At 45.2% G+C, this 286012-nt stretch overlaps 10 protein-coding genes and 2 long non-coding RNA genes across 28 annotated transcripts in view; 6 read left to right on the top strand and 6 right to left on the bottom strand.

Annotated features, from left to right (window-relative positions):
* The window catches only part of sox5 (SRY-box transcription factor 5), a 183366-nt gene extending 121982 nt beyond the window's left edge, over positions 1–61384 (top strand). For 3 of the 4 annotated variants that reach the window (XM_086201196.1, XM_086201197.1, XM_086201200.1), the window contains 12 exons: positions 9192–9278; positions 15415–15587; positions 17385–17453; positions 28900–29026; positions 31558–31643; positions 40735–40899; positions 47096–47309; positions 52713–52888; positions 55437–55539; positions 55699–55872; positions 57975–58191; positions 59025–61384. In XM_086201196.1, the coding sequence (XP_086057322.1) occupies positions 9192–9278; positions 15415–15587; positions 17385–17453; positions 28900–29026; positions 31558–31643; positions 40735–40899; positions 47096–47309; positions 52713–52888; positions 55437–55539; positions 55699–55872; positions 57975–58191; positions 59025–59322 (1889 nt within the window). In that variant the 3' untranslated portion in view covers positions 59323–61384. The remainder of the gene's footprint in view (positions 1–9191; positions 9279–15414; positions 15588–17384; positions 17454–28899; positions 29027–31557; positions 31644–40734; positions 40900–47095; positions 47310–52712; positions 52889–55436; positions 55540–55698; positions 55873–57974; positions 58192–59024) is intronic. The other variant, XM_086201199.1, reaches the window with a different exon arrangement.
* A 43015-nt stretch (positions 61385–104399) lies between these two features.
* On the bottom strand, positions 104400–116754 carry etnk1 (ethanolamine kinase 1). Its single transcript, XM_086201195.1, has 8 exons — positions 116459–116754; positions 115008–115267; positions 114474–114614; positions 112826–112968; positions 107995–108078; positions 107745–107905; positions 107231–107304; positions 104400–107097 (listed from the first exon to the last, which is right to left on the bottom strand). The coding sequence occupies exons 1-8, from the start codon at positions 116603–116605 to the stop codon at positions 107025–107027; spliced, it is 1083 nt and encodes a 360-aa protein (XP_086057321.1). The 5' UTR covers positions 116606–116754; the 3' UTR covers positions 104400–107024.
* A 249-nt stretch (positions 116755–117003) lies between these two features.
* On the bottom strand, positions 117004–123771 carry pyroxd1 (pyridine nucleotide-disulphide oxidoreductase domain 1). 2 transcript variants are annotated; one of them, XM_086201194.1, is made up of 13 exons: positions 123445–123771; positions 123295–123375; positions 123056–123175; positions 122439–122567; positions 121973–122046; positions 121692–121888; positions 121516–121613; positions 121332–121434; positions 121137–121249; positions 120109–120231; positions 119825–119962; positions 119626–119715; positions 117009–119384 (listed from the first exon to the last, which is right to left on the bottom strand). In XM_086201194.1, the coding sequence occupies exons 1-13, from the start codon at positions 123520–123522 to the stop codon at positions 119226–119228; spliced, it is 1503 nt and encodes a 500-aa protein (XP_086057320.1). In that variant the 5' UTR covers positions 123523–123771; the 3' UTR covers positions 117009–119225. The 2 variants fall into 2 exon arrangements, with proteins under 2 accessions (XP_086057319.1, XP_086057320.1); XM_086201193.1 differs by having other exon boundaries at positions 117004–119384; positions 121516–121888.
* A 3485-nt stretch (positions 123772–127256) lies between these two features.
* Positions 127257–128180, bottom strand: iapp (islet amyloid polypeptide). Its single transcript, XM_086202383.1, has 3 exons — positions 128101–128180; positions 127665–127805; positions 127257–127580 (listed from the first exon to the last, which is right to left on the bottom strand). The coding sequence occupies exons 1-3, from the start codon at positions 128178–128180 to the stop codon at positions 127406–127408; spliced, it is 396 nt and encodes a 131-aa protein (XP_086058509.1). The 3' UTR covers positions 127257–127405.
* A 4660-nt stretch (positions 128181–132840) lies between these two features.
* Positions 132841–145468, bottom strand: slco1e1 (solute carrier organic anion transporter family, member 1E1). 4 transcript variants are annotated; one of them, XM_086201187.1, is made up of 16 exons: positions 145339–145468; positions 144523–144690; positions 143292–143441; positions 141515–141656; positions 141309–141441; positions 141102–141229; positions 138278–138424; positions 138104–138202; positions 137716–137952; positions 137417–137581; positions 137055–137271; positions 135589–135754; positions 134875–135059; positions 134237–134301; positions 133688–133805; positions 132841–133597 (listed from the first exon to the last, which is right to left on the bottom strand). In XM_086201187.1, the coding sequence occupies exons 3-16, from the start codon at positions 143391–143393 to the stop codon at positions 133126–133128; spliced, it is 2376 nt and encodes a 791-aa protein (XP_086057313.1). In that variant the 5' UTR covers positions 143394–143441; positions 144523–144690; positions 145339–145468; the 3' UTR covers positions 132841–133125. The 4 variants fall into 4 exon arrangements, with proteins under 4 accessions (XP_086057313.1, XP_086057315.1, XP_086057314.1 ...); XM_086201189.1 differs by having other exon boundaries at positions 144523–144663; positions 145339–145444; XM_086201188.1 differs by lacking the exon at positions 145339–145468 and having other exon boundaries at positions 144523–144707.
* Positions 139559–156104, top strand: LOC147262389 (uncharacterized). Of its 3 annotated transcripts, XR_015112368.1 has the most exons (4): positions 152075–152619; positions 153044–153331; positions 154807–155096; positions 155979–156104. It is a non-coding gene; the product is annotated as an uncharacterized LOC147262389 (long non-coding RNA). The 3 variants fall into 3 exon arrangements; XR_015112367.1 differs by lacking the exons at positions 152075–152619; positions 155979–156104 and adding an exon at positions 139559–139634 and having other exon boundaries at positions 154807–155723; XR_015112366.1 differs by lacking the exon at positions 155979–156104 and having other exon boundaries at positions 154807–155723.
* slco1d1 (solute carrier organic anion transporter family, member 1D1) lies at positions 146113–156703 on the bottom strand. Of its 2 annotated transcripts, XM_086201192.1 has the most exons (16): positions 156006–156703; positions 155866–155936; positions 155690–155789; positions 154068–154209; positions 153847–153979; positions 153510–153634; positions 153289–153435; positions 153032–153130; positions 152160–152414; positions 151271–151435; positions 150750–150945; positions 150402–150567; positions 150007–150191; positions 149644–149708; positions 149445–149562; positions 146113–149174 (listed from the first exon to the last, which is right to left on the bottom strand). In XM_086201192.1, the coding sequence occupies exons 3-16, from the start codon at positions 155738–155740 to the stop codon at positions 148964–148966; spliced, it is 2058 nt and encodes a 685-aa protein (XP_086057318.1). In that variant the 5' UTR covers positions 155741–155789; positions 155866–155936; positions 156006–156703; the 3' UTR covers positions 146113–148963. The 2 variants fall into 2 exon arrangements, with proteins under 2 accessions (XP_086057318.1, XP_086057317.1); XM_086201191.1 differs by lacking the exon at positions 155866–155936 and having other exon boundaries at positions 156006–156702.
* A 4604-nt stretch (positions 156704–161307) lies between these two features.
* slc2a13a (solute carrier family 2 member 13a) lies at positions 161308–223072 on the top strand. Its single transcript, XM_086201185.1, has 10 exons — positions 161308–162089; positions 176275–176434; positions 177436–177644; positions 197765–197873; positions 212723–212886; positions 212957–213077; positions 216307–216432; positions 216535–216653; positions 217930–218082; positions 218877–223072. Exons 1-10 carry the CDS (start codon positions 161504–161506, stop codon positions 219101–219103), a joined length of 1974 nt encoding a protein of 657 aa, XP_086057311.1. The 5' UTR covers positions 161308–161503; the 3' UTR covers positions 219104–223072.
* Positions 191743–196979, top strand: LOC147262387 (uncharacterized). 2 transcript variants are annotated; one of them, XR_015112547.1, is made up of 3 exons: positions 191743–191970; positions 193284–193378; positions 196249–196979. It is a non-coding gene; the product is annotated as an uncharacterized LOC147262387 (long non-coding RNA). The 2 variants fall into 2 exon arrangements; XR_015112548.1 differs by lacking the exon at positions 191743–191970 and adding an exon at positions 192639–192739.
* Positions 223073–223109: 37 nt separating the features above from the next.
* redic1 (regulator of DNA class I crossover intermediates 1) lies at positions 223110–229671 on the bottom strand. 2 transcript variants are annotated; one of them, XM_086201183.1, is made up of 15 exons: positions 227789–228127; positions 227673–227712; positions 227422–227563; positions 226725–226848; positions 226488–226545; positions 226268–226382; positions 226081–226178; positions 225218–225345; positions 224991–225124; positions 224846–224918; positions 224725–224752; positions 224470–224491; positions 224297–224382; positions 223479–223977; positions 223110–223403 (listed from the first exon to the last, which is right to left on the bottom strand). In XM_086201183.1, exons 1-15 carry the CDS (start codon positions 227809–227811, stop codon positions 223234–223236), a joined length of 1740 nt encoding a protein of 579 aa, XP_086057309.1. In that variant the 5' UTR covers positions 227812–228127; the 3' UTR covers positions 223110–223233. The 2 variants fall into 2 exon arrangements, with proteins under 2 accessions (XP_086057309.1, XP_086057310.1); XM_086201184.1 differs by lacking the exons at positions 227673–227712; positions 227789–228127 and adding an exon at positions 229426–229671.
* On the top strand, positions 228532–246439 carry abcd2 (ATP-binding cassette, sub-family D (ALD), member 2). Its single transcript, XM_086201182.1, has 10 exons — positions 228532–229651; positions 230231–230411; positions 230777–230898; positions 235280–235442; positions 236141–236235; positions 237141–237286; positions 238644–238789; positions 239471–239555; positions 241094–241219; positions 241334–246439. Exons 1-10 carry the CDS (start codon positions 228707–228709, stop codon positions 241536–241538), a joined length of 2214 nt encoding a protein of 737 aa, XP_086057308.1. The 5' UTR covers positions 228532–228706; the 3' UTR covers positions 241539–246439.
* A 790-nt stretch (positions 246440–247229) lies between these two features.
* Positions 247230–283120, top strand: LOC147262383 (kinesin-like protein KIF21A). Of its 5 annotated transcripts, none has more exons than XM_086201176.1 (37): positions 247230–247564; positions 263650–263872; positions 266111–266293; positions 266721–266870; positions 267465–267599; positions 267682–267846; positions 268130–268245; positions 268762–268957; positions 269042–269231; positions 269308–269371; positions 269461–269664; positions 270036–270083; positions 271501–271561; positions 271639–271750; positions 271842–272030; positions 272126–272325; positions 272403–272510; positions 272585–272653; positions 272737–272879; positions 272998–273142; positions 273365–273559; positions 274034–274135; positions 275120–275285; positions 275547–275567; positions 276528–276585; positions 276930–276984; positions 277094–277308; positions 277477–277644; positions 278141–278173; positions 278566–278702; positions 278789–278873; positions 278964–279053; positions 279135–279293; positions 279377–279494; positions 279575–279745; positions 279995–280194; positions 280289–283120. In XM_086201176.1, exons 1-37 carry the CDS (start codon positions 247521–247523, stop codon positions 280344–280346), a joined length of 4776 nt encoding a protein of 1591 aa, XP_086057302.1. In that variant the 5' UTR covers positions 247230–247520; the 3' UTR covers positions 280347–283120. The 5 variants fall into 5 exon arrangements, with proteins under 5 accessions (XP_086057302.1, XP_086057304.1, XP_086057305.1 ...); XM_086201180.1 differs by lacking the exon at positions 247230–247564 and adding an exon at positions 258225–259013; XM_086201178.1 differs by lacking the exon at positions 275547–275567.
* The last annotated feature ends 2892 nt before the right edge of the window (positions 283121–286012 follow it).

The following is a 286012-nucleotide window of genomic DNA, read 5'->3' as shown; positions in this document are numbered from 1 at the left end:
CAATTATTTTGTATGAGTTCCACTCTGCATGGTCGCTAGCCACAGATGGCTAAGTGATCTAAATGCGACCTAACCAGCAGCATCAGCCGTTATTGACCATGTAAATCTCATCAACCAATTTTTTTTTCTCCCTGCTTAAAAACAAAGTGATCTTGCCAGGGAATTTGGGAGAGTGGGAAAAGATTTACAGGTCCCACACACACACACACACACACACACACACACACACACACCATGAGCACACACATGCTAGTCAGCAGAGCATTCCAGTGCTGTTTGGACTGTTGTTGCCATTGGTCTAATGGTTCTCACATGTCTGTCGCCCTATCTTTGAGCAGCTCACAGGACAATGTGGGCTTTTCTTAAGACTTTACAAAGCACTCTGTCTCAGGCCGATTGACGCACAGATGGAACAAACATTCACACATTGAGAGCAAAGACAAAAAGAGACAGAGACGGATATCAAGATTCAAACAGACACATAAACAGAGGGAGAGGTATGTGTGTGTGTGTGTGTGTGTGTGTGTGTGTGTGTGTATACGTCTGTATGTGTGTGTACGTCTGTTTGCGCTTGTCAACAGCGTCTGCGTTAACGGGAATAGGCAGGTCCCGCCTCCGCCGTCCGGCAACGCAAAGATACTCTAAAGCCAAGCCAACTGTCAATCAAACAGACGACACAGGGCCAAAACGATGATAACATCAGAAATAACAGTATTTATCCATCACTCAGCACGCGCACACACACACACGCACGCACGCACGCACACACACACACACACAGGAGAGGTTAAAGTCAGACCTCAGCACTGTTTGAGTCCGCTTCCAACATGCAAAGCAGCAGTCGTGTGTCAGGACTGTCTTGCTTTTCTGTCTGTCTCTCTGCCATCGCTTTGACAGGCAGATGAAAAATGTCACGACTCAAAAGCGAAAGCTCTGCTCTCCTTGTGTGTGTGTGTGCGCGCGTGTGTGTGCGCACGTGTGTGTGTGCACGTGTGTGCGCACGTGTGTGTGCGCATGTGTGTGTGTGTGTGTGTGTGTGTGTGGTGTTCCTCCGTCTGTCTCTCGCGTAGTTAATGCGTGGGTCCGTTCCCCTTCTATACACGGCAGCCCAAACACACAATGTCTTCTTTTGTTGTCACGTTAAAATGATGCAATAAAGCTGTGCAGTGACAAGGACGGCCCGGGGCCCACTGCAGTCACAGAGACAGCGAGTGTATGTGTGTGTGTGTGTGTGCGCGTGCGCGCATGTAGTCGTGCATGCATGGAGTGGAGACAAGAGCACTGAAGAGGGGTTATTGCCACGAGACAGATTGCAAGTGTCATTTTCCATTACAGCAGCCTGTGCCACTGTGTACAACACACACACACACACACACACACACACACACACACACACACAGATGCAGTCCGATACACATGCCTTGGCCTACTTTAACAAGATGCTTTTGACAGCGAGAGATGTGCGTGCATTAAAAGAGTGCCGGCCCAGACTCTTTAACTCCCTCCTCACCCTGACGTCAGGTTGAGAAAGCAGAATTTACACACTTTCTAAAGAGCTTATCTGATTGGATGAGGCACAGGTCATTAATATAAATCAGATTTTTTCCGTGAAACTAAAGATTTCAAGTGTGTAAATTAGAGTTTGGACCTGAGAGGGACTTTGAAAACGCTGCTGAAGAACTCATTTTGACGATTTTCATGGTTTACTTGACAGATTACGTCATGAATTTCTTTGTTCTGGTTGGTAAACCCGCTGAACTTTTGAGACCACGGAACAGTGAAATTAAAGAGATTCAGTAAAGGACTCTCACTCACAAAATCCCACAGGTACTGAAATACGGGTCCAGTGGAACAAGTGAGTACAAGTACATGAGTTACCAGTAGAAACTGGTAACTCAGGAAGACCAGCAAACAATGTGTTCTGGGAACTTTCTTGTCAGTGTTGGAGAGTTACAGGCTGAAAGACTGGTTGGACAAATGCATGAATACGGTTCTGTCTGTAAACAAATAAAGGCAAATCTGATCCTTTCACAACTTCTCAACCCATAAAATATGAGAGTTATACTTGGAAATGGCAAATAGAGCAAAAAATTCCATTGATGAGTTGATAAAGCAGTTCTGCCTGCATTTTAATACAAATGTGTGAGTGAACAGCTGCAACCACCATGGATGAGGATTATATCCAATTATACTACATTCTGGTGAGTACTTGGGGGACATGCTCCACATGTGCAGTAGATCAGTGTTTTGCGCACAATAATGGCGACGCACGCACATGCAAGTGGAGGAGTGACTTTTGTCTTTTTAGAGTAGACGCATAAAAATCACACAATGAAGGCATCCGTGTGGGTTTACTGGCACACACACGCCAATGCCGTGTGGCTCTGTCCGCGCTGGCAGAATTTCTGGATGATGCGCCTCCTCTGGTGAGTCGGGGGACCTCCTAAGGGGCAAATCGGAGCAGCAGAGGGGATGGAGCGGCACCCAGGCCGGTGGGATGGGGTGAAAGAGTCCGAAAAACGGATGGAACCGGCAAATAAATCTATATTTTCATGATTCAGGAGCTCCGTTTGGTCCATGCAATCACACATGGATAATTATAAAGTAAGCTAACATCCAGGGGATTTAAATGGAGGAATGCAATCGACTCATCAGTTAACAGAGGCTCCTGAGTGAATACATTCTAAATACAACATGACCCAGTGTTGCATGTGAATTGCCATTATCTATTCAAAAGTCTCTCTTGAGGCTCTGTTTGTTAACCGGGCAATTAGCAGGCAGTGTTTGGTGGTTATCAGTACCACGGTTGACACTTGGTCTCTTCAGCCTATAAAGTATGAGGCAGTAAAATGAAAATGGGATGTGTGTCGGGTCCCATAGCTTGTCACTAATAAGGTGCAGTGGCAGCAGCTGAATTAGCCCGTAGTGGATTCAAATGTCTTGATGTCATCAAAGAACATTTAATGATAATAGAGGTCACAGAGGCAATTGGGAAAATGGAGAGTGTGTGTGTGTGTGTGTGTGTGTGTTTGCGTGTGCACGCACATGCTAAAACACAGATAGCATTGCTAATTTCAACGACACGCAACGGAAGGGAAGGAGGAGAAGAAAACAACAACACACAGACACACAAGAAAAATGAAAACAACAAGCAAAGTTTTTCTGCGACTTTCTCAAATGTCGCTCCAGATTTTGCCCTTCATCGTTCTTTCACAATGTCGCGCCCTCTCCGCTGCTATTTCTGACTGCCAGTGTGTGGATCTGGCTCGCTGAGATTTCATGCCAGTATAAAAATTGGCTGAGGGTTTGGTTCAAATCAAATTGGACATAAGCACCCACAACACCATCTGTTAGGGAAAGGCAGTGGAGTGAAGGGCAGAACTCTGTATTCAGATAAATGAATTTTCAATTTATTAAATTGTTGACTGACACCCTTGTAAATTTTTGCTTTATGTGTAGCGGTCTATTCTTAGAACGTCACGGCTAACGGATACATGTTGCGACGCATCCAACCAACCAACCAATATTAGCCATCCTGTTACATCTGTTCAAGGTGCGAGCACTTCTTTTTATATTCCTGTATCTCAATTTGCCTAAAAATTGCATCTTACTCGAAACTGGGAATGATAATCTCCCTCCAAAGTTTAGGTGTTTTGGCAAGTGTGCGTGTTAGCAGGTGTGTTGCCCTGAAAAGTGTGTGTGTGATTGTCACAGTACTTCAGGGAAGGACCATATGTCTCATGTCGCTTCACCCAAAAAAAACTTTTTTTGCAAGGTGAATAACAGTTGATGCCGAGTGTTTTTGAGTGTGCGTGTGTGTGTGTGTGTGTCTGTGTGTGTCTGTGTGTGTGAGGGATGCTAGTGTCCCCACCTCCCCATTCCCACCCAGTGGTCTGGGTGTTTATTAATAACTGAAGTTGGAGCCGCCTCTGAATGAAAAGTCACTATGGATTTGAAACCAGACACACACACACACACACACACACACACACACACACACCATCCTGTGCTTCAGTGGGAGACACCAGGAGGGGGCTAGGCAGTAAGGAGGAGGAGGAGGAGGAGGAAAGGGATTTTAGTGTTTACACAGAGGCCCGGCCACCGCGGCAACTGTTGCCAAGCACTGTTCTCCCCAACAACAAGCCAATAATTGGTACTTTTAGCTGCTAACCTTGTGGAGGTGGTGGTGCAAGGTGGGCTTGGACAAAAAGCTTTTTGATACATCTCTTCATCTCTGTACTCTCTCTCTCAAGCAGCCCCCCGCTTTGTGGCGGTGTGGTTGTTTTTTTGGTTTTGTTTTGTTTTTTGTGTCTGCGCGTATTCTTGGCACGGCCCGCTCTGCTTTGGAACGACTGGACTGGCTTTAAAAGGAATCGATGAAAATGTGTCCAGACACATGGCCTAGCTCAACCAAACATGAATTGATCATCAAAATATCAACATCATCATTTTGTAATGGAGTATGTTGGCGCCATCGGAGGGGGTGGGGGGGGGGGGGAGGCTGAAGGCGGGGGGTGGGGGGGTTAGCTTGCCAGATTGAAAAGCATCAAGAGGCTTTAAATAAGTGAAGATATATATTCCAGATTTGTCTTTTTAGACATTTTTAACACCCCCATAATGTTGAATATTCACTCTGTTAAAGCAGTAAAATGTTACTGCTGGAAGAGTCCCATTATTTTGACACCTTGTTAGCTTAAAAGTAGTTATTCTACCAGTAAAACAGGCCATTGTAAGAGTAATGATGGGTCATTTGTGTAGTTTAGCGCAGCTCGGACCTCCCCTGCAGGGGAACCATTCCTGTCTATATTCAGGGGGAACCCCGACAGAACCATTAAACCTGGAAATGGACACTGGTCGTTTATCGTGAAATAATTTAAGGATATAATTCACAGAAGGAGGAGTAACCCAGGTCAGTTATGTTGCCTCGGATTTTGTCTTTAATTCAGTTACGATAACCCACTTAATATGTTTACAAGACAGTAGCAAAGGTTTAGGCCCTGCTGTAATCTAATCTGGAGATCATATGTAAACATTCTGGATCTGTCATGGAGTCTTTTCCCCATTTTTCTGCTGCGCGCTTTCTGTCCGCCTCAGTCCTTCAGTGTTCAGGGTGGCAGTCTTAGACAAACTCCACCAATGCTTGTATAATTGCTTATTCAACGCTGACCCCAGCTCAGTTTGGGAGGAGAATGAAGGAGGAGGTGGAGGGAGGAGGGGCGAGGCAGTAGCTACAGCCTACGCAAGGCTGCCAAGGCCCAAGTCAATGTGGAGCCTGTTTTTCGGGGATATAAGGGACGGCCACGGGTCCCAAGCCAGGGCCCTTTCCTGTGGGCCCTCCTCCTCCTCCACCTCCTCCTCCTTCTCTGTGCCTTCACTCTCCTCCTTCATCCTCCTCCACCCTCCTTTGAGCCCGGCTGGGTCTGGCGCTGGCACAGAGGCCCCTTTGTTGTGCACCCGAGGGCCCAAGCTCTCTCTCTCACCATTGCACTTTCTTCCCCACTCTCTCCCTTTTTCTCTCTCTTTCCACATACCCACCCACCCGCCCTTCCACCCCCACCTTTCTCTCTCTCTCTCTCTCTCTCTCTCTCTCTCTCTCTCCAACATCCCTCCTTTTTCCTCTAAAGGTCTCCAGGCTTCACAAATATGAGATAATAGGAAAAATAGAGCCGGCCGTTTGTGGTGACTCAGGGCAAAACGTCTGAGTGAAAAATAGAATGTACGAGAGAGAGAGAGAGAGAGAGAGAGAGAGGGTGGTGTATTGTTTCTAAGGTTGGTCAGAGCGAGCTGGACTGAGCTCGACTCTCCCATCGCTCTCTCCGTCAGCTTCTGAACCAAAAGCTCATGGTGGATCCAAAAGCCGGATAGGGGCTTGCTCTGACACGCACGCTTCGCACAAACACACACACACACACACGCATGCACGCACGCACACACACTCGGCAGGTGGACGGGGTTGTTTTGGCTCGGCAGCAGGGCAGCAGCTTGACTCTGTTTGAGCCAATGAGCCAAAATAATAGCCGGCGATTCCAGAGTTATTGTCAGTGCCCCCCCCCCCCCCCACTCCCCCTCTGGTGTTCCCAGAATCACTCTCAGCCGTGCGGGTTCGGAATCACAACATCACCCTTCGTTAAATTAGTACACTTCCTCATGAAAGTATGCCAGGATTCACATTTCAGACCCCAAATAATAAAGGATTGTTTCTAAAAGTTTCCAAACAATACGGAAAGAAGTAGAAAAACTGCAAAAGACATCTTGACTACTAAGAAAAATCCCTATTTTAAGGCTTCACACACACACTCACACACCTTTACGGCCCTGTGCAACTGAATGTTCACACTAACTCTCCCTCTCCGTTGTTTTCTAAAGGAGGGAGGAGGCCACCCCCTCCCCGCCCCCAGCTCTAAAAAAACCCCACCCTACAAATATGTGGCCCACGCCCCTGCGTGGGCACAAAACTGCACACACTTACCTCACAGAACACACACTCAACATCCCAGAGTGCCAGGAGAGGAGGGAGGAGCTCCTCATGGAAAGTGCTGTCCTCCTATATGATGTGAGCTTTGGCCGTCGGTGGAAGTCGCGGACGCCTGCGAGGTTTCCATCAAAGCTGCCTCACCATCAGGTGCATCGGTGCAAACGCTCTTTGAGAGGCGGGGTTTGACACGGGGCAAGTCATTGCTGCGCAGTTCTGGTTAGACGTGATGAAAACAAGGAAATGCACTTGCAAGTATTCTGAAGCCCTCACAACCGTGATGTGGCGCTAAAGCACGGAGGGGACGGAGACACTTCTGAGGTCATGATATATCCGGTGTGTGTGTGTGTGTGTGTGTGTGTGTGTGTGTGTGTGTGTGTGTGCGTGTGTGTCTGCACATGTGAAACAAGTGTGTGTTTGTGGCTGATCAAGGGAAATGGCATGGGCTCTTTTCTCATGGTATTCACCACAATCAACTTCTTCTCTTCTCTTCCTTTCTCCTCTCTTCTCCCCCCCTCCCTATTTTCCCATTTTGCCATCCGCTGCACAATGAAAGAGCCTCTTGGCTTTTTATTAATAGTTAAAGTGGCCCTGGCCTGTCACTTGGGACAATGGCTGCAGCCCTGTTAATAAATAAAAATAATAACTAGAGATGGAGAGGAGAAAGGAGTGCAATGGAAAGAGAACAGGCGACACTGCCATTTGTTGTTCCCTCTCACTTGTCAAAGCTCTTTGGCTTAAAAGCCTCTGTCATTGTTGAGGGAGAGGGGGCTGGAGGGAGGGATGAGAGTGAGAGACGGAAAGGAAGAGGGGAGAGAGAGAGAGAGACAGAGACAGAGAGAAGGAGAGAGAGAGCGCCAGGGGCTAATAGCACCTGTTGGGGTGATGGTGAGACAGCTGTCATGGGAGAAAATAACACAGGAGCTTTCTTCCTCTTTTCTATGCATGTTTGTTCCCGCCTCCCTTGCAAAAGATTCTGCGTCTATCTGCAGATTCCCAGAAGGCTACAGTGGCTTGTGACAGTGGGACACATCAGCACTCAGTCAGCTTCCACACAAGCTGGATGGATGTGAAAAGACAAGAGTGAGCAATGAGAAATAGAAAAGAGTGAGAGGTGGGAGGACTTCAAGTTGAGCATTGATCTTTTGTCGTGTGTGTGTGTGTGTGTGTGTGTGTGTGTGTGTGTGTTCCCATTGTAATCAGCAGAGCGTGAATGTTCTGGTCCTTAAGTCAGACCTGATTCAGGCCTCCAGGGAGGCTGTAGCCCAAACACACACACACACACACACACACACACACACACACACAAACACACAGCCTAGATTAGATTGTGAAGCTTGCAAACTAGCACTGCCTTGTATCTTACATATTACATTGTGTGTGTGTGTGTGTGTGCGTGCGTGCGTGCACGCACATTCATGTCTTAGAGGAGAAATGGAGTTTGCTGTTCAACTTAACACACCGGACATCTTTCTCTGTAGAGAGCATTAGTGTTTGCATCTGGGTGTGTTTATATGAGAGAGCGTGTGTGTGTGTGTGTGTGTGTGTGTGTGTGTGTTTGTACAGGCAAGCTGTCTCATACCAGTAAGATTAAGATGTTTTTTTCTTAAATCACTCTTGTCATTCTAGTTTTTTTGGAAACTAGGAGGAAAAAAAAGAATAATCCTGGGACAAATAAACTTTTCGCAGCCGTCAGCACTCATCGCCCGTGTGTGTGTTGTATATGTGTTTATACGTGTGTGTGCAGCAATATACCACTGCATTCACAAGTATGTGTTGTGCATGTGTGTATCTGTTTGTTTTGCGGCTGTTTGTGCATTCAAGTGTGTCTGTTTGCATTGGCTGACAGGGTTAATCTCCCTGCTCAGAGTGTAAAACCTCTTTCCATCGTAAGGCCTTGCATCCGAGTGCAGATGGCTGCCGGTAAATAAAATCCTCTCTGTCTCTCCCTCTCTCCTCTGCTTCACACCTCCCTTTGTCTAATCACTTCCCCTGTTTCCTTTTGTGTGTATGACCGTATGTATGTATGTGTGTGTGTGTGTGTGTGTGTGTGTGTGTGCGCGCGCCTCTTTGGGTGCATACATATGTGCACACATTTAGAATTGAATCTCTGCGTGTGTGTGTGTGTGTGTGTGTGTGATCTCTTCTGTGACATTTTCACTTCTCCCACTGCGTGTGCGCTCAAACATCCAAGTGCGACCACGGTTTAGGATTGTGCTGTTCTGTATGTGTGCATGTGTGCGTGTGTGGTTGTGCAGGGGCTTGTGTGTGTAAGGGTCTGTGGAGTGTGTGTTGAAAACAAAGCGCTAGCTGATAATGTGTCCATTGTGGCGGGTGCATTAAGGCCCTCTTTGTCTCAGGGCCCACAGGGCTAATGATTCTCTAGCAGCAGGTGAGAGGGAAAAAGCCTCTCTCTTTCTCTCCCTCTCTGCTCCACTTGTCTCTCGCTTTATCTTCTGTTGCCTCTCTCACTCTTTCCCTTTTGCTCACTTGTTTTTGTTCTTCAGATTTCCTCTTTTCGATTATCAGCTTTCTACCTTTCTTTCTCTCTCTCTCTCTCTCTCTGTCTCTCGCTTTTTCTCTCTCGCTCCTGCTGATGCGGCCATTAGGCTGAGCTGCCGCTGCCTTTATTACAGCAAATGGACTTTAAATGAGCTTTATTGTCATGTTGGCCAGCCAACTGAATCTCTCTCTCCTCTGCCCCTCCTCCCCTAAACAGAGGCCCCCAGCATTGAGAGGCTCTTGTCAAAGGACTGGAAGGATAAACTTTTGGCCATGGGCTCAGGGCACATCGGAGAAATTAAAGGTATGGTACGACTAAATCACGACAGAACTCAACTGTGCCCGGCTCGCGGATTCAATTAACCCAGACGATGCAAATACACACAACTCCAGTGAGCATTCAGGGTCAGCAGAGTAGATCTGAACTCACGCTCTCCCAGATGAGATGTTGTCTTCAGTATTGAAGTCTGTTTACATGCAGCGCCATTCAGGAGGAGGAAGCTCATGTAGCATGAGGTTTTATCAAGCTTGCTTGTTAGAAAGTAAAGAAGTTTCATTCCAAAACACAGGGTGGAACCCAGAGCTGACTCACTGGTCATATTTCCAGCTAACTTTTTCCCCACCAGAACTTCTTCTTTTTTTATTTTCTTTTTTTTTTAAGTTGCAAGCCACCTCCAGGATTTTTTGAACATTTTCACTCATCTTCCAAAATCCCAGAACGTCTTTTAATATGGTTATGAAAAAAAAAAAAAGAACATGGACAAAAGAGTGAAGTGTCGATGCTGTGTTTATTCTGGGCTGCTGGTGCAGTATTCTGTCACCACTGCGCACCCCACCACGTGACAGCGATAACTCTGATTGCCAGAAAAATCTTCCTCAGCGGGGAAAGAATTGCTTGTCAGGAGAAATTTTAGACACTTTTTGAACTGTCACAAAAAAAATTGAAATGCAAATTGGACATATTAGTTTTCGACTGATGTGGAACAAATAAATTGGGTGACATGGCGTGTTCTCGTTAGAAGCTGGCGGAGAAGGCAACACCTGGCTGTAACAAACAGTAGAAGAAGAGTTGTTGTCTATAGTCGTGTATCGCTGACAGATGGAGAGAGAACTGGAGGGATGACCTGGAGTCAGAGAGGTTGTAGATGTTACTACTGGACATGTAGCTGCTGTCTGGAGGCAAAGTTTGGGAAAACCACCTTGTCAGTCAAGGCAGTTCAAGATTTGCTACGTCAGCGCTTCATTGGACGCATACACTCTTTTTGGAAAAAGGCAAAATCTACCTCAAAGAACATGAACTCTTCATTTCTCACTTCATCAATACTGCCTTTCTTTAGAATATGATCAACGAGTGCAGGCGAACTTGGCATATGCTTCCTCCTGGGGAGGTCAGCCAGGGTGAACAGGGTTATATTGGATGAAATCCATCCCTCCATCCATTTTCCAACACTTATCCTGTTAAGGGTCACGGGGGGTGGAGCCTATCCCAGCTGCCTTTGGGCGAGAGGCGGGGTTCACCCTGGACGGGTCGCCAGTCCGATGGATGAAATCAATTTGATCTCTTTGTAGTTTTATTTGGAAGTTAAGTATGTTTCATGAAATGTGTTTATTGTCATGACAGTGTGGTGATGTCATCTGTACACACACAGAACCACCACAACGGTCGTAGATTGGTAACTTATCTGCAACGGTTCCACTGAAAGCGTTTGTCACAGTGAATGACATAAATAGAAGCATTTCTTGCTATTTTCAAACTGACCAAACCCAAACTCACACACATAAACGTTCCCACTGGGCGTGAGAACAAAGGGAAGCGGCAAAGCTCCTTCAAAGATAGCTTTTGGTCCACTTTTCAGCAGTAGTTATGCTCAACGTGTCCCAGGGGAACTGACATGTGAACCCCTCACACACCAAAATAATTATACTTCAGCTTCTGAAAATAAAATATGGCATGGCAGTGCAGGGGATGTGTTGACTATAAATAATGAGTGAAAAGAGAGAAGCGACGGTTCAGAGAGTTAAAACGACCCGTGAAACCTTAAAATCGAGTTCAGTTGAAGTAAACTCAAATGAACTGTGCTGCCCTGACCTGGACCGAGCTGGCGCCTGCTTCATCTTGTGTTTGACCAACGCCTCAGAAAGTCACCGCTTGTCCATCAGCTCGGCGTTAATCTCAGTCTAATCATCTATTTTATCCAATGCCGCGAGGGAGACGAGCTGAGTAGGACAGGGGGCGGAGAGAATAAGTGTTCAAGAATAAGTTTGAACACAGAGGAGCAAAAATGAGAGGAAAAAGACGTGAGAAAAGCGGAGAGTGGTGGAAGAGCTTGGCTATTATTCCCTGTAACTCCAGGGCAAAGCCACTGTTCTCCTCCAGTAATTGAGCTTCATTAGGAGGCAGAGCAATATGTAATCAAAGAGCCTCGCCGAGCAGCGTGGCCGTCGAGAGGGGGGCTCCATTGATCAAACTCCCTTTTCCCAGCTCCCCGCTGCGCTGACATTTCTATGTAGGGGCGTCCTGCTTGGCACACCACACACCAACAGCTGGGGAGCAATATCAGGAGTAAGTACGAGTGTGTGTGTGTGTGTGTGTGTGTGTGTATACAGTAAGTGCATGTGCAAGTCTGTGTATGTGTCTTACATAACTGTGTGCCTGTGAATGTGAAGAAAGCAAGAAAAAGATGGAAAGTAAAGTGTTCATTCACTGATTTGCATTTACAGTGCGTAATTGTAGGTGTACAGGTGTGTGTGTGTGTGTGTGTGTGTGTGCGCGCGTGTACGCAGTTCCCATTCGTCAGCGCATCTCTTGAATTTTTTTTTCTCCGCCATCGAATTCCACTGAAGAGCTTTTCGTGGAGAACAAAGTGATTTTGAGCCACCGCCTCCTGCTCTGTCTGTGTTACTGAGAGGAAACATCGGTAAAGTAAAAGGCCCCATGTGGTTCACATAGTGAAGTACACACACACACACACACACACACACACACACAGAAAAATCTTAGTACTTGAGCAAATATTGGCACAGTGCATCGAGCATTAACAAGTGGAGTGAACGTAGAGTTTAAAGTCTTTTTACACGCTGCTCTTTTTACACTGAACTACACTTCCATAAATGCAGTGAGCCGGGTTCTGCCTGGCATGATTGGTTGGGGGTTAGGGTTAACAGTTGGGGGGGGGGGGGGGTAGACCCTGCAACAAATATGCAAAAACATGACAATCAAAGAGCTAAATGGTGACAATTTCACTCCCTGTTGCAGTTTATTATCCCATTTACTGACCTGTACTGAGTCACGCAGTACCTGTACTTATTTGCCTCTACTGTATATTAGGGACACACAAGGTAATGCACTGCTGTCATAAATCCTTCCTTCATGAGGACTATAAGTTTTTACTGTTTTATAGATCATTTACTGGCCATCGCGGAGACTGAGCTGTTCTTTGTTACACTGATGGACGCTTTAATGCTCATTACAGCCTCCACTGACTTCTGATACCCATCAACACCACCGTCCTTCCACTGATCCAAAATGCAAAATCTCAAAGCAGCTAATTTGTCTGGATTTGGTTGCAAACTACAGAGAATGAGCTGAAACGTGCTTGACATAAAAGACATAGGCCAACCTTTTCTGGAGAAATGAATGAAAACATCTTAATATCCTCTGTGTTGCACTATCAAAGAAAGAGGGAAGAAAATCAGAATCCATCCCAGAATGTTGAGCTCTTCCTTGGTCCTCCCCCGTCCCACCACCAAGGAATACACTGGTGCTAATTAAGTGCTAACCAAAGAACTAGCAAACGAATTAGAGGGAAACATTTTAATGTTTCAAATGAATCTGGGAAGAGGAAATCATTTGAAAATTCTTTGTATACTATTCTTGTTTCCTCCCGTCTTTCCTCCCAGGGCATGAACCCCCCTCCCCCACCACCACGGTCACTGGGGGGAGGTATGAATGCAGCAGGGGTCATTAATTAACACCAGAAACACGCTGACAAGTATTACATTGTTACAAATTGGTTAATTACGCCATGTTTGCGTGTGTGTGTGAAACAAGGGGCGAGGTGGTTGGACGTAGGTGAGCGCGGGCCGTAACAATGTGCCTAAGGAGGAATGTGTGTGAAGCGATGGAGGAAACCAACTTATTGATCCACCTGCCGTCCCTCCAGCAGCTGAGGAAACACACTGATGGGAGCTGATTTATGGGGGGGGGGGGGGGGGGGGGGCACAGATATTCTTAAAGTGTGGATACAGTTAGGAAACATGTTAGGAGTTTCTTCTGTCTGGTTTATAAGAGACGTGTGTGTGCGTGCGTGTGTGTGTGTGTGTGTGTGTGTGTGTGTGTGTGTGTGGCGGGGGGGGGGGGCTTGTGGAAGAAGAAAGAACAAACCAGTTTGATTCTCACACACCTCACTATCCAGCCTGGTGGTTTAAGGAATGCCTCACACACACACACACACACACACACATCTTCTCTGTTTGGACAAAAGTACCCGATTTAACTGTGTTTGCATTTGTGCATGTGCGTGTGTGTGTGAGATGGGGGGGGGGGGAACTGCTACAAGAAAGCCTCCTTTGATCCATCGTTTCACCTTTACAACCCCCCCTTATCCTTTAAGTTCTCCCCTCTCACTTCACCCCCTTCCTCCCTGCACCCTTCACCCCCACTTGAACAGGCCAACATTTTTAACACAAGGCTCTTTCTTGTCTTGGTCAGCTTTTGCGATACACACACACACACACACACAGACACACACACGTTTCTCCCTTTCTGGCTCTACAAAGGTGGGTCTGTGAGTTAGGACAGCGGCGTGTTTATTTTTCCAGCGGCCAGTGCTCCCGACAGTTGCCTTTATTGTTCATTGTTGGCGGATGGATGGAGTGCGGGGGGAAGTGAGAGAGGGGGGAGGGGTGTCAGTGGGCAGTAGAAGTGAGTGTGTGTTTTGTAGGGGGGGGGGGGGGTGTATGAAACACTGGTGGTGGCAGCTACCAACAGGGAGGACAAATGGATGGCTCTCCCCTTCCTCAGCGGTCAAAGGCCAGGTCAGGGACCATGGCACCTCCTTGTCTTTACTACCCCCACACTCTATCCCCCCGATTCCTGCCTCTCTCCCTCCCTCGCTCACCCCTTTTGTCCCCCTCTGGGTACCTCTTTTTTTCCTTCCCTCTGTCTCTCCTTTTTCTCTCCTTCCCTCTTCCTCATCTGGTTTGACTGGCGCAGGAATGTGGCCCTGTTAAAGGTAGCAGCTGAAGAACAATGGGGGATTGTAGTTGTCCACACACACACACACACACACACACACACAAGTCATGTAGGTAAACACTGGTACGTATGACCAGACATGAACACACACACACTCGTACTGATTGTGCCTCAGTGTGCCTCTCGCTAACTACATCCTGTTGAATGATTTAGGCCTTGTGTGGAAGTGTGTTTGGCTATGTAATTGTGTGTGTGTCAGTATGCATGTGTGTGTGTGTGTGTGTGTGTGTGCGCGCGTGTATGTGTGTAATGGAGCTGGTATGTCAGGATCTGAAGGGTCAAGGGTCAGGCTGTGCTAAATGTGAGCAGAAGGTTGGCTGACTGCAGGGTAAACACAGACCAGACACACTCCCCCCCCCCCCCACCCACCCCCCCCCACACACACACACACACAATTCAGCACCAATCATGTTTTTTAGGGTGAAGTATACACTTTCTGGCTGATGACTTTTGTTGGTTGTGAAACGTATTGTTTTGCCTGTTAACAGACGTTTCCTCACACAGATTTGTGTTATTTCAATGAATCATTAAAGGTCTTGATGGATGCAGTCTGATGAATCACTTCTGGCCTTTTGTGCCCAGGAAAATGACTCAAAATATCCATTCATCCACCTTTGCTTCACATCAAAACAACCCTTAACCTGTCATACATTCAGATGACCAACCACTGCTTTGTGCCTCTGACCTTTAACCTCGCCCCTACAATCCTTTCTGGTCTCCAAAAAGACATGAAAACCTCCCTAGAAGAGCACCCATCGATATCAGACTTCCTTCATGCGCATCTTCACTTGTAGAGTGCATCATTATAATTTTGGTGTACGCGTTAGGGAATGAACATTAGTCTTGCAAAGACAATTGATGCATGAAGGGATCTTGTATCTTGTGCAGCTTCTGCACACATTCCAATAATTTCAGATATTGTTTTTAACAAAGGTCGCTGCAGCAGGAAGACACAGAGAGGGTCCGAGTCGGACTCAAGGGAGTCCAGACAGGTTTTTAAAGACTTAAAAACCCTCTCAACTGCTCCACAGTTTTTAACCACCAAAACATAGAAAACACAGGCTTTCTGAGTAGATTTCCACACACTTAAAAGCGTAACCTCAACCAAGTCTGACACTTCTCTTCAAAGCGTTACAACCTCACTTTTGACCCCCTCTCACCCTGTCCCTTCTCTTGCCTCTAGGTACCCCAGACAGCCTGGCGGAGAAAGAGCGCCAGCTCATGGGCATGATTGGCCAGTTGAGCAGCCTGAGGGAGCAGCTCCTGGCGGCCCACGAGGAGCAGAAGAAGCTGGCTGCCTCACAGATGGAGAAGCAGCGACAGCAGATGGAGCTGGCCAAGCAGCAGCAGGACCAGGTACGGGCTGGAACCTCTTCACCTGAAAACACTCCACACCGCTCCACGAGGCTGCAAACATCCCATCTACACGGTTTAGTCCTGCTGATGTTCACACAATCAGACAAACACAACAATTGTTGCATCTGGCCAGTAAACTGTGAACAAAGATGCATGACAATACTGAATATCAGATTATACACACACAGGAACAGGGATGTCACTGTGCTGACAAAGAAATCCACACACAGATTTCTAAGGTTTAAAATATAAAAAGGAACAAATCACACAGAATATTTATCTTCTGCTCTCTCCCAGTCTCTCTCTCTCTCTCTCTCACACACACACACACACATACACATACACATCTCATATAATGTTCATACTGCCAGAGACATGCGCCTTTAGCAGCTTGAGCGCTGGGATGCTGCACAGGAATGAGCTGAGGGTATGTCATGCTGGAGCGGATGTAGCCGAGACACACGTGCGTGCGCGCACACACACACACACACACACACATTCACAGGCGGAGACACACACCGTGCTCCCAGGCGAGAGTCTGTCAGGTATTTGCATAGAGAGGGGTTTCCCTCTTTGTTGTGCTTTCTAGCTTCTGGAAAGCTCTGGTTTACAAAGCGAAACACAGCTAGTGTATTAGGACAAATCACCTGAGACAAACACGCTGCCTCCCGCTGATGCTGCAGCCTCCGAGCCCTGCTGGCTGCACCAGGATGTACTGTAGCTCTGAACCACCGGGCAGCTTCTGACCAGGAGTTAATATTCTTTTGCTTCTATGTAGAACACCTAACAATCATGCAAAAGTAGAGAAGCAGGAAATGTGAGAGTGCCATGTTGCCCGTGCTGCAACCCAGAAGCTGACCAGGGTTTCCTCGACCAAAACTAAGAAATTCAGTTCTGTGGCAAACAAAAGTTTATGAAATGTAACACATTTTGATCAGCAAGATAATCATCAGAAATTAACACCACTTTTATGCTTGTTTGAGGCATGAATGTAATGGTTAGAAGAACAAAGTTTGGGCTTCTTCTGTGTTTTCAGCGTAATGAGCCCAGACCTCCTGTTTGACATGACACACCCACAAACATCTGCACAACCACGAGGGCCAAATCATCTCAGCCTCCAAAAACAGATACAACGGTACAAGTGTCTGAATTCATATAGATGTTACTGCTAACCGCTAACCTCGTCGGCAGAGGTTAAAAATGTAAAATGTGCCAATCACAGTCTGGACTTATTGAGGGAGTAATGACCAGTGCATCTATGCTGCAGAAACAAGCATAACTCAAATTTATACACAACATTATGCTTTGAGACACATGATCAGTCTACTTCAGTGCCTCACTTTTGAGTTGCCTGTTTATCAAAGGGTTAAGTTTTTATTTTTGATAAAATGTGAAACTTTATGAACCTAAAGTGTAATAACATCCTTCACAGAAATTAACACAGTATGAGACAAGACTTGTTCAACTAATAATCAGCAGCTAACCTTCCTGATGACTGGGGTTGAGTTTATTGCTGAGGAATGTGTGTGTGTGTGTGTGTGTGTGTGTGTGTGTGTGTGTGTGTGTGTGTGTGTGTGAGAGATACTGTTGACCATTTGACTGTGAGCTGAGACCAGATGATCTTTAATATTTTATGCCGTGGCACCGACCCTCTGTCGTGCAACTGAGACCCCAGAGACCTGCAGATGTGTTGTCACACCTCTCACAGGCTCCACACACACACACACACACACACACACACACACACACACACACACACACACACACACACCCTAATAACGTGTGTCCTGTCCTCAGATTGCGAGACAACAACAGCAGCTCCTGCAGCAGCAGCACAAAATCAACCTCCTGCAGCAACAAATTCAGGTGAGGCCACCGTGTGTTGTACAGTATGTGTGTGTGCGTTTGTGGCGGCATCCCTTTGTTGACGATATGTGTGTGTATTTATGCGAGTGCATGTGTGGTATAAGGTGTTTGAGAGTCTGCATGACCCACAAAGTCAGATTTGATTGTGATTGTTGCAGCTTTTCTTTGCAAGGCCATCATTTGAGGCCTGAATCAGCATTGTCTTTAACATCTCTCCGCCTTCTAACACACTCACACACACACACACGCACACACACACAATGTAATCACTAAGAAAGGATCAGCTTGCCTGCAGAAATCAGAGGGAGTGTGGTGGTTGATGCAGTGCAAGTGTTTAAGGCTGTATTTGATGTGAGAAATCAAAGTTTTGTTCGTACCGCAGGCGTCACTGATGTTCACGCCGCTGTGTCTGAAAGTGATTGTGAAGCAGTTTCGACAAATATTAGCGACAGAAGCGTCAAATCCAGACCAGGAAACTCACCGCTAAAGAATTCCTCAGCAGTCTTGAATCCCGTTTTTATGTCAGTTTGTCTTCATTGTGCAACCTAAAAGATGTTTTACTGAGAGTTAAATTAGTTTATTAGTGAATCCAAAAGTTTTGCTTGGATGTGTGCCTACACAGAAGCACCAAGGTTACCGTTTTTTTTTTGGTAGGCATACCTTTAAGTTAGCAGCACTTGAGTTCTCTCAGCCAAAGGCTCATGGCAGTTTACTTTGGATTTGGATTATTGCAGGAAACAATCTCTGTGGCAACTAAAGTTAATGAGATTGACACGTTTTGTTTTGCAAGTTAATCTCCACAAATGAACACCACCTTTATGATTCTGCATGAATGCAATCACTAGATGCCCTCAGCTAACGTTGGTTGGTGAACTACACCACTGACACATGACGTCGGTGGCACCTTCTCTCTTCCGTGTGACGACACTTAAACTCTCATTCTCAGTCTCATTCAGCCACTTCCAGCCAGAGCGGTGGAGTGTGCTTTTACGAACAAATCAGAAAAAAAACCTTAAATCTTGTCAGGCCTTATTTATCCAAAAACCCTTTCACAACCCTATGGACTTGGCCAACATCTCCATCTTTTAAGACTCAGACTGAGCTCAACAGTAGGCCATACTTTTTAGATTTGCCAACAAATCCATTGATTCTCAAATCAAGTTTAGTTATTATTATTATAGTCTACATGCAATGAGAGATTATCTTATTATTTTGTAGTGTTTTGACCTCAATCTGTGTGGTTGCACAATACAAATTCCAAAGTGTCAACATTGCAGCTCCTTAAATGTTGAAATGGACAATTGTAAAATGTTGATTCATGACTTTAAAGAGGCCCTGTTATTCTCATTTCAGGGGCTTTTAATACAGTTGGACCCCAGTGGGGTTGAAAGATCGCAGTCCGTAAACTCCTCTATTCTGCCTCTTTCCTGTTTCCCTGTTAAACTCTCGGACTCACCCCCCCCTCCACACACACACACACACACACACACACACACACACACACACACACGCACACACACACACACACACACCTTCTCCGCCGCTACCGCACCCACTCTGCTGAGATTGGTCAACGTATTGAGGGGCCTGCTCCCCCGCTGCACAGTAACAGAACTCCTCTCACATGCAAGGAAGTTGTCTCACCCGGTAACTGGCTTGTTTACAATTGTAGCATTTTCAAAATGTCTACTCCAGCGACGCTACCATACATCTCGGATACGGAATCTGACCCAGACAATGACAATACACAACCTGAACCTCCGTTGCAGCAACAACTTTTGCAAGACGTCTCTGAATGGTAAACGCTAAATTCCACCACATCTCTTATTATCTGCTAACTAGGCCACTCTGTTACTGTTTTTTAGTCAGCGTGGCCTGACATAAAACTTCAGCAAAGTCTCTAACGCTGTACTGTGTGTACCCACTGCTTGTATTTATACTGAGAGCAGTTCTTTCACCGCAGTTCAGAGCTCAAAACAGACAGAACACTGACAGAATGTTACTTCCAGCCTGTGGTTTGTGTCCTCCTCACGACCATGGAAAGACGGGACAGCAGTTGCCTGCAGGATTAACTTTTTTGCAAATCCAGTGTTGAACTGAGGTTTGTTTAGGCAACTGCTGTCCGAGAAATGCCAAGAGCACACGAGCCGCGAAGGGAAAAGAGTTACTTGCTCCCTGAAAACAAAAGATCTTCCCATTGCTGCCTTAATTCATCTTCTTTGGGAAGTCCATGCAAGGATAAGAAGTATTTGCACCTGAGACAACACTTTCTGATAGCCATTTAGATGACAACACCGTAGCTCTGTCGTCTGCACCGTGTACTTCCGTGGCAGAGCAGGTTGGGCGGCCACACCACTGGGCACTGACACCAGAGCCAGGTGAGTCGCCGGAGATGGAGCTTCCCCTGAAGTTGAGACTTCACAAAACGAGACTTCTGAAAAAACTCTCCAAGTCCAAGCATCCTGCTGCCCCAGGATGACTTTAACACACGTCCACCTCATGATACGAACAAGTTTCCAACATTTGAAACATATTTATAAGTCTGAAAAGCTGGAAAAGCACAACAGGTCCCCTTTAAGTATTTAAGTACCAGCAAGACAATGAGTCACATGGATGGATGGATGGAAGGATGGATGGAAGGATGGATGGATGGATGGATGGATGGAAGGATGGATGGATGGATGAAAGGATGGATGGAAGGATGGATGGATGGATGGATGGATGGATGGAAGGATGGATGGATGGATGGATAGATGGATGGATGGATGGAAGGATCGATGGAAGGATGGATGGATGGATGGAAGGATGGATGGAAGGATGGATGGATGGAAGGATGGATGGATGGATGGAAGGATGGATGGATGGATGGAAGGATGGATGGAAGGATGGATGGATGGAAGGATGGATGGAAGGATGGATGGATGGAAGGATGGATGGATGGATGGAAGGATGGATAGATGGAAGGATGGATGGAAGGATGGATGGAAGGATGGATGGAAGGATGGATGGATGGATGGAAGGATGGATGGATGGATGGATGGAAGGATGGATGGAAGGATGGATGGATGGAAGGATGGATGGATGGATGGATGGATGGATGGATGGATGGAAGGATGGATGGATGGATGGATGGATAGATGGATGGATGGATGGAAGGATCGATGGAAGGATGGATGGATGGATGGAAGGATGGATGGAAGGATGGATGGATGGAAGGATGGATGGATGGATGGAAGGATGGATGGATGGATGGAAGGATGGATGGAAGGATGGATGGATGGAAGGATGGATGGAAGGATGGATGGATGGAAGGATGGATGGATGGATGGAAGGATGGATAGATGGAAGGATGGATGGATGGATGGATGGATGGATGGAAGGATGGATGGAAGGATGGATGGATGGATGGAAGGATGGATGGATGGATGGATGGAAGGATGGATGGAAGGATGGATGGATGGATATGGTTGATCCGTCCATGTGAAACTGTCTTCTGCAAATAAAAGAGATTAAACTTTGCTTCTCTGAAGACCTCCAAACTCCCCACTCGACTTTCTCTCTGATCTAAACAGCAAAATAATAAGAAATAACCGAGTGAATAAGCGTGAGGGGGAAGATGAGCTATCAGCTTGTTTGTCTTTCTTTTGTATCACATGTGACAGGCATCCACAGGAAGAGCTGCCTGCACGGGAAATACTAACAAACACAAACTCAATTGGCTTTTTATTAGAAGCATCTGTGTTATGACGATGTTAGGCAAACCTAATCATATAGAATATTGAATAATTAGAATATAACATAAGAAAATTGAGCAAAGTAAATGAACTGAAGTCATAAGTTTGAGTGGGTATATGTGTAACACTTAAAAATGGAGGTATTGTCCTTGTGGATGCTACACTGGAGCCTCTATGTTGGTCCAGGTGGCTTGGAACGAAGAACCCAGGCCTTTGTAAAGGCAGATGACACTGAATTTTGAGCTGAGAAAGCCGGGCTTTGTATCACAGAGAGAGACACTCTCTCCAAGAAAGAACACACACATTCCCTTTCCCCCCGAGAGTTTAGCCATACACAGTTTGTGTGATAAGAGACCTTGGGATAGCATGTGTGTGGGACGTGTGTCCAAGATTTTGTGTAAAGCAGCTGTGTTTATTTGCTTTGTGCGAGCTAAATTCTGAATTGTTCAGTTTTTGTGCCTTAAAGAAGAAGAAAAAAAAAGAGTTTGTTTCAGAGGATTTTTCTGTGTCCTCAAGCATCTTCATCCGTGCATATGTGTGTGTTTGCCGCAGCTGTGTGTGTTAAGCTATAAACACGTCCGCTCATGATTCACTCCCTCACGACCCCGCCGAGACAAAGCTCTCTTTTCCCATGACTTTGCAACCTTTTCCCAAACAAGCGTCTCTCCATTGAACGAACCCAACAATAGTTTCTCACAAGCAGGGGCAGCTGTAGGCAGCCTCATTGAGCGAGGGGCGCAATCAACAGGGACTCCTCGCAGGACTACACACACATAAATACACATCAAAGTACGCACAAACATGAACAAACATACAAAATATATGCCTTCGCTGGCTTGCACACATGTATTGCGAGCAGTCAGAGAGACTGCTGATGATCAAACACACACTCATCATCAAAGACTTGGTGGAGAAATGCACTGCTTAATCATTCATGAAGAGATTGTCCGCACAATCCCACAATACAATGGCCTGCCAGAGCGAGGGCACCAGGTTCAGTATGTTGGTGTGTGTGTGTGTGTGTGTGTGTGTGTGTGCGCATGTGTGTGTGTGCGCGTGTGTTTTCTGTCTGTATGATAAGCCCCTTGTGATTGCATTTCCCCCTAACGAGGCTGAGTTCAGCTGTCCCTTCGTGTGTGTGTGTGTGTGTGTGTGTGTGTGTGTGTGTGTGTGTGTGTGTGTGTGTCCACGTCCTTGGCTTTGTTAGGCCCAAACCCCCAAAGGCCTGTGAAGAATGCTTTCAAGCGTCCTCTTGGAAGAGGTGATGAAATGAAACGAATAATCAAGCTCATGAAAAAGAGAGGAGACTGACACACATCTCTTGTGAAAAGGAGGACAAATTATTTATTGTCCTGGTATCTGATTCCCTTTTCCTTTTTTTTCCTCACCCTGAAACTCAAACCCTGCAAACAATATGAGCGATGGCAGCCACAGCGAAGGCCACTCGCACCATGTGGTGTGAGCAACAAAAGTTAATGACTTACAGTACACTCGAGAGGGAGACACACACACACACACACACACTCATTATGTAAACACTCATTAGAGGTCAGTGACTGACAGCTAATTGATTCTACCTGGAATTATCCAGGAATTAGCAGCAATTATGATCCATTAATTTAAGCCCCCATCAAACACAAGTGAAGGAACACACACATTTCCACTGATTTACTATTTGTGGGCAGTTTTATAGCCTTGAATCAAAAACATGGCCAGACGTAACACAGGCACAATCATCTTGGAGCCAAACTAAACCCAAATTTGTCCCCCAGGCTAAGGCAGAACCATCGGAACTGACCCACCTTTTCTATATCACAAACTGACCTCACAAGAATTCCAAAACAAGAAGGTGTGTGCACATAAAGACCATGAAGAGACACACACACACACACACACACGCTCCTCCACCTCCCTGCTGGGGGTCTCCTTGTTAAGTTCGAAAGGGGCAGAACATTTCCTCAAACTTCCCTTTGCTCTCGCTCTCGTCTCCTCTCATTCTAATTAAGCAACTTGTCTCCGAGGCTCCCCCCGGTGTTGCTGGGGACGACTGTTGCCGCCGCGCGGGGAAGCGCAACGGGGATGAAAGGAGCTCACCTGCCGAGCGGCTCAGGGCTTACCTTGAGAACACATTTTCATAGAAGAGACGCAACACACATATATTGAAACAGAGGGATGAGGGGACACATGACTAATGAATCAAAACTCATTCAAGCAAAACACACACATGCTGTCAAGGGTGTGTGTGTGTGTGTGTGTGTGTGTGTGTGTGTGTGCTGTTCTTCATCTCATCAAGCACCAATGTTACTTTAGGTCGGGGACAAAAAAAAAAAGCAGACAAAGTGAGAAAAAGCTGAAAAATGAGTAAATCCACCTGATGCTTTGACTGGTTTAAGAGAGGCCAGACGTGGCGGCAGCAGCAGCTAACAAGCTCTCTATTAAGGTTAACCGACACTGGTAACTCGATCACACACACATACACACACACGGACGCGCGCACACACACACACACACACACACACACAAATATACATACAGATACCTGATGCAGTCACAAGCTCAGCCTATGAGTGGATCTGATGTTCACATGCAAAAAGAATAAAATAAAAAGCATGCTCCCCATTCACCACACACACACACACACACACGCACACACACACACACACACACACACACACACCGCCACCTCTGTACTGAGCAGCTAACCCAATTGCCTGTGTAATTGTTTAATCACTCCCATTTCACTGCAACTGGTGTAATTTGTGTTTTCCTTACACACTGTATGTGTTGAACTGCATGTGCGCACACCCAGACACACACACACACACACACACACACACTCATAAACTGGACCACAACCAGCCATTCCCACTGAGACCCTCCATGTCGCTCTCTCTCTCTCTCTGTCTCTCTCTCGCTCTCACACACACACACACACACACACACACACACACACACATGTACCTGCCATCTACATTCATAGCAGGTTGGCCTCTAATGGCCCTTGTCCATAGAAAGTTAATGGACTAATATTAAAAGCCTGCTACGTCTCTCTCTCTCTCTCTCTCTTTCCAAATTAATTATTGGTTCTATCACTCACGCGTCCCCTCTTCAGCAATAGGTCAACCAGGTCTTGCATTAATTGCTGGAGCATATGGTCGCCAACAGATTTTAGCTGTGGGACTCGCACTTTAGCGGGGGCTATTTTTTCGCGCGCTCAGATGCGAGCCATATTGTGCGACGCTGGCAGCTATTGTTCAGCGCATTAACTTCATAGAGCTAATTACTCCCCAATAATAACTTTACCTTGGAGTTTTTAGCGCGCTGCGTGCCAACCAACCTGTTTCGCACCCCATATGTTAATTAGCGGCCACATCTTCATTATGCCGCAGCAGCACTTTAAGTTCAAGCTGTGCCGCCTGGCGCGTGGTGAACGCAGCCTCCACTCGCTGCCAATTATCCAATTCTTGCTCCCCTCTCTCACTCTCTCTACTCTATCCCTTGTTTATTTCCTGAGACGTTCTCTCGCCACGTTGACGTCTCTTTGGCCCTGTGAAAGTTCTCAGAAAATAAGTTCCACTCATCTTCTTCATGTATTTGTTCCACATTCACTGATTAGAGATTTTTTTTATTTTGATGTTTCTTTCAGGGTTTTCTTTTTCCTTCTTTTTGGATGTAAAGGGAGGGGGATAAAAGTCATTTGTCTGCAGTCCTACAGTAGCAGCGATGTTTTGTCTGCAGGTTTTCATGTTCACTCTGGGACTGATGTGAGGGAGAAGCTGAGGAGTGAGTTATTCCCTGAAGTGCCATGCTGTTTCAGATGTGCCTTTTCATTTATGTGAGATCTGGAGATTGTCTGATAGATGTGGCCTCACTTCACTTTCACGGCCACCCCCCTCCTCTCTCTCTCTCTCTCTCTCCCCTGTCAGTCTCACATTCCATGATTTGGGCGAGTTCTGTCGCTCTTCTTCATGGCTCCCAAGTTTGCATTATGATCACGAGGCTAACTCACTTTAAGGTATTGCATATCCAATATTGGGAGAAATATCCAATTAAGTCATTTTGGAGATGTAAAGGATTGTAAATGAGGAGGAATGTGAGGGGGGACACACTCAGCCAGGGTCATATGTCAATGTCATATGATCTCCTGGTGAACAAACACCAAGTTCAGAGAGTTTTTGTAAGCGTGCGTTTCCTGGTTTCAGCCTTGTTGGTCTGTTACACACATATCCAACGCCCCTGTCATCACAGCCTCATACGGGAGAGACGGATTCTCTGTCTGCCGTTTCTTTGTGTCATTCTCCTCACATTTTGTTCTTTTTTTTCCTATTACTTGATCTTTTTATCCCATTGTGGGGACTTGTGTGTATTGTGCATCAGTTCTGTAGGCTGATTCATGTCTTCTTATTGTGTGCAGGCTTTTTGTTGTGTGTGTGTGTGTGTGTGTGAGTGAGAGAGAGAGAGAGAGAGAGAGAGAGCGAGAGAGAGAGGCTAAGAGCGCTATTCAGGGCCTTGTGTGATATTTTCATTTTGCAGTGAAAGAGAGCAAAGCCACAGACTCACTCACACACACACACAATGACACACATGTCATACAGTGTCTTTGCCAGTGTGACTGTCATGCAAACTTTGGATTTGTTGTAAAATAGGAAATGGGCATGGGGCATGTTTTTGAAATCGGTTACATCGGTTCAGTCACAAACGTCGGTTCAGCCGACGGTGCAGCAGACATGATGTTAACAACACACAAGCGTCCCACCTGCAGGGCACCTGCACGGGGGACCCCCTCTCTTGTCGGGCTCCAGGCAGGTCTGTGACATAAGCTCATATCACGATGACGATGAAAAATACGATTCATTTTGCAGCCCTACTACATAATACCACCAGCAGATGGCAGTACAGGCAACATTACAATGGATGAAACAAAGAAAATGAAGACACGAGTACCAGCTCAAAATCGGCACAAGGTTTTGAGGAGTTTGCCAGAACCAGTCAGGTTATTTCTCTCTTGTCCCTTCGTATCGGCCATGTTGCTACAAAACAGCTTGTTTACCAGTTTAAACTTCGGCGAACAAAAAAGGCAAAAACCACAGGAAGTAAACACACTTTTTTACAGCAAAACTAGCCCCCCCCCCCTAAACTTGTACACTTTCTAATACGACATTTCAAAACGCACAAAATTAAAATATGTTAGAAACCTTGCTGACCTCTCCTCTACTCAATCGATTGTGTTATTTATGATTTATTGTATTTCTACTTTAGCCCTTAAATCCTTGATAAGGGTGAGGAAAAACTACCTAAAAACCCTTTCCTCTCCTCCTCCCCGCTCCTCTCTTCTCCTCTCCTCTCATCTCCTTTCCTTCCCTCTCCTGTCCTGTCCTCTACTCTCCTCCTCCCTACGGCACATTACAGTCTTTCCTAGCCAGCTCCACTTCAGCATATGTCCAATTAGGCCTGAAAGGCAAAGCGGAACTGTTCTGTCTGTGATTCGTCCCCGCGGGGGTCCTGTCCGAGCATCGCGCTGGAACGCCTCTCCCTTCTGATCGCGCCGCGCGGGCAGCGCGTGGTTTATGGTTAACCAAAATGGTGGAGTAATTATTGTTTTTGGTGTAAGAGGGAAACAGGAGCCACTTGAAGAGAGCACTATTCCCCTGAGCTGTGATAGTTTGATTACAGCGCTGCTGGCTGCCGCATGCCGACACACGGGAACAGGAGGAGGGAGACACACACACACACACACACACACACACACACACACACACAGGTATTTACTGTACACAAGCATGCAGGAAACTAGAGTACACACATAGGCAGGGAAGGATAGCCTCCCCCTCTCTCTCTACTTCTCTGTCTCTCTCACTCTCTTCTCTTCTCATGTCTCCCCCCTCTCTCTCCCTCCCCCCCTCAAGCCACTTCAAGTACCCATTTCACTGAGATATGACTTGATGATACCACTGCGCTCCTGTGATTGCGCTGCCATTTCTATCATGCCAGATCAATTTTCCACATCAAACAGCTTTTACCTGCCTATTATCCTATTCAGCCCCTTAAACAGGGACACCTAGGAGGGGAGGGGAGGGGCCCTCGGCAATCAGGACCACAGGTCACTGGCCTCGATGCTCGACCAGGGAGGGGGCGTGCCACTGATTTCAGACGGGAAGGCCAGTTTACCTGTCATGATCTTGCACTGAGCTGATCTTGCTGAGAGTCACCCCGACCAAGCGGCCGTCGGTGAATCACTGAGACCAGACACGTCATCAAAGTCTTTGGTTTAATGTGAAAATGTTTGGCTTGGCCTTGAGGACACAAGACCCCCGTGAGCTGATTAGAATCTTAGAAATTCCAGCGTTCACAATGTGTCTGTGCTCCACTTAGCCTCTGCCCCCGTAGGTGAAGGCTGCATTCAGACAAATCGGGCACTGCGGCAAAAACACAGGTTCTGTTCATTTGAATGAGGTTGCTTCATTTTAGCTGTCAGAGGAGGTGGAGGGTGATCGCTGCGGTGATGCCAGGGAAGATGCACATGGGCGTGTAATCACATGACTGAGGCTGGGATTTCTGTGGATTAAATCGTCCTTCTCCTTCACCGCCAGCGCTGTTTTCAACCACTATTGGTGACACGAGTGTATTACGTGCCAGTCTTCTCCTGCTTGTTTTTGCAATTCCAGATGCATAAAATGTAACATCCTGATGGGTTGTGTGCCACATTTCTGATAACTAATGTAATTTGGCATCTTCGGTTTGCCGTACCCCGTCACACACCACACCATCAAACTCCGCACCGCCCACCATCACAAATAAATTCCTAACTTGTGGGAAACACTGACTTCTAACATTTTCAACTGCATTTTACACAAACTGAAAACGCTAAAGTCAGAGAAACATTTCTGGCTTTTAGTAGCTTCCTCTTCTACTTTCTTTCCAAACCAGCAGCATGAATCAGACACGATGGCTTACTTTCCTGCCTCTCTCACCTTTTCCACTCTCCCTCTCCTCTTCACTTCCTCTCCTCATCATCTCTCCTCTCAAACTGTCCATCAGTCCATCACACACGAGTCTTTGTGTGTTGTTTTTGGCAGAACGCTGTTCAGTGCAACCATCTGTCTCCTTCTTCTCTCTCTTTCTGTCTCCCTCTCTCTCCTTCTCTCTCTCAACTCTCCTGCCAAAGCCACCCATCGGAGGAGCTTTTCTTCTGCTTCTCCTTTTAAAATCCTGGAAACCTTGTCAAGTCGTATGGCGCTCTGCCGGCAATCGTGCAAATGACGATGATGCGTGTTTCTTGTGTGTTGTCTTTTTTTAGGCAGGAAGGGGGGGCACATCTTCCAAATAAAAGGAGGAGGCCAGCTGTTCTGACCTGTCCCCATGACTGGCTTTTTCTCTTTGAATCGCACGTGTGTGCGCGCGCACGTGTGTGTGTGTGTGTGTGTGCGTGTGTGTGTGGCTTCGTCGCATGTGTGTTCCATATGTATTACATGAATAAATGTATACGATCATAAGGAACTGTGATGTAATTCATATGCTTCAGTGTTCTTGGATCGGTTTCAACACCAGGCTATTTTTGGCATGACATCATTTTGCCGTGTGACTCTGCCGCTAAACGCAGGTACTAATGTTTACATCTGTTCCCCTCCCTTTCATCCTCTTTCCCTTCTTCTCTCTCCTGACTTTCTTGACTCCACCGCCTCTACCCGACCTCCTCCTCCCTCCTTCCTCAGCAGGTCCAGGGCCAACTCCCTCCGCTGATGATCCCTGTCTTTCCTCCTGACCAGAGGACCCTAGCGGCGGCGGCGGCCCAGCAGGGTTTCCTCATGCCCCCTGGCTTCAACTACAAGCCCGGCTGCAGTGAGTGACACCCACTTCTAAACGGAGTAAAACTCTCTTTTCACGTGTGACGTTTCAAGTTTTTTTTTTCCCACAAAAGGAATCGGATTGTTTCCCAAAAGACGAGCTCGCCCCTACAGCCACGTCGTTCCTCTTAATAGAAAAAACTGTGCAAATACACCCTTCCTGTTTACACTCTCTTTATCTCCCTCTCTTGCTCAGTCCTTTTGGCTCCTTCCATTTGTCTTGTCTATTTTTTGATGTATAAAAGCAACAGGATTTTTTTTTTTTTCTGGCTAGCGCACTCCGGCTGTGTGGCAATGTGTTGTTTACCATGATAGAGGGACAGACAGAGACAGAACGAGAGAGAGAGAGGGAGAGAGACAGAGGCGGGGGGGGGGGGCACATTTGCCAGGGGATGCTGGGAATAAATGCTCTGTAGGGGGTTAGTAGAGTGGGGAAGAAGGGGGGGTGGTAATGTGACCTGCCCCAGGTTCTCCTCACATTAACACGGGATGCAGCCAGAACATGTTTCCAACACAGCCCACACACACACACACACACACACACACACACACACACACACACACACACACACACACACACACACACACACGGCCAAGCAGCCAGCGATGGCTTTGTGATATTACAAACACACACCAAAAAGACTGACACAAATATATGCACGCAAATAATTGTGCATGATCAGCCCCCCCCCCCCCCGCCAGCCCCCCCCAGTATTCCCCTTTAGAGTTTCACAGCTTCCCAAACAAGTCAGCTCCATTTTAATTAGCGCCATCTTCACCCACACTCACTGCCCACCTAAATACCCCGTCAAGTGGTGGGCTTGTCTTTTCACTGCCTCCGCCAACTCCAACTGGACGAGTATACGCCACGCCAGGCTGAGCCACCCCTGAGAAAACTCTCTGGCAACTTTCAAAGTTGCTGTGAGCCGCCATAGTTTGGTGCTGTAGCTCTAAATAGGACACATGCGGCATTGTGCTCTGACATATTCTCACAACACTTTGAAGATATGAATAGATTCCATCCGTACGATTTACGTCCGAGCGCTCGGCGGCTGGCTTGATCCAACACTTGTTGAACACTTTCCTGTTTTCCAACTCATGATTGGAAAAACTTTAGCAAGAGCTTTTTGCCTTTTCTGCACGTTTTTGTATAAAATGCTCATCAATGTATCAAAAAGCTGATTTAGAAACAATTAATGAATTGGCAAAATCGCGCACACATCAAACTGATTTCTGCGTCTCGCTTCCCTGGAACAGAGATCTCAACCTCGTCCCCATGCCAAGAGCAACATGTTTGCTTTCCTCCATCCTTCTCCCTTTTGTTGCAGCGACCCCCATGAGGAGCATAAATATCCACCCAGCTTATGTTTGTCTAGGGAGCGAGGAGAAAGAGACCCATCTCCTTGAATACACAGTCCTGAAATAATTATTTAATCCCGCCCACCCCTCCCTCCTTAATGGAGAAAAGAATGTCATAGCTGGCTTTTTATTTTAAGTTATATGGGAAAATATGTCAGAGGGAAAGTCTGGCTTATGCCACACTCAAATTTACAAGGGTACACATACACACACACACGCGCACACACACACACACACACACACACGCGCGCACACACACACACACACACACACACACACACGAACAAGTGAGGATCCTGATAGAGCCAAGAGGCTGACCGCAGCTCTGAAGGTTCAGGTCAGAAATGCAAGGTCAAGCCCTGAGAACATTCCCGAGTCTGCATGAAGAATGTCTGCTCAGTGCGATAGCGAGTTAAAAGCCTGTATTTTTGTTAGCGGGCCTGTAAACAAGCACTTTCAGTCGGTTAGTTAATTCCACTATCTGTGCGAATTCTAACTTGCTTTACATGACAATCAAGTACATTATTACTTGTCTTTTCTCGCTCCCTTCATGTCTGACCTTTCTCCTCTTCGCTGTCTCGCTGTAATTACAGCGCGCCCTATCAGCACCTGGTCACTAATAATCCATGCTCTGCTTTCTCTGTCTCCCTGCTCTTCTCTCATCTCCTGTTCGTCCATCTATCTCCTGGTTTATCGCTCCCAGCAGAGGGGTGAGACACGGAGAGACACCGGAGAAAGATTATGACAAGGGGAAAAAAATAAGGAGAAACAGAAAGTGGGAGACGGGCACATTGAAAGCAGCGTCGTCCAAACAAAGCAGGAGAACAGACAGTTGGGGAGGAAAGGAGAGAGAAAGAGAGAGTCGGTGGCAGCTCTTAATTACGGCGCTGGGGCCAGCTTTATCAGAATCCCCTCACCTCGCTGCTCTTTGTCAGGGGGTATTAAGGAGGAGGACACACAATCAGGCTTTTCATTAAGGCCCTACCGGCAGCACACACAAAGGGCGGCTTTAACAGCTGCAGAGAGGGACTCAGGTGGTGGTGGGAGGGGGTTGACGGGGGGGGGGGGGCGAGGTGATGGTAAAGCAAGCATCGAAGGGGGAAAGGGAGGGGGTGTACATTAGGAGATGGATGGATTGATTGATCTTAATATCTGATTTTTCTCCAGGTGACCCCTACCCTCTCCAGCTCATCCCCACAACGATGGCCGCTGCTGCTGCTGCCACTCCAGGCCTGGGACCCCTACAACTTCAGGTGAGAGCCCACTTCCTGCTATTGTTAAGAGCCTGCTGTGTGTGTACTTACACTGCCACAACACTAGTTGGCTAAGAGCACTGAGTTTCTACTGCCTCTGTCTCACTAAAACCTGCTTTTTTCTGCAATAGAAACATCTTTATTCAGCATTCAGTCACATGACCCTGCAGGGTATTTATCAGCTCATCTCCCATCAGCAAAATCCAGGTCAATTTGTGACAAATTTTCAGTGCTTCAGACACACAAACAACAAGTAGGCGGGGCTCCAGTAACAGCAATTCACATGGAGAAAGGAAAGCTTGTCACCTCCACCCAATTAATGTCCTCGCAGCCACAAATTCGGCCCTTTGTGTTCAAGTGTCGCTGCCCTGCGCTGGATGTGATACATTCATCCCCAGAATTATTCAACCATCCGTCGCGGCCCAACAACATCCAAACTATCTGAAAACTAGACTCCCAACCCCTCTCCCTGGAGTCTGCACAGCCATCCTCTGTCAAGGCGTGTAAGAGATGTCTGCATTTGTGTGAAAGCCACAAGGAGTCAGTGACAGTGACCAAAAATGATCCAAACTTATTGAAATCATTTTTTGAGTTACTGCATGAACATCAACCTCAACTTCCTGCACTTTCCCCAAAGTTTAGACAGTGAAATGATGCCATAAAAACAGATCGTTTTGATGAGAGCTCATAAAATCCCACAGACGTGACAAGAATAACTGTAGCATTTGGCTCTCCAGCTATGGGAAGTAAACATGACGGTGTCTACAAGCTGGTTCGGGGGGGGGGGGGGGGGGGCTAAAAATGTGGACGCTAAGGTGACTTGATATTTTGGGTCATAATATGACAACAACTGCTTCAGCAACTTTTCACACAGTCTGTTCTATAAGAACCTCAGTATAAAAATGAAGGAACGAAAAAGTGCAAAATAAATTAAAGTTATCAAAGTTGTTTTAAGGAAGGGTTGTGATTGGCTAGATAAAAAAAAACAAAACAAGAAAAAAGTTCAAAGCTACATTACTTTTCTTTACATATGTCAAATACCAATCAGGGAATTGGACCAAGGATGTACAGAAAAGCAAGAAATATTATTTCAAATGCTAAATGTTCTCCTGATGGAGAACATCATCAGTACCGACAGAGAACATCCCAGGGGGGTGGAGACAATGGCAGAGTTGGAACCTCCGATGGGGGCGGGGACATTAATTGCCCCTCGGGGATAAATAAAGTCATCTGAATCTGAATGTGGTGAAGTTTCACACCACCAAACATCGTCCCAGCAGCAACACGCGCATTGCAGGACGACCTCGCTGCAGTCATAGAAGAAAACCCCTTCAGTCTTTATAGATATTAAGTTTGTGGTGACAAATATTCACACGTCAACCAAGGCTTTTGGAAGTTAGTGTAATTTCCAGTATGGCATGGCAGTGAGTAGTGGTAGTAAAAGTAGTAGTAGCACTAGTGTCTGGTACTGCAAGACTCGGAGGCTGAGCATATGTGAACTCCAAGTCGGAGAAGGTATAGGACGATGGGAGCACTCTAATTTTTCAAACTTTAAAGTATGTGTGCATAGACAGTCAAAAGGAATGTGAGCAAAAAGAGGTACACACAAACATACGCACACACACACACACACACACACACACACACAAAAACATGGAGTGAACATCTGTTATCCCATTCAAAAGGAGGATGAGTCAAACTTTGGTCCTTTTCCTTTTCCAAGTAGCCTATCACTTGGTAATCCTGACCCTCAGCTCCCCCCCCCCGTACTCTCACTTGCTCCCTGTGACCCCCCCCCCCCCCACACACACACACACACACATCCAAACACACACGACCAGACCTCACATACTTCCACTCAGATCCACATGAGTTCTGGGGGCCCCATCTCTCCCTGGGGTTGAGAGACTGCACAGGCATCCTCCGCGCTGCCTGCCTGAAACACATTAACCTCCAGTGTCGTCTAGGATGCACTCGCTGCCTCCCTCATGCACATTATTACACGCATATTTCATATTCTGTTTCACACTTCTCACACACACACAGTGAACAACGGGAAATATGGGTTAAAGGTCAAGCAGAGTGTGTGTAATACATTTGCACCTGTCAGCCAAACATGCCGGCCCGTATGCCAGACTCTACGGGGAGAATAGAAGAGCGGTGTAATTCTATCATGGCCAACGGACCCCGCTGTCGTCACTGATTTCATTATGACTCGCTTGAGAGTGTGTGTGTGAGCACATTTGTGTGTTTAGCCCCAGAATAATGTCCTCGGCGCCGTTATCGCCGCTTCAATCTAGCGGCCCATATGTTCGACTGGGTTCTGTCTCTCATTAGACGGCTTTGTCCACCTCATATCTGGATTTATCCTTCACCTGTGGGTGTGAGAGGAAGCGACGACTGCAAAATCCTCTCAGTAGAAGATTCGCTTCATACAATTTTTCAGAAAAAACAACCATTGCACACACACACACACACACACACACACACACACACACACACACACTCAGTAAATAGGAAATTGATTCACTGAGGCTGAAATCATCTCTTCATTTGATAAAGAGGTGTTGCTGTCACCAAGGTGAGACCCAACATGTGTCAAGTCACCATGGCAACACAGTCAGGGCACAAGTGAACCCACTTAATCCAAGCACACACACATACACATACACACACACACACACACACACACACAAACACACACACACCAAATAAAGTAAAAATACTTTCAGCAATAAACTCTCTGTGGCATTAAAGAGTCTATTAGGGATGCTGTACTGAAATGTTTCATACACTAACCAAGTGTAAAAAGTTGTATTGGATTATGTCTATCTAGACACACACACACACACACACACACACACACACACACACACACACGGATCACTCATGAGCTCCACCCTTGCTGAGAGAGTAGCAACAATAAATGACAGCAATACCAGACAGACAGCTGACACGTCAGCTCATGCTGGGGATGTTTTCCTTCACCCCTCAAATCAAAATGAACCAAAATACATACGCACATGCACACACACACACACACACACACACACACACACACACACACACACACACACACACACACACACACACACTAATGCCTGATGACCCCTTACACCCCCAGAGTTCATCTGTGATGCACTTCTTTGACCTTTGAAAGTGCATGGCCTTCAAAAAAGAACTACAAAATAAAGCCATGTCTGTAGTTTTAAACCAGCTAGTGTATTTTTTGCTTTGAAACAATTTCAGGAAATTTTGGGCACCACAGAAAAACAAGCAACTGTGTGGAAATGGATCCGTTCATACCACAGAGAGGGATACACCACAACGTCCTCACATCATCAGTGTCTGCAGATATTCCTCATTTGTTCAACATATCGATCCAGTGGTTGATATTTATCAGGCTCAATTATCTTCATTCCTCATCATCAACGAGTGAAACGATAAATTTATGATTGATTTTAAACTGTTTTGGAAATAAAGAGAAACTTCTTAAAATTCATGTTTACATGTATTTGACAGTATTTCAAAATGTTTTGATACACATAACATCAATATCAGTAAATATCAGCGAATAAGACATTGGCAAGGAAACACGGCGCGTCCCTGGCGTTACACGACGTTGAGGAGGTTGTCTGGCTGGTGGTCTTGCTGGTTTTTCACAAGCCCAAATGAACTGAATCAAGGTGGAAACGTTCTATTTAAACGCCTTTAAACGTCTCATAAGGGCTGTTCAAGAACATCTCATCTGATCGAGAGATCAACAAATCATAATAGAAGATGGAACAATTACCTTACATTTGGAATTGGCAGATTTATGTTCTGCATGTTCAGTATGAGGAATCTGGCGTTATAAATCATACATTTCTGTCTTTCTTGATGTCTTTCATGTTAACTTGTTGGAACTGAATTGGAATGAATGTAAAGATGGAAATCCACGCAGAATAATGGCCGTGCCCTGATTACCGCCCTGACAACTGCGTACAGAGGAAGACAGAGAAAAACTCTCAAAGGCAGCACTTTGAGTGAAGAGCAGTTCTTGGAAAAATGTATTAATCTTCTAACGATTTAAAGCTCTTTCTATGTTTGAAACATGGACCATAGAAATCTACAGAGCAGCTCTCAGAGTCAATGGGAGCTTATCACTGAATGTTTTTCAAGGCAATGGAGGCTTTGGAGTGTACAAGGTTGGCATTTAGTATCTTAATCCGGGGGATGAGTGTGACATTGTGCATTAGAGCATACTAATCTGGCTCCCTATCGACCCTTGATATTATTGATATTATCCACATCACACAAATGCACTGAGAAGGACGGACAGAATCGAAAAGAAAAACACACTTATCCAGGCCAGAGAGGGAGGCGATAAAGACAAGACGAGATGACAAAAGCGATAGGAGTTATTTGGAAGGATGGCAAGTTAAACGGATAAATAGAGAGAGAGGAAGGGAGGAGGTAAGTGGAGGAGAAAAGTGAGAGAAAATGTGTGTGCAGCATGGTTTAAAGAGGGTCAATGGTGTGGGTCAGGCATCATACGGAGAGGCAGATGTTGGAACATATTGTCCTGGATTACCACACTGTACACCGGAGAGATGGACGGACGAACAACGGACAGGCAGACGGGGGGGGGGGGTCAAAACAGAAACAGATGAGAGAAGGCAAATCCACTGAGTTGTTCTTCTGCTAAACCGTATTTGGAAGAGAAAAAAAGCAGTTTCTCTCTGCTGATATCTCCTTCTGGAGCGCTCACAGCACAAGGAAATACCACCAGTGACAGGAAGTCGATCAATATTGATCGATCGATATGCAGCTCGGATAGGCGACTGCAGTTGAGCTAATTGTCTTCTGGCTCTCTTCCTTTATAGACGTTTCAGGGGGTTTTGTCTCTAATCTTGCCGTTACATTTCAAAACCACCAAAAAAAGGAAGCATAACGAGAGACCAGATTTTACTTCGCTTCGAACATAACGAACAAAAGCTTAACGGATACATCGCTTGATATTGGCTTTTCAATTACTCAAAACACACCAATTAAAAAGGTCAGAGCTTATTGATCGTCTGATCACTTCCATGAGGTTGCAATGGGCGAGGACGATGGTGGAGGAGTGATGAAAAACAATAGAAAGACCAGAGCCTTCCTCGCAGTAAGCAATGTAGTAAAACAGGAGGGGGGGGGGGGGGGGTAATGGACCAGAGTATTGTTAGCTAGCTAGCACAGTAGCAACAGAATCACCTGGCTTCTGGCTCAGAATTTTTCAGAATAAGTCTCTAAGCAGCTCTGACAAAAGAGCACAGTCACTTCTTTTATTTTGAAGACAAAATTATGACACTAGAAGTGATTTTATAGACGACTGATCCAGGATCAGGCCTAAAAAGCAGACCGCAAAAAAAAAAAATTCTACAAAGTACATTTTTTTTGGCACTAACTGTGTACATTTACATGAAAATGTCTGACAGGAAAGTGAAAATGACCACTTGAGGAACTTTAATGAGCAGTTTACTTTCTATGTAATAGTTGAAGGGTGTTTCAGTCTGAGCAAAATAACGATAAACCCCTGATAACAAAAGGATCCTGCAGCCCCTCTCCTTCTTCTCCTCAGCTGCCGCTCACTTCCTCCATTCCCCTGGTTAGGTTAAACGGCTGAAAAAAAACCCCAATAAACTTACAAAAATAAATAAGATGACCAGCAGCATCTCTTCATTATGTTGTTTAAATGATTTCTACTTGATGTTATTATTTTATTCACAGCAGCAGATATACTGAGATCAGAAATTTTCACTCCTGAGCCTGGAGAATCTGCATCAGCCCTCACGATCCAGAATTGGCTGGACTCTCACTGTTTTCATGTTTCTGTGTGGGTGTTTTAATAGTATTTATTGCTTGATTCGATTACTTGAATGCAGCTATGGGTCCTGTTATAGAAGAGAAGAAGAAACAGAGAAAAAGAAAGAGAAGTTAATCAAAAGAAGGGCTGATGGGACCACAGACAGGGGACATGTTTGTGTCCCAGGACTCCAAATTAGCCCCCTCTTGCTTCTTTTCTTTTTGTCTTTCAGTGCCAATACACCCCATGAGTGAAAAACATGGTCTCTCTCTCTCTCTCTCTCTCTCTCTCTCTCTCTCTCTCTCACACAGACACACACAGAAGAATCCATTAAAATCCATACAATAGTCCTCATGTCCATGTAAACAATAGAGCTCAGACCTCTGTGAAGCGCCGCCGCTAACTCTGACAACAAAGACCAGGCGAGCTGGTAATCGGACTAAAGCTGCAGATTATTGACCGAGAAGAATCACACACACACACACACACACACACACACACACACACACACACACACACACACACACACACACACACTCACTCACACTGAAGAAACAGTGCATGAGAGAATGAACAAAGCTTAGTGTATATGTGTTGTATTGTAAAACAAACGTGCGCACGCACACACAATCAATAGAACAATTCCTTCAGTTAAAGAGCACCAATACTCACATACCACCTTTTCACCTCTCATCAATAGAGTTCAGCATGAAAATGCTCACACACACAGGCGAAGTCATGTGACAAGCACATGCTGACCACTACGCTCACGTGCACACACTCACACACACATGAAGATGTGTTTTCACATTAGGGGATTAGACACAAAAAGAGTGAGAAGCAGGTCTTGTGTGTGCCCCCCCCCCCCCCCCCCCCACACACACACACACACACAGAGCTCTGGAGTGTGTCTGGCTACTGAGTGACATTTCAAATTCCTTCATCTCATCCCACAACTACAATTGCATTTTCCCCCCTCTCACTCATTGAATTGCTGTGTGTGCATGTGTGTGTGTGTGTGTGTAGCTGCAATTGTGTGTTTGCTCCTCCAGTCACCCCAGGGGGCTTTGCGCTGTCACTTCCTGTTTGTTGACATGCATGTCGTTGTGGCGACGCTCTGGGCGCACTCCGCGGTGCCTCTGCCCTCTGTGTGTGTGTGTGTGTGTGTGTGTGTGTGTGTGTGTGTGTGTGTGTGTGTGTGAGAGAGCAAGAGAGAGAGAGCGAGAGACAGAGAGCCAGAGAGAGAGAGAGAGAGAGGGAAAGCGCGTGCTTGTGAGCATGTGTGTATGTCATTGCTCGCCGGCCCATTGAGCCGGCTTTGAGTGACGGGAGCTGGCCTTGTAATGGAACTCAATTCACTCCGCAAATAAAGAGGGCTTTGAACCACTGGTCCGAATATGGCAGGACACACATGCACAGACACACACACACACACACGGACACACACCGCCTGTGGTCCACTCGCCAGGGGGTTTGGCTGGTGGGTTGAGGAGGGAGGGGGTCTTCCCAGAGCCACAGTGCAACTAATTGAACAGGACCAAGTGAGCAGAGGCTGATCTGATCTCAGCGAGCTGGTCCTCAGCGCCGCGTCCGTGTCGCTTGAGCACGATCTCCCGCTGCTTCCCACATCTACCGCGTGTACCTCAATTATTACTGTTCCCCTCTGCGTGGAGAACCGCTGCAGATGGCCAACGAAACACTTGATGAATCTGAAGCCTCTAATATGCAGCGAAGAAGAAGCCACACTCGGGTTAAAAAAAACGTGTTTTAGAGAATGTATCACCTCCTCGGAAAAGTGGGTTCCTCATTCTAGTGAGCGGGGAAAGTTTGGGAATTCAATAGAAGAGAAAATCTAGTACATCACAGTCGCAATGTTGCATGGCGAATATTGTTATTACCGCATGTGAGTGACAGTCAGGCGGAGATTATTTCATATTCAAATATGAGTTTCTTCCAAAAAGAACTTCATTATGCATGTGTGTGCGCTGCCAGTCGCTTGAATGTGGAAGTTTGTATAAAAGAGATGAATGTCTTTATTTAAGATAGCAGCGAAGAGCTAATGTGGCTGTCAGGACTGATAGAGAGAGGTGCAAATGGACAGAGAACGAGAGGGAGAGAGAGAGAGAGAGAGAGAGAGAGAGAGAGAGAGAGAGAGAGAGAGAGAGAGAAGGCAGAATCTCTTCGTTGTCCATTTGCATAAACCAGCCTTTGTTTGACGCTGGTGGCCGGCAGCCAAGCACCAACAGAAGGACGGAAGTTAAACTAAAAAAAAAAAAAAAAAAAAAAAAGGATGGTTCTCTTCCAGAAAAATCCTCCACCAGAAATAAATAATAACAATTATAACTATTCAAAAACAACACATCTGTTACTTTTTGCAAAACAAGCGTTGTGTTGCTCTTCAGAGGAGGCAACGGCGCTTCTGAGGACGGAGAATCTTGGAGATTTGTATTAGCCGACATGAAAGTCGCTGAGCTTCGCAGGATGATTTTGAGAAGGAAAGAAGTGAAGACTGAAGCTCCTTCCAAGTGCTGAATATTATGCTGTTGCTGTAGAAATGCTGGCCAGAGACTGTTTTGTGTGATTCAATGCTATTGCATAAATATTCACACCATAATGCTTTTATTTAATTGGAAATTAATTAAATACATAAATAATAGGGAATAGGGAAAATCTGCTTTTTTGTTTGCCGTAGCAGTTATTGAATACATTTATTTAAATAGATGCAGTGTTTGTGTATCTATTTATTGTCGGAACATCGCAGGGGCACGAGACACGTCCTGCATGTCCCATCTGGCGAGAAGCTTCACAAATTTTCCTGTCTCTCCCGTTCCCTCTCCATCATCGCTTTTTTTCACCTTGAGCTAGAGCCGGGCTCTTCGGCGTGACCTCGATATCCGGAATGTTTTCCTTTCTCCCACGATGCACCTGGAGGGGACATGGCCATCTCTGGGCCTGTCAGAGAGGCTGTTAGCGCTTCTCCCATGGGGTGGGGGGTGACAGTAGAGATGTCCCTCTCTATCTCTCTCTGTCACACAAACAGAGCCCGGGCCACTAATGGCCTCTTCTTCCAGAGCTTTTTAGCCGGTCTCTTCTTTTTTGTTTGTGTGCTCTCGAGTATTCATTTATTCATGTTGCCCCTTTCTTCTCCTTTTTTTCTTTCCTTCCTTCCCTCCCTCCCCCCCCCCTCTTTTCTCTTCCTCTTTACTGTCCTCGCCTCCCCTCCGCTCATCTCTGTCTGTCGCTCTACCTGTCTCTCTGACCTTTCAGCAGTTGTACGCAGCTCAGTTGGCAGCCATGCAGGTTTCCCCCGGGGCCAAGCAGCACGCCGGCAGCCTGCCACCCCAAGCTAACCTGGGCACACACTCCCCACCCGGAAACACACACCCACAGAGCGACAAGGGCCGTAGCTCCCCGCCAACAAGCAAGACCAAGGTAAAGACAGTGGCCTGCAAGTGTGTGTGCGTGCATGTTTGTGTGTTTAACTCTAGAAATGCCAGTGGATTGAGGGTTTGCAAGAAGTGGAAGAAGGTTCACTTTGTTGACAAGCGTCCAATCTAGACAGAAATGTAAAAATCCATGTTGTTTTTTTTACGTTGTTCAACTGATTTACCCTGAGATTTAGCGGTGTCTTCATGGTTCACACTCCCTCTACGAGTGGAAATCAGGCCAGTATCGACAGACGCTGGTGAAAGCAACATCCGAGCTGGAGAAAACAGAGACAGAACCCAAAAATATACGGCTTTGGCAGCAAAACATAACGTGAGCATTGTTGCAATCAATAATCAGTATAATCAATTGGAGCAGCTCCACTGATCACGTTAGTCCCACAAGATATGTATCATGCGATACCATTTTGTCCTTGTCCCCCACCCCTAGTCTAGTGACAGCGTGGTCACGCCTAGAGGCACAGGACACCACAGAGCGCTGCAGAACTGCTGCCAGTGGAACAGGCATATTTACGCCACCTGCCTGACTTTATGCTTTCATGACACTTTCTGAGGGTTCCTCACATGTCTCGATCGTGATAGTTTCTCTACTTTCAACTCAATTACACACAGAAATGACACAGCTAATTTCTGGGCTAGCTAATTCTGATGCATCTCAATACACTTTGGCGTTTCTAACGTTACAACACAAACTGGCTGGATGAGATCGTGTTTCACTGCATCGCATGACCTGGGAGTGTGTTGCTTGTTTGAATATTGTCAAACTTTCTTTTTCTTTTTCAATCCAACAATCCAGATGAAAACTTACTTTTGCAAATCAAACCCTGAAACTTTATCACAAGACTCCAGCTGCGATGTGGTAGCTGTAGATTTCAGGATGTATTGCTGTTTGTGCCATTTTCTCGGCTGGCTGCCCAATAGGGGCGAAGGGAAGCCTTGTGTCCATCCAAGTGGAATTCAATGAATATGTGGTCAGCCTTTGGGACCCTGACCACCCACACACACACACACAACCCTCTACCATCCCAGATCCACCGCAGGACCCCCACGAGTGTAAATCATCAATCAACACACACAAGATAGAAGTTGTTGTGGGACCCACAGAGTTCCACAATCAGAATTCAGATGGGTTCTAACCCCCAAATTTCAACTGAAAACTCCAACTTCTCTAACTTTTCCTCTAAAGAGTTCCACATTGTTCTAACCCTTAGCTCCCACGTCACCAAACATATACATTGAAGCTTGTGGTTGACCCCAGAGCATTCACCCCTGCCTCCTTGTCCATCAACCCCTCCCTACACCTCCATCACACACACACACACACACACACACACACACACACACACACACACACACACACACGACTTATTACCATATATATGGAGTTGGGCTGACATGCAAGTGCTGCAGCCTGTGGTGGAGGGGAAGTGAGGAGCCATAATGACCTCCCCAGTCCAGCAGGAGTGGCTGACTGGGGAGTGGACCCACATGGATCCAGACAGGCCCCGTGGAGCCAAAATGGTCAATTGACCGCAGTGCTATTTTGGTGGAAGTCCCCCATGCAGCGGCAGTGTTTGCAAGCATGGAGAGACAAATATTAGATAAGCAGTCTGCTGCGTTTGATAGATTCTCTCTCTCTCTCTCTCTCTCTTGTGCTGTATTCTTTCTCTTTTTCCTTTTCTGATTTCTATTATCAGACTGACCACAGTGCTTTCATACACTCTTACTATCATCTTTTTTCCTCTTTCCTCTCTCTCTCTCTCTCTCTGGGTGAGTGACATGTATATTTCAGAGGTGTGCTCCCCCTGTGGGCTCTCTCTCAGGTCTCAAGTCATTTAGAGACCCGCTGCCTGCCTCTGCTCACAGCTGTTTGGACTCAGGCACACACCGCTTAAGTGCTTTACCCTCGGGTGAGACACAAAACAGGGGCAAATGCAAGGCGGCACACACACACACACACACACACACACACACACACACACACACACACACACACACACACAGAGGCGCACAGGTGTTGAACGAGACACCATGCCAACCAGAAACCATGCAGCCTCTGCACACTAATACACACACATGCACAAATCACTGCAGCGTACATGCAGCTTTCTTCTACGCAAGACTGGAGCGACTGTATATATGTAGGCAGGCATGCATACACACCCATACAATATTGCGATTGAAAATGTGCACTGTATGTAGGATATCTGCTGACATGCATCACACACACACGCAGCAGTGCCAGCAACTGGATACATCTGAGGACAGTAATTTAAGAAGCACTGTCATCGCAGGTGTTGGGCCTAATGACTACTCAAAGTAGACATTTGATATTTTTAAGTAGATTTTCTCCATAAATATTTCTGTACACAATATTTTTTCACTGTGGTACTTAAATGTACTTCTACCAGAGAAAAAAGAAGTATATGAATACATCTCCCGCGTGTACAATTTAGCACGCAGTGAAACATTCGAGATGGAGGCAACAAACTCGATCGCCTGCACCTGGTATATAATGATCTTAAGCAACTGTTGTTATAGCGCTGTTAGCAGCTGGCGCCCGCGCACGCACACGCACACACACACACACAGTAGACCACCCTGTTAACCTGCCGACCTTTTCACAAGAGGATTGTGATTACTCTTTGCACTCTCATCCTGTTTGTCCGTACACACTCACAGTCCCTGTATGTACGATCAGTTCGTACTGTGTCTGTGCAGTAGATGTTGTACTTTGTGTACCTTTGATAACCACAGCTGTATCCCAATAAAGTTTTAATTGATCAAATACCTGTGGAATTGACATTATATAAAAACACCTTCGATCTGCCGACAAGCAGTTGACGTCTGGTCGGCAAGGAAGAAGAGAAATATGAAGTCTAATATTTGGGAGTCTCTGAAGGCTGTTCAAGACAGTTTTTAAATGCTTGGTTGATTTTATGTTCCTACACAAAAAGAAAAGAAAAAAGGCTCAATTTAGGTCTATTTTCTATGATTTTTTTGGTTTAAAATTCTATTGATTCCATCTCTAGTTACAGGATGACAGAAAAAAGAAAAAAAAAGATTCTCAAGATTAAATTCTGAAAAGTTTTCACACATTTAATGTGACTTTAAAATATTTTTATAGTAATTCTGTAGCTGTTTAAAAGATTTTGGGTTAATTAAAAGTGATGGATTTCACCGCAGAGTATCTGAAGGTTCCTGTAAATTTGTACCCACATGGTGGTTAACATTGCAAAGCGACAGCACAGCCTAAATGTTTAGTTTAGGGTTGCTATAGCGCCACCGTCAGGACTATTAGTCCACAATTCCAGTTGAAGAGTTTGTACTGGACCCATGTAGGTTTCACCAGAGGAAGAAGAATCCTGGCACAAACAACTGCTCCTGCTTGAGTCCACCTAGATATTTCATCCACATATAAATAGATGGAAATGTAAAGCACATTGAGGAGGAGGAGGAGGGCCTGAATCAGTGCCACAGACGAAGACACGTGGTCATATCTGCCTCTGCTGCGGTTCCTGCTGTCTGATAGAATTAGAGATGACAATATAATTAATATCCAGACAGTCACTTGTAGCTGGAAGGAAGGAAAGAGAGATGGACTCAGGAAGGAGAGGAAAAATACAGAGAGGAACATGCAAAGGTCTTGATGAGCAGCCGTATACACACACACACACACCTGCCCATGGTGCCACACACACACACATACACTTGTCCGCTTAATTGAACCGCCAGCTCCTGTGATAAGATACAGATCCTTGATGTTGCCTTCACATGTCGGCATCTACAGAAGTGAAACAGACCCCCCCCCCCCAACACACATGCACACGCACACACACACACACACACGCCTGTGTGTCTCTCAGTCCCTCTGGCTCTCGCTGTCACTCCGCATGTTTTCGGTCTCCAAGCTTGAGACCGTTTCATCAGCCAAGAGAGACAAAAGCAATTGTATTAATTCAAGATTCCCGAGCCTTTCAGAGATTCTAGAGGCCTCACACACACACACACACACACACACACACACACACACACACACACACACACACACACACACACACACAAACACACTATCATGAGATGTAGAGCTTGTTGAACAATGTCTTGCAATCACACACAGACACACACACATACACACACACTATCATGAGATTTAGAGCTTGTTGAACAATGTCTTGCAATCACACACACACACACACACACACACACACACACACACACACACACACACACACACACACACACACACACACAGGAACAAGTCGGTCCAAGCCTCTCAGCTACACTGTCTAAACTAATTCCTCCACACTGGCATAAAGCAGGTTGGCCACCTTCCCACCATAGGATTTGGCTTGGCGCGGAGAGGAAATTCCCCCATCCACTGCACAAGAGGCAGCGGAATTATCTATTTGTAATAAATATTCAAACACGTTCCCAGCCAAAGCCCACCATAATATGGGTCAGGATTGAGAAGATCCCGCTCAGTTTTTCTCTCCTCTTCCTCTCTGGTCCATTGTCTCACTGAAGGCATCTTTGGGGGTCTCTGTCTATTTAGAAAGACCCCCCCCCCCTCCTCTAATGAAGGACAATCCGGTTAGGCCTCATCACTGCGTGCGCGTGCACTCTCTCTCTCTCACACACACACACACACACACACACACACACACACACACACACACTTGCAAACTGGTGATCTCACATACCCATGTAGAGGCTTAATTGGAAGGGCTTAATTGAGTTGTGAGGGGCTCACAGGGCTTAGAACGACTCAAGGAGTGGGAATCAGGGAAAGTCGGCCTTAATGAGTGGATACCCCCCCCCCCAACACACAGACACACAAACACACACACACGCTTGCTCTCACTGAATCATGACAGATTCAAAATGTCCTAATCAGCAATTAGTCTAATGACAAATTTAAAGAAAAATAATCTATCCTGTTGGAGGGTTTTAATTTAATGTTGGGTCTTAATGAAACACACACCTACAATCTAGATGAAACCAAATAAAGGTACCTAGAGAGTGTGTACACTTTTAAATTACACCTTGTGCACACTTTTGTAGTGCAACATCACACACAGAGCTGTCTCTTGCCCCATGTTGTGTCTGCCTTTTAATTGTAGAGTTTTAATTACACAGAGTGGTCTGTGTACATCTGGCCCCTCTGTGATCTAATTCCTTCCTTCCTGTCATGTGACCCTCCCAGGCTCCCCCGATTGGATTAGGTCATCGGCAGGGGTGATGTTGCCATGACGATAAATGTGATAACAGCTCCAGGCGCCGTGTGGTGGTCCACATGCCGATTCATTTAGGGGCCGCTGTCTGTTACGTGTTTATTGCCGCATGACGACGCGTCATTCATTAAGATGAATGAGTGCATTTAATGATAAAAGTATACGACAAAGTCGTCACTATAATATTTGATCCCTGCAGGAACATAGGCACTCTGGTGGTGTCTGCGGCATGGAGCTTAAAAAGAAACACTGATTGGTGTGTGTGCGTGTGTGTGTGTGTGTGCGTGTGCGCACACGTGTGTGCACATGTGTGTGTGTTGTTTCTGAACCAGCACTCTATGCACACTCCCTTGGTTAGAGCCATGAAGGTCTTCTGTTCCTAATAGAGCAAAAGCACATTGAAGTGGCAGACAGTCCACGTTTGACTCTCTGAGACGTCCCAGCGTCCCCAGCCCCCCTCGGCTGCTACGGCCGCGTTGGTCTCTGTGAGGGACCGACTGAGGTCCGCTGGTGACTTGCAGAATGGTTTTGCGGTGTTTCTTCTTCTCGGGTTTTTGATCGTTGCCGGTTTTGAGGAAAACAGTGTTTCACTGCATGTTGAAGGGTGTGTGCATGAGGATTGTGCACGTGCATGTGCATGAGTCACGGGTGACTATGCTGTGATGGGAAGTCCCTTGTTTTGCATGTGAATGTCAGTGGTTTGCACCTAAAAAAGCTCAATATTCATTTGCGTTTGTGCTGTTTGGGCAGTGGCATGCACCGTATCATCTGTCCAGCCAGGCTTGCCCCGGGTTGCTGTGCATGGGCTCCTGTTTCATTGTTACAGTTGCAGCCTCACTTGCGAGGTGGTTTCAGTGAGGGAGGGCGAGGGGCTCGCCCCCTGCCTCCCTCTTCCAAATTCCTACGGTGGTCACAGCAGGCGAAACTGTGCTGTTTTGGTTTTTGCAGGACAGTGAGGGTGCACAGCCACTGAACCTGTCGGCCAAGCCTAAGGCATCCGAGAGCAAGTCACCCAACTCCCCCCCAACTTCCCCACAGGTCCCTGCTGCTGCTGCTGCCGCTGCCGCTGCTGCCGCCACCAAGCTGGGCCCCGCAGGCTCCATGAAGCACAGTGGTGTCCCCTCCAGCATCGGAGGACCTCCGAGCAGAGGCAGCTCAATAGGTAGGAGGGCTCAAGTGTGTCTCTCTCACTCACACACACCTACACGCACACACACACACACACCACAGCAATGGCTACATCTCAGGTCAGCTCATCTTCGTCTTATTTTGGCGCGTTTGTCCTTCATTTCCAGGGTTTGTGTTTTTCACAGTCACGCAGCTCGGACCAACAAAACAAACCCTCACCAAAGGCTGTTTTGAGTCCATTACGTAGCTGGCGTAGGCTGCAGTGTAGCAGGCTGTAACGGCCCAAGTGTCAGGAATATGTTTTTGCAGAAGCTAAAATTTAAACAATAAAATGTCATGATTTTATCAGTTTTAAAAAATGACGTCATAATGAGAGTATGAGTCAAGGCCAAAAGCCCGTTGGTGTGGTAGGTCAGCAGCAGGTATGATCTCGGTGTAACACAATGATCTCTGTTACCATGACTACTAAAGGGTTTACTTTAAACCTTTGGAGTTAAAACTCTTCAAATAGCAGTAAAAATGGAATTCCCTTTCATGGGAAAATAAAAGAAGAGCAGAAAAGACGATGTGCACACACAGGTGAGGGTCTCGGTTTAAATTTTTTTTCAAAGCCTTAAATAAGCCGGTATACTTTAACCCTTGACAACAGTACACGTTAATTACTGTACACTACTGCAAAGCTATGATGTGGTAACAGAATCCTCCGTCTCTGAACCCAGCATCCATGTCTGACGGCTCAGCCTCTGGGAATAAGGGCGAGTATTCCAGGGTTCCGATGTAGCCAGCAGATATCCGGTCCAAGACGCCCTCGTTCCGTGCGCCGCTCATTGTTTCAGTCTGTATCGCGACTTGAGACGTTTGCATGGAGTTGAAAGGCGACAAATACAATCAGATTGTTTCAAAAGCAGCCACTTCACCCCCCTCAGCTGTTGAAAACCACAAAAACAGCTTTGTCAAATCAACAGACGACAGACTTTTTTCCGTCTTCACATCCCAGCCAGTGAGCTCCGTCTCGACAAAACAGAGGCCATGATTGGTCAAAGCTGCTCACATTGAAACGAGCAGCTTCCTGGTCCAAATGTTCTCTCCCTCACTTACAGGTTCTGTTTTCATCTGTCGAATCTGTTCTCAGAGGACACCGCAAGCTCTAACTTAGACCACCAAATTCTAATCAGGTTGTCCCTCGGTCTGATGAAATTCCTCCACGGCACCTGAGCTATCCTGCTCATAAGAACATGACGGAAGGATGGGAAACCCGAAACATAAAACCGACATCGAGTTGGAATTAAAAATAACAAAGTTAAAATATATATCAGGGTGAAGGAAAGATAAGTTCAGGGTTTATTCTCACGTTTTTAGGCCCACAAGAAACAAGCAATGCCACGAGTGGAGGCTCCTTAATCAGAACAATTTAAATAGAAGTTAAAACACAATTATAAAAACATACATTTGTCCAGTATCAAATTGTTTCCCGCACAGCTGGACTTCTTGCTTTCGGCATAATTAGTACTAACTAGGGAACCAGAATTATCCTCTAACTGCTCAACAACATGTCAATACAAAAACCTCTACAGTGCATCGATGCGTCAAGATGTCTTTATGGATTTTTTTTTTTTCCCAAATTGGTTTTTAAGGGTAACCATGACGGTTCTACTGGTCGCAGCTGGGACAAGAATAGCTTTTTCTCTCGTAGTATTGCCATTGTTAGCAGCGCCACGACCATAATCATACCCCACCATATGCACACATACATAAAATATGACATAAATGAATCAGTATTTTGTACTCTTAATCCATTTTTCACACTACACTGATAGTTCAAATATTACACATATGTAACAAGCTATAATTAGTGTGTTTGTGTTTCTCTTCCATGTCGCTATTTGCCTCCAGGCCGATTCATTGTTATGTGTTTATTAGTGACTGAAAGAGACATGGGGGAGAGAGAGCGAGCAAGCGAGAGAGAGCGAGAGAGAGAGAGAGAGAGAGAGAGAGAGACGAGAGGGATTAACACTTTTTTTTCCCAAGCGATGAAGCGGGGGAATAATAAAGAGAGGAACGTATGACAGACAGGAGGTATCACCAATGAGATTAGACAAGCCTCTTACATGAGCCAGGACAGCGCAAACACCAAGCATTAATGACACAATGACAGCACACACACACACACACACACATACACACACACACACAAAGGCTCAAACACACGCATACACACACTCACAATCCCTCCTCCTCCTATGCAATAGGCAGTCGTTTTTTTTTTTTTTCTGACTTCTTGGCTAATCTCACTGTTTTTCAACAAATCGGCGGATTTAATATCAGATTAGTGGATTTGTGGTCCCAGATGTTTTTTGTTCCGAAAAATGGATTACAGTGTTTAAAGTTTGTGTGATCCCTCCTGAATATTTGTGTGTGTGTGTGTGTGTGTGTGTGTGTGTGTGTGTGTGTGTGTGTGTGTGCTCTGTGTGGCAGGATCCCAGTTTTGTTGTAGCTCAGGTCCCATCTGTTGCCACTGAGTTTACCCGGTCAGCGGCGCATTTGTTATTACGGCTCATAGTCGTATTAGGATTCTTATTACAGGTTCAGAGGGGATAGAAGGGCCACACAAATTGGAAAAGAGTCTAGAAGCGGTCGTTTTGATGTGGAAACTTGGGAGTGTGTGTGTGTGTGTGTGTGTGTGTGTGTGTGTGTGTGTGTGTGTGTGTGTGTTTTGTGGTATTTGCATCCAGGAAGACAGATAGACAGACGCATCCATCCAGTGATTTAGTGGAATTTAAAATGGTGGTAAAAAAGCGCGAGTGATTATTTTTAGGTCCTGCTTTCGACACAAATCAGTTCCATTTCAAGGACGACACGCAGATGCACTGTCACTTAATTGTCTCGTGTATTCTTGTCCGGGTTGGATACTCTGCAATGCCGGGAGGAACGAAAACCTAAAAACTTTTAAAATCAGCTGTTAAAAACGAATTGTGATGTTGAATGAAAAGACACTTGACATGTTGAGAGAGTGGAGGGTCAAACTGGGGAGGTATAAATGCAAAAACAAGGCGGGAAAAATGTCACACACGTTCAAAGCAGCTCTTTTTTTTCAATATTTTCATAGGATAAGGCACCGTGTCTGTGTGGGTATGGAAAATCATGTCATACGGTATAATCCAGAGGCTGATGCGGGATGAGAGGTGTGAAGCAATGTTTGATTTTTCAGAAAAATTCAAAAGTCTGTCAGATTTCAAAATGATTGTCGCGATTAAAAATATTGATAACTTTCTCAGTCGTAGCAGAACAACCGATAATCAAAAACTCTGCCTGTACTAAAAGTTATGGTGAAGCACTTCCTCCCAACGCGGTTCCATCTAATTCTCCTCTCTAACTCTGCACCTGATTGCAGTGAAAAATCTCGTATTCTTTGCTAAATACTTAATAATGAAACAATCAAACGTGATCAAGTTAAATTAATTAAATGACTACACATCAGCTCTCTTTTAATATTTAATCCTTAACATAAAAACACTATTGTTTTATATTGTATGACACCTTCACATCGGTTTAAGTATACAATAATTTGTTTCTGTCAAATTATTTTCCTCAATAAAACTGTTGTACTAAAATACATTGACTACATTTGCTGACAGTATCGTACTCTTTTAGTGTTTTCTGATAGTTGTGGTGTTACTTTTGCTTAAGTAATTAAATTAAAGCAATAGTGTGTGTACTGGACGAGCTATTTTGACATCATATTTTTCCACATAACACGAGTATCAGCGTCACTGGGAATCAGGTGTGAACGCAAAAATAAATGAAGCCATTTTTAATCGCAAATCAAAAACCGCTAAATCAGGGAATCCAGTTTTTATTGGTCCCTATCACAAAATACTGACCCTCCCATTTTCCTGCTGGAGAGGTTCTGTAGTACTGCACCTCTCTGTAGACATTTGGAGTAAAACCGTGTGTGTGTGTGTGTGTGTGTGTGTGTGTGTGTGTGTGTGTGTGTGTGTGTGCATGTGTGTGTGTGCATGTGTGTGTGTGCATGTGCGTGTGTATTTTGGTTCATTTTGATTTGAGGGGTGAAGCGCACGCATGAGCGCAGAGGCAGACAAACAGAAAGACCCCCCCCCTTCTATCTGGGTCACATTCACTTGTCTGGATGGTTGGCATCGCTGTCAGTTGAAGTGAGACAAACACACACACACACACACTCATGTGTGTAAGAATATCTATCTGCGCCCCCCCCCCCACTCTCTCTTTTGAGTCCAGATTAAAATTGACTGCCACCCGATTCCATCACCCTCTCTCCTCTCCTCTCCTCCCCTTCCCACCCCCCCTTTTTTGGCCCCTCTCACATCCAGATTTTCCGGTTATGACTTCTGAAAGAGTTCACGGCTCTGTCATTACCAATCTGAAGCTGATAATCTGGCCTGAGATGGCATTAACTGTGCGGATTAACGCAGATAAAGGCCCCATAAGCCAGCGGTAGCTCTTTGTTAAGAGCTAACCCAACTGATAGAGCGAGGCGATAGCGGCGCAAAACACCACACACATACACGCATGCACACACAGTCAGGGCCGATGCCTCATCAACGACTTAGCTGCCAAAATGATCCAAATAATAGGCGATGAAGAGGAGTGAAGGAGAGTGAAGGGGAGAGAAGAGGAGAGAAGAGGAGCGAAGAGGAGCGAAGAGGAGTGGGGAGATCTGATCTTTGCTGGGTGGCGGGGCAGATGTTCACGGTCAGGAAATTAGCTGCAGGAAGAGTCATCTGTCACGTGTGTGTGTGTGTGTGTGTGTGTGTGTGTGTGTGTGTGTGTGTGTGTGTGTGTGTGTGTGTGTGTGTGTGTGAGAGAAGTCCAGAGTATGAAGTTTTAAGAGATTTTTTTTTTAAGTGTGTGTGTGTGTGTGTTAAAGGCTGAAGGCAGGTGAGGAGGCGGTGGGCAGCTTGTAGCAAGGTTAGCTCGAGGCACACTGACTCACATGCCTGGCTGCTGGCTGCCACTCAGTTGGTCAGTATGTGTGTGTGAGTGTGTGTGTGTGTGTGTGTGTGTGTGTGTGTGTGAGGTAGAAAGAGCGGCGCACACACTGTTCCTTCATAAAGTGTATGTTGATGTCTGTACCTCATCGTTCAAAGAAGAACGGATGAAAAATTTCACCAGCTTCCAGAAGCACACACATGCACGCACACACACGCACGCACCCACACTCAAACACACACACACACACACGCACTCAAACACACACCCCAAACTAATAAAAGCACACACACACACACGCACTCAAACACACACCCCAAACTAATAAAGGCACACAACTTAAATGACATCAACATCTCTGTTATTGCTAATGAAGAAGTAAAACCAAATTAATTGCCTTTTCTCTCTCTCTCTCTCTCCTTCTCTCTATTCTTCCCTCTCTGTCTGTCTCCGTCCCTCCGTGTCTCAGGAGACTTGCTGACATCACTGTCCTCAGGTGCTTACCTGAACGACCATGAGGCGGTGACAAAGGCCTTCGCTGAGGCTCGTCAAATGAAGGAGCAGTTGAAGAGAGAGCAGCAGGTGCTGGATGCCAAGGTGGCTGCCGTCAGCAACCTGAGCCTCAACAACGGACGCTCTGACAAGGTGAACCAATCAACACCTGCCAATAACATCGCCGTAGCAGCGCACACGGCATCAGATCTGCTGTAACTGCTGTGACAGGCGAGAACGTCTGACAGCTGCCGTGAAGAATTAAAAGCACCGCAAACTGCATTTCTGAATTTCTCTTCATCGAACTGAGCCTTTTTTTGTTGAAAAATCTTCACACTTGTTCTTTAAATTCAAATGATGATCAATGTGTTGATAGGCAGCTTTTAATCAATAGATTTCTGTTCAAATGCTGCATCTGATCAGCGTTTAGTCACCACTCACTGGAGCTCCTCATCACAGCTAGTGGCGCTACATCTGATTCCAGTGTTCCAAATTCATAAATCCCCCCCCAAAAATCCAGAATATAAATCTCCAAATTATCACACTGACGCTGTATCGTCTCATCGTCAGTGTGAAATCATTTGCCTCGTCTCCTGCACCATGTAGGAGGTAAATCGGTGTCTGACTGAAGAGCTAAACACAGCCCGATAAGGTAAAACCAGAGGCGTCTGAGAGGTAATGAGTGTGTCTGCAAGACACACTGCAGGGCTTTGTATGATTCTGCATGTGTTTGTGTGTGTGTGTGTGTGTGTGTGTGTATGTGTGTGGCAGAGAGAAGCATCAAGGAGAGGGTAATGTGAAGTGACGGCGCCGGCTCCTCGGCGGCGTGGCTAAATTGTGGTTATTTGTTAAACACGTTGGAAGTCAGCTGGTGCACAAGCATCTGCACCGCTGACATTCTACAGCTCTATTACTCTCCACAGTTTGCTCTCTCATCTGATTTGTTTCAAACCTGCTGTGATGAATCTGTGATTCAACATAAAGCAGGGACAGAGTCGGATGCTGCTGACACCAGAGCGGCTGCGGCCAGCAGCTAACGAGATTCACACCACTGCAAGTCAGTGAGAAATCAGGGTCATCCTGGAAGAGGTTTCACAGCTCATTCACAAGTGAATTGAATTCAATGGCGACAATTTCTTTCTCTCAAATTTTCGGATTTTGTTTTTGTATATTTTTTTTTACGGAGTAAGATAAAGTAAAAAGCTGCAGGAATTGAGGATGAAGCAGGGGCTTCTTCCTTGCCCGGCCCTCTGGCTTTGTGCCGTGTGAGCGTGAAGCCGGCGAGCTCTCGGATACAACATCCCTGACACTCTCAGAGGATTAGTTGTGTCGCTACTTTGTGTCTTGGCGCCGGTGTCAGCCATTCAATCCACTTTTCTCGTGTACTGTACTGGGGCTTAATGTCAGACTAGGCTGTCATCCACTCTGTCTCCCTGCCCATCTCTCTGTAACGCGCACGCACACACACACGCACACACACACACCACACACCCTTTGTAGCATCATCAATTTTAAAATCTTAAAAAATAAAACCTCATTTTCCTGGAATGAGGTTCAAATGACTTGTTTAAAATGCCAAATTAAAAAAAAAAAAAATCGAAATGACATACAAACTGATAAAATCCTTCCAGTGAGAGATGATGGTTCATTTATTAAAACACAATAAATGGAGAATAAAATACAGTAAATGAAGAGCGTTTCCCTCAGTGTGCATCTGGCTTTTATTCTCCCTCCCCTCCTCGTCTTTTTATTTATTCCGATCCGGGGGTAAAATTATCTCTAACAATTAAACTCCGCTGGGCTGAAAACAGAGAAAATGCACTTCATTATCATTCTGCCCTCTTTCTATGCAGCCTGCCAGCTCGCCGGGGTCACACGTAAATGGAGGGGGACACTTTTTGGAAGGTTGTTTTAGAAGACGACAGTGTTTTGGGTACCGCTCCTAATCGTATAATTAAACTGTAAAATGCTGGCACTGATGCACTATGGTGTGTGTGTGTGTGTGTGTGTGCGCGCGCGTGTGTGTGCGCGCGTGTGTCTGTGTGTGTGTGTGTGTGTGCGCGCATTGACAGTCAGGTTCTAGTGTGCCGGCTGCTTGCATTAAGCATGTAAATGCTCAGTAAATCAGCCTTTTATTGGTTGTAATAAATACCCAGGGGGCCATGCGGCGTGGCCTCACACTCGTGCGCGCTCCGCTCGCCCGTTCTCTCTCTCTCTCTAATGCGTCGACCCACGGGGGCCTCTGCTAGAGTGAGGCGAGCCGCTGCACTCCACTCTCGCAGGTGGCTGCCAGGAGTCGCCGCACACGCACACACATACATGAACACACATGCTAAACAGTAATCATTCTTGCACGTGTGAAGTGTTCAAGCGTGATAAAGGTACAGCACTCTAAAAATGTCATGTTGACATTATCGTTACAGCAGGTTGACACTGAAACAAAGTACCTTTGAAAATTTATTGCAAACTGGCAGAGGCTCATTCATTCATTCATCCATTCATTCATTCATTCTTTGGTTTCTTTTAAACATTTCACCTGACTCTCAACAGTGACGAACACAAATGCATCCAGTTGAACGTGATGGATCTGGGCGTTAATGGAGGCCACAACAGATCTCGCAGCCTCATCACCGCCGCACGTCCTCAGTCATTCACAATTCACTGACTCACCTCCTGAGAAACTGCATCTGTTTGTGTCCAGGACAAAGCTGCCTTGGAGAGTCTGAGTCAACAGTTGAAGCAGCAGGCAGAGGACAAATTCAGCCACGCCATGCTGGACTTCACCATGAGCGGAGACTCTGACGGTAAACCCACACACGTATGCAGTCATGACAGTTGGGAAAGAGTGTGTTTTTTCAACAGACAAATTGGAAGTTTTCAGCTAGCAGTATAAAAACGGATTGTAAAGCATCTGTATTGGCTTTTTAAAACGGATTTTATTTTGCCTTTCCCACATCCTTCAGGCTCCCCGAGTGTGTCAGACTCCAGGATATTCCGGGAATCTCGGGGTCGCGGCAGCAGCGAGCCACACATCAAAAGGCCAATGAATGCCTTCATGGTTTGGGCCAAGGACGAGAGGAGAAAAATCCTCCAGGCCTTCCCTGACATGCACAACTCCAACATCAGCAAGATCCTCGGTAAAACACCCACACCTTTGCTCCACCTTAATCCTCCAGCTCTGAAAATCAAGCAGGAGGAAGATGCATGTGTTGTTTTTTCACAGCGATTTCCTTACAAGCGGCGGTGGCATCGTGTAAGCGGCTGTTAATGAACGGCTGGGGAGAGCACGGCTCCGACAAATGATGATATAATTCATTATGCATTAAACAAGCAGCGCGAGGCCGCCTGACATTTCCCCCGGACCGCCGGGATCGGCCCTGACATTTTAAAGAGCTCCTAAGCGTTTTATAACACAGGGAAATCTGGTTTTAATAAGCCTCCTCTCTCTCTCTCTCTCTCTCTCTCTCTCGCTCTCTCTCTCTCTCAATTGCTAACAGATCGCAGAACAGAGCGAGAGAACAGCCAAGTACTGACAGCTTTTACCCATTAAACATACAGTAGTCAAGTGCAAATTCAGACCAGATATTAAACACACAGGGGAAAACATGCTCAAGACTACACACACACGCACACACACACTTGCAGGCCTGATGGTGTAGCACAGAGAGATGACAGCAGGTTAAGTGAAGTCCTCATTAGTTGAGCTGAGTACCTGTCGTCCTCACAGCTCTCCTCATTAACCTCCTTCTATCTCTTTATTTTCTCTTTCTGGGTGAAACCGATCAGCTGCTTACCTGTGTGTGTGTGTGTGTGTGTGTGTGTGTGTGTGTGTGTGTGTATGTGTGTGTTTACAGATGCATAAATACCATATGACACTATGCACATGTGACACAGAGGGGAATGTGCCACACTAACTCACATAGGGGTTGACACGCATGCTCTAATTCAACTGATTTTTATCAACTTGCCAGCTTACAAAATGACGCTCTCTAATTGATTATTTTTGTCTTAGATGCTTAGCTTTTGTTCTCCTCTGGTTCCTAAACTATACGTAAGAAGTTGAGAGAAAAACCAACATCAGTTAAAACTGCCTTGTCCCTAATGGAAAGCAGGGGGCAACTCCTTCCTTCTAAAAAAGAAATTTGATTGATATTGAGTTCATAAATATCTTGATTTATTACTTCAGCGAAAATTTCCCTGATGAGTTTCTGGTCCCAATCACCAGTCTCATTACAGCACAAAGGTGATTCTGTAAATTATGGTCCAATTTAGAGTCAAATAGGTGACAAAGAAAGCCAAGTTGCTATGGCAACCTGTCAATCATGACAAAAGCAGAGCAGCTAAACTCAGGAGTGACCGTCTACCATCAGGACAGTTCTAGAAACCCATTTCTGACTCCTACACTGACACTTCAGCAAATTCTTTATGTCAGGAGTTTCACCACCAGGAATCAACGGCCAGCAGATGAATTGTGAGCATAAAAGATTTGATTCTGCACAAAACGATCACAGGAAAATGCAGAACAACCAAAGATACAACACTGCACATCATTATCTTGAGCGTTAAGGATATTTCCAGCCCAGCGTTGTTGGCATGTGACCAACTAGCCATTTTGTTGCTGCTAGCTAACCTGTAACTCATGTCAGAAATCAAAAAACATCCAAATATTTGAGGTTTCTCATCAGAACGGAGAAATCCTGTTTCTACTGGGTCAGACTGAATTTCCATGGTAACAACATAACCCACCAATCAGAGAGATCAATTTGTCACTGTTGGATTGTGGGTAAAACCCAACAATGACATGCTATTAATTGGACCTGCTCCCTCGGGGTCAGTCGACCTCAGACGGTGACAACATTTTGATAGACAACTCTTCGATGGAGCGTATGAATGAGGTTTTAGCTCCTGGAATAAAGGTGGTTGGTCACTGTTCAAGTCCATGCAGCGTTGGGTTCACATCAGCGCCACCCCTTTCATCCATATATGGCCACTTCTGGCTCCAAAGCTCAAGATGGCAACGACCAAAATAATATCCGTTAGCAGGTAAAAATTAGACCAATTGAGGTGTATCATGGGACAGAGAAGCACCCACTCAGTGGTGGGGAGTCTCAACCTAGTGAGTATTCTCTAGTCACATATTAGATGCCGGTTTTATCTCTCTGATCTCCAACTGTTGCGTAGAAACTCTCTCTAAAGACACACATCATCTTCATCATTGCCGTGTCGCTTGTGTTTTCAGGCTCACGCTGGAAAGCCATGACCAACCTGGAGAAGCAGCCCTACTACGAGGAGCAGGCCCGCCTTAGCAAGCAACATCTGGAAAAATACCCGGACTACAAATACAAGCCGCGGCCCAAACGCACCTGCCTGGTGGACGGCAAAAAGCTGCGCATTGGCGAGTACAAGGCCATCATGAGGTCCCGTCGACAGGAAATGAGACAATACTTCAGTGTAGGGTCAGTGAACTATCACAGGAACGGTCCCTCTGCATTGCTTCGACAAAAGGGACATATCAGCCGTGTTTCCATAAAGGGACTCTGATGCGCATTTTGCTATTTAGCGCATTTTTACTTTTTATGGAAAACGTGTAATGCATTAAAAAAAAAAAACCTACATCAAATTCAGAGTTTTATGCTCGCTTGGCCTTTTAGAAAAAAAGAGTACATGTCAAAACAGGAGACTGAAACAATTCTAACGTAGCAAATCTTTATCATCTCACGTTTTCTGCCGCCATCGTCTTCCCGGTTATTCCACAACTTTTCTGTCATATTCAGAGAGGCAGTAAAATGTCCAGCACTAAGAACAACTACAATATGTGCAAACCAAAGTAATTCCCCAAGACCCTCAGTCCATTTTTTTTTTTTTTTGGTTCTTCTTCTGCGGTTACAGCCATTGTAACGCTGCCTATACCGCCATCTTCAGATGGAAAAACGCACGACATCGCCTACATAAAGTACATATTCACTTCAAGCCACTGGACGGAAATGGCTGTAATTTGCATTTCTTCTTTTGTGGCCTTTCAGAAATTCGCTAAAAAAAAATTCTTCACATTTTATGGAAACACAGCTATTGTCAGAGCCATAAAATTTTTGATTATCACATTTTAACTAGCACAAATGTGGCATTTACACTTTATCTACATTAATTTCAATATTTTGTGAAAATATCAGTTGTTAGACTTCCGGTCAGCCTCTATCCTCCTAGACAGTAGACCTTTTTAAAGCCTAAAATGATGTTAAAACCATCTTCTGTGTGCGTGTGTGTGTGTGTGCGTGTGTGTGTATTACAGGCAGCAGAGTCAGCTGCCCCTGTCCTCAGCAGGCGTGGTCTACCCAGGTGCCCTCTCCATGGCGGGAATGCCGTCACCCCAGATGCCCTCAGAGCACTCGAGCATGTCCAGCAGCCCAGAGCCCAACGCCAACCACCACCAGACCTCCCACATGCCAGGCCTCAAGGGGGAGGAGCCACGTATAAAGGAGGAGGAGCTACGGTTGGATGACAGCAACGGTGACGTGTACGACGACTTTGACTATGAGGATGAAGAGGCTGATTACGGCAGCGATAACGAGAACCATATCACCCAATAGGACGGCATGAGCGCTGCCTAACTCATCACAGCTGGTTTAATCTCACAAAATCCCAAACCCACCAATCAGGAACGTCGTCTTATGTCAATCACCCTGGGTCCCCGTTCTCACAAACCACCCGTTTCCTCCCTCGTAAGTAACAGGGACTCTGTAAGCAGAGCCAAGCCCCTCCCACTGGAGTCCTGATACCAGCATCTGACCAATCAATGGAAGCACAGGACCTGTCACTCACACTGACTGTTACACAAGAGGAGTCTGGGAGGACGAGACGACCAAGCCAGCATTGAAGCTTGCTGGGGAATATTCAAGTACTACTGCAAGAGTTGATATCAAGGCAGGTGTAATGCCATGAGTGAGGAGAAATAAAAATCACACTCAGACCCATTTGTAGTCAAGAAGACATTTTAAAATGAAAGACGGAACAGTGGACCTGTCAAAGGCTAACAGATGACACTTTAAGATGGCGGACCTTTTTATTATCGAGAGACACTTTTAAAAAAACAAACAGCTTTTTTTTTTTGTTCTTGGTTCTATAATATTCTCACTCAGGTACACGGTGCCAATAAGTGGCTTGTGAATGTGATTTGTTGTTTTTGTGCTACAAGTTTGAATAATAATAGAAAAAAGAGACATTTCTTTTTTCCCATTTTGTTGTAAAGCACCTGAAAGACATCCGTTTATTTTCGACAAAAAGATATCTTTTCTTCAACCTCGCAGTGTGCTGTCCAGCAGTCGCCCCCCCCCCCCCGCCCCCCGCTTTTTGTTTTGTTTTTGTGACTGCCCAACCCTTCCCCCTATTCAGGATCCTACGGGACGGTCGCCTCAAGGACTGACCACAACATGGACTGTCCCACTTTGAGGGATTGTTTTTTTTGTTGTTGTTGTTGTTTTTTTTGTGTTGTTCTTTTGGGGGAGGGTGGGGGGGGGGGGGGTGTTGGAAAATCTCTGTGACGTCATGGAGCAGAAACGAAAGCACTGTGTTGTGAGACAATCCACCAGTTTTCTTCTCGCTCCGTCCCTCTATTTCAATCTCGTCCAGGGCAAAACAGCAGTGTGACCTCGCCTGACGCGTCCGACTGCGCGAGTGTGTGTCGCCATGTGTATGAACATGTGTGTAAAGTCTCGACCTTTTCCCTGCGCGAGAAAGAGGCAAAAACAGGCAACTCACACTGCTGTTTTTAATCGACTATACACATTGTTATGTCCCTCAGTGTTTTCCTGCTCCCTCCAATTAACGTTGTCCTGCTGACCTCAGTGGGCGGAGCCAAGGTGAAGTCAGCCAGTCAGTGTTTCTGTTTGTATTTGAATACTGTATTTTATTATTTCTCTTCAAACTGCCTCTAGTCTAATATTATTAACAATAATTATAAGGATGGTCAGCGTTTCCTAAGTTTAGTAAGTTATGTACAGTATAATTTATTTTTCTCCTCTATATCGGGTTTTTATGACCATATGAAACTATGACAGTCAATGAAACATTATTCTAGCTGGTAGGTATTAGATCTAAACAAAAGTTGTCATTTTACCTTGCTTTGTTTCGCATTATTTTGTTCCCTTTGGTTTGTTTTTTTTTTTGTTTTTTTTTTTTGGATGCATTTGTTTTGTATTAATCCTCTGGAGGCTGGGCGGGTGGAGTCAGGACAGCGAGCTGGACTGACAGACTTGACGCAGCCCTCCTCCGAGCTGAAGAAATAACCTTTTCACGTCCAAACCCATTTCTAAAAAGCACTCAGACTCTGTGTAGTCAGAGAAGAAGAAGAAGAAGAAGAACAAGATTTTTTTTATCATTATTATTATTATTATTATTATTATTATAAGTTTATTTGTAATGGTTATTATAATGTATAATGTGAAGATTCCTCTCTTTTATTTTGCTTTTTTTAAAAAAGAAAAAATCAGTTTTATCACTTTTGGAAGCTGTTTTCCCTGTTTACTAGTTTGGCCGCCTCACCGAGACACAGTGGAATATCATTGGTTGGACTCCACATCCACACACACACACACACACACACACACACACACACACACACACACACACACACACACACACACACACTTAAAATGAAGAGATTATCACGACAACCAAACAAATCCTATGCTGTCTTTTTGTTTTCATTTGTTTGTTTCTTGAAATATGCTAGATTGAAAATCCTGTACATATATTTTTGTGATAGCAGTGATTTTTTTTTTAATCATAGGAAAGCAGTGTTTACTACGACCCACCGAGGGTGTTCCACTGTGTGCGTGCGTGAGAGAGACGAGCAGCCATATCTACAGTTAAAGTCACGTGTCATCAGGAGCCCTTTGCTTTGTTTTAGCTCCACGCTATGCTACAGTAGCCATGACTACTCTTCAGGTGTGCTGTCACATGGTGAGCCCCACAATCATTCTCGCTTTAGATGTTTGCTACACGACACATAATGAGCCTCTTAATTTTGCTGTATAGTCGCCCCTGTTTTCACCCCCATGACTCAACCTGATGCTGGAGTAAGGGGACTTATTTTTAATGAGTGGGGGGGGCATTAAGACGTCAATCATCCCTGCTGGCAAGGTCTGTCCCCATATCAAGACAATGAAAATGATGATAATAATATTATTTAAGACAATCAAAGTCATGAGTGGAGCTCAAAACAAAGTAAGAATTATTAAAAAAAAAATATCTTACCATCTCAACTTGAAAAATCAAGAAAGATAATTATGTAAATATAACATAGATTTATAGATTTATATTTTGTTCATAACACAGTGTAATATAAGTTGTATATTTGTTTTTTCTCTCCTTCTGTCTCTTTTATTGATGTTATCCATGCCACAGAAAAGCAGGAGTCGCAGTACTCTCACAAAAAAATGAAGAAAAATATCAAAGAAACAAAGAAAAACAGGAGAAAAAAAAAAGCTGTGGGCTACCACCACCATCTGTTCTAAGTTCACTTTTTTTTCAGTATTACTGCCAAGACAAGGCTCTAATAAAGACAGCAATGTGTTCGGTAAAACTTCTGCTGGTCCTGGTCACTTCTTTCCTCCATGCATGTCTTCACACATTCTCACACACACACACACACACACACACACACACACACACATACATATATACTGCTGCGTTCCTGTTAAAGCTGCGCAGGACAGTCAATGCGCTTGAACTCCATGAGGTTTTGAACAGTTGATACTGAGAGCAGCTAACGCTACAGTGGCGGTGAGGCCGCGTGTCACCCAGCAATTCAATCATCTCCATAACAACGTGTTAATTATGCTAAGTCCACCTTCTTGCCCTTCCAATCAGAGGGCCAGCTGGGAGGCGTGGAGCCGAATCACGGCCCGTTAGCAACCTGATAACCTAATTAAGCACAACAAGGGACACGGGGGGGGCGTGAGCAAGTGATAAAATGTGTGCATGTCCAAAAAAAAAAGACTGTCTTGCTAAGCCCCATCAAAGATGCCAGATGCCTGAGCTGCTGTCAAGTCATTTAAAAGCGAATCTTTAATTGATGCTCCGTTAAGGATGTTCACTTTCAAGGGTTAAGAACACAAAACCTCACTCAGCACGCTCATGAAAAGCATGTCCTCAGCTGTGTCCATATGTTCCAAGATCACCCCACCACCACCACCCGGGCCAACGCTCGATGCATAAAAACAGTTAAATGCACTCAGAGGAGATGATTTTATGTGCTTTGCTAATTACCAGAGCTCCACACACAAAAAAGCTCCTTTGATGCAATAAAGAGGGGTGCAGATCCACAACTCCTACGGTAAGTGAAGGACTTAGTTGTTCTCTGGGCGTTGTGAATTTTTCAGTGGCAGCCTGGAGGTAAAAACCTGAGAAAAGGTTTATGTGTGAATAGTTGAGGAGCACGGGAGGGGATTTTTCCTTTATTGTCAGCAGTACATGGAATGCTGGAGGAAGCGAGCGGCTGCTAGACTCACAGATTAAATCACACACACATGCACACGCCGTTCACACACCCTAAGGTGCACTGGAGGAGTTAGCTCAGCTTAAAGCACAATTATCCACTGGCTATTTCCATCACAATAGTTGAGACAAAAGAAAGAAAACTATTACAGTTGGCACATATTTACATTTGAATGCCTGCTCTGATTTTCCTTTGCGATAACTTTTTTCCCTGCTTGCGCACATCCAGGGCGGTGTGTGTTCATGAGTGTACGCATGCGTCTGATCCGATGTGTGACTTTGAACCGGGCCCGTTTACTCCAGCACCAGCTCAGTCAAATATGCAGTTTTTGAACCGTGGGTGTTTGGAAATTGAGTGAAAACGATGTCACATTAATGATTTAAAGTCCGTAATAGGATGTGCTGTGACGCTGAGCCGCCAGCTAAGCTGAGTTTAAGGCTCCGGCGTTAATGTATTCATGAGGAGGAGGGATTACACAGAGACAAGAGCAGCTCGAGAGCTGAGTGCAGCAGAGCAGCCGGGGCCAACAGGCCTGCTAGATATTATATATAAATACACTATGTACTGTAGTGTGAGAGGACGCCATTCAGAACTCAATGAAAGGGAGGGAAGACATGCAGAGAGTTAAAAAGAATTAAAATGAGCAATAGAAGCCGAGAGGCTTACAGGAAAAACAGATTTGATATTATAATTATACGTACAGCAACGAAAAATAGAATACCTGTTTTATTCGATTCTTCATATATGAACGACAATATTTTAACTTGTATGATTTGTCATTATGATGTGGAGCTCTAGAAGCTTTACATTAAAAAAGTTTGAGGGAAGTTTTGAGTTTTTACTTGTGCGGCACAATTTAAAAGCTTCTTTATTCCTGAACAACTGGAAAAAGGATTTTAAAAAGAGGTTTGATAATTGATAACACACGGTGTGATTCTGTGATTCATTTGCCTGATTCCCTCATCTCTGGTCCTGCTATGATCACCTGTCTAACCTACTAATGTACACACGAGCTGCAGAATCATTCACCGAGGAAAGGCGGTCATAAAAGTCTCATAAAAATGATTTCAGTGAAAATACTTAAGCTGCAAAAATTGTTCCAACTATGTCATCAGTCACTCGTCATTCTCAAGGATGCTAAAAAGAGGCCTGACCGTTACCATTAGGTGGATGATGCATTAAGAGTCCATAAAATAATCTCTCATCAGAAAGTGCCTGCACTCAAACCATAAAAGTGAAGTTACATGATGCCCGAGATGCAAAATAAAATATAAATATGCACGCATATGGTATATAAGATATATATTTTAGTATTTTGGCAGATGACCAAACAGTTACTTTATTTTCTGAGATTTAAGTGAGTAGTTTAACGCAGGATTAATGTGTACAGCACATGATCACATGGCAGCGCTGGCACGGCTCAGTCTTTGCATACAAACACCACAGACGATGCTCATCAGCTGCATGTGTTGTTTCTGACACACTTTGGCTTAGACAGAAGAAATGTTTGAAGCGGCCAATGACCGATAATCACAGGTGTGACTTCCTGAGTTCTCATCCACTTCCTTCAGTCAAAGTAATCAGCGTGACACGAGACAAACAGTCACAAAGCACCGTCAGTGTTTGAGCGACAGCCTAATGTGACAGATCTGAGAGCGGCGGTGTGTGAGGGACAGGCGTGGCACGCAGCAGAACAGCCAGGGCCCGCAGGCGGATCCCCGATCAAGACAGGGAGACTGGCTTGACGCCTCTGACACATCGCCCCGCTGCTGAGACGCCGCTCTCACATGAAACACTCACTGGCTGCATCGGCGGTGGCGGCTGGCCTACTTTTGCCCCTCTTTCCCCATGTGTCAAAATGTGTCATTTATTCTAATTTCCCGTCATCTGTGTGCATATTAATGACTTTCTTGATAAAGTTTCATTCACAAACCTTCCTTTTTGTTAGGTGGCTTTCTTCTCCCTTTCCTCTCCTGTTCACCTTTGACCTTAATACTAAAAGTTTCTTCCGGCAAAAACACAACAAAACTCCAGCTAAATTGTTGAGAGGCCTATTTATAAAACTTCAGCGTTAGTAGCAGAGTGGAGGTGACGGAGCATCGGAGGTACAAGGATTGACATTTACATAACAGCTTGATGAGAACCTAATCGTGATATGACAAATAGGAGGAGTAGAACTGATGGATCAGATGTTAGTGTGTGGGAGGGCCAATCACATAAGAGACGCACAACTTTTCACAGCAAACTTGAAAAACATGATGTTGTTTGCTGATTACTAGCATGCAAGTGAGATAAAGAAGCCTGTGGGCGCTGTATTAACGTCATTCCGTGAAATATATATTTTCCAGGACAAGGAAAAAAACATGTAAAACTGTTATTTTCTCTCCCCATCAACACCCTAATGCACACATGCAAATATTATGCTAATGCTATGTTAATTGGTGGAGTAGCTGCAAAGCAGCCCTGCTGTTCAAATGAGTGGTGAGAAAATAGGTGGGGTCAGTCGCAAGCTGTAAAAGCAGCTCCAACACAAATAAACAAAACCCTCAGGGATTAACAGAACAAGGGCCAGTGATAAACGGATGAGAGGGAATACAACAGGCTGGAAGTGAGGGGACAAGGGAAGCAGCTCAGGGATATGGAAATGTGAAGACGCAAAAGGACAAGGGTAAAAGGAATAAGTGGAGGGAGATGGGTAAGAAGGGTTTATGAAGGAGACAGGGGGATTAAAGGGGGACACGCTGAGGAATCAAACAAGTCAGAGGTGAGACAAATAGGGAAAGATTTCTGGGGGACATTAAAGCAAAAGGGTAAGTACATAAAAGGATGAAGAAATGCAAATGAAGTAGGGAATAAGAATGGAGAAAATAATAGATGACATGAGACAGATTTGTAAATTAGTTCCGGAAAAGTTAAAAGAAACGTCAAGTTCTCGAACGCAAATTTATTTTTAAAAAAAGGTGAAGTAGTTCAAACTCTCAATGACTGTGAGATACTTTCAAGCAGAGTTCACCCTCAAGTGACAATTTAGTCCTCATCCACTCGCCCCTTGGCCACGCAGAGATGGGTGAACAGTGGGGCAAGAACGTGCCGGAAAAACAACATAGCATGGCTTCAGGACACTCGGATCACTTTGGACAAGCAGTAGGGAGGCATTTTATGATTTTTATCATGATTTTTTTTGGGGGGGGGGATTAGGCCCCATTTACTTTGATTGTTTAGGAAACTACAGCAACACCTTTTCCTGTTAAACTGCAGCTGTGTTTTGTGGACTAAAGAAACCTTCCTGCAACCTCTCTTGTCACGAGTAGAAAAAAGACTGAATTTTTCAGGTGAGCTGTCCACTCTAAGACAATCACGCACAATAGCAGTCGGTCTCATCCTGACAGGCTGCTTCAGATTGTGTTGTTAATGCATTAGTTGAAGTTTAAAAGGAGAAACTGCTGCTTTAGTCACAGCCTTTTGCTCATCATCACAATAGCAGTCATCAATGAGCTGTAGCATATCAATGCACTCGCCCACCCTCAGCGCTGAACTCACTCACTGGGGCTCAAACTCTCATTGCAGGTACGTGATCCACCATCACCTGACGTTAATATACAGGCACTAACTACCGGATTTTGCCACCAACGTGATAGAAATCCGGAACGCTCACATTCCAGGGGACAAATGCCTCAACGCCGGACACACACATGCCAATGCCATTTAGTTTTTGTCAACAGACTGATGAAGAAGTGGCAGAAAATAACATGAAAGTAGGAATGTATACAACGTTATTATCATTATTACATTATTATTTGAATACCTTCGTATCCAATTTCATGGCGAGTGTCTGATTTTGTACAGGCCTTTTTATCTGTTCCATATTGTGAGAGGAAATATCTGTTGCAGTGTCACACATAATGATGCAATTGTGGATTGAATAAGAGGCACATGCAGATCAATTAATCCTCAATGTGAGCACTGTTGATAGGCAGAGGCGCGACAACAACAGCAGTTATGTGTTACAACAGAAACGGCGGTCTCGGGGTTCTTTCAGAACCTCGCGCCCCACGTGTGGATCTACACATTCTTGTAGTGTTTCGCCACATTCTGCATCGTCCTCTACATTTCTTATAAACTTATTCCAAACTTGCGCTTCATGAATTTTTGGTGGTATTTCAGGGAATCATAGCGACAAAAGCTGATGGCATTTAGGAAACATGTGATGTCAAATTGTAACGTAGCCACACGCTCCGCACCAGCCTCTCCTCTGGCCTCAGGACAAAGCATCCTGGAGCTGATCAAAACCTACAATCGTCCCCATCTATATTTAGGATCCTTTGGAACAATCCTGGATCAGGTCTAAGAAGGTCTTTTTTATTTTTTGCACATATCTTTGACACAAACTTGAGCTCAAACTTGAGGAGAGCAACTGCTGATGTTCAGACTGTTCTCACCACCAATCAACTGCACTGGAATTTGTTTGGAAGTTTACAGAGATCGTCTCCTCATCCAGGTCTCACGGGACCTCCCACGTCTGCCCAAATGAACCCAACAGGGCCAAGAGTTCTGTGGATGTAGAATTCTCACAATACCAGTGAAAAGATGTTAATGTCTACGGGTCAGAGACACCTGATACATGAAAATAATCAAACAGGGCAGGAAATGCCGAAATGAAATCAGACTTTCAGGAAGTCAAGGACACGATGCAACACAAGACTGGAGATAAAAGGAAGACCCGTCACTGCTGATGTTCCAAAGGAACACACAAGAGAGAACAAACTGTTCACTGGATTCAGCAGCTGTATCCGTCACAACCCATCAACATGGGGCATGCTGATGTGAAAGAAACACGCGGTACATTAGCAGTGTGCACCGCTAAGCACTGAAAGGGTTATGGAGAACAAACATGAGTGGAAACCAAATAAGTTCTGGGAAATTCTTTCAAGCAATTATCAAGAGATTGGTGAAGTTGGTTTTCTACTAGGAATCATACTCTCGATACCCCGTGTTGTAAGATATAATTATTTGGAGTACTGAGAGTAGGGAAACATTACAGGACAGACACCCTAAATAAATAAGGCACCCTATGGTTTTCTTATGAATCTGTCAGGGGCTTTATAGCTCCAGGCCTCCGGTGCCTCTGGTTGTTTCCTGTGTGTAGCGTAATGTGTAAGAGCTCAGCAGGCCCTGGCAGGAACAACGCTATTTGGAATCTATCAGTGTCCGCTTCATGCCAACCAGCCACAAGATACCCTCCCAAAAACATCCCCTCTGGAACCCTAGTGGCTGCCAGTTTCTCAGACAGCCCACCGCTGACCCCTTCAGGCCAGGAAACTGTCGTCCAGCCAAGGAGCCCAAGAGCCCAGGGGCCTCTTTTTTCCCCCCAGTCTCTAAGATGGCTGTGTTGGCTGCTCGCTCAGGCCTGGGACACAAAGGCATTGAGACACAGACACCCGCTGAGGAAGGCAGAAAGAGAGAGAGTGCTCAAGTTTGCAGTTTTAATTTGATCGCCTCGTCACTTCATTTTGCTCCAAGATTTAAAAGCCCACTTATTCCTCTCTTTGCTCTGGAGTTTTCTTTTTTTTTTTTTTTTTTTTTGAAGGATTTCCCCGGCATGTGCGAAGGCAACGCCACAAGCCACGCAGCAGACAGCCATGTGTCCTGACAGTTGACTTTGAATCACAGTTGAGATCTACTTCGTATTGCCAGCTTTGTTTTTTTGGAATCATTCTTTATTTTTAGACGAGGTTGCTGAGGTTGCGTGAAAGACGAACTGCCCTCTTTGGTTGTCGTCACGTATTTGTCCTCTTCAGTTCGTGTGTGTGTGTGTGTGTGTGTGTGTGTGTGTGTGTGTGTGTGTGTGTGTGTGTGTGTGTGCGTGCGTGCGTGTGTGCGTGCGTGTCCTCTCGTTGCAACCAAATATGACCAGCTGGCTCTGTCTCCCTACCCCCTGGGCCCTGTGTGGAATTGTTAAGACTTTTTCGATTGGGACAAATCCAGGACAATCCAGCCACAGTGTGGTAGCGAGAGGGAGAAAAACACAGGAAAGAAGCGAGTCAGGAAGAGACGTGATAGCAGAGGGATTGTCGGTTTAAATTCTCAACTTCCAACAGCTGCTGCATCACGAGGGTCAGAGGGATTTCCTGGATGGAGGTGTCCTAATGGCTTGGTGTTAATATGAATTCATAGACGACCCATTAGCGCCCTTCTCTAACCCACCTCCTCCTCTTCCTCAGCCCACCATAATGGCCCTGGCTCTGGCCGCTAGTCTGCCTGCAGCGGATATAACATGGATTTATTCCGATGTTCCCAGGGATTACACCCTCAGTGAGCTGTGTATTATGAGTAGATTTAGGCCCATAACTCCTGAAGATAAGGAGGGATTGGAGTGATTGTTTAAACGGCATGTGTTAGCCATCATAGCCGCGACACAAGGCCACCAGTGTGTGTGTGTGTGTGTGTGTGTGTGTGTACGTCTGAGAGAATGATTCAGAACAATATAATGTTCAGAATATTGATGTTCATTGAAATTCCAATCTCTCTCTGAAATGCTTTAAACGAATTTAAATGAATGCTCCATGGAAGTGAAATGCCTCTTGAATAAAGAAAAGCTTTCTTACACCATTACCTCGTTAGGTTTCATTTCAAACATTTGAAAAAAACAAAACATTACAAATAATAGATTGCGGAATAATTTGAACATTTGAAAAATTACAAACTTGTTTTACGCACTGGATATGGAGAGCATTTGCAGAGCGAAAGACTTTGAGCCACCCACACACACACACACACACACACACACACACACACACACACACACACACACACACACACACACACACACACACACACACACACACACTCACACACACACACACGATCTATCTTAATATAAACAATTTGAGCACTAACACCCACAGAAAGGAAGTTATCTACAGTGATGAATTGTACCGCAAAACCCAAACAACTGCCCTGAACCTGAACACGCTGCAAACCTTAAGTTACTCAGCGAGACTTCCAGTCTTCCCAATGTCCCGTTGGTTACCGGACATAAATTTGGAGCTCCGACATGCTGCTGCTAGACAGATGTGTGAGTTCTGGTATTGTAGTCGGAGTGCAGTGTGGCTAAGCAGCCCTGTGGTGAGACTCTTTACTGGGCCTCAGGGACAACTGAAAGACCACTCTGACCACAAAACACAGCTCCATAAACACAAGCAGAGAGCTCGACTCCGACAGAGGACGGAGCCAAAGACTGGAGGTCTGTGGGATAGCTTCGCTCGCAACCAGGAAACGTCTCACTGAGCTTTAACTCTGTATTAGCCTGAGATACACCCAAACTTGTTTCAAACTAATGATTTTAAAATCTGTCAGTGCGGTGCTGCTACTTCTAATTCTCTTTGACAGCATAAGAAGGTCCAAAATATTCTAGACGATGACGGACTTAAACCTGATTGTTCTTGGTAGTTTTTGCAGTGAAAATATCACAGTTGACATGAACGTAGCACATTAAAACATGATCTGTTTGGTCACAAGCCACATCGGCGTGTCGGCTTGAGAACCGGACAAACACACTGATCCTCTTAGTCCTGATCTTCATCCACAAATAAAAGAAACCACGAAGGAAGTTCGATGAAAAAAAAAAAAAAAACAAAGAAAAAACAACCTGGTATGGGATTCACACATCAAAGTCAAACAGTCATTATCCAACCCCAGTTTAACAAGAAAGAATATGATTTTTAAAAGAGAACAGTTTTCTCCAGTAAAAGTACAAATAATCTTGAAATGGTGTAAACAATCTATAACAACACAAGGATGATGGTAAGCGTATACCCCAGGAAGGGTTCACTGCCTGAATCTGCTACTGCACTTCATACATCTCCAAACAACTGCGTGAATCTTAAAGCTGCACTGGGAAACATGAGACTTTAGCAGCTGCAACTGAAAGACAGTATTTAAATTTTTTTTCTGGGTTGACAGAGTGAAGGATTAATTACCCAGAAACTAAAACTTCTCCGAGCAGCATTTCTACTGTCATCAAAACAACTTAAATCTGAAATTTCAAGCTGGAAATTATCAAAATTTCATTGTAACCGAATTCATTCTGTAAATTTCTCTGAAACTTTAATTCGTTTCGTTCCAATTATGTGAAAATACATCAGAGCTTACTTAACCTGTGTTCTTCAAACGTGTGTGACACGCTCACGTGTCATACGCATACTGGATATTACATTGCATTGCTTCATCAGGTGATAGAAAATGAAATTATTCGTCAACCTCTGAGTATCAAATCAACAGTACAACCAGCGTTCAATAAATCATTTTGTAATATTGTGTAATTAATGGCTTATTAATGTTTTACAGATCAACACTACATTAATATCTAGATAGAGACAAGAAATTACATTTGACTATGAAATAACTGTAAGGTTTATGAGAAAGTATGTCACTGATAAATTGGAGTAAACTGTCATGGAGGATGCAGTAACCGTCCTAATCAGTGAGATATTTTGCTTCCTCAATCCGTCTTGAAGTGAAGCAGCAGTCCAGTGAGCTTTTCCCTTCAGCGCCGTGCCAAGCTGTCAATTTACAGACAGAAGTATGCCGTCTCCAAATGTTCTGATAAATAAACACTACTGTGCAAGAGGACAGCTCTTTCTGCGTGTGTGTAAGCTCATGAAGTGCTTGTTGCCAGATCTGCAGCCTACATTCAGACGGTGACAGACAGACATTATGTACCTGTGTCACAGAAAGAGAGAGAGAAGGAGCGAGCGATCGAGCGAACATGTCTGCTTGTTATTCAGCTTGTGGATTATGTTCTGTTTAAATGAAATCTCTTCAGCTCGGCAAAAACAACTTTAAAGCCCCCCCCCCTTTTTTTTTTTTTTATCATGTAACATATTTCATCAAAGTTCTGCCAAATATAAACACGGTCACAATGATCGTGTCCTTGCAGAATTTGAGCTGGATGAGGCCCGATGGACATCAACTAATCCTCTCTGAGCAGAGGTCAGAGGTTAACTTCCTGCTATGAAAGCTGAAGGGGGAAAGTTGACAAATGAAAAAAATTATTGTCTCATCAAATTGTATTTTTGTGTTTTAATGTGGGGGTCCCCCCTCCCCTCAGATGCGCTCACTCACAGACATCCATCAGACGGGTGTAATTGGTGTGTAGAGACTGCTGCCACAAATAACTGTAATTACCAGAAATGACTTGTTGCATGAAAACAGCCACGCGTGTCGTTTCATGTTTGACTTTGCCGGTCAGATGTTCGTGGAACTTTGTGTAACAGCACTTTGCGGCTCATTTTTAACACATTAAAGCTCATTGTTTGAGCAGCGGCTCATGTTGAACTCTTCACACGCTGGTGTGAAATGAACTAGCAAGTGTTTTTACTACCGTGAAGTTGCTGCCACCCCCCTCCCCCCCCTCAATAATGATAATACACAACTCACGCAAGCATATGGATACACATAACAAGCAGAGCACAGAGGACAACAGGCAGAAGAGCACAGGGGAAACCGGCTTGTGAAGTCCTAGAATATCATGAGACATTTGCAGTCTAATTACGTGTTTTCATGTTGTGTTTGGTTTTCCTCGCTGCGACCCACAGCTGCAAAGTGAGAACACAATAACCAGGAAAGAGCGCAGTGATGAGACCACACGGAGAGAAACAAACCCAGGCAGAAGAGGAGGAGACGGATGTGTGTTGACACTTGGTATGTCCGCCACTCTCTGGGTCATTAAGAAAGTGATACCCCCGCTGCGTATCCCCTCGCTCTGGGAAGCTGATCTAGAAGCTGCAGGGTAATTTGGACCAGCACCAGGACTCATCAGGTCAGTTTATCCTAAAAATCCAGACGGAGAGATGAGATAAGAAGCCTACGGACGCTTCTTGAAGCATCCTGGCTTGAAGTGTCAGAACTGGAGAAAGAAAAGCAACTTGAGGCGATGAGGCCTCTGCAGCCCATCGGTGAATAAATCTTGAAGTGTCCTTTCACCAGGAGCAATAACAAAACATTAAATCAAAGCCGAGTGGACAAATTAGTAAAAGGCAATCTGGGGAACAAGCTGTAAGTGTGTGTGTTAGGACAACTGTGTGAATGTCTGCTGTCGCCGCTCAAACAGTTCGAAGTGATACAGTTTTAGTTGCGACTGTATGTGTGTGTCAGTGTAACAAGAACATAATCTATAGGAGGGTGCAAGGTGTGTGTCTGTGCACGTGGGCGGGTGATGGCTTGTGCCTGGAGTTTGTGTGTTTTATTTTTCTCTGAGAAGAAAATACATTTAGAGAATGTGCGTATAGGGGAGGATCATGTGAGTTGGACGTGTCCCCATTTCTGCTTGTTTCTTCCCTGTTTCCGCCCTCCACAAATCTCGGTGGTGGCAGCGGCGGCGTTGACATTTGGGAGCAATTTTGAAGTGCGCCCGCAAAGGTTGTCAAGGGATTAATCTCATCTCACGCTGGGGCGCGGAAAAAAAATGGCTTCCTCCAAGAATTAAACACAATTTACCCATCAAGACAAGTCTTTCAGGATGGGAGACAAGCATAAATAATATCTCCTCGGTCCAGATTCGCTAATTTACAAGCTTAGCATCTCCAAATGTTATTAGCGGGAATGACGAGGTTACCAGAAGGCGCTGTAGGGAATGATTTGTTATCCGGGCAAGCAGCAGCTGCAGCAAAAAGCGCATGTTGGAGTGCTCAGATAGAAAGAGAGACATACCTGACACCCACTGCCTCACCCCTCCTTCCCCTCTCCTTCCTCCTCCCCCACTACCACCACGACACCCGGGACCGCACACACCTCGGGCTGGCAGATACTGAACTTGGCATCTCTCAAGCTAATGTTCTTTTCCTCTCTGTCTCCCCTTTCTCCCTCGCTCTTATTGCCGTTTATTTTCTCTGTTTTCCCTCGATTTCTCTCCCTCTGTATCTCTCTCTTTCTCTCCCACTTGCTCTTGAGGCTTGAAACATCAAATAGAACATTTGGGCAACCGTCGTCATCTTGGCAAGTGTTAAAGTAGCTCTCGTCTGCAATAAAAAAAAGGGGGAAGAGGAAGTTTGCTTTTTCAGATATTCAGCCGCTCTTAACATATCAGTCAAAGTGAATACAGATGTCTCTATGCCTCATCCAAAAATATGTTTGTCTCTTCTAAAGATCCATATCGCCGTCTTTGCTCGGTCACCGTCAATCACGAGGCGACTGCGTTCTCAAGCCAAGTTGAGCAGAATTTTTCGTGATTAACTTTGTAAATAACCAGGTGCCTCCTGAATTTGGATGCTGCACCTTTTCTAAGCTGACAAGGAGCTAACACCCTCAATCTGACGTCGCCGTTGTGTGAGATGGATCATTCGCTTTGTGTGTGCCTTTGTGCATGCGTGTAGGTGTGCATGTATGAGTGTGAGTGTGTGTGTTTAAGGGAGAATATTTTGATCTGTGCTGGCTGTTTATCTTGCTGAAACAGGAGTCTCCCGTCACTCCAGCCCTTTCTGATCCTGACAGATGAGTTCAACCCCAGCCTGCAGCCGCCGAGGGGAAGAGTAGAGAGGATAGGGGGAGGGTGGGGGTAAGAGAATGAAACAGATGGATATAGGAAACAGAAATAGGAGAGAAAGTAAAGAAAGAAACACACACAGAGGTGGAGAAAGAGAGGAAGACAGACAGAAAGGGAGAGGAGTGGAGGAGAAAAGAGAGGGCGCTTAGCCTCACCTGCCAGTCTGTGTTAGCGGGGATGAGCCAGAGTTCCCTGCTTCTGGAAGCTTAGTGTCAAAGGTGGGACTGCAGGGCTCTGTCTGACGTGTGTGCACGTGTGTGTATGTGTGTGTGTATGTGTACACTGTAAGGGTGTGTGGGAGTGTGTGGGCATGTGTCTTCGTGCCCAGTAGGGGTTCCCCCGCACGTTCCCACTTCTTGCCTCTCCACCACTCCTCAGATCACCTCTTTCTCTTGCCATCACTCAGGGGTGCTGTGTGTGTGTGTGTGTGTGTGTGTGTGTGTGCGTGTGCGTGTATATACACTGGTGAGGATGGGTACCATGGTAGGCATCTCGGAAGACAACCCAAAGAGAAGCCAGTGATTTCTGCCAAGTGCATTAGTCACAACATCGGCCTTGTTTTCCAACTCTCATCTGATTTGCTTTACAGGACATAAAAAAGTAGTTCCAGGGAAACATTGTTTGGAGAACGTGTGTTAAGTTTATGGCCACTCTCAGAGGTGCAGCTGCTACAAAAGTCTCTTCCCTACTGGCCAAAAAACATTAACACTTGCAATGCAATGGCAAAACTTGAGGTGAATAACCCTGCAGGTGGCCTCTGGCGCTTCCAGTCTTATCAACGATACACACGCGGGAAGGGAAGCTCGTCACCTGTCACCGTCCTCCATGCTGCCTTTACTAGCCCAAGATACAAAACCCCGGTGCTGTCTGACAACTCTACGCTCACACAGATGAAGTGACTGGGTTTGTGACGCCCAACATGAAGCACCAGGAAGAAAAAAAAAAAGATAGACGGGCAACTCCTCCTCTCCTTGCAATCGGAGCAGGACAACAAGAATACCTCTCCTTCCACCACTAGGAGGCCACCAGCAGCATGTATGACCAACACTGTTCAAACAACAAAAATTCTTAAAATTGTAGTTCAAACACTATATGTGGTTGGACCGTGTATGAGAAAGTCGCCATCATGTGAATTCCTGGGCATTAAATGTTCATCTGTAATTGTACGTTGATGGTCCCGGTAATATTTGTTGTTAAGGAACGCTGGAGTCATCAAAGCACAACTTCCACTTACTGCACTAGTGGATGATATAGAAACCAGCATCAACAAATGACAAAGCTGAGGAGAAACACAAATGTGGCTTCGCTGTGCTAGGAGGGGGCGGGACCAGCAGCTCATCATCCAGTCAGAACAGGAGCTTCCCCCTTGCTCCCCCCCCCCCACCCCCCACCCCCACATCGGCTTCTCTCGCTGCAGTGGAGCAGCAGGTTTTGGTCGTGCCTGCAGGACCTTCCAGGAGGTCGTAAATCTTGGCTCGCAACGGGAGCTTCAGAGTCGGATCTGAGTGAGCGCACCGTCTGACACCGTTCCAGTAAAACCACTGGTTCTCTGAAGGGAGTCTGGACTGGGACCAGAGGAGGGACCAGACCTCAATTACAGTAAATTCCAGTAATATTTTGTCAGTTACAAACTGATAAAAATGCAACATGTTTTTTTTTTACAGTTCCACACCATTTGACCATTATGAGGCATATAAAATGCCACCTGATATTTTGCGTGCCAAATTGTAACAAAATTTAAGTTATAAAATTGGAAAGCGGCTTGCCTACGCGGCCATGCACTTCGCCACTAACCAAATCAAATTCTCCACCCGCGGGAGACACCGGCTCCTCCACGTTGCCTGGTCATTGTAGTTTGGAGACAGGAAACCTATGTGATAAGAGCACCTGGACCTCCAGGGAGGGTGCTGCCTGAGCTATGAGTAACGTGGCGATGACGACTGAGCACTCACTGGCCGCAGCGTGGACATGTTGACTGGCGTGGTGGCTGGTGTGATCCCATCACAAGATGGTCTCTAGTTTCAGTTGCTTGTGAAAAACAACAACTTATAATAGTGTATTTTCACTTTCAGCAGGACACTGGAGCCGAATCAAAGTTGCCTTATTATTTTTGAATAATCCACCACTCTCACTTAACATGCATGCATTCGGTTTGTCTAGAAAAGAATCACTGTTGGAGGGGGGAAAAAAAAGCAGACAGTCACACCTCTGAGACCCCAGTGTATCAGTTCCTGTTGTCAGTGCTTCTCATGCCCAGACTGTTGGCTTCAGTCCTCTATAAAATCTAACACTCCCTCTAAATTTTACCTCATCATTCTCTCCTTTTCTTTTATCAGTTGCCATTTGTGTAACCTTTGTGTCATTACTTCATGCTTTAGTCCAGTGTTTGTTCTAAGTTACTGCCATTCCTTGGACGAAGTGTGGTTTAGTGATCAGATTCTGATGGTTTAACACTTTAGCTTCCAGCTAACATCTAGAACTCCATGCAGTTGCTTGTTGCGAGTGTCATTTAACTGTCACAATTTTCAGTCTAAGATTAGAGCGTTGTTTTGGTTTTTTTTAGTGAGTACCTGCTGATTTAAAAGTAACCACAAGTTGAACAATCTAGAATGTTTAAGCTTCTGGAGAATGATGATTTACCTCCTCAGTTATAACAACATTTAAAATTTGTCCGCTGAGGCAAAATTATGTTTTCAGAAATTAGCTGATTATTGGGGGCATACCATTTAAGTGCATACCATGTAGGCCCAGGTCCTATTCTGCATGTCATCCCCGTCTCCCTCCCCCTTCCTGTCATCTCTTCACTTTACTATCAAATAAAGCAGTAAAAATGCAAAAAAATAAATAAATAAAGAGCTGATTATCATTCCCCTCTGCCTTAAGAGGCAGCTTGCGGTCTTACAGTGCAGATCATATTTCATTTGTTTGCAAATGGTAGAAACTACATTTTGGTGTTGGTTGTTATTCAGCTCTGCTGTGTGCCAAACAAGAACCTCAAGCTGTTAGGACCAGAAACTGCTCCACCAAAGAGGAAACGTTTGTGAGAGTGTGAGGGGTCAAGTTGATTGCTAGCCTAGCATCAACCGGCTCACCAAGTAGCCATCAGCTCACCAGCTAATTTGCATATCTGACCAGCTAGCTCTGCATACACGTCACCGCACCTCTATACTGCACTACTTTTTTGGGAGAAAACATGCAACTGCAAATTGACGTCTATTCAAACCTTCACCAACTGGAAACGCGTGACGTCAGAGATGGTCTGGTCCACCCTTACCCCAAAGAGGGCAGAGGGACGACTGCGCAAGCTGGACAGCGCTGGAGTACACACAGCAGAGCACTCCTGCGCACCTGCGGGGTTTTCATGTGAGCTGAATTTGAGGCTAATTAAACGTATTCACAGATGGGTTCATTGTCCGCCTTTTTGATAGAGCGACACAGCGAAAGAGCGAGAGCGGTGTAAAGAAGCTGAGTGAATAAATACTCTTTTTAAAAACAATATGTGATAAATCGATGTATGGGAGGAGGTGGGGGGTTTGTGCTACGTGTGTGTAGGAGTGAGAGCGCGTCTAAAGGAGATACTGTAGCAGGAGAGCACAAACGCAGGGGGGTCAGTGGGATTTCAGAGCGTATATTGAACTGGTGTAATTGGGAGCATGACCGACAACACAGTGGCTGGAATACTATACGTCAGACCAACTGCTATTAGCGCCATCTCTTCTTGGCTTCTGCTGTTGTTCACATGCACTCTTTCATCTCTCCCCATCGCTTTACATTACCAACTCTCACCTCCCACCCTTCCATCCGTGTGTTTCTTCTGAATGAGATGGAAGCTCATTCTTTTCTCCGAACCAATGTTCTCGTTGAGACTTAGCCGAGAGGCCTTAAAGAATGGACCGTATGTGCAAGGGGTCACACCTCTCAGCCTGCCCTGACCTGCCCCGAAACGAGGAAAAACAGCAGGTCTTTGTGACAGCTTGTAAGCAGGATCTGAAATTTCTCCCACTCGCACAGAAACCTTGACTCCGACCCCTTGTTGTATCTGAAATTGCGAAATGGGAGCTGTAAATGTAGAATAATTTCATTGAAAAGAATGCTGTGATCACCAACTCGGCTAAATTGTCTGTAAACACTGACCTACGAGGTGTTTGTTCACATTCCTGCGTTCTGCTGTTGTATTAAGACTGCTTGCTTCTTGAAAAGTGGCGATAATGCCACGGGCCTGCAAAAATTCAACCTTTCATACTGGCAGCACCGCTTGCCGCCTAATCCACTTAGAAACCCTGCCCCTGAGCTTCTCGCTTTCTTTTCCTCCTTCTTGTTTACCTTAAATGCCTCCCTCTCTCACCAAATATCACTTCTCCTGTTTCTCCAACCTCTTTTTTTCTGATTCTCCGTCTCGCCGATCCGTGACAGATAGGAAGAGGACTACGGGGCCACAGAGCGGAGGCTGTGAAAATCTCACCACACTTTTAATGACTTTTAATGAGATTCATAAAACATGCAGAAACGTGCGGCCGAGCGGGAGAGAGAGTGAGTGAGAGAGAGAGCGAGAGCAAGAGAGAGAAAGAAACAGAGGGAGGGAGGAAAAGGGGGGTGGGAGCGAGAGACGAGAGGAAGCAGCACAGCCCGCCACCAAGCTGACAGCGAGCAGGCTTGACATTTGGCCTCTCATAATTAGGGAAGTGCCAGATTCCGTCCCACTAAATCTCAGCTCAAAATCATTATTCTCTACAGTGTTGACTCCGCTGTGTCCGACCCGCTTAAGCCCCTCTCTGTGCCCCCCTTTCTCCTCCGTAAATATCGCAGCCAAAATTACATTACAGTTTTGAGCTTGCCTCCCCCTTAATTGCTTGCCCTCCAAACACAATCTGCTTTGGCAATACATAAGATGGTATGTGAGTTAACAGCGACAGTGAGTTGGCAGCGAGGGAGCTGAGCGCCGGTCTGTGAAAAAAGGGAGCACTAAGACGAGGAGATAAAGTGTGGAGGAGAGCTGGAGAGGAGCTGATCACACACAGACAAGCTGGGGAGCAGCAGACAGATGCCACGAGAGCATGGCTGTCATCCGCACAGCCAGGATGGTGGGAGGAAAGGCGGAGCAGAGGGAGGGAGGAGAGGCCGCGAAGGAAAAGAAAGGCAGAGGCAAGAGAGGAGAGGTTGAAAGCAGCGAAGGATGCTGCTGCAAATGAGGGAAGTGAGAAATGGGATGAAGGGAGAGGAGGAATGAATGGAAAACTTCAAGATGGGCAGCGGCGACCAAAGGATATGTGCCCACAATCAAGACTTCATTCACTGCAACAAGTAAATTGTTTCATTTCAATTCAAACTGGAGAAATTCAGCTGCACCATCGATATGAGAGGAAACAACAGGAAGAGCACAGAGTGGTAACACGAGGGCAGCTGGTGAGAAAAGTCTAAGTGAAAAATGTCAGGTCAGCTTGTCAGAGTTTGTCACCTGAGCCTCAGAGCGTCAGAGTGTCACGTTACATCAGCCACATCTAAAGAAACAGCACACGGGTCGAGTGTGGCTTTGCCGCCGTTTCTCACGCTAATGCTAACGCTAACGCTTAACAAAGGCATTTCAGTAATGACTGTCGGTGTTACTTTTAAATACAAATTCCAATACTGGGCTAAAAATCATTATCATGTGATTTTTCATCTTGTCAAGTCACGGTGTTTGTGTATTAAAGTGCACACACACACACACACACACACACACACACACACACACACACACACACACCCCTAGTGATCGTCAATCTTTACCTGACTCAGGGTGTTCTCAGACGCCATGTATGGGATTATGGGAAATACTCATCAAAGCCCCCCCCCCCCCACACACACACACACACACACACTTTAAATACCACGACAGCCTGCATGTCGCCAACGTTTCAAATGCATCATTTAACATTAATAGTTCAACTTTATACTGTCGGGTCATTGCATGTCACTGCTGCATGGCTGCTGACAAGTTGTCAACCAGTCAGACGTCCCACTCCCAACAGTCCGGATCACACCTCTGTACGGGTAGTACCAGTTCCCTTCCTCCAATAAACACAGTGCTGTGCTACTATCCTGCAGAACTCTTTGAACAATCGCGCGGGAGGAAGGAGCAGCTCAGGGGGCAGATCTGTTTAACAGGCAACATTCATTTTATTCATTTATCAATTTATTCTTAATCTAACGTTTGACATCTGCACTTCTGGTAAATGCCAGACTTCGCTGGGTCTCGCCAAGCTGCTCATTTTCAATAAATAAATGAAAGCTATCAATTCCATTATGGCCTTACAAAAAAAAATTTCATTTAAGAAAGAGAACATTCTTTCACTATTAAATGCCAACTAAAAAAATCAATATGTTTCAATGAAATACCAAATGTGTAAAACTTGATCAATCCTCAGTCACGAATAGCATCCCGAGCAAATCTACGAAGTTCTGCTTCGCCAGATACCACAGTGACCAACCAGCTGTAAGACGCAATAGGAATACACGCTCTTCCTGGGAATGAGGTCAGCTCCTTGGTTTTTTTGGAGAGCTTGAGGTTCAGGATGCTTCGAGGTTTCATTTGTGGGAGAAGAGAAAATAGCTCCCGGAAAACAAGAGGCAACAAGACAGAAAGGTGAGGCGTTCTGAGAGCGAGAAAGGACATTTATCGATGAGGACAGAGACATCAAGTCTGTCCAAGTCTGACAGTGTTCCCTTGCATGTTCTCCAGCAGGAGCTGTAGCGCGACGATGACCTTCACTATGGAAAGTCGAGCCTCGTGAAGCTCACCTAATACTGTATGTGTTGTACATGAGCTACAAAAACTGCTACTGTCCTCTTCTTTTTTTTTGGGGGGGGGGGGGGTTGCGTCATTCAACATCTCTTAAATCCTCGAGGATCCGGTCCTGTCAGTGTCTTAAAGAAAACAGTGCCATGATTTGTTTTAAGCCTTTGCAGTCAATCATTTTGGATCAGAATAAAAAAGAAACACTTTTTTTTTTAAATAACCACAAGCTAAAACCACCCAGCATGCAGCATCATTTCACTGCAGATGAAAAAGCATCACCACAAGCGCCTTTTCTCTCCCCACCCCCCCCCCCCACCCCACACTACTTTGAGAAGCAGAGACAAAGTTCCTTCCTTTTTCTTACACTTGGCGGCTTCTGTCTTCCAGAGAGAGCCCATCACAAAGCGTCAGCTAATCTGGGAGATGGCCACGAGGGGACATGGGTTTGACAGGGGCTCGCTTACTCCATAAGCCTGCCATTAACGCTAATCCTCCTGGGTGACGAGCAGAGGAGGGGCAATAGCGAGCGGGCGGGAGGGACAAGACAGCCTGTAAATATCAATAACAAATAGGAGATGTGGCGGTATTACCACCGCCGCCGCCGCCACACCCTCATCCCAGCCCGTTCTGGCCCCCATGTCTTTATCCTTTATCTTACAGGGATTGGACTAATCTCTCCCGCCGTTATGACAGTCAATTAGCAGAGTAGAATGTAGTTGGACCCAAGATGCTTAAAAGTAAACGTATGGGGGTTCATGGGTTGCGTGTGCGTGGGTGTGTGTCGATGAGTTTGGTAGCGAGGGGTGTGTGTTCACTAAGTGTGTGTCTGTGGAGAGATGTTCCACAATGACAACTATCTGTCTGTCCGCCCCCCTGGAGAGCAGATGGGATATGAGCCTGCCAATGAGACAAGACGAGAGAGTGGTGTGTGCATGTGTGTGTGTGCACACCAGTGCGTGTGTCAGTCATGCATATGCACACACACATGCACAAGGACACTCGTGCGTGAGTGCTTGTCTGTGTGTGCCTGTTTTTTTCTCCGCATTCAGTGCAACAGTGTCCTCCCATACTTCCACAGTTGTACCGCTCTTACAGAGACAGTCTGGTGAGTTGAGGCGAGTACATCTTCTGAGAGGGCCGCCTTGTGATACTGTGACACAGAGCGGACATGACTCACAACAAACCAGCGTTATAACAGCACGCTTGGCTCGGCCTGACGCAGCACACGTTGCAGGTATGGATGTTGTCAAAGCCTGGGTCACTGCTCCGCTGATTAAAAAGCCTTTTAGTTTTATCTAATGAGGCTCAAAGAGTTAAACCACTGACAACTAGTCTGAGGTTTGCAGGAAAATCACTCCAAAATGAACTCTGGAAACCAGGATGGGATTTCTTCAAATTGTCACCTTTAATTTTATTTATTTAAATTTTTTTTGGTCCTTCTAGTTTTAACAAACGCTCTCCTCAAGCCAGCCAGACTTGGCTATGAATTTATATTTGGCTTCAGCAAAATTTTAGAGCTGCTGTGCCTTTTTTAAAAAAAAATGTAGATATTTCTATGATCAATAGCGGAACGATACCAGAGTGACTGATTTCATACAGATTTAGCTGTGTTATTATTCAGTGGATGAAAGTCAGCTGGGCAACACCACATGTTGAGTTTCCGTCATTATTGATGAATGTTTTCTTGATTCATCGATTGTTTTATGAATACAATGCAGATGAAACCTCGATCCTGGTATCATCTGTGGTTGCTGCAAATGTCTTATTTTGTCCCAACAGTTCACAACTAAAAGTTAATAATCATCAGAGGTGGCACAGGAATACAGATAATTCTTCACATCTGAGAATCTTCTTGTTTTTTTCAAATGACAGCAACGGTTAGATTATGAATAAGCTTCACCGGCTGGTCTGGTAAGTTGCTGGTGAGAGTAATTTCTCAGGATCTTTCTAAAATTAAACTTTGAAAAATGAGGCAGAGCAACACTGACATGCATCAAATTAAATCCCTCATCATCTAACTCTCCTGAAATCAGAGAAAAGCCTCTTTCTAAGCCTGTTTACCTTTTAGACTGCTGGTGAAACACAGAGCCGGCGGTGGAGCCCAGCTCCCTCCTGGTCTCCAGGGGGAGGTTAGGGCAGCCACCCAGGTGCCCTGAACCAGAATGAGAGGCTAAACTGGGCCGCAGGATGCCCCCAGTCCCTTGAATGCCTCTCCCAAGGCAGAGAGAATCCGGAGGCCAACCCAGCACGGTCCAAAACTGAGCTCGAGTCAGCCCAGGGGAGCAGGACAATAGCCAAGTAAGTGTTCATATGGTAATGCAATCAACGTCACATCTAACTAGAACAGATTTGGGCTTTTTTGTTTATCTATGGTGCTTTTTTTAAGTTATGAAGCCGCACATACCCACATGCCCATAAACCCTGCTGAACTGTGTGTAAACATGGCTGTATACATGCATATAAGCAGGCACCCCCCCATACACACACCCACACACCCACACACACACACACACACACACACACACACAGGAGCAGCAGCAGTAGCAGCTGCATAAGTCTTTTGGGTGAGTGCACATCTGTTCGACTGGCTTACTACAGTCAAACTGGCTGTTGACAGCAAATGTTTTCACTCAAGCTCACATTGTGAGCCATCATGTACGGAGAATTCTGAGCGGAGAAAAAGACAAATTAATTTATGCTCTTCTTCTCTGTCATTCTATGTCTCTGTCTCTCAGGAAATCTATGTCTCTTTCTGTCTTCCTCTGGATTTCCTTTCATCCGCTGCCCATTTGCACTGGCCAGCAAGTTAAATCAATTATACCTCAAGCAGTTGAAATATTTGTGGCTATTTCAAATAAATGCTTTCCCCAGGTATCTCTTTAAACCCCCCATTTACAGAGGCTAGAGGGCAGGTCGAGGTTACACAACTCCGTCTGTAATAGCCTGTCTTCCTCTGATATCACAGTGAATAGTTGCAGTGGTAGAAAGCTGTGTTTTTATGTATCCAAGATGTGGATTGATGTGATTGTATGATTGATTCGGAACCTAGCGTTGCCTCCTGTGTGTAGGCAGCAAATGAAAAATACCAGCATGAAGTGATTGGAACAAAACGATCTGACCCTCAGCCTTCCAATCTTTGTAACCATGTCTCCATTCAGCGGTAGCTTTCAATGCATTGACATTCAATGGTATGATTACTCAGAATGCAGCCTGGTGCGTGTGTGTGTGTGTGTGTGTGTGTGTGTGCATGTGTGTGTGTGTGTGAGGCAGAAGTTTTATGTGTGTTTGAGCGCCTGCTAATCACCTGTAGGCTGCTGCTGGTTGGGGGGCGTTTGTATTAAGGGCCTTCAGAGTGTGGTTGAGTGAGCAGCCGAGGACGTGAACACGCGCGCGCAATCTCTCTCTCTCTCTCTCACACACACACACACACACACACACACACACACACACACACGTAGATGCCCAGTCCACGCCAGAGTCGAGCCAAGACTCTGTGTTTAGAACAAGAAAAACACTTTGTTTATGCTTTAGGGCCCTTCACTGCTTAACCAGTGAAAGAGGGAAATCAACTCATCCCTGGTTCCCTAGCCACCGCCGCGTCAACAGATGAAGTCAGCATCTCGCACCCGACAGATGGGGCGCGGGGAACAGCAGCCTACTTTACCAAATGGACTTTTCTTTTCCCTGTTTCCCAAACTACTAATCAATGCTCGTCTTCTGAGAGACGACACCCAGAGCTGCAGGCGGAGGTTAGGAGGAGCATTATTTGAGGTGTGAGTCTGTGCTAATCGCAGATCTGAAGTAACTGTGGCATCAAGCTGGTGGGAAAAAAAATGTAATATATCATTTATTGTTCAAAGGGAAATGTCTTTTCTTGGAAAATAATCCTGCAGGGCTTGGTGGGAGTGCATCTGTGGCAGCGGATGTTTAATATCAGATGCTGCTTATTTTTTGAAATTGTCTTGCTTTGGTGAGATCAGAGCATCCAGATGATAAGGACACGCCCACCTAAACGCCCTCAATCAGATGAACAAACAACTCTGGCTCCGGAGGAAAAAACACACACACACACAATCTATTTATTTATTTTTTATCATTTATCCTTTAAGTCGTCTGTTTTTTTGTCCGTATAATTCCTTTATTCTTCACACCCAAATCAAGTGCCTCTGTGCGCGGCAGATAAATAGGAATTCCAAACTCCAATGGTTCATTTGTCATGGTGTGAATTCCAAGAGTGGAATCTAGAAATAGCTCGAGTGTTCAAGCGCGGTTGTTGCCTGGGGCTCGGTGGCATGTAGGAGGCTTTGGTGATATTTGCTTTTTGCATATTTTCTACTAGGGGGCTTTTTTGGAAGGGAGATATGCACTTTTCCCATTGCAAACATTGCAAAAAAAAAAAAAAAAGCGAAAAAAAAGAAGAAAAAACACGCACACACAGAGAAAAGATTTTTTTGTGTGTGTGTTCTGAGCTGCACGTTGTAGGAGGCTATGCCCATTATTTTGGTATGACATTACAGTTTTAATTGAATTGAATGCAATTTATTCTTAAGAAAACTTTTAATTAAGTGCCATATGAACAGATTGTGGAGTACTGGCCTCCATGATATTCCCTTGGGGACATTTGCTGCATAATTAAGAATATGAACTGTAATGACACAGTGAGATTTAATGGAAACTTGCCGTCTAAATAGGCGACGTAGAAAAGCCATTATTACCCAGCCACGGAGGGCTCAGGAGGGTTCTCAAGGGACAGCGGGATCCCCAGAGTGGAACCCTGGGAATAAAAAAGAAACCCCTGGAGAACGAGAAGGGAAGGAGGGAAGGGAGGAGAAAAGGACAGGAGGAGGAATGGAAGTGTCTATGGTGCTCTCACTTCTAGTAAGATTTGTAGTCCGATTCTTTTTCTACTCTCCAGGTTGCGGTCTGTGGCTCCTTTACTTCCATCAAGACTCACTCAGATTTAATCTAAAATAACGTATTCACTGTAATCCTTTTACTTGTAGCTAACGAATAAACCAGCACGGGTGACTGAGGGCGCGCTAACGGCGAGGGCCAAATCATCCTGCGATGCCTCATTCGGCCTCTCCTTTCATCGTGTAACATTACAGTGACATTTCAAACTCCACGCAAACCGCTTCTACCTTTTCCACGTATTTGTGCATCGTGGGGGGGATTTGAGACAGGCTGCCAGTTCCCCGTTTAAAAGTGTCTAGTGATACGTTTCATGGGGGAAAATTAATGTTTTCACAGCTGAAAGGCTACATATCATCCTTGATAGTATTAAACCTGAGCGTCCTCCTTTAATTTAGGGAGTCAAGAGCGTTCAGCACGTGGTTGCAGGACACAAAAATATAATTCATTAACAATTTAGAACCAGAGGGAAACAAGTGCTAGGAACCAAACATTCTGATGTCTGATGGTGCTGTGCAGCGCTCTCCGTCTCCTCAACACCTGCTGAATCAAACATCGCTCCCATCTCGTCAGAGCCTTGTAACCATGGTGAAAACTGAATTAGGGCCAGAAGTTCGACTCTGCTGAGGGGACACGTACCGACCCATGAGTAGGAATGGGATTCCTACTGGAATGTGTGGTCTCTCTGTTACCAAGATGTCTCAAAATCTTGTGGACGGATTCTGAGGAAATTTGGTGGAAGAGAGGAGTGTCCGTTTGAGCCGTCATAGCTAACTTTTGGCACACTTGTTGGTTTTTCCTTAACTCGTCAGAGCAGCGGCAAATATGAGACAGCACGGTCATGACATCGAGCCCGTATGAAAGTTTAGTGTCTATTTCTGATCACACTGACTTGAAAAGTTGCCTCTTTTTGGACAATAAAGCTATCAGGAGGACGCTATCACCATCCTTCATCCCACCAACTGGGGTTTGACTGGATCTTTTACATGTAAAACCCAAGATCCCAAGAAGCCCACGCAGACTTCTACGATGTCAGAACACAACACGCCGCACCGCTTGTTAGTCCACTTTCATCATTCCTATGTAACCAATATGGCGCTAATCCTTGTTGTTATATCATGGAAGGTTTCATAGAGAGCGGGTGTAAACCAAACTCTGAGAAACTTTGACTGAGTCTCAACAGTTTCCCAAGGAAAAAAAAAAAAAAACAGAAGAAGAAAAAACTCCCTCCCAACAGGGAGAGGTGAGCAGACTAAGGGTCAGCGGCTGTCTGCCTCGACCAGCTCCATCCTGTTTCTGATGAGTTGTTGTGCTGATGCATGTGACACTTGTCCTGCAAGCGGTCGCTCCCCTGGGCAGAGATGGATTTAATTTTCTTATTTTTTACCTCAATTATGATAAACGAACAATTACTTTCAACAATTTTTCACAAGGTCCTAACAGTTGTCTGACAGGTTCTGCACCTACAGCGGGCTGAACTATTAAAGGGAAAGCATGAGACCAATGAACCTGAAAGGTGAGGAGTCACGAGAGCTTCTAAATGCTGGTTTTTGATACATTTCTGCTTCAACCCAAGCCCTGGCTGACAACTTCATGAAGGTCTGTCAGATTTAGAGAGAAAACAAAACAACCTGACGGTGATTGTTTTGACTGATGGAGTCGTTTTATTTGCTAATGGCTAGGACTTTCCACGTCTACTACACTGTAACAGAATTTGATCCAGCCGCACTGTGACTTTGAATCGTCCAGAAGAAGCACCGGGCGCAACAGCTGTTAACCCTTTGATTCCCATGTCACACACAGCTACTTTAGCTCTGAGGAATGTCCACAATGGCTCAAAACTGGGCTCAACAGTGTTTCGTGGAAATATGCAATTGTTGCGGAGCAGCAATAACAGTTACAGGAGATACAAGCGGGTGTCTGAAGTCAAGGTAAACAGTTTGCTGTGAACAACACACGGGGGGGGGGGGATTTCTCTTGTTTGTGCTCCACGAACAAACAAAATAAAGGGAAGAACGAACAGGGCGAAGATATAAAGAGCCAGAACACACCAAAGAATGCAGAGAAAAGAAAGATAGTGAAGAAAGTGGAAGAGTGCTGAGAGAGCCAAGGAGAGGGTAAATATGGGGAGGCCATATAACAAGAAAACAAAGGCAAAGAGAAGAAAATCAAAAAAGCGCGTGAAAAGGAGAGAGAATATGAAAGGAAGGACAGACACAGTTAGCCGGTTGCATGAACAGAACAAACTCATTTACAGAGCACTGCCAGACTTGAAAACAATTATCTGCCATCTCCGTTGCCTCTGTAGAAGAGTAGCCCGTTTTGTGGGGCTCTTTGTTTTTCTCAAGGACATATTCATTATTTCAGATGAGACCCATTTGAGTCTAAATAAAGACTTTCTCTCCTCTCTGTCAGATTCACTGGTGCTGTGATGTTGCATCTGAGGGGATGTGAAAACACGTTTGAAAAGGACTCTGATGAAAGCACTTCTGTGCCACTAATGCATGTTCATCAAGTTCAAATTCTCTTTTATTTCCACCTCCCTTTTCACATTTGAGTCGGGGTGCTAATATTTGTCTTTTTTTTTTCTTGCACGGAGTTCTCTTGGAAAACGTTCTAGCGATGGTGACATATTTTCTTTCGCCTGCCGCCCACGACCACAGTCTTCTGTCCGAACGGGCCCTTTTAAAGCAGGATGCATCTTCTGTGCACGCACGAAGGAGAAAGGCTGGTACTATTCACATCCAGACAAAGACATCTCTGACAAACAGAAAACGAGAAGGGCTGAATCTTTTATGACTCATGACGAACACACATTTGCACAAAAAAAAAAAAAAAAAAAAAAGTGTCAGAAGTTTCTGGCATTGCAATAAATAATTTGCTGTATTTGGTTTCCGCTTCAGGTCAGGATGGCAAACACAGATGGAAACAAACTGATACAGAGGAGAGAGGTGAAAAAAAATAACGGAGCAGGTTTCAGGTCCAATTCTTACCTGCTCGGGAGGGTGGGTGTGGGTTTTTTTTCGTCTCGGGTGAAAGGACCTCTATGTGTGGAAATGAAAGAGGAGGGAACCCGAGACAAACAAACACACATGCAAACACTTCAAATGGCCTTCGAGAGTGCTGCATTCCACAATTAATTGGAAGTAGGGGGAAAAAAATCCTGCATACAGCACCCTCCAAAGTAAACTTCTCACAACGGCGCGCCAGCCAATCACACGGGGAGGCCAGGTCTCTGGGGCCTCGCCCTCCTAAAATAGGCACAGATGACCTCTTGTTGGAGCTCAAACAGAGACAACACACACACAGATGACCTCAAACACATATTCAGAAAGTATTACTTCTGCTGTAAACATGTTTTGTCAAAAAACTGGATCGGAGTGAGCAGCAGGTAGTGCGTGTGTGCGGTGGTAAACGAATGGAAACTAATGGATGAGAGTAAAAAGCAGGGCAGAGGAAGACCATGGAAAATGGGGGCATTTGAGCTAAGAGAGGGTCCAGCTTAAGTAAAAGATGAAATATCCCTTTTACAAAGCAGATTCTGCTCATGCGGACACACTGCTGGGTTGCAAGAGAGACAATATCCAGAGATAAACGTGTATTCTTCGAATCACGCGTGTTGACGCCATCAGATGCTTGCACTGTAACATCAGAATGACAGCAGATCTGCGAGCCCACGTGGGAAATTTGACAACTCCGATCTAAGCTTGCGTGATTGCAGCCCGAGTCAAGGCAAGGACAAAGGGCAGACAAATAAAGAGGAAAAGTGTTTTTATTTTCAGCTGAATTGAGCGTTTGCACAGAACCCTCTAAATGTTGATAATCATTTTGACACTTGACTTCAGCACAAAATCAAGTGGATGGCGTCTCAGTTATAGTCCCACATTTCACATAATTTAGGGCATTTGTTTTTGTTGCGGCACTATGTTTTTTTTTTATGCATGATTTAAACTCTCACGCTCTGAAATAAATAAATGTGTCTGAATCCAATCTGGATTAAAACATTATAATTGTGAGCATTTATCCTTGAAAATCCACAGCTGAATTTTAAGAGGATGTGAGTTTTTATTTAACGCAAACACACACAGGGGGGACATCTGTGCTGAATGCTGACCAAATCCATGGCAACTTCACTCACAATACAATTTTGTTGGAAGTGTTAGAATTTGTTTCAAGTTGATGGCACAGCCTCCATTTTGAGTTGACTTTGATATCAGTCTGCGAACAGTGAAATGTCTGGATAAGTGTTGCGTTTAGGCCAGCCATCTGTACCATCTCCAACTCCAAAGCAGTGAGATGCAGAGCACCCTGGAATTAGAGGGGGAGCAGGCGGTTTGGCTTTTAAGCGGTTCACTGCTGGCATCTACTGGAGGAACAGAGAACGCCAGCAGAGACTCACGCCTGGTCTCAGGGGTAGTTACATTCTTGTCTCTCCTCCTTGCTTCCGAATAGACTCCACAGATGAAGCCTCTCTCGCACACACACACACATACGGAATATAAAAAACAATATGTGGTTGTGAAAGTGGCAGAAATGCACTCGAGTGCAACGCTAAATCAACATTTTTGCTAAACAGAAATGAGTATGCGGTCGCCGAGTCAGGCCATCACACACCTGTACTTAGTCTTAATCTCATCTCCTCTTACAACACGGTAAATGAATGATGGGGCACATTTCTGCAGCCCGTTTTACGCACGCCGCATTTTAGCAGTTCTGACACTTTAACGAATGTATTTGTGTTGTTGTCACTTCACTCCCATCCATCTCAAGACTGAATTTATGTGACAATTAACACTGAATCATAAATGGAATTTCAGGTCAGGATCCCAAATTATTTTTGACTATTTGCTCTAAATTGCAGAGATTACAGTTTTTTAAATGAATGTGTAATTTTATTTTTTTTTTAAAGGGCAACATTTTGATTTACATTTTTTTGTAAACTCGACAGTGTGCTCATTAAAATCAAACCAGGAGTTTCATGTGGTCTGACACTGCTGACATGAGGAATAGATACAATAAATAAAAACTGAAATTACACTTGGCCCCGCTTTTATTTATCCAATGCATCCGAACCATGAAATGTTTTCATTGGTACAGTAGAAAAAAAAAAAATCCCATATTGATTTCTCTTGGGGAGATAATAAAACAATAAGTGCGTGTAGATGGATTTGCTTTACCGTACATATTTTATTTACCACAGCATCAGTGATAAATCTGGCCACCGCAAATCCCTGTCTTTCTCAAGTCTGAGGCTTATAAAGTGCGTGTCAGCGTACCAGCGAGAGATAAAAGAGCAGCAAAAAAGGGTGTTACAAAATCAAAAGAGCCTTAATGCACACGACATAAACTGATGTTGTAAATAAAGACAAACTGTCATGTCCTACTAGTCGTCTGTCAGCTGATGAAAGTCAGCCGAGCCATGTACGTTTGTGGAGGAATTTGAATATTTACATCATTCAGTCTGGTGAAAATGTAACATTAGAGATAATATTATGCCATCTAACTACTGCACTGGTATCACCACTCGGTTTTTATCTGTGTAACGGAAAAATATCAAAGAAGCAAGAGAGAACAGTTTGTTGGAATGCTGAGATAGTTTAAATCTACCAAGTGTAAAATGCTGTCGCTGTTTACGACAGGGACACTCGCATAGGTGCAAGTTAAAGGTCATGGTGACATCAGCACCGTTGTTCACGCTTGTGTCTCCGTGGTCACGGACCATGTGAGATGTGGACGCGGCAAATGTGACTCCCTGTCACTCGGAAAGTGTTTACTCAGCTAATAGATCGTGCGAGAAGGTGTTTTCTCACAGAATTCAACACACTGGCTCTCACTTATCAAACCCTACGACAGAAACGGGCGCACCATCGTGTCCAGACAGGTCTCAGCGTTTCTCATTGGTGATGTGAGTGAGGGCACCCATCAAAACTCAGGTCAAGTCTCGGCTCGACCATTTCCCGCTCAGCGAAACCTCGAGGTGCAGCAGAGCGACCCAGTGGAGTCGGAGGACAGCTGCGGGACCAGAGTGATCACCTGAGCATCAGCAGACTCGTCATCATTTAGAACTGCAGCTTATGGCGCCAGCAGGGACGCTGCTACAGGAAGGGGGAGTCACTTCCTCGCCGAGTGACTGCTTTACACATGGTATAAAAAATTAGTGACCGCTTACCGGTGCATATAAACGCAGCCACACGCCCCTACGACGACCTGATAATCATCTGTCAATGACAATCATAACTGATCAATTAAATATCAACTCATCCATTGGTGTTTGATTGATGACAGCAAATCTGCTGACCAAACATCAGTGATTTACGAATATCTAAAAGGTCTGCTGTGACTTCCTTGTATTTCATGTGTCAGTCTGTCAGAACTCGTTGGTGATCAGGTGACGCCAAGGATTCAATCTCTAGGTCGGAGAAGTTCCTCCTCTCAGAAGGGTTATACCTCCCCGTGTCATAAGGCGAGGATTCCACAGCCAGAATACATTGGGCGTGACATGTAAATGTGCCAGTGGCTGTATTTATCAGTGGCTGGTCATCCATGCATCATGATCCCAAGCGAGGAACTGGTTTTAAAAATCACACCTGAGTCCAGTCCTGCTCTGTATGCTCGACTAATAAGGGAGGGCCGATCTGTCTCTCTCTTTGGAATCTCAGATGTGCGCGCACACGCACGCACACACACATACACGCACACACACACACACACAGTAACTGCAAAACATTCACCTCACCTGGGTAAACGGTGCCTTATGGTATTGTGAGGGAAACAAATCTTAGTAACAGCTAATAATTAGCATGTTGTACATGATTTAGCTGTGAGAATGCTAAGTAAGTTAGCCCAGCCCAAGAGACTGAAGCCAACCCCTCTATCATTTCTACATTTGTGGACTCCGATGGACCCACTGGCCTCAGATTTCCCCACTCTTGGGCCTTGACTCAAACGCTCTCACTTTCGTAATGCTGTTTTTCTCAGGTACGCTGCCAATTCCAACAGCAGAGACTGACCTCTGGTGGCACATGCCGTGCACTGCAATCGACTTCATCAATCATCCCCACATCAGAGGGACATCTGTAAGTCAAGACGGTATTGAAAACCATGGCCTTGGTGCTTCTGACCTCCTAGTCAGTAGGGCAGGGTTTTATTTTCCTACATTTACAACTAAATTGTTACAGTGATTTATTTTATTTAATTACAATTTATTTATTTTATTTTTATTTTATTATTTTTTTCCAGTCTAGATTCAAAAAGCCGCACCTGTCCATGTGGGGCTTCAGACTGAACAGAGAAAATGGAAGGAGAAAGCTAGACTGGCAGGAGACGTACATCTCTGGTGTGAAGGAATGCGATTGTTGTGATTTGGGGTTTTTTTCAACTGAGTACAATTCTCATCTAATTCTTGTAATTGTTGCCTCATAATATGACACATTCATATCAAGAAAGACATTCAGCTCCAGCCTGTTTAGGGCACAGTGGATTGAGTTAGAGAGTTCACCCATTACAATACGGAACAAAGCACCCACTATCCGTTTCAGACATGTCGCTCTTTATGATGCTGAGTACGGCTCTGAGGTTGTCAGAGAATTCAGGCAAACAATGTATCGCTTTGAGATATATCGAGAGCTCTTCAATAAGATCCTGTGTTGTTGATAATTTTGAAAGGGAAGAAGAGGGAGACAGAGACAAACTCCAGACAAAAAGGATTGTCTTGATTATTTGTCCGTCAGCGATGTCAGGAGCATATTATGAACGACGATGGCTTAGAGGATAACAGTGATTGAGATTAGGCCCCGCTGAGAAAAGAGAAAGCAAGGAGAGAGAGGGGGCGAAAAGAAAGAAAAGGGAGGAAAAAAAAGAGCGAGGGAAGAAGAGTGAAGAGTGGAGAATAGGGATGTGACTAGACCAGAAGAGAGCTCGGTGATAACTGCCAGCCAGCAGCCTGTTTGATCCTGAGGGATGGCAGAGGGATGTAAGGCGTTTGAAGCTGACAATCCCTTTGTGATGATAACACATGTTTTTTAGTGTGCGCGCTGATCCCCCCTCTCCTATTGTATTATGGGCAGCAGATTGCAGCTGCCTGGGCATTGTAGCACTGCCGCTAATCTGAAACAATATCTTTAGGCCCAGCGTGGTTATGAGCAGCTGTCGGCATTGTGGGAAGCACTGCTAATCTGCCTCAGTATCTTTAGCCCCTTGTTTAGCTCTTTGATCCTCTCCCATTATGCCTCCCTTCCCATCACAACGTGCGACTGAGCTTGGCAACGCTGTGCTGGAATGTTGGATAGATAGCAGAAGAGTGAGAAGGAAAGAGGAGGGAAAAAAAAACCTACTCCCATCATCTATTAAAAGATGTTTCCTACTTTTATGGTGCCATTCTCAGAGCTTTTCCACCTGTCAGTGCAAGTTAAACAAATAGAAAAGACAGGAGACGGCAAACAACAGAAGTGATGATGAAATGTTCCGTTTAATCATCATCAGATCTGCTAAAGCCGGCATTTGTTCTCTGTCACTATCAGCGTGAGGCTGGTGATTGTCCGTAAGAGCAGGGATGCAATTCCCTGAAGGGACAACCATCAAAGTCCCCATCCTTCCTGCGTCCTCCCACATGGATATTTTAAGCCATTTCCACCTGAGGAAGTTGTCCAGGATAACTCCGGAACTTAAGCTGTCTTTCAAAACCAGGAATCAGGTTCTTCAGTCCATGCTGGTGATAAGTGTGACAGGCTTGAGAATTACCATTTTTAAAACGTGCAAATGTAAAATGTTGTTTAGTTTGGTCGACTCGACACATGACGTGACTTTGAAATCCACCTGATCTTCACGGGGCGTTGGATGGCTGTGGAAGCTTCTAATTCTCAGCCCCGCTTGAGAGGCTGGAAATAACAGAAGTGACCACTACAATGAACCTCGGGACACCAAAGACGGGTTCAGGCATTCAAAGTCTAAAATGCCAGCAGGTGTTTTCTGAAAAAATGAATAAAACTTTTTTAAAAAATAACGACAGCCGGCGTTCACAGAGTAAAGATGTTGGCCAAAGCTAATATTACGAAATATATTCAAATTTGATTGTTTTAACAAATATGGCAAAATCAGAGGAAGTGTTTGAGGTTGTCATTTTCATTTAAAAACCCATTTACATGATAATTTTGTGACTTCATTAGTGACCTGCACCAAACAAGCACGTTTTCTGAACTCCGCAGAAGACGACATCCCTGCACCACCTTAATATTCAATTTAAAATGCAATTTTTACCAAAACTATAGCTTCCTGGGGTTTGAAGATTGCAGTCGGCCATATTGCCATCTGTGATTAATTTCAATCAACTGTACAGCCTGGTCCCACCTGCAGGAGACGTAGGACGGAGGAGTGGACAAACTTAGGCTCGGAAACCCTGAAACTATTAAAACAATTCACCATCAAGACACCCTTGATGGGGTGACTGTGCGCGCACACACACACACACGCACACACACACACACCAGGATACTCCACTTCTGCATGACAATACCTCCCATTCACAGTGAACGGCACTGCTCATCCCGGTTTAATTCTCACCAAAACATGCAGCACCTGCAGCAGTGCTGGAATGTGAGACAAGAGCCTCCAACTAATAAGCTCATTATGAAGCAGATCAGATATGAGACAAATTACAGTCTTTTAACAGCTTTGAGTGTTTAAGGTAAACTGTAATAGTAGCCTGTAATGAGATGAGGTAGCAGAGGTGTGTTTGTTGGGGGAGTGCGAGCAAACCGGAGTACGCACAACACGCTGCATACAATTAGGAGAAACATAAATATCTCAGCATGCTTAAGGAAGCCATTCATCAGGTATAAGTAGTGCGAAGGAGCCCTTTGTGATTAACGAGGTGAGACTTGCTGCTAATTACTGTTTCCCTCTCCTCCTGTAATTAGGTTGGCAGGTTGAATGGGGATGAACGAGACCCAACACCCACCCACCCACCACCCCGCTGCGATTGTCATAGGAGCACTCATGTACGTGTGCTTGTGTGTGCGTCTCTCTGCTGCTGAGTGGCAATTACTGGTGTTTAAAAATGCAGCATCTTTAGATCTGCAAGTAAAAGGGGGGGGGGGCACAGGTGGTGAGGGGGTGGTGAGGGGGTGGGGGGCACAGGTGGGTGGGGTGAGGGGCCTGCTTCTATCCTGATCTCCAGTTTTCTTGATATCTATTCTGGTTTATTCAGTGACCGGTGAGGATTAACAGGTGGCAACGGCACCCTTGCCCCCACCCTTGCACCCCCCCCCAGAGACAAGGACTGCTGCATGTAGGACAACATGTAGTTACACACTGAAATGGAAAGGCAAAACCATCTACGCCATATTATGCTTGTCTTGTATGGAGGTTTATGTACATATCGAATCTAATTATGAACTGCAGCTTTTAATCTAAGTAATTGCACAGTGTAGTCGAGTCCTCGTCACGATATCCTGACATAAACTCAAACGCATCATCCAGGATGTTACATTTGCCAGTCGAAGCTTCTCACATTTGCTCATTTGCTCGCTTCTCCGTTTCATATTATTACAAAATAATTACGTTTCCTCACGGCTGGTGAGACAATCCAAGCTGTTCCAAGTCATCCGTATTAGCCAATTAATCAATGTGCTGTTTGACTGGGATATTTACATTTCGGAAATGGATGAAGCTGCATTTTTCTTGATATGCTACTTCCTCCTCGGAGCCTAAATTGACATCTCTTTGCCTTCATTGCCCTTCAGCTTTCCGGATCTTTCCCTGGTCACAGCAAGACGTGACCAACAGAACCCCAGAGCACTGAAAAAGATGCAGTCAAGTCGGTTCAACATATAATTAAAGGCAGCACATGACATTTGAGATACAAGAAAACATGGTAGTATGACTGCAATCATCCATCCCTACATCCATTTTCTCCCTCTTCTCCTGTTGAGGGTGGTGGGGGTGGAGCCTATCCCAGCAGCCTTCTCCCTGGACAGGTCACCAGTCCATGGCAGGACCAACACATAGAGACAGACAACCATTGGCTCTCCCAGCCACGCCTACGGTCAATTTAGAGTCTGGATTAACCTGGTCCCTCTTGATGTCTTTGGACTGTGGAGGAAGCTGGAGTACCAGAGAGAACCCAGCAGGAACAGGGAGAACATGGAGACTCACCCAGAAAGACCCCGTGCTGCAGCCGGGGCTCCACCCACAACCTTCTTGCTGGGGGGCCACAGTGATGACCACTGCTCCACCGTGCCGCCCGGCTGCCATCATACTCAGGCAAATTTCATGCCACACACCAAAATAATGCGGTTGAGAAATGAATTGCTACGGCACATACATGCACTTTAGTCAGACACAAATCAGTGTGGCGTTCTGCACAGGTTCCCTCAATCCATTGTGGCGTGCAACCAAGAAAACAAACACCTAAAGGAGGGGTAAATATGGTGAGCGAATGTATGACAAACACAATGAATTTCTAGACAGAGACGCGTTGAAGGCCGTCTCAGCCAAGAGGATTTGTCTGTTTTTGTCAAATGATCTTTGAATTTAAAGCTGCTGTTTGAAAGGAGGCGGCAGGTTAGCTTGTTTTGGTACATGGGGAAAAAAGTTTGACAGAACAGGGGAAAGTCTGACTGCCACCAGCTGCAGGGGGGCACACCAGCAACTGCCCTTCCAGGGGCTGACACGGCGAGGGGAAGAAATCAATCCTTTCCCGTCCATGTGTAAATGTACAACGACAGAAGTACGTCACTGTGCATGTGAAAGTATTGCCTGAGTTTCAAAAAACAGAGGAGACAGAGAAACCCCGCCACTGCCCTCCGTGCCTCTCTCTACTATGACAACCAGCGTAGAAGCCTTCGAGGTCAAACTGGTGGTGTTTCTGACACTTTTCACTTCTTCCAAGGGTGGTGACGCATTTGTGACATGACAAGCGGGAATAAAAACAGAGAGACAAACTGGACTTCCCCTCGACTCCCGATGAGGTGTGTGCAGTAAGAGAGGGTGATGATTTATCTGATGTCGTATTCTAGATCATGGCTAGCTCGACCAAGCCCGCAGCAGCAACAGCAACGATTCCTGACATCTTCAACTCACTCACTGCTTCACGGCTGCATTTTGGACTTGAAAGTTTTTTTAATGCCCAAGAAAAGTTGGAATTAGAAATCAAACTCTTTCCACGGAGGAGCGATTCAGCCGCAGAAACGCTGGCTGCTAAAACTGCCCTCTACGGGGATTTTGTCTTATGAGTTTGGTGAAGTGACACCACTGATGGATGTACACCGTGGCTGTGTCAGCACTAACCTCCACCCGTGTTGCTGCGGTGGTCTTTGTCGCACACGCTCCCTGGTGATACACGTGTAACCCATTACCACACACAACAATTGTCTTCACTTGGAAGTGGCTGCTATGACCTTTTTATGAGAAATGAAAATAAGTGGAGGCGCAGAACAGCCGATATTGGATTCTGTTGTTAATTAATGTGTGTATTATCTGGGTGGATAAAGCCGGGGGGAAGAAGGATAATTGAATTACAGTCAGCCAGTTGGATAATGCACTGTTGTAATTGTTTGACTTTATAAGACAGTGCTCGCATTAGAGAGACAAAACACAGGCCTGACTTGCTTCTAGAGATGCTGAGAAATTACTTGTTTGGTTTTGGGGTGTGAGGCAGCAACGGGCTTCTAATTTAACCCTTGGGATGACAAACTGTAAAAATGAGCACCGGCAAAGCACATCCATGCACTCCTCATTTACTTGCAAAGTGCGACATCTTCTAGTGGTTTCACAGACAAACACACCCAGGAAAAAATGCGGAAAACAAGCAAAAGAATTCAACTGATATTGCTGATATTTTGACTTCCACATTCAGGTTTGAAAATCAAATTGTGTCCTCTACAAAGAGGAAGTGTCTCAGGGAGCCACAAAGCAGTGTAAGCCTGTTTAAATGTGCTGGGGGTTTTCAGTAAATTCAGGATCTTCTTATTTGCTATGAAAAGGAGGGTTCAATACAAGGCATATTAATGTGTTTGCTCTATTTTAAGTAAAGAAATCTATGTTAATAAGCATTAATATCGACAATAATTAATGTCCAATAGGATTATTTTTGTAGCATGTGGAGAGCCTCTGCCAGGTTTGGAGACTTGCTCTTTATCGTCTCTCTGTGGGCTCTGCTGCCATCTTGTGGTCATCTTTGGTATAAAATGCACGCATATGGCAAATACTGTATATTCTTTGTCATTCCGAGCTGAGAGAGTATCTGAGCCATCACTTGGGGATCTCTGACGGTCGGGACCAGACAGTTCACCTTAGAAATGTTAACCATGACTAAAATTAGCATTACTAATCTCTTAAGCAAACAGTAAGTTCATTAACAGCCAGCACAGACCACGAGGGGCACCCTGTTCCCTGAAGCAACCCTGAGAAGCACCAAAAGAATTTTCATGGAGTGTTTTAAGCCACCAGCAATCGTGGATGATAAAGTAAAGCAGCATTTTTTTTTTTCGTCATTTTTTTCTGTACCTCCACAAATATCTCCACTCATGATGTCTGTGTAGGTTCTCATTCATCCAGGTCATTGTAGATCGAAGCGAAGTAGAATCTGGTCAACTGGACGTAAGTTTAATATCTTTATCTTTAATATCTCCACTCATGTCAACGCGACTCTGAAGATAACTCAGCCTCCTCAAAACAGTCCAAAACAACACAGTAAAATGACAGCAAAGGGTGAATGTTACATGGCATTTCTCTGCTGTCTGCACTACAGAGTCCAGCAGATCAAGTAGAACCACACGCAGGCGTGGTAATAATACACAAACTCATTCTGCATGAATTTGGTTTCCGCAGTTTTCCAAAATCTCTTATAGATTCGGTCTGGAATAAAAGGAAAAAAAGAGTTGGAGCTGCCATTATCAGTAAATTACAAAACAATTACAGCTTCCAATACAGGTTCTCAAGCGGTTTATTACTCAATAACTTAATTTCTCTACATCTTTTCTGACTTTGTGGAATCAATTCTCCTTTACAGGGAATTTATTGACAAAAAAAACACCTACTATGAGAGTCCTCCCTCGCCAGCGCTGAGGATACACACCAGTCCCTCAGTTCATAGGTGCTGAGTTACACAAGTGAAGGGCTACAACCAACAATCGTGTTCGTCAACAATTCATCTGCTGCTTATTTTCAAGATTAGTGACTCATTCTGACAATAAAATGTCCAGAAAATTTCTAAAAACGCTCATCACAGTTTCCCAAAGCTCAAAGTAATTCCTTCGAATGAATTATTTTCCATCCAACTGCCAAAGACTTTCAATTTCTGTCTTATAAGACAGTGAAAAACAACAAGCCCTCAAGTTAAAGAGTCTGGAATTAGCGAGTAATCCACGTCTCTGATGGAAGACAGAATGAAGACTAGTTGGTAATGAGTTTTTTTCACTCAAATTATTAATTCTCGCAGCTGTAAATAACTCACGAATAAAACTGTTTGTATAAAAATCATTGCTCATCATTAGGCTGAGCTGTGTGCGTGCGTGCATGTGTGCGCGCGTGTGTGTGTGTTCCCAGCCTGCCTGGTTTTAACTCGTGCTACTCAGCAGGTTGTCAGTGAGTCAGCTGAAGTCGTTCGGGGCCCAAAAGCCAAAAATGACTCCCTCCCTGTCTGGTCTCCCTCTGACATTTGAATGTCACAGCGCGGCTTTGTGCAAATACTCAGCTCTGATTGGTCGCTGAAGGCTTCCTGGGTCCCGAGACGCCGCTCTGTCCAGGGGTCTAGTCCAATTTGATGATTTATAGTAAAATAAGTCATGCATCATCTCTTTCTGCTCCGTCCAAACTATCAAACATTTGACCCAAGCGGGTTTTTGATGTGTTGTCTCAGGAAAACGGGGCTGAGGAAGAACCCCTTCAATCCTGGGGCAAGAAGCCTAAACAGCATTTATGTGGCTTTTTCACTCCCTTCAACATTACAAGCAATCATTTATTTTTACCTCTTTATTTTTATCGTATATCATTCATTTGTTTTTATTTGAAATGTATCTATTGCATGAATTCTCTTTCATGAATTTAAACATGTCATGTTTTTTATGTACTTACCTACTATTTCATGGATTTTAGTGAATTAATTTATTATCAATCTATTGGTTACAATTTCATTTATTTCTCAATAAAGACTTACACAGGTCATTCTGGAGATATTCAGATATATTCCAAACACTTCAGAAATTTCTCCAGTAGATTAGCATGATGTGAACATAATGTTTTTAATAACATCAGATATTTTCTTTCTTTTTTTAATATTTAGGTATCAGTTTTGATGGTTAATATATATATCACCCCAACAAACAAAAAAAATCATGTTTTGGAAACTAAGAAAATAATATTTGTAACATTAACAATGTCTGTGTGTGCTTCTCAGTATAAACATGTCATGTGTTGCACGGATAATATCGACATCGGTAAACCGGATATCAGCGATAAATCAAGCCAACCAAAACCAAGCAGAAAATGTCACATTTCAAGTAGAGAGAAACCAGCGGGACAAGAAACTCACAAGACTCACCTTCCTGGAGGTCGAACCCAGTTCTGCTTTGACCCAAAAAGTCCACACATCCAGGTCATGGTGTCCCGCTGGAGGCGAACCGGCGGCGGTCACTTTGTGTGTCCATGTTTCGCTCCTCCGCGCGCTGCTGCTTGCTAACAAAACACTGCTAACGCCTCATTAGCAGCGCCGTAAAACGAGCTAACTCCAACTTTACAATTCTGTCGGTGTCTTCCAGTTATCACGGCGGGAAAAACAAGCAAAACTGATAACTTGCTCATTTTCTTCCTCTTTTTTTTGTTTGTTTGCGGGCTTCCACCATTCTGGTGAGCGGTGAACTTGTAGCTAGCTAGCGTTAGCCCCTTGACCTTTGACCTGAGCGACAATGGCTATCTTTTAAGAAGTGTAAAATAAATACATAAAACAGTTGGGGAAGGAGGGGGTTGGGTTATAAACTGCTGTCACACCTCAATCAAAACACACCTGGCTAAATTCTCTTACTAAGAAAATTGTTCTAAGTCTATAAATCAGGGTTTCCAAACATTTTCACAGGCAGAATTTCAGCCTCCTGTATTTCCCAAAAACAAAAAGAGACCTTTGGGAAATATTTCCAGGGTTTTTATTTGTAGATTTTTGTTTGTATCTAATTTAGCATTACAGTTTTTTCACTGTTAATGTGAATTAATAAAGCACAAATTTTGGCCGCAAAGAGTAAACCTGCAACCAGAAAGGCCATACTTGAAATAACAGTTTTGATATCATTATTTCCAAATCACAAGTTAATAACTGAACTATTTTGAGAGGTCGTTTCTGTGTAGGAACGGCTAAATTTATCTTGTCTCAAGAAAACAAAGGCAATGAATGTGACAAATGTTTTGTTTTGTCGTGTGACCTACATGAGTATTCCTTTTTTTAAATCTATAAATGAAGATTCCAGAATTATCCGTCCTAAATGTAGAGGATTTTCCATAAAGAAGCCATAGAAACTGTGCTTACATCTATTTGTGATGTCCCCGGATGCTCTGGCCTGCTGCATTATGATAATTTTAAAAGTTCCAGCTCAATTTCTACGAGTTTTGCATGCCACCTGACAAGGTTGCTAGACATTAGAAGCCTGTAATGTCGTGGCGGGACCAGCTGGTGACAGATACAGGAAATCCCCCAGGATTAAGACCTGGATGCATAAAACAATGTCTGGATTAACAACTGTGTGTGCGCACAAAGATCTCACCAAGTGAGCCAGAACTGCCACTGTTGGTCAGATTTATGAGGTGTAACGAACGCTTTTTCCTTGCTTTGTTTCGTTTTGTTTTTTAATTAATCTCAGTCATTGTCAAATGGGAAACACATAAACAAGCCTGATACACAGCCATGAACATCCAGAGTAAACCTTGTGTATAAAAACGCTCCTAGACAGGGTGATGGAAATTGAAAGGGTCGAGGAAAGGGAAGTGTGTCATTTGGTGGTCATGTGAGCTGAACAGGAAAAAAAAATAAAAAAATACTGAATGGAAAAATCCAGGAAGTCCAGAGCGAAGGACCTAAAAAAGCTCATTCTTGGTAGGCGTGTGTGCATCAGTGTGAACGGCTCTTCTTGGTAGAGGTCTTTGTAATTCAAGAACCCTTTGTGCAGGTCTGTGTCACAAAAAAAAAAGTGCCCACGTCAACTTTTCCATTCCCTTCACGTGGGATTGTGAATGACTGTAGGTGGATGTACATTCACGTGTTTACGTTCATGTTTGAACTGTTCATGTACATTTGGTACTACAGTCGGTGTGAGCACAGGAAGAACGGCTCTAAACTCGTGTTGACAGGTGGGTTTACAGAAGAACTTCCTTGTTTATTCATTCCTCTGTCGTTTTGAACAAAAATGAAGACACTCAGAATGAAAGTTTTTACATGCATGTACTGGTGCAGCATACGAACACTGAATTTATACAAAGGAGAACAAAAACAATCATCTGTTGCTGTTGCGCGGGATACGATTCGATGAGACCAGATGGAGGTAGATTAGCAGGATCCTGAACCTTGAACCATTTCAGTTTAGGATCCTAAAGCTTGAATAAAAAAAATATATATATATAGTTTATAAAAGGTATGAGCCTTAGAGGACCCTAACCTTTAAATTGACCGTAGGCGTGGCTGGGAGAGCCAATGGTTGTCTGTCTACATGTGTTGGCCCTGCCCTGGCCTCTCACCTGAAGGCTGCTGGGATAGGCTCCACCCACCTGCAACCCTTAACAGGACAAGAGGTAGAAAATGGATGGAGGTTAAAAAAAAAAAAAAAAAAAATGCAGTAGCTTTCATGGAGTATTACTCACTTTGGGGTACAACTAGTGATTTTTTTTTTCTTTTAACAGTTTTAATTTCAGGGATTTTTTTTTTTCCCTTTTATTAAATGCCAAAATGCACAGACGACATAGATAAGGGTAAAATAGACTTTATTTCTGAAAGCATGTTTACAGTATTGAAAGTCACTTTTTCATTTCACCTCTTACCCTCTACTTTAATACAGCTTTTAAAAAAAATAACCAAAATTTGAGAACAAGCAAAGATATAATTACATTTACTGTACATATAAACATATACTAGAGTGGCCACAGAAAACAGACAGGTTTCTTTACAGAGTTCAAACATGCTTCGGGTTCAAGTTCCAAGCGGTACAGTGATTGTTGATGTACAGTGAAAAGCACGTTCTCCTACGATGGAGAGATGAAGCCGATATGCAGTGTCTGGTATTTGTGATGATGCGGCAGTAGGACTAAACTATCTGCACTGATTTACGGGTGACGAGTAAACATTTACAGCCTCCACACTCCTCCCGCAACTGCCAAGGGACATGAAAACCGTTTGCCATCAAGTGCACTTTTTATGAAAGCTTTTACATATTCTTAAAAGCAAATGTACATAGATTTCAATATTAGGGCTGATTTAAGCTACTTAACAAAAAAAAAAAAAAAAATCTTAAATTTGTGAAAGACGCATAACACTAATTGAAAGACAGAAGAGAAGTAACAGGTCCTACCTTCGAACTCCAAACCATTAAGTACAAGATAAGAGCGTACGTACAGGCACACTGGCAAACTAACACTTGAGTGTCTACTCTTCTGCTCAGGGTAGATCAGCAGTGCAGTGGGACAGCCGCTGATAATCCAGTTCGTCAGTATTGGTCTCCTCACATAGTGTAGTACACTTCTTACAGCAGAGCCTTTGGGCAAACCTGTACTGAGGTAACTTGTTTTGGAGTAACACCCCAATTTGCATGTTTAAATAGCTCGGGAAGCTCAATTCTTCAAAATGTATTTGCCCAAGAATCTTCTATTATTGCACCAGCAAACATCTGCACTCTCCAAAAACCTTTACACATTTAAATAAGTATAAAAAACTATCTTTTTTTTTTTTTTTAAAGTCGCGCTGCCCTGACTCTCTCTACATGGAAGAATGATAGTGTGTGCGTTATGTACAAGCAGAAAACAGAACTTTGGTGTCGGCTTGTTTAAGTAACCAAGACATTCATCTTGTCTTAGTTTTTTAAAGGCCTCCTGAACCAAATTAAACATTTCACAATAGTAACATCCACAAAGGAGGTTTGTTTCACCCGTGTCTGGCTGTGAAAACTACTGGGTCAAGTTTTATGAGGAAGAGTAGAATGTGCCAGGGAAGAAGAGCAGATCTGTAAGCAGAAAATAGCGTTTTTGTATTTCAAATTGGTCTTGGTGGAGGTTTGTGTTGTGCCGTTCTACTTTCAAAGTGAGTCATTTGTTGTTGTTTTTTTTTTGTTTCCACAGGCGCCTCCTCAGGTCGGACAAACAGCTGGCTTTCATTACACCTTCTAACGAAACGCAGCTTCACCAACATCACATTCTTCTCCCCCTGAACTTCTCTGCAACCTTGCGTTTAAACACCTACAGCTAACAACCTTCCAGGCCATTTTAAAGCCTTCCACGTACAGAAAATGGTTCCGAGCTCATAAAGCCCGAAAAGCAGGATTTTTTTCCTTCAGATTTGAAAGATGAGTTCCATGATATGGTTTGGTCTAGTGCAACATGGCTTACAGCTGACATCATCACAGTGAAGAATGTTCCAACTCAACGATGTGAACTACATTTCCCAGTCTAGCATTATGAACACGGAATGTTCAATTACAGTGAGATGCAAGTGTTCCTCCAGGGGTGGGAACAATAATGACAGATCAGTGATATACAACTATATATAGAACTGGGGGGGGGGGGCATGTAAACACAATTCCATGTTTCTACCTTCAACCAAGAAAGCCAAAACACACACACACACACACACACACACACACACACACACACACACACACACGACACTGCAACAATGACGACTGTGGCAGCTCTCCAGCACAGTCCGGGAAAATATGGGTGAAAACAAGAGTCACATGGCAGCCCACAAGCCTTCTTGCTTGTGGTGGCTCATGGAACTCTAGGGACAGCACTGGCCTTTCCGTCTTGACATTAAAGCCCCCCCCACAACCCCACCCCAAACCCCCCCCACCCACTTGCTTTCTCAAGAAACAAAAGTAGGGTTTGTATTGCTTCCATTATAAATTGGGGCTGGCTCTCAACAAGCGTCCATATGAGTGACTACAAAGGTGTTGCTGCCAATTACATTAGTGTTTGGGGAACCTGTCAATCATGGAGCTGGTTGGGGGTAAGTTCTTCCCCGTCTTCCCATTTATAGTGAGTGATACTATGTTTGATATCCTCACATATTTTGAGCAACCAATAAATTTAGCCACGTAGCCTTCACATTATAGCAGGTTTTAAGTCTGTTCTTCACACACGGCTGGGACTCCCTCCTGCCTGACAAGACTGCAGACTATGGATAGAAACTGGTCCGTTCGATCTGTAGAGGTAAAGACGTGGAAAGAAGACCCGTAGGCACTGAACAGGACAAACTCTCTGCGTGGCTCTTCCCTACATGAACCCCCAGAGGGCGCTCCACAATCATCACAAGAGGCACAGAGCAGGGTGGAAGGCAAAGGGAGTAGGAGAAAGAGAGGATGAAGGGTGGGGGTGGGGGCTTTTATTCCGGTAAGTGCAGCAGAGCCGCCTCTGGTTTCATCTTGAAGTACTGGTTGAAGCGCAGGACTGCGTATCTGGTGTGAGAGATGAGCAACAACACAAAGCGCATGTATGACACAAAAACGGTCAGTTTGAACACAGTGCACTTGCAGAACATCTTGTTCTCACAACATGCGATTACCAATTGATGATCAAGTGTGAACTTACCCCAAGAAGTCAAAATCAATGGTGGAGAACTTGGCCTGAATCAGAGCCCAGAGGGCCCAGAAGAAATGAGACGCCTGGGCGAGGAGGACCGAGAGGAGAGGCGGTTAAGATAAGTATGTGCTCACCGTGTAAAAGCACATGCATTTCTAATTAACAGAGAACCTGCTGGAGCTGCTGCAAAGCCAGCAGAAACCCTATGGCAACGACGACTGCTGACATAGAAACGCAATTGAATCACAAGCCCATCCTCCATGCCCGACAGTAAATAAGCGTCTCACAGGAGCTACTGGGCCTCACAAGGTTTACCAGTTGTCCTCAGGAGCCCCGCCCACAAAAATAAAGGGTTGCATGCTCACAGAGCAGGTGGTGCGGGTTTAAACCCACATCCTTGTGTTAATCTACATCAGATCGTAACTGGAGTTTGCTGACACAACAGCTGAGCACAACACACGGCGGTAGTAGAGGGCTTGCAGCAGGTGCAGGTGTGAGCTCCTGTGGTCGGTGCTGTGCTTACCAGGGTAAATCGGTTGACTTGAATGTAAAGAGTCTCCACTTCTGCGTCGGTCACCTCGCTGCTCTGGCCTTTGTGCTCCTTGTAGGCTTCCAGGTATGAACGCAGCCACTCCAGCTGAAAGGCTCGTTCTGGATAGCGACTATAATCCACTTCATTCAGGCCTGAGGAAACAAACAAGCGAACCAAGTGCATTCAAGGCTCAACACAAACACGTGTGTATATTTATGGATGATGCACAAGTTGTTCTCACCAGCAAACTCATTGAAATGGTTCCCAATGTCGTAGGCTTGGTAATTGTACCCAGCGTACTCGTAGTCAATGAACTTTACATTTCCTGGAAAGAGAAGCAGCGTTGTTTAGGCAGAGACACAGGCAGCAGACATGAAATGATTAAGTTGTGTTTTTCCTTTGATAACTCAGAATGTCAAGGCTTTGTAGTTGATACTGTAGTTGTAGCTTTGTTGCTCTCTAACTGGATTGGCTGGCTAATCGGCCGATTCTGGGAGCAGGGAGTAAGAGTTTGCATTTTGAGAAGAGCAAGTTACTGACGCAGGTAAAGGGAATCAAGAGAGAGAGAGAGACTCTAGGATATTATTCTGAAAATATACAAAGGCAAACCCTTCCTTCACAGGTTTAGGGCAGCAGAGTCAACACAAAGGGATGAGACAGGAAGTTCAGATCATCTAGGAGAGTTCAACAATGTTTTTTCCACTAAACCATGAACAGTGAGAATGCATTAGCAGAGATGAAAATACGTTCAAAGCCCGATTGGACCCTTTCAGCACTGGCAAAACTAAAAGTGAAAATAAGGAATGGCAGGCATTGTTTAGAACACATGCACAGCAAACGGAGAAAAGCCAAAGTTATTTTTGAAGAAATGAAAATGGAGCAGAACCAGGAAGATGGTAACAGAACAAGAACAGTGAGTTGCAAAAGAAATCGCACAACAACACATTGCTTTATGCCCTCGGGATCTGGTTGTATAATTCCTTGATTCAGTGCAGCAGGTTAGTGCTTGATTGACACTTGAGTTGGATCGACGCGCACCTACAGTTGATTTGATGCACAAGTACAAATCAAAGGGGTGACGTCACAGCCGTATCCTTGCACCGGAGTCTGCAGCGGAACGTGCCATGAGCCTGCCTGCGACAGCTCTGCCTCATACCATCACTTTCGAGCTTCTTATATTCACTAAACCTAACTTATAGCCGCTTTCATGCTGCACCAAAAACGCGGGTTTTTCGGCACTCTGAAAGAGTCGACTCGGCATTTCGACCCGCGTCAACCGACTCGCCAAGCAGCCTGGGTGTTCAGCGGCTCGGCTCACCTGCGGTGTGAAAAAGGCAACCCGCATCATCTCTGGTTTAACGCGACCTTCCTGTCACATTCTGATTTTGGCACTGCGCCGCCTGTCAGGCTTCGCCTGTAGCTTCTTCGGCTCCCTTCCAGACGAGCCAAAAACGCCATCCTCCTTCGCTGCATGAGCACACGGACATTTTTCAATCAAAGCAAAAAGACGACATTGCAACGCACGCAACGACAACGCTAACGTTCAACTCGACAACGTCCACGTTGTTGTTTGTTTACCTCTCGGTGTTCCGGCGCACATTTATGTGTAATGATGACGTTGTCAGCGCGATGACATACGAGAGAGAAAAACACAGGCACGCAGACCTCACAGCGGGAGTTCAGACCCGGGTCTTCTGGAAGCTTGAATGCGCCCTCATGCCGAGCAAACGCGGGTCCAAAAACCCGTGTTGACCCACGTTTCAGTGTGAAAAAGGGTATATGTTTAACTTTCATGAACTGAAACTCACAAAGAGCTTGAGTCGCCTGTGCTGTGTGTCAGGAGTTGAGGCTACAGCCTGGGGGCCGTGTCTCCACGTACACACAACCATCAATTATTAGTAAAAACAGAGGTGTGGGAATTGGTATTCAAACCACAACAACAGCAAAAAGGATTTGTAGCCATTTGGTTTTTGTGGGGTAGAAGTCAGCCAAGGTTTTAGACTGTAGGTCTACTGTCCTTCTAGCCACTCATGCGTCGGACTAAAGCGGTCTGTGTGTGTGAATGAAGATCTATTTTAAGAGATGTGACTCACTGCAGAAATATTAATGTTTGACAGAAATGAGGCAGTAACTGAAACTCCACAACCCGCTCCTGGACATTAGTGTTAAACGGCTGATGGAAATCATATTTCCCGAGCGCGTGACAGCGAGGGGGTGTTGCAGCGCTCTGCCTCTCTGACCAGTTTTTTTTTTTTTTTGATAGTTGCTCAACGAGGAGGGACTTGAAACGTCAAACTTGGCCAAGCAACACATACCCGACTGGTCCAAAGACTTCAAGGAGCAGCGGGGCTACGCACATGTGACGGACGACCACTTTGTGCTCTGTAAGTCAAAGGAGTGCCGCTTATTTTGTGACAACTTTTGTCTCGATCTGACTTTGACCGGGCGACTCCTGTACATTTTGGTAATTTGTCTGTTCTTTTTAAAAGAAGTCATCTGAAATCATTACTAAAATGTCCAACGCAACGCAGCTGTGATCCACGAAGCAGCGCGGCGGCGACTGAGGCGTCTGGAGATTCACGCCCTGCGTTTAACAGATGACACGTCTGATGCGGGCGACTGGAGAGACAAGGTCAAACAATGTGTTGCTGTGTGGTTGTATTTGTAGGCCACTGATAATGTGAGGTACACAACTCACACCATCTCAAAATACAAACCCTTGCTTCAACAAGCCCCGGTGGTGCATCAGTCAGAATTCTGAAGAATCTACTCAATCAAATGGACTGACTCTTTAACTTTAGGGCGTTCTTTTGGGGCCTAACACAGGGAACATTAGTTTTTGAGGTCTACAGAGAAAGACACTTTGAGGTGGGTTACCAGCCGGCGTGTGGGTCCTAGCGGGACACAACTGAACCCCTCCAGGCAGTGGCTATAGCCCCCCTGTGCAGCAGATGAAAAGGTTGGGGCAAACATCTTTCACACATGCTCACTCTCTCACTGACACATTTGCCTTGTATCCACTCTTGCTCTCACGCAAAATGTCGAAACATCAGGCAGTGCTGCCAGACTTCCACTCCTCCTATTTTTCCCCCCTTGAACATGCAACCTCACTTCCCCTTCTCACAACACTCCCCTCCGATGCTCCCTTCTCATTGGTCCAATATGAACCCCATAGCGTGACACGTCTTGCCTCTGCAAATGACAAAATCTTTGAGAAGTTTCCCGCTGGCTGCTGAGCAGCACATTTTGTGGCCCCAGGGACCAAATGAAAGGCATGCTTTCCCCCTTACAAACATGAAAAAGTGAAGCAAGAAGTGAGAAGGGCAGGGGGGAGGGGAGGGGGACAACAAGAAAGAAGCAAATAATCCAGCACTTTTTAAGAGAATGTTTTTGAAATCGTGTTTTAGAAAAACAGACACTGAAATGCTTCCAATGTGGTTGTAAGGATACAGGAAGTGGTGGCCTCTGTGCTTGGCTGAGAGAAGGGTTTTAACTCAGCACATACAGCTGAGCAGAAATGACAGGAAGCAGCATGGTAGCTGTGAAGTCTCTTTACAGCTCTACCCCCCCCCAAAATTCAACAGAAGGCTGCATGAGCAGGGTGCGACAGGGTTTGGCGACAGTTTAGACAGCTTGAGTGGGCGCAGTCAGAAACGTAATAATTATGTCTTGGAACTAATTGGATTCTATTGTGGTGTCAGTTCCAGGATTGTCATTTGTAGGTCCAGGCTATAAATTGGTGATTACACATGAGGAAATTCCTCTCTGTTCTGGCTCTCAATCGATATTTTCCAAACAGAAGGTCCGATAAGTGGGCTAACCGAAGCTTGAAACATGATTCTGCAAACCGTGCTCAAACATGAACATGTCTGTAGGAGAGAAATTGACATCATCTTTTAACAGTAATTGTAATTTGTCAAGTCTGCATTTGGAGAGATGGAGGCGGGTTCACAGCACCTTGTTTGGCATGCAAACCGGTTCAGCATGTGTGAAATCGGACTCCTCCGGTGGAGCGACTGCCACCCAGTGCACTTATGTGTTGATACTCTCCTGAAGTTTTGCAGAAGCATGTTTTAGCTTCGATGAATTGGCTAGCAATGGAAAAGTGATTAGATTTACATTGAAGCTGGCGCTCAGAGTGACTCACAGCAAGTGCAAATGATAAAAATATGTGTTATCACCAGCATCGCGACAAGCCTAGCATTAAGATGTCAGAGGGACAACTTATGGCCGAGTAGCATTGGAGGGTGAGGGTGCCATGAACTCATCCCGATTAGCCTGAGCGGACTACGCGGGGGGCCCTCAGAGCCGACTGTGCGTGCGGTTTGTCTCCCTCCATTGCCTCCCCAGGGCAGGGCAGGGCGGGGCAGGGCAGCCACAGCCTCGGCTGTCAGTCCTAGGGGAGAAAGGCTAGACACAAGGAGCTATGAGAAGGGCCCCGCCCCTCGTCCTTTGGTGACGAGGGGGCTGACAGCTCTTAAACCCCACCTCCCACATACAGAATACCCCCGTACTCGCCTCTTTCACCCCTTCGTTCTCACTCGATTACACCGCCACTCCTCCCCTACAACAGTGTGACTGGTATCATACGGCGCTCAAAGTAAATGCACACTAGGGTTGCTTGACATTCTTACCATCAAAAGAATGGCAATACGGCTAAAGCACCAGAAACATGTGCTAGCAATAGGATGCATTAACATTGTTTGTTCAGGCTGAAAATGGAAGAATCAAATTTCCAGCAGGTTTAGAATGACAGACAAAATGTCAAATGAGCAAAAGGCTTCTCGGAGTGTCTTAAATACATACTTGCTACAGACAGAAATCTAAAAAAAAAAAAAAAAGTAAAACTGAAAAGTAGCAGGTAGAAACAACGTGATCAAAACCTCCATTAGCATCAGTCAAATAGCCCATTTGTGCTGTGTTTGTCTAATTTCAGCTGAAAACTCAATGTTCCAGAGGTGCATTCTCGTCTGATCATTCTACACCTGCAGCCCAATGCACACACTGGCCAATGCAACACAATTCAGTCACACAACAATGCCTACGACTACACTTGAGCAGTCAACACTCACCTGACTCCTGGTTATAGATGATGTTTTTGCAGAGCAGGTCATTGTGGCAAAGAACTACGGGGGAACCCAGCACTGACAAGCTCTGCTGGAGCCACACCAGCTCGTCCCGGAGGCACCGCGGGCTGGGCACCTCCCGGTTCAACCTGGGGGGGGGGGGGGTGTCAAAAGTTAGCTGAGCATCAACGGATGTGGGAGTTTAAACACACGGGTGTGGTCCGGATTTCCTTTCTGCCAGGACGTTCCTGAGTGAGATGAACCCGAAGCAAACCTGAGGCCGGACTGATAAGAGCAGGCTGAATTTGTTAAATGCCAAAGGAAGCTTGTATCCAGACGATCATTGACGCCGCCTGTCATGCTCGTAGGTGAACGAGTGTGTCTCCCTTCCTGAGACGGTGTACTTCTCGTTACAGCGCGTCTGTGCCAGGTAAATGTTACAGTAATTTCATCAAAATGAGAACTGGGATTCGTGTGGCTAAATATCACAAGTGAGAGTGAGCGTTTCAGGTCACTTTCAACTTTGGTAATGAGGTCAAGTTTTCCTCCAGGTCATCTTTGATGTCTTACACAAGAAGCTGTAGGCCAGTGTGGGTGGCTGACTCAGCACCTCTCATTGTTTCTCCGACAATGATCATATCTGGGTGGCCTCCATGGAAATCATCTGCCCATAAACTCATTGTTTGTTTTGGAGTCTTTGGCGCCAACACGAAGGCAAATGTTACAGTCAATCAAGCTCTACCAGGCTTACGTGTGGAGGTGTGTCAGGGAGAACGATAGGGTATGTTCACACCTGGCTCAGTGACCCGAGCACGACTGCCCTGATCTGCAGTCAAGTTCGCACCTTCAGCTGTAGGTTCGACGTGTGGTCCTTGTCGTGCTGCGACGTCACGCGTTATACAGACACCTTTTGTCACGCTCAATCGTCCAGGTGTATATTCGTCTCTACCATCCTTTGGGGGCGGGGAAAATGAAGCAACCCTCATACTACTCAGAAGTCGCTACCTCGTTCAACACACCCTTGTACGGGAAGTCCCTTCACGCCTAAGTTAACTCCTGCTCTCTGAAACTGCTCTGCGTTTGTGTGCAGTTACAGGCATAAAACAGCAGGGGGCAAGTCAACAAAACGACACAGAAACAACTGACTGGGCGTGGCAAGAGTGAGTGGGCCAAAAACACTTAACTAACGCAGGAACAATTTCATGTTCTCACTTGTATGCTTAGCTTTGGAAAATAAGAGACTGAGCTCCTTCACTGCAGTGCGACAGCCTCGCCACCGGCAGAGAGCACTAAATTTTTCCATGTGATTAAGAATCTTGTTTTACAGGAACAGCAGTCGTAAAGTGAAGTCACTCTTGCTTCCATTATACAAAGGAACTCTACATACGTCCTCGGATGCGGGAGACATTTTTATTGATGGTGCACGTGGAACTGCTTAGATCATTTGTGACTCACTGATAGAGGGGGCAGAGGTCACGGCTCCACGTGGGGATAATGGAAAAATCTCAGCTGCTTTGAGCTATTCCAACATATTACTCATAATCAAAATGACCCATAAATGCAATTAGGTCTGGATTTTGGATTATTTCAAGCCCCTGATCATGTGTTTGACCTTATGTGGCAGATTACAGCGACCGTTCTTCTCTACTCTCACCTTGCATTCTGTTCGGGGTCCTTGAGGTACTTGGGGATGAGAGCGAAGTACTTGCCCATCTTCAGCCACAGGTCAGACTGGGGCACCCAACCATTGTGGGCATGGATGGCGTGGTACTTAGCTAGCTGCCGGGCGATAAGCCTGCAGGGGAGCGAGGACAGAGGGCAGCGGGGTGTTAGCAGGGCTTCACATCCCGGTGTGTTTGTCATTTAATAACATCTACAAACACAATTCCAACATTTCATTTCTTAAATGTCACAGTTAGTCAGCACTGGCTCCTAAAACACAGAGAACAAAAAATGCTAAATGATTTCAGAGCAACAAAGTAAAGCAAAAGTCCAATTTGAGAAAAAAATTCTTATTACACAATAAGAAAAATGTCACATTTAATGATGAAATGAATAAATGTTGTGCTTAAACTCAGATTTTGGCTGCATCGAAAAGGCTAACAATGTTGAGGAAACTTGGCCATGTAGCAGATAGTTGGTGGAGACAGCCTCCTTGAAACTCTGATACGCATCAGGTCGTTTTTACCTGAAGACAGGTTGGCTGCGAATGTGTTCTGGCTCCAGGGCGGTTCCTTGCAGGAACTCGTAACACAGACCGTTGTTGAAGGTGCAGTACAGGCGCGGGGCACAGCGGTGCGCGTGTAGCACTCGGAAACTTTTCACCTCGTTCTCCCGGTCCACCAAAAGTTCTGTTTTGTTGCCATAAATACGAACCAGAACCACATCCTGCATGACCATACCCACATAGCAGCCCAGCAGCTTGTTGGTGATCCCGTCAGTGAAGAACTGCAGCGACAAATCAAAAGGGGAGTAAAGAGAATTAGAATGAAGAGCACATTTTGTCCAGGACAAACAATCTCACATTACAGCTGCTGCTTTTTAAAAGGACAGTGGGACCGTCCTCCACAATGCTATTAAAGTGCCGTGCATGAAAACCTACATTGTTTAGAGGGTTACATAACATCTTGGATGTGTCGGATTCTGCCTAACAAGAGCCAGAAGAGGAATGTACACAGCCATTAAAACCCGGGGCTCGACTCAGGCTGAACCGTCTCTGTTGTGAGGCTGGGAACATTTGTGTGGAGAGGTGGGAGGTCCCAACATACCAGTCCTAATTGTTCACTCTATCAGGGATCGACTGGGAATGACTGGACTGTCAGGAATTTTATTTTGCATGAGGAGGCGGCATTTGCTGAGTTTCCAGTTTGGCCTCATTGATGAATATAGGGAAGGGTGTCAGAGCAGGTGACCAGCCCCTGTGTTTACCCGGCCGAGCCACCCGCCCCCCCTGCCACACACACACACAAACACTCACACTCACTCTGTCACGAGAGAGGGAAATTTTCCTTCTGTTACCACCCATACAGAAGTATTACAGCTGATGTGATGCCCTGCTTCTCCAAGATGAGCTGTGTGCTCATTTTAAACTGCATCTTTTGATCCACAGCACGTCAAAACGCCCATCATTCCGTAATTTACTTTCCTGTGTCGCTTCCAGAAGTTTCTAGGAGTCTCTATCGCGACTTGAGGTTCTTCTCATTTTTCCTAACCGCATTAAAACTATTCAATGTCATGAACCACGCACCTCCACGCAGTTCGTGCGCTGCATACGTACACAGACTGGGTTAAGTGTAAGGCGTAGCTCCAGCAATGCAGAATTGGTGGCTACGCCAAAAGCGGGAAGTAACTCCCACTGTTTGATCTTTAACTGGTATGACGCAGATGCTTTGAGGGAGAAAATATAATTCACACCGCGGAGATTCCGAGCCACGGGTCGGTCCGTGGAAGCCGACCGCCGTTTAAAGGAGCTGCTTTAAGCTCCCGGTGGCGTCATCGTTAAAGCTATTTTCAAGTGACGCTTATGACGCTAACACAGGATTAGCTTCTAACGTGCGGACGGCGCGCGCTAGCTAACGCCGGGCTGATGAGGACCCGTAGAGATCCAGCGGTTTGGTGTAAAATGTGAATCAACGGCACCTTCATTTTGACCTCGGACGGCTTCCAGCTCGGTCTCAGCTCCTTGATCAGCTTCAGTGCACCGGGTCTGTAGTCGCTCTCGTCCACCGTCACGTCTATTTTTGGGACAGCGGGAGCCTCGTCGGGGACGTGGATGTAGTTAGCCATTGCTAAATGTTGCTTTCTGGAGATACAAGTGAGTCTCAGGGAACCTCGTAGCGAGCAGCTGCCAAAAGCGATATGTAGGGAAATGTGTGACCCGCTGCGTGATATATAATGCGGGAGTACTCTGTGTGCGGCAACGCCTCTCAATTAATCCCACCCACCCGGGGAAAAAAATGCTCTCCCGATGCATGCTGGTCATGCTGCGGGGCGAGCGTCTCATTCGGGGAGCTCGGTTAATTGAGCAGCGTGCACCGCCGGCGGAGCTTAGCCCGAATCGGAGTTAAATGAGCTCACTTTTCTTTCACCACGGAGGAACGATTTTCTATTTATTGATATGTATTAAAAATAAAAAAAACAGGCTGAACTGTATTCGATAAACTAATCCCACAGTTATGCCAAGCAGCACCCAATTAATACCACAAGATAGACTACTGCTTCTACGTATACTACTTATGATGTCGTCATCATAAATAGTGGTTTATATTATATTTTTTAAAATAAATATATTCAATTAATAAAAAAAACATCACAATTATTTTGGTATTATCAGTAATTTCTATATGACACAAAAATGTGGAGCAATTTAGTTCAGAGGGATGTACAATATTAGAGCAATTACGGTGACCTTTTTGTTCATGAAGACAAAGCACACAAAAAGAGTAAAGAAAAATATAAACAAAGAATGAAAGGGTTAATACACACAAAGCCCCACGAAATTAGTAATTCTTTGGATAGATGAAGTTTATAAGAACAAAACATCAAATTTTTTCTTTTTTTTAAATGTCAGTAATGACATTTAAGAGGGATAGTGTGCAGAAATGTCTTTGTACATCTGTGATACACACACCCTAGGACGTCACATCGATCTCAACTAAAACCGGAGGATCTTGGTGAATACATCCAAGCGTACCGCTGCTGCTGCCGTACGAGGTTGACGTCACATCCGCGATCTTCTTTGAATGAAATAAAGTCTGCGTCAAATCCCAATCAATGTCACATTAATTCGTCTTGTAGAGTCACAGACGTGCAGCTGACAGGTGACCTGGGAAGAAGAACCTCTTCGACCTTCTCTCACGCGGTTACGGCAAAGCTATCAGTGACCATGGAAACCACTCTTCTGTCTGATCTCAGACATCAGTGAGTGGCCTCCTCAGCTCAGCAGGGATCCCTGCGCAACGACCACCTCAGCACAGCTCCTGATGAACCAAGTGTAGCCCTCTAAACCTGTGTGACACCCACCTTCTCCCAGCAGAGGCTTATCAGTCCTAAATATACATCTCTAAAAATACTGCTCATCAGAGCCCTCACGTATCTCCAGCGTCACCGTGTGATACGCCCCTGACATCAAATCCACATCCAACTATTCAGTTCCATAAAAGTTCCACTCTCGCACTCATCAAATGAGCAGCAGCTCACTTATCTCCATAACGTTTCTCCTTTTCCACCAAACTCGCTGACCCCTCGTCGGCTCCAGCTGAGCCCAATGGAGGGTGTCAGGTAACCTCAGTGTCTTCATTTCCTCCTCGTGGAGGTCCACCTATCATTACTGCACCAGTTTGGGTTTTGTTTTGTTTGTTTTTTTCTCATTTTGCACAAAGCTGGGGGAGGGGAAAAAAAAAATACAAGGCGTTAAAACAACTAGCAGATAAATGGTGGTACTAATTATCTGCTGGTGGCATTGTCCTTCTAATATTTCTTATCCTTTCAAAAACTGGATTTTTAGGGGATTTTCAAAGAGTAACATACCCAAGAGCAACACATCCCAGCAACAATGGACGGCATTATGTGAGCTTGATAATGTCTATTGTATGAAGGCACAGGAGGAGCCGTAGTTGCTGTTTAGGTTGAAATACGATCAAGAAAACATAGCAACAGCAGGTTTTCCTTTTTTTTTTTGGTAACCACCAGAGGCAGATCCTGCAGAAAACAAGTTCACTTCACATGCCAGCAACTACATCTCCTGTGTGTTTATTTACTTGGAGAACTTTAAGTTTGTACTTTTAAAAGTACAAATGCATTTCCACAACACTGAAATGAAACAACTTTGAAAGGACGCATCACTCAAGTGCCTCTTTTCCAACTCAAGAACAAACCAAGTTACTTTAACAAATATTTTAAAGCTCAAAATATATTCTTGTATTTTTTTTTGTAATATATTCTTGGATGGCTGACAAGAGTGATACTCTTGTAACACCCCCCGATTTAGAAATAGAGACCCTTCTCTCCCCTCTGGTGCGTTACAAACCTCCAGACCCCGCAGGCTGGCTGACTGCTAGTTAGCTTAGCTGCAGCAAATGCTAGCAGAGGAGCATTGGACAAAGATCATCTAAAAATCATCTTAAACCCACAACAGTCTTTGCCTGCATTCACAGAAGCAGGGCAGGGATTAACGTTCGCTGTGAGAAAACAGTTGAAAGTTACATTTTTGAGAGCGAACCAGCAACTAAGCTAACCAGCTGTAGTGGGCGTCTGCAGCTCTGTGGAGCACCAGAGAGGAGAGAAAGGAGCTCTGTTGTGTCCTTCAAAACTGAAGTTCATACTCCTGAATCATTGTCCGTCACATGGCGTGATTCTCGGGTTCCCAGTCAGACACGGCCTCCAGTCTGGATTGGAGCTCTAGAGCTCAGTCAAAGTAGTCCTCTATGTCAACGTTGGGGTTGAGAAGCTCTTCTCCATACGGGGTCAGATCCATCTGGTTCAGGATCAGGTTCTCAAAGGTCTCCTCGAGATCTGTTTCCCCAATTAGAACCGCTCCGACCATCCTCCCCCCCCTGAGAACCACCTGGGAACAAAAACACACTGGATGAAATGTAAAGTGACGAATCCAAAGCAGTGGCACAAGCTGCTCCTCCAGTTGTTGTGGAACAGTCCTGACACGGCGAAAACCTTCTCATCATGGGGAGGGTTTGTGACCATCAGCACGGCCCTAAAAAAGCTCAGTTCAGATTTGCAGTGACACATACTTTGACTGATGCTGTCAGACATCTGACTACATCCCACAGAACCATTAAAGCTGACGTCACCTTGACGTACTCCTGGCCTTTGGTGCAGCGCACCAGCAGCTCGTGGTCGGGCCCCAGCCCCTGCCCGTTAAACTTTCCCAGCAGCACCACCTGTGGAATGACGGGAAGAGGCCAGGTTGCGCAAGAAGAACTGAGGAGTAACACTGAAGTAGCTGAAGCGAGTAGATGATTTATCTGATGGTCCCAGTTTAAATATTACCTTGTAGTTAAAGAATTTCGTGACATGTGAGAAGAGCTCAAAGCAAAAGTCCAGCTCGACTGGTTCTGACAGGACGTGCGCGGCCATGCAGCGGCCTGCATACCAGCCCATCTGACGGGCCTGGGTCCACAACCGCATCTGCACACAGGAAACACGGCAGGTCAGCGTTCTCGTTCGTCTGATCGCGGCGAAGCGGTATCACACTGGTGAACGCAATCTAAAGCAGATGATAGTTTCTTGAGGCCTTTCCATAGGCGCTACACATCGTTGCTCTACCAGCCTACCTGCTGCCACAGCGGGCTGTGTTCCCAGCATGCAGTGCACACGTCTCCTGCAGCATAGACGTCTGGCTCTGATGTCATCATATGATCATCTACTTGAAGGCCGCCATCATCTGCCAGAGAGAACTGAACACAAACCAAAAGCAATGCTGGTGTTTATCTTTTCCCTTCATCGACTCGTGTCCAGTTTCCAGGGTGAAAGCGGCAGTAATGGAGGATCACGCCGTTCAATCACAACTATCAAATAAATCAGTTCCAACCAGTCGAGCTAACATCAGTGTCTCTGCGCTCCCCCTCACAAAGACTGGAAATGGGGCTTGATGAGCAAATGTGCTCTTCAAAGCCCGTCAACCAATTAAGTTCAAAACTTAGTAATTCAACAGCGGTAATGGTCACCGAGCAGACGCTAGCTAGTCGATCACGTGACTGCGTCGCCGGTAAGAAACACTGCTAATGACTTCAACTCGTGATCGTGATCGACTCAGTGGGTTCCTTACATTTTATGATGTCACTGCACTTTGCAAACATGGCTGTCTATAATTTGTAGAACAACGTTATCTGCTGATAAATGCTGCTTTTAATGAGCCGTAGAAAGTTGCATTGTTACACATTTGATTTGGAAATCAAAAAACAATCAGTAACATTGGTGTTACACAAATACTCAATTCAATTCAGATAATAATAATATTAATAATACCAATAATAATAAAAAAAATGCTACTACTCATAATAATTCATGTTACAAAATAATTGATTATTATAATAACAATAATGCAAATATATTGGTGTGTTTCATCAGGGGTAACACTACTAATTTTTATTTCATCAGGTAAAATGCTAATAACAACAATAGCATGACACTGGCCACCATCCTCCAGGTAGCGTCGGAGCTGAAGCTCGCTGCCCAGCAGTGAGTTCTGGTCACTAACGGGTAGTAACCCGCACTCAGGTGACAGGTGTTGCTAGTCACAGAAGCACATAGTTTTTGGGCTGCGGGCTGGCACGGAGACTCAGCGTCACTGGCTACTCACGTTGTTGCCGTGGAGAAATGGCTCAGTGTTTGGCGTGACACCAGTGGCACTGACGACGAAGTCACAACCAAATGTCTTGCCGTTCGTCAGTTGGACGTAAACCGGCCAGTTTCCTACAGAGAGGGGGAGACAAGCTGAGAGGAAGGAAAGGCCAGAGAACAAAAGACCATGGGAGCAGCTAAACTTGGTTCTCACCGATATCAGGTTGGAGTGTTTGCTGTGAGGAGCTGAGGAGCTGCTCGGAGGTGAAGATCTTCTCCACCTCACACTGATACTCCACTGAAACCCTGCGGGACACCTGAGCACAGAGGAGGGAAGGTCAAGACAGATAAACTCCCACCCTGAAGAGCCTCTCAGAGCAGAGGCCTTCAGTTCTCACCTGCTGCGCTCCTTGGAGGACTATTCCCTCATGCCAGTCTGGACCCAGGGCGCTGCCAGGCTCTGTGGGTCCACAGTGACGCCCTCGCAGGTTTCTATCTGGGAGCACACACAACAAACCTGAGCAATGCTTTATGAATGCACTTCTTTTATCCAGCATCAGAACCACTTTCAGACCTGCTGTGAAGGTTTGGGACCCCCCCGCTGCCGGTTCCTCCGTGGTGTAGCGAGGCCTCTTACAGGGGGCGGCTCTCTCTGGTTTATCAGCCTCCAGTGACGGGATGAGGAACTGTGCCGCTCCTGCATCAAAGAAAGTGTTTCCTATGGCCTTGTCCTTGACGGCCCAGATAACCTCACAGCCCTCCACCTCAAACCTACACGACACAAATGCTCGTCAACGCCACGCTACAAGGAATTAGCCAGGAGATCCATCTCTTGCTAGCGGTCAGTGGACTCACACTAATTCCAAGGCAATTCCTCCGTTTCCAATGACAACTATTCTCTTGGCTTTGGACAGCTTCTTCTGAAACTCCTTGACACACACAAAAAAAGGATTATTTTATACTCCGACCAGGAGATTTCTAGTCTAATTTGCTGTCAGTACATTCGTGGACTCCCAGGAACAAGCAGCACCACCTGCACTGTGATGCAAATCCAAATATTCATCAACAAATTCTATCAAACCCATTAAAGGAAATAAACCTGAATGGATGTTCACACATGTTTAAGTATTTAATCGCAGCAGTAAAATCACACGTAAAAGGACACAAGGAAGATAATGCAAAAAAAATAAATGACACAAGAAGATATTTTCTCTACAACCTGCGTCTCTCTTTTCACTGTGAGATGGTTCATATTTGTTCAGTGTCCTCAGGAATTTGAGACCTTGTTGCCACGCAAACATCCAGTGAGACTGGCTGGTACCTGGGCGCTGTCTGTGTCCCGGATGCCCAGCACGTAGGGTTTGTCCTGGGTTAGCAGTTTAGCTCTGGCCCCGCTGCAGATGCACAGCTTCTCATAACCAAAAACACGACCATCTACAGTTTCCACAGACTGATCAGACAGAAGAGAAAAGATAAGTTCACATAAAATAGTCATTTATTACTCTCACAAGCAGAAAGTCTTACAGCGGGAAAGGGACAGTGAATACAGCATCAAATATCCTAAATACTAGCAAGTAAACATAAGGTATTCATAGGAAATACTGAGTACTTTCCACTTCAAGACTGCATTTAACAGTTTTTTTTCTCAAATTTATGTATATTTCTTTGTGAAGTTAGTTCACATTGTCTTCTTCTATAACGGTAAGTAAAGATAATGTCCACAAGGTGGCGATGTCCAACAAATAATGAAAAGCATATTCCAAGGAGGTAGTCTTTACAATAACCTTAGAATAATCCAATTAGCACTTTTATTTTTAACCGACACAGTCTGTGTCCCCTAGATGACGTCATCGCCTACATATTACCAAAGGAGCTGTCCACACACAGCTGCTGTCTCCCCGACCCAGTCAGCGTCTCCAGCAGTTTTCCTTCACTTACCTGTGAGTGTGTGCGCAGAGCTTTGACAGCCGAGTGGATGACAGTCAGGTTGGGGAACTTCTCCTCCAGAACACTGGACGGTTGCTCCTCTACATCGAACGCCTCCAGCGTCCGGGACACCTTCCAAGCGAGGACAAAGGAAAACCTGAGCGGAGGTCGCGCTGTCGCCGAGTTCATACAGTGGGACTTAGTTCACGCAGTAAAGGGCGCCGGAGAGAGTTCTCCAGCCGCATCCTGACCTGTTTGTAGTTGGTCACGGCCTTGATGTGAGGACCTGCTGTGACCAGAGCGACGTCAGCTGACGGAATCTGGGATGACAGCTGTCAATAAAGTTTTCGGTTAGGCGACAGATGGTTAACAATCCCTGCAGCATATTAAATCATGTTCACCTGCTCAACACACGTCACGCCCGCGATGCCACCTCCTACGATTACAAAATTGAAAGTTTTCTCTTTATTATTTGCCATTACTTCAAAAATAATGCTAAGCTAACCGTATACAGATAGCTACCAGGGGTGTTCCGACACCCTTCACACGGTTAAAATGTTCCTTTCCTTTCCTCTACGGAGGCTATAGACACGTTTATACATATTCAAATGATAAAAGTTTCAAAAATGCTCCCAGACAACTCTTGTCACAGCCTGCTGGAGGTTTCTTGCGTCACTACACATGAGCGAGAGAACAGAGAGAACACAATTTCCGTGTTTACAGCTAACTACGGCAAGCGGCAGGGGACGCTTTTAAACCCGCGCACTTGCGATTAACGAACCCGGGAAAAAAAAAACACCAGTCAAACTCAAATTAGCAAGATAGATTGATTGATCCATTTATTTTAATAAGGCGACCAACATGTGCTATATTTTAAATGTTATTATGATTTTAATACGGAACAAGCATTTTGACTGGTTCCATTAGTTTTCATACAGCAAAGGCCCTTTTATGCTAATTTGATCGTCTTAATAATGCTGAAATAATTAAACTCTGATTATTGATGATAATTCATTCGAACAGGTATTTGATAAACATCCTTAGAGTTTACAGAAGCCGAGTGATCAAAAGATGACAAATAATTGGTTGTTTTTGTTGGGGAATCCTGAATAAATGTTACCAGACAATTTTGAATGGCAAACATTAAAAATAAAACACAATATATCAGTAAGTAATGGTTTTGCAATTGTGTGTGTGTGTGTGTGGGGGGGGGGGTCGTCAAGAGAACGGATCCACTTAAATTCACATGTGACATGCATGGTGTGTACACTACATGGGATTTTTTTTATCATTTAATTGAATTTTTTATTTCATTTTGGTTAATACAGTGTTTTGTTTTGTTTTCTGGTTTTTAGTTGATTCAAACGGCTCAAATGTGTCTACATTGTTGGTCTTGTCAGACTTTATATGGTCTCCGGTGTTTTAAATGCTGTTGTTTATATTTTTATCCCAAATGTTCCAGGGATGAACGTGGCCAGCGGGTCATGAATTACACGCAAAAATCCATCAAAACATTCATCAGCCGTCGTTACTGCAGTGATAAACAAAACCCCAGCAGATAGCAGCTGAAGTGCCATTTGTGGTGTTACATGAGGTAATCGACACATCTTGACTCCGTCCCCGTCCTCAGCCGGATAATAGCTACTTTGTTTTTTCCATTAATCAGCAAGCGCCTGCACTCCTTCTATTTCTGACAAAGTTGGTGATGTTGGTGTTAACGATGGCTGAGCGTATTAATGTCAGAGTCTGAGATGATCGGGTCACTAATGACCTAACGCAGGTTAATGCTGTGCGTCATACTTCCACTCATACATTACCCTGAATAATCCCTGCAGGAACACAACACACATCCTTTTTGGCGTTAAAAGTTGCTTCTATTTGAGCCTGTTTGTGACGGTATTTCTTCAATTCATTGAGAACGAACAGGGCTGTCAGGAAAGGGGTCCATCAGCAAGGCTCTGAGGACAATCGAGAGTTCAATGGGGCCTCAAATTTCCAGCAGCGCCCCTGAGTTCAAAAGCTCCCAGGTGTCTTTCTGGATTGTTCCATGACTCCACGCGACTCTTGATGATGTAATCGAAGCCGTGCTGCTTCTGCGTTAAATTGAACTTTAGCGTTTATGATTTCAAACCAATAAAAGAAAGAGATGAATAACGTATATATTGAAATCACAGGTATCAGATCAGCAGTTCCAGTCAGACCAGTTCATTTCATTTTCATCAGTTCTATTTTTGCGATAATGCCGTTGTTATTATACAACTGCGTCATCTCGATGTTGCAGTAACCAACAGATTCGATCCCATTTTAGACAAAATTCGTCTGGAAACTTGACAGAAAAAGGCAGAGATTTGATGAGCAACCAAATTCATCTTGGCAAAATTCGGCACGAAACTTTTAAACTAGCAAAGGAGCAACAGGAAGTTATAACCCGTCACTTCCTGCCTCCTCAGATGATCAAACCTAACAGTGATTATGATAATAATAATAATAATAATAATAATAATACATTTTATTTATAAGGCGCCTTTCAAGGCACTCAAGGTCACCGTACAACAGTTTTAAAAACAATAAAACAGGCACAATTTAAAAGAACAACAACAGAAGTCTCTAGCAGAGCACAGAAGAGGGCACTCAGCCATACGCCTGTCTAAAAAGGTGAGTTTTGAGGTGTTTTTTTGAAGGTGTCAATGGAGTCAGTGTTTCTGATGTCAGGAGGGAGGGAGTTCCAGAGGCCAGGGGCAGAGCAACTGAAGGCTCTAGCCCCCATGGAGGTCAGACGGAAGGAGGGGACGTTGAGGCTGATGGAGGAGGAAGACCTGAGAGACCCGGAGGGAATGTTGGTGTGGAGAAGGTCTGACAGGTATGAAGGCGCGAGGTTATGGATGGTTTTGAATGTATGGAGGAGGATCTTGTAGTCAATGCGGTGTTTAATGGGAAGCCGTGGAGTTGATGTAGAACGGGGGTGATGTGACTGATGACAGGGTTCTGGTGATGATTCGGGCAGCTGCGTTCTGGACCAATTGAAGCTTATGGAGGAGTTTGTGTGGGAGACCAAAAAGAAGTGAGTTACAACAATCCAGACGGGAGGTGATGAGAGAGTGGACCAGGATTGCAGCGCTGTTGGGAGTGAGAGATGGGCGGAGACGGTTGATATTCCGGAGGTGGAAGTAGGCGGACCAGATGGTGTTGTTGATGTGGGTATGGAATTATAAGGTGGAGTCGAGGACGATGATGCATCCAAACAAAGCGAATCCAGCCAGTCAAACACCATCTTCCGAGGGCGTCACGGCGGTCAGCTCACTCAAGAGACGAGTTCCTGGTGTGCTTTTTGAAATTTCTTGAACAGAAGACGGCTCCACAATCCAGAGGAGAAAATTATCATCATGTGTGAAGAGATGATCATGTATGTGTACGACACCTGTCACGTCATATTTATTTGTTGTGTAATTTTACACCCCAGTGTCAACATCATTTATTCAAACCTTCAACATCAAATTGTTAATCCCTCACAACCAACCTGCGTTATCTCTGAAGCCCACTAGGGGGCCACAGCTCACACTTCACGAATGACTGGTCCATCCTTCTCTCAGGTAGTTACGAGGAGCAGGTACGAGGTACCTGAGGTATAGGAGCAGGTACGAGGTAGTACGAGGAGCTCCAAGTTCTGCTTCTCATCATGTCTGCGCGGTATTTTCCAGCGGGTCCAAGATCCTGTTGTATTTTAGAAACATAGATTTTAAATTTCCAGTTAATTGGAACAAAATTAATTATTCAGGGACTTATATTTAATATTTAATGGAGGGAATTGTATTTTTTTATATATATATAAAGTCAGAGTTTGCATTGAAAGCAAACCGGGCAGATGGAGCCCATGTGGGTCACAGCATAAATGCTGAATGTGTGTCTCTATGGTACAAGTATGTTTCCAGGCGATGACTCGGGCCTGCAGCGGTGGAGATGTCAGCGCACGGAGCTCCGGACGGACACCAGCCTTCCTCTGCTCACCCGCAGCAACCACACTCGTGTTCAGAATGTCTCCCAGAGACACTGCAGGGAATACTGTGCAATAATTTGGCTTTAAGGCCATTTATTTCATCGTTTTATTATCAAAACCAGCAGATGAGAACATTTATTAATCCTGGCTTTACACGTGTTTTCTGTTATTCATTATTTTTTCATCTTTTTTTTGTTTCTTTATTTCACATCATGCCATTGTGGAACAGCACCAACAACTCACGTTTAAATAAAAGGCACTGTTTTTTAATGTATATTTAAAAAACAAGAACACTCTGTTCATAATCCTCATCATTATTAATGTGGTTCTCGTGTCTGGTTACGTCACTGGAGGGCCGGGAGTCGCTACTAGAGAGGCGGGAAGCCAGGAGGCAGCAGTCGGTCCCTCTTGCCGTAGGCGGCGGAGCCCACGTTGGTTGGTGCGTAGACGGTACCGATGGTGTTACTGGAGCGCACCAGAAAGTCGGCTAACCTTTGGGTGACGCAAGTGGCTGTGTTGCACTTTCGCTTCTCTATGTGGGGGCTGCAAAAAAAAAAGAAAAAAAAAAGATAAAACCACAGATGATGTGAAGGACTCGTATTACACCATGGGTCACGTGATACGTACCTGTTCATAGCTGTGAGACCCCTCCGTGGCCGTGCGCCCATGAGGCCGAGGAAGGGGTTGGAGATGAGCTCAGGGAGCAACCAGCCCTCACCGTCTGCTAGAACAGGTTCCTGCTCGCTGGAGGAGCCGGGACTGAAGTACCTGAATCACAGAGGGGAAACTGTCTCACACACGATGACCCTCATCATCCAGCAGCCCGACGAGCGAGGCGAGGGAGGGGCCATTTAGAGAAGCACAACGAGGCACTTTCTCCCAGATGAGCACACGTGACTTTATCCATCTGGGTCCAGAACACTGCAGCCCTCCTCACCGCACTGTTTCCATCACATCCACACACTCATAACCTGAGCTCCCCGTTCCACGCCTGTGAGGACAGAAGCCCCTGAAGCTGCTGATCTGAACGAGCGTTCTCCCTCTGATGGAGGTGTTCACCCACCTGTAGCCCGGCGCAGCGGCGATGCAGCGCAGCAGCACCAGCAGCATGAGGAGGAGCACCGGCACCTTCAGGTGGTACATGCTGATCACCTGGATGAGCAGAGACAAACATAAACACCACCTACTCTTCTTTGATTGAAAATCCCAGATGACATGAATACGTTTGTTTATTTCATTTGGATATGAAATGTCTCCTTTAAATGCGATCCCCTCAGAGTTCTAGGTTATCATGGTGGCTGGAGAACTATTAACACTGGAGCTGGGACGACCAAAGTATTCGTGATGTCACAAATCCTGCCAGTAGGACGGCTGCTTTTCAGAATCCGATCTTGACTAAACACAGAATGAATGCATGAACAGCCTTGTCTCAAACTCTGCTTAGCTTCAACTTCAAACTGTCAGACAAGAAGAAAAGCGTAGTGTCTGCCGGACGCTTTCATCAAAATGTGATTTCACGTCACGGGGGACTGCCGGGACGAGGACAGAGGCAGATTCCTTGCTCCATGTTACAGGACCATCCCTGAGCTCCCACGTTAACGTCAGCATGTGACACGAGCAGCAGAGTTCTAACTGCTCAAAAGTTGGGATTTGATTGAAGAAAAACAGAACAGCGATTATTTTAATGGCTCTGGTTCACCAACCGCAAAAGCATATTGCAAGTGTATCTAAATTTGACCTTGAAATAAATAGAAATATCTGCTTATGAATGTAAGGTGATTTAGAAAAATGATACATATAGGGACATATATTTAAATGAATATTATACATTTATTTACACACATAGATGCAGTGCTCAGGGTTTCATTTACAGTCACGCACAAAGGGTAACAAAATGCCTGAATTCACTGTTTCTCGTTGATAACCCAAAAAACAATTAGCAATCTCATTAGTTTTCTGATTATTTTCTCACTTTACTTTTATTTGATCTACAAAGAAAAATCAGAAATGATAAAACCTGCTCATCTTAATTTCTCCAGACTCAGTCAATAACCTCATAACGTGAGTCAAGGCAGAGAAAAGCAAGTAATTCTCACAGTTGTGATGTGGGAAGAACAACATGTCGGCCACATTGCATGAGAATTAATCACAGTTGCCTCCCGAATACCAAAGGTATCCTATTTCCCAAGTGATGAAGGAGGACGTGATGTTTTAATCCCAAGCACAGAGGTTTCCTGTGTTGACATGAGTTGAAATGATGGAACCAACGAGAGGAAGATGTAAAATCTAAGAGAAGAGTCCAACTAACCAGAGAACACGGCACTTACTTGCTTCTTGTTGAAGACACGAGTCCCAGTCTGTTCGAGGAGCAGCCCGGCGTTTGCCAGACTGTCACACAAGCCAACAGTTATAGGCTCCTCGCTCCGACCACTTGTGACATCAGATCTCTCCAAATATAGCCATGCATTTTTATTCACACACAACTAGGTGGATGAAGCGGGAGGGGGCGGGGGGGGGGGGGTCCAAAAGGGTCATATATATCTCACATGCACGCTTAGCTTTACTTTATTGTACACACTAAATACACACACACACACACACATCACCATCATCATCACTTTCGTCATTGTCTGCGTCGGTGATGTAATAAGACCACTGTCAGCGTGGGGGGAGCTGTCTTCCTTCTCACCTGGAGACGGATCAGGAAGTTTTAGGTCGTCCAACTCTGGCCTCCCTGCTCCCCCCGGGGGCTTCCTGGACGATGAATAATAAATATGATGACGAATGATCATCAATAATGAATGGCGCCTCATTATTTAATGGGAAACGTCTCTAACAACTGAGAAAGTACTAATTAATGAAGAGTGGCAGGAGTAACATGTTACTGCCTTGTGACCTGAATGTGTGGCAGACGGAGAACGACATCTTATTATTATACTTTACAAACTTCTGAAGCCCAAGTGTGCTTCATTTTAAATGCTAATTTCCTGTTTTGCGATGTGGAAGCAGGTATAACCCATATTTTCAAAACAGAAATGGTTGACGTGGAGCATCCCGGCATCTATAAACTCGTATTGTTTCAGTTTCCTGGTCTGCAAATTCAATGATGGATGCTAACGTTGCTCTGTGCAGTCTCTGCAGTCGAAGCAGATACTGGCGACAGACCAGAACGTCCACACAAGATGGGATGGCCTGTCAGTCGGGCTCGTGTCTGCTGCCCCCAAGTGGCCAAAAAATAGATGTTAGAGGTTAATTTGGTAAAGCAAACACATCACAATTGAACAATTCTACTTGAGCGAGGGTGCAACTGACGATGGTAACGATAACGCACATCCCCGAGTGCACTGCTGCAATCATTCAGTGGCTATCAAATACAACAAAAATTGTATAACTGTGTAGCAATACTCTGTCCAAAAAAAGTATAATCTCTCCTTGGAAGTACTTGAGGTCGGACTAATACTCTCCTCCAGTAATTAGACCAGCTCTTAGTAACAAGTTATCTTTGTTCTCTGTTTGCTTGCTAACTTGAGCTAATGTTTCTCAAGAAAACTTCCAAAACTGAAGAAAAACAGCATTAAAAACCAAAAGACGAAGATATCTGCTGGATAAAAGGATATTTTTCCGTGGATGAATTTAGCCTCAATTGTCACGTGTAGGTTGATGGGTTTTTTTCACCGCCGTTTCTGTGTCACGGGCTCTGCTGAACTTAGTTAATGGAACAGTCAACACCCTTGGAAAATTCAATGTTGTGCCCACATACAGGAACTCAAAGGTATAAATGCTGCAGCACATCAGCAGACAGACCAACAAAACCTTGCTGGGGCCCCAAGCTGGAAGGCTGTTGACGTTAGCTCACGCCACCGACAGCAGAGAACCCCCGCGACTGCACAATTGCTCGCGTGCAGGAGGCTGCTCCGACCATTAGGGGGCCAACATGTTTTTGCTAGCTACCTCTCCAGGGCTGTCACAGAACTGAGAAACAGCTCTAATCGCCACGAACCACCAAACATACCTGGAAAGAAACATGATTCTGCTGGGCCGGGTGTCCCGATTTGAGCTCAATCTCAAAGTCGACACATCCAACTGTCATATCTGTTAAAAACACTCATTTATGTATGAAAAGCTTTTTCCAATCAAGCCACGCCACTTAAAAATCAAGGTGGACAGAAACGCATTCCTCCTCCCCTTGTAAAAAATGACATCTGTGCTCAATTCATCACGGATGTTGCTCTCTAAACTCCTCTCTGATCCGCCGCAACCTGTTTGGATGAACTCAAAAATCAACTGTTTACATGATTTCAAAGTACAGAGATGCCCACAGTGGCTGGCAGGCGAGGGCTCATAAAAATGTAATCATTGGAGAATGCATGAAAAAAATGTGGAGCATGGCTGTGTTTGTAGAGATCGAGCCACAGTCTGACTGGAGAGATGTCACGTCAGGCTGCAGGCTGCTGGGAAGCGCTGGTGGTTTCTACCACAGCTCTGAGCTAACAGGGATGCTACACAGTCCTAATGGCCTAGTAACCCCCCCCCCCCAAACCCACCACTGTCCCAGGAACACCTCCTTCCTGTAATCCTCACAAGAAACCTGCAAACACAAGGATTCTTTGGCTTCCAAGTAAATGCATCTATTTCATAATGACTTCACTCCATCATCCCTGACGATCCTTCTTCCTGGACAGTTCTTGCTCAGATCCAACATGACCCAAGGAAAACACTTCAGATGTTTACATTTTTGTGTAGAATCTGGCAGAAAATGGAAAAAAAAAAAAAAGCAAAATTGAGGCAGTCGGTGTCAGCATCACCAGTTGAATCTATAAACATGCCGTCGAAAAAAAGAATCAATTATTCACCCGCCTGGCGATTCAGAACCGCTTTCAGATTGATTGTGTTCTTCTATGGCCGATGCTCCACCCTCTCCAGCAGGTTTTGTGAAAGTCAGAGCAGTAGACTGTGCAATCCTGCTGATATCCAGACAGATGGGTGTACACACACAGCACCTCTGCTAGAAGGATGTGCAAGCCAAGGGCAAGTGGATGGGAGCTGGAGGTGGGAGGCACATGTTGATCGTATAACTTCATTTCAAAAACTACAGAATGTTCCTGTGCACCAAGATCACGTGCAGGATTCTCTGCATGCAGCGTCTTTGCACCTGTGGGAATTTTCACCCGCAGCGCTGAGACTTGAGCTGTAAGCAAACACAAAAACTCAGTGTGTCTTGAGGGTGGGAGGCACACGTAAGGCCTAAGATGGAAAAACTGGAATCAGCACTGCCGAGTGTGAGGGCCGCTGTCTCAGAGTTAATGAGCTGCTGGTTAAAGGCCTGAAATGCGTTGTGGTCAGCACAAGGTTAAGATATTCCAGTTTTGTGATCTATGATATAAAATCAGTCAGTCAGTTACCAAACTGGATGTGGCTAGTTAACGAGTAGCTAATTGAATCTTCAGAGAAACAGAAGCTTCAAGCTGGGCGCGATGAAGTCATGGGTCTGTGTCCAGTTCTCTCTTAGCGTAAAGTTAGCTTGCAGCTAATAAACATTTTCCCTTGAAAAATTTCAGTTGTGTTTATCTGTAAAGGTTGCCCTGCAGAACTAAACCTCCAGGAGGCTCATAATTTTGCCACAGTTTACTGTATTTCCAGCAATAATTAAAAAAAAAAAAACTATTCCTTTTGGCTTTTGGGAACTCATGATGATAAAAACCTATTCACCATATTTGACAAGGTGTCAACAGGCTTCCCAGATCGTTGTGCTTTGCCAAAGTAGCCAAAAGAACGATTGCAATTGAAAACTTCCTTCTTTTAGAGTATTTTTATTAAGGAATATCTTGAATGTGACGATAATATTATACATTTTCATTGGAGCGCAGTAAAAACAGGAACATTCACAGCATTTCACAGTCGCAGCACAACGGCTGGTCTTCTCTCAGTGCTGTATTGTGATATGTTTCTAGATTCTAATGAATGCTGAAGTGGAAATGGGACCTTTGGTTGCCCCTTTCACTGCTCTATCCTGTCATAGAAGATGAAACAGAACTGTTAGCGCTGAGGAGGCTAGCGCACATGAATAATGCTGAAGTAATTCAGGGTTTTACTCAGACTGAGTTACTGTAGTTGAATCGCATTGCTCGCCAGTTCCTTTGTTTGCTCCTTCAGCTTTGGCCTCTTCAGGGGCTTTTCTCTCCTCCACCTCCTGCGTCGCTCCTGCGGCACCCCCGCGATGAGGAGTGAGCTCAGAGGTGGTGTTACAAGCCAGTCTGCTGTCTGGAGGGATCTGCTTGGTTCCGTCTCCTCCGTGAATCTCCTCACCCTCCTTGAGAACTGTTACTGTCCTCATCCAAACTTTGGAGGCTTGAGGGAGATTGGGAGTTTTAGCAGCTCTTGTCTGCTCCTCGTTGGGTTTTGATGAAGTCTGAAGTTCGATGTCTTTTAAAGTTTTTGATTGCGGCTGATCTGCTTCTTGCTCTGGCTTCCGGAACTGTCGTCTGAGGAGGATGATGACGGCAAATATGAAGAAAAAGGATGAACCGCTGAGACAAGCGACCAGACCCAGGAAGGTGATCCTGCAAAGAGGAGGAATAGATGCCGTACGGTTAAATATTTACCAGCAAATTCATCCAAAGTTCTTATTTGCAGATGTTAAAAGGGCATACCTGTACATATCAGAGTCATAAAGGCGACACGCCCCTCTGCTCCCGCACTTGTTGATTGACCACTTCAGGCACGTTAGATCAATCAGGGCTCCGAAATATACCGGTGCTGGAATCCCACCTGAAGCACCAGAGACATGAGCATTTACAACGTTGCGTCGGGCTGAAATGTTGGGATGGAGATGGGTTTCCTCGTGTGTCCTCAGTCCGACAGAACCACCAGAGCAGTCTGCAAATCTGAGCCTGCACTCGACCTGTAGCCAGGTGCGTTTAGCATTTTTGGACCTGTCAGAATATTCAAACTGTGGTTGCATAGAAGGAAGTAGGAGATAAATGCAAAAGAAAAGTAGTAGAACCATATAATAGTCCTTCTACCTGTATTTACTGCTTAAACATTGAATCTCGTGGTTTCTTAGAAGCACATTTTGATTCACTTGGATTTTTCTCTGTATGGTAATCAAGCCAGCTAAGAGGGAAACGCTCCATGTTTCTGAATTCATTTTTCAACCCAAAGCGAACAAAATACAGGCGAGAAAACACAAGAAGACGTACCAAGAGTCCTCGTTACCAAGGTCTGCATACCGAGCGCGAGGGATTTGAGCTCTGGCGGGATGCATCTGCAGGAACCAAACGAGAGCAGGTCAGAAGACGTAGCAAATACACTGATTTGCATTCTTGTAAGAGTAAAAAGCTAATGTAGTAAAGCTTATCCTTGTCATGCATGGATACATTATGTGTTATATATTCGTCAAACGCTACCACTCTTGTGAGAGGCGGGGTCACATCCTGAACTGGTTGCGCCCACACGCAATTTAGTGCCTGTGCATATTTTGGAGTTGTGGGAGGAAGCCAGAACCCACAGCAGAACCCCTAACAGGTGCAGGAGAACATACAGACCACCGTATCAACCTCATTACACAACACTTCCTGACAAACTGAGATTATTTCCTGATGTAATACCTCCATCCTGAGGTTGCCAGGCAACCAACAAGGACGAGTCAGACACCCAAACCCTCACACCTAAAAACCACTAAGTGTCGTACATCATGTAAAATATTCATGACCTTAATTTATGAGCTTTAGATGTCATGACAGGTGGATTGTGTCTTCGTTCCACCTGGTTTGCAAAGTATGCGCAACTTCATATTTAGATGCAGATGAAATCTAAATCCTGGAGAGAAAACACTGACCGTATGATGATCATGTAGCCAGGCGTGGCTCCCAGAGAGTTGATAAAGGAGCTGAGGACAGATATAGCCATGTAGGACGTGAAACTGCGGGTGCAGTCTTTGGCATGGGGACACTGACCCAGCCTGACCGACGTGCTGCTGCCTGCTGGGAAGGAGGCCGACACGCAGCTGCAGTTGTGAAAAACCTGGAGAGAAAGAAAGAAAGAAAAGAAATACACGCAGTTTATAATGAGCGCAGAACATGATGGAACATTTGTACGAAAACAGATTAATAAATCAGGAGAGATGGATTGCAGGACCAACAGTCATGGAGGTCATGCATGACGTCACTGGGGAGGGTTTCTGTGGAATGCAGCACGGATGCCATGGTACCACAGCGCTGAAAGCCTTTCTGAACAGTTCATAGCCATCCATCCATCCATCTTCTCCCTCTTCTCCTGTTGAGGGTGGTGGGGGTGGAGCCTATCCCAGCAGCCTTCCCCCTGGACAGGTCACCAGTCCATGGCAGGACCAACACATAGAGACAGACAACCATTGGCTCTCCCAGCCACGCCTACGGTCAATTTAGAGTCTGGATTAACCTGGTCCCTCTTGATGTCTTTGGACTGTGGAGGAAGCTGGAGTACCAGAGAGAACCCACACGGGCACAGGGAGCACACTGTGTGTGTGTGTGTGTGTGTGTGTGTGTGTGTGTGTGTGTGTGTGTCTCCCTACTGTGTTCTTGCCATATCCGCTGGAGTCGATGCAGCCGGCCATACAAGGAGAAATGTAGGTGATGCCGCTGTCCGAGCACACAGGGTCCCAGTCCTCCCCTGAACACGAGCACTCTCTGTTGCACTCTGAGAAGAGCTTTTCACTCTTGTACAGCACACTCGGGGTCCTAGATATCAAAGAGAGTGATATATCACGGGTCGTTGGCGTTAAAATTGCACTTTGTTGTGTTTGGGTCTTCTTAAATTTTCAGGTTGCCCCCCAAATTGACTTTCAGTGGGGAGTGATTTTCCACAATAGGGACCCTCATATGTAACATATCTTATTTTCATCCGTCCATCCATCCATTTTCTACCACTTATCCTAATAAGGGTCGCGGGGGGGTTTGGGGGTGGAGCCTATCCCAGCAGCCCTCAGGTGAGAGGCGGGGTTCACCCTGGACAGGTCGCCAATTTTTTATTTTCATATTTAGATATTTTGCAACATCTTTAACAATAATTTAAATATTTTAAACAAGACCCTAAAATGATCCAAGCAGAATAGGAAATATCGCTGTTGTTTTTTTTACAAAAAAGTTGATATTTTATTGTTTTCTGGTCATTTTTTTCTGTTATTCTCAAATGAGTTTTGCTTATTTGCAAATCAACTTTCCCAAAACAAGTTATTTGACTTCTATGTTACCTTAAAATTAGAAATAAATCCCTTAAAAGCATCAAGAAAATTACAAAGACAGCGATGGTGATTTTCCCCAAATGACAACAAATTCACAAAATTCTCTATATTTTTCAATGATGCTGTCAGATTTCTGCTGCTTTAATGCTTGTAAATTAGTTTCCTCCAGCCTCCAACTAAATTAAATGATTTTTTTCACAGTCAAATCAAAAAAATGTATAAGAAAATCTCAAGGAAATTAAGAAAAAAACTGCGGAATTTTGGAAACAAAATGCATACATATTCATGTCAATAAAATTTGTATATTTCATGTTATAACTATGGAGCAGTGGTCCTCCCTGTGGCCCCCCAGCAAGAAGGTTGTGGGTGGAGCCCCGGCTGCAGCACGGGGTCTTTCTGGGTGAGTCTCCATGTTCTCCCTGTTCCTGCTGGGTTCTCTCTGGTACTCCAGCTTCCTCCACAGTCCAAAGACATCAAGAGGGACCAGGTTAATCCAGACTCTAAATTGACCGTAGGCGTGGCTGGGAGAGCCAATGGTTGTCTGTCTCTATGTGTTGGTCCTGCCATGGACTGGTGACCTGTCCAGGGGGAAGGCTGCTGGGATAGGCTCCACCCCCACCACCCTCAACAGGATAAGCATTAGAAAATGGGTGGATGGATGGATGTTATAACTAAATGTTTTTTTCTGGTCACATGAATAACGTTGCTGTTTATAAATGCTTGTTCAGTATTGTGAAGACATTCCAAAGCATTTCAATAAAAGTCACATTGACCGGGTGAAACCATCTCATATTCACCCCTCGTGTGTCCAGCCAGACCCGTTGTATGAGATGGTGAGCCCGGCGACGGGAATGTTGTCACACTTGGTGCCAAACTGCAGCAGCATGAGCAAGTAAGCCAGGAAGGACGTGGCAAAGGTGAGCTGAGCCCCTGACACCACACTCAGCTTGTACCGCTTCATCACCAGCCCCCCCAGAAAGATCCCCACCGCCACCGCCGGCAGGTTCAGCACACCTGGAAGATCAACTCGGGGTGACAAAGAGGTCCAGCAGGAACTCAAATCTGATCTGAAGTGTTAAAACTTGAAGCAGATGTGCAGCGCTGTGTCCTTGCAGGACACCATCAAATGAATAAAGAACACTGGGAGTATTTTTTTCACCTATGAGGAAGTTGGCTCTGGATGCAGACTGTCCAAACTGCTGCTCTATGTATTTGGCTTTGAAGGTGAACACACCGATGAAGGAGTTGAACTTTAAGACGCTGCCACAAAGGAGCAGGAAGTAGGAGGGAGTCCCCAGCAGGCTCCTCAGGGAGGGAAGAAACCCTGCAGAGGAAGGTCCAGCACCAACATCAGCAGAGATCAGACGCCGGCAGGTGGAGTCTGTTCACCTGCTTTTCATTAAGTAGAACAGCACGTATGTACTAGAGATATGAGTGTTAGAAGATGATGCACTGCACTTTTTGCTATTTCAGTTAGCTTCAAATTGTGGTGGTGGTTGTTGAGAGCATCCTGAGCCCCATCCGAGGTCTCCAGAACTGGGGTGGGTTTGTCCTCGTCTCCCTCCTGCTTGGGTAGCGAGCGAGGCAGGAAATAGAAGGGAATGCTGGAGATGAGCAGGAGGCAGGAGGACACCAGGAAGCCAAGCCACCAGGCTCCCACCCAGCGGGAATCTTTAGGAGAGATGGTTACACTTTCTGGAAGAAAGAGCAAGACGTTTCAACCGAGCAGACAGGAGGAGAAGCCATTTATCACCTTGTGCACTTGATCTGGTTGAACGGTCAAATAATCAACTGTAACTCTAACGTGAGGATGTTCAACCAATGACGTTGTTTTTGTCACACTTACCCATATCAACATATCCAATGTCAACATATAATCTGGCACAGTAGGATCCCAGGAGGAAACCAAACATAGGTCCCAGCAGAGAAATCGTCTGGAGACAAGCTGGTCATCAAAAACAGTCAGTGGCGAAACAGCACATTTACATGGAGGAATTAACGGTGAGCAGCGACGTCTTACCGATGTAGAACGGGGAGTTTTCTGCCTTAGCAAAGTCATCGATGTAGGAGATACCCAGAGGCGTGACGGGGGTCTCTCCAATACCCCTCAGTGCGTTCCCCAGGAACACGTAGATCCACATGTTGGAACCCGGCTCTTTCACACAGGCTGCACAGACACACGGGAGTGCATGAACGTCCCCTCGCTCATATCTCATCTTCGTTCCAACAGTTTTTGCATACTCTACGGACTCATTACATCATATTTTGTGAGCTCGAGGAAACTCTGCAAAACCAATGTAAAAAAAAAAAAATGCAATTGTTTTGTTAAGTTAAACGGATCTGATCCGAAAATGGCTTCTTCCTTGGTCCATGCCACACCCCTCCTCCAAGTTCACTGAAATTCAGCCTCAAGTTTTTTTGTACTCCTGCTGAGTGGTAAAGAAACACTGAAAACATTACATACTTTACTCAACCAAAAGGGGGCAGGCTGTGTGTTCGGAATTATTAAACTCATAACTAAACTGCTGACTGAATCATGTCAAACAAATCATGACTAATTTCTGCAATTTCTTCTTATTTTTGGTTTTGAAAATATCGTGGTAATGTGGAGGTAGGACCTGCCTCCATGGTAGCTACTCACCCTCTTACAGATATCCAATCAATACAGATTTTTACTGTAATTCCATCACAAACAGAAATTTATCTTTTCTTTTCTTACCATACCACCAAATTTAAACAACCACAGAAGCTTAAAATCAGTGTTTTTAGTCCAAGATCTTTTTTATTTCTTGTATTTCCCTGGAAGCTGCTTATAGGTGACAGAGGTCCATCACTATTTTGCATCTAAATTAAATGAAGGTGCACGTATACTCAAAATTCTACGAACAAAAACCATCAAACTCTGCACGCGTTATTCTACTCGCATGTCGGTGAGGACAGGGAACTAAAGTCCAGCACCTCCACTGCGATGCTGTCTCAAATATAGAAGACAAGTCATTACATGGCGATGCCTTGCTTGCTGCTTCCATATCGCGTTGAATCAGAGCGGCGTGAACCAATACGTTGCATCCTGAGATGTTTTATAAGGAAAAGAGTTCATTAACGGGAACAACAGAGAGCCTGAACGATGAGAGATGCACAGATGTGCGTCCACACTGAAGTTATTACCATAAATATTAGGAACGTCTGCTGAATGTCTTGCTATTATTCCGCCTTTTTTTCTCTTTGCTTCCTGGGTGACGCTCTGCTCATGTTTCATTCATATAGGTGGCATTGTTGAGGGGCGGCCTCGCAGGCTGTGGCTCCCTTGTCTCACCTGGGCCGCGAGGTTGAATTCATGGGCATCGGGAATGAGCAGTATGCACACCGCATGGGAGGTGAGTGGCTTTAAAGGTCAGAACGGGATCAGTGCATTCCAGGGATAGTTGAGGGAAAGCCAAGAAGTTATCCAGAGGGCTGAGGACAGACTCGGCGTTGATGATGCTGGCTCGCTGGCTGCAGCAGGTTATCTTGAGTCGAGAAGTGGCACAACTGACTGACTGCACACAAGCATGACTGAGCTGTTTGTACCGGACGCTCAGGAACTAGACGAGCCGTAAAGTTCGGTCGGGTCGGTGTTTCCGGCGTGTGAGGTGATGCACAGTGACAGTCGGGTTACAAACATGGCGTCAGAAAGATAAAAACAAATAAACATGTTGCTGAAATATCACCTGGAACATCAGGGTTTGGATGAATATGTAAGTGTGTGCGGAATGGGGGCCAAAAATTGCAAAATCAAGTTTTACACACAATTTTTAAAATCTTTTTGTTTCCCCTGGTAAATGACTGAGTAACAGAAAAGTTGCCTTGCTGAAAAAAATGCGGCAATGCTGATGATGTGAAAAGTAGTTGATATTTAAGACGATAATTGTCTAAAACCAACTAATTTTAAAATATACATTAAAAAAAATGTCAAAAATCAAACAACCATGAGAATGACCACGACTGCTTGAGGGCCCTCTACAGTCTGTAGTAGGGGAGTCATGAGAGTCCAGTTTAAACCAGCAAACAGAGGAAAGTTAAAAAAAAAAAGAAAAAAGAACTCAAGTCCTACACACTGTACTGAAAGGGATGTGAACGCCGTCTCTCACTGCAAAGTCTGGTGTTTTTTGGTACCATACCTCCTCAACTGCCCCCTCCACCTGTCAGGGTGCGATAGAAGCAGAGCCCAAGCACATTCCAAAGACCAGGCATAGTTACAGAACTCGGGATTGGTCTTAAATGATGGAAAAAAAAACAGAATTCTAAACTTACAAACAAATAGAACTGGTAAACTCGCACTGACTGACATAGAAAGCAAAACTGGAATAAATAAACTCAAGCACCAAGGCGGGAGAACAGGAGCGCAGGGAACAGGGCTGTGACTGACGAGACTGATTGACAGGTGAAAAACTCAATAAAGGCCAGAGACAAAGACAGGAAGTAACTCAAAGCCAAATATTGGCGGGAAGGGAATATCAAAATAAAACAAGGAAGCGACTAAAATAGGTTTCAAGGCAACGTGAGGAATCAGAACCAACTCAGGGCCAAGCTCAATAAGATACAAATTAAAAGCCCAAAACTAAGAGTCCACAACTTAACGCCGTCCAACAACTCAGACCGCTGTCCATCCCGTGAATTTGAACCAAGGATTTAGTCCAGGAGTCTGTGCTGCGGCCTTTAACCTTTAACCCCTGCCGCCACCACACAACGCAGTTTAAAAGCTGTGATGATTTCATGCATTTGCTGTGAGACCGCCAAGGTTATCAGACACATCAGTTGTTTTCAGGGATGATTTGATCCCAGAGTCCAGCCCAGGGTCTTACCCGGACTGTCCTCCATGGTGGGCTCCGTCAGACTTTCAGACGCATTTTCTGATTTCCAAGGACTGATGCAGGCAGCCGTGCTCACGTTTTCTTTCTGGAAAGCCTGTATTACTGTCACATACTGGTACCTGTGGAAAACACAGTTGTGCCAAGACAATGTCGATCTTTTTTTTTTATTGATTTTTTTTTGTGTAAAGTTTGGCTTACCTCCCCATGAAGAAGTGAGTGAGACCAGTGAGAAAAGCTCCTACAGCCATGAGAAAGCAGCCCACAGCGATGAGTCTGGGCCGATGCAGCTTGGCACCAAAATGGCTGACCACAGCGAGGAACAACAAATTACCTAACTCCAAGAAAGACGAACCAAATGAGATCAGATCAGCTGCTCTACAGATCCACAGCTGGAGGACACATACCCATCTCAAAACTGCCATCAATGAGTCCAACCAGCAGGCTGGAGAGGTCGAAACGTCTCTCGATCTGAGTGATGGCGCTCTTCATGTAGGTGCCTGTCAGTGCCTTGGAGAAGTAGGCGAAGGACAGCGCTACGATGAACAACTAGAAAACACAGAACAAAGGGGAATATAACTTTTGACTGCACACCAAAGCAAGATCATTTTTCTGCCTTCTTCACCCCCAGCTGTTTGAGTTATGCGACTACTTTTTGTTAAATTCATGCCCGGAACAGAATGGAATGCGCCTGCATATTTGGAGAGGTCTCCTGCTGCAGAGTCCGGTTTGTTGGCGCCCACAAAAAACCTCAACCTGACCTCTGATGCAGACTCTCACATCTAAACACCACCAGCTGTGTGACGTCAGTCAGTTTGTGTGTCCGCCGTGAAAGAATAGACTCAAAGGTAGAGTCTGAACTGTGCGACCGACTTCCCGTGGAGCTACGCTGTGATTTGAACACATTCGGTGCCACCACACAACAGCGTGTGAGGAGGTCTTGGTTACTTCGCATGTTTTCTGTGAGATAAAATGAGCTGCGCACAACCTGACATTGTCATAACAATATAACAAAGGTATGATATAAACAAGATTAGATACAAATCGTGAAAAGTCGGTTTAGTGATATAAATGGTGAACACGAGGAAGTATTTTGTTCTGATGCCGCTGTTGTTGGCCTTTCGTTTTTTTTGTCCAGGCTATCTAGCATTTGCTAGAATAACCAGATTACCAACCCAAGCCTTTTCAAGAAATTATGTGTAAACTGATTGGGTTAGAACATCTCCAAAAGGCCAGGTCTTGTGGGGTGTTCCCGTATGCCATAGTGCCCAAAGAGAACCATGGACAGACAAGTAGTGAACCCCTAACGGGGTCATGACTGACTGGGCTTGATTCTACAGAAGAGCCACTGTTGAAGAAGTAGCTGGAAAAGGTGATACTGGCTTTGGGTTCAAGGTGTCAGGACCCAGTCCACCAAAGCCATAGACGAGTCAGTACGCATCCCCGTATGCATCAGAACTGGACCATTCAGCAATGGAGGATCAATCAAGTAACCATGGGTCCTGGCATTCATGTGGCTGTTATTTTGAAAAGTATCAAGTACTTGACCAAGTCCATGCTTCGTGATATTCCCTTAATCTCTGTGCTACTGCAAAAAATGCTTCAGTTATGGTTTTGAGGAGATCAAGGGGTTGACCTGGCCTCCTAATTCTCAGGTTCTTATTTCTATCCGGAAAAACGCCCAATGCACAAAGACTCGACCTCAAAAGTTTCAAGATTTAATCTTGATCTGCTGCGAATGTCAAGGACAACAGAAAATCCCCTCGTGAAGTCCAGCCTTGATGAGTCTGGCGGCGGGGTTACAGTGACCTTGAGGCATGTGGTAGTCGTTCGGACTGATTTGTGTATATCTTGTTTTGCTAAGCATATTTGAGCTTTTATGCTGTTGGAGTTAATTAGGCGATAACTCCAGGAACCTACTCTTAAAGCAGACAGCTCCAAGTACGTTTGAGGTGCTCCTCATGACTGTTGTCTACTCGTCCTGCCCAGAGCTACACGAATGTTACGCTGATCTAGAAAAGACATCAGAATTTTGAATGCCTTGCCAGCAACACATCAGCCTCCGGTGTGATTGGATCAGTTTACGTGTTTAGAGCTCAGATCATCAAACAGAGTTAACTTCTGCCCATAAAAGATTGCTGAATAACAATGCAAATGAGAAACATGAGGATAAAATATTAATACTTTGAGGGTGGAGATGCCAGAGCGTTTTCCAGCTGACTGATCCGGGACACAGAGGGCCTGCTGGCTGGTCATCTTGTCTCTGTCCTCAGCAGCTTCTTCCATCCTGCGCTGAAGGTTGCTTCGTTGGAATAACTACCTGCCCACAGGGCACTGCAAGAAAACCAGATGTAAGCCACACAGCATATGTGCAATATACATTAACGACATAGAAAAAAGCATGTCAGTGATAGGAGGAGGTAAGGAAGATTAGCGTATAGCAACAACGGTGGCGACTGACAGAAGCCGTTTCCCTTTTCACTATTCAATGACAACAAAAGATTTTTGCATAAAATGGACATTTGCTATCTTAGTTTCAAGACCAACAGCTATTCAGCAGTAATGAGCAAAAGATAGGAGGTCAATCTTCCATCCATCCATCCATTTACTACCACTTATCCTGTTAAGAATGGTAGGGGGTGGAGCCTATCCCAGCAGCCTTCCCCCTGGACAGGTCACCAGTCCATGGCAGGGCCAACACATAGAGACAGACAACCATTGGCTCTCCCAGCCACGCCTACGGTCAATTTAGAGTCTGGATTAACCTGGTCCCCTCTTGATGTCTTTGGACTGTGGAGGAAGCTGGAGTACCAGAGAGAACCCAGCAGGAACAGGGAGAACATGGAGACTCACCCAGAAAGACCCCATGCTCCAGCTGGGGCTCCACCCAAAACCTTCTTGCTGGGGGGCCACAGTGAGGACCACCGCACCACCGTGCCGCCCCAGGTTAATCATATTATCTCTCTCAAAAAAAACCCTCCATATTGTGAGTTTGTAATCACAACTGAAACACATCTTGCAGTGCAAATCCAAACATACCAGCGTGATGTTATGTCTGTAAGATAGAGAGTTCCTTAAAAACCACCTAACTGGCACTTGTGTAAACACAACAGGTGTCCTTTTGGGAAAAAAGGAAAAACAGAGGAGGAGGGACAAGAAGATGAAATAACACTGATAGCGCTTCTACGTTGGTGCGATAAATAATCCCTTGCTACAATGTCCCTCCAGGTTCAGCCCACCTAACGCACCCTAAAAAGTTTCAGTCTAGCAACCTTCTTCTTCTCATGTGCATTTACAGAATGATCAAACACACATTGGATGCTGCAGCTTGAGACTTGCTGTCAGTGACAATTTGGAGAACTAGAATGCAAAATCCCTGCTGCAAAGGAACCAGAGAGGAAGTGATATGAAATACCTAGTGCATCTCCAGGCTCTGCCTCTCTTTTTGTTCTGGGGCTCCTCTTCAAGCAGTCATGTCCTTCCCCTCGACTGAAGACGGACCTGTTCTCCTTGAGCTTCTATTCTGCTGTCTGAGAGCGGAGCTGTTACTCGGAACCTGAAGGACAAAAGGCCTCGCACATTTCTATTCCACAGGCATGCAAGCCAGCCCAGGAGAGGGAAAGCAACAAGAAGGAGGTGGAGCAGAGAGATTAGGCTAAACCAGGCCCTTTGGATATTTTCTTTGAAATAAAAAATCAAAAGGTAGAACAGGGGATGCTTCTTTCTGTTCAAATTTATCAGTTGCAACCTGGTTTTTGCAACCACTGATGTTGGCAGACACGAATATCCTGTATTTCTACTAGTTGCCTAAAAGTACATAAGAAAAGCTCAAATGCCTGTGTGAAAGAATTATTTGTGGAAATCTGACATTTGGCCATAGGTTTCTTATACTTTTCTACAGCTTTGATCTGCACTGGTTGACTCTTGAGCAAAAGTTTCACTCCTGGGTAAAAACTGATTTTTCTCTCACATAGTTAGACAGAGCAACAGCTAGCATGCTGGCAGAGACAACCTAGAGGGGCAATTGCATGGAAAAGCCTTGACACAAATCTTCTGCTCAAAAATATACAGAAACAGTTGTTTTAAACTGGATATGATTTAATTGTTAATTTTTTCCCCCTGCAGTGTTGGAAAACTCTATGATTTTGTCAACTTGACACCAAGCCAGCTGATTTGTTCTCTGTTTCCATATGTTAAACTAGTCTCATAGCTGCTAGCTATAGCTTCATACCTTACAGCCAGTTGTGGTAGGTAAATAAGCTGCGTAATGTTTCCTCTCATGTCAGACAATGCCCTTCACCAACAAAGTGGAGTGGAACATGTTGTGTATTGTTGGGAAACGGTCTACTCGTCCAGTGACTGGCCGCTGGGAGTTCAGGCCACCAGGCAGCAGGTCACACAATCAGCTTTGGCACCTCAGAAAAATTTCACAGGATTAAGATTAAAAGCTTTTACATTCCTGCGCAGCAACAAGGCAGCATTTACCACTTCTGCTCTCTCCGTTTTTCATTGCAATTTTTGCTTTATAGCTTCAAGAATGTAAGTTCCTGGATCAGTCACTCTTTGAGTAATAACTACTGTAAACGGATAACCTGTGTATCTAACTGTAGGTGTCCATTTTGGACAAATACATCCAGTAAGACGGTGGATACTTCTAAGGTTTAGGGTACAACCTGCTGGTGAAATCGGACACTGCACACTGCTCGCAGTAGGATAAAATATTGAGAGAAAAAATGGATGGAAAAGGTTAAATGGCATGAATAAATATAGATGGAAAAAATAATAGTTCCATTTAAATCCCAAATTACGAAAAGCCGCAAACTTGTCAATTCGTATCTGATCTACAGTAAAAACCAAATTAGTGCCACGTATAAGATGCCATTACATCACTGTTACAGTCGACGTGCAATGCTTTTGTGGTATTGTGCGTGATTCGGGTTAGCAAACAAACCGTCTTGCAAAAACTCAGAGCTCAGTTGTTTTAATGCGAGGGTTCGTTTATTGTTGCCTATTGAATTCGTTTGTATTCATTCAAAAAAAGCAGGGTTTTTTACACCAAATATTAGAAAAAAAAACAGTAGTTGTAAATAGTGTAACTTTAGAAATAAGTTAGAAGGGCTCATAAGTTTTGATTTGGCCATCTAGATTTGAAATAAATACATTGAAATAATTTAACATGCCTTACAATAATATAAAATAATTAAAAAACATATTTATATATGTAAATCATCGTTCATCCTGTTTTGTTTTTGCAATCATTGCGATTATATTCTGGTAAATAAGGCCACCTGGTGCAGAATGTTTGACACGATTGAAGGGAGAAAAACTAAAAAATCAAGAGCGGGGAGAGTAATTTTAATAACACAACATTACCCACTGTTTGGTTGGACTTCTGGTCCTCTAAGGGAAAGTGTTTAGGCACCCGTAGAAAAGCAGTCTTGTTATTATTAAAGTAGCAGTGATACCCTGGCAGATGTGTAAAGATAAAAAGGAGGAGGGTGTGTGTGTGTGTGTGTGTGTGTGTGTGTGTGTGTGTGTGTGTGTTGTGTTGCCCAGTCTATCAAATGAGCAGGAATGAACCCATGTTGATGAGCATTGGGATGAATGACCTCTATGTCACAATGCCTTTTGGCCTTGTTTGTCTTACAGTTATAAAATCTGAAAAAAAAAAAAAAAAAAAAATGATCTTCACCAGAAATGAAAAAATGTCACAAAAACACTGGAAAATTATTGTGGAAAAAAATGGTCTTTTTTGCAAATATAATGCAGAATGCTTAACGGACAATCAACAAATATGTAAAAAAAAAAAAAAAAAAAAATGCCGACACTATACAAACTGGCTCAATATATAAAATCACATCATCAACCATAATTTTACATATTTAGTGATGCATTTAATCAATGGTGTATAACAAAGTAAAACATTTTGCGATCAAAGTGTCCCTTTCCAAACTTTGGTGAACCTTCCTAGACAAACACCAGTGAGTTGGAGGAGAGAACGTGCTTGACCTGTAGGTAAAAAAGATGTGATGTAACAAGCAGTGTGCGCTGTACGATGTCAGGTGTACGACAACCACACATGTAGACAACAACACATGTCAGCCAACCACACATGTAGCCAACCACACATGTCAAATGCTGCTCGGCACGTTACTGATCGTCAATGACAGCTCCAGCAAAGGTTACTAGCTTAGCATGATGATGATGATGATGACCTTTATAATCCATCATACCCCTCATCTCCTGTCACGCTCCTATTCTATGCAATAAAATTAACAAGTGTCAGAAAAGTTAACAAGGCAATAAACTGAAAACTGACTACCTAGATAACTTAAGTTAAAAAAAAAAAATCCTAACAACCCTAAAATACAACTCAAGCGTGTTATCGAGCACGCTAATGCGAGGGCAAACCCTTTTCAAAGATATTTCAGAGCTACAGTAAACTAGGTTGATCCAGTATTCTGTAGGCATTTATTCTGGAAATGTCCAATACATTTTTAAAAACACAAAAACAAAACAAAAAAACAAATGTTTTAAAGAGCAGGTCAACATTTTTGTAAATAGTTTTTCAGCCAGTGAGCTAATTCTCTTATTAGCTAATATTCTTGTGCTAACCACACCCCTCATTATGATAAGGTAGATTCCAGAACTACAGATACAGTAAGCTGACATGATTCATTATACAGTAGGCCTTCATTTTATAAATGTCAAATACTTTTGTTTAAATCCATAAAAACATGCATTTTAGTGAACAGTTCAGCATTTTGGGAAATAATCTCACAGTTAGCTAGAGCTCTTGTTAGCCTGCCAGCACTCTTGAGAGCAAGTAAGCACGCGTGTTAGCATGCTAGCACTCTTCTTGGCCTGCTAGCACTTATTAGTTGGCTAGAACTCTTTTTAGCCTGCCAGCACTCTTGAGAGCTTGCTAGCAGGCTAATTAGACTGCTAGCAATCTTCTTAGTAAGCTAGCACTTGTTTGTTGGCTAGAACTCATCTAACCCTGGGCTCACACTCAGATTGTTACTGATTATTGGGTTATTTTGCTGTTATGTGCTATCTTCGAACAAAAACAGTCATTTATTCAAACAAAAAAATCTAAATAAACTCCAAAAAAATATAACTAACCCTATTTATGTTCCCATAGTCCCTTTGGGATTTTTTTCCTTATATATTTAAGTCTTCATACAATGAGATATCTTTAACAAGTGAAAAACATGAAAGTACATAAACTACAGGGCACTCAGGGAGTGCAGCTCCACCAAGTTGGGGTTAGTCAAACCAAAAGTAAAAATAATCTTTTTTTCCCTCCAGAGTAAAATGGTTCTGCTCCAAAAGGTGTTGGGTTCTTCCTTGGCCCTCGCTGTACCCCTCCACCGATGGTGATAACAATCAGCCAGATTGTTTTTGCATATTCCTGCCGATAGTCAGGCCTCAGAAAACTCTATGCCCATGGCTAATAATTCGCTCAGCTCCTTGTGGTGGTAACACCTGAAACACACTGACTTTATATCCTGAAATATTTATTCTCCTCTTCTCGAGTGCCTTGTACACTCCGACACTGCACAGTGTTTAGTCCTATTCTGATTTAATCATAATTAATTACTTTTTTAAATCAGAGCTGAAAATAACCTCTATATTCTGTTCCTACAAAAATCATTTTTGTTCGTATCGAGATTATATGTCATATAATCATTAGGATTCTTTGAGACAGCAACGGTGGGGGGACGTTTTTGGTGTAGAAGAGGTACACTGCTTGAAGACCAAAGAGCGCTGATCCTGTACCATTCAGTCCGGTTTGGATGCAGTTCAGAACTTAGGCACTTGTATACTTACATTCACCTACACTGGGAATCACGTTAAATCGTGCTCTCCTTGTCTGTGTCTTCTTTTCCTTTAGCAATGTTAATACGAGCATGTCCATTGACTCGGTCCCCCTCCAGTCCATTGTCTTTGGTCTGATTCCTCAGTGTTAACTTCTTCTGTCTCTTGACGATTCTGTGGTAGAGGCCCCCCCACATCACGTTGGCCAGGAAGTAGAGTCCGGTGATCAAACCCATGAACGTCATTCTGGAAGAACAGGACATCGGACCAGTTTTTAACCAAACAGACGGTGTCCAGCCTCTTCATTTCATGACCTGAATATTTGTGTCAACCCCTGTCGTCTTGCTCTGCCAATTGTTAGCAGCCGCCGCTTGTCTGAATCATAGACCTTGAACCTTTTAGGTGTTAGGACTCATTCATGAGTCCCTCTAGTTATATTGTGTAGTCATCTGAGTAGTAGATGTATATATTTTGATATACACCCATTGTTGGTACAATGGAGAAACGTTATCGTACCTAAAGGCATCAGCATCGTAGAGTCGACATGCTCCGCGACCTCCGCACTGCTTGGTACCCCACTTCAAACAAGTCCTGTCAATCAGTGCTCCAAAGTATATGGGCGGAGGGATCCCCCCTGCGAAAACCACAAACGTACGCACATAAAACCACATGATCAAAAGTGCTGTATATTCAAAAGTCTTGCTTGTGTACTCACCCAGAGTTCTTACAATCAGTGTCTGCATCCCTAAAGCCAATGACTTCAGGTCCGGCTGTATGGACCTACAACAGAATTCATCAGGTGGTAAAACGAGCAATTTATGTTGTCAGAGCAACAACTTGTATTATTAACCGTTGACATTATTGGCGCGTCACCTAAGGACAAGTGGTCCATTTCCCTAATCAACCCACCAATCCAGAGTCTTAACTAGTCAATGCAAAGACCAATGCGCAATTACAGGATGACCCCTCAATACTTAAATATGATATAAAATCTCTACATTTACCAAAAACAAGATATTATAAAGGCATTGTTAACAGCCAGCTGGCAAAGATGGAAGCCAGCGTTTGCCGGTTTTACCTGAGCAGCACGATGTATCCCGGCGTGCCTCCGCAGGCGGACACGAAGGACCCGATCACAGACAAACTCATGTAGATTTTGAATATGTGATCACAGTCGCTCTTCCTGGGACACTGACCCAGCACCGCCGACATGTTCATGGCTGGACTCATCCTCTCACCAACACAGGAGCAGTTGTGGAACACCTACAGAACCAGAGAAGAGGTGTGACCCATCGAGACATTCTGTTTTGAAGACAGAACTGTCTGCGCTGTCCAACTTGACTTTAATGAGAGGAATTTATTTCTGATTGAGCAGGTTTCTTGCAGCGGGCATGTCCCTCCACCAGGTGTCCTCACGTGTGCATGTTCCACCTGTCTCCTCCATGTCTAAATACAGCAGGAACCGCTGCTCACCGTTTCCTTGCCAGTACCAGTGGAGGTCTGGCAGCCAGCCAGGCAGGGGGAGGCGTATGTCATTCCATTGTAGGCGCATACTGGGTCCCAGTGCCTCATCGAGCAGGAGCAGCCCATGTTGCATTGTGACAGCAAATTCTGTTGATTGTAGGAAACTTCAGGAGTCCTGGTGGGGAAAAGAGGCATGGACGGCGTTCTCAGTTTGATGCTTAGCATTTGCGCCCCTCACGTTCTGATGAAAATTAAAATGGCTGCTGTTTTCATACGTCCCCCACGAGATCCAGATGCCTCATCTCTACCTTTGGCGGGGAAAGTAACCAAATAAGTCTGGCTAGTATCGCCACTCACCCCTCGTATGACACGGTGAGTCCGGCCACCTCTGAGTTGTCACAGCGAATGAAACCCTGGACAGCGAACAGACAAAAGGACCCGATAGATGCAGCCATGGACAACCTGGCTGCTCCGATGACACCCAGCTTGAAACGCTTCAGGACGAATCCTCCGCTGATGATGCCCAACGCCACCGCGGGCAGGTTCAGTATACCTGCAGAAACAAATCCAAGAAGTCGTGAAGATACTAGGAAACCGTGATTATCTATCCTATTGAGTTATTCAATCACTTCGGTTTCACCGTTTTTTGTTGGCCTCACAAACCCCACTGGACCTCACGAGTGCAGTTGAAAACAAGCACGCGCACACACACACACACACACACACACACACACACACACACACACACACACACACACACACAGTACTCCTGCACATACGTGTGCTGTATTTCGTGTGAACTTCATGTCTTTCAATCAAACTTCCTTTCATTGTCTCAGTGTGTTTGTTTTGGGTGTTGTCGGGGGGGGGGGGCGTACCTATGAGGAAGATGGCCTTGGAGGCCGACTGGCCGTAGATTTGTTCCAAGTACTTGGGCTTGAAGGTGATCATGCCGATGAAGCCGTTGACAGCCACCAGGTAGGTGAGGATCATGAGTGAGAAGATGCTGTTCCTGAAGAGCCTCCTCAGGGAGGGGAGGAAATCTGGGGAGGAGGAGAGAGAAAAGACGACGTGACGTTTCAGTAACCAGCAGTGAGAGCATGAATTTCCAGGTTTTTTTTTTTTTAAAATCCAGATTCAAATTCAGAAAACTTTATTTATACCCGTGGAGAGCAATTAAAAAAATCCATAGATATCTATAGATTTTTTACATTTATATGAAAGCATATTGCACGATTTTTAAAAAAAATGGGGTCAGTTTTACCCAAAAACAAATTTCAAATTATTTCAAGTAAGGATTTGGACTTTTTTTTTTTTAATGGAAAAAAATGACATATACAATATTCTTGCTTTTTGGTAATTGTCTAATATAAATGTTAAAATTTATATATTTTTGTTTTGTTTTTTTCTTATTTCATAAAAAGTTTCTTTTTAATCTATATCATCCTTTCCTCTTCTCTCCCTAAATGCTGCTGAAACTATTTAATTTTAAGTAAATATTTGTCTTTGCAGTTTGCAGACGTGTCATTCAACTCTCGTCCAGATGACAAGGCTTATTTCAGGGTTACCCACCAAGGCTCTCGCTCGCCATCTGGTTAATCATCAGACATGTTGACACTAAACAATGTTTGCGTGGCGGCTTCAGAGTGTGGTTGTTTCGCCCTTACGCCGTTCTTCTTCTACAGCTTGTGATGACGTGTTATGAATGTCGGCGTCATCACAAGCCTCTCAAAGCTGTTCCCCCTCGCTCGGCGGTGCGGGTGGTACCTTTAGCCAGCTGCTGGAACGTCTGCTCCTTCTCTTTCTCCTCGTGATCTTCCTCTGGCAGGAAATTCTCCTGCTCTGTCACCGAGGAGAGCTCGGTGCCTTTGTTCTGGCCCTTCTCCCCCCCCTGCTTGGGCAGAGACTTCGGCAGGAACCAGAAGGGGACACTCGACAGCAAGAGAACCGAGCCGGTCACGATGAAGCCCAGCCACCAGGCCCCCACCCAGCGAGAGTCCTTATGGTTAATGGTCACACCGTCTAGGAGAGGGAGATGGGGGACGCGGCAGGTTATGGCAGGGTGAACTGCTTTAATCTGTAACCTCTCCCCAATTTACTGCATCCTGGCGCCCTCTTGCTCAAGGACTACTCTAATCCATGCAGTAAATAGTGAACTAGTGCTACTAGCTTATCTGTTGGAGCCATCAAAACTGCTGTGCAGGGTCAAGGGCAGAAGAACGGCTAAGTACGCTCCGCTTTGGATATAGAGAGATGCAAACTTTGTTTCTTCTTGTTGTTGTTGTGTTTTTGTGAGTGATGGAAATAATCGTGACTGAAATTGTTCAAGTATGAAGCAAGGGCAGAGCTGCACTGTGGCCCCAGAGCAGCCGTCACTGAATCCAACCAAAGTATTCTCACTACTTATGATAAAAACCTGAGCCTGGCAGAGAGAAGACCTGCACTTTTAGTGGCTGTAATTTGACAATGGCCAGTTGCCCCACTGGATTACATTGTAATCTGCCCTTCCTCCACTGAAGTGATTTAACAAGATTACTTCCATCACTCACTTATCTTTCACTCACTCACTCATCACACAATTTGCTGCCACTTCGTTCGACGATTGTTTCTAACGTTTCTGATATCGAGTCGTTTCGAACCTAAATCCACAGATCCGATATCCACGTAGATCTTCGCCAGGTAGGACCCGAGCATGAAGCCGAACATGGGTCCCAAGATGCCCACTGTATGGATGCAGGCTGGCGAACGGGAGAGAGACAGAAACATCAGTGTGACCCTGCGGTCGTGGGAACGAGCGAGCTGATTTACAATAACAGACTAATGAAACAGATTGAGCTGAAGCTTGTAGCAGAAAGAGGGATGAGCATGAAGCAGGAGGGAATCACATGGAACAAACCCAAATAGAAGGGAGTATTCTCTTCTCTGGAGAAGTCATCCAGGTAGGACACCCCCAGAGGCATGATGGGCGTCTCCCCGATCCCACGCAGCATATTTCCCAGGAAGACGTAGATCCACATGGAGGAGCCAACGGCTTTCTCACAAGCTGAATGAGGAAGCTGTTGTTAGAGAGCTGCATTTCCTGTCTTCTGCTTGTGTGCAGTGGTGGACGTCACCTACCTTTCTGTGCTGCTAAATCAGGTGCGGCATCCGCGTCAGTCACACTGTGGTCGGACAGACACGGCAGGATGCTTCCTGTACTGTTGGTGCCAGTTTTGTGAGACACACTGGTCTCGTATTTATACCTGGAGACACAATTATTACTTGTAATTGTAGAAATATTTCTAATTTTTTAAAAATTTATGATAGCCTTATAAGGAAAAAGACAAAATGAAACTAAAATATTTACAATTTTTGAACCACTTGAATAGCTATTATTCCAGTCACATGTTGTTTCTGGCAGATGTTAAGTATTAGATGTGGAATGATAAGAAAATCAAAGCAAGTGTGTACTGACAGGCCCTGGAAGAAGTGAGGTAAGGCTATGAGGAAGGATCCGGCAGCCATGATCAAACAGCCAGTACCAATCAGTCTGGGACGATGGAGCTTAGCACCAAAGTAGCTCACGAACGCTATCACCAACAGGTTGCCTGAAAAGGACACCAAAGTTGAACAGATAAATCCAATATGTGTATCAATCTAAAAATAATGTGTATATTTGTAAAAGCCGGCACAAACCCATTTCAAAGCTGCCGTCTATGACCCCGATGAGGGAGCTGGGGATGTCGAAGCGCCGCTCAATCTGGGTGATGGAGCTCTTCATATACGCTCCACAGAAGGCTTTGGCGAAGTATACAAATGCCAGAGAAGCAAGAAAAAGCTGGAAAATACACACACAGACACACACACACACACACACACACACTATTTTATTACGCTGTTCTCTGATGAAATGAGTCCACTGAGAGCATGTGTGATTGGATTAGCCTTCATGAAAGATGGTCATTTAAATGAGAAAAGACAGTTGATCATGGATTGACAAGCCCGTCGTTACTCAGCACAGCCCGCGTGTTTGCATGGACTACTACAACTACAACTACAACTACTACTACTACTACCACAACTGCTGTACTGCTCATCATTTAAAGAGTATACAGTCTTTTTTCTAACCTTTGAAAAACTCAAGAGCAAAAAAAAACTACGCAATTCAACTGTGTTTATCTTCAAGTAAGTAACTAAGTGGGCTACAATTGTTAGCATGCCCAGCTAACATGCATCTTCCTGGGAATGACTTTCGCGTCACTCAGCGTGGTTTACTACACTTGCTGAGGAGATCCAGTTTTCAGTGGTTTCACACAAAATCTATGTAACCAAATTACACCAAACGTGGTGGCGAGCTGCAGCGTTAGATAAGGGGGAGCCTACTTGGAGCAGATTTGTTTTACGTTTCAAAGACGTGCATTTATTTTTACGTCAGGTTTGCCTGAGTTGGCCTTGGAGTTGACCTGGAGGTGTGCAAGTGCCCTCTACTTTCTGTTTCTTGGACATGGATGTTCGTGGAGCGAAGGACGCGAACGTGTGGACCGGGACCTGCAGCCTTGGTGTGCCGCAGCCTCCTGCAACTGTTCAAGATGATCATTTTAATTTGAGTCAGCTGACATGAGTTTGAAATCTCATCAGCCTTTCTGCATCATCGAGGAAAGATCTCAACATTCTGACAAATGTCTGAGCCAAAGGGAAAAATGGATGGACTTAAAAGGTTTGAAGGTTAAGTAAAAACCCTTTCACCCAGTCTTTGATCCTAAAGGTTTGTTTTTTTTTGTATGTTTGTTTACTTCAGAACAAATCCTGCTTTTGGACAGCGATGATGGTTAAAGATTAAGAGCCTTACTCCGGGCTGGAGGTCACCTTCTTGGGAAACTAAAATAGTTGCCTAATATTTACGCCAGATGACATCTCTCAAAGTTTTGCAAGATTTCTGTTTCTTTACACAACTTGGGAATTTTTTTTTGCATGAATTCAACACTTAATGTACATTTTCTTACATAAACAAAATTGTGCGATAACCCGTCTGATGACCAGCCATGTCTCTGTGCCGTTGCTTGTACTTCTACACAGAAAAAAAACACTTTTCCTCCTCTCAAAGTCTCCTGCAGTGTCAAAGTCTCTATCGAGTTAAGGGGTAAAAAGTGAGGCTTTTCTTTGTTTTATGGCCTCATCAGGTGAGATAGGTACGGCCCACCGAGACGCGGAGAGAGATAAGGTTAGAAAAGTGGATTTACAATGCTTTTTTTTTGTAAAAGAAAAGAATTCCCACATCTAACTGGTTTTTTTTTTATAATAAAGAGACATTCACTGACCTTGAGCTTGGAACAGCAAGCCTCACGCTGCTTTCTGGACTCAACACTCATGATGCTGCTTTGTGGTCAAGAGATGTAATGAAGCAGAAAACACACCAACCTGTAGAAGGACAGCAGCAGTTGTTTTTCACTTGATTTAACAAGCTGGTTTTCTTTCTTTTTTTTTTCCTGCTCACCTGGTCAAATAAAGCGCGTGCAGTAAACATCCCAAATCAGTTCCAACACAAGTGAAAACATGAAGATTTTCCTGTAATTAAGAGTAACTTTACCTTTTGCTTCAATCTAACAGGGAAGAATAAGAAGAAAAAAAACTTACCAGAGAAGTAACGGTGGTCCTCTGAGGGATGGGAGAGATGTGGTGTCGCCTTGTACCTGGCAGGACTTTGTGCTTCAAGCAGTCTTATCACGAATAAACTACAACATCACCTGTAATCAGTAACCTGGCCACTCATTTGCTCTTCATGTCAATAAAAAGCTCTCCAGCCCCTCCAGCCCAGGAGCACACATAACAAACCCAAACGTGACTGCTCTTGTTGGGTAAGGTCCAGGGGGACGTGTGTGTGAGCTGCCCCGGAAGGTTCACAGGTTCAGTGAATGCAAACAGACATCATACATCCTCCTGCATGAACATGGAAGCCTCCATCCTTTTGAACGCAGCAGCATGAGGCGAGCCCAAGCTTATTTTACAAGCCTGCTCTGTGTGTTGGTTTGTTGTTTTCAGAGACCAAAAATGCTTTCCTCCTCTGGAGAAAAGGCAGGGTGTTTCCTCATCCTGGTCAAAGTCTTCCTGCCCCATTGATAGCTCTTAACAATGGTTTTCACTCGGTGTCCTAGTAGCTGAGTGCTGCACATCACATAACCTGACCACGCTTACATACAGTGGAGAGGAGAAAGACTTCAGAGGGACATCATCCTGATGTGATCTCCATATGTTTGCAACATCGGTCCTGACGCTCGATGGCGACGTGAGCTGTTTCGGCTGATTGAAGAACTTTTAAAAATGGGGCTGGCACCCTCCGCCTCCTCCCACGATGCGGCGGGTGAGCCGGTGTGGCACGGGCACGTCACCCGCAACTCTCGTGTGTGTCATTTTAGAGGATGAATGATTTTGTTTTTAATAATAGCGAGAGGTGAAGAAAAGACAGATCACGCAGGAGACGGAAGGTTAAATCGAGGTTGAAGAGGGAAGGTTTGGTGTTTAGCTGGGATTAGGAAAAGAAGGGCACATGGATGACGGTTATGCTTCGTTGGTTACTAGTTCATGTTTAGGGAAGTGTTAGTAATGCTTAGTAACCTCATATATGAAACTAAGCGTTGTTCCAATTAAAATTCAGTTAAAAATGTAAAAAACTTCCCACTTTGAGAGACCAAATTTCATTTTGGGGAGCTGGCAAACCACAGACATGTGGTGCTTTTATTTTCGGTGACAAACAAGCTTTTACTCTCTAGAAGTGCGACGCGAGAGCAGACACGTACATGATCAGAACAGGAGGGGCTTCGTTCGTCTGGAATCGCTGTTCATCTCCTCTTTTCTCCCTCTAAGGGACTCCTGGAAATCTAAGCTTCGGTTTGTGCTGTCAGTACGTTTTAGCCGCAAGCTCTGCACTCACAGCTTGTTGGAAACACGTCGAGGTCGAAACACTGCGGGGTCACTCCTCTCCTCTCTCCCCCCTCCTCGCCCCAGTAACACCACCCTGCTGCTGAAGGAAGGAGGTGGAGGGGGGGCATTAGGAGGGGAGAGAAAAAGCAGGTAGCGGGCAGCTTCAGTTGGGAAGAGCTTGAGAAACATGAGCGGATTCAAATCTTCAGTCTGGCCTTGTTGGCAAAGTTACCTGCCTAACCTGTCAGTTGTTACTCATCACTTTGAGTGTAAAGCTACTTTTCAATATTTAAGTCTGCGTGAAGTGAAGAACTTATTGATTACTTTACTGTTACTTTCACCAAATTAACCACAAATGTATGATGAAAAATTTAAAAAATACTCTTTCCCTTTCCTGTGTGTGTGTGTGCTGTAATTGTATGCAAATGTATTTATACATGTTGAAGTAACATGTAAGCATCCCTGCTTGAAAAAAAACCATACACACACTCACCCAGACCTCCTTACTCACTCAGATACTTCCTGTAACAGCTCCGATTGGTCGACTGTGTCACGTGATACAGCAATGACCGTAGCCGTTAAAGGGGTTGTTTTCGGACCGAAAAAAAAAGAAAGGAAAAGAAAAAACGATTAAAAAACTTACAAAATATGTTTAATATCATGATGGATTTATTGTGCAAAAGCTCTTAAAAGTCAGAGAAGTTCCAGGCTGGATTTTAAAGCTCTCGGAGACGGAGAAATTCACTCTGGGAAAAAAGAAAAAGAAAAAAAAAAGCCGGGGTTGTTGTTGTTGTTGTTGTTGTTGTTGTTGCAATTTGAAGCAACAACTTTACAATAATGGAGGGCATCGCGTCAGCACACACAGAAACTGATAACAGAACCGAAATTCTGTAAAGAAATGTGTGGTATTGAACAGGGCCAGTCTCAGGCTGCTTTTTTGGTTTTCTCAAGTCACTCTCAGGAATCCACATGACGTGATGACAACAATCACTCCGGACATCGGCGCGCTTCTGCTTGTCTGGGTTTGGAGGAGGCAAACATTTCCTATATTGCGACTAAAAGAGAAATCGAAAAATGAAAAGATAAAAATTTAGAGCTGTGAATCTTGTTTGTTTTCATCTTTCACCGCTCATAAGTAATGAAAAAGGACCAGAGGAGCATCTCAGGCGGTAACTCTCCAGGTAGCATCACTATGAATGGTCGAGGCGCACAGGCGGTTCTCCTTCTCAGTTCCAGCGCTTGACGCCGCTAAAGCACACGGGCGCCCCCCACTGGTCACTCACATCTTTACGTGCTCCTTCCACACACACAAGGTTCTGGTTCGGAGACCTTATGCTCGTTAATTTTGCACTAAATGTAAAATACATTTGAATTTATATAATCAATATAATACGAAATCACAGGAGCCAATAAAAAGGGGCATGTCCTATATTTCCAGGTGAGTGCTAATATTTGTTACAGATCTGAGTACAGTCACAGTTACACCACAGGGAAAGAAATGAAAAATACTATGAAGTTTACTATGCATGAGAAACTCTTTTGGACTAAAATATTCATAAGAAATATAGGAGGGAATAAAATACAATAAGAAATATGTGTGCTATATTTAAGTCAGAGTACTAATATCTGGTACTGATTTGGAGCTCCTGGGTCACATGACCCGGGAGCGACTGAAAAGTGAATTTTTTTGAGTTTTCCTGAAAATATTATTTAAAAAAAAACGCATCCAAATCTTTATTCATCCAGTCTAGTAACATGACATGGAAGGTTTAAAAAAAAGAAAAAAAAGATGTAGTATGCAGTATAAAAATGCATTTCACAATAAAACACCCATAAAATAAAGGAGTCAATATAATGCCATAAAAAAAGAGGTGTGTCACATAATTACTACCTCGAACTAACATCTGGTATTGATTTGGGTCACATGTCCCGACTATGGAGAACCATCATCTTTCCAGCTCCCTTCTGGCCCGGTTTGATAAATACTCAATAAAAGAAGAACCTTTACACTCAAGAACTGCTGGCTTCACTGCGCTCCAACAGTTAAGAACCTCCGGCTGAACGAGAACCTTTCCCCACTCACAGAGACAATCAAATCAAATCAAATTAACTAAGAACAAAAGAAAACGAGCCGCTGAAACGCAGACCTGCAGCAGGAGTCAAGTGAGGAGAGGGGGAGCAGGCCACCTCCCGCGCTACCGTCTCTGATGAGGAATGCGCCTCAGGTGTGTGTGACAGGTGAAGGGGATGGAGGGAGGAGGGACTGCACAGACAGAAGAGGAAACACCTGCAGGACTAAGAGACGCACACAACTTTGTTTAATTTAGAGGAAGCAGGTCACATGTGACCTGTCCAGTTCCTCCTCCAGAAGGAAATCCTTGCCATGACTTCAACGCCTCGGCAACAAAAGCCTGTGTACCTGAACGTGCATATTCAATGTTGTCAAGACAAATGACAATGATAATAGGAAATATTTCAGTGGAAACTTGTTTTTTATTCTTGTGTAGAGCATTCATTCTTTCCCCGTCTGTCTGATATGAGCCAAGGCAAAAGTCATTTAGCTGCAAAGTCGAACTGATGCCCACCCTCAGACATCAGCTGGAGTCACAAGGTTAACTTCCTTACATGTGACAGAATCTCACCCTGAAACCTTGTACCATGTCCCATTATCGCCTCGCCTCCATTATGGACCCAATCAGAGGCCATTATCAGGCCGTGCAGCACGTCCGCCGAGATGACCTTTTCTCCGGGTCAAGCTGAATCAATAACAGAGCAACACTAATGGTGCTGCAGGGATCTGTGAGCATCGCGGAGAGAAATCTGATAATTGAGGAATTACAAGAAAACAAAAAAATATGGCACAAGCGCTTAATTTTGACAGATCTTCTCTTCTGGACTGTGTGATACCCTCATCTGGCGCGGTGCTGACGAGGGTAACGCTCTGGGTTTGGGAGGCAACGCCATGGTTGCTTTTGTTTATTTGTCAGTCAGCAGGATTAGCGGATATACGTCCAACTGTCATGACAATCAGTGGAGAGGAGGAGCGGGACATGGAGGATTGCTTTGGAGTTCTGCTGATACAGCATTTTGGAGAATGTGCTGGAAAAAAATAATAAGAAAAAAAAACAGAAGACACAACAATGGGCCATGTATGCTGGCTAGCTAACTACTAGCTCGTGTATACTGAGGTTAAGATTGATGTGTGGATGTCATGATGTCATTAGATGATTTTGGATGTATTTATATTCAGTTTTATGAGAAGAAAAACTATTGGAGTCTGATACAAAGAAAAGTATTTTTTATAGCAAGAATCTGAATCAACATCCTTGCCTTTTATCCTCGCCAGTCAGCTGACAACAAGAATAAACTTTTTTTTTGGAGGAACTGTAAGAAACTAGACTCAAGCGCGACCAAACCAGCAGCAGGAAAGCTCAGCTGGACTCCAAAAGCTCTGAAACACGTGACATATTTGAACTCAGACGTGGTGATCAGCTTCTATGAAAATATCAGGAACGTGTTTGCCTGACATGTGACCTCATATGACTTAAAGATGCACGTCACAGGAATTTGTGGTCATTGATTGGCACCTATTCAGTAGCAACATGTAATACTACACCAAGTCCTGCAGGGGGCAGCCGTTTTCCTAGGATGTGACAGGTGCTCTGGCGTGTCAGGAGGAACAAGCAGCTTATAAACGTGTGATGGATCCTTTATCATGAAATACAGACTCAAAGACATGCGGGCTAGCATGGGGGTCCATATTCAGGGTGCGAATTGTAAGTTTTAATGTTTTTAGTCCGTGGAGGAAACATGTTGCCCATTTCGGATCCTTGCTTCGTGTTTGATGCAAATGTGTGTTGGTTTCCTGCCTCGGTCTCCTGCTCCACTGGGAGACCCTCACTCTCTCCACTCCGGCATCACGCTTTCAAAATAATACATCTTTGCGTCACGTCGACGCTGGTAGTGACGAAGTGGTCCACTACACTCCTCCTCTCCCACCTTTCTTCTGCAACTCTCCCATCAGGACCACGGGGGATGAGATGGACTGATACACACCAGGCAACTTTATTCATCTGCCAGTATTATTATTTTTTGTTGGGGAGGGGGGGTAGTTTTGGAGATTAAACGCGTCTAAAACTCAGAGGCAAACTTCTGTTTTCTTTCCGTGCAGCATCAACTCGGCCGCCCTGCCCGAGCTGCGTTGTGTTTCCCACATGTCGCGAAAGCAGGTCGAGCATGACTACAACCTCCGCGGTATGAGCAACCTGATGGGCGAGCGCTGGAAGAAAGTGACGGACGGAGGAGAGCGGAGTCTCATCAAGACTCCGTCCAACGCCAGCATCAGCAGCCAGGGCGCAGCGTCCGCGACCGGGGCTTCCTCCTCCTCCTCTGCCCCGGCAGCAGCCTCCTCCTCCACCCCCTCCACCGGTGACTTGGAGAGGGCAGCACGCAAGCAGTTCCAGCAGGATGTCACACCCGGATTTGTCTATATCCTGGCCGCCTTCTCCGCCCTGGGGGGCTTCTTGTTCGGCTATGACACCGGGGTGATCTCCGGGGCGATGCTCCTGCTGAAGCGGCAGCTGGACCTGAGCGCCCTGTGGCAGGAGGTGCTCATATCAAGTACTGTGGCCGCGGCCGCCCTCTCTGCCCTGCTGGGCGGCTTTCTGAACGGGCTGTTCGGGCGAAGAGTGTGCATACTGCTGGCCAGCTTCTTCTTCACCATCGGGGGGATCGTACTGAGCAGCGCCCCCGGTAAAGAGGTGCTCCTGACGGGGAGGCTCATCGTAGGAGTGGGGCTTGGTATGTCTTCATGTACCCTCAAACTAAGAGATGTTTACTCCTGTCACGTTGCATTACCCCGCAGATATGAGGAGGAGTTGTACTCAGGCGAAACTAAAGAAAAACACGTGTCAAAGACCTTTTAAACTACATAGCACAAGTTGCTCTTAAAGGACCAGTATGTAGGATCCGGGCCCCCCCACCCCACCTCGCCCCTCCCCCCAAGAATATGTGCATTCATCACTTTCCTCCTCACTGCATAGCAACCTTTCAAAATCAGAAAGAAATGATTGATAGATTATTGATCCTCACAGCGAGATTCGCTCGAGGCTTCAGCCTCACTGTTCAGGGAGAGTGTAAAATGGTCTCAGCGCTGGGCCTGCAGACGTGTTCCTCTATGGTCACGTGACCAGGGTGTTCGGGATTGTAACCTGCCGCTGATGTTTTTCTCCGGTGTATTCAACTGGAAGAGTCTGAAAGCGCTCAGTGGCCCCACGTGTTCTGCTGTATCCTCCTGTGAAACGCGTAACTTTACCCTCACGAGGTTCGATTCCTGACATCGCTAAGTGATTTTCCTTCTTTATTAACCATAGGTTTCTCCCTTCCCTCATGGCTTTGTTCCTCCGTAACCTCTGAAACTGTAGTATCACAGAAAAATACAACTTATTAGGTTTTTAATTTCTCTTTTGCGTACGGAAAAAATTTGTTTAGTGTATAAAATACTACATAGTTCAACTCTCCCAGGGGGAATAACGACAAGCAATCTCAGCAGCAAGGGGAGGATGTTTTTATCAAACATTGCTCAACAAAATTTGCTCAATCTACCTTTTCAGTTATTGCAACAAAACAATTGAATACTTTAGTAATATAAGAGAATGTGGTAACCTGTATCATTTAAACTTAATCAAAAAAATTGTTTCAGAAGAGACGTTTTTCTCATAAAGGTCAGAACTGTGTTTCTGGTCCGTCCTTCAAGAGTATACAGTACACTAGTAATTTTATACATTTATGATTATTACAGTGATTATTACGTTAGTTTATCATGAATGTCAATTGTCCCAGAGAAAGAAAGACAAACGTTCCTGCTCATAAATCAAAACTAAAAAGACAAAATAAATGAAAGAATATCCAGTTCAAACAATGCTCTCTACTTAATTTTGTCCACTGTGGGCTACCGTAACAGTCAATGTTGATTCAACAGGGTAGCTCTAAGTTGATATATATATATATATATATAAACACAGTGAGTTTTAGTTTTAGGTGATTAAAAACGGACGACTTGTCAATATTTCTGCGGAAAAAAAAATGTCCTAAATTCTACACACTGACCCTTTAATGGAAAACCAGTCATATAATGTCACCCCAGTGACATCACTAATGATTCTGGGATACTGTATTGATTTCTGTTTTAACATTTCCCCTCGATGCCCATTAGAAAGGTCAGAGGTCAGGAGTCGCTTAAGTGCCCATTTAAACCCCCCCCCCTTGCCATTTCTCTCTCTCTCTCTCTCTCTCTCTCTCTCTCTCTCTCTCTTCCTCAGCCTGATATTTGCAATTACTCACAACTCTTAATTACACAGTGTGGCCCTCTGCCTGCTGGAGTTGCAGGCCACCGCCTGGAAGACAACTCGCTGTCTTCACTATTATCATCACAATGATCATTATTACGTGGGGTTGGGTAACATTACCTGCTAAATCTTTCTGAAGGGAAATTGAGAGGCGGATGTGGTTAGCGGGCCCAGCCGAACCGAGACAGCACTGTTAGGGTTTGTTGCTTCTATTATATCTGATTGGCTGGCGGGGTGTCCTAATCTCTGCCCCCCCCCCCCCCCCAAAAAAAAACCCATCCCTCCACATTGCCCTTTCTATAACTTCCTCCCCTTCATGAGCATTTTTCCTCTCTCTTGAATCATCCGCCTCTCCTCCTGCACCTCCCTCTGCTCTCTGTATGCTTTTACAAGCAGCGCGCCTTTTGATCCGAATTCAATGTACCCCAAATTATTAATAGTGGCTGCTGTTTCTCATGAGTCACATCCCCTGTGGAAAGGGTTGTTAAAACTGGCTTCCCGGGCTGAGCGTCACGCTGATGGCTCTGGTCCGCCGGCTCCTTGGAGAGTAGTAAGCGCTTCTCTCAGTGAAACGTGGAGGAATTGCACATCATTTTAACCACTGGGAAGGGAGAGGAAGCTTAATTCTTGAAATAAAACATCTCAGTATAAAGTGAGGAGCTCTTTGTTTACTCCCTCCACAAACCAAGTCCTGATTTAATCAAAGACTCAATCAAGCCTTTGCTTCAAACCCCTATTAGCAGCATATCTGGTCTTTAAGCTAACCATGCTACCATTAGCGTGTGTTTATTTTATTTTTTTTGGATCAGTGTTCGTTCTGGCAGCTGTTGGTTTTAGTCTGATTTAAGTCATTTTTAGCCTTCATGGTTTCAGGTGATTCATACTTGAAACGTTTGTAGTCCAGCTTGACTTATTGGAATATGAACTTTTTGTCGCTAGCTTCAGGGCTAATCCATTTCACTTGAGTCACAGGGCGGTTTCTTATGGAGCTTTTTCACTTACAAATGGCCAGAAATGTGCACAAGTTGGCAAATGTGGAGTCACACATCGGTTGTTCGCTGTTTTATCTCAAACGGCAACACGAAGTCACCTGCTGTCTTCACACATGACCACACAATCAGACACGTTGCATTTTGAATATTTTTAGCTGTCCACTGATATTTTAATTTTGATGTGTGTGTGTGTGTGTGTGTGTGTGTGGGGTGCTTGGTACATTCCAAATAAATCCAATGAGCTAAGGACAACAAACTGGTGTTATTTAGATCCGTAATACTGCACAAAAAAAACAACAAAGAATCGCCACCGCCATCCGCCGTTTCTGCACTGCATCAGATCCAAGCCGCTGCAGAAGTTGAAACACTCATCTGGAGTGAAATAAATGACCAAACCGAAGTTAAACATCATGCTTCCCGTCTTAATTTGATAAAGTCCATCTTAATTTAATCCACTTTAATCTGATCCATTTTAATTGGATCCCTCTTAATTTAATTTACAAGTCTATAGGATGCAATCTCTGAGTGACGGCAGATATTGCATGTATGTTCTTAGTATGCAGATATTAAGCGAACGTGAGGTCTTATTATCATTTTTTTAAAATAGCACATTTTGATTTTGCACAAATTGAAACACACACAAATTCTCATCCGCTCTTTTCCTTCCAATGTGATGAGCCATCACTGGGAAACGCCATCTCACTGAGGAAATAACGGCGTTCAAAGACTCCTCAACCTGGAGCCTGGAGACGACACACTTGTGGGAGAAAGGCTGAGCTGAACCCCCACCTTGACGGCTGTCAGCCTGTGACATTGTTCCAGTGACGCAGACGTTCAGAAACAGAGCACTTTTGTTGTCTTAGTTGTGTCCGTCTGTCTCTGAGAGCCTCTCTGGCTGAGCTGAAGTGATTGCAGTGGCAAGGTTTGGGGTGTGGACGGGGTGGGGGTGGGGGGGGGGGGGCTGTGGTCTCATCAGGTAACATCTTGATGGGGACTTTTAACAACAGAAATCTTCCTGCTGGAGTTTAAAAAAAAAATTATTCACGAGTCTAATATTTTTCTGGCATTGTTGAAAGAGCGTTAGCAGAGTGCCATCACTTACTTTTGTGTGCGCTGACTTAAGCACACGACAAAGAAAGAAATGCTTTTTATTGAGTGGACGGAACTAAACTGATTCCCTCCACTTAAATATCACTCTTTTTTTCCTCCAGAACAATGCCCCAGTGATTATTTTCTTCTTGCTTTTTTCAAAGTTTGATACATTCATTGACACAGAGTATCTTGTGACAGGAAGCTAGTTAGCTAGCTGTTAGCCTGAACAAGCTAGTGCACAGATTCACAAAGATGCTCAACTCTCTTCACCCAAAACGTGTTTTTCACCTTTGAAGGACGAAACTGAGCTCAGGAAGATGTTTTTGTTTTTTTTTTTTATTCCCCGACTCCTGGATTAATCTGTGACTGGAGAATAAAGATACAAAAAGATACAGAGAAAGAAAGAGATCCGAAAAGTTCTGTTCACCTGAAAGTGCCAGCTAGTCCAACTCGCTGAAGAAGATTTCACATGGATCAGTACTTGGTAGTACATATTTTTTTCCGTAGTACTATAGTTTATGACCACATGTGAGGCTGCATCATGTACCTTTAAAGAGTACCACTGAGGTAACAATTTTGAGTCACTTTTTCTTCGAAGTACCTTCGTGTATAAGTACCTTAGATACTAACACCAAGAAGCAATAATGACGATCTTGTGTTGACTCATTTAGCGTCACTTTAAATCACCGATAATGGAGTCGAGGGGAGGGGAAAAATACATCAGAGATGATAGGGAGGAAAAAAATTAATCACCCGGGTCATGTGGGCCGTTACTTTCTGAGTATCGCCTTCGCCTTCAACATCTTTTCCCATGCAATCATCCTCATTACACAAGCAGGCACAAGGCAGGCTTGATGGATAATGAAACACATTCTGGCAACACAATTAACCGCCGGAGATGCTATTAGGGCAACATTCATCGCAAGCAATTATTCCGGCCGAGCCTGTCACCTGCACATTTACATTGAGGACGCTTCTCAGGGAAGCCAAATTGCTTTGAATTTCTGTATTGAACTCAGCAAAAAGGTCACGGGAGCTGTTTTTCAAACCAGTAAAGGCCATACTTATTTTGACATAGAAGCCGCTGGTTTGTCAGCGCCTGGCCGGTTCTTCTTGAGCTGACCTTTGCCTGAGCACAGCAACCGTGGTGTGATACAAGCCAATGCTGGTCGGAGCAGACGGCCTGTTTTAAACCAGACCATTGGGATCCATAAGCATTTATTGCAGGACGTAATGTCTCTCTCTTTAAAGGGAGCTGTAACGTTAGTTCTGCCCCGCACCCGAGGAGAGGCGCTGGCAGGTCCTGTGGCACTGACTGAGACGGTGAGCACAGATTATACCTTGATAAATGATCAAGAATTCAAGTACTTTCCAAAACAGACAAAACAACCCCGTTGACTTGAACGCTCTCTCTCTCTCTCTCTCTCTCTCTCTCTCTCTCTCTCTGGTCAAAACGCCATCAAACAGCTAGAAAAAGTTAAAAATGTATTTTTGCTCTGATGCCCGCAGCTTCTCTTGGTCCAAATCCCTCCCAGGATGAACTCTCAGTTTGTTTGTAGCCGTTGAAAACATCGACTCGTTTTGTCCTTGGAAACAAGAGATGAAGGGTTTGATAAACATAGCTCTGTTAATTACTCTGTGATAACATTTAATTATTACCTGGAGGTTGGATGGTAATTTGTTGGTCTATATAATTAAACCACAATTATTATCCTAAATAGGTGGATTTAATGAGGAGCGTTTTTGTTTTTTTTGTAGTGCAATGGTGGAGGGACAAAGGGCAGAGCCCTCGATGAACAGGGATGATCTGGAAGCTATAAAAAGAAAAGAAAAAACATGAATGATGTGAGTTAGAATAGAAAAAGCCGAGAAAGAAAGAGAGCAGGCTCATGGATTAAATCTCGTTTTAATGAAAGGATTGTTGGACATCTTAATGAATCAAGTAAACAATGGAAATCTTTTAAGCAGCTCGGCTTAAGGAAAATGTTGCAAATGTTAGCATCAATTTAAATATTGAAAACAGGGTCATTTAGCTGAACTTGCTAACCGGCTATTGAGCCAAGTGTGTATCCTACCTGAGCTAGAGAGGTTCCTCTCTACATGCAATAGGCTGAAACACTGAAAATATATGTCATCACCTGCACTTTGTAGGACATCATCAAGAAGTTAACTTTTAATCGGATCAACAAGACGCTTTTTACAGGTGAGCAGCGAGCGAGGCGAGTAGCAGGTGTGTTAGCTGCATTAGACATGGCCGTAAAAACAGCCCACCATCCAGAAATTCACCACCGGGTCAGAAGTCTCTTCCAGTGGCTGAAAACATTCTGTAAATCATTCTCGAAGAAACCAAAACCCAGTTCAGCTAGCACTCCCCATCTGTTTGTGTTAGCATGCCGCACTGCTAGTGGATTTTTTTTTTTTTTTTAGTTTGCCGTGAATGGACTCCTGTTACTTCATCAAGAACTGCGATTCCAAAGCAGGTATTTGTAACCAGAGGGCAGTTGTATGGCTTGTTTTTAACGATGTTCTTCAGAGCCACAGGGAGACAGAGACCCCCCTGCCAGTGTTGTATTGACTCTTTTGCCCCGATTTAATTGCATCATCGCAATTTAAGAAGGCTGATTATCAGCTTGTTGCAATCCCAACTTTGGGAAATGCTTTGGATGAGAGCCTTCAAGACCCTGAATCACTTTCAAAGATTCAAAAAAACTACAAATTCATGGGCAGGCACCAAACTAGTCCCACAGGGCAGTGTGCTCGGACACCTCTCCATTCTTCATTTTGACCTGAGGGGGTCTATTAATGGGGACTCTTTTATGCATTAGGCGGTATTGTCGTTTTCCCATGGCACCAAAAGCATAATAACCCATTAATATAACTCTCAAGCTACTTTATTTCATGGAACATGGACACTGTTATTGGTTACAGCCCAACCATAGTGTCAGCTCAATTTTCAGGGCCGTGGGCTACGTGGCCAGGCTGAGAGGACGGTCTTGACAAGAATCTTTGAAATATACACCGAAAAACAGTACGTCCCCAAAACATGAGCTCTTGTTCAGTTTTACAAATCTTTCTACCTTAAAACATCTCAAAAGAGCATTATTGTGAATCTCCCCCTGAGGATTCGCCGTGACCTTTGACATTTTGGGGGCCCTTGATGGTTTGAATTGCATGAAAGAGACTATGATTGATTTTATGAGCGATTTCTTTCAAAACAGTTTTTTTTTTTTTTTTTGTATGTTGCAGAAATTTTGTGGAATAGATCAACAATTCATCTTAGAATCAGTTATGTCTGTTTTTATTTCTGAACAGGGAAGACGCTAGCAGTTATTGCACCAGCGGTATTATTTTGATTGTTTCTGATTATTTTGGCCTCGTTGGCGCTGTGACGTATTCCGCTTAAATCTGGCAAAAGCCTCGTTTGCAATTAGACAGGCTTAAGTGAAGGGTGTTGCTGCTCCTGTTTTAATCCCCAATTACAACAATTTATCTATTTGAAAGTCAGCTTATCTGGATGAGTTTCCTCCTTTCCTTACTCTACATTTTCCTCCATTATCCTCGTCTAATTAGCTTGCTCCATCACAACCAGCTACTCGGTACCAGAAGACATCCCGGCAGTCAGTGATGGAGAGCAAAGCGAAGTATCTCCCTGGTACTCACATCAAGTGAGTCACCAGCCTTCGTACTGCATGCCTGGAGGCTGAGCCTTTGTTTAAGTATGCTGTGCTGCTTTGAGGCCGAGCCTGACCAGACGTTGCCTTTAGAGAAAGAGAGAGAGAGAGAGAGAGTGTGTGTGTGCGCCGAGTGCTGTCGCACCTCTTGAAAGCTGAGCTCATTATCAAGAAAGCCGACAACTGTGTTTGTAAGAGACACACATTGAAGAAAGAAAGAAATGTAGCTTTGTAATGTTTTTCGCTTCTGTCTGGTGTGGTTGGAGCTCCAGTGGAGAATTTCAGAGGAATATTTGAATACTTGACATCTCTCACTTGAATTACAATGAAGGCGAGACATGTCCTCTAAGCAATAATACTGAAGGGAGACTCAAACTAAATCTGCTGTTTCTGAAGCCGCGGCTATGCGGCGGGCAGCTCTCAGAAAAATCTACTCTGAATTTTTAGATTCTGAATAATGGGCAGACTGAAAAATTTAATTAAGACTGATTCGTGCCGAAACACAAAAGGAAAAATCAAGTATTTTTTTTAATGAAGGCCGTGTTCTCATAATTGTTACCTTTACGCCAACTTTGTCCTCAGTATTTCTATTTTAAAAATTCAGGAAAATGCAGCCAAACAAAAACGTTGGGATGGGCAGCCTCACTTCTTATGAATTGAACCTGAAATTTATTTAAATGTGAAATTTAAACACAGGAGCTGGATGGACGAGTTCTGCCGAATGCTAAGGGTCATCTTACCTAAGTTGCCTGATCTGCGTTTCTTCCCATTTACAGAGAATGCAGGCTGTTGGCTATGCTATCATTGTTTCTTTGTGTTATCAGGTTTTTGCATCTGATAAAATATGGCTATCTAATAGTAACTGCATACACAAACACACCCAGTAAAACTCAAATTAGCACCGATGTAACAGTAAATGCTGGTGTTCTTTACCTACTGCTGCAGCCGTGTCAATATTAGAGAAATTCAAATTAATTAATTACCAGAATTTCCTTCGTAACATGTCGTTTTCTCCCTTCTCTGAGGTTAGTTCATGCCGTCGCTTCCCCATGCTAAAGGTTTTTTTGGCCATCTAGCATTGATTGCATCCACAGTGATAGGCAAGGCAAGGGAAGTTTATTTGTACAGCACATTTCAGCAACAGGGCAATTCAAAGTGCTTTACATAAAACAAACATAAAAAGACATTCAACATAATTAGAGAAAGTAAAGACAGAGAAAGACATTCAACACAGTTAGAAGAGTTACATTGCAGCCAAAGTCAAGTGAGAGATAGAAGCTAAACAGGCAGACAGAAGTTACAGTGCAGTGTGAGACGCTGATCAGAGGCCTCAAGTTTGATTTAATAATAGGCCACGGCTAACACATGGGTTTTCAGCTGTGATTTAAAAGAACTGAGAGTTCCAGCAGACCTACAGTTTTCTGGGAGTTTGTTCCAGAAATGTGGAGCATAGAAACTAAATGCTGCTTCTCCGCGTTTGGTTCTGACTCTGGGGACAGAGAGCAGACCTGTTCCTGACGACCTGAGAGGTCTGGATGGTTCAAAACGAACCAGCAGATCAGAAATGTGTTTTGGTCCTAAACCATTCAGTGCTGTATAAACCAGCAGTAGTATTTTAAAATCAGTTCTTTGGCAGACAGGAAGCCAGTGTAAAGACCTGAGAACTGGAGTGATATGATCTACTTTCCTGGTCTTAGTGAGGACTCCAGCAGCAGCGTTCTGAATCAGTTGGAGCCGTCTGATGGATTTTTTAGGGAGACCTGTGAAGACGCTGTGACAGTCGTCCAGTCTACTGAAGATAAACGCATGGACAAGCTTTTCCAAATCCTGTTGGGACATCAGTCCTTTAACCCTTGATGTGTTCTTCAGGTGATAGTAGGTTGACTTTGTCATTGTCTTTGTGAGGCTGTTAAGATTCAGGTCTCCATGACTACACCAAGACTTCTGGTTTGGTTTGTGCTTTTTAACATAACCGACTGAAGCTGAGCACAGACTTTTAATCGCTCTTCTTTGACTCCAAAAACAATGACTTCAGTTTTATCTCTGTTCAGTTGAAGAAAATTCTGGCACATCCAGTCATTGATTTGTTCAATGCACTTACTTAGTGTTTGTATTGGGTTATAGTCTCCTGGTGATATGGTTATGGGTTAGGGTTAGTGTCTGCATAATTATGGTAAGATATCTTGTCGTTTTCTATAATTTGAGTCAGAGGGAGCATGTAGATGTTGAATAGGAGTGGCCCCAGAATTGAGCCTTGGGGAACCCCACATGTCATTTTTGTCCGCTCTGATGTGTAATAACCTAGAGACACCAAGTAGTCTCTGTCCTTTAAGTAGGATTCAAACCAGTTTAGTACTGTTCCAGAAAGTCCCACCCAGTTTTCCAGTCGATCTAGTAGAATGCTGTGGTCAACCGTGTCGAAAGCAGCACTGAGATCCAGCAATACTAGGACTGAAATTTTGCCATTGTCTGAGTTTAAGTAGATGTCGTTAAAGACTTTGACAAGAGCAGTCTCGGTGCTGTGGTGCGGTCGAAACCCTGACTGGAAAACATCAAAACAGTTGTTTAGAGCGAAGAAGTTGTTAAGCTGTTGAAAAGCTGCTTTTTCAATGATTTTGCTTAAAAACAGGAGGTTCGATAAAGGCCTGTGAGTGTTCATTACTGAGGTGTCTAGATCGCTCTTTTTTAAGAGTGGCTTTATGACGGCAGTTTTCAGGGCGTGTGGAAAGACACCTGAGAGAAGTGATAAACATTTATTTTGTTAATGCCACATTTTCAACAGAGCTTTTTGTGCGGATTATTTTTGGGGGTGACAGCTCGGTCTGCAGCTCCAGATGGGTTGAAGCAACATGGCTGGGATCAGAAGTTCTTTGACGTTTTCCTCCTCGGTGACGACGGGATCGGTTTCCTGACTCACTTCATCTCGGTGCCTTCGTTCCTCCCCGTTCAATTATATTTCTCTCGTTCAATAAACACGGTCCTCCATTGATGTGAAGCGCAAAAGACATCAAAGTAACCTTTTACTCTTGGGATGTTTTTTCACACAAGTACAAAGTTGGCCTAGTACAAGTACAAAAAAAAACGTACAGCGCATGAAGTGTTGCACCTCGAAATGATTAAATTCTGCCCTTCACTTTACGGCCAATAAACTCAAGTGTTACAGTAGTTGACCTTTTTACTTGCCTCTAATGGTATTAGCTTAGCTCTAATGTATTTCCCCCATCAGCACCTGCCGTAAGAGATGGAAATGGTGCGTAACATCGGCTGTAGAGGCTCCCTGGTGGTAGTCGGGACGTGCATGTGGCTCGGATGGATGAGAGAAACCTCCCAGAGAGAACAGGGCCTTGGGTTTATGAGGCGAATACAGATGGAGGCATTGGAACAGACGAGGATCCGTGTTCTTCTGCGCATACGTGTGCCAGCCTACTAGCTCAATGAGGCATAAAACACACTGCAGACAGTGGAGACGTTACACAGAAGAGGAGGCAGAGATCCTGAAGTGTTGTGTCGTCGCTCTTCTCCGTCCTATGTGACAGAACTCCATCCAGTGACACGGCGGCTCATTAGCACTCTGCCCAGGTTGAAAATTTCACCTTGGAATAACGCATTTCTCTTGTAAGAGTGATAAATGTGCGTTCTTCCTGCTGTGACGTGACTGATAGCTCCATATCAAGTATTTTTAGAAGTAGCTCAGGCAGTACTGTGCAACTGCACAAGGACACACAAAGTAAACATGTGAGCTCTAGCGGGTCGGTTGGAAGGCTTGTTCAGACGTTCAGCCATGAAATCATCATCACTCATTTGGAGTGTGTTGCTCTCTTTTATGGGTCTCCTTTGGGCATCACCGGCTGGGAGAGTGTGTAACAAGTGTTGGTTTCATCATCGCGTGTGAGTGTGGGAGTGTGTGTGTGTGTGTGTGTGTGTGTGTGTGTGTGTGTGTGTGTGTGTGTGTACCTGTGCAGAGGGAACTGCTGCATCCTAGCCAATGAGGACAGACATTTACTGTCACTTTTAATTAATATCCAGGTGAAATTACACTGTGGTAAAAATATTGTTACATTATTCATGTTTACAATGAGGGATCTTTATGTGTGTGTTTGCTGAGGGACAGCAGATGCAGATTAGCTTTTAGCTAACTCCAGATACGGGTAAACTAAACATACAACTCATAAACGTATTTAAAATCAAATAAGCAACTTATCATTCACTTTATGATGCAACATGTTGACTCGTCGCGGTGTCGCCCAGAACAGGTGTGGCTGAGGTGTCCCGAGACTTTTTTCTTTCCGTTCTGTTTTTTTTTTTTTTTAAAGTATGAAAATAACATAAAAGATGTGTTATTGAGATTGTCTGTTTTCACGAGTACCACTTGGCACCATACAAGTCCAGGCACTTGTCCTTCACAGCCTTTTTAATTTCATCGCTGAAGGTGAATTGGATGTTATTCTTGGCGGCCATCTTCATCGCGGCTGCGCCACAGCATCGGGTCCGCTTTACCTGGCTGGTCTCCTGTGCCAGGCCTCGGTGCCCCTTTGTTGCTGTCTTATGTTTACCAGCCTCTCCACCAAGTAGGCCCATACACCGATGGAAAAAAAATGAGCCTCTCAATTTAACAACAGCAAACCCTGTTCCTCTGTTGGAAAGCTGAATTAATTCTTCCATAACTTCTTGAATGGGCAGGAGTTTGATTTTCTCACGCTCATGTAACCACTGCGCATCGCTGCGTTCCTGCCCGAGCGAAACACTCCCAGAACCAGAGAAGGAAAAAGGCGTCATGAGTCGGGAGAAATGAAGCCGAGCAGTTCAGTTGGGCAGACTTTATATTGCACTCAGGTGTGTGGCTGACGGGGGGTGTGGTCAAGTTCAGCTGATCGCTTCTATCAGAGGGCTGCTGTGTTTTTAAACTAGTCCCTCTCTGCTCGTCGGGTTGCTGTCGTCATGGGTGGTAGAAGAGCTGCTCCGATTGGTCGACAACTGTTTAATTTCTCATAGATGTTGTGAGGAGGAGGCGTAGCTGCAGGGGTCAACTCAAGCTCACCTGTGATTGATGGTCTCACCGGTGTAGAAACGGTGGTGTAATGACCGCATCGAAACTTGGATGCATGATACTGGCTTCTTTTTTTGGAGATATCTGATGTTTTAACAATTATTTTTATTCCCAAAACATTTGGAAATGCTCATAAATGATATACTTACAGCATTGTTTCGCCATCCTAAATAACAGCGGGCTGATTACCGGCCATCGGACTGACACCAGACTGCCAATACTATCGGGCATCCTTGTTCAAGTCAGTGATGCGAAGTTCTCTCAAGTGGCACCTCACGACAAACGTTGCTTCTCTAACTAGCAAATACAGCGATTCATGCTCCCTCAGAGGACGTTGAAGGATTCAAACTGGCCCGACGAGATCTGGATCTTGGATGTCCGCCACCAGTTTATAATCCTTTTATACTCGCTTCGGTTCAGCAGGGTATCCAAGGTCAAGAAATCATTAAAGCATCGGAAAGAGGAATATCTCTGAGTGGTTCCCATCAGAGGATGATTGTGTGTGTGTGTGTGTGTGTGTGTGTGTGTGTGTTCTTGTACTTGCTACATATTAAGGAATAGAATATGCACTTAACCAACAGAGTGAGGACATTTTTGGAAAGTGAGGAAATTTGAGACGGTCCTCACGTCTTCAAAGGGCTAGGATCAGGCAGTCAATTGAGATGGTCAGGGTTAGGGTGAGGGGCTGGGGAATGTATTATGTCAATGAAAGTCCTCACAAAGATATAAGTACAAGGATGTGTGTGTGTGTGTGTGTGTGTGTGTGTGTGTGTATGTGTGTGTCCAGCTGAGTAGCTTCTCTACCTCTCAAAGAGCATCTTCCCCTCTGTTGTATTTTTATCATTGAAAGGATCAAAGGTTACACATGTTACGGATGATGGCGAAGCGTTCCCTGGCCGCCTCGCCGCCTCTCCTCTGCTACAAATGAAACAAATCCTCCTCCCTCATTATTGATTTGTCTTCCCTCGGCTGCCACAGTGTGGTGCCCGCTCGGAGACAGCGCGGCTGGTTTCCCAGCAAGTGGTTGCCATAGCAACAGGTAGCCATAGCGGCCATCGAGGGCAGGGTGGTGGCAGTAGGGAAGGGAGGGGAGGAGGTGGAGGGTGGGGTTTATAGAAAGAAGTAGCAGGCTATTAATAGAGCTTATCAGGAGCCAGCTGCAGAAAGCTGCGCTCTTATGGCACCCACAAACACACACTATTTGTTCTGTGTGTGTGTGTGTGTGTGTGTGTGTGTGTGTGTGTGTGTGTGTGTGCGTCTCACTGTTCGGTTCTGTCAATATGTGTGTAGCTTTTGTCGTTTTCCAGATCAGAGCAGTTTAGAGCCCCTGCCAAGGTGGAACAATGGACCTCTCACCTGCTTGACATCATTGCTTTTGTATTTCATGTCTAGGTCAAAGGTCAAAGTCATCTTCAAATGTGCAGTAATGCGTAGCTCTAGCCAGTTTTTTTTTAAACCATGGCAAACAGGCTAAAAACACGTGACTGGCTGGTACATGCCTGTTTTTTATGGTGGGAAATGTTGCATGTCTCTATCTTCTGGTTGCTGCTTCTCTGTGTTTAGTCGGTAAATGTGTGTTTGTATTTCAGGGCTGTGCTCAGGCTAGCAGCTCATTAGCAGCTAGTTAGCATGGATTGTTAGCATGGGTATGAATGTGATGGGGTGGGGTTCCTGTCGCTCTGAAGCCTCCTGATTGTTCCAGCTTTGCTTGATTGTCTGATCACCGTCAGATGTGCTACTGGGCCTGTAGCTTTCCATCGTTGATCTCGAAGAAGGCCAGACGGCCCAAACATCATCAACCTTAAAGACACCTGTTCACCCCCCCCCCCCCCCCAGGTATTGCCTCCATGACGGTGCCTGTTTACATCGCTGAGGCCTCTCCGCCCCACCTCAGGGGTCAGCTGGTGACAGTCAACACCCTCTTCATCACCGGGGGACAGTTCACCGCCAGCCTCATCGACGGCGCCTTCAGCTACATGCAGCGTGATGGTTGGAGGTCAGACACACACACACACGCAGAACTTAGATATCACACAGCGAAGCATATGACATATAAAGCAGCAGCATTAATACACACAAGGCTTTTTTATCTCACTGATATGATATAATGGTCTTTTCTATGTTAGAAAATCTCAAACTGACTCAAATGTCAACACATGCACCAGTCAACCGCTAACATTTACAGAGACCCGCCGCCGTACTAAACGTTTAGAAGACGCTCCCGCCTTGCTTCTCTTTTATCTCTCGCTCTCCTCACTTTTTTCTCTCTAAGGCAGGTTTACAGACTTCAGCGATGACAAAAAGTGTCCTTGTGCTTCAGCTGCAGCTCTGATTTCAGAGATTGTTTCAAAAGTCCAAATTGATGTGATTCATACAGGATAATGTGGTTTTGAAGACACTTATTAAATGTCTCTGTCTGACGTCTTTGCCTGAGCAGCTGTGTAAAACCAGTAAAAGCCCATATTATTTGTCTCTCACATTCTCATACCCTCCTGCCCACAACGCCACTTTTCTAGTTCCAGAGATAAAATCAGCATCACGGGCCCGTATTCGCCTTCCTCATAGCCTCTCGTTCTCCACATTTCTACCGCATCATTTTTGGGATTTCCAGAGAGCCACTTTAGCAGAATGTGTTGAACTCTGACTGCGCGCATGAGTGGATGCTTGTGAGAGCAATTTTCCTCTCCATGTCGAGGAAGAAGCGCTGGTGTTTGTCTACACAGGGAGATGATGTTAAACATTCATACACCCCACAGTTATGCACATGCTAATGAGCTAATGGTAGTTTTCACATTTCATATGTCACGTTAATGTGTTACTCTGTTGAATTTTAATCAAAGGGAAAATCAGTAGCTTGACCAGATGGATCGATCCAAGCCTCGATATTCAGTTTGATTTCAATAACAATCAACAAGTCACTGCTTGTGAGTGAAACAGCTCACGTTGACACAATAGCAGCTTAAATAGTGTTTGGTTTTTTTCTTGCTGCTTCTCCAGGTACATGCTGGGTCTGTCGGTGCTTCCCGCTGTGCTCCAGTTTGTGGGATTCATGTTCCTGCCAGAGAGCCCTCGCTGGTTAATCCAACGCGGTCTGACCCAGAAGGCGCGCCGCGTGCTTAGTCAAATTCGAGGCAACCAGAACATCGATGAGGAGTACGACAGCATCAAGAACAGCATCGAGGAGGAGGAGAAGGACGGCGGCGGAGGTGAGGAAGGACATGCATGGTTGTTTCATTGGCCTGGCACACACACACACACACACACACACACACACACATACATACATAACATGGACCTTGATGGTCAACAGAAAAAGTCCAAATGAAACATGGAAATAAGGAGGAAGCGAGTGCAGGCAGGCTGTCTTGATCTCCTGGATCTTGAAGTAACTCCTCCCTCCTTATTAAACACCTCTCCTGATCTGTGAAGGCAGCGGCGTCCGTCCTCGCCGCGCTTCATTAGGCGTCTCCCGCTCTCATCCCGCGGTGGGAAATCCTTCTCACTGAAGCAACAACTGGCACTTGAGTCGCTGAGTAAAACATCAGTGTACTTGCAGGGTGAAAATCGTGAAACCAGTACTTCACTCAGAAAATACTTCAGAGTGTACTTCCATGAACTAGAAAGCTGGCTTGAACAACTAGGAAACATCAACATGTGATATATTACTACTATACACTATATAACAAATATCATAAGTACTTTTCAGTTCACTTATAGTATTGTTCAAAGTGTGCTTGCAGTACAAAATAATACTTTAATGTATACAATTGGAGTGGTATCAGTATATTAGTTTATAAAATGTACTTCAGAAATGTCATAAAACTTTACTTCAGTCCACTCTAAAGATATTCTTGTTTGTGAGGTTTGGGTCGTCATAACGGGTGGAGCTAAAGTTCACTGTTGTTGTTTCCCTCCAGTCTAATTAAAGTGTTACACACGATGAGATTAAGTAATGTAAGTAAGTAAAATCGAGCGTCAGCGTTAGTTCTGTCAGGCCGTGGTAGTCAAGCGCTATTGGCTTTCCCATCCGTCAATCAAATTGATCAATCAGCCAATCTACAGCTGCTCAGCATCAGCTGATCAAATCCCTCGCTTCTGATTGGCCCCTCTCAACTTAAATGTCACCCGGCCTCAACTACCACTCTGCTAGCTTCTGGCTATGCTGCTCTGCCCGCTGCTACCTGCTGCTACCTGCTGCTACTGCTCGCAACTTGTTACCCTCCACCTCCCCAGCTCCACCTTGTCGTGTATAACATGGCATAGTTCGTTCCATGTCATGTTGCTTGCTCTTCCAGTCTTAAACTGGGAGAACCTTCCCTCACGCTGCTGGTCCCCTGTTTCATGGTGCTCATGAAAAATGATCAGGGACTCCTCTGAACGGAGCCGTACTGCCAATTTGTACTAGAATTAACAAATCAAGCTCATTATCATCTGTGTTTCTTGAGGTGAACGGACCTGACAGAAGTGCTATCACGTTTCCTTACTTCTTCATGTTCAGCGGTTACGACTTTGGTTGAAAAGTCCTATTTTTTGTTAGCAGTCTCCATGTTAGCATTAAGCAATATACTGGTATGACTGGGTCAGAAACTGGTTTAAAAACCAGTAGAGATGCATATTTATGGAGGAAAAACCCAACTAATACCAGCCTATCTCACCAGTATTGATGAGGAAATACTTAATTCTTAAAAAAGGCCAAATTCAATAGATCCAATCAGAAGAAGCTGTTTCTCTGACCTCTTTGGGTGGACTAATGCATGTAAACGTAGTCACGGCTGGAAGTAAGAGCTCTCGGTCGAGCAGACGGTAGTGATTTCCTCTCTCACCGTCAGTAATTGTGTCAGCTGACCTTTACTTGACCACGCCGATGCTGGCGTTTGATATGAGGCAGACAGCATCGAGCCAGGCTGTCAGCGATGCGGCCGAGTGAGTTTTATGAGCTAATATATCCGTTTTTATAACATGGTGGGGAAGATTTGTGTTTTCCTGCTACCTTGTGTGGCCTGCAACTGTTTTAAGAAAATACAAATACTTTTTATGTGACTATTTGTCTGCCATCTGTTTATGCTTGTGTTAAGGCCAGCTAATGTGTAAAACTCTGCTTTTGAGATCAGTCGTGTGTGTCAGGGAGCAAGAGTATGCAATTAAACCAAAAAGGAGAGAAATAACACACACTCACACACACACACACACACAGGAGCATATGGCGTGATAATTGCTGCAGCAGTTATAATCCCTGAAACTGTCTTTGTACGGTTTCTGCAACCTTCCTGTGTCTTTCTACTTCAATTCAATTCAGCGTTTGATTTTGATCTCATTCTTGTGTATACAGGATCAGTTCACATCCATCAAAACTAATTTGGATTCCTCCAAAATGTAAATTTCAGCTTTTATTCCTTGGGCAAGATTTGAAGTAATCCTTAGGTTAGAGAGCGCCAAACGTTTAAGATTTCCTTTTGTCGACTTGGACAACTGATCTATATGCACTTAATGATATTTTATTCATGGCAGAGGAGAGGAGAGGAGAGGAGGAGAGAGGGAATTGGATTCATCCAGCAACTAATCAACCTTGACAATAGAGAACACCTTGTCTCAGGGAGGAGTGGAGCTCAAAGATCCCCTGGGTGTGTGAGGCCTGCAGTGAAGAGAAGCTCGATCTTACACTCTCACACTATACACACTGATGTTTCAAACACACACATGCACACACACACACCCAGTAGCAGAGGAGGGTGTGTGTCCAGCGGCTCTCTGATGTCATCATCAGTTCCTAGGCCGCAGTTCCTAGCAGGGAGGATCATGTAGCCGGTGGAGAACTCAGGGTGACTTTGTCCCTAAGAGGGAATATTGTTGACTCCCATTTCCACTCCAGCTTTATTCCTCCTTCCAGGACTCAGGTGTCACCCTGATGACTGTAACAACAAAAATCACTGGGATAACAGCAGAAACAGCAGCTGAATACTCACTGTCCAGGAATTCAAGTTGTAGACGCGCCTTTTAAATTTATAAAAACCTACTAAGCAGAGCAGTATGCTCGTCTGATGATTTGTGCTTCGACCCTTTTTCAGCATCTATCCATCTGCAACCTCAAAGTCAAGTAGGTAGCAGTCCCAGCAGGGAAGCCCAGTCATAAACCTCCTCCAAATCCATAAAAACTGGATCAGCATACCCCCAGGCCCCCTCTAGGGTCCCCCCTCCTGTCAATCCCAGGTTCCACTACCTGAGAAAGCTTCCATTCCAGCACCTGAGCGCAAGCACTCGCCCTCTGGTTTCACTTTTGAAGAATTTTCCACGTGAACAACTGTTCAAGGCACGTTAGTGAAGTTAGGGGAGCACGGATGAAAAACTCCACGAGATCCTCTGCAGTCCTGAACCAGGACTGAGAGGGCTCATCTGCATCAGGTAAGCTGGCCTCTAACGTCCAGACTTTTTTAAAACAGAGAGCTCGTTGTCGGACATTAATCCAGGGAGGGCTGTAAAACCATGTGACCTTTTGTAAGATTTCTTTACCTCTGTTGAGCAGGAAGACGGTGCTGCTCCTCTTTACTCTGTTGAGTATAAACAGGTTGGCTGAGGTCTGGGCCGAAGACTCTCTTAGCGTGCGACCATCGTTTCATGCCTCTGCCGCTGGTACGTGTTTCCATTTACATGCTCTTTTTAGGGCTGACATACAACCTGGAGAGCAGCTGTCTCCTAGCAACCAGACAGATTGGTAGACAGATAGATAGACAATAAGGACAGGAAGAAAACTCAGAACTATGTTTTGATACACAGGTTGTTGTGTTTGGCTGTGTGACGGTCAGGTGACATCAGATGTGCTCTGGTTGGACCTGGAACAGGAAGTCCTGGTAGATGAGGCTGATTGGACGTGACTCAGATGGAAAAGACGCAGAAAATCTGAGGAAACGTTAGCCCCCCTAGCTCGTCGCAGGCTGAGGCTGCTCTGGAGAGCGAGGCCTCATTATATTTGGATTTCACACGAAGGAGCAGACTGTGCTCGAATATCACTTCCTGTAGCCACCAGGTGGCGCTATGACTTATTTTCAAAGTGTAGACGTCTTCAGACTAATCTGCCACAAAACCAGATGTGGTTTTCCTTGACCCATAATACAACCCTCCCAGATGGAGGGAAGACGGAAAAAACAGGTTCGCCACCAAAGGCACCGCCTCCTTGCTGGGGCTGAAAAACATTTTAAAAGTTCTTCCATTCTTTTTCAAGCTGGGCTCTATTTTTATCTCGTGCAATTTTCCTTCATGCTAGTGCTCAGTTTTCGGATAATTTGCTTCCTGCCAATTATTTCCTACACTTTGAGATCACCGTGAAATATGAGTTGAAGAGGAGCGTCCCATGACTTGGCTCCATCTTGGTTTTTTGAGGCTTCATTATGTCTGCTGGACTGCAGCAGAGGAGGAACATGGTTCAGTCCTCCACCCTCATAATTAACCTTTTCCTCAGAGAGATGGAGGAGCCCTGACGGAGCTCTGACGAGGGACGCTCATTAGCCCTGCTAACCGGCGGCCTCCACTGATGGTGTGAACCAACATAGGTGTGTGTGTGTGTGTGTGTGTGTGTGTTTGTGTGTGTGTGCGTGTGTCTTCACCAGGAAAAAAAAACACACCATGCCCCTGTGCTGACATGTAGGTTACCATAGAAACAACACTTTCATGTCCCCTTTTTTACTCTAACGTCAGACATGACAATGATTAAAGTCTGTGCGTGTTTCAGTTACACACACACACACACACACAGCAACAAATATGCGCACACACACACACACATACACACACACACACTTAACACATCAGGCAGGTGCAAAGGAGCCTCTGGTCACGAAGCTGATAATGATGAATGGATTATTATAGAACTGAGAACAGTAGACACACACACACACACACACACTGTCATCACCTCATCATCATCAACTGCTGTCTGAGCGTGTGTGTGTGTGTGTGTGTGTGTGTGTGTGTGTATATATTTATACACACATACATATATATATATATATATATAATGTGTGTGTGTGTGTGTGTGTAGATGCAGTACGTGCTGGATGGAATCCTTCATCACGGAACGTTTCCTAGTTGTTGCTGTCAGGAAGGCTCATGTACTCCCTGTTGATATTAGAGGAGTAGCAGCACACTTGTTTGTGGTGAAACTTGTAGGTGCGGTTCCTCCCGGGGGCACCTAGAGAGAGATGGATGTGGTTCAAGATCCTGTGGCATCGTTGGAAACATTACTGAGCACAAAGCGAACACGTGGTCGCGACACGCGCCGTCACATCAGCCAGGATGGAAGAAACTCCCCGTGACACCGAAGCAGACGCGTGCCAACACTTTAGTCTGGGCCAAAGCGCCTCGGAGTATTTGATATGATTTACTTGTACTGCTCTATTGTTTACCCTGCAGCCACCCAACACTGACCCAGCCTGTTTGTTTGTTGTGTAATTAGAGACAGAGGATCAGTGCAGCAGCTGAAGCTAATGTACGATAGCCGACATCAACCAGACACGCCTGAGTTTGTACCCAAGCAAAACCAATGCAAGCACAGTGAATGATGAAGGCAGTTGTTTTTTTTTTAATGTCTTCATCATTACTGACAGATGAAGAGCAAAGAAAACTGGGCCGACATAAATCGCAGCCATCAGTGACTGTTGACTGACAAGTTTAAAAAAGGGCCGATATCTGCTGATAGGACCGTGGTGGACAGACCCGCCCCCAAATCCAGCCGTCGGTTTGGTTGAAGCGTAGCTGATGTGACAGGACAGACACACGCACAAACACTACTTCCTTCAGGTCATTAAAAAAACCACACAAGTTAAGCTTCCCTCTGAACCATGTTTTGTTTCTGTATTTTTAATGAACTACTTTCACCGCATTTATCGAAATGTTCTCTCACCTGCAGATCAAGGTGCAGTTTTTGTGAGAGTCTCAAAAGTCTGACACTTAGAAGAATGAAGTGAAGATGAACAATTCCTCAAGTATCGCAAATCTGATCGCAAACGAAAAACACTGCAGCGAGATATTTAGTTTGTGCGGCTCTGAACGGAACCATGCCGTATAGACAGAAGCACTGACAGACTGTAGTGGAAGTGTGCTATTTCCAGTGAGGTAGTTGACTTCATGTGGGTTTACTAGGATTCTCTGATACTACACAACAGTACTTTAGCTTTGCAGCTAATGTCCTTCTTCAGAAGGACCTTAATTAGAGGAAGCTTTAAACCAGACAGAGTTAAATGGATTGATTCGTTGTAATTTTGCTACGAAAAAAACAGATGTACAAGTGCTTTGTTGTTGATGACCTGTCCACTATTCACCAGTCAATGAGCTCTTTGTCTTTCCTCCCTGAGAGAGAGGTGGGGGGGGGAGGAGGAGGAGGTCAAACACAAAGAGAGTCTGAAGTGGAAGATGAAGGTGTTTGGGCAGCAATTATGAGGGAGCAGTAATAGCGTAGCCAGCATGGGAATCTTCGTTGTCCTCGGTATTGAACACATCGATTCATTTGGAACGCTCCTTCATAACAATTCATCTTGCAAGAAAAAAACGAGCTGACGCAGATGTGAGGGAACAAACACAGAGAGCACGTCTGGACGGTGAGCGATGAGGGCAGCGTGCAGCAGTCGATCAGCAGGAGAACACGGCTGCGGGTTTAGAACGCCGTCCAGGTTCTCTCGGATTGATAGACGTGCTCAGGTTCAGGGTGGGATATTGCTGGAAGACCAAGGTTGTCATTCAGTTGATGCTTTTTCATGAAACACCAGCAGGTTAAACTGAACCGTCCTCCAGGAAGCAGTGACTGAAGAGTTCTGAAACTGAAGCCTCGTAGAAATCAGCTGACCCACTGCCGGCGTCTTCGCGTGTGTTCTCAAACTTTGTCTCCGTCAACGGTGAAGAGCGTAGACAGCTGGAAGACATTCCTCCAGAGCTCTCGCCGTTTCTTCTTCTACACCCGTCACAGCTGGGCGTGAGGTTGCCTGCGCCGCCATCTCCTGGCAGCGTGGCCTCTTTTATTCGCCTCAAACCAGTTGATAAAAACACACCTGATACACATGTTTGGTGACGTTAATGACATCCTGACGAGTCGGAGGCACGAGGAGAGCACGAACACACTCTTGTTCCACCAGAATCTGATACATAAACATTTATGGCGTCGCTTCATTCTAGCCAGCAGACGTGGGCGTTCTCTGTCAGTCACAACTCTGTTTGCATATAAAAAAAAACCCTTAATCGACGACTGCAGTGGAACCTTGATCGATGCTTCATTTGAGGCAGTAGGAGGACGACAGAGATCTAGAAAATCCCGCAAAAAACGGTAATGAAACCGAATCTACTGCAATATTTAAATACCCCAAATACACAGAAGTATTACTGCACTCATGCTTGTCTTTGAACGTCTGAGTTCAGGTGTTCAAGCAGCACAAAACAAGATGCTGTAGTCATGTCTGAATTATTCATATCATCATTCCAAATGAACGCACACACACACACACACACACCTACCTGATTATGGGAGCATCACCCTCCATCGCAGTTTTAATTCTCCCACTGATCATAAATAATTCAGGATATTTGAACATTTTATGAAACTCCACTGCTGCTCTGTATCTGTTTCACTCCATAATCAAACCAGGAGCTCACACTGAGGGCAACGAGCTTAAAAATGAGGTGTGACAGACATTTTATTGGTCAAAATTAAACATCTGCTCATGTTTAGGGGGGTAGAGCATATCTGGGTCGTACTACCAAGTCCTGATTCACGTTAAATCGATCTGTGCTGAAATCTGGTCCGTGACATCGCATCTGGACGACAGAGAACGCGTGTTGGAGAGCGAGGGAGGGATGTTGTCCTGCTTTCATTTTTGGATGCATTTTCAGGTGTGAGAGTCTCGTGTTCACCTGTAGCGCTCTGCCAAAACACTCAACCGTCCAGCAGCCAACACAACTGACCTGAGGAGACTGAACATGCTGCATAAGTCAAGAGTGAACCGATTTAAACCTGGAATCCAAATCCTGACATGAGCTTTGCATCAGTAAATTAGGAAGTTTGGACTGATTTTTTTTTCCTTCTAATTTTACAAAGGAAATTTATAATTTTATTATTAATACAGCGCCAGTAGCGGCAAAAGTGAACAAAGCGGATCCCAGCTGGGTTATTCATTCGTCCATGTCCAGTTAGCCGCAGCAAGCTAACAAACTAGCATCACTGTTGACTGACGTCAGCTGGTTCAGTCTAAACATGATCGAGCCGCATTTTCTCTTTTAACCTGCTGTCTCATACGAATGCTATCAGCTCTGGCGATACCATCTCTCGTGGTGCCTCGTGTGCTTGAGCTTTCCTGGTTGGGCTTCCTGATAAACACGAAGGTAATGCGAGCAAACGATGGAGCAGCGGTGACCGTGGGGTGCAGGGTAATGACAAGTCCCTACCGGGGAATTATGATGGAGGCTGCATTAGCAGAGGATGCAGAAGAGGGTGAGATGCTCCCACTGAAAGCAGAGATGTGTCTTTGGCTCTGTAATTGGTTTCAAGAGAAGACTGAAAATGAATTAAAGGTGCCGCGTAGCGATGGAACGGGGGGCGGCCATTTTGAGGATCAAAAAGAAAATGATAGGAAGAGAAGGAAAACAAAAGAGGAACAGAGGAGGGTCCATTAGCCTGGTGGAGGCTCCAGGAATGAAAGACTGACGTTAAGAATGCTGACTAAAAGAGCTTACATGCAGACGGAGTTCAAAACATTCCTGAGAATTCTTAATTGAAATTTTACACCCTACCCCCACCAAGACATTTGTGAGAGGCCGCTCACGCTGCTGTCAATGCTGACTCATTGTTACGTGCTTTTGGCTAAAGTCGGGATTCATTTGTTTGACAACAGTCGGAAGATGCAGAGTCTGTTGAGCTAAAATGTGAGGTTGGTGGATTTAAAGCTCCAAGCATGAGATCCAATTCAGTTACATTATTCAGATTCCCATTATGCCATGGACATTCTTTTGCCTCCATAATTCAGATTCAAATTATGTGATTAAATTGAGTTCCGTATAATAGAAATGAGCTGATTCAGATTTGGGTTTTTGAAATGCAAATGTGATCATCTCAGACTTGTTGTATCCATGTGAAGTCAAAGCTCCGATGTGAACCTTCCTCCTCTCCTTTGGGGGACGTTTGCCGTCGTGCTGCAGTGTATTTTTAGTGTTCAACAGTTTTTCATGAATAAATGTCACTCGACAAAGGGAGATATTCAGTGGCACCGCTGGATCCTCTCAGTTGGTTGATTAATAATTTCTTTAATGTTTGATACTACAGCAATGCACCTGTGACTCACTCAGAAAAACCTCCTTGAATAGGAAGCGTTCCTTTTCATGGGCCGTGTTCTGTACGCAGAGGCTCTTAGGAACCCTGAGTGAAATTAACGAGCAACAATAATGGTTGTGACTCAAATGTTCCATGCCTATCTGGGCTTTTATTAGGTCAGTGAATTATCTTTAGCAGAGCATTGTTTTGTCCAAACAGGCTTGAACGGACACACAGGAACAGGGCATTCAGGTGACGCGGGCTTTCTTCTTGCCCCGAGCCTCTGGTGTGCCCCTGTGGTTGTGTGCGGGAGACCCCGCTCCCTCGCAGGTGTGCAGCAGTGAAGCCATGAATCTCAATACCTCATTAGATTGATGACCAGCCGACTTCAAAACGGCTCCAGAGATTTTATCGCAGGCCACAATGCAAAGATGGGATTGGATTGATGTGTGTGTGTGTGTGTGTGTGTGTGTGTGTGTGTGTGTGTGTGTGTGTGTGAGTGAAAGAGACAGAGAGCGAGAGAGAGGAGCATCACTTCATCATTTTAGTTGACAACACCGCGCTGAAACTGCATTTTGCATGAATGTCTTAATTTTCAAGGGGAACACTTTTTTGTATTCCAAGTACTTTGAAAAAAGTACTGTACAAACTTTAGTTTTTCTGTATTCTTCTTGTATTTTCTTTATCAGCTAATAGTTCAATGCTCACGTTAGGTCGTGTCCACACTTCAACCAAACGTGACTAGTCCCACTGGTTTTGCATGAAAGTGAAAATGACTTTAGCCTTGATTTTAGTCTTGCAGACAGGAAGCAATGCCTGGTGGTTGTTGCTTCTGAAACACAGAACCATGAAGGAGTGAGGCCCAGGCTATCACCAGTGGATATGGTCCAAGTCCCACTGGGTCCTTGTGGTACCACAAACACACCCCATTCAGGAGAGGAAACAATAAGCCTTCCACACTAAGCCAATGTGTCATGCGTAACGGCACATCGCAGAGTCCCGAGTGACACCGCACAGATTAATTTCCAACGTTCATCACAAGGGGATGGAGGCTGCTGCTGCGAAAGGAAGGAAACAGAAATAAAAGCTGTGCAATCCAACAGTTTATCAAACACGAGAGGCAAAGAGGAGAGCGCACAAAGGAATCACCTGATATCAGTCAGACACTCGGTGCCGAGTGATCAGAGGCTTTGTCTGCATTTGTGTAGAACCGTGGATCAGGTGGAATGACTTCGGATGGCCTCCAGGGACCCGTGCTGGAGGAGAAACAGCCTCCAGGGTGACAGGTGCTGTGCAGACGAAGGAAGGCTAGGGGACCGATTCTTTTGTTGCACAAACACATTCTGGGCACCAGGTGTGTGTGTGTGTGTGTGTGTGTGTGTGTGTGTGTGTGTGTGTGTGTGTGTGTGTGTGTACTGTATCATAAAGGACATAAGATGTGGCTTCCTCTTCCTCAGACCTGTGAAGGAGCGTCTGATGCTCTTCTGTGTAAAAGGTGGATCAGGATGACCAACCATTTACTGACGTCACAGCCACAAATGAGCTGCTTTGCCACAAACTGGTGAGACTGAATTCCAGTGAGATGCAAGGGAGTGTGACACCTTCCAGGAAGTGTTCCGTCGAAGGGTGAGAGCGTCAGCGGGTGCATGCGGGCCTGAAAGAGACATTTGGGACAGGATGAAATAGCAACCGGGTCGATTTAAGCAGCTGAAGCACTTGAGGCGGGTCCAGGCTCTTCTCCTCACACCAGAGCTGGAACGATCCTCCGGGGACAACCAAAGCCACTCCAACAGACACCGGTTTATAATCCGGTGTATCATACAGAGGCCGGGAGGTCGCGAGGGGAGCGGCGGTCTGGTCCTGGTTGGCTGCATGGTTGAACAGGCTGGTTTGTAAGAGGTGGAAGAGGGGAGGTCGGTGTGCATCAACTCCTCCGCAGTGGTTGAGACTGTACAAGGAGATGGAGACCAGCGGAAAACCACCGGGACTTTAATAGCTTCTAATGAAGGTACCAGGTCTGATAGAGTTTTTTAAGGGAAGTTGTCTCGGTACATCGTGAACCATCGGCTCGCTGCTGTGTCCCTCACTCGCTCAGTGTTACTAAACCCACTCCCTTTGTCCCAAGGCTGCTCTGATAAGACGTTGCGAGTGACTCATGCAAAGAGTAAACAGTTTGACAAGATGAAATGAGCCCATTTTCCACTTAACTCCTCATGAACAAATACTTCCCTTGGCTGTGTCTCAGGAGAACAATCAATAATCAGGTGGACGTTTTATCTTCTATATGGTGACATTTGTCTTTTCTATCTGAACGATATGAGCTGGGAACAGTAGGAAGCTGCAGCAGCAGGATGAAAGCTTCTTTTCCCCAGAACTCTGCCTTCCGCTGCTTTCCCTCCGATCAACCCTCTCTCCTCCTCCTCCTCCTCTCCTTTCTTATTTTGTCTCACACTCTTCCACCGATCGCTCTTTCCTGAGAGGTCACGTTTGATTTCTCAGCTTTGGTCCACAGACTGACACGAGAGTGACTTGGACCTGAGATCATGTCGTCATTTTAGGTCTTGATTGTTGATTTGTATTTCAATCATTTAATGAGCAGCAGGGCGACGGCAAGTCGCCTCACATAAAAGCTGAAGGTTTCTGTTTGAGAGATGGAGAGATGAAGGCTTTAGTTGACCTTGGGTGGGTTTTTTTGTTTAAGTTTGGCTGAAAACCCTCAGATTTTAGGAGTTACTTCTAAAAATGCTGTCAGGTTTTTGAGTTGTTGGTGGTTGTTGTTGTTGTTGTTGTTGTTGTTGTTGGGTCCGTGCTGGTTAAGACGTGCATTTTAGAAGGCAAAAAACCCAGAAAAATACCCCTGAAATCGTTGTGTTGAAGTCAGAAAATATCAATAAAGCAAAAGTTCCCAAGTGGAACACATCAAAAACATTAAAGGTATATTTGTAAAAGCTAGAATATGAGTGTGTGTGTGTGTGTGTGGGGGGGGGGGTTAGCATGTTAACGCTAACTTGAACTTTCACCTCCTTCATTACAGTCATGTGATTAAAACTGAGCCACATCGCACAGTCCTTCAGATCCATCATCACGTTCATCTTCAGTTGTGTTTTTTTTGGCAGGTGAACGGCAACTTAATTAAATTTCTGCGGTGCTTTTCACACAAGCAGGGATGAGAACAATAAATGTGATTTAGGAGGATAAAATCTACCAAAACAAAAGAGCGACAGGTTGAAAACAGATGGAAAAGTCAACTGAATAAACACAAACACATTGACACAAATGCATTTTCATTAATGCGATGACGCAGTTTGGTTTTCAGTAAAACTGTCAAGCAGGTGTTGAGGGACGAACTGTTCTTTTTTTATGGTAAACCATCAAAAAGTGCTCCACCCACCCTGTGAATGAGCAACCTGCCGTTCCAGCCGTGTCGCTAGCATGGCTAAAAGGCACCTCTGTGTTTGTCTGGGTACAAAACTCATCATTCCACTCAGATGTTCCCCTCTTGATTCACGCTTGTGCAAGGGAATCAGAAATCGTATGGATTTTTACGCTCAAGTTGCTGTTAACGTCTTCAAGCCCCGGTCGGAGGTTTTAGTTGAGTCACGGCGCTGCAGAATAAGCCAGGAGGAAAAGCAACAGTGACAAATAGAGAACAAAAGAGCCTCTTTTCTCCCAGTTCTTCGCTCCTCTGTTCCCCTTTAGGTTTTAAGCAGCTTATTAATAATTGAATGAGGGGAGTTGAGAGTGGCAGGTCTATCACGGGCCCCCCTCTCGGGCCCTACGTGGGGGTGTAGATATTGAATCAAGCTCTCTCACACCCTCCAACTACAGATTCTTAGGGATTTAAAAATGTGATAATGAATTTCTGGCTCCGACTGCAGAAGAGAACGCCCCCCCCCCCCCCCCCCCACACACACACACACACACACATGCACACACACAAGACTAAAGAGAGAACTTCTCCTATGCAGTGTTTAGATTTTTTATGAAATTCATAAGGTAGAGAGAGACAGAGAGAAAGGAGTGTGTGTGTGTGTGTGTGTGTGTGTGTGTATGTGTGTGTGTCTAGTGCAGAATAATGCTGTATAATGTGTATACTATATACGGTACGTTTCAGCTTGGCTCCCTCAGGCAAAGATCTCTCTCTGTCTGTCTCTCTGTCTGTCTCTCTCTCTCCCTCTCTGTCTCTCTCTCTGTCTCTCTTTCTGTCCCTTTCAGATGAGCAGAAAAACATGTGCGCTGAGATGTAATTATCACTAGGTGGCACTAGAGAACACACACCTTCTCTGCATTATGTCTCTGTAGGTGATTTGACATCAGTCACATGACGTCTGCTCCCTCGGGCCTGTCCCTCCAGGACTGACCTGACCAGGTGGAGCTCAGTTACAACTGTTTCCTGCCACCTCACCGGGGTGACGCTGCCGCCACAATAACCCTTTGAGAGCACCACTTTGTTGGATGTGGTTGACCCAGTAGGAGGAGATCAGTTACCACTAGGTGGTGCTATGACTAGTTTGCCCCAAAATGTCAAGAGCTCCTTTTTTGTTAGTTTGTTAACGTGACCCCTACCCATTTCTGAAAGATGCCCATCCATCTTTATAATAATATAGATATTTATATGTTTCCAATGAATAAGGAAAAATAAACACAATCACAAAAATTCTGCGTTTACGGAAGACACTCAAGACCCAGAGAACTCCCCTCTGATGACGGCGCACGTGTGTGTTACATTCTCTCAACATCGTCCCCGCCGGTATGTTCTCAGTCTGCCGGCGACTTTGGCAGCGGAATGTGAAAACCTGCACTGTCTGGATCATTCGTGTCTCGTTCGCTCGTGTACTCATTCTTTAAACGGCCAGGAGAAATGACTGAGACAACCTGACAGTGTTGGGGAAACCAGTTGTGACACTTTGAGTGTTCGGCTGTCGAAGCCAAAGCCACGTGGAGCGAAAACCCAGGGAGAAAAGCCCTCAGTGGGGTCCGTTGCTCTACTTTTAAAGAGTAAAGATTCTCCTGTGCTGACATGAGCTGTTGCTTTGGCAACATCGACACAAACCTCTACAGACGCCGTCATTCTGGTTTTGACCAAACGGGCGTGCTGCGCGCACCTGCATCCCCTCGAAGGATTGGCCCAATCGCCTCTGGTCGACCACTTGAAGACTGACGAGACGGAATCGTGTGTGATAAGTTATCAAGGAATGGATGATTGAAAAACTTTGGACTTCGTAGCAGTGGCAGCTGTTGCGCTGCCGGTGAGATTAACCCAAACCACACTGCAACCTCAACATCATAAATTATCGTTATTTTTGCCATACTGTACATTTGGGACAGTCAGGTGTGTGACAGCTGCCCTCCTTGATTCTCTTTCACCTCCCTTGTCTACTCCGAAGCCGCTACGTCTCCTAATTCCACTTTCTGGAGAACGTAGCAGCGCTGACGTTGAAAAGCACTGATGAAGTCATTTATCCACAAGGCTGCCAACGCAGTATACATTAGTACAAGAACAGAAGAGTGTTTGTGATGTGTACATCAATCTGCGAGCAGCTCCGTTCATTTATCCAACTACCCATCCAGCTCCTGGCAACCGCAGGCCCCTCGGTACCCTTCAATAAACACAGCTGCTCCCCTGCATCTGTAGACGGGAGTCTTGGAGGACAGGATTTTGATCAGCGCCACTTAAAAAGCTGTTTGTCCTTAATGCTACAGGTCCAGAGCGCCTCTCACTTAGGCAGAAAAAGCAATTGGCAGCCCGCTAAATCGATGCTACATTATTGATATTTTGAAGCCCTCGTCTGCAGCGTCTGCGCTGTCGAGTCGGTTGGATCACAACATTTAATCAGTTTGGAAATACAGACGGTTGATTGACAGATCTCTGCCGGCCTTGTCACATCATTTTATTTGTGTGAATTATTCTGTTTACGAGAAACTGAAACCAGACACATGCAAGTTGTCTCTGCTTGCTGAACCCATTGAATTTGAGGAGTTGTAACTGCTACTGAGTCAGCGATGGAGTGGCCTCTGGTTTGTTGAGACTTATCTCTTGACTTATTTGGAACATTTTCCGTGTCAGAAGTTCCCGACACCTTATTTGAATGTTTTTCAGCCTCACTTGTATTCAATTCTCTCACCAGTATGATGTGACAACAGCCTGGACAGGATGTGTTTGCTTAGGTTAAGTTATCTTAGTTTTGCTGCTCTTAGCTCAGTTTAGCTTAGCTTAGCCTCACAATAGAAGGCAGGAAAGGGGTGGGGGGGGAACCTAATTGTGTCTGAAACACCAGAAAATCACCCAATACCACCTCTGAAGGTTTTTAACTACCACATTTTTTTATCCAACCACCAACATGAGGGTAATTTTGTGAGGAGGCCCCCGGCGAGCCTTCATCCTGTTGTTTCTAGCATTTACCTCATTGATCTAGCAAGCTGGGCTAAGCTAAATCCAGCTGTCGCTTGACGATGAACATTGGGCCTCGATCATAAACTGTTCTGACATTTACTCTTTCACACTTCAGGGTTTATTCTTTCGCACTTGAGGGTGTATTTAACCCTGAATTTTATCTTGCAGACAGGAGCAAAGCCTTGTTTCATTCATCCATCCATTTTCTTCCGCTTATTCCTGTTAAGGATCACGGGGCTGGAGCCTATCCCAGCAACCTTCAGGTGAGAGGTGGGGTTCACCCTGGACAGGTCACCAGTCCATGGCATGGCCAACACATAGAGACAGACAACCATTGGCTCTCCCCTACGGTCAATTTAGAGTCTGGATTAACCTGGTCCCCTCTTGATGTCTTTGGACTGTGGAGGAAGCTGGAGTACCAGAGAGAACCCAACAGGCACAGGGAGAACATGCAGGCTCAAACCCAGAACCTTCTTGCTGTGAGGTGACAGTTGTGACCACTGCTCCACCGTGCCGCCTCGCCTTGCTCCATATCAGCAGTATTTTGTAGTTCTTGTCTGGTTTGGTGACTGAGGCCTGATCGCTGCACCTGAACTTGTACTTTGATATGAGGGTATTATTGGATAGAAGTGCTGGAGCTTTAAGCAGATATCAAGCTTGATTGCGTTGTGTCTATTTAGTTATACAAACAGCACTTTTCTCTGTAATTTAGAACAAATTGGCTGCACAGTGGTTCCATAAACACCCATTTCTATTAGTCCGGGCCATTTGTTCCAATCTCGACTGTGTGGAGACATCATGATCCCACTCTGATGAGGAAGCCGGGGGAGAGGCGATAGAGGAAAAGAGAGGGGATGCTTCAGGAAGAAATAATTAGAGAGGAGATGTGAGCTGAGGGAGGAGGGCTATAGATTGCCTGCTAAGGTTTCAGTCTTTGATTGCAGCCCACTTCCATCTACTTCTATCTTTGTAATTCCTCCTGTGCTTCCACCTGCGCCTCTTAGCTTCCGTGGTAGGCCTCCACAGGTGCTTTGACTGGCTGTGGGGGGGGGGGGTGTTATGGGAAGGAGCTCTGGTGTTTCCCAAAAGCAGGTATCCATGGAAAAGAGCTAATTGGAGATTCCTTCAGTAAATATCAAAGAGAGGGAAGAGCGTGCAGGAGCCTGTTCTCATTAAAAACACAGCCGAGGTTACGGGAGGAGAGAGAGGCTGTTAGTGTTTGCTGGACTGAAAACTGATCAGGTGTGAAATCAAAGAGAATCCAAGGAGAAGTGATCCCAGAGCAGACTGACACTGAAACCATGACATTGCCTTTTTTTAAAAAAATATTTAGTTTTCAGCGTTCATACGAAGACGGCAGGTCCTACCGATCGGTGGTGCGTGTTTAGCCGTGCCGGATCGTAGCTGGACAGGTTCAGCGACATGTGGCGTGGGGAGACTTCCTCAGCGGGCTCGTGGTTTTCTGGCCTCGTTTTTCATCGTGGAGCCTCCTTTTCAATATCTCATCTGATTAAATTACAGCTGGGTGGTGTTCAACTGAGGAAATGAGGCTGTGTGTTTTTGTGTTTGTGCATGTATGGATGTCTTTTAACCCTTTGCTAATTGATTTGTGTGCATCTGTGAAAAGATCTCGTGTCTGTGTGATGGATGATCGAGTAAACGTGGCGCTTCTCCGGGCGAAGCCTCTCGATATTTGAGCTCAGTCAGTGAATCCTGATATCCCTGTCGGCTAATCAGATGAACGTCGTCTGCTCTGGTCTCCTCTGGTCTCCTCTGGGATCCTCCAGTAAAACCCCACCATGCTCCCATCAAGGAAATGGCCCTGCCCATAAACGCACCACTTCCTCTTTGCTCTCAGAGGTCAAAGCTCAGCTGCTGCAGCTTCACTTTAAAGTATAACTACAACTGCACGAATAAGTCGTAAACATGTCTTCATACTGGACATTAGCTGGGATTGTTAATAGTTAACTTTGACTTTTCAAATGTGAGTTCTGGGGACGGGGTGAGTTATCGTTGCCCAACTGTAGTCCAGCAGTTTAAACCGAACCGTGGAGTTTTGCTGTCCAACCCTAACTACCTCTGTTGCTTGTAGTTTTGTTGCGTAAGTCTAAAAATGCAGCTTTGTTTTCTGGAGCTAACCATGGAGTATTGCTGGCTGAAATTAACGATGGAATTTACTTGCCTGCTGTTTTGTTGCCGAAACCAAGCTGCGAAATTTGGTTTCAAACCTTTGCGAGGAGTTTCAACCTCTTGTCAACAAGTTTGAATAAAACAGTAAAGCAAAAGCCTCACGCAGGGATCAAAGCGTGACCTCTTAGGTGAAATTCCTGCATTCACCCACAGCAAACTGCTCCTCCAGTTGTGCCGTTAAAATGATGAAAGTTGAGCCTCCCGTAACCTTGTCAAGGTCAGCCAGGTACCGCTGATATTCAGAATGCAGCCGTGTTTTTAACTCTGGAGTAGATGAGAGCCCAGAGGGATACCATGACAGACTCCTACTGACTTCAAAGCATCAGGGAGACATGAAACATATGAAATACTGCATACCTGCTCGGGTCAGCAGCCATAGACCGAGAGTGAAGAGGCCACATTCGGATAAGATATGGAATTGATAAGTTGGCCGAAGGCTGACCTGACACTTGGCTGTGAGGTGTTTGATCGCATCGATTCCAAGATGCTGTTGAGTTCAGTTTTGTGACCTGAGTGCTGATGACGTGATAAATGGGTTTGTAAAACTAAGAAGTCACGATGCCCTTCCCAGCTTCCGAGTAGGTTATGAAAATGACCTCTCATTCCTTTCGAAGGACATCAGACGGCTTCTTGCATGCGCACAGTTAAGAGACGGTTTCAAAGCATCTGAACTGTGAGATTTAAAAGGAAAGTTTGTGTAAAGCCTATTCTGGTTGTCAAACAGTTAAAGGAGATGTTCACTGGCCCCGAGTCCTCCCACACACAGCTGCTCCCAAATAATCAGCCTGTGCGATTTCATATGTGTGGTCTCACGCATCCCGACATGTTTGCATAATCACTGGTGCATCCTGGCGCTGACTTGACTTTTACCTGTGCATTTGTTTGTGTAAAGGTGTTTGTGTGAGCTCCTGGCACCCTGTGTGTCTCCCTCTTTATCCGCCAGCTCCATGCCTGTCCAGTCGCTCTCTCATCCTATTAAGACTTCTTTTCCCCGAGGACTTGCCTGTCTGTGTGTGGATCGCCCTCTGGTTCCGCCGCCGAGCCGAGTGGGAGCATACGAGGCCACGGCCAGCGTCAAATATTTGTTTCCTTTCAACTGAGATGTCCGTCTGAAGAAGAAGAAGAAGCAGCAGCTACTGTGTTACACCGATGGAGATGTCAACAACATCGCAATCTACATCCTGAATAACTGTCCGAACTGACTTTTGGAAGCATGTTACACTGCACATCAGTGTCCAGCCATGCTAGCAGCTCTGCAGGGTTTCAGCTACGTTAGTGAGGCGAGTGTATAGTTTTGTTTTCATAGCAACGCCATGTTTAGATGCAGTGTAATGAGGTGCTGAGTGTTGTTTGGCGTTTTTTTCCTGGTTGCAGACAGGTGAGAAATGTTCAGCCGCCATGCTTGTTCCTTTCTTTACAATCCCGGTAAGGAGGAGGAGGGGGATAATACCACAAAAAACAACGTCACATCCCACGTGCACGACTGTTGAACAAAACCAATGAGCCGATTCATGTTCCAGCCCAGAGGTCCCCTCACCTACATCTCATGAACAGACGGATGTGGGCTTCAGTCTCTATTCAACCTCTTCCCTGCTCCCATATTCTGTACCGTAGCAACCGAAGCGATCCCAGCAAGGTGTGTTCACCTGTTGTTTTCAGCAGCAATAAAGTGTTTTGGACAGTGTTGAGATTCTGTTTGTGGCGTATGGAGCACATGCAGCATCAGTGTTTGTCATCAGTGCCCTCTGACCTCCGTAGCTGACGTGAGGCTCAGCACAGCATCGGGGGATTGGCGTCGTGAGCTGCATGCGGCTCTTTAGCCTCTCCAGCAGCTCTCTGCCACAAAAGAAACAACACGCAGACATGAATAACATTTATCCACGTCATTGTTGCAGGTAGCTGCTGTTTCAGAAGCACGGACAGCGCTCTTCGGTGTGTGCACTGAACTGTGATAACAGCCCGCTGAAACTGAGAGAAGATCGATAAATGGACACGGAGCACGCCTGTGTGCCTTTCGTGGTTTTAAATTGAACAGACAGAAGAAGAAATAACAAGACAGTGAGGAGACGGTCAATCAGAGGGAGGGACAGATGCTTTCGATTTACTGAGGAAAGCTCTCATGATTACGTTTGAATGATTAAAACTGTTTGTGATGAGAGTTTGTGGATTTCTGAATGTGTTTTTTCACTTCTCTGTCCACTGGAACAGCCCCTCACCACACTTCCTGATTCGAGAAAATATCTTTCCACACAGCTATTTTTTATGAATTTTACATCATTACCAATAAAAGAAGGTAGACTCCCAAGCGGATGGAGTGGAAATGGGGCTTTTTGGATGTTGTACGAAATGTCCTTAATGTGTGTATTGCACTTTGAAACGAAGTCTGTCTAATTTTGTTTGCACTGAAGTCTTGCAGAGTTTGAAATTAATTTCTGCTGTGCCTTTGCTTGCCTTTCCAGATGGCCCGGTGATCTGGCGGATGCTGACCTACCCTCCCACACGGCGAGCCCTCTTGGTGGGCTGTGGCCTTCAGATGTTCCAGCAGCTTTCTGGAATCAACACGGTCATGTGAGCATAACCTACTTTGAGATTGGTGCAGCACCAACAGTCCTGGTGCTGGTTCAGTTGAGCCGGTCCATCAGGAAGCTTTGCACGGACCGGCGAGGGGGGAATGAAGCCTCTCAAGCAGAAGAATAATGGAGCAATCAATCAAACTCAAGCATAATTTAGAATCCTAAAATAAATCACACCTTGAGGTTAGTTTGTACTCTTGAAGAGTGCAAGCGTAACAGATTCAATGATGAACTTACACGAGTACAACTATTGCCAACATGTAATATCAAAGATAAAGAATCTCAGCTGTGGGAATTTCACTCTTCGCAGATGATAGAATTATTTATTTATCCAATACGACAAAATCTATCCTGACACCTGTTTGCCTGATCCAGTCTTTTTATACTGACACAACATGATGTTTTTACACTTTACAGATGTTCATGTGCGCATTCTTTACATGCAATAATCACTATCCAGCAGCAGGTTTTTCCTGGTGTATGAGAGACCTTTGAGTCTGTTTGACACATGACACATGTCAAGTCAAGCACAACTCACTCAAACTTAATCATGAACACCAGCACAAGGTGTCGTGCAAGTACATGCAACGGGAAGACGAAGGAGCTCATCCGGTATCCATTCAAAAGCTGTAAAAGCTGCAAAAATCACTTAAAAGAAACACAAACAAACTCAGTGGTGTCGCAGGAATGGCTGCACGCGGGAAGGAATGGAGTGGCGAAGACGAGACACGAACAAAACATACAAATGAGCAGAAGAATGCTTCCATCATGTGAGGTCATCGCGCGTGCAGCCTACGCCTTTAAGAGCATACATTTCATGGCAAGTTTTCATACAAGAGAATATATGATCACTCAAAACTCTCTTTTCCCACGTCGGCCTGCATTTCCACGAGCGACTTGAGCAACTTGGAAGTCTGCGCTCCTGTGGCAGGTAGAGTGAAGTTCACGCGCTCATGCTCAGTGTGGGCTGGTACTCACTCACGTACTATTTAGTTCATCATAATTTTTTCTTGCATTCTAGCGCTTCTCTAGGTACTCTATAAACTACATTACCCAGGAGCACTGATGATGAAGTCAGCTGAAGTGGGAGGTGCGATGGAGGGTGTGCTGAGGGATCCTAAATGAGTTGACGAGGTGGGGACATTCATCGGTACAGTCGCGTTAACCTTCAGGTAGCTGCACGTGCTAAGAGTAGCGCATAAATTAGCTGTTTGCTTTCAGTCGTCCTACTCGAATGTTCACTTCACGGCCTTCTGGAACCAGGACAACATTGTGGAGCCCTGCAGGGATGAAGTCGTCTTGTCGTTAGCATCACCATGGGTTGCCTCAGCTCAAAGCTTTTTACACTGAATTTTGGATTTTTGCAGGAAAAAAAAAGCCCTGTGGAAAAAAAACCCCAGGATAATGCAGGTCCCATTTTTTTTTTTATTCAAGAAAGATCATTTTGAAAGAACGTAACTGTCACTCAAGTTGCAGTATCTTGAAGTATGAAAGGACAGTATACACATAACAATACACACACACGTGTGTATATATACATATACATATATATATAATACATCTTACACCATAATGTGTAATAGATTTAATGTTTTTCACATAAAATGATTATTCCCCTTAGTAAAAACATTTGTTGTAAATACAAATGATATCAGAACTCCTTGTTTCTTTTATTCACTTCACAAATTTTTAATTCACTGCATAAAGCCACACACTGACACGTGCACTCGATACAGTGGCGTGTTTTTAGGCACTGTGGTGAAATCACACCTGTACCAGGTGCCTGTAGCGCTGCCGTTGGATGTTTGAGTACACTTTCTCTCCTCAGGAAACGCTTGTGAAGCACATTTTTGCCTGTGCGACGAGCTGCATCTCCTCTCGCAGCCTCTGTGCTGGTGTCAGTGGACTGATGCACTCCTCGGTGTGTTCCCGCCACCTCAGGTGTGCTGGAACGGTGGGAGTCGCCGGCAGGAGTGCGTATCACCCAGGTCGTTGTGCTTGTGCACACACAGGAACACAACGTGAGGTAGTGCTAGTAGTCAAAACCTCTGATAAGTATTTTTATACGTTTTCATAGACTCTTTCAGAACAGCGGTGTTGACATGAGGTAAACACAGGTTTCAGTAATCACGTTAATTAGTGCCGTTCCTAAACAGAGCAGAAACCTCGTTGATGTCACCCGTGTTTACACGCTTTTTTCCTGGTAAGTGGCTGCCGTGATGAAACAGGACGGCTGTTTTGTGTCCTGTGAGTAAAATCGACCCTGTTGCCAAAGTTGAAGTATGTTGCCGTCACGTCCACCCGCGAGGCTGAACCCGCGCGTCTCCGGCCGACAGATGTACTCACTTTAGTGCCACATCATTAGATCCCAAAACGTTTCTCTCGTCCCTCCCGACGCCACTTGCCTGTGCAGCGGCCAGCCACCTCTCCTCTTTTGTTCTCCTTATCTTTCCATCTATCTCCCCTCCCTTTCGAGATGAACTATATCACATGCTCTGTAAACAATCTGGCTGTGTGCTGTTGCCTAGCAACCGGCGGAGGAAGCAATAGGATGAGTGTGTGAGTCGGTGTGCACACATGTGATTTAATGCATGAAATGTGACACTGCGGGCTTGAGGTGCTCGTGTGTGTGTGTGTGTGTGTGTGTGTGTGGCTCGACAGGTGAGAAGGGTGGTTGAGAAATTCAGCTGGATGTGTGACATCGTAAATTTGTGTATCTGCTCACTGGGTCTCCGTTCGTCTCTGCCCTGTTGCCGGCGTGGACGAGAGCGACCAGAGAGACGGTATCCGTCAGAGCTGGAGCCGCTGCCCTCCTCTCCGTCTCTGACTTTTCCCGGTCTGACTGATTCCCAGAAAACGCCTGCCTGCTAGTGTGTCTGTGTCAGCCCTGACCCGTTTACAGCGAGCAGTGATATGTCATCAAGATGGTTGCCAAGATGGCGCTGGCACTGACGTGTCTCCGGTGTAGCAACTGAAATCTGATTGTCTTTTCATCAGATTACCAAACTGACGACGAAGAACTCGTTTTGTTGACTGATCTTTCACTTTGAGTTGTTTGCTGCTTGTTTGGTTGGCCTCCCAGAGTCACTCACCTCGTAATGGAGGACTTGGAATGTGAAGTGTTTATTTTTGATTGTGAGAGGCCGACCAGCATCTACCCAGGGCAGTTTCTTGAGGGCACCAAAGTTCACGAGCCGCGCCAGCAGCGTAAGTAGAGCTGCGTTAGTGAGGTGAGGCTAGCTAGCAGAGGCTAGCCTCGCTCTTAAGGTAAGACACTCATAATTTGACATTTTAAGACCAATCTGACAAAGTTTCACCAGCTTCAGGCTTGATGAAACGTGAGTCTGTTGAAGAGGAGGTGTATTCTGGAACGCTACCTGGGGAGAACTGTTGGTGTCATTCTTCGAATTCTCTTACCTACACATTTGTTCTGTTGGTGTGTCCACTTTCAAGCCCTGACTTTTGTCTTACAGACAGGAGGCAAAGCCTGATGGCTGCTCCTGGCTGCTACCTGGCAAAGGCCCAGGCTATCAAAGACCTTCATGTTACACAGCAGATATCTGGAGGAGGGAGTCACAAATGATCTTCAGGCTTTGCTTCCTGCCTGTAAGACTAAATTGAGGGCTACAAAGTATGACTAGTTGTTTTTCATAATTTTTTTTGTTTTTTTTGGGGGGGGGGTGGTTTGTTTAGGAAAAAGAGTCGCCGTGTCAGTTTAGGTGATTATAGAGTCAATTTTAGGCTTTTGCTGAGTTCCTGTATGCGGTCCAGTTTAAGTCTTTCATAGCTGGACTGGAAAACTCAGAGTTAACAGCACCAGCTGATATGTGTCTGGGTCGGAGAGAAGCCCGAGGCTGCAACCATCGCCGTGACGCCAGCGTCACTCAATGATGTTAAATACCGACCTAGTTTTAACAGCACATGAAATTTACTTCCCTCTGATGTCTTCTCATCCGTCTCGGGTTATTCCAGCAGTGCTGTCAGTCAACCGGTGTAATTTGCCATCCTGTCAGTCCACCACCTGTCTTTATATCCCTGTGTGTCGCTGCCAGCCTCAACCTATTAGCCACTGAAAAATAAAAGGTGTTGGAGCTGGAAAATAAGCCGAGCTCAAGCTGAAGCCTTTCTGTCCCCAGCTGCTCTCCCTGATTAAACCACCAGGCTGGCACCGAGAGAGACCGAGAGTGGATGGACGGCGAGAGACCCCGCTTGACTGGAAGACATGCAAAACAGACCAGAGAAGCACAGCGTGTCTGTTGCTCTTCCTCAACCAAATTGGCTTGGAAGTTGGACAACAACACATTGATGGCAAACAACTTCCCAGATTCTTTTTTTTTTTTTTCTCTCCTGCTCAAGTCAAATATGCACAAAGACTATACTGACAAGTCGGTATTGTTTCTTGTCCCTTCAGTGAGCTTCCAATTTAAAGTTCCTGTTAGCATTTCTAGTCCTAAAAGAATAAGTTTTAACTGTTCTAATTGAACAGTTTACCGCGATAAATAAGCGGCAAGCAGAGATAGGTGAGCTACTAGCGTGTAGCACACTGAGCCACATTGCGCCATTGATTGGCTGTAAATTAGTTTCCGCCAGACTTGTGTTGGTGCTGCTCCGCTCGCGTATTTGGTGCGGGTTCTTTGTGGGGCTAAAACTTTCTTTCCTTTAACTTTGGATTGAACTGAACTGATATTTGAGAAAAACAAATGGATTCTTTAGCGAGTAAATTAGCTGAGACTGGGAATGAGTTACGCACGGACACACACACACACACACACACACACACACTGAAAAATCCAAACTATTTGCCACTGGCTTGTTACCACTGCACACAAACACTCTCTCTCTCTTCAGTGACCTCGCCACGATGCTACATGTAGCCTACGTGACACAGCATTGGCGTAACCGGTGACACGAATACGGTGCTACGAGCTTAAAAATACATCGGAACTCCAATGACGAGCGGCTGAATTCAACCATGAATGGTTTGATTTTCTTCCAGCTGGATTTAAAGGCAGTTCCATGTTGATATTTTTGGTACATTCCCTGCTGAGAGTGCCACTATTTCTACCAATATTTGTTAAAGTTAGCTAGCTGATAACGTGGCTAGGAGTCTGCTAGCATGAAACACTGATTTCCTCATATTAGCAAGGCAACACGCATTTCCGTGGAAACGGAGATAACGATAACGATAACCCTGAACTGCAAAGACCTGCAAAAATGAATTTGTGAGGAAAAATAAACTGTTCCTTTAAAAAAAAAAAAAAAAAGGCTTCGATGCTTTTTTGCCATTTATGACAGAAAATTAAGGGTTTAGAGGTTTCAGTTGGAATAAACAAAACCCCCAATTAATCAATCAAATTAGTTGAGAATATAATTCAATTACTAAACATTGATAATAATGGCCTGTGGAGAATGTAAATTTGTTTATAGCTTTTTATTTCGTTGGTGTTCTTTGGGGACAATGGTGATGTCTAATTGATTAACCGGTGCTCCCAAGTGTCCGCGATCGCCCTCGCTCTTTGATGAGGTGGCTCCGACAGAGTGGCAGCTTCCAGAGAGGCTGGCAGACCGACAGGAAGAGAGAATTGCGACTGAGAGGTTGTAAAGTAGAGCGAGAGCGTGATGAAGCAAGGACGGCGTGAATCCAAAGGTCACTCATCCGACAGGATCCCGCCAAGGCTTCCTTCCTCTTTTCACTGTATGCAGGTGACTGACAGCCGGGAGAGTTCTGGCGAATGGCGCTGATGCCTGCAGAGGTTTGAAGTGTATTTCCTCAAAGTTAATGGACGCGTATTCTTCTTTGTACTTTTTGTCCCCCTGCGTTTCAAAGACAGTACTGTCACGTTTACTCCACTGCATTTGAACGCTTCAGTCACTCTGAAGAAAAATATTTTGCACATAAATGCAAAAATGATGATGTACTTTCAGATTGGAAGCCGGGAACTTGATGAGGACATGATCAACTACAACACGTACGACCTCAACGTGACCTTTAGAGGCCCGTACTTCAAGGATGAATGTACCCCAATACCCAGATATCATATAGAATGTGTATCAATACTTCTGATGCTTTACTCAATAACAGGTACTTTTACTTCTCCTCCTCTCCTTCAGCTATGACTTCTATGTAGCTCTTTTTAAAAAGCACCTGATTTCATGTTTTCTAATGTTTTTATCGAGGTTTTACTTTCCATCAATGCACATTCTACTTTTAATCTCTTCTCAATATTTTATTTTTTTATGTGGACGCACAAACCATGTGATTGGCTGAGGGACATGTTAGTCCCAGTACATTATAGGAGGTCCAGTACAGACAAAGACACACACACACACACACACAGACATACATGCTCATTGAAGCTGATGTAAGAAGAGATGTATTTGTCAATAACACATCTCGCCGAAACCAGAAAGTTGTCAGGTGGTGTGTGTGGTCTTTCTGCCTATGTGAATGTGTCATTGCCCTCCTGGCTATTTGTGCGTGTGTGTGTGTGTGTAGGTGACACAGATTAATAGGCGGGTACATCCTGTGATGGCGTGGTTCCCTCTCTGTTTTTCAGGCATAAATGTGGAACAATGTGATCCTGCAGCGGCTCACATTAGATACCATCCCTCCCCATTTGCCACCGGATCATTTTGATTCAATTAGCCACATAATCTAGCATGTAAAGGTCAGCGTGGGCTGGTGGGGAGCTGCTGTGTGTGTGTGTGTGTGCGTGCGTGCGTGTGTGCGTGTGTTTGCCACTTGTGCAGGCGGGTCAGCAGACAGTGTTGATGGAGCAGAGGGAAAGATGGAGTGAGAGAAAGATTCGGTAGGACAGATGAGAGGTAAAGAAGATGGAGGGAGGGATGGCAGTGATGGTGATGAGGTGGAGGAAGGTGTGTGTGCGAGTGGAGGGGGTCAAGGAAGGTGAGGGACGGAGGGCGAGGAAGTCAGAAAAAAGAGATGAGAAACATTGGGAGGAAGAGAAACTGTTTAGTTTTGTTGGCGCTGTGTGTGTGTGTGTTCTTTAGTTTTTGGAGCATTTTGTGACACATGCAGTGTGTAAAGGTTTATAGTCTTGAGCCCAGCCTTCTGAGAAGGTGCTTGTGGACGAGGCTGAGCCCAGCTGATGCTGTGTCACATAAAATTTAATGGGGCAACAACTGAGACATACACTCAGCTGAAGAGAAAATGGTTTATGCTGTGTCACGTAACAATACACTGAGAAGGAGTTGGTTTGTGTGTGTGTGTGTGTGTGTGTGTGTGTGTGTGTGTGTGTGTGCTTGTTTAACTCCACAAACAACCACAGAAAATAATCTTAAACTGTCCAAAACCTTGAAAAAGGCTCTTCAGATTCTCCGAGCACACACTCGAGCTTGTTCCCCTGACATCAGCTTCATCAGTGTGCATCCCAGATAGCAATTAATATCTGGCCCGAGTGTGGCCCGCATCTGTTCCTCTGGCTCACTTTTGGCCTCCGATGAGGGCTCATGCTGGCTGCCTTAAACTCCTCGTATATGGTCCATATCTGCCAGATCTTTGATTTGGGCCACATCTGGCCCACACCACAACGGACTGAGCTGTAACTGCTCAAAATGTCCCAGACTAGGCCGAAATGTGCCTGCTACCTCACCAGGGAGACCTGATGTGCCTTTTGTCTTTTAAACTGTTGTGGTTGACGTAAAATAAAACACTGAATTTGTGCAACCTTTAAATTAACCAGGTAAAGACCTCAATTCAGTTCTTCTCAAATGAAAAGAGCTACGGACACCATTCAACATTTGGCAAATCAAGGGCGCGACCATTGCACATATTTAGGTGAGATCCGGTTGTTTGTCGTGTCTTTGTTCTAATATGACATTACATTGGAGCACGTGTGTGTTTGTGTCAGTGGGAAGTTTGGCGTTTTGTTGATGACACAGGCCAGTTGGCCCTCACAGATGGTCCCACACACAAATGTCATGTTGGAAATGTCAGCGAATGCCAGTTTTGCACGATCACTCAGCAGGTGGGCCAGCGAGGTAGTGGCAGTGGACACTGCTGATTGTTTTTTGTGCTTGTTGAGAAAAAAAAAATCCAAAACCCAACGAGTTGTTTTTAATGTGTATCTTTCCCGTCACACAATAGCAGCTTGACTATGCCGACCTCCTCCTCCGGTGTCTCCGACGGAGCCGCTACCTGTTCAACAAGAAGTATTTTATGCTAATTTTGTTATCAGGAGCACACAAACACATCATCACACAACTTAACACAAAGCTCTCATTAACACGCCATAAGCAGGCGTCATTCATGAGACTGCTTTTTCTGGGTGCGATGTGCTAACTTACCAGTTAGCATAAATTGCTAACTGGTAAGCGTAGCGTGGAACATTCTGTCCGAGCCTCTGTTGTTGCCTACTCTGTTGTCAATGTTTCACCTCATTTTACACCTGCCATTAAAATGTGCTTTTATTTTTTTCATGTTTGATCACATGATACTACAGGTGTAAATGCACCTGAGCTGCACCGAGGATTAGAAGTGATTCGGATTTGCCAAACCACCTTTGGCTGTGGTCAGGAACCACACTGACCACTGGTGTAAATTCAAACGTGTCTCCAGTCTGCATACAAGTATCGATGCGGCAAAAACAACGGAAGGTTGCGCCTTCAGACACATCTTAATGCCAGATGTAAAGCTTGTTTTGGCATCACACAAACCCCTTAAAAGATTTATTTTCACTTTTTGACAACATTTGTGAAGTCCAGGCATGATTGAATTTTCTGAATTCATGTTGGCAGGGAGCGACCGTCAGCTGTCTCAGCTGTGGTCAACTTCTCTGTCGCTACTGCAGCTGTAAAACGGTGGGTGATTAGTTTTGACTGTCACTCAAGTCCCTGAGACGTTACTGTCACAATTACAAGAGCCGCAAGATTTCACAGTTTATTCACATTTAGCGAGCAGAGCGTTAGCGGGAGGCAGGCGGCTCCGTCTCTGGTAATCTGGCTACAGCACATGCTCAGTGTGCATCCTTGCAGCTGTGCTCTCACCACAGACACAACCTCCATCTTATGTGACATTCAGACAGTTTTACATGGCAGCATTGAGCTTAATGAGTCATATGAGACCTTGACAAGTGCTCGGGTGTATTAAAATATGATGCACGATAGATTTAAGTTCAAACTCTGATGTGGAAAAACGGCGTTCATCCCGACAGGTATGACAAAGGTCAGAGAGTGCAATGAATGAGATGATGGATGAGGAGGGACAAGACCGTGGAGCGTCAAGGGTCTGCAGCTCCTGCAGCTCCTGCAACCTTTAAAATAATGATTAGTTTTTATCTCATAAATTACTTTTCTTCCAGCCAATTAAACCCCAAATCTGTTCTTTGGAGTTGCAGCATGTGTTTGTCACTCATTCATCCCGATGCCGATGTCGCATGTGATGATGCTGAGTGTGTTTTGTTCCACGGCGTGAATGTGACGCAATGATGTATTTGTATGCATTCAAAAATGGGCCAGTTCCCAAGAGAATCTCTCTGGCTCTCTCTCTCTTTGCCACATCGTTTCCTGTCTGTCCATTTATTCTTCGCACCACATCCCTTCCTCTGTTTTTTTCCTCCAACCACTCATTCATTCCTCTTCTCACCCTTTCATCATCCTCTCATGTACTTCCTTCTTCTCACAGCCTCCTTCTGCTTTTCCACTCTCACACCTCACTACTCAGTCGGTCACTCGCATGTGGAAGAGCTTGACTATTTGCGTCCGCTCGCTCACGAGTTGCCTGCTCACACACACACACACACACACACACGTTTGCTCGCTTGATCTCCCTCTCTCACTGCTGCCTACGGTTGATGCCTCCCTCAGTCTCCGTCTGCCTCTGAATCCATCCTGTTAGGTCAGATCATCACATCAGTGCTCTGTCAATAGCGAGCGCTCTCTTCAGCCCTTTAGGCTTCCAGCCCGTTCACACACTCAGTTTTAAACATCACGCCAAGGAATTTTACACTCCTGTGCCCGTTTTTAAAAGAACAGCAAGAAGTGTTGTTTTATCACCATTTCAACACATTTCTCTTCTTGAATTGGATTGACAGCACATGTAAAAATGGATTTTTATATAGTCAGTTCTGGGTATTTTTGTCTTTTTTTAAGATTTAGCGTATCCGATTATTTTAAATCGTTGCCGTGCTGTTTTTGTGTGGAGACCAGCGGACCTACAACAGCCTTTGTGCCACATTGCGTGACCCTCACACAAGCTGCTATCATCCAGGATGAGGGTCACGATACTGATATAATGGCGACAGCAGAACGTTGCATGATGTTGGCGACCTTGTGTTCCTGAAATTCTAGTGAAGAGAGAGCAACTGTGGGTCTGATTGCATACAGTTGTCACCTTGTGCTGCTGTAGCCAAGTGTAAACACTCTGGGCGAATGATAGCTTAGCATAGCTTAGCTAAAAGCTACTCATCAGGCTGCTTAAGTGCTGCTCGTCAGCTGAAAGCTGAAGTCCTGCCTGCTGCCTAGTCCTGGTGCTAGCCTAGCCACTCGTAGCGCTTGCATCATCCATGGAGGTAGAGGTGGTACGCAGTCACTGGCTGAAGCCAAGCAACATGTTGTGTTCAAATTGGAATAATTATCAAAGGACAAGAAGGTAGTCCAAAAGGACCGGCTTGCTAGACTTTCCACAGCGCTGCCGTGGAACATCTCAGATGCTTCATCGCTGCTCCTGGATGATGTCACACTGCACAGGGTAAAGATGCTTGTTCATCGGTCCCGACGGTCATCAACCAAAGTGAAAGAGGAATCGTGGTTTCGAGTTTATAAGCCAGCCACGGTGCTCTACCAGCCCGGCACTGAACAGTGAACAGACACAGCTAGCAGCTAGCGGGCGAACATAGTGGAGCATTTAGACTTTAGGACGACATGTTGTGTCCTCCCAACAGTCAGCAGACGGCCCAGCGACGTGTCACTAAATGTCAACCATGAGTCATCCGTGTCCTCACACCTCCACTCTTGCCAAATGGGTTTAACCTGGCGGGGGGACAAAGGAAGCACCAAGAGGAAATGCATTCACGACCTGTCTTGAATCTCTTTACATCCTCAAGCTTCATATCATTGAAATCAGCATGAAGAGAAGCAGTTTCCTATCCGCTGCTCTGCTGCTGATCACAGTTGAAATGTAAAACACAAACCACCACAGCTTAATTGACAGACTCGCCAGCTGCCTCTCAATCACAGCTATGGAGCTGCAGTCTGCATGAGATGTGATTAATTCCACTTTTAGTTGGCTAGAACTGAATGAAAGTGTAAATGACTGCCAGACAAGATGGCAACATATAATTCAGAATGTACAATATATGGATGCAGAGGTGTGTGTGTGTGTGTGTGTGTGTGTGAGCGTGTGTGCGCATATTTTTCTTCCACCTGTCACTCTCTCTACCGCTCTTATCTTTCTCGCTGAATTAGCTGCTCATCCCATCCTCCTCCTCTCTTGTCCCTCCCCCTGCACCGCTGCATCTGTCTTAGTGCCTCGCTAATGTCGGCGTTGTCACTCTCCCTTACCGTGCTGAAGGAGGGGCTTCCAGTGGAAGTGTGACAGGAGTGTGGATCCATGTCTCCACCGGGGTCAGGGCCACTTCACACCTTCCCTTGTTTGCTTTGCACCAGCGCTCTGTGGGGCCACTTATGTAAAAGAGAGTGTGGCAGCAGTTCACTCCCAAAGTTGCAAACGTCTCACCTCTGCCCCCACCCCCACCCCCACCCCCTCCCCCACTGACGAGCTTTCATTAAAGCAGCCTCCCTATCACACTTCCTATGGATGACATCTTTATTCATTAATCATGCGCCATTGCTCGACTGTACTTTTGAATGCTTTTGAGGATCAGTTCTTACTGTGGATGTACATTTTTGTTAATCATGAATGATTTTATGTTAATGAAATGTCAAAGCTAATTAATGGTACTCAAGCTGCATTTTATGGTGAGAATAGAAAATTAAAAGCTTAAAAACAAGCTGAGTCATTAAAGATGCACGCTGAGATTCTGAATAAAAACAACTTTTTTTTTTTTGTCCAGTTCAGTTAATATCTGTCTGGAATGTCTCTGCTAGCTGTGTACCTGCACTGAGGATACAAGCCATCGCAAGCAGGTCTGGCTCTCGAAATGGGAGTCACACAAAACACCATCAACTGAACCAGCCAATCAGCTGTGGTGGCAGGGGTCTGCTGCTGTTGCCCATTTCCTCAGTTTCCCAGGAATTAGCAATCAAAGCAAATGTATGCTCCTGTGTGGAATCAGGGCCCTGTTATTATAGGTTATGGCTTTAGTTTAACGAGCTGCATATGTGACTTCCCATCGCATCGCAGCTCACAGCCGCTGTGACTGCTCTACTTCGTAACATCCCGTTTCCACTCCGTCTCTTCCTCTGTTCGAGTCCGATCAGCATTCCGTCTTCCTGATGATTCGCACACTGAATCCAAGCACAGTGGCATAGAAGCCCACCGCCAACCAGCGTTTCAGCAGTGTGATTGTACAGTGATGCAGCACCAAACTGCTGATATCTGGCAGCAGAAGCACAACATTTTCAGTTCGTCCTCAGCTACTTTTCCTTCAAAGCTGTGCAACTGCAAGCACAATCGTAAGAGAAGTGGATAAAGCCAGGCTGCCACACTCAATTTCTTCTCATTCTTCATCCCTGCCCGCTGCAGTTTATCAGAATTTTCACTCTCACAAGAAGTCAGAGGCCACAGAGGAGAGATACTGGTCGCAGTCATTTAGCGAAAAATGTGTTTGGCTCAGGTTCAGTCTGTGTTGGAGTTTCAATTCCTGGAGCTGTGGTCAGTAAAAAGATCTGTCTTTCTCTTTTTTTCCAGCTTTCAAGCTGTTGGACAGTGAGAACAGAGTTTGTGAGTGTGCATATGTGCCTCCTGTGCTCAGTGAGAGCCTGTAGATGGAACGCAGGGGGCTGGGCTTCTACTCCTGCTGAAAGAATTTCTCACTGTCTGTCCACACAGCGCATTTATTATGAGGCGTCTCTAATATCTAAAATCTAAAATTCCAAAAGGAAAGCTGTCTTTCATAAAGGGCAGGGGGGCCAAGTGCATGTGTACGGAAAACAAAACTTTAATATCCTGCTGAACTCACGCTCTTGGAAGTCAAGGCTTTAAAAACAGAATTCCATCTCATTGTCTTTGTTCTGTCTGACTGCATACCATGACACAAAACTAAAGTGTTATTATGCAAATCCCTCAATTGGATGTCTTTGTTTTGGGAAGAGAGGGAGAGAGGGAGGGGGAGAGGGAGAGAGGGAGGGAAGGAGAAAGCGGGGAGATAATGATGCTTTTGGAGAGATGAAAAGTGGAGTGATAACTGCCTGTAGAGACACAGAGAGGCAGGCAACGCTGGAGCTTCTCTTTATGTTTGTTTCATTAATGAGTATTTTCTCCCTTGAACTTATACTGCATTCCCACCTGAACGAGGAGTTTACCCCCTGTCCCCCAAGCATATAATTCCCTTTATAAGACCTGACGTACAACACTTGCCAGTGTGTGTGTGTGTGTGTGTGTGTGTGTGTGTGTGTGTGTGTGTGTGTGTGTGTGTGTGTGTGTGTGTGTGTGTTCGTGGGAGGCCCTTCCTCCTGACATGATATCATGATTGAGGAGGGAGCCAGACCCCATGCAGGTGTCTGGACTGCTGACTGCTTAGTCTTGTTGACGGCGATTAGAAGTAATCTGCCTTACCAGGAGCCACATGGTGCCGGAGTTGCCATGAAAATTATGCCAGAACGGAGAAGGCAAGAGGAGCCGCTGGAAGTGAGCGTCGGGAGACTATTTATAGCTGAACTCTCTCGCTGGGATTGGCTGACGCTCAAGTAGAGAGGCTGTGATTGGTGGATGGCTGATTAGCTCTCGAGAGGAGAGGTTGACTGGTCATGACAAATGACTTCATTGTTCATGGATGTTTTTTGTTTCGTCGTTTTCTGTCGGGGGGGGGGGGGTGATTGTCCTGAATGCCATTATTTTGGCCTCCGACGCAAATAATCGAAGCTTCACCCAAACCACAGTTTAACAGAGTGCAGATGTGACTGACTGAAGAAACCATAGAGATGGATTTGTGATAGCCAGCTTCCTTTTGCATGTCTGGCTCTCTACTGTTTTTTTTGGGCTGGGGGGGGGGGGGGTCACCTCTGCAAATTTAGAAGTTCTTCCAGATGCTCGGGTTTGTCTCCACGTTGCTTGTGTGGTGTTCTGGAGAGCCCGGCAGCGGAGGTTCCGAGCTGGCGACTTCAGATGAGAGCTGCACCTCTCAAAACCATGAAGTTTAATGTCCGTCGCAGAATAAGCAACGGTAGCTCGCGCTTTGCATCAGCAATAATATCCATAATGTTGCGCCGCTACGACTGCATTACTTGGGATGAGTGATATAGCTCAAAAACATCAACAAAAACGACGACGACGACAAAAACAACACCATAGAACTCTGATTTGGTCATCAGTTGTCATGGCAACAAATGAGGCTTCGAAGCCCCAAAGCGTTCAGGTCAGGCCGTCTATCCGGACACCTCTTTATTTCCGTCTCGCCGTCATTGTAGTCGGTCATAATTTTAAATAGTCGTGTTGTAATTATATGACATTGCTGTATTTTCTTGTGCTCAGTTTTTGAACAGTTCCGCTGTTCTTTTGTTGCTGTAGCTGTCTGTCGCCATTAGCATCAAGCTACATATGCAGTACGTGACTGGCTCTTACCGCCTCACGGAATCACAAAGAAATTATGCAGGAGGGGGAAAAAAAAATTGAAAAAAAACAACAACCCAGAGGACTTGAAAAGATAGGATAAGCTGTTTTAATGCCACCATGACAGCAACATCCTCCATTTCCGTGCCTTACAGGTACTACAGCGCCACCATCCTGCAGATGTCAGGGGTGCGGGATGACAGGCTGGCCATCTGGCTGGCTGGACTCACCACCCTTACCAACTTCCTGTTCACTCTGCTGGGAGTGTGGCTGGTGGAGCGAGTGGGGCGGCGGAAGCTCACCTTGGGCAGTGTCATCGGTTTGTCCCACGCAGAAGGAAACTCAGATTATTAAGATTAAGCAGAAAATGACTGCGGTTTCTTTGACAGGTACATGTCTGAGTTTGAGTGTGTTGGCCATCGGGTTTCTGCTGTCCGCCCAGCATAGTCCTCCTGTCACCCTGCACCCACTGGACCCCTCCGCTGCCAACTCCACCTGCTTCAAGTACCAGTGAGTACACACTCTTAGTGAGAAGTAGCAACTACTGAGCTGTACTGGTTGGACTGCTTCAAGAAAACTGGTCTATTAGCTGTAAAATATTGACCGACAACCCGCTCAAATTAATGCTCAGTTTAGAAATGACTTTGAAACAGTGAGAGAGCAGTTGAAACCCAGAAGAGCTCTACAGCGTAAGGATCGGGAGGTCATCCGGTAAACAGGTAAGACTCAGGTAACGCAGGCAAAGAGACACTTTCACAGAAAAAAAAAAAGATAAAACTTGAGCCCATGAAAATAAGTTAGATATTAACATGAGAGAGACTCTCCCCAGTGGTGCACTTGTGTTTCTGTAGAGCTGCTCAGGTTGGCAACATCAATTCAGGGAGAGAGCAGGAAAGCACACTCGATGCTAGAGAGCTTTAGAGGGTCAGACTCTCTGTAGAGAGATGTCTTAAATTGTTGGGTTTCTCATTGATAAAACGGTCTGTATTTCCATTACACTGCTTAAACCTTGGATCAGTATTTGTGCCAGAGAGAGCAAGGCCTTGACCAAGGTTCCTGATCACACTCTGATCCGATCAGTCGCAATGATTTCATCAATTGTTGTCAATTGTGGGTACTTGTAGATGTGTGTATTTCATTAAACTATTTGTCTTGGCGGAATCAGACGCTACATTTGAATGCCTCACGCTGCGTCATGTGATTCCCCCGACTGACTTAACAATTACTGGAGGGAAAAAAAAAAAAGTTGTTCATATGATTTTCATTATCTACCAAACACAAAATCTAAATCGGCTCCAACTCACTTCTCCCTGAGCAGCAAAGGGCGCGCGCGCACACACACACACACACACACACACACACACACACACACACACACACACACACACGGACTGAGAGCCTGAGTGTGTTTTCATGTGAGGTTGAGATCAGATGGTTCTCTCTCCCAATTTACTCTCACTTACACAGACACAGAATGAAAATCCTGTGTAAAGATGGTCTTTCATCACAACAACAAACAGCGCCTAATGGACTCACTGCAGCACCGACACACAAAGATACAGACACACACAAAAAACAACACAAAACACTAACGCAGAGGCAATTTAAAGACATGAGTGCTTTTACCACACTGTAGTGGCTCCTTTTAGTTCACTTTACTCCGCTGAGCCCACACAAGCCACCACACACCTCCTGCACTCATGATGTCCCATTTAACGGTTTGCTCTCAAGGTGTCCCCACTGGGTTTGGAACCTCTGAATTCACTATGAACCCTCGTCTTCAGCTCCTGTATTAAACTAACAAATCTACAGAAAACAAAAAGGAAAGGTTTTATCTCCTGAGCCCGAAAAATTACGATAAATGATTAGGTCTATTCCGAGGAAAGATTTGCCAGTTTATCCTTTTCTTTTCTTTCTGTATTTACATATGAATCTCAATCCTTCATAGTTTTCACTTTATGGCTGTGTGAAAAAAGGTGCTTCCAGCTACTTCATACAAGTTGATGAAAACGTGAAAATGAGGGGGTAGTATTAATCTTTAGTCCTAGTATAACTAATACATATTTAATGTTAAATTTGTTTTTTTGGGGGGGGGGGGGGGCTCCAATGAGATGTGGTAGCCTCTGAGAAGCTAGCTCAGGTTAGGTTAAGCTAGGTCGCCTGAAAAGCTTATGTTTGTAGTTTAAATACACAAAAATAGACTTTTTTTTTTGCTCTTGCTTTGCTATACTGATGCCGTAGCGACAGAGCACAATTGGCAAGCGTTCCTGTCTAGCTTGAAACAGCTAGTGCAATAGAAAATTAGCCTTACTGTGAAAACACATTCTCTCCTAGCATTTTTCTTCTAAATTTGTTTACTTTTACAGTTTTTATATGTAGATTACAACTTAAAATCTGCATTTTGCATGAAAAATTAAAAAATGAGCAGGCAGTGTCTAGCTAGTAGTCCTTGTGTAATTGAAATGTCCTTAATGTAGAATTTTGGGGAATAAGATGCGTTCTTATAAACATTACAGACAAAATGACGTAGCTGCCAAAAGGCAAGCGCAGCTTAGCTCGAGCTGTGTAGCCAGAAATGCTACTGTTTGTAGTTTAGGTTAGCAAAGATAAACACATTTTTGTTCTTGCAATGTTGATGCTACTTTGACGGTTCACAATTAAATCCCAATAAAGACAGTCCATCGCTCTCGATTGTGTTTGAATCGTGTGGCGGTCCCTCTGCTAGCTAAGAGCTGGAAAATGCTTAAAAGCTGTTGTGTAGTTGGACGGACCACAAACAGGGCAACAAGGCCAGAGCTAAATTTTAAAGCTGCCAAACTGAAAAACTGAGCTAAATATCAGCTCATTTGAAATATCATTTAATTTCCCCTTGTCGCAGATGTAATTATGGTTTAGTTCTCCTCAGTGTTTTTGCCTCTATTCTAGTGAGCTAGCATACAAGGGTCCCGGCCCACTGGAATGGAACAAGGCCGTTGTTAATTGTTTTAATTACGCCTGTGTTTAACCTGCAATGACATGACAAAATGGCTGCTATGAAAGAGGCTTGTTAGAGTTATGATAAAGACAAACTATCACGAATAATTTATGAGATGTTAATAGTATTAACAGCACTGTTATCAATAACCTTGCCAATGTCTTGCTCGTTAAATATGTAAAGGTGCATGTAAAACAGTTTTTGAATATAGCCTGATTATCATTCGTGTCAGCGTTCATTTTGACCTCCCTCAGGTATCAGTACATGGGTTTATTTCAGGCTTGTGGAACTGAGTGTGTAATTAGAGTTTGGTACAGCGGGAGGCTGCAGACGCAGAAATAGACCTTTGAAACAAAACACACTTTGGATGCAGTTCCTTTAGGATCACACCAACAGCGCCCACACACACACACACACACACACACATACACACACACACACACACGAGGGGGAACATCTAACTGGTGAAATGGTTTCTCTTGATTAGTTAGATCATGCATGATGGCACATAAGACAGTGGGAGCAAGGACCTAACAGAGGGACAAGACATGAGAGATGTTGCTGTGCTGATGCCTTGTGTCCATTCATCAGTTTGATTTGGGTGATGAAGCATGTTTCTGTTCGGGAGGGCGGAATTTCTTTTACAGAAGTCGATACATTGGTGCAAAGTCAATGAAGATCAACACGGAGAGGGGGAATGGGACTGGGATTGTGTCCAGGGGAAATTGGAGCTAACGCTCGTCATGTGTGCCGTTTGGCTTTCAGGCTGTGCGAGTCATGCATGCTGGACCCGGGTTGTGGCTTCTGTTACAGCGAGAATGGCTCAGCCCTGATCACCTCCTCCTGTTTACCAGTCAATAAAGCCTCCACTGAGCAGGCGGCATGGGGCAGGTGAGTCACAGGACACAAGGTTTGCATTTGCATGTGTTTAGGATAAAGCACTAGGGGGTCGATGATGGGAGGAGGATGTCAGACTTGCCTTTCCTTCCCCAGATGCTCCAATGCCAGCCAGATGAGAGAGGACACCTACTGGGCCTACAACTACTGTCCCACCTCGTACTCTTGGCTGGTTTTACTGGGTCTGATGCTCTACCTGGCCGCTTTCGCTCCAGGTAAGAGAGGGTGTTTCTGTTTCTGTCTGACTGAGATCCACTGTGTTCTTTTACATGCTTTGACCAGGCATTTAATTTTTGCGTTTGTGTGAAACTCAGAAGTCAGGCATGCATACACTTGCTACCGTATCTTCAGAATGTGCAAGAAATAGCAACATCTCACGTGATCTGCCTCCTCAGTGGTGCATCTTCAGGCCGCAATTCATTTTACTGACTCCAAACCTGAAGCTAATGGAACTGGCAGGCAGTGAACTTCCACGGGTGTTCAACAAGTCAAACATTTGGACGTGTCACAGAGGAACGCGTGTAAGGAAGGAAAAGAACGATGGCTGAAGTCAATTAAACTGCGACGATTTCAGGGTCCTCATTTTGTGACACACACGGTAATGACTTCCAGGGGCCGCTGCGTAGAATTCATTAGCGTCATTAATTGCACCGGTCAAAATGGCTGCTGGAGAAAAAAAGGGCTGTTAAGTTGTTCGTAGGGCACAGCTCATTACAGCCACAAAAAAAATGTGGTAAATTAATCCCAAGCAAATGGTAGAACTGAGGCACTTAAAAGGAATACACATGGTTAGAGAGACAAAATGGTTTGGTTTCATTCACCTCGAAGGAGGTCAACAAAACAGCAAAACACAGAAGAAGTGCGGGACTTCATTTGATAACAAACTCATTTAACTTGTTATCCTGGCTCAATACAAGATGTTGTTTGATCCCAAAATGACCAGAACAGCTAATCTAATGATTAACTAGCATCAGATGAACTAAATTATGTTCAGACAAATACACCTTTTTCTCCCTGGACCAGTTCAGACAGGCAAAGGCAAGTTTGTGGCTCCCTCCTGGAGGAGCTGCTTCCATGGCCCGACTCTAGATGGATGGTTGATCCCTGCTGCCTGCTTCCTTTTACCTTGTGAGGCAGCTGGTTTCCCGAAAGACAGCTGGACTGGCCCCCGGAGAGGTCGTTCTAGAGCATAGATCTGTCGATGGGAGAGATATTTACACACTTAGCTCATTGATCTGATTGGTTTATCGTAATAAAGTGAAGCAAATTTCAGTAAAGTTCAATTTTAGGCAGCTGCGCTTGAGGACGTTTCTGCTCTCATCGTCGAGGTTTCCTCAGTTCTGAAGATGGCTTCAAGGGAACTTCGACAAATCCTGCTGCCTATGACACAGCACGTTAGAGAACAAACTTAAATTGGGCCCTAACCTTGAGTTGTCTGGAAGAGTGTGTGTTGTTGTGTAAACTTGGCATTTTCCCTAACCCTTGTCTCAGGGATGGGTCCTATGCCTTGGACCATCAACTCAGAGATCTACCCTTTGTGGGCAAGGAGCACGGGGAACGCCTGCGCCGCCGGAGTCAACTGGACCTTCAACATTTTGGTCTCCCTCACCTTCCTCCACCTGGCTCAGTACTTCACTTACTACGGTGTGTTTCTAAACCACATTATGAAAGCTCCAAGAGGGAAGAATCACCCAATCATAACGGTCCATATGTTCAGCCCCCTCAGCGAATCCATTGTAACATCCTTACCTGCTGCCAGATCCCCTGAGGACTTGCCAACCTTTTTTTTTTTCCCTCCCCCCAACAATCCCTCTCCTCCTCAGTCAGTGTGCTCAACAGCGGGTTTCTCCTCAGACAGGAAGGAGCTGACCTTTCAGGGAGCTTGCAATCAATCCATTAGGGGTGATTGTGGTGGCATCCTGAGAGGTTAATCATCGATTTGAGTTGTTCGTTCATCCAGTGCACAAGAATGACGTCGTCCTGAATTGAAAAACATCATGATGCTGTCATAGAAATTGCATGAGGCTACACATGTAATGATTTTTTTTCCCCCTCTCATTTTAAATCAGGTACAGCTGATTAAAACGTGAAAATGTCGTTTGGCTTTGAGACTGGAGAAAACAGATCGCAGCAGCCAGGAAATCTCATTGAACTTCTGTCCGTGTGTTTCTGTGCGTGTGCCACTTGGTAATTGTTGCCCCTCTGTTAAAGTCACTTTGGCAGGTTAATGCTACTCTTCAAGTTTTTGTTCGCTGCCTGAAAGCAACATTCCAATTTTTATTTTTTATTTTTCAGCACGCACATCCTTGTAGTTTAGTATTCGCTGCCCTCAGGATCTGCTGTCACCACCAGGGTTTCTTTTGGTCTCAGAGCCGGCCTGTGAGTTCCTTGTCTTGATGTGGCCATAGTGACGTTGTTCCTTTGTTTTTCCTTCCCAGGGGCTTTCTTCCTCTACTCCAGCCTGGCCTTTCTAGGTTTTGTCTTCATCTACGGCTGCCTGCCTGAGACTAAAGCCCGGCATCTGGAAGAGATCGAAGCGCTGTTTGAGAATCAGCTTTGTTCTTGCGGGGCTTCTGATTCGGACGAGGCACGGCAGGTCGAATACATCCGGGTCAAAGGGTCGAACTACCATCTATCAGACAATGACGGCTCTGATGTAGACTAGAGGGATTTCAGAGTTGGTAATCTCACTCTGGGTGTCTCAGTCGCCTCTGTGGTAACTGAAACACACAGAGTGCTTTCGTTCGACATATCTTCACTCCTCTGAACTCGCTATGAAGTTTAAATCTGAGTTTAAAAGGCATTTTACTTGTTTCACTTTTAATCTGATCCATTCCAAAACAAGTCGCTAGCAGGATTAGGAATACGTTCGTCTGACCAGAGGGGGGATCGGCACTAAAACAGGAGTGTGATCCTGCTTTAGAAGACGGCTGAACTCTCAACCACACACCACAAACATCTCAGCAAAGACCGGGTTCGGCTTCTTTCTCTAGGACAGAGCGCACGCTGCCCAAGCATGAGTGCGTCCCTAACTCAGTGGGTTTACATGCGCGGTTGCAGTCCGACCTGCGGTTATTGCTTGATTCGGCCATTTAATTGGACCGCTATCATTGTCCCAGTATAGGAGAACCAGAGAAGAATCGATTCAGTGATGATAGTGTGTCCATCCATAGAACAGTACGCCCTCTTACAGCTGAGGTTCTTCTGGATTGCGTCACATAAACAAACTGGCGTCCCTGTCAAATGGTGGCCTTACGTTGGGAGGCTCTTTAAAACTCTTCTAGCGTAAAGGTTGTCTCCTCCTCCTGAAAAGTGTTGTTTCCCCCACAGCGATGATGATACTCCTCCCTTGACGCCCGCATTAAACACTGCAACACGCGCAGACCACCGGGCCAATTTTGGGCCAACTGATGTTTATACATGATAACTGATTCCCAATCAGTGAGTGTTAGTCTGACTTTGAAAAGTAGGATTTCGATCGGACTAGCGTGTTTGTTTGATTGTTAAATGTCCAATTTTAGTCAGACTAACACATCATGCACAAGCACAGACTTCCTCTTAGATGGACAAGTAGGGTTGGCAGTAGGGTTTGGGACCCAGCAAAGGCAGCCATTGGCTCATGTCAGTGCTACCGAGTACCGCTGAACTACGCTGTCAGAGGTAGAGTCGCATTCCTGACTGGGAAACTCGTTCAGCGCCGTATGAAGCCGTGAAACTTGGGCTTCTATCAAGGAAACATGAGTGTGATGGATCTCTTGGCTGCCACTCTAGACTTTACAAATGTTATCAGACAATACCGATCAAACTGCAGTGGCTTAGCGAGTCCTTCCACACAAAGAAATGTAGCTGTTGTTTTACAGTTGCTCCTTTCACAATGTAAGTCGATGTGAAAAGCACTTTTGGTTGTAATTACACAGTTTGGCCACTGTGTAAAATTGGCTTCAGTGTCCACACATGCTTCCTGTATCCAGGGCTTATTACACCTCCATGAGTACACATTTGCAAACATGACATAGACAGTGCTCACCTGGACTTCATTTTGTTTTTTCAACCACTTAAAGGACATTTTTGGTACGATAGAGAAAGCAACTCACCCCAAACATTTCTGTCGGGTACCACTACCAAACTGCAGGTACCACTGATATGGGTTCAAATGCTAACGGTACCAAACCCTAGTTGGCAGCTATTTATCCAAAAGATATCCCCAATATTTCATACATGCATAGACAGACAACGGTACAGTAACTGTAGCCTAGGAAACCAGGCGTCCACCAAATCTACAAAGACGAAACGTTGCGACTTACTGTCGATCTGTTAGCCATTTTGCCTTTCTATACGGCGCATGTCTCAGTCAAATGTCTTTTAAGCTTGTAGCATAGCACACTAACAGCCTCGCCGACTTAATTTGTGCTGCTTCTTATATAATTTTTTTTTTCTATGAAAAACACCAGAGATTTAGGAGTGTGTTGCTTAAATTCTTGCAGTTGGTGCCTATAAACTATCACCAATCTAGTAGCACAGAAAGGAATTCAATTTCTGTTGCTGTTTGTATTTATTTATTTCAGGAATTGGGTTGCTTCTCCCTCAGCCAGCTTATTTTGCAGGGTCAGGACTTTAATTATTGCTCACTTGCCTCTTAAGCATAGCACAATACAAAGGAATTACATCTCCTGTGTCCCTCGGTTAAGTTCAGACCAGTCTGCTCTCGCTACAACAGGAAAGTACATGCTTGAATGACAGAGACTTCCCCTGTATTTTTAAGTATTGCAGTCTATATTTGACATGATGATATTAGTGCCTGTGTTTGGTGAAGGTGCCTAATAGCTGTTTTCAGTCCAAAACCCTGAAGTGGACATATATGTATTATATCATGTTACATAAATTATGTATTTTTTAATTCTAAATGTACATATTTCCATTTCAATTGTAGTATATTTTTACCATAATTTCATGAATTTTTTGATTTTTTTTTTTTTGGTCTTCCTCCATAGCCTTATGTACAAATCGTAGATCATGTCATTGATGTGGTTCCTCTGTCAACGAGTAGGCTTTAGCGGACTTTGCTAATGTTTTGTATAAGTGTAAAACTGCGTGAGGTTACACCTTGTAAGTCAAGTACACGTTGATTCTTGTGTTGTAAGAACCAGAAGTTGACAGCGGAGGCGCCTTGCTGGATATGCGTGACTTGAACTGTCAATTCGATGATGAGATCCATATTTTTAGGTACCAATTATGATGAACCCAAACGATTCATTACCTCTTTTCAAACGATATCTGTGATAAGAACCTGTGGCACAATTTAGTGATCTTTTTAGGAACCCATGAAAGTTAAAGTTATAGTATTGTGAGGTATTTGGTATTCTCAAGGGATACCTAGGGAAATAGTAAATCTGTATTAAGCCTTGTAGTGGCACTGTCAGACGTGTGCAAGCGGTTCCGCCATCTTGGACTGCTGCCTGCACCAACCAACCCCAATTCCCCAAACTACACTCGATTCCCTTTGTCACAATCAGATTAATAAATAAAGAAAATGAAGAAAAACACGTCGAAAATACAGACATGTCCAACAGAGATGATATCAACTCAAAATATCTACTCTGCAGGTATATTTATGTTTATCAGAAACTTCCCACTGATGGTATTTCAGAGGTCTTCGTATTATTGTTGCAGGAACTTGTTAATTCGCTCTATATTCCCCCCTCTACAACAGGCGATGGTTATAGATGGTCAACATTGCTTTATCTGCAACTCAAACATATGCGAACGGCTGTAATATTGTTATTTGACCCCATGATTCACCGTTGACAGTCAGCCAAAACAACCAGTGATGAACATTCACACTTAAACATGTCACGGTAGTTTCATAGCTGAAATGCAACTCAAAAAAAAAACACGTGCTAACAATCGTTAGCCAGCACCCACGGAACGGTCGTGGAGTCTTTGTACCTCCGACAGCAGGGTGTTGCCTCAGGAGCTGTCCAAGATGGTGGACCTGCTTCACATGAGCAAAACTAACAGTGATGCAAATCTGGTAGCAACAAGTAGGACCACATTTATCAGAACACGGAATGTTAGCACCCATGTGCTAACACATATCCCTAAAACCTTAAGATATACTTTAGGACTACGCAAGTACTGTCCTTTACACCAGTATTGTGTAGAATCCAGATCCAGACTCAGATGAGTATTTTCCTTTAAACTGGACAAAAATCTTGAAATGGAATGGGAATTTTTGTTTCTTTAACTGTGGAACAGCTGCGTTTGATCCAGGACCAGCTGTCTAAGACCCACACAAACTTGTTTTGTACATTTAAGACGCTCCATTAAACCCATTGTGTAATAAAACATTGTGAAAGCCAAATATCTACCGTGAAAGTTTCAGGCGGCACCCTGTCGTGATCCGGTGTTCAGCCCTTCACATGCAGTTTAACACTCGATTCATGTGTTCTAATGGTGAAATGGTTGCTCTTCTTTTCTATGTGAACCGTGTCATTCCATCTGTTTCTACCCTGAAGAACTACTAATAAGAGTGCTGTATAGTATATTTGACTATTGTCTGAGCTGTAAAAGTTTTGCTAGAGTTTATATTCTATGAAAAATAAATATCTTCATGAAAGCTTAACACTTGAATATATGGGGAAAGAAATAAACTTCTGAATCATTAACACTTTGGGGCTTTATTTCTCTCTGTTCCTCTATGAACATCAAACTATTCCAGGTGAGAAAAGAGCTTTGAACAGTTTATTTGAACTTTAACGGGCAAATAACAGGAATGTTTCTTTCGTTCCTTCCTCATCATCCCTCCTTCTTTCTCTGCCTCAGCAGCAGCAAAATGTTGGCAATTTCCTGAAGTGTTTCTCCCTCCTCTGACAGTCCATGAACTCTGGTGGCAGGTGAGACATTGGAGAGGTCTTTCACCTGCGGTCCAGGTTCTCGTTGTCCTCTGTTTCCTCCGTGTTCCCACCCTATAACACAAAGGAGTGCAAGACATGAACTTGTGGGGTGTAATTATGAAAATAAGGTAAAATGGCCTCAAATACCTCTGTCGTTGGTCGGTCTGTTCAATACGCTGGATGGGTAAGTGATCCTCAGTTTCTTTTGGGCTGATGAAGCTGTGTGTGCATCCGTGTAGCTAGTCTGCCTCCCTGTGGCTGGATACGGTAGTGACACACGTGGTGGACGAAAGCTGGGCCCAGGGTCTTTGCTCACACTCTCTGACAACAGACTGCACTGAGTTGCAGCATCACACGTCTCAGGTGAAATGTCAGGAGTCTGAGTTCCTGCATCTTGCGTTTCATTGGCTGTTTTCTTGCATTTGCAGATGCCAGAGCTCTGGCTTTGATCCAGCAGGCCAGGAGATGGTGTGTGGTTGCTTTGCAGAGACTGATCCTGCTCCGTAGCTTTCTGGTACTGCGAGGGGATCTCTTGGGTGTGTGGAGTGGACGGTATCTGCAAGGAGTGCTTCCCCTGTGAGCTCAGTGTTTGGTTAACAGAATCTGCACAGCAGGCTCGGTCCACTGGCTGGCAGCAGCCTCCCTCCTGTTGCATAACCAAACACACAAAATACCCCACATAAACGTGTTCAATGGCCCGCATGACAGCGATAGATTCTTTTAACTCCATCTTTATCCAGGACGATGCAGTGCATTGTGGGAGAAGCAGCACAAGAGTTGTCACAACACCTCCTGCAGTTAATCTAACAGGTGTTAGGTTAGATGATTTGTACACTATTATGATACTTAACAATGGCGCGTGTAGGTAAACCTGTGAGATTTGAACTGCTTTAAAGTAATATTACCGTTTTAAATAAGCTGAGGTGAATCTACTGTAACAGTTCAACGACAAGATCACAACTTACATCGTCTGAATCTGAGCTGACGTCGTCTCCCCCACACGAGTAATCTGACGAACACTCACAGGTGCTCGTGGAGTGTTCAGGACATGCTGAAGGGAAAAAGCTAAAAGTTAAATTTATTGCATCTACTCAGAGCGGGAATATGCAACAGAGCTGGAGCTGTTGAGTACACTTACAAATATCAGTGCAGTTTGAGAGCTGTGGGTAAAACAGTATTAGCAAGTAAAACTGCAAGTTTCCACGTAAGTAAACAAACTGTACTGTCATTTAAAAACCTCGAACATTAAGTGAACAAATAATGTTAGAGGGTGTGTTCAACAACTTTGGGAGCTGGTCAGAAATTGTCATTATTGTTTATTAGTGTCTCATACTCCTTGGTAATTGCACGCTCCGCCACCTGGTGGCACTAAAAAGCTGATTTAACATCTTACCTCCATGCACTGTGGGTCCGGGACAGTTCTGAAAAACAACAAAACACAAACTTACAGCAAAATGTCAGAAAATGGTCAAAGAAAAAAGCAAGTGGATTCTATCTGATGTACAAACACCTACTGGGGCGTGGAGGGCTTGACTGGTGTGCCATCTTGGAGATAAATCTTTGATTGTTCACTTCCAAACTGAGACGCTGAAAAGACGAAAAGCTTTAAAAAGGTCACGTTGAGGTTTCTGGGTGAACATCTATGTGAAGAGTATTCACCTTCTATTTCGTATTCTTCATTGCTGAAGCCTATAAAGACGCCCTCCTCAAAGTGCAGCTGACTCTCTGCCTGGTGGAGACTGAAGTCCAGCATGGGCTCCTGGTTGAGGGGGAAGGCCAGTCCCCTGGTCTCACTGGGTGGACATTTGTAACAGACTTGACTCGATCATTCAAGACCAAAAACAGACAAAAAACAGGCAACTCACACAAATGACCAGTGTTCTCACTCAGACTCTGGACTTCCAAACAGAACTCGAGCTGCTGAGGGTGCCTCCAGTTGGTAGAAGGGGGGGTTAGAACCACAAGACCAGGGGATGCCATCGGTCATCCCTCTGGGCTGAGAGAACGGCTGAAACTAACACAATTAATCATAGCGCGGACTCACACCACTGATCACTGACTAAAGTTAGGGCTTCTTAAGCCTCCCAAGGCCCATCAGTTCATCGGAGCCCTGGATGATTCACTGATATCGTTCACAAACCCAAAAGAGAGGAAAAATAAACTTCCATCATGATTGCATCCAGCCACATTTGATATTTTTAGGTGAGGCTCTAACCCCTTTTTTTTTCTTTTAGCTTTCTTTTCCCAAACTGACGTTAGGAGATGGATTTTTATCAAATTTGTTTATCACTCATATATGCTTTGTATGGTTTCAACATACACTTAGGAGTCAAAACCAATAATTCCCCTGCAAAACTGAGCTTGGACTTCAGGGCATGTCTCAGCCCACTAGAGGGCGCTCAATGCTTCCCCATGGGCCACAGCCCCGTGATTCAGAAACGCTGCTGCTCCTGACATGTCTGAGGAGAAGAAGCGGATCGAGTCGATGTATCACGTGACCTTCAGTCCCTCATCTGACGCTGCCAGATTACCCTACGGATGAGTAAAACCCAGATCTTGGGGCGTTAGTCTTCTTTCAAGCATCCCGCTACCACACAACATGACTATCGTCCTCCTCAACGCACCATTTTTCTGATGATCCAGTAGATGTCGCGTCACTATACACCGGCTGCGTGTGGAGTCTTTAGTTCAGATGCATGAACTGCACTGTGTTACAGGTGTGGGATATTCTGTCAATTCATTTAGCTACCGTGGCCTGGTCCGGTCCCGCCGTGTCCCAGGGCAGAGGGGAGCAGCGGGAAGGGGATGGGCCTCTCTGTTGCTGACTCTGCTGCAGGGAGAATCCTCCTGAGAAGTTTAGTATCAAAAGCCACCGACTGTACAAACTATGTTCTGGTTAAGTTAAAAAAAACAACAAACATCGTTGACTACGGCACCTGGGCGTGAGGAGGCAGATGAGGTGGAAGAGAAGGGGCTGAGGGGCTCCGCTGCGGGCGGCAGGTAGTCGGACGCACTGTTGTCTGAGAAAGCTGATTCCAGGACCGGTGACAGCTTAGAGGAGAGAAACACAAACATGAGAGTGCTGCTGCCTGGTCATGCTAAGCTAATGCTTCATGGGAGGAAATGTTTGAGATGAAAAGCTGGAAAAGGTCTGACCTGCCGACACTTGAACGCTTGTGGAATAATACTCTTTCTCTGTCTGGCTTCCTGGACACTAGATGATGACATAGAAAACACACAATGTATGTTGGAAAATCATGATGTTGACAATATAGCACAGAAAAACACTAAATGGAACTTTTAGTTATTATTTTTGATGAAACCCCTAGTCTCAGGGCGACTGTATCAAACATCATTGCTGTGGTTGTGATGGCGGGTGGTGTCCAGCTCTACCTGGACTGGGGCTGGCTCTCGACCAGACTCAGCTGGGATGGAGAGCAGGGGCTCATGGGGAGCACCAGGGGCTCATTCCTCCGCCTCCCTTTACAGCCACCAAGAACTGCAAATTTAGGAGGATCTGGAAACACAAAACACCACGAGGTTGATAGACGAGTCTCAGAGCGTGACTAGATGTGGAAGTTTAAGATGAATATAATAAAGACTTCTTTCCTAAGAGCCAGCAAATCAGCAGCCTCAGCCACACAGATGTCAGCGATACTTAAGTCAGATATTTACACATTTAAAACATAAATTCATTTCAAATGTTCAAATATTCCAATTTTACAAACGGCAATAGCCCAAGTACCGTTTGCTGTGGGTTGTTTTAATTCATATAAACATGTTTTACTCTTCTCTCCCTCACCTCTGTACTTCATACCAACACACGTTGGGACTTTATTGTAGTTGTACTAATTGCCAGTTGTAGTACAACTGCTCTCATGCAGGTATGTTATATTTGTCTGTCACACTATACCAGGCAAGATAATAAGATTTTCTAGTCTATGCACAGTCACTCACATACAACAAATCCAACATACAACAATAAAGTAATATAAATTATGCTTTGTTGTTGTTCGTTTTATTGTTTGTGCGGTTTTTTTGGGGTGTGTGTGTGTGTGACCTTTTAGCTATTAAATTTAAGTTTTATCACCTTTATTTTCTTTCTTAGCCGCAATTTGGTTGACGACGAACAGGGTGACCAGGTCCATACTACCGGAGCCCTGGTGGGGGCCGCACAGGTGGAGCCCCAGGTCTTTCCTCTTTTGTTGCATTTTTCTCTTTTCAAAGAATTCCTGTGAGAAAGGAAAGTGTTGAACGTCACTATTTCACTGAAAAGGAATACAGAAGCTGGTATTTTTGTTGTTGTTGTTGTTGAACAAACAGAGGATCTTTGACTCTTACGCGCTGCTTTTTAGCATCGTTTTTCGCCATCAAGCGGTTCCTATGGAGGAGAGACTTCTTAGTTACAAGCTAACTGCTAAACTTTAGCACATCTAGTGACCGGGGGGAAACCTCACCTCGAACCGCCGACCCAGTTCATTTTAGGGACTGTGACTCTATGAGAGACATAATTTGTGAGAAAAAGTGTGACTCAACATTTAGTGTGTGAGTGGTCATAAGCTAATAATGCCGCTAGCTAACGACGGAAGCTAAAATTATGTGAAACGGCGCGAGCTAATTTCCTCGTGCCGCTGGGAAAATTTCGGAATCGAAGCTTTAATAAAACATTAATTCATAAACGTGGGGTCTTCTGCGCCCCAACTAAACAAAAAAAAAAAGGACATTATTTTTTACGATGAGACAAACAATTTAACTAGTTATGTATCAAGTAATGATGCTGATGGGCTTCATCAGTGGATGAACCCCTTCATTAGCCCAGAAATCATTTTAGCAGGTTTACAGTTTGGAAGGTTTGCTTTGAAAAAAATGAATAGAAACTGCTCACAAATCCAGGACCCCTGGAGTGGTTGATGAATGGGGTTTTTAGTTGATTTGTGGGTTTTGGAGAAAAAAAAAAGTAATTTTCAGGGTGTGAGATATAAGTCGTACCTTCAAATTTTGTTAATTTGTGGCCACGAGTTACAACTCCTTCCCTCAATTTAGATATTTTGAGGCCACAAGATTTGCCACCATTACTCAATCTTTTGGCTAGATTGTGCTCGCTCAGTATGTTGTGTTTTGCTATGTTCAGTTGGTGGAACCTTAAGCTTTACTTTGAAATGACGCCCCGGAAGTTCCGCTCTCCGAGCAGCGGCACTTGAGGGCGCTGGTGCGGACGGCAGCGGGATGTAGCGGTTCATATCTGGCTAGTCCCACACATCAGCCGCGCTTCCCGGAGTCCGTCTGTCTTTCGCGCGGACGCGGTGAGCCAGCTCCGGGGATGGGTGTTGTACGGATGGTCGGTAAGGACGTCTGAGGTCTGGAGAGGAAAAAAAATGTCCAACATCCTGGATGCGGCGTCCAGAGTGAGATGGGACCGCGCGGCTGCGGCGAAGCGAGCCGTGTTTCTTGCGGTTGCTGCCTACGGCGTCAGGACGCTTTACCCCGTCATCTGCAAACAGCTCAGCAAAAACAAACATAACGGGACCGACCGGCGGGCTTCGCGGGCTGAGAACGGTTCCGCGTGCTCGGTGAAATCGCAGCTAGAAGCGGCGGGCCGGCAGAAATCATCCCCGGGGGTGAACGCACAATTTTTCAAGCAGATCCTGGAACTTGGTAGGATCCTCTTCCCTAGGCTTGTGTCCAGAGAGCTCGGCTTGCTCTCCTTGCATTCGGTGGCGTTGATATCTCGGACGTTTCTGTCTATCTACGTCGCCAGCTTGGACGGTAAGATCGTGAAAACCATCGTGGAGAAGCAGCCCCGGAGCTTCATCCTCCAGCTGGTCAAATGGCTCCTCATCGCCATCCCGGCCACGTTCGTCAACAGCGCCATCCGGTACTTGGAGTGCAAGCTGGCTCTGGCCTTCCGCACGCGGCTGGTGAACCACGCATACCGGACCTACTTCACCGACCAGACCTACTACAAAGTCAGCAACATGGACGGCAGACTCGCCAACCCGGACCAGTCTCTCACCGAGGACGTCATGATGTTCTCCCAGTCGGTGGCCCACCTCTACTCCAACCTCACCAAGCCCATCCTGGATGTGATGCTCACCTCTTACACGCTGATCCAGACCGCCCGGGCCAGGGGGGCCAACGCCACCGGGCCGACCCTGCTGGCTGGGCTGGTGGTCTTCGCCACAGCTAAGGTCCTCCGCGCCTGCTCGCCAAAATTTGGGAAGCTGGTGGCTGAGGAGGCGCACCGGAAGGGCTACCTGCGCTACGTGCACTCCAGGATCATCGCGAACGCGGAGGAAATAGCCTTCTACAGGGGGCACAAGGTAGGATCCCACCACGCTAACGGAGCTGTGAGCCTGTCAGAACGAGGAGGACTCGTTCTCAGGAGAACCACTTCCTGATCAACCACAGTCAATAGCAGTTCTTGTGGCGTCCCAGGTGCGCACATCTGGTGGCCTTCGTGTAAATCCAGGAGAAGTTGTTCAAGTCATTTCCAGGCCTGCGGGCGTTTTTGAAAAATAGATAATGACAGAAAGTTTAGGGGAAATTTCTAGCAGGTACCTGAACGTTTGTAAATTTGTAGTTTGACAAAGATCAGCTCCTTTTCTTCTTCCTGACTCGTTCTAAGCCTGATTTGATGATAAGAGGTGTTCATTTCCACATGGATCTCTCTGTTTGCATTTGTGAACAGAGTTTTCTGAGAATGACTGGAAATGAAGATTCCCCTCACATGTCTGTAATATGTGTGTAAAGACGTGAATGAACCCTGCTAGCAAGACACCAGTAAGGGAAGATTGTTTCGAATGGGTTCCGTGTCTCCGTTGGAGGGACTTCATGTCTGTGTCAATGTAATTCAAGACATCGGTGGTCAATAAAAACACCCGACGTTCTGTCCCTGTCAGGTGGAGATGCGCCAGCTGCAGAAGTGCTACCGGGCTCTGGCGGACCAGATGAACCTGATCCTGTCCAAACGTCTCTGGTACATCATGATCGAGCAGTTCCTCATGAAGTACGTGTGGAGCAGCAGCGGTCTGGTCATGGTGGCCGTGCCCATCATCACCGCCACCGGCTTCGCTGACAACCGTAGGCCACAAACCTTCCTTTGTCAAACCCCAGCAGATTTGTCGTCCGTTGTTTAACACACATGCCTGGTAACTTTTACGACTGCGTCTTTAACGCATCAGACTTGAGGGTCATTAGCATCTCCAAACCAACAGCGACTGCTTTCCCCTCAAACTGGAACTGATTAGTATGCGTGAAAACAGTCGCTGCCTCCCACAAATCCCTGATGACATTTCAAGCTCTGGCTGATTCCCTTTGTTTGCTGATTAGTAATACTACCGTGCCACTTTCCCCCCGTGGTCTTCTCATACCCGCAATGTGAGGGGGTGTGACACTGTGGTTCTTCAGCTGTGTTCCTGACCTGAAACTCTGCGTCCGTCCTCCAGAAACAGCCGACGGTCATACCCAGGTGATGGTGAGCGAGAGGACCGAGGCCTTCACCACCGCCCGTAACCTTCTGGCCTCGGGAGCCGATGCCATTGAGAGGATCATGTCCTCCTACAAAGAGGTGAGGACCCTCCACGCTTCGTTTCTGGTTGGTCTGAAAAGAATCAAAACTTCTGATTTACGCACCAGCTTAAAAAAAAAAAAAGTTAATATTTTGTAGGAACTTTTGAGATTAGACGTAGTGATGCACTGATCTGTCAGCCATGCATCAGAATCATCTGACCTTTGATCAGCCATTAGAGGACAGATTGCGTTCAACCAACGGCCAGTAAAGTTGGACGATTATATTGTTTCAAAAGTTGTAGGACTGAATCAGCCCTCAGAGATGGTGCAGTCAAGGGCTGAAAGCTTTAGAATAATTATTAATAATTGAACTGCTACCAGCACAAAAAGGGGAATAAAGATCATTAAAAAAACATCAACAATCACATTGGCAAAGAAAAAAAAAACAATTGTGGCTACAAGGTTGAGGGGATGAGTTTTATCTCATGGCCATGAATTGTGATGATTGGCTGAAAGGTTTCGAATTAGTCATTTTTATGCCGATTTTTTTCTTCCCCCCGGCAGAGAAAGAGGAAATAATGATTTAAAATAACTACAACAACATAAACTAAGGTTTTGATAAACAAGTTAACAACTGCTGCATTAGTTAGCATATACACATTTCTGTCTAGGTTTAGTTGATGCAACAGGCATGTTTCTTTGTTTAATAATCCGTAATAATCATAATGGAGGAGGTTGTCTGGGACCTCCCAGACGTCGAGGAAGTCCCAGTTTGTGGAGGATTGTAGGACAGCGCCCCAAAAACATCAAGTAACACCTGATTAAGAACGGGAAAATCTGAAGAGCTGAGCCGGTTTGTTTTTTTTAAGTAAGGTTCACTCTTTCTGGGAAATATCAACAACATCATGCAGCGCTCATCAGCAGAGGGAATTTATCTGTCATTGCAGCAGCTTTAGATTTGGTTGATTGTGCTTAAATTTGTCATCTTGTGTTTAAAAAAAGAAGAAGAGAGGATTTGCCGTGTCAAGACGGACAGTTGGTCCATGTCACTGTCCAGGGTCTGAGTGGGCAAGAGGCTGAACAGATGGACGAGTGGGTGGATGAACAGACGGAATGAGTGACAGATGCATACAGCATCTCTCGCGAGTAGTTTGCCTCCATGTGAGACTCTCCTTTATGCGCAGGATTCCAGACTGAAAGAGCAAAGAAGGAAATCACAGAATGAAAGACCTTGTTCATCAAGGGCCAAATCCCTGATCTCTAGTTGCATTAAAAATAGCCAGACCCATTCATGCCGTCTCTCTCTCTCTCTCTCTCTCTCTCTCTCTCTCTCTCTCTCTCTCTCTCTCTCTCTCTCTCTCTCTCTCTCTCACACTCAGCCTGAATTTCAAGGTCTAAAAGAGGATTTGGCTGTATTGCGGTACGGCTGGTATGTACCTAATCGTATGCCCACCTGTTAGTGGATGCATTTTTACAGGCGTTGGACTCATTGCTGTAGAGTTTGAGCAGGTGAACTTGTGTGACTACCTTCAGTCCGTCAGTGCTGGACTTGGTTTGTGATGTCGGCGGTGAAGAGGAGGGATTGAAACTCTTTTGAGAGCGTGAGGAGGTAGTTGTCAGCCTCGTGAAGTGTGAGTCACCTCATCTCAAAAAGCCTCCCATTGTAGAATTATTGTCAACACGACTCTCCAGACACACAGCAGTTGCCGTCAGATGTTGTAAAAGTGAATTATTTCAGCAAGTCGGTGTGTGTAGATTGCTGTGGCTGTCTGTGGTGTCAAAGCCTTCCCCGGAGGGCACCAGTTTTAGCTGGAGTTCAGCTCTGCTCTGACTGCGGTAGACGTGCAGCAGCAAGCCTCTGCTTGTATTTCCAGGAGATGTTCATGTGTGCCTGTGCCAGTAAACAGGAAGTGGAGATAGGGCACATTCTTGCTCACACTTCTGTGCCAGCTCCTAATTTGCAGTGTGTAGGTTTGCATTCATGTGTGTGTGCAGTGGTCAGATGGCCTGCTGACATGTCCAGGCTCGTGTTGGATTCATCCTCCATGTTGCTCCCCCCCCCCCCCCCCCTTTATGTTCCACAGAGGTGCATGTGATCTCCCTGCTGCACCTGGATGTTAATGTTTTCCTTGTTTCTTTTTAGAAGAGATTAAAAACTGTGTGATGAATGAAGTAATGATAATAATAATAATAATAATAATAATAACATATACGGTGTAGTCCAAATGTTTATGACCAGTTCATTTTCTTTAAACTTGATGCTAAATATGGCAAAACGTGCTGTTCAGCTGCACTTGTTATTGTGTTGTTACATAACGTGTAGCACAAAACATAAACTTCAGACGCTGCAGTGCTTATTATGTTTGTCCAAAGCTGTCAAAAGACAGCGGAACACAGCTCGGCTGGAACCACATGAGCTTTATCACTGTGTTCATTTTAATTGCATTGGTTTAAAGGAACACGCTGTCTCCTTGGGAAGAGGCTTCATTTCCATCCTCCCCAGAGAGACCCTCCACTCCCTCCTCTGTGCTGCATCAAGACCTGCAGACACCAGCGGAGCCACTGGTTAGCTTAGCACAGTGAATGGTCCCGAATGGGAAGTGTTAGCATACCTCTGCCAAAAGTCACCAAATGCACTTCTCCAGAATAGACTTTGAAACAAACAAGTGCTGTGCATAAAATTGAAATAATGTAAAATTACAAGATATCGCAATTTTGCAATCAGACACTTAGCCGGATCTACTTTTCTGTCAAAACTGCTGAGATTCATGATACCCTCGGCCAAGAAAACTTTAGTTGATGACTACAACAGCGACTGTGACTAATTGCAGCCGATTTTATGAGAGGATACCTTGTATGTTAGCGTTTGATAGCAGTATTACTGCTACCCCCTCCTCATCTTCATCGTGTGAAGCGAACTAATGGATCTCTCTGGGTCTCCGCTCCCTGATGCACACACAAATGAAGGGTTTCTATCTACTTGTCTGGCTCTGGGGAGGATGGTCATTAAGCTTATTTCCCACAAGGTTGGTGTGTTCCTTTAAATCTCTAGCTAGCGAGTCTTGAATAGAACAAGCAGAAGATGTGAAATCTTCCTGACTGTCCAGAGTGCCTTCACCCAGGGCTTAACCTCGCTGTGAATAATCCCCCATCTGTTGATCTTTCAGCCTGCACTTCTGCATCTCTCTCTCTCTCTCTCTCTCTCTCTCTCTCTCTCTCTGCTGTTCAACACCTTTTAGGCCAGTGAAAGGATGATTATCAATGAACTGGCCAGATATGTCATAACTGATTTGCCCTCCTCGATGGAGCACAGTGCTGTTTTTTTTTTTGTTTGTTTTTTTTGTTTTTTTGTTTTGTTTTTGAGCAGCAGGCTTAAACTGCTTGGACAAGTGCTGGTTAGGTGGTGGCATGTTCTACATCAAATATGAAAACGCACAGTGTAAAATATGGAATTTCTCTCCTTCACAAGTGTCTAATAACGCAAATGTGCTTTGCAGTAAGACTGTCAGGAAGTGGGCACCGACTTCAGTGATTATTTGGATGCACTACATTGTAATTATGACAGTCACATCATGAAGGTTGAATGTCAAGTGTTTCATTTCAGATGCCCGTATTGTCTTTTCATGTTCAAACTGATTCTTGATTGTATCTTTATGACAGGGACCTCGTCTTCAGTTTCTGGGTTGTCTGTCACCCTCTTATTTTCAGAGTTGGTTAGGTCACTCGTGCGCTCCACCACGGCTCTACAACAACAGGCTCTTTATTAGAGCTTAATTGGGCTCGTTATCTCGTCACCATTTTTCATTAGAAACACACGCCCTTCGTTTGTGTTTTGCTGTCCGTCTGTCTTTCTCATCTCAGGCTCCACGTGGCATCCGCGAATTCCCAGAACCGCTGTTTGTTGTTTTAATATAATCAAGCTGTGTCAACAGCCTGCATTGTCTCGCTGCAGGGTCCAGCACCGACGCCAAATCAAGGGGATCCGTTTTCCCTTGGTTTTTCCTTCCTCTTTTAATTTCCTTGCTCAACACCTTGTGGTTGCAAACAAAGGATTTTCTTTGATGTATTTGGTGTTGTCTTGTTGTTTGTAGCCCCGTGTACTCTCTCAATTAGCTAAACGCCTAAATCACCTCAGCACAGCTGCCGTATTTCTGTTATTCATCCACTTCCTTTAGCGTAAAATAAAGTTTGATTTTAAAGGACATAACGAAATGTGAGTGGTGACACATCTCCTGGTGGATATATTTTTTGATCTTTTTTCCACATTAGTAGTGTTTAGTATTTTGAAACTGGCCCTTCTGATGAGGACATAAAAGTCCAACACTCTCAGTTTCACCAGCCATGAATGTGACCCACATCAGCCTCATGGCAGGTCATGCCAGCATTCCTCTTGTCATTCACAATAGAATGACCTTTGACCTCTATGTGTGTTGTGACAGGTCACAGAGCTGGCAGGCTACACTGCACGGGTCCACAACATGTTTGTGGTGTTCGAGGACGTTCAGAGGGGTATTTACAAGCGCTCCTCTGTGTCAGCCACGACGGGAGGGGAGAAGAAGAACAAGCCTGAGCTGCACATAGACGGACCACTGGAGATCAAGGGTGCGCTTGCACTGCTTCACACAGCCACTTTAAGAGAACCAATTGCAAGAGCGTCACAGTTAGTTCCCAGCCCAACAGGCCAGTGGCAGCCAGCCTCCACGTATGCTTGGTTACTGTTGCTATGGCCGTTACCAATTCTGCTCTCTGGAGCAGGCGGTAGGATGGTCAGTTAGCCCCGTTGCATGGTGTGCACTTAAGTAACCCCAGTTCAAGTCAAGAATAGAGACTACGGACTTTTCTCATTGATTCCAGAACAATCTTAATTTGCAAACATTAGCTTAGCGTTGAGGTAAAATGCAGGTCCATCGTCACGTCTCTCTGTCTCCCCAGAAACACAGTTTCACTTAAAAATTGTAGTTGTGTGCCAACTCAGTCCTTTGGGGGTCAACTTGCATAAACTGATGATAAATTATGATCAAAATATTATTTTTAAGCAATGAACAGTATCAAGGTCAAAGTTGAGATTCATTGCACAAGATGTCGCCGTGTAAACATCCCAGAATGAATCCCCTGCTATTAAGCTAAGAGATAAGTAAAGTGGAAAGGGATTTTTCTGCTTTAACCCCATAATTCAAGCTCCGCTGGTATTATCCCATCCACAGCCAAGCTTATGCCTCGACGGAGAGAGTTTAATCCTTTATTTCTGCTCTGATACACTGTCGCTCCCTGACCCATCTCCTGCCTGCCCGCCTCCACAGGTGAAGTGATAGATGTGGACAATGGCATTGTTTGTGAGAACGTCCCAATCATCACCCCCAACGGGGATGTAGTCGTCTCAAGCTTGAATTTTAAGGTACGTCAGTCCTTTTCTCTTCCACTGTATTCTGCCATTCCTTTAACATCCTTTTGTTCTGTGTCCTCTTCAGAAGCCTTTCAAAAGTGACCCAGCATCAAACCACCTCGTCTTACACTCAAAAGGCCTTTAGCCTCCCTGAGAAATCTGGGTGATGTGGCGTTCATTAGCATTTAAGAACTCCCCGCAGTCTCATTAGGAAACACTTTTATCCTGCGTTTGCTCCCCTCCGGCTTTTGGCTGGATTGTCGAGAGCTGTGGAGCGTGTTTGTGTTGCTCTCATTGAGAAGGGCTGCATTTGCTCACCGCAAAGTGCAACAGTTGTGATTTATTACAACAAACTTGATGATTGTGCGCACCGGTGTGTAAATTCATAACCAAGCATACAAACGTGCGACAAAAAAACACGACGAATACAGACTAGCGCCACCTGATGGAGTGGAGAGGCGTCTCTTGTCACATAGATCACATGCGTTAAACAACCTCTGGCTGAAGTTTTTATGGGGTACACACACACACACACACACACACACACAAAAAACACTCGTCCGTCATGGGGGCCACTTCTTTGGTGGTGGTTTGCCGTGTCTCGGTATGTAGGGAGAGCTGTTTGTCCTGAAGTACATAACTTGCCTCGGGTGGCACCATGTGTCATTCATATAAGGGGAATAATTGTGTTAGCTCTATTTCATGCTGATTACAACACATGAACCAGGATCACATGTCAGCTGGCAGACACTGAAGAGTGTGACGTTAGAGGCCAGTCGAGCCATGTTGTCACTCAGGTGAAAACACTTTCTCGTGACACAAATAGAGCATAGAATTATGCATGAAGGATCACACCCTCTGACTCCGCCTCGTTGTTTTGGTGCAATTGAGATGAATAAATTCTCTCCATCTCACAGGTGGAAGAGGGAATGCACCTGTTGATCACGGGGCCCAACGGCTGTGGAAAAAGCTCCCTCTTCCGGATCCTCAGTGGTTTGTGGCCTGTCTATGGTGGACGGCTACACAAACCCTCTCCTCAACATATGTTCTATATCCCCCAGAGGTATACAAGCACAGGAAATCACACACACACTCCTTATCCTTCTATCGTACCGCACTCAGGTGCACAACTGTAGGGTTTGATCATTGTAGCAGTGAAGCATATCAGTAATCTAATCCATTGTAACAGGAACTCTGTGTGTGTGTGTGTGGCTGACAAAAAGAAACCAGAGCTCTGGCCACAGTGAAATATTTACCATACAGACAAGACTTTAATGCTCTCAATTAGAACCTGTGATGGTTGCTCTTGCAAATCATGACATATAGAAACATCTCATGTAGACAAGATAGTTTCCTGCCACTAGTCTTCCCCCAGAAATAAGAACAATCCTTAGTTTGGTGGCGTAGTTGTGGAATGATGTGGGATTGTGGGAGTGAACACTCACCATTGAATCTGAGGTATTTGGAATTAGAAAGCACTTTGATGTTTTACTTTTGTCACAATAAATCAGTCCTGCGCACAGCACTGTTCTTCTATCTGTAGACATTTTGCTGCAAAGTTTATTCACGCCAAATAGACTGTTGTTATCGACTGGAACGCTTGAGATGTGAAGAATGTGTGTTTTAAACTTTTCCTCACTTCTTCTTTTGGAATGCAGTTAACTCCTGGTGCAAGTTCCCACCAAGTTTAGCATTCTAAAGTAAATTTCTTGCTAAATACGCTAACGCTAAATGCTACACGGTAATATCCCACTGTTGAACTACATTAGGCCTGATAATCCAAAAGAGCAGGAAACCCAAACAAAGACAGGAAGTAAATGGAAGTAAGTGCCAGAAGCATCGTTAAGTGTGACTGCTCATCAGATCTGACGTGCGGTGCTCTCTCTCTTGATTGAGTGTCCCTCACTGCCTAGAGAAACAGGAGCTTACGGTTGAAAGCACAGTTTTGTATTAGTTCCATGCCTCAGCTGTGTAGTTTAGGCAATGCACATCGGTTTCCTTCAACCACAGTGGTGTTTGCATCGAGGGGACGTGAGGGAAACGTGTGAAGTGAATACTGTGAACCACAGCTGACCTGAACGTCAACCTACAAACTTAATCTTACCCGGGGATGTTTAGAGCTGCAAACTCAGTTGACACCCTCCTGCAGGGCAGTAAATATTTTATACATAAGATGAGATGGCCACCTGGTCGCTGTAACACAAGCTAACACGCTAGGAACACAGCAGGCACAATGAAGGCTTTTGTCTTTCCCCATTTGTTCTTGAAGTGTCTGGAAGTTGCTCCCTTTTGTTCACGCACACCTTGTGTTTGTATCTCCCTCTCTTTGGGTGTCTCAATGGAATCAGAAAAAAAAGACTAAGTGGAGGTGTGTGTGTGTGTGTGTGTGTGTGTGTGTGTCTGTGTGTGTGTTTCTCCAGGCCCTACATGTCCATGGGTTCACTACGGGACCAGGTGATCTATCCAGACTCAGTGGAGGACATGGCTGCCAGAGGCCTTAGTGACAAGGACCTGGAGGCCATCTTGGACATCGTCAACCTCAACCACATTGTCACCAGAGAAGGAGGTATGACAAATGGTGTGAGTTTTGACACACAAAAAAGAAGCTTACGTAAAAGTTTTTGACAACTTGAAGTTACTTCAAATCTGGAGACGATATGTAAATATCAAGTGAAACGTGTTTAAAAATTGATTTTCAAAGTCTAAATTGCTTCTGCAGTTAGGGGTTTGGTGATTTTGGAATAAAAAGACTGTGTTAAGTGCAGCAGCCAGTTGCATGATCTCATTCACGCGTAGCGCCGTTTAATCTGTGGCTAATTGGCAGCTAGTCCCTCTTATTGCCCAACAAACATGCCTATTGTTGAGAGGCGTGCAGAGCTTAGTGCTGCAGGAGGCTTTAATGTTTGAATGGCTTCACTGTGAAAATGTTAAGAAGACTTTTGATTGCACACCTAAATGTACTTGCACGCTTCCATTCATTATCGGTCAGTGCCATATAACAGCTAACGAGGTTCTGCTGAGTCTTTATCAGTCTTTCAGTGCTTCTTTCTCATGGTTGCTAATGAGAGACTAAGCTCATCTTTGACCAGTGTTCTCTGAGGCTTGCTTTCCTTAAGTGCTCTTGATGTTGTTTAAGATGTCACCATCAATATAGAAATACTACAATATTTGTTGTAAACAGCAACGGTCCCAAAATATCTTGGGGTCCAATCACAAGTGTTTCTGTCGTTGTCTTCTTTTGTTTCAGGCTGGGACGCTGAGCTGGACTGGAAGGATGTGCTGTCGGGAGGAGAGAAGCAGAGGATGGGCATGGCTCGCATGTTCTACCACAAGTAAGCAGATACAGGCTTGTTGCTTGTTGGTGCGATTTCCCATCCATCCATCCATCCATCCATCCATCCATCCATCCATCCCTCCCTCCATCCATCCATCCCTCCATCCATCCATCCATCCATCCATCCATCCATCCCTCCATCCATCCATCCATCCATCCATCCCTCCCTCCCTCCATCCATCCATCCATCCCTCCATCCATCCATCCATCCATCCATCCCTCCATCCATCCATCCATCCATCCATCCATCCCTCCCTCCATCCATCCATCCATCCATCCATCCCTCCCTCCATCCATCCATCCATCCCTCCATCCATCCATCCCTTCATCCATCCATCCATCCCTCCATCCATCCATCCCTCCATCCATCCCTCCATCCATCCATCCCTCCATCCATCCATCCATCCATCCATCCATCCCTCCCTCCATCCATCCATCCCTCCATCCATCCATCCCTTCATCCATCCATCCATACATCCCTCCATCCATCCATCCATCCATCCCTTCATCCATCCATCCATCCATCCATCCATCCATCCCTCCATACATCCATCCCTCCATCTTCTCCCTCTTCTCCTGTTGAGGGTGGTGGGGGTGGAGCCTATCCCAGCAGCCTTCCCCCTGGACAGGTCACCAGTCCATGGCAGGGCCAACACATAGAGACAGACAACCATTGGCTCTCCCAGCCACGCCTACGGTCAATTTAGAGTCTGGATTAACCTGGTCCCTCTTGATGTCTTTGGACTGTGGAGGAAGCTGGAGTACCAGAGAGAACCCAGCAGGAACAGGGAGAACATGGAGGCTCACCCAGAAAGACCCCGTGCTGCAGCCGGGGCTCCACCCACAACCTTCTTGATGGGGGGCCACAGTGAGGACCACTGCTCCACCGGGCCGCCCTTGTGCGACATTATTCAATTCAATTCGAAGAAACCATTTCTTCTTGGCATGTCACATCACGTAGAGATCAAATAGTATTCATGAATATGAAAACGAAAGCAAAAATGTCCTTTTTTTGAAAAGGTAGATTATATGCATTTACTAGTCTATCTATGCAGAAACCATGCGTGAGGCTGTTGATGGTCCTGCTCCTCCGTACATCTCAGGACACTTCACCTCTAGACAACTCCGATCTTTAGACCTCTGTCTTTTATGTGTCCCATCCACAAATCTAGCTGTGACTGTGCTTTCACCGTCCGCTCCTCGTGCCTCTGGAGCAGCCTGTTAATTTATTAATATGCAGGTTTAAATGCATTTCAGGACTCCTCTCCCAGTAACGGGACAGTTGATACATTCTGGTTTACTGCTTGTTGTTTATTGTATCTGCAACCTGTGCAGCACTTTGTAATTGAGGTTTTAGAAGTGCTATATAAATTACATTTTACTTACTTATTTAAACGATCTTATTTATGTGCATTAATGGCCTTAATACATAGTAACTGCCCTCTTTTTTCTATGCTCAGGATTTTGTTACCGTAGCTTTGAGCTACTAACAGGATGATATTAAACAATTGCAACTGTTCCCATTGTGTACGTCAGGCCTAAATACGCCCTCTTGGATGAGTGCACCAGCGCTGTGAGCATTGACGTGGAGGGAAAAATTTTCCAGGCCGCCAAAGATGCCGGCATCTCCTTGCTCTCCATCACACACAGGCCGTCGCTCTGGTATGACAGATCTCATCTGTGGTTGTTTTTAAAGGGAAATGTAGATAGAGGTTGGGTTTTTTTGTATCTCATCACAATCTGGTCAATTTACTCTTATGTTCTGTGTGCCTGCAGGAAGTACCACACCCACCTGCTGCAGTTCGACGGTGAAGGGGGCTGGCGTTTCGAGCAGTTGGACACGGCGACCCGCCTCTCCCTCACCGAGGAGAAGCAGCGGCTGGAGACCCAGCTGGCCGGCATCCCCGAAATGCAGCAGCGCCTTAACGAGCTCTGCAAGATCCTGGGAGACGACTCTGTGCTCAAAACAGCTGAGGAGTGAGAGAGGGGGAGGGGGAGGGCCCTGGGGGTGACAAACACAAGGGGGAAGAGGAGAAGTAGGGGTAGAAAGAAAAGGAATCAGTGGGCTTTTTCTTTTTTGTGCTCAATAGATTTTTTTTTCCAGCTTTTTCTTTTATGCCGAGCCTCTCCTTTTTCAAAAAGCAGAGCTCTTCTCCTCCCCCACTTCTCTTTATCCCCCCTCCCCCCCCCGCCTCAGTCTGGGAAGTGAAGGGGGACGGCAATGTGGATTTACAAGTATTATTTCCCTTTATAATGCAGACAAACTGCACACTCTGCTGCAGGTTTTAAAATGTTTGGTCATCATTTTCAATTTCTCTTTGGCACGAAATAAGTTGCAAACGGTCAAACGGATGAATTAAGTGTGCGATGCACTGATTCATACGGAGAAATTCAAGTGGGGTTTTTTTTTGTCTCATGAAGGTGTGAGACATTTTAAGGCGGATACGTTTGTTTTAAACAGTAGCACTTTACTCTGCGTCTAGAGGGCTCGTTTTTGTTTGTTTGTTGTGGTAGATGACAGTGACAACAATGAGTTTTAGTTCGTTTTACTGTAGAACCACTAAATTATGTCATAAACAGTATTCCACGCCCAGGACGACGGGTTGTGCAGGATTTGTTTTTACCTCCTTAATTTAGCAGTAGATTTTACAACTAAATGTGACCTTTTAAGAGAAAATGTCACTTTATGCCTTTTGTTGTTTTTCTTGTACATAGCAGCCATGCAATCCCTGCCCTTGTGTTACCTCATCCTCGCCCTGAATCAGGTTTTCTCAACATTTCGAACGTCTGGCTCAGGTGGCAGTCTTACACGAGGCCGAGGCACAGGAAAGAAAAAAAAAAGAAGAAGAAGAAGAAGAAAAAAAGCCATCTTGTGCCGGTGATCGGAGGGATTAGTGACGCAGGTTTGAGTCCAAAAGGATTCGTCTCTGGTTTATTGAACAAACACGGTGATGAGAGGAGCCTGGCGGCGAACGGTCACATTCAGACAGGTCAGACTATCTAACTGTCAGACACACTCACCGGCCACCTGTGTTGACACAAAACACACTCGTGTGTCTGCCGTGCGTCAGACGTCTGCCTTGTCAGCGGTGACTCTACGTGACATTGAGCTGATACACCAGAGCTGAGCGCTTAAGAAAGAAGACGTACAGCCTTTATTTCCTCCTTTGTCTCAGTGAGAGCCCATTATCTCGTAATATCAAGGTTAGGATTGCAGATAACCCCCACGTAGGATATTACATGAGGCCTTACTGGGTCTACTTACCCTACTTATAGACTGTGGTCGGAAGATTAGGGGTCAGATCATTGTCTTCACAGCTCATTTTTAACTCAAGTACACCCCGTGCACATGTAGCTGCCCAGGGGAACTGTTGCCTCATCACTTTTTTTTGTTTTCCTGGCCTCAGCGGAAAGAAATCACCTGCGTCAAATTGAATAAATCAGTTCAAAGGCGGCTTCAGATGGGTGATCTGCAGCAGTGGGAACTGGTTCGCTTCACGTGTCTGAAGCCGTTTCCTGGGATCCGAGAGGCCGGACGTGTCAGCTCGCTGAGTGCAGAAATCCCATGTTTTTTCTTGGTATTGTCGGCCCTGCCAGCTCCTTCAGATGACAACCATGGCTCAGGGAATAGGGAGTCTCTGTCAGTGCAGTGGCCAAGAACAGCAGCGGATCTTTGGTGTGGGAGCTCTCTCTCTCTCCAAAGACTGCAAGCACGTTACAGTCACTGTCTGTGTCTTTCTTTTAGTTAGTTAATGGTCCCACAAACAGACCACTTAGGTCGCACCGCTCATTGCAGGATATCAACACAGAAGAAGGGCTGTGCCCCAGCATGGATGCTGTGGATGTGGCCTCCCATCTCTGTGTGTGTTGCATGGCTGTCTTGGAATTTTGCAAGTAGGGGGACTCCCTAACAGGAACTGGCATTAAGGCCTCATCTACACTAATGTTTTCATTTTAAAAGGCGTAAAGGCAGCTTGCGTCCACACACGTCCACCTGGACCAGAGCTTTGAAAACTCTGCTGAGCCTCGTACTTTTGTGGGATGCTTTGTTCAGTGGAAGGCAACAACGTAGACCTCTACAGTAACGGACGTCAGCATGTGGGGAAACAGCCTTGATCGTCACCCGTTAACGCATCGTGGATCAGGATGTTCAGTGTCTTTTCTCACTGAAGCTGTGCAGTTAAATTCTGCAATTTATCGTGCGACGTCTACGAAAGCCCCCCCCCCGTGCTGATGGCGCCGAAATGGTCCGGTCAGTTACTCTTATTTCATTGTTAGGGACGAACGTGTAGAAACATATGATTTGGATTGAGCTGAGACACAGATTTAAGAAGAAAGGGATTTTAAAGAATCTTGACGTTCGTCATGGAGAAACGTTCCAGACGAAAGAGACGTGAGTTTTCTTTTCCTCTGGGTGGCTACCGTTCAAACGGAAGCAGAATAGTGACGGCGGTGGTGGTTCAGCTGGTGTCAGAGCCATGATCCCCATTTGTCTGTTCATGGGAACTCAAGTGTGATACTGTGAAATTAGGGGTTCTCTTACTTTAACAATTTTGTCTTTAGTTTAAAAGAAGCGGTGTGTTTTCCTGTGACGGTTGTAAGCCGTGAGTCGGACGTGTGTAACCTCGACACACGGCGTCAGACGTCCGCATGGACGCGTACAGGATGTGACAGAACTGACGGAAAGTTGAGCAGGTGATCGAAATGACCTGTGTTCAGAAAGCACACGAGTGCTGCGCGCACCTTCACCTTCGCTCTGAGAGCTGGAATCCCTCAGGGATCAAGTCTGTGTGTGGTTTCAAAATGGAGCCTCAAACAAGGGCAGCACAGGAGTCAGCGATGTCACTGGCCTCCCGCCGGTTAACCACTATTTTGTTCATGCGCTGCTGTTTTGTTGGCCTACTTCCTGTCGCAGAATGGACAATCAATGACATCATCATCAGCATAGAAACAACTGCACTGCAACCTCTCGCCGATACCTGAATACATTTGGTGTGAAACTTCCCACATTGTTGCGAATGTAGCAACTCCCTCAGGCCTGGGCCGCATCCATGAAAACCTGGTTTATATCTGTGAAGCCCCGGGGAACCTCCTCAAATGTACATGTAGGGATGACTTGGATGCTGCTTAGGATTATAGCTGCTCGGTTGCTGACGGACAGATTTTATTTTCCTCCAAAACGTGTATTTAAAAGGCAGCGTGTTCCTTTAATATCTGAAGGAGCCGCGTTTCTCTGCGACGCTCCCGTCAGATGTTACTGGACGTGGCTGCAGGCCCCGGAGGGGCTCGTTAGTGCGGCTCTGTTGAGTGGAGGGCCGACGGGCCTCTGAATGATGCTGAGTCTGACACTAGAACAGGAGCGCCGCGCAGGCACCGTCAGAAACACTGGGATGATAAATGATGAGGTGGTGTGTTTTCATGAACTCGCTCTGGTTGAAGTTAAAGGGCTCACGTTATGACGAAGCACTTTTTCAGTGTGAGTGCATACAAATATTTGAACTCTAAAATAAGAGAGCCAGGTCTTTGATTGGAGCTGGCTCGCTCTGTTGTCTTGTGGCTCCACGAGCCTTCCAGTTTGATGCCCCTTAGCGCATCACAAGGGGCTTTGAGTTGCAACCGGAGCTGCATCGTTGAAGCCCCTCGCAGCGGAGGAGGGGATGCAGGGGGTTTCTGAGCGACAGAGTTTACTGTCCTCCACAACTGCGGCCATTTGCTGCTCATTCAGAACTTCACGCTCAACGATGACACTGGAAAAGCCTCGTGATGTGGCCCCTTTAAGTTGTACGCTGCTCATTGGTCCGCTGTCTTGAAAAACTGGACTTTATTGACACTAAACTCAACATTTCCCTGTCAAGATGAACCCCGCTATTGCTGGGCTGCTAATGTATATTCTTAAAACTTAACATGCATAACAAGGTACTTCCAAATACATTCCTAATATTTAGCTTTTCAAGTGGATGCATATTTACATTCACGTGACTATTAGAGCCCGCTTGTCAGTGAAAGGTACTGAGCCTCCGGGGAAGTCGCTCCTGACTTGCGGAGGAACTCTGAGGTTTTGGTTGGAGGGCTCACAGCTTTACCCCCGTGGTTCGCTATCACTGCTCTCAAAGCACCATCAGTGCAATAATGCATCAGTATACAAAGAGAGCAACCAGCTGGTGAAGACGGTGGAAGCCCCTAAGCCCCTAAATAGACTACTGCATGTGTGCAGACTGCCTCCAAGTGGCAGAAAGTAACACTGCAGTGTAAAGATGCCCCTTTAAGATGCTTCTGCATGTAGCAAAGCCTCTTTTTACACGAACTAACTGGATTAAGAATTGTTTTTTTTGTGTGTGCATGGAACCTCATCATTTTTGTATCCCTTTAGGAGACAAGTCAAGAGGGCGGAGGGTGCCTGACGCTCTGTACGACTGCTTACATCACGAACCAATCTTTGATGCGCCCAACTCCCTTTTTGTAAGATTGTAAGAGATTGAATGTATCAGTCGAAAGGTTACGAAGGTTTCCTTTACGTTTGCTCATTTTATAATTGTCTGGATAGTGCATGTGACATGATTTGATTGTGGCGTGTACAGTGGGATTGAACTGTGAGAACAGAAGGTGTTGTGAGTATAATCAATAGATGTATTGATTAATCTGCCCTGCGCCAGGAGAGCGTCACGCTCTTCGCCGTGACTCCAGGGGGCTTCGTTCATGATCAAACTTCTCTTACCTGCAACCGTTTATAGTTTCGACCCAAGCCTGCATTCCTGGGATCTCAGTGTGCATGTTTAGGATTATTTAATCTCCGAAAAATCTGTTCAGAAATCATGTGCTGAGGTCACTTTACTTTGAAAGATGAAGATGTATTTTCCTGTAAATAAAAAAATCCAGTGCAAATGCAAAAGACTGCCGCTGCGTTTGTTCCCCGCCGTCACTGACGGAGGTCAGGCTGACAGGTCAATGTCTTCGTACTCCCGGATGGCGAGGAGTCAACTGCTCCCAGCAAACCAGGGGCCGCTCTGTCCCAGATGAAGGGTGCAATAACAGAGCATGGCCACAAGATGGCAGCATGCCTAAGTGGACAGGTTCACCCTGAGGAATGAGATATTTTTACACAAATCCGTGATGTCAGATTATGTAACAGTCAGCAACAACAAAAACAGAATTAGGTTTTATTTTCAATGGATTATTTTTCAATTTGCTACTTTGTGTTTAACTTTTTTTTTTTTTTAGGCTGGGGGTTTCATGAAGGTCCTCAAACCGAACAGCTGCTTTTTTTATCAATGAAAATTACAGCGTCTGACGACTCAGTCCTGAAGTCACGTGTCTCATAACCCTCCGAAACCTTTCACTTCTAAAGGGAATATTATTATTATATGTAATTATTATTAGTTTGTTATTGTGAGTCAATATTTGCTCTTAAGCTCAAGTGCGTATAATACGTATCTAAAAATATTGACTTCATGCCATAAATGTGAGTCAGTGTTTGAAAATAGACATGAAACATTTTACTGTAATTTTTAATGTGCGTCGGATACATAAGACATCTTAATTGGTGGTTATTCCAGTTTTACCATTTTTCTTACAAACGTTTGACCGCGTCTCAGCGTCCCCTGTCTGTGATGGTACAGCTCAGGGGGCGGGGTTACGTGACGTCAGCAGTCTTGGTAATCACACGTCAAGTGAATCGTCCGCACAGTGCTTTGACCGGCTAGCAGGCTGAGACGATGCCTCAGAGGAGGCGTGTTCCGCCGGCTCCTCCAGCTCCTTCCCCCCGCTATGGAGGCTGGACGAAGGCGAGCGTGTAAACCCATCCGATCAGACATGGCGGGAGGAGGAGGAGGAGGAGGTGAGAGCAGATAGAAGCGCCTCTCCTGTGGGGAGGGAGGGGGCTCACGCCGTCTTGTAAGAGGATCAAGAAGAAGAAAAAAAGGGAAATCGAGCTATTTTTAAGTTGGAACCATCCACCGGTGACACCATGAGCAGCGGATCGGATGAGAGCTCGGTGCGCGTCGCTCTGAGGTAAGGATGAGGCGGACCCTCCTCTCTGGGGATGCTGTCCCACCTGCATGTCCTCCCAGCATCCATCCAGACAATACCCTCAGCACCTCCTCCTCCTCTCACGATCCCCCTCTCAAGCTCCTTTTGTTAATACCTGCTGTGCATGCAGCAGCACTGCTGCGGATTTATGGGGGAGATCAGGACGGTCCTGAATGTGGCACCTGCTGATACTCACATTAGGAGCAAGGTGCAGGGTGTTCGCCGATGGTGCCTCCTACTGGGGTGACCTTTGACCCCTCAGGGTTAATCACGCTGTCAGTTGTACAGATAGTTGGATTGCTGCTGTAACCTGCGAAGTGTTTGTGGAGCAGGACGGAACACACAAAAAGGCCAGACAGTCTCAGCAATAAACTACAGATCAATGAACAAATCAATGGAGCGACATGATAGGGTGTGTGTGTGTGTGTGTGTGTGTGTGTGTGTGTGTGTTTTGGACGGTGTCATGTGAACTGGCTCAGTGGAAGAGGGAGGACAAAAAGCTCGTTCCTCCTCGTGTTTCTCTTCGCTTGTTATTGTGCATTCAGACTTTGACCCAGAACTGTGTTTACTGAGCCAACGCGGTCTGCTCGCATGTCTCCGCTTCAGAGATTGTTATGACGAAAACATCCCATCATGCACTCTGATTCTCATCGGGAAGATTACGTTTCTATATTTTGTCGTATGTGTATCTTCGTTTAATCGGGACCAGTTTTTAAGTTTTCAAGCTTTGCCACCTAAATACACACAGTTATATCCAATAATATCACATTACAGGTGAGTGGGAACTTAGAAAGCTGCTCATCAATGATCGAAGGAGCTCTTTCCTCCTCTGGTCGAGTTTCCACCTTGTAGGGCTGTTCCTTCTATCCTCCATTGTTCTGTTCACCAGCTGGTCTCATGGGAGCGTTTGGAACCTTCCAGAGTTGCAGGCAGAAGTAACAAACTGGAGGATCTTTCATCTGAAGTCAGGACCAGTCAGCGTTTCCTCCTCTGAGATCAGCAGAGGGGTTCAAAAATGCTTCGTCACTAATCTGCCCCCCCCCCAGAGGAGCAGAGTCACTGAAGCTAAGCTGGTTTTACCTGGGAGCTGACACCATCACACCTCACCTCACCTCCACGTCGCTTAGATTCAACACTGAAATATGTAACCGTTTGCAAATATTTAAGCGATCAAGAAGAACGACTAATTCATCCTGAAGAAGACTGCCTTGTGCAAACGCTGCGCACTTCGACGCTCTGCTCTGATTTCTGCTCAAATCCGTTCTGTTCGGCCGTTCACATGCGCTGTTTAAACCAATGTCAGCTTCGGGTGAACAGACGCAATTACGTCACGACTCCGCGCAGGTGTTCCAGGCCATTCGGTGGCGGTAAAGCGGCGAGAAGCTGGTTCCCAAACGAAGAATTCCGTGTAGCGTGGAAACTGCTTAGAGCCTTCAAGTTGTAGTTGTACTGCAGTATCGGACGAAGTACTCCTGAGGCAGTGATGCGCACGTCTGCTTATGGTACGGAAGCTCATTTCCGCCAGGTAAAAAAAGAGATTACAAATTAATCTTCAAGTGAAAAAAGTCAAAAGCACGAGATTTAAAAAGTCAATAATGAGACGAAAGGTCAATATTATGAGATGGAAAGTCCCGTTCATGAGGTCACGTCATCATCAGGAGATGGAAAGTTGAAATTCTGCCATAAAATCAGAGCGGAGACAAAGTGAGAATTACGAGATAAAATATGAAATCATGACTCAAACCTTTGAAGAAACCTCACGTTTGACTTTTTATCGCATTATCATGATTCCTTATTTCATGTTTTTCACATTTTATGTCATAAACCCTCTCAAGGAGCAACACGTACCCCCCCCCCCCATCAGAGGGTAATCTGGCGTCAAAGGTCACGTGGGACTTTGCAACAAATAAAACAGTTAATTTTTTAGGTTATCATTTTATTTCGAATTAGAAAAAATTGAAAGCAGCCACAGAAAATAAGACTGAGAATTTGTTTTATTAAAAAAAATGAATTTAGCAAGTTTAAACAAAAAAAACTTATGTAAAATATAATTAGTATGTTAGCATGATAGCAAAATGGGAAGCTATAGGAGTTGTAACCACAGAAGTCCACTTTTTCTTCTGTTTTTTTAAGGATCAACACTTCCTGTACGACGGAGGACACGTCTCACCTAGCTAACATGTTTTGTTGTTGTGTCATAAAATGCTTCCTGGATAAAACAGGAAGACGAACTCAGCGTTTGAAACAAGGAAAAAAAACGTTTCTACGAAGTGCATCTCATAGAGAAATGATGAGAAGACGTCACGGTAAATGAAGCTGAGGCTGAGGAGCGTATTTCAGTGAAGGGTTAATTGTTGTTTCCTTATCAACGACTGGAATTTTCTCATCTACAACCAAAGCCCTGACTTCACCCCTTTGAACACCAAACCGCAGGGTTACATCGCTGTTTTCAGCGTGATTTATCTTCATGGCAACATTCTAATTATTTTTTTGGTGCTGTGGACCACAATCCTGAGTAGTTTAGTTAGCTCTGTGTATGTGTGTGTGTGTGTGTGTGTGTGTACAGTCAGTAATCAGCTAGCAGGTACCTGCACCCGTACCTGTCCAAGCCTGTGAGGATAATGCTGCCTGTTAGCAGGTCGCTAATCCTCCATCCCAGAAGTGATGACACCAGCACAGTTCCTCTGTCAGAGGTGCACAGCCGTCTGGAGGAACACGTCTGTGATGAAAAGGTGTTTCTGTCACTTTTATTTGGAAAGATTATGCCACATATTAGCCTACCAGCTCTTAAAAGGCTCTGATGGATCTTCAGTGTGTGTGTGTGCGTGTGTGTGTACAGATGGGGCTCTTCAGTAGCAGATTGAGGGACAATTCAGAGAACGCACACACACTTTTACTGGGTTATCCCCTGTGTGACTATGTTAGCATGTGTTGTCTCTCCTTATATAACAGTCCATCCATCTGTGTGTGTGTGTGTGTGTTTATCATGTTCCATATTCCATAAAAAAGCAGTAGAAGTCAACCATTTATCCTGCCGGTGAGAGGTGTTGCAGACTTTGCCTGAAGGAGCCGGTTAAGCCGCTCGGTCAATATCTGCAGCTTCAATAATTCAGAGTCGGCCGGGAGGATTCAGGTTTCGGGCTGGAAAACTCAGCATGGCTCACGTTTCCTCTTTGATCGGTCAGGTGATGTTTGACAGTGGAAGAATTTCCAATTTTTCTCATTTTTAATGATTGGAGCCAATGCTAACATGATGCTACATGTTACAGTAACATTTTATCGTCATATGGTGAACAAGAATTCCATCAGATCAGATTTCTGGTGAACTGATGGAGGTGATTCATCACTCTGACCACATTCAGATGTAGCCTCTGATAAGGTGTGTGTCAACCACGCTGAAGCTCATTTCTTTGCAAGGGATAATATTTTTTTGTCGTAAAGGAAAACAAATACGATGGCAAGTATGTCTTTAAACATATACACTGTACTGAATCCTGCAACAAGATCCGGCACCTCTGAATTTTGGCCTCCCTGTGTTCCGGTACTTATTTGGGTCGATCCGGTACCTCTGTTATTAAGAAAAACAAAATCTAGGTTTTTTTTTATTTAATTAATTTTTTAAGGTTTTAAAAATATTTAAAATAAAATAATAATGTGCATATATCAATTTACAGAACAAATCCTAAGAATTTCATGTTGTTTCTTAAGATTTAACGTCACTTGATAGAGTCGGAGATCTGTTGACGCACTGATGCCAAACCACGCCCCTGACGCAGAAAAGAAAACAAACAAACAAAAAACCTTTGAAATTCGCCGCATCTGAGGAGCAAGCAGAGAGGAAAAAAACAGTGACTATTTTAACGCCCACATGTCAAAAAGACGGTTAAATTTGCTGTTTTGTTTTGTTTTTTTTTTCAAAAAGAAGGAAGAGTAGCATGAGGCTTCAAAATGAGTCAGAAAAGCCTCCACAAGCGGCGACGAGGGCAGCTGCAGCGGTCATGTTGACGATCAAAATCGGCCGCAGCAGGAGGCTAGCGCCGCCACAGCTAGCCAGGTTCTCCTACAGCTAGCAAGCTTCTACTACAGCTAGCCAGGTTCTCCTACAGCTAGCCAGGTTTTCATACAGCTAGCCAGGTTCACCTACAGCTAGCCAAGCCTGGGCAGGAGGCTAACGCCGCCACAGCTAGCCAGATTCTCCTACAGCTTGCCAGGACGGGCCAGGAGGCTGGTACCGTGGCAGCAGCTGGCTATGTTCATCTCAAGTCGGAGCAGGAGCCAGCTCCAGCGCTAGCAGTCAGCCAGGTGGACCACCAACAGCCAGAGCAACAGGCGGGTACCCTGGCATCGGCTAGCCCGCTCCAACGGCCGGGGGACTAGAGGCGGGAACCGCGACATCAGCGCTTACAGCAGGATTCAGGAGAGGAGAGGGGAGTGTGGGACGTCCAGCGACAGGTCAGGGATGGGATGATCTCTAAATACCGTAGTAATCATGGAAGATTCGTGTGATTTATTTTGAGCTCTCTTTTTTTTGGTTTGTTTTACAAGTTGGACCTGTTGAGAAATGAGTTGCTGACTGTAAACTGTAAGTCCCACCTGTGGGGATGTGGGCATTCACCTGTGCTGCGCAGTGGAGCCTAAAATAATTGTAAATTACCGTCATAACATTTACACCATGGGTATTATTTGAAATTGAGGCTTGTAAGTCCCCCAGCATGGCAAGTGGGCATTTGTATGTTGTCCTCTGCATGTTTTCTGGATACGTTCCGGGACCTGTGCCCCTCCCTCATCCCTGAGCTGTACTTTGCTTATGGACACTTAATGATTTACAAATTAAGCACTGCACTGTACATAATTCTAAAAATAATAAATGATTAGTCCAGTAAAATCCTCAAATAGCGGCATTAATGTGAGATGCCCACTCTTGCGAGCTAAACCCTAGCATTTGCCTGTGGTTGAGTTATTGCCAAAATTATTAGTGTAATAAAAATCAAGTGGATTTGTTGAGCAATGAATAGTTAAAATTATTTGCTATCATCATTATTATTTTTATTTTTATTATTATTACACAATTACATTTATCTGCTGTTTTTCAGCTATGCTAGCATAATTATCTCTGGTTTCGGACCGTTGTCAGACCAACCAGGGAAACTGAAAACATCATGGTGGGAGATGTAGTTGACTATTTGCTGACTTTTCATTCTTAAAATGATTTGCTAATGAACTGATCAAATGAAAACTAGACCCCTACCACATTTAACCCTTCGGGAGTATCAAGATAAACCAATGTTGGCCCCTCTGAGTGTCTGTCAGCCACAAGCCCCGCCCCTTTTATCCTTTGTGGATTATTCTTCAGGGCAAAGGCTGTACGCCTGCTGCCATGATACAAAAGCTGTGTGTGTGTGTGTGTGTGTGTGCAAGCCCAGTCATGCATATTCACTATAAATATTCATGAACTAACTCAAGTGAACTGACACACAAAGCGAGTCCCGCTGCTCACCGCCTGCCAGCTGTGGTCGTGTGTGGTCATGTGATATCACGGAGAAATTCAGTAAAGCAGCATGAACAAATATGAACACCTCAACACGTTTGCTTTTCTAATACAAGTAGCAGATTGTACTTCCTCACTCTCTGGCGTGTTCATTCCGCAATCACACTCGCCAAAACTGATCGCCTGATGGTTTCTGTGTCAGGGTTTGAAGCCAAACATGTTTTTGTGCCGTGACCTGCTGATTTTTCCAAACTTGTTCACTATTGTCATCTTTTTATTTCCACTAACATCCCTTGAGCACCATTATTGGTCTAGATTGTCCTTGTGAAAAAAGAATGTTTCCATGAAGTTGGTATCAGTGCTAGTGAGGCCAAGGGTGTGTGTGTGTGTGTGTGTGTGTGTCTGTGTGTGTGTGTCTGTGTGTGCGCGTCCTCATATGCCCTCTCTTGCTGCCAGTCGGGGGGATGACTGTCACCATCCTCTGCCACCCTCTAACCTGATCTCCTTCCTGCTCTCTGACCTTTGACCCAGGAATCAGTGACCTGGTCCAAATTTCCCTCTGGCAGCTTTCTTTGAACCAGTGTTAGGCGTCACCATGGTGACTGGGGATCTTTTTCAAGGTTCTGGGTGTGTAGTGACGACCCTGTGATTAGACGGCGGTCAGTGAAACGCTGAGTCAGCAGGATTTTCTGTCTCTTTTATTTCTCTCTGCTTCTCCTTCTTTCCCGAGAACGCTCTTCATGACATCACCGGCCTTCTTGCTGCGTTCGCATGGAGTTTGAAGGTCACATCGGAGGGGGTTTTTCACCCGCGGCGGTGGCGGCGCTCTTGCCAGGAATGCAAGAACAACCGTCTTAATGTCAGGATACAGTCGTTGCTGTAAAAGTGACAAAAGAGCTTCAAAACAAATATTTAGTGTTTTAGTTTTCAGTTTTAGTGTTTTAGTTTTGATGTACAGACACTAAGGTCTGAGGGGATTTATTGAATAATTAATTTAACATCACAAGGAAACTGCTCCTGTGTTTCTGGCTGGTTTGATAATCAGAGGCGAGTTGAGTTCGAAGTCTCCCAGCAGGAGATTCAAGGGGTTCTTTCCTGAGGATTGTTTGACCCAAAATACAGTCATGATGTTTGTCAGGATAAAAAATGAGCTGGATTGTTGTAACCGTTTGGAGGATCTAGTGACATCTAGCTGTGGAGCTCCAGATTGCACCCTGACACCTCCAGCCGTCCCTTATTCATTTATGATCTGAACTCTCAGAATTGATCAAAACCGATCCCTACCAGTTCCTTCAGCGAGGGCGGACGTTAATGAAATCTCTCAAATGGGCAGAAATGCAATGAGTCTCAGCTTCAGATGATAAAACATGATTGAAAATGTAGTTGTTAGTATTCAGTTTTGCGTTTTGTTCTCTTGTTGGCAGGAAAAGTTTGAGTATGATGCCACTGTCAGAGTTTACTGCAGTCTTTAGAGCCCCGGATAGTAAACGATATATTTAAACCTTGATGGATTTATCATAACTGACCCTTCTAATGTCTCCGTAAACCTTGATGGATTTATCATTACTGACCCTTCTAATGTCTCCGTGATGGTTTGACGAGTATCGAAACACCTGCGGTATCCAGACGTCCACAACTACCTGATCAAGTTCTGCTCGTCCTGCTCCGGACAGTCTTGGAGGGACACAACTGGACCTGATCTGGTTGGATATTCCACTCTGGACTCCACAAGCTAGAAGTAGCAGGGCAGTTGCTGAAAGTGCCCCCTCAGCTTAGCTACGTTAGCATAGAGGGCGGAGTAATGTAAAATACTGAAGTCAGGAAGCATGGAACTCAGTAGCTGATATGAAGTATCAGTGGGTTCCCAGGGTTCCGTTTGATTCTAGCAAGTTCAGTCCAGTTCTTTCGTCTCTTAGTACCTTTTTTGAATCTGATAAAACGCTCTCCTCGGGGCACAACATCCTTTCATATTCTATTCCACATTTGATTTGGACTGTTGCATGCTGGGATTGAATGATGTCAGCCAATGCGTCTGCCAACGATCCATCCCAAATTCTCCACACAGGACCTTTAAGAGTTGCTCTAATAAATTATGTTGTATGTTAATTTGACATCTTTGAATAAACGGCACCAGAATCCGACCTCAGTGTATTCGCCCCCTCCAGGTTGAGGACTTGTTGTAGCTCGCTGCTTGTGGAAGTGATGCAGTACAATGAACTGGCTTGATGTCAACATCAGCTGCTTGAAAATAAAGAGACTGTTGCTAGAAACACAGTCCTGCTGTGTTGTGGAGAGAAAACAGAAGCAGCTGAGGTTTCTTGTTCCATGTTCTTCCCCGTTGATCCTCTTTCTGCGGCGGCCATTAGAGCCGGAACATATCACCGACGTGAGAGCACCTGCGGTAAAAGACCCGCTCTTTGTTTGGGTTATATAAGGGGACCATCATGGTTTACCTGGCGGCGTTGTTGAGGCACGCGCACCCACACACACACACACACACACACACACGCACACGCATAAAAGTGGTACGATTCCTTCAAGAATCCAGAAGCAGGATTAGTGCTGTAACTTCTACTTGTGTGTTCAGTTCTCTTGTCTCAATTGCAGGAGGCTCAGTAGAGCTTGTGTGCGTGCGTGTGTGTGTGTGTGGGTGTGTATGTATTACTGTGTCATTAATTGGATAGCATGTCTGGCCTTAGTGAGGGACTAGCGTCCGTTTGGCTCTTCATCAAAACCCTGGCAGACATTCTTCAGCTGCTTAGCGTCACTTGTTATCGAGACGTTCCGTTTGAGGACGCTGCTGTTGGTGCTCCTGCTAGCAAGAACTGAGCTAATGTCACTGTCACATCATGTGTTCCTTTAATATGCAAATAGAACCAGATCTGTGTTTTCTAGAGTGAACGCCTCTGCCAGAACCGGTGTAAAATGGCTCTTCCTGAGGGTCCCCCCCCCCCCCCCCACACACACACACACATACACATACACATACACGCACGTGCACGACACTCCTCCATTAATCACAGCTAGCTTGTCATGTGACCCGAGTACAAGCACAGGTGAATGCAGCACATCACCTTCTTGGTGGATGTAGAGAATCAGTTTGTTATTCTTTGCGCATTCAATTCAGAATCCAAAATAGTATCTGATGTAATTGATGCTATAGTAGCATCTGTGCTAACACTGGAGCAGTTACTGTTGTCTATATTTTTAAATGTCCGTGGACTGAGAGAGTCTGTTTGATGCTTCTTTTAATATCCTCTCGTAAATGCAGCCACCCCCAGGCCAGTTGAACCACAACAAATATGATAGCAAACCATAAACCCCTCCTGCTGTCCTGCAGTTGTGAGTCTCACTTTGATGCTTTTTTAGTGTTTCTAGATCCGCACAAATATGAGACTGTGAGGTCAGGTGATGAGTCAGCATGCTGGTGACGGCCATCATGATGTGAGGAGACCGTTGTTGTCGGCTGCCTCGTGGGCTCAGATGTTCCTCTCTGGTTCTGCTGAATCACAGAGGCCCGCCGGTGTCGGCAGGGCCGCGCCGCTGCTGCTGCTGTTGGGATCCTGTATAGGACAGCAGGGATGGACTCTGGTTCAGGAAGGGTGAGATCAGCGCATGATTGTTTCAGGAAGGGTGAGATCAGCGCGGGGATGGACTGACTCACCTCTTTAATTTACCAGCATCGTCTTACTTCCTCTCATCACTTAACATCTTTAATAAGACAGTAAAAGTTTAATTTACTGTTCATCTGTCCATCAGTTTTTTTTTAGATGATCGTGTATTACATTCCAGATGGCAATAATAATTTGTTGTATCAAACTTCAACACCTTTCATTCAAAGATTGCAGCATAAAGTACTTTACGAAACAGAGAGAAAAGAGCATGAAAAACGTGTTCAGATAGAATGAAACTAGAATGCATAGGACAGAATGAATTCACAATAAAAACACCAAAAAGAGTAAAATGCATAAAAATATAACATCCAGGTTTTTGTTTTTTGTTTTTTTAAAGACGCAGCATCCACTAAGTCACAGTTGTCAGCAATATTCACAGAAGCAACTGTTGATTTGTGTTTCAGTATTGTGCCATTTTTAATACTCAAAAATACTCAGAATATTTAGACTGACACCTCTTAAGCTGCGCTGGCACATTTAACCTGAATCAGTCGATCAGTTTCAGCTGTTTTGTGTTTTTTAACATTCACAAACAGAAAGGAGTCAAAGTGAACGTGTGTGTGTGTGTGTGTGTGTGTGGGGAGAAGTCATGCCATGAACGGGACTCGAAGTTGCAACTACGGGCACATCAGCAAGGAGGCTAATGAGGCGACTCGCTGCAACAACACACACAACTCTCACTGGTGATGTCATCTGAGCGCTAATCCTCACGGTCTCGTTGTTGTGAGCAACAGACGCAAACCCTCGTCACGTTAATCATTAAATATCAAGACTTGTTGTGAGGTTAAGGTAAGGTTAGGTGGAGGTAAGGGTAAGTGTCCAGTGTGTGCGTGTGTGTGTGTGTGTGTGTGTGTGTGTGTGTGTGTGTGTGTGTGTGTGTGTGTGTGTGTGTGTGTGTGTATCTCAGGCTGTCACTATAATTGCAGTAATGAGACTGAGAGCAAGACCCTAACAGGAATCGTCACATGGGGTCTAAGGGGTAAAACAGGGGTGGTGTGTGTGTGAGTGTGTATTTTAGGAGTTATACTATGTGCTTAGAAATATATGGATTATACTCTGTGTGTGTGTGTGTGTGTGTGTGTGTCTCTCAGGCTTCACTGAAGCTCCTCTCGTGCGTCATTATGTGTAAAACTAAATGCAGACTGATTGCAAAGTTTACAGTCTTAAGTGACTTGTAGCACCGTTTTACACGCGCCACCGGTTCATCCACCTGAATGTACAACAAAACAAAAGTAGGAGAGGTCTGGACTTGAGTCACATGATTAGGACTCAAGTTTTTTTTTTTAATTGTATGATGTCATTGAGCAACTTTATTAGCTTTTACGACACCAAGGAGCTGGCAACACTGGTTAACACACCTTTAGCTAAGAGCTAACGCGCCGTCTTAGCGTTCCCCTTAAGTGTCAGTTGAATGTCAATGTACTTGAATTATTTTTTCACACTGATTTCCCGGTTGACAACAGTGAAACTGCTCAATGAGTGGTTCAACTTATTTGGAAAAAGAGCTAGGGAGACAGACCTCTTACACATAGCCAGAAGACAGTTAGCATAGCTAAGCAGGACTGCAATCAGCGGGAAGCTAACTATTAGCCCTATGTACCAAAATGTTTTACCTTGAAATAACCTGGTTAAATTGAGACATTAATGTTTCCTTTTTGTCATATATTTATTTATGGGGAAACCAATGCAGATGCCTATATTAGACCTGGATATGTCATAAATCCAAATCCTCCTAAATGTACAATGTAAATGGATCCTCATAATCCTCCCCTGCCTGAAACCACTAAGTATTTGCTTTTGTCAAACCTGCAACTGGCTCCAACCGTCACAGTAGATTAGCGTGGCAAGCAGTTACTACAGAAAGGTTTAAACTTGGCCCCGGGGCCCCCTCTAGTGTGTGTGTGTGTTTGTGTGTGTGTGTGTGTGCACATTTGCTATTTAGTAAAATAGTAAATCTTTATACAGTGAAAATGGTATTTATTGATATCCGTGAATATATGAGAGTATAATACAAGAGGAGGAGCAATGCTCATAATGTTAAACACTATAAAACTCACTAACCAATTTGGACTTGTCTCTGCGTGTGTGTGTACTTGTGTGAATTTGAGGGAAGCAGTGGAGTTGGATTTCCAGGAGAATCAGCCTGTGAACGCCTGCATGTCACTCTAGAAGGCGGATTAGTGTGAGTCTGCGCAGGGCTGAAGGGCAGCCCTTATTCAGCCCGGAGGAAAGAGTGTTTTGGGTTGAACCACGGAGCGAGACCTGTCAGGTGATAACTACAGCTACAGTCAGTCACGCTAATCATACACCAAACCGGTGCCTGCCACCTTCAGACAGGAGGTTTGATCCAAGACCTTGTATTAGTTCTTAGTAAACCACAGACCAGGGGTTCTCAAACTTTTCCACGCCATGGCCCCCCAAGCAGCATTCGCTTCTGGCCGGGGACCCCCTTTGCAAACCCACCGGCGATGCTACAAAATATGTAAACAAAAACATCAGCTTTTAGAATGGCTTTCTTACATTTATTCACGCTTCAGTAATTGTTACATTTCTTAAGCAGAAGGATATCATTGACAACGTGTTTTCATCACTGTGTTATTTTCCCGCTGAGGAACAGACGCTTGAACAAACTGTTGACGATAAGAACAGAACAAAAGAAATCAAACCTCTCTCTCGTGTGTGTGTGTGTGTGTGTGTGTTGAGCTAGCTACGCAAGGTGCAAAGCAGCTTGATAAATGTCGCAAACCACAATGCATGACGTCACAATGCCATGAACGATGTTTTGACCAGCAGGCAATCAGAGAGATGAGCATGGCAAATAACATTTTGATTATAAATTATATTTTAAAATTATTATTAAAAAAAATACATTATATTTTATCATAATGAATGAAAAATTAGATTTTTTTTTTCTTATCTTCCCTCCAATTTTCTGAGGCCCCCCTAGCACCCCCTGGTGGCCCCCACTTTGAAAACCCCTGCCACAGACGATATAGAAGACCAGGAAGTTACACGATGCTGGCTACGTCAGATAATATAGTGCCGCAGACGTTGACATGTTGACCTCTCTTACATGTTTCATTTACTATTTTGGTGCTAGTGTCGAATGAACAGAAGCTACAAGTAGCATATAAAAAAAAAAATCAGTCTAAAAATACTCTGTCGAAATGTTTTATCAGTACAATTTTAGCATTTTGAAGCCACAACCTCCCCCCCAAATAACTGTGACGATTGTGAAATACGCTTTGAATTTTCATAGCAAAATGGACATTCATATTTGTCCGTGAAAAATTTGTCAGGCGATAGCTTAGCTGTGCATAAAGTGCTACCATAACTCACTCTCTCTCTCTCTCTCTCTCTCTGCTCTAGAATGTACTAATCAACCTTTTATATTTAATCCACGTAATTTGAATGCTGTAATGAAAGATGATGTACTCGGGCAGACGCAGGCTAGCTGCACCCCCAGTCTTTGTGCTATGCTAAGCTAGTGACTCTAGCCGCATATTTAACGCTCTTCATACTCTTAACACAGCCTAAATCAGACCCTGAGTAAACACTGAGCCTGTCTAGAGAATCGAGTTTACATGATGAAATAATGGAATACAACAGCCCACTAATCCGCGGAGAGGAAGAGCCCCAGTTGTCCAACTCATGGTCCTTTTTATTTTTTACAGTGAAAAACAAAAAGGTCAAATCTCAAAAATGGCGACTCAAAGCCTCTTTAGGAAGAGACACAAAGAGCAGTGAAAAGGGTCGGCTCTGTGTGGATAAAGACCACCGTTACACCAGCAGATAAAAGGTGTGTTTGACTTGAGTCTCTCGCTCCCTCACTCCTTTCTTTCTCTTTATGTCGAACATTTCCTCAGACTTGTATTCCACTCGTATCCCGCCATGTATGCAAACGTATGCATAAAGCTCGGCGCCACTCAGAATAAGAGGGAGTGGACATTTGTTCTGAACGTGTCGACCCGAGAACAGTCTGCTTCAGGGACAGAGCAGATAATTTCAACTTCCTACTTCCTTTGAATGTGACATCTTGTTCATATTTCATCACATCTGGAGAAGAGCAAGAACCGGGCGACTCCTTTCCTCGGCTGCCTGCAGCAGTGAGTGCCTCCATTGTTATTCAGGTGGCCAAAGAGATTAATGCAGATTCTCAGCCTGTCCTGTCATTAAATACGCCATCTCCTCTGGTGACCTCAGCGTTACATCACTTTCACCCGAGACAACCCGCACTGCCGATGCTTTCAGGTGTTCAAGTTAAGATTGTTTGACAGCTAAAGAAGACGTTGCTGCTAGCGTGACTTTAAATTCTGATCCTGTCCTTTTTAAAAATGTCTCAAGACTGTCCAATCTTAAAAGAATTGCAGCATCTCAATATATGATATTTAGCTAATATTTCAATAACAGCGGTGGATGGAAACATGGATTCATTTGCTTCCTTTTGTTGTTGTTTTTTTGCTGAATTTCTGAATATTCAGTCAACATTTACAGTGCGTTTGGAGGGAAACCTGAGGTTTGCGACTTGGGAAGATTTGCAGTTTTTCATATTCCAATTTTGAGGTAAACCAGGTTTGCCAGAAGTCCCTTCATGGCACGGCTGAGGAACAAAGGTGGCTGTTTATGAACTGTAAGGTTGCCTGTTCGATATTGCAGTCCTTGAGCAAGACGTGAAGCTCATTCGCAACTTTCTTTCATCTGTGATGACACTTGGAGTGTACTAGCATATTTCTGCTTTTTTCACGGCAATCTGGACGTGCGTTTGCGGCAGGTAGGAAGGAGTGTGTCAGCCACTCACCTCCAACCTGCATCATCAGCCCCACCCTAACCCCGCCTCCTTGGCCCCACCTCTTTCCCCATAAAGACTTACAAACATACACAAACACGCTCAAATTTTCTTACTGGCTTGCTTCAGGCTTGTTTTCCATCTACTCTCTCTGTCTCTGACTGTCTGTCTGTCTGTCTGTCTGTCTGTCTCTCTCTCTCTCTCTCTCTCTCACTACCACTCATGTACACACACTCTCTCTCTCTCTCTTACACACACACACAAACACACACGCACACTGCCCTTTGAGACTATTCACTTCTTCTGTAGACAGTTGCCCTGATGAATGAGACTATTTTTAATGCAGCACAAAGCAATGTTTACGCACGTCTTGCACACAGAATACACTCAATGCAAAGCACACACACACACACACACACACACACACACACACACACACACACACACAGAGTTCTTAGATATGCCTATTCATTGACATAATAGCCCCTTACTCTCCATTGCAACTTAGTTCTAAAACTAAACCTAAACTTCAATCTAAACTTAAACCGAGGTCTACATTTTTCATATTGAATGCTTCTACGTGCTGTAAGCTTCCAGTGTTTAATGTTTCCAATATGTCCAAATATTTCCTTGGTCCGCCTCCAATAATTCCACTTCAGGTGGACAGTGAGTTCAGTGATGAGAGGCCGAAGGTCACTGGGGAGGAAATGATGTAACGACAGTGTATTTATGTAAAAGAAAGCAAACAGAGCAATTCCTTAATGAAATCCAGGGTGGGACTGTTTACCCAGAGCTCTCATGAACAGTGCGTTCACTGTAGAGTGTGTGCTGCCTGCTGGAGCGTGTGCTGGCACTGCGTGGTCCTACCGTCACACACGCCAACACACTCACACACACACACAAACACAGTAGCAGCACTCATCTGCTTGCAAAATATGATGTGCCTGCAGCTGGACTCTATTGTTGCTACCAGTGATCAACGGTATCATAGCATAAGACGGCACATGCACAGACAGCTACACTCGGCCTCGCCCTCACACAGCAGCGCCACCGAAGCTCCGCAAATCCTCGAGCAGATGTAACAGGAAGGGTTTTGAAACTGATCTGGGTACTGCTGTTAAACAGGCAGGAATTCGCAGTTTGTTTATAGCGAAATCTTTGCATTTCCTCTCGTGCAAGCAGAACTTTCTTACACTTACTGGCTGTTTTGTTTCAGACAATGGTGTTCCTCGTTCAGAAGAATTACGGTGCCTTTTGCTAATGAATGACATCATTAAGGCTGTGTACCAAAGTCTGAGAAAGAGTGAGAAAGTAAAGTATTGATTGGGGAGAGCGAGTGAGACTATATGACGTCAGGCCCTGTAACATGTTTGGATGATGGCAAGCTGAAAGTCTTGAGTTTAGTTGCACTTTATAAAACTTAACGCAGACAATAAAACCTGAGGAAACACCTGGTCAGCACACACACAAACAGAAAAATGCGGCATATTTGAATTGCTAACAAAAGCAGCTAACCTGCTAATAGTGCTATTGGGTACTGCTGTACCCTTTTCACACCGAAAAACGCGGGTCAACGCGGGTTTTTGCACCCGCGTTTGCTCAGCATTAGGGCAAGCTTGCAGCAGACGCAGGTCTGAGCTCCCGCTGTGAGGCTGCTTGCCTGTGTTTTCCTCTCTCGTTCACGATCTTGCCAGTGCGCTGCCACGATCGATAAAAAAGATGTGAAGATCGCGATACAAGTTGTTTATAAACACGGTCGCGCTTGCGCCGTTCATGTTAGGGTTCCCCAGTTGGTGGGAGTTCCCAAGCAGAGATTAATTTGTGTAAGATCATACACATGGAAACTGTTTGGGAAAAAACGCGGGTCGAAATGCAGAGTCGACTCTTTCAGAGCGCCCAAACACCCGTGTTCACCCGCGTTTTTGGTGCAGTGTGAAGGGGCTCTACTGAAGCCCAGGCACCAGTACTAGTGTAGCCACAAGTATCATGACCTTGAATGCATCAGTCAGCACTCCAGATGACGGCTAATATTTAAGCTAACAAAGATCAGTGCTGGATTCATTTTCAGCAGTGGGTATTCAAAGTCTCATTCTCCTCTTTCTTCTTCTGTGTCTCCAAGGATTCGTCCTCAGCTCGCCAAAGAAAAGATAGAGGGCTGTCATATCTGTACCTACGTGATGCCCGGGGAGCCGCAGGTGGTTCTGGGGAAGGACAAGGCCTTCACCTATGACTACGTCTTTGACATGGACACCCAGCAGGACGCCATCTACACTCACTGCACTGAGAGCCTGATTGAAGGCTGCTTCGAGGGTTACAACGCAACCATCTTTGCATACGGACAGGTCAGTTCTATTCAGGGTTGCCCTTCCTTAGGAAAAATGTACTCTGTGTCATTTTATGAGAGCAGCTGAGCAGCTTTGTACACACACACACACACACACACACACACACACACACACACACGTGCGTTTTTACACAGGCACCCAAGGCGATGGAGCTGTGTAGCATCTGGAGATTTACGGCACACATCATGATAGATGAAGGTTTTATTTTATATCACCTGACAAACCTTAAGGTGAAGTGAATAATCCTCAGAGGAGATCTGTCAATATCAGCTGGCGTGTTCCAGCCTGCTGACACACCACAGCTTTATACAGGCTCTCTAATCAAGGCCCATTGCTTCACTTCATACCAAAGCCCAGAACTTAACCTCTAGGAGCCCTGGCAGTTTGACATTCACAAAAAAAAAGAAAGAAAAAAAACAATGCCGCAGCTTAGCATTCAGACCAGAAACAGCTAGCCTAAAATGGCCCTTTTGCCTCTCCAAAGCTTACAAATGATGTGTTGTTTGTTTAGCCCGTAAACTTGCTGGAGCGAGTCGCCGCTTTCACTAAGACGTAGAAATATCAGCACATGTTAAACCGCAGGCTGTTGGAGTTCATAAATGGTGGATTCGTTTTTCAGAGGAAGTGAAGTCCAATAGAAGGAGCCAGGGTTGCCATCTTCCTGGTGTCATGTTGCCTTCCAGGGGAACTTGTGAAGTCCTGCACAGGAAAGGCTTGGCGTTCAAGCGGTAACTGGACGGGAACGCCGTTGCTTGGATAAAAACAAACAGTGAACACCAGAAGATTGCTTGTTCTCCTTTTTTTAACCTTCACGGTCTGGAAGCAACAGAGTTAACAAGATTGCAACGTAACTGAAGCAAATGAAAAGACGAATATCGTCATTAGGCTGTTGAAATATTGACAATCATAAAACGAGAAAGATGAAAGACGGAAAAACCTGAATCCGTGGGCTACGCCGTCTCTAAAAAAACCATCATCAACTACATCACAAGTCATGAACTTGAAGCTGTCAGAAAAACGACGTTGTTAATACGACGGGGGCGGGGGTCAGATCGTATCCTCTCATAAACAGGACGCCATTTGAGGGCACTGTCAGTCTCCAATGCTAAGCTAATGTAAGCTAAGCTTATCCAAACATTTTAACATTAAGCGGACAGACATGATTGTTCTCTTCACTTACAATCGATATTTACTAAAATTATTACCTTTTTACACTTGAAGTCAGAAAGCTGAACAATAAAACAGTATCTGGATTAAAGAACCAGTGTGTTTTTTTGCTCATTTCAACCAGACCAGAGTGTAATGCTGCTGAAGACCTTCTGTATTTAGACTGGGACAAAAAACAGCAACTCTTTTTTTTTTTTTTTAATGTATGTTTTATGCTCTGGATCTTAACACTTGAGAACACGGTTCCACTTCATTCTGGAGTCGCAGGTTAGTACCAGGACGTGGCAGCTTGACAGGAATGTTTTTACCACAACAGCAGAAGCAGCAGGTGTCACAACATTGTGGAATTTTTCTAAAATGCAAATTAAACAAATTGAAACACGCATTCTTCACTTTCTATGGCCTTTCATTCCTGGCTGCAGCCGATTCTCCTCCACCAACTAAACCAGTTCCCCTCCAGTGTCTTATTCTTCACTCCTCTTCTGTCTGTTCATTATTCTCTCCTCGCATTGTTCCTGTGCTCGTTGTATTCCTGTCAAAGAGCCTTTCACAGGATGCAGACACAGACACGCACACAGAGAAACACGCACGCACATATAGAATTGTGCACAACATGAGCTGTTCACACAGGTGCGGTCCCATAGACTGAATCAAACTTTCAGATTCCCTCTCTCTCTCTCTCTCTCTCTCTCTCTCTCTCTCTCTCTCTCTCTCTCTCTCTCTCTCTCTCTCTCTCTCTCTCTCTCTCTCTCTCTCTGTCACACAAACACACATCGCCTTCATCTATCACCACACATACACACACTCTTGTCAGGGTCTCTTTCAGGCGCTCCAGCAGGGAGTCGAGGGGTGACGTGTGAATCTGAGCATTCCTCTTTTTGTCACCACGGCGACCGCCCTCATCCCCTCGGCCCCCCCCCCCCCCCCACCCACTCAATGTTTGAGTCTTTCTATTTTCCCTCCAAACAGAGGAAATACACACCGAATTACACCAGAAACACAGACAAGCACAAAAATATCCCCTTCTCGTAAAATAACGGATGACTTTGTCTCCTCGCACATGTCCAGACGGGTTCAGGCAAAACCTACACCATGGGAACGGGCTTCGACGTTAACATCGGCGAGGATGAGCTGGGTATCATTCCCCGCGCCGTCAACCACCTGTTCCGAGGGATCGAGGAACGCATACAGGCTGCCACTGAGCAGGGCAAGCCCGTCCCTGAGTTCAAAATCAATGCACAGTTCCTGGAGGTGCAGAAACACACACACACACACACACACACACACACACACACACTCTCACAAAACCTTCCCAGGAAGAAACCCAGAGATCATCGTGATGTGATACACATTACTCAGCTTAAACTTTAAACTCCAAATGTCCACTTGATCATGATTAGTCACATAGCACAGCATGGAGACAGCCAGAGGTCAAAGGTCAGCAGAGGGTGTAGGGGTTTTGTGCCGTTAAAGCAGCCAGATGACTCAAAAACCATTAAACTGTCATTAGTCTGTCTCCGTGGTCAACGCCTGGCTTTATTTATAAGCAGCAAAAAGCGTCTGCTAACAGGTGGCGAGGAAGCAGCTGAGAGTGAAAGATGAGATGGCGAGAAGTGTGTCAAGTGATGATGTCATCATTATATTGGCGGTTAAATCCATGTACGTGTTTCTGTTTTAGCTGTATAATGAGGAGGTGCTGGACTTGTTCGACACGACTCGGGACATCGAAGCCAGGAAGCAGAAATCCAACATCAAAATCCACGAGGATGCTAACGGAGGCATCTACACTGTCGGTGTCACCACTCGCAGCGTCACGTCTGCAGCTGAGGTCAGCACACGTGTGGTGTTGGTCTGTTCCGTGTTTGATCCGAATTTATTCAGGAGTCATGTCTGACCGACTCAAATTCAGCCTCTCCGTGACATGGCGAGCAACAGTTGTGATTGGAGGATCACAAATAGAAGGTGGAGCTTATGATAGTTAAATTCATGAAAGCAGAGCACCCACTTTTTTGGGGAAAATATTTGCTTGCCATCCTCTCCAGAGCCACACAAGTAGATAGATACCCTTCTCTTGTCTAGCTGAGGGAACTGAGACCCACAGAGACCAATTGACGGCTAATTAGCTTAGCACATTGAATGTTTGTGGATGGGCAGGTTAGCATTCCTCTAGCTTGACAGCTATGTCTTATGGTTTGATTAGATTGGGACCTTAGCTTGGTCTGAGGCAGTCATTGTCTTCCTCTCTCACAAAGTTCTCACTCTTATAGTGATCAACCAATGTGTCTTTGCTAAAATTTATAGTGCTGTGTGAAATCACTACGCTCAGTCAGGAAAGTAGTTCTGGCTATGTATCTGATGCAGTCCTGCTTGTGATGCTGTGATAAACACACCTTGTTGTCGCTCTCCTTCTTTCCCCTGACAGATGATTCAATGTCTGAAGCTGGGGGCTTTGTCTCGAACCACCGCCAGCACCCAGATGAACGTACAGAGTTCACGCTCTCACGCCATCTTCACCATCCACCTGTGCCAAGTCCGAGTCTGCTCGCCGGACAACAACGTACATGCTGTATTTGATGTGATTATCCACCTATGAAGTCTCAATATAAATATCTCAAGCTGTTTTCTCCGTTCTCCTGCAGGATAATGAAACAGACAACCGTTTAGCTAACAACTCAGAGATTAACGAATTTGAGACGCTGACAGCTAAATTCCACTTTGTGGACCTGGCTGGTTCCGAGAGACTGAAGAGAACCGGAGCCACCGGGGACCGAGCTAAGGAAGGCATCTCCATCAACTGTGGGCTGGTGAGAAACCCGAGAGCTCTCATAGGTCACGTCTGCGGGTCATCAGTTGTTCTTGTTCTGATTTTAAAATAACAAATGTTTGTTTCGATCCACTTCATTTCCGTATTACCACACTGAACCTGGCTGATCTACATTAGCTCACGTTTGTTCACTAGTAGCTGGGTGTTCCCTGGTCCAAGACTGCCCCCATGTGGTCACAATAGGAATCACACAAACAAGTATGTCTTCTGGATGAACCTGCTGTTTACTGACACCCCTCGCCCCCGCCTCTGTCTGACCTCAGCTTGCCCTGGGAAACGTCATCAGCGCTCTGGGAGACAGGAGTAAGCGCTCCACTCACGTGCCTTACCGAGACTCCAAACTCACCCGGCTGCTGCAGGACTCGCTGGGCGGCAACAGGTCATTACAGAATTATCCACACCAATCCAACCCACACCTGTGAATCTGGATTTTTAATATTCACTCTTTTAGTAGCATTTTTTACATTTTTGAGCAACCAGACATAAGAATAACAGCATTTCTTCTCTAGAATGATGCTTTCGATTCTGTGGTTTGCTCACGTAATGAAGGCCCCGTTGTTCCTTTTTTTTTTTTACAGCAATCAAAAATGTATTGAGTCTACAAAGTGACAATAAATTTGAAAAAATGGTCACCCCAGAGCCCAAAATGAAAAGTTCAATTAACTTGTTTTGTTCATCTTACTGTCCCAAACCAAAGTCTGGAAGAAGCATTGTTTGACAGTTTTGGCTTGAATAAAAGACTAAAAAGATCAATCATCAAAACAGCTGAAGTGAATGGATTCATCGTGGCTCTAAATTGATATCTGTATGCATTTAACAAAAACTGAAAGAAACATTGTTGCCATGGTAATAATGACAGCGGTAATGAATCCCTTGTTATTCTCGTGTGCGTCAGTCAAACAGTGATGATCGCCTGCATCAGCCCGTCAGACCGGGACTTCATGGAGACACTGAACACCCTGAAGTACGCCAACCGAGCCAGAAACATCAAAAACAAAGTGATGGTGAACCAGGACCGAGCCAGCCAGCAGATCAGCGCCTTGAGAACAGAGATCGCCCGCCTGCAGATGGAGCTGATGGAGTACAAGACGGTGAGAGGACAGCAGGGCGGGTGGGGCAGTAGATGGACTAGGAGGCAAAAAAATGTGATGTCTGACATTCTATGTGACTCTCAGGGGAAGCGTATGGTGGGCGAAGATGGTATGGAGGGCATCAACGACTTGGTCCATGAGAACTCCATGTTACAGACCGAGAACAACAACCTGAGGGTGAGGGTGAAAGCCATGCAGGAGACCATCGACGCCCAGCGAGCCAGACTCACTCAGATCCTCAGTGACCACGCCAACCAGGCCCTCGCCAAAGCAGGTGGGCTACGGTGCGACCCAGGAAACAGCCTTAATATAGAAATGGTCCAGCTGAACAGTGACACCTCTGCTTACAGGTGAAGGCAACGAAGAGATCGGGAACATGATCCAGAACTACATCAAAGAAATCGAGGAGCTCAGGTATGTGCTGACTGACACAGGGATTTTGTACTCACACACACGAGCCAAGAAAAACCAAGGAGACGGACTGACGCGGGTCACTTCCTCAGAGCCAAACTTCTCGAGAGCGAGGCCGTGAACGAGAACCTCAGGAAGAGTCTCAACCGGGCGTCCACGCGTTCCTCGCTCTACGCCGGCTCCGGTTCCTTCGCCTCTTCCCTCTTCACGCCTGAGAAGGAGGCCAGTGATGTCATCGAGATGGCCAAGAGGGATCTAGAGAAACTCAAGAAGAAGGAAAAGAAGAAGAAAAAGAGGTGTGTGATCAACCCTTGCTCGGAGGGAAATTGAATCGATGTTGATGTTTGTCGGTTGCCATGGTTACGGCTCTGGCCCCATACCTCGAGGATAATTATCTCTGCGCTAGAATTTTGAGCTGAATTCAGCCGAGACAGCAGGGCTGGTTGTTGTCTGACAGGCTTTGACGCGCCCTGATGTGAGTGTACATATGAGGGTGGGTACTCATCATCTCAGCACTCACCTGATCTTCCATGCTTCCTCTTTCTTCCTCTCTGCTGTCTTGTAATCTCCCCTCACTTGCTCCGAATTCTGCGCCCTGTCTGCCCCTCTACCTCCTCCTCCTCCTCCTTCTCATCCACACCCCCTGTCCCCATCCTTCTCTCCGAAGGCTGAGGCAATACGAAGAGAATCACCAGCGAGAGGTTGAACACGCCAGGTTTGCTACATCCCGTCCAGAATGGGGTCAAAGTCACAACCCGATCAACTAGCAGCTGGGCTTTCCCAGACTAATCCAGATCTCTCCCACATCTCCTACTTGAACTAACCTCTAATGTCTCCTGCACCGACAGGTGGTTAACACGCCTGGAGGGAAGCAGATCTTAACCAACTCTTACAGGAACACACCAACTTTTTGAGGGATGTGTTATCCTCCCCAGAGCCAGACAGGAAGATAGATTGGATCGTTTCCAATAAATGGAAGCCAGTTTGAATTATTAGCATAGCTCAACATGCCTACACATAGGCAGGATTATTTTAGTTTTTTTACTTTGATGCATGACAGACAGACACTTCCCATCCACTACCATTTATTGTGCTAAGCTAACAAGCTCCTGAATGTGTGCACAGAGGACAGAGGGTTATCCATCTTCTTGACTTGCACTGGGGAGGAAGTCAATAAGGATAATTCCCACATTGGTGTGCGCCTTTAACTCTTCCACTTCACCTTGTTACTGTTTCTCCTCTTTGCTCCGCATTGCGTGCTGCCCCCCCAAATCCGGGGGCGGTACGGTGGTGCAGTGGTCAGCACTGTCGCCTCATAGCAAGAAGGTTCCGGGTTCGAGCCCCAGCTCAAGCACGGGATCTTTCTGGGTGGAGTCTGCATGTTCTCCCTGTGTCTGCGTGGGTTCTCTCCGGTACTCCGGCTTCCTCCCACAGTCCAAAGACATCAAGAGGGGACCAGGTTAATCCAGACTCTAAATCAGGGGTGGGAAATCATGTGCCATGGATTCACACACCTTCAGCCACAGAAGAGTGTTAATCAGTGGAATCACCTGTCAAAGTATTTCGTTGGAAGGAAAACCTGCATACACACCTGGCACATGGTTGCCCACCCCTGCTCTAAATTGACCGTAGGCGTGGCTGGGAGAGCCAATGGTTGTCTGTCTCTATGTGTCGGCCCTGCCATGGACTGGTGACCTGTCCAGGGTGAAGGCTGCTGGGATAGGCTCCACCCCCCATGACCCTTAACAGGATAAGCGGTAGAAAATGGATGGAGGGATGGATGGATGACCAACCAAATCCCATTTATGTTTTGATCAAATTCAGAGGATCAAAACTGAAAGTGGCAATTTAAGGCTTTGTGTAAAAATAAAAAAATGTAGTTGTGTTCAAGCTCATGTGTCAGACTTGATCAACTCATCTTGTGTGTGGCAGCCCCCTCCCCTGTGGTCAGTGGTTACTGTGGAATGGGAGAAATCAGCAATGGTGATGATGTCGCTAATCAACATCGATTCCATGATTTGATGAAGTTTGTTGTAATTTGCATGTTTCCTTTTCCTGTTATATAAAACAAACCAACCCCCCCCCCCCCAAAAAAGTCTCTGTTCATAGCTGCTTTTCTTTTCTTTTTTTAGTGTTATCAAAGAGGAAGTCCCAGACAATGATCAGGAGCGGAGCAATGAGGACGCAGACGCGGTAGGTGGAGTATCCCTCCATTAAGCTTTGATTGATTGCTAAGATGTTCATTAATGTCTGTGTTTGTCCGTCACAAGGAGGGCAGCGATCACGAAGAGGGCGAGGATGCTGACGCAGAGGAGGAGGATTCTGACATGGCGGTGGAGGAGACGTCTGAGGAGTCCGACGCTGAAGAACTGGAGGAGAAAGGTACGAGTGACGGCAGGATTTATGATCTATCATCAGACAGAGTTGATGATTAAGTAGAACGGGGCAAATCTAATGATGTGCATCCGTGCAGAGAACGTCCAGGCGGACCTGGCAAACATCACCTGTGAGATCGCCATCAAACAGAAGCTGATAGACGAGCTGGAGAACAGCCAGCGGCGTCTGCACACGCTCAAACAGCAGTACGAACAGAAGCTGGTGATGCTGCAGAACAAGATTCGGGACACACAGCTGGAGAGGGACAAAGTGCTACATAATATGGGTGAGGGGCACATGGAAACCAGAAGAGCTTCAATAGTTTCAGCTCATGAGATATGTAACCACATCAAGCGCCTCGCTTTCTTCACTCCTCTCCAGGTTCTGTGGAGTCCTGCACAGAGGAGAAGGCCAAGAGGATCAAAGCTGAGTACGAGAGGAAGCTGAGCTCCATGAACAAAGAGCTGCAGAAGCTGCACTCGGCCCAGAAGGAGCACGCACGCCTGCTGAAGAACCAGTCTCAGTATGAGAAACAGCTCAAGAAACTCCAGCTTGATGTGACGGAGATGAAGAAAACCAAGGTGGAGGGAGGAAAACCAATGGTCAGTTTGTGCTCGCTTGCTTGTTGCGGTGCTGTCATATTGTGTCTGTCCACCAGGTGGCACTGATGCGTCAGATGAAGGAGCAGCAGGACCGGAACAGAGCCAGTGAGTGCAGGAGGAACAGGGAGATTGCCTCTCTGAAGAAAGACCAGCGCAGAGCTGAGGTGAGACTCACAGATACAGACTGAGCTTCTGAAAATGATTTTATTGCTTCCCTGAACATTATTTGTCCCTTCAGCACCAACTGAAGCAGCTTGAAGCTCAGAAGAGACAACAGGAGTTAATCCTGCGCAGGAAAAATGAGGAGGTGGGATAGTTGCACGAGGCAGGAGATATTAGATGGTTACGTTTCTTATATATGTGAATGATGATGGTTGTGATCTTGGTCAGGTGACAGCTCTCAGGCGGCAGGTGCGGCCCGTGTCTGGCAAGGTGAGCAGGAAGGTGAGCTTACCTGACCCTCATCAGGAGCCGCCGCATCGCACCACCTCTGGGAGGCCGCAGTCCCATGGATCCTCATCCAACGGCGCCAGGTACGGAGCTTGTGAAGCCTATGTTGTGTGTGTGTGTGTGTGTGTGTGTGTGTGTGTGTGTGTGTGTGTGTGTGTTTGTGTGTTGTGTTTTTATGAAGAGCTCTGACTTCTGCCTCAGGAGTTCTCCGGTGCGGATGGGAAGTATCTACCTCAGCCGAACAGCAAGAGCCAAATGGCAGACACTGGAGAGACGTGTCAGTGACATCATTATGCAGAGGATGACCATCTCTAACATGGAAGCGGATATGAATAGGCTTCTGAAGGTAAGACGTCACGGAAAACTCAGGAGGTAAAGTAGAAAATAGCAGAAGCGATGGAAAAGAAATTCTACTCTTGAATGTATAAATGAGTCCTCACAAGTCAAAGGCAGAGAGAAACTGAAGTAAATCCAAAAAAACATGCTGACATATTTTCTAAAAATACACTGACTTTGACTTTCTCCCCCCTCTCCTCCCCTCTCCTCTCTGCTCATTTCACCATCCCAGCAAAGGGAGGAGCTGACCAGGCGGAGGGAGCGAGTGTCCAGGAAGAGAGAAAAGATGGCAGTGGAGGGCGCTGATGCCGACCGCTCCCTGGCCTCCCTGAACGAGGAGCTGGAGTCTCTGAGCGCCAACATCGACTACATCAACGACAGCATCGCCGACTGCCAGGCCAACATCATGCAGATGGAGGAGGCCAAGGTGAGGTGGTGGGAGTCCGAGCCTTTTATTGGGTGCTGTACCATTCACAGTGTGCAGCTCTGTCATTGACAGGTCATCAATCATCTGCATCTCTGCAGAGTCGGTGAAGATGGACACAAACGTCTGTGCTGCCTTAGTGCAGCGCTACACCTGTAACATAAGCAACTAAATAAGTATGCATATGGCAAACGTTTAATAAACATTTGTGTTACAGTAAGCAACGCTAACTCACGTGTACCCTTACACCAGAAAGCTAAATGCTATCACTAGAGTTTCATCAGCCATGACCAGTACTGCATTGCAGCAGTTGTTACCTTCAGTCAAATAAATTTTCCCCAAAAATCAGTGGAAAGACACAAAAATAACATGAAAAACCTATATTTACTAGGATTAAGATGTAATTGACTTGCAGGAAATGGCTAAATATTTTGTTCTATTCCACATGAATGATTGTTTTATTGTTCTGCACGACAGGAAGAAGGAGACACACTGGACGTTACTGCTGTGATCAGCTCCTGTAATCTATCAGAGGCCCGCTTCCTCCTGGACCACTTCATGACCATGGCCATCAATAAGGTAGCTGCTTCCTTCTCTGACTTAATGTTGATTCATGCACCGACAAGAGAGAGAGAGAGAGAGAGAGAGAGAGAACAAGGGAGACTTTTCTAAACGCATAAACTTATTTCAAAGCAATATTAGCAGCCTTTTTAGCACCAGCTAACAGTTTGAACATCATCACGATGCTACGCTGAATAAGACTTCCTTCTTCATTCCTCCTCTGAGCTCCCAACAACAGCTGTGCTGGTTTACTCTTTTAATGCTGATACCCTCAGATAACGGTTTCTGCTCCGAGTGATGCTAACTGTTAGCATTAGCATATTAACACATACGCACAACTGCTGTGGGTCCAGCTCGGTGGGCATGGTAAAATTACCATCATCATAATGATGTCATACTATCGTCAAAAGGCTTTTCACTTCATGTCAAAATGTGTTTTCGTTCTCTTCAATGTTGCTAAATTCGCTCACGTCTAATCCCACTGCAGTAGTGCAGTACTCTGCTAATTCTCCAGCCTCCAGGTCTGAAGGAACCACTGTCCTATACATGAAGCAGCATGATTTTATTTGATATTTAAACCCTAGACAGCAACTTGATGACTATACGAAGTAAAACAGGTGGTATGTCATTTTTTGATTTACGTTGTTGTCTTAACCTTGTCTCTTTACCTTGATCTCAATTTTGTAGCCATGGCGACCTCATAAAATTGAATTAATTTACTTTAAATGGAACACGTTGATTCAGTTATGTTTGTAGGAGATCAGATCAGGTTCAGTTTAATGGAAGCTAATTGGTCCAGTGTGGCAATGTGCTGGGCAGTGGAGGATAGCGCTGTCAGAGGTAATTACAACAACAAAGTTGAGGTCACTAAAGCGTCATCGTGTTTTTGCCTCTTTCTTTTTTCTAAATAAAGTTCTTATTGAGTTGTGTGTTTACTAGTGGCTGAACCATACAAATACTGCTGAGTAGCTACATCTGCCTTTAACCTGTGCACTGGTCCAGGGTCTGCAGGCGGCTCAGAAGGATTCCCAGCTTAAGGTGATGGAGGGCAGGTTGAAGCAGACGGAGATCAACAGCGCCACCCAGAACCAGCTGTTGTTCCACATGCTGAAGGAGAAAGCAGAGATCAACCCTGAGCTGGACGCCCTGCTGGGTAACGCTCTGCAAGGTGGGCGACTCTGAGGTCACCCGTCCCAGCATGGCGGTCACAATCACTGTTTTAATCATCTCTCATCGTATGGCTACATTTGATTTTACAGGCTTCAGTTTTCATTGTAGGTGACGATTCTAAATTGTTCATGTTGTGAAAAAATAAAAGTTAACATTCTCTAAACTCGAGCCTGTGGAATAAAGTGTAACCACTTTCTCACTTTTGGGTTTGAATTTGATCTGATTTCTGTTTTCTCTGTTGTGCTGGTGTGAACTCAAGAGTTAGGTTACCTGTCTCCAGGTGAGTAAGAGATGCATAGCAGCGTCACTGTGTTTGAGAAAGCGTGGCATGTGCACACTTCAGGATTTCCATTCAATTGAAGGAAACTGGAATTCAAAGGTAGAATTTGTAAGGGGATCTATTTAGCCAGAACAAGCTAGCGCTGGTCTGTCCTGTGCTGTCATACCTCTGTGCTCCATTAGAGGCAGCAGTGGGTCACGGTAGCCTGAAGAAACCAGTGTCGGAGGCAGTGATTTCATTCTGTCTGTTACTAACCAACACTTGTTGGTGAGCCCAAAACCTGAGTTTCAGCCTCGGTTCATGCTAAGGAACCTAGCATGGCCTTGTTTCTTCCAGTAGGAGCGAACACTCAAACTTTGCTGCCCCCTTGTGTTGTGAAGTGTGAAACATGAAGCTTGTCCAGATCACCTACAAATGGTACCTTTGACGAAAAGACAGAAAACATATTACGCCATTCTTTAATGATGGGAATGACTTTGGAAATTTCAAAAACTGCTTCTGATTCGAGGAAATCCTGTAGTGTGCGTCAACTCCCAGCCCCAACGAACTAATTCAGTGGCAGTACTGTAACTCTGCTGTGACGTGCATGATGTGTTGTCTTTAGTTTCTCCTGTTACCCACAAAAAACAGACGACAACAACAAAAACCAACCCAAGCTGCAACACAGCTCAAGTCTTGTGTCCAAAGCAGTTTGTGTGTGTCTTTGTACTCCGCATCTGTGTTGCTGTATCACCCCAACGCTCTACGTTCACACAGGACAACACTTCAGCTGCCTACAACTAATCTCCCCTGATCGTCTCCCTTTTCTGAAACTAAGACACCTGATTTGATCCACCATCGTCATTCAGCTTTAATATTTTACCCTCATTTTATTAAGCGACTAAGAAATAAAACACAAGGAGGAGTTTGAGACCAACATACAAGTTTGCATGAGTGTTTATGTGTCTTTCCTCAATGCAGAGAACGGAGACGACAGCAGCAGCGATGAGTCGACCCCCAGCCCCGCCACTGAGGGCAGGTAGATACGTACTCCCTGCCTTTGGCTCTAATGTGTTGAAAAACTGTAACTTTGCTGCAGATTTTGGATAGCATGTAGACAATGTGTTAGCATAAACAAGCTAACAGGCTACAAGGGAGCTAATTGTCTTGACAGGGTACTGCTTACCTCTACTTATGTTATACTCATGTTAACGTGTGTTTGTTAAATTTTCACCACTTTGCTTTCACTGTCACATCACTTTTCTTTGGCTCATTAGCTTTCAACTGCAGCACTTCCTTGTATTCCTACACATACCTCACTCTGTATTACTCCACAGCAGCTCAACTGATTATACCTGAAGAGCTTCCCCTACTTTGTTTCAGCACGCTGGCGTCCGATCTAATGAAGTTATGTGGTGAATCCAGGCCCAGAAGTAAGGTACTGAACTGTGCATGTCTGCAGATGCTTGCATATATTCACACACAAATGATTTTAGCTGTAATTTGCGAGTTAGCTGATTAGTGAACCAGCCCGTTTGGCTCCTCAGGCTCGCAGGCGGACCACCACCCAGATGGAGCTGCTTTACGCCAGCTCTGGGGATCTGTCCTGCGAATCCCCCACAGGAGACTTCTCGGCCACTCTGCTTCCCTTCACCGAGCGCCTGGAAGGGCCAGCAGACATGCAGGGTCACGCTGTTGGTCAAACTGGTGACCGTGAGCAAACTGTTTCCCCATCTGCACTGTCTGCCCGGCCAGCTGGCATGTAAGTGTTGCAGGCAACATTTGTCCACGGTAGGCAAACATCTCAGTGCTGCTCTGGTCCTATAAATATTCATTTTGCAGAGGATAATCAGCAATTACACATGAAATATCAAATTTCGAAGTGGAGGGAGTTTTATTTGCAGACTCCTAACTCTTGGTCTGCCTGTAGCTCTGGATCCAGATCACCTACAGGAACCGAGAGGAGGCAGCTGGAACGCTCACCCCTCAACCGGAGGAAGATGCAAGAGAAAGGACCAACACACATCCCAGCGCCTACACACACGCTTCCAGTTAGCACAGTGGAGGCTAAAACTAAAGGCATCGATTACAAAACGCTGTAAGAAACACAATAAAGACTTTAGTGTTGAGCCACACTAGCATACCTTTTATGTAGGTGCAAACTTCAAACAAAAACATGTAAGCAAATCAAGAAGAACGTGGTACATAAAAAAAAAAAATCTGCATGTTAGCATTTTTAGCATGTTAGCATGCTGATATTAGCATTAGCTGTCTTTCTTTCATTAATTCCAGTGTTTTCTGTGGTTAAATGGAATGAGATTCTAGTTAACCACTCATAAACACAGACACCACTGTGTACCTAAACGGGTCCAAGTGCTCATCGCTGGGGTTTACACTTTTAAAGGACAATCGTTTACCCTTCAGTGAGTTCTGTACCCTTCCTGACCAAAAGATGGTCTGAAAGTCCAATACTGTACTCTTTTCAAATAGTGAATTTTCAGACTTTGGTACATTTCCATGTGTATACCAGTAGGTACAGAAGTGTTCTTGTCCCGTAGGTCCATATTTGACTGTGTAAATGTGTTATTTTCCAGGTTGGATGAGTCTCCTGTCTTTGAGGGTCATAGGTAATCATCTTTTCCTTACTCAAGTGTGTTAAATGTTTTTGCTCCACGCTAGATGGACTTGCAGGAATGTTGCATATTCCCAAAGAAGCATTCCTTGGATAAATTGAGCGCATATTACTCCTAGGCTACTTCCTTAACTTTTTTTTTTGTTTTTTTTTTAAAGTAATAAAACAAATCTGCATCAATGTTTGCCATTGCTAAGTGTGAAGAGATGCAATGCATTGTGGGAGCTAACCATGCATACTCAGAAATCCTTTCCGTTCTAGTTTACGTCGTGACGTTTCTCTTGTACACAAAATCCCCAACCCCTGTTCAGTTTAACGTGATATGTGTAGCACGTTAGTGGACCATTGGGAACATTTTTAGTTTTTGTTGTGTCATGTTTATTCCAGAGGTGTCATCAACCCCGTCACGGCCCCTAAGAGCAGCCGCGGGGCCAAACTCCAGTGTGTCTACGTAGCTGAGGGCCACACCAAACCTGTTCTCTGTGTGGACGCCACTGATGATTTGCTCTTCACGGGATCCAAAGGTGAAAATTGCTTGAAAATTCTGGATGAATTACGGACTTCTTGGATTTCTTAGACGCAACGACCCTGCTTGCTCATTTGTCCTCAGACCGAACGTGTAAGGTTTGGAACTTGGTGACGGGACAGGAGATCATGTCTCTCGCAGATCATCCGAGCAGCGTCGTCTCGGTCAGGTACGATGAAACTGTTCTAGCAGCAGTCGAGGTGTTGTTAGTTGCATGCATGGTTTAATGCCCCCCCCGTTTGGTTTCTTTATATTTCAGGTACACCTCCAGCCTCGTCTTCACAGTTTCTACCGCTTACATCAAAGTCTGGGACATCCGAGATTGTGCCAAGTGTATTCGCACTCTCACGTAAGTACACGCTCTTCTACTTCCTACATCCGAGAGCGCATCACGTCCTAATGAGTGTTGTCCATTCGCCTTGTGTGCCAGGTCGTCAGGCCAGGTGGGTTCAGGGGACACCTGTTCTTCTGTCAGGAGTTTATCCATCCCACCGGGAGAGAATCAGATCAACCAGATCGTAATTAATCCTTCGGGCTCTTTCCTGTACGCAGCCGCCGGTAACGCTGTTCGCATGTGGGATCTCCGCAAGTACGTTCAGACACAGCGCCATTCCTCAGGCTAACTTTATTAGAAAGTTAACGAAAGTTGTTGTTGTTGTTGTTGTTGGTAAGGTTTGCATCCACGGGGAAGCTGACGGGCCATTTGGGACCTGTCATGTGTCTGACTGTTGAGAAGTTGGGTCACGGACAGGATGTTGTTCTGAGTGGCTCCAAGGATCATCATGTTAAAGTAGGAAACGTGACTTGCGCTGTTTTACCGGTCCACCCTCTGCAGCGGGAATCAATCATGTCCTGGTCCTGTATTTCCAGATGTTTGAGGTGACGGAAGGCGTTCAAGGTAGCATCAGCTCCTGTCATACGTTTGACCCCGCCCATCAGGACAGCGTGGAATCCCTAGCTATGCACGGAGATGTTTTCTACAGCGGCTCCAGAGATTACTACATCAAGAAGTGGGACTTAGCCAGTAAACGCCTGCTACAGGTAAGCTAACACCACTCACGTCTGCAGTGTAGAGGCTGAGAACGCTCTCTAAAACCTACCAAATGATCAGAAATTCAAGTGAGCTGTGAGTGACTGAAGCTAGCATACATATAAAACATTCAAGCCCTCGCTAAAGAAGTTTACTAACTATTCCAAGAGGTTGTGTGATGCTCAAAACAATGAATCCACCATTTTACAGCTAAAAACAGAAGCCTTAGCTGGTCATGACAATGGCTTTGTCTCCCACAGCAGTCGGTCAGTGCCCAGGCTGACTGGGTTAGCGCTCTGGGCGTGGTGCCAGGCTCGGCCGTGCTGCTCAGCGGCTGCAGAGGAGGACTGCTGCGCCTCTGGAACGCTGACTCACTAGCGCCCCTGGGTGAGGTCCGCGGACACGACAGTCCCATTAATGGCCTGGCCACCAACAGCAGCCAGCTGTTCACCGCTTCAGAGTAAGTCACAGATGAGCTAATTTGTGTTTTGGAGGCTCACACTGATTAACACGACCTTGAGACATGACAGTTTTACTGATTGTGTTTCTGACAGCGACCGCACAGTGAAGATATGGGAAGCCAAAGGATCTCTGGAGGATGGCGTCCTCTGACGTTCCTGATAGTGACAGTTTCTTCACTGAGGCTCAACCAACATGTTACAGAATGACTGAGAGAAAAATGGTCGGTCACCACGAACTTCCCTCAAGTGCCCAATATGACCTCAGAGCAGCTGCCATGGACAGCACCTTTCAGGAAGCAAGCGCATAACAAAAATCAAATATGGCCCCTGGAGTCTTCTCAACATTCCAGTCCTCAGTCCTGCACAGGGTGGATACGATATGCAGTTTAGTTTCTGCTTTGCTTGCTTCCACCAGTTCTTCTATGTCAAAAATCAGGCTGCTGACTAGACAAATCCCAGTCCTGCTCATGGATGTGTCTGCTTCACCAGCAAGTGCAAGTCCTGATGGGTCTTCAGGTCATTTCTGATCTGTGGACCCGAGGACTTCCAAAACCGCCGGTTCTAGTGCTGTTTTTCAGCTGCTGCACTGCCAAACGCGCTGGTGGATCAAACAAGGCTCTACATAAACCTCACTTTGACTGTCGTCCTACTACACACCTTTAGTTTCCCAAATGTTTTAATCAGTTCAGTGTTCATTGAATCAACTTTTCATCAACTCTGTCAAAAAAAAGTGTATCTAGGAGCTAAATAATGGTCTGCACTACAGAAGCACAGAGCCATAACCACAGAAGCAGCAAATGGCTTGAAACTGTGTTTAAGATGAATTAAAACCACCTTAGACTCGACAAATAGTTTCACTATAGTTTCCACTCATGCCTAAGATTTACTTAGAGATTTGAACCAGAACTTAACAAATCAAATTTATGATTTTAACCACATGAAGTCAAGCGAATTCCTCCACATTCTGGAACGTTGCTACTCTGCTAAGCTAGGCTAGCTCGTGTTAATCAGAGCATTTTTTTTTTTAATTATTTCCATCCATCCATCCATCCATCCATCCATTTTCTTCTGCTTATCCTGTTATGGGTGGTGGGGGGTGGATCCTATCTCAGCAGCCTTCAGGTGAGAGGCGGGGTTCACCCTGGACGGGTCACCAGTCCATGGCAGGGCCAACACATAGAGACAGACAACCATTGTCTCTCCCAGCCACGCCTACGGTCAATTTAGAGTCTGGATTAACCTGGTCCCTCTTGATGTCTTTGGACTGTGGAGGAAGCTGGAGAACCAGAGAGAACCCAGCAGGAGTTTTGCCTAACTGACTACTAAGATGTTGGAACATTAAACCAGTTGGTCTTCATAAAACCTTTTCACAACAACCATTTTTAGGAATCGCTGCTATGGCCCATAAAAACAGCTGTGAAAAGTGTCTATGGAGAGAACTGAGCTAGCTAGCTAGCTGGTTAGCTTGCGCTAGCTTAAATGCCTCAACTACAGTTTGACCCTGATGGACTATTTTGTTGTTGCTGCTCATTTCGTATTTTTAAATTCATGCCGTAATTATTTTCACGTGGTTAAACATATCAAAAGTGTTTTTGGTTTTTTCCCTCCACCAAATTTGTAGTTAAAGCGAGTGCGGCTTAGCCTTGCAGGGCCGTATTCTCGCTAGCTTGAAAAAAGTGGTGCTACATAACCACGTTGGATTTGATTTCATCTGGGAATTAACTTGTGGAAACCCTCAATAGAACAACCAGGTGTTCTGTGATATTTCCAGGTGAGGTGAAGAGTGTTCCGCTCGCCAGCTTGTCTGCGGTCTCTGACAGCTCCTGGGTTCTGGTTCCCTCCAGCTGACGTGCGGAGGTTTCTAAAAGCATCTGTAGCCATGAGAGGTGTTGTAGTTCCCCCCGCTGAACAGTTTCACTTTCCTGTCCGCATCTTCCGCTCTGACCTGCATCTCATACATTTTCCCACCTGCAGGATTTTGATTTTGCTCGTGACGAGGTTACCCGTCGAGTGTTTACCTTCTGTCAACACTTAGGAGCTAAAAGCGGAATCTTTGAGTCAACACTTCACCGTACAACATCCATGTATGTCCTCATAATGACGTTTACCACAAAGGCGTGTGAGCTCCTTCTCATTGTTGGCGGAACCGTGTTAAATCATGACATATGAGGTACCTTCTCAGTGAACGCGTGTATTCCTAAAATATTTGTGTGTACCTGTTAAGTTCTTCTCTCAGAACTCGCCGCCTCCGCTGTCACCTGTAAACTGTGAAGCGTTTCAAGTATCAGCCGGCCTCTTAAATGTGAGTCGGATATTATTTATTTATTTTTTGCTGTTGTTTCTTGTCAGTCTGCATCAGAGATCTTCTTTTTGTCTGGACTGCACAGAAAACGCGGGGCGTGTCCCCCCCATCACCAGAGGTGTGTTTTCAGCTTCTACCTGAAGGTCAACTAGCTGATGGAAGCAGGTTGTTCCCCTTTCAAACTCTCAACTTGTCACTAAATAGGAAGAGCGTTTAATCGTATTGGCAAAAGAAAACTTAGCAAAAAAATAGTTATTGAGATTCAAATAATTGCACATGAAAATATTGACTTTTGGGGGGGGGGGGGGGTAAATTTAAATCTTTTGCCCAGTTATTACTTGACAGTTGCTGATACTGGTTTCCAGTTCCACTGGCTTCTGAAAAGCAAGCGTGTGAGTTGTCTACTGGTGACTGGAGCGCTCGTCTCCTGTTGTGTAAATACGACTGTTGTGTTCCTCCTGCTGGTTCTCTTGTACACAAGTGATTGAAATATCCAATGCAGTGTGAAAATAAATTTTAAAGTAAAAAACTGATCATTTCTCTTTAATTTATTTGACTACGTATTAATGCCTAACGACCACAAGGTGGTAGTACAGTGTAATGATGTAGTACACTGGCTAAGTAATCATTGAATTAGAGCCTCTGACAGGTTTTGGCATCTCAAGCATTACCAGTGTTATTTTTTGTTGTTGTGTGACAATGAAAATAAAAGCCCCTGGGAGTCCATTTTAATTTGAATCTATAATAAACAATTTTAATGTAATTCAAAATAATATGTGATCAGGGTTCATTTTGACTGGCTTCATGTGTGCGGTGTTAATCCGATGGACCTTTACTCAGTAAAACAGCACTCGGTAACGGAGAGGAATGCACATTCCGGGATCGTTCTGCCTTCACTAAATCACATCTTATCACCATTTATCTCCATTCCTTCTTTAATTACAGCTGCAGGCACAATATTGTGTCACATAGCCGAGGCAGGTGAAAAAAGAAACTCCCCCTGAAGAAACAAAATAATGTTAACAGTGATGGAGGGATCAATTTTTAATGATCAGCTGTAGCGGGAGTGTTAATTGGCCCTGCAGGAACAGCGGATTGACTTGTTGCTGCTCACTCTGCCTCCAGCATCCTTCCTGCTTTATTCTCTCCTTTTAAATGACATAATTCCGCCTGGTAAAGTGCATAACCACTTCATTAGTTTGATTCTCCTCTGATTTTTTTTTCCTCTCATTTTGAGAAGATTAATTTGCAGCGATGTTGTAGCGCGGCTTGATCGGTGCAGTAGCCTCTACATATTAAAGAGGATCAAAATGGCATGGATGCAGCACAACATTCTGGTTCTATAAATAAGCGACATTTGTACGCCCCCTTCCTCTCTTGATCCATTTTTTTAAACAAATTGAGCCTGCGACTGTACGCATCCATTGTTTGGTGGTCCAATGACTTTTTAGTCTGAGCTGTGCTTCGTTGATTCCTCTGTACAAATCCTACTTTATGTACCATGCATTTGGACTCTTGCTGCTTTCAGGTACGGTGAGCTCTCATAAAAGAACGACGCAGGACATTTACAGAAGACGCCAGCAATAAACACGAGAGCACTACGAGATCCTTACCTGCATCGCAAGCTACTCACGAGCCATTAGCAGCCGCAGGAGCACTTCTGTGGGTTAGCTCACCAGTCACTGTTCGGCATGAAGTACCTCACAGTAGCACTACGAGTCTTGTTACTCAGGTTAGAACTTCCTGCAGATCTTCCCTGCGCCAGTCTAGTCGCTAAAGTCACGTGTTTCACTTTAATTCCCTTTAAAATAGTGCAGCACTCCACGACTGTATGCATTGAATCGGCAGAAGCTGCAGCTAATCAGCAAAACTACCAAATGCTGCTTCAAAACATTAAGACTACAAATTGTCTTTTACCCCCACCCTGGGGTTAGCTTCATTTTGCTGAAGTATGCTAACACTTTTTTATTAGCATAGCTAGCTTAGCAAAAACCAAACAAATAATAAAAAAAAAACAACAACAAGAAACATAACATTTGACTGGGAATATTTTCCAAAATGTTCAGCGCATTCTAGAGTAACCAAAAGCAGTTGTTTCACTTCAATCTGGTTGAAATAGTGTGGCACTCTGCCAATTGTTGCAACAGCAGAAGTCGCGGCTGCTAAGGAGAACTACACGTTTTTACCATAAAACTAAGACGACAAACCGTCTTTTACATCAAATCTGGCTTAAAATCCATCCCTGCATCCCTCCATCTTCTCCCTCTTCTCCTGTTCAGGGTGGTGGGGGTGGAGCCTATCCCAGCAGCCTTCCCCCTGGACAGGTCACCAGTCCATGGCAGGGCCAACACATATAGACAGACAACCATCGGCTCTCCCAGCCACGCCTACGGTCAATTTAGAGTCTGGATTAACCTGGTCCCCTCTTGATGTCTTTGGACTGTGGAGGAAGCTGGAGTACCAGAGAGAACCCAGCAGGAACAGGGAGAACATGGAGACTCACCCAGAAAGACCCCGTGCTCCAGCTGGGGCTCCACCCACAGCCCTCTTGCTGGGGGGCCACAGTGAGGACCACTGCTCCAGCGGGCCGCCCTGGTTTAAATTCACTTTGCTAAAATACGCTAAAAGTTTATTTTCGTATCATAGCCACCTTAGCAAACAAACGTACCGTAGCTCTTGACAAGGAAGTGAATATTTTCCAAAATATTCAGCTCGCCCCGGTCGTCTCGACCCACTCAGAGTTCTTATCTCAGGAATTTTGAGTCAGTTTCAGTTAGACTCCGTTGGGTCCTTAGCTCCTGATCTCAGTCAAGCTAACGACACCCATCCTCTGTACGTGGACATGCAAGTCCTTCATACTTGATCATCCCGTCTCTCCGGGGTGTTTTCTGTATTTGGGAATCCGATAATAACAAAGTTCCTGGCACACAAGCGCGATGGACCAGCTGATCAACCATGGCACGACAATACATCTTGGTCAGAGAGCGTGGGCTGAGTGCTTCACTTCCAGTTTCAGCATAACCTGAGTCTGGACATGATATCCTCCTCTAATCTGTTCAGTAAACACACTGGTTGGTGATGTGTCCTCAAGGACGCTCCGGTTTCACAGTTGGATCCGTTTGAATGATTGAGCTGCTCTGCATCCAGCTGCAAGGGCCTCCTGCGTACCCGGGGATTCCAATTAAGTCAAGTTAATTTCATTGTTGGCCTGATTTAGCCTCGTTTCTGCGAAGCTGCTTCGCTCCGTTCAGAGTTTTGAGGTAAGAGCAAACAAGCAAGGGAAGAGAAAATGCATTCATTTCATAAATATTGTATACTTTGGTGCATGTTTTCGGGAAAAAGTATCTTCTCACCACCACTAATGTAAAATTCATTGCCCAATGCGTTATGTTTTCAAGATTGTTTGGCCATTGGTGGCAACAATCTCCTCTTTCACCTCGTATAACATCCTGAAGTAGACGCCAGCATCATTACCAGCACGAATGGTTCCTGACAGTCAACAAGCCATTTGCTTC

This window comes from Aulostomus chinensis, chromosome 4 (assembly GCF_037954235.1).
Source record: "Aulostomus chinensis isolate RoL2024-O1b breed Wild chromosome 4, RoL_Achi_v1.0, whole genome shotgun sequence".
NCBI classification, from domain to species: Eukaryota; Metazoa; Chordata; class Actinopteri; order Syngnathiformes; family Aulostomidae; genus Aulostomus; species Aulostomus chinensis.
This window is presented reverse-complemented; position numbering and strand designations above follow the sequence as displayed.

Excerpts from the sequence above, each read along its gene's own strand:
- etnk1 (XM_086201195.1), bottom strand. The coding sequence starts at position 116,605 with ATGGCTAACTACATCCACGTCCCCGACGAGGCTCCCGCTGTCCCAAAA. Across the intron at positions 108,079-112,825 it reads CATCTATAACCAGGAGTCAG|GAAATGTAAAGTTCATTGAC; the intron begins GTGAGTGTTGAC and ends TTCTCTTTCCAG. Across the intron at positions 107,906-107,994 it reads CCATTTCAATGAGTTTGCTG|GCCTGAATGAAGTGGATTAT; the intron begins GTGAGAACAACT and ends TTGTTTCCTCAG.
- pyroxd1 (XM_086201193.1), bottom strand. The coding sequence starts at position 123,522 with ATGGCAAATAATAAAGAGAAAACTTTCAATTTTGTAATCGTAGGAGGT. Across the intron at positions 123,176-123,294 it reads CCGTGACCAACTACAAACAG|GTGTCCCGGACGCTGGAGGC; the intron begins GTCAGGATGCGG and ends CTCGCTTGGAAG. Across the intron at positions 121,435-121,515 it reads TCCTCCAAGGAGCGCAGCAG|GTGTCCCGCAGGGTTTCAGT; the intron begins GTGAGAACTGAA and ends CTCTGTGCTCAG.
- iapp (XM_086202383.1), bottom strand. The coding sequence starts at position 128,180 with ATGTACCACCTGAAGGTGCCGGTGCTCCTCCTCATGCTGCTGGTGCTG. Across the intron at positions 127,806-128,100 it reads GCCGCTGCGCCGGGCTACAG|GTACTTCAGTCCCGGCTCCT; the intron begins GTGGGTGAACAC and ends TCTGTGATTCAG. Across the intron at positions 127,581-127,664 it reads GGTCTCACAGCTATGAACAG|CCCCCACATAGAGAAGCGAA; the intron begins GTACGTATCACG and ends TTTTTTTTGCAG.
- slco1e1 (XM_086201187.1), bottom strand. The coding sequence starts at position 143,393 with ATGGAAGAAGCTGCTGAGGACAGAGACAAGATGACCAGCCAGCAGGCC. Across the intron at positions 141,442-141,514 it reads TGATGGCAGTTTTGAGATGG|GTAATTTGTTGTTCCTCGCT; the intron begins GTATGTGTCCTC and ends TCTTGGAGTTAG. Across the intron at positions 137,953-138,103 it reads CATTGGATATGTTGATATGG|AAAGTGTAACCATCTCTCCT; the intron begins GTAAGTGTGACA and ends TCTTTCTTCCAG.
- slco1d1 (XM_086201192.1), bottom strand. The coding sequence starts at position 155,740 with ATGAGTGTTGAGTCCAGAAAGCAGCGTGAGGCTTGCTGTTCCAAGCTC. Across the intron at positions 153,436-153,509 it reads TGATTTAGCAGCACAGAAAG|CTTGTGAGAAAGCCGTTGGC; the intron begins GTAGGTGACGTC and ends TTCCTCATTCAG. Across the intron at positions 149,709-150,006 it reads GGATACATCGTGCTGCTCAG|GTCCATACAGCCGGACCTGA; the intron begins GTAAAACCGGCA and ends ATTCTGTTGTAG.
- slc2a13a (XM_086201185.1), top strand. The coding sequence starts at position 161,504 with ATGTCGCGAAAGCAGGTCGAGCATGACTACAACCTCCGCGGTATGAGC. Across the intron at positions 197,874-212,722 it reads TCTGGAATCAACACGGTCAT|GTACTACAGCGCCACCATCC; the intron begins GTGAGCATAACC and ends CGTGCCTTACAG. Across the intron at positions 216,654-217,929 it reads CCTGGCCGCTTTCGCTCCAG|GGATGGGTCCTATGCCTTGG; the intron begins GTAAGAGAGGGT and ends CCCTTGTCTCAG.
- redic1 (XM_086201183.1), bottom strand. The coding sequence starts at position 227,811 with ATGAACTGGGTCGGCGGTTCGAG. Across the intron at positions 227,564-227,672 it reads ACGATGCTAAAAAGCAGCGC|GAATTCTTTGAAAAGAGAAA; the intron begins GTAAGAGTCAAA and ends CCTTTCTCACAG. Across the intron at positions 224,383-224,469 it reads CTCAAACTGCACTGATATTT|CATGTCCTGAACACTCCACG; the intron begins GTAAGTGTACTC and ends TTTTCCCTTCAG.
- abcd2 (XM_086201182.1), top strand. The coding sequence starts at position 228,707 with ATGTCCAACATCCTGGATGCGGCGTCCAGAGTGAGATGGGACCGCGCG. Across the intron at positions 230,899-235,279 it reads TCATGTCCTCCTACAAAGAG|GTCACAGAGCTGGCAGGCTA; the intron begins GTGAGGACCCTC and ends GTGTTGTGACAG. Across the intron at positions 241,220-241,333 it reads ACACACAGGCCGTCGCTCTG|GAAGTACCACACCCACCTGC; the intron begins GTATGACAGATC and ends GTGTGCCTGCAG.
- LOC147262383 (XM_086201176.1), top strand. The coding sequence starts at position 247,521 with ATGAGCAGCGGATCGGATGAGAGCTCGGTGCGCGTCGCTCTGAG. Across the intron at positions 247,565-263,649 it reads TCGGTGCGCGTCGCTCTGAG|GATTCGTCCTCAGCTCGCCA; the intron begins GTAAGGATGAGG and ends TGTGTCTCCAAG. Across the intron at positions 269,232-269,307 it reads CCAGGCCCTCGCCAAAGCAG|GTGAAGGCAACGAAGAGATC; the intron begins GTGGGCTACGGT and ends CTCTGCTTACAG.